At 53.1% G+C, this 242,764-nt stretch overlaps 5 protein-coding genes, 1 long non-coding RNA gene and 1 other non-coding gene across 15 annotated transcripts; 2 read left to right on the forward strand and 5 right to left on the reverse strand.

Annotated features, from left to right (window-relative positions):
- Nucleotides 1-66,722: 66,722 nt before the first annotated feature.
- On the reverse strand, nucleotides 66,723-87,812 carry Mvk (mevalonate kinase). Of its 2 annotated transcripts, XM_027923310.2 has the most exons (11): nucleotides 87,730-87,812; nucleotides 86,568-86,659; nucleotides 85,584-85,731; nucleotides 82,334-82,478; nucleotides 80,198-80,353; nucleotides 76,305-76,408; nucleotides 75,872-75,917; nucleotides 72,551-72,641; nucleotides 72,088-72,204; nucleotides 69,222-69,375; nucleotides 66,723-68,017 (listed from the first exon to the last, which is right to left on the reverse strand). In XM_027923310.2, the coding sequence occupies exons 2-11, from the start codon at nucleotides 86,643-86,645 to the stop codon at nucleotides 67,866-67,868; spliced, it is 1,191 nt and encodes a 396-aa protein (XP_027779111.2). In that variant the 5' UTR covers nucleotides 86,646-86,659; nucleotides 87,730-87,812; the 3' UTR covers nucleotides 66,723-67,865. The 2 variants fall into 2 exon arrangements, with proteins under 2 accessions (XP_027779111.2, XP_027779112.2); XM_027923311.2 differs by lacking the exons at nucleotides 75,872-75,917; nucleotides 76,305-76,408.
- Nucleotides 87,813-88,052: 240 nt separating this feature from the next.
- Mmab (metabolism of cobalamin associated B) lies at nucleotides 88,053-100,888 on the forward strand. Its single transcript, XM_027923378.2, has 9 exons — nucleotides 88,053-88,223; nucleotides 89,758-89,819; nucleotides 92,104-92,197; nucleotides 94,745-94,802; nucleotides 96,054-96,126; nucleotides 96,327-96,424; nucleotides 96,672-96,736; nucleotides 98,797-98,856; nucleotides 100,534-100,888. Exons 1-9 carry the CDS (start codon nucleotides 88,108-88,110, stop codon nucleotides 100,640-100,642), a joined length of 735 nt encoding a protein of 244 aa, XP_027779179.2. The 5' UTR covers nucleotides 88,053-88,107; the 3' UTR covers nucleotides 100,643-100,888.
- A 2,892-nt stretch (nucleotides 100,889-103,780) lies between these two features.
- Nucleotides 103,781-109,058, reverse strand: LOC139707160 (uncharacterized). 2 transcript variants are annotated; one of them, XR_011708698.1, is made up of 3 exons: nucleotides 108,796-109,058; nucleotides 104,511-104,858; nucleotides 103,781-104,414 (listed from the first exon to the last, which is right to left on the reverse strand). It is a non-coding gene; the product is annotated as an uncharacterized lncRNA (long non-coding RNA). The 2 variants fall into 2 exon arrangements; XR_011708697.1 differs by having other exon boundaries at nucleotides 103,781-104,858.
- A 5,665-nt stretch (nucleotides 109,059-114,723) lies between these two features.
- Ube3b (ubiquitin protein ligase E3B) lies at nucleotides 114,724-166,754 on the reverse strand. 7 transcript variants are annotated; one of them, XM_071617207.1, is made up of 30 exons: nucleotides 166,545-166,754; nucleotides 165,316-165,380; nucleotides 164,268-164,364; nucleotides 163,626-163,721; nucleotides 162,179-162,360; nucleotides 161,909-162,029; nucleotides 160,670-160,729; nucleotides 160,164-160,268; nucleotides 158,778-158,874; nucleotides 157,195-157,280; nucleotides 155,900-155,982; nucleotides 152,102-152,207; nucleotides 151,694-151,814; nucleotides 150,575-150,752; nucleotides 148,851-149,014; nucleotides 147,726-147,893; nucleotides 143,881-144,052; nucleotides 142,082-142,200; nucleotides 141,343-141,457; nucleotides 140,496-140,595; nucleotides 133,192-133,311; nucleotides 128,216-128,392; nucleotides 128,003-128,113; nucleotides 125,642-125,779; nucleotides 125,289-125,354; nucleotides 123,833-123,891; nucleotides 121,326-121,508; nucleotides 120,792-120,903; nucleotides 117,764-117,856; nucleotides 114,724-116,756 (listed from the first exon to the last, which is right to left on the reverse strand). In XM_071617207.1, the coding sequence occupies exons 5-30, from the start codon at nucleotides 162,337-162,339 to the stop codon at nucleotides 116,565-116,567; spliced, it is 3,207 nt and encodes a 1,068-aa protein (XP_071473308.1). In that variant the 5' UTR covers nucleotides 162,340-162,360; nucleotides 163,626-163,721; nucleotides 164,268-164,364; nucleotides 165,316-165,380; nucleotides 166,545-166,754; the 3' UTR covers nucleotides 114,724-116,564. The 7 variants fall into 7 exon arrangements, with proteins under 7 accessions (XP_071473308.1, XP_071473307.1, XP_071473309.1 ...); XM_071617206.1 differs by having other exon boundaries at nucleotides 166,530-166,754; XM_071617208.1 differs by lacking the exon at nucleotides 165,316-165,380.
- A 227-nt stretch (nucleotides 166,755-166,981) lies between these two features.
- Nucleotides 166,982-192,901, forward strand: Kctd10 (potassium channel tetramerization domain containing 10). The gene is made up of 7 exons (XM_027923260.2): nucleotides 166,982-167,065; nucleotides 172,654-172,867; nucleotides 180,827-180,996; nucleotides 184,227-184,313; nucleotides 184,620-184,672; nucleotides 186,153-186,348; nucleotides 190,322-192,901. The coding sequence occupies exons 1-7, from the start codon at nucleotides 167,063-167,065 to the stop codon at nucleotides 190,544-190,546; spliced, it is 948 nt and encodes a 315-aa protein (XP_027779061.1). The 5' UTR covers nucleotides 166,982-167,062; the 3' UTR covers nucleotides 190,547-192,901.
- A 680-nt stretch (nucleotides 192,902-193,581) lies between these two features.
- Myo1h (myosin IH) lies at nucleotides 193,582-231,009 on the reverse strand. The gene is made up of 31 exons (XM_027923407.2): nucleotides 230,854-231,009; nucleotides 228,405-228,520; nucleotides 227,001-227,199; nucleotides 225,979-226,059; nucleotides 223,511-223,690; nucleotides 220,058-220,156; nucleotides 219,205-219,318; nucleotides 218,842-218,913; nucleotides 218,151-218,270; nucleotides 216,511-216,578; nucleotides 215,853-215,958; nucleotides 215,483-215,563; nucleotides 214,262-214,353; nucleotides 212,452-212,546; nucleotides 209,480-209,526; nucleotides 207,401-207,481; nucleotides 206,830-206,935; nucleotides 206,020-206,137; nucleotides 204,252-204,365; nucleotides 202,880-202,956; nucleotides 201,370-201,438; nucleotides 200,139-200,223; nucleotides 199,309-199,468; nucleotides 198,536-198,619; nucleotides 197,752-197,845; nucleotides 197,544-197,599; nucleotides 196,679-196,814; nucleotides 196,289-196,359; nucleotides 196,075-196,172; nucleotides 194,478-194,577; nucleotides 193,582-193,605 (listed from the first exon to the last, which is right to left on the reverse strand). Exons 1-31 carry the CDS (start codon nucleotides 230,977-230,979, stop codon nucleotides 193,582-193,584), a joined length of 3,069 nt encoding a protein of 1,022 aa, XP_027779208.2. The 5' UTR covers nucleotides 230,980-231,009.
- A 9,381-nt stretch (nucleotides 231,010-240,390) lies between these two features.
- Nucleotides 240,391-240,463, reverse strand: Trnag-ccc (transfer RNA glycine (anticodon CCC)). The gene has a single exon. It is a non-coding gene; the product is annotated as a tRNA-Gly (tRNA).
- Between the last annotated feature and the right edge of the window lie 2,301 nt (nucleotides 240,464-242,764).

Consider the following 242,764-nt stretch of genomic DNA (forward strand, 5'->3'; position numbering starts at 1 on the left):
TGGGCCTGGGCTGTGTCATTTAGTCCTGGGGAGAAGCGTCATTATTTCTCCATTCCACCTCCCAGCCGGCTTTCTGGAAGGGAGTTAATTGATTTAAACTTTTCCAGGATGATTCTCCCTCCTCCCGGCCTCCCCTGGGCCCTCGATCCTGGTGTGGCTTTGCTCAAGGAAATGACCAGGTGGCATCTGTGGCGGCCAGCACAGAGATCTCTAGCAGGACTTTCAGGCAGCTGCGGGGGTGGGGGGGGAGGTGGGGTGATGGAAAGCGTGGGCCCTGTCCAGGGCTGAGTCTTCTGCCACCACGTTTAGTGACAGTAACCCACAGCACTCCGGTGCGTAGTGCTGGTCACCATCAACGGCAGGTGCCACCCGCTCAGAGCACCCTTCGCCTCTCCACATCCACCCAATTTGCAGAAGGAGAAACTGAGGCGCAGACAGAGGGTGGCGGAGGCTGAGCCGAGGCCCTGTCCTTTGCCCCTCTGAGGAGGACCGAGGAGGAAGGGCTCCAGCCTGGCTGGCCGCGCAGCCCTCGGGGCCGATTCGTCTTCTGAGCTGAACTCTCTCTCTGCGCACCCCATTTAATCAGGATGTGCCGTAATTAGCGGCAGATTTGTGCCTCCTGCCCGCCGTGTTATTTATTTCGGGTTCCAGGCGGCCATTTCCCACGCCGAGTGTTGGCTGGGCCTGGATTTCAATCAGATGGGGCCGTGGCGAGCTGTCCCCAGGGACCTCACAGCAGCGACGCCCCCTCGGAATGATGAATGAGGCAGGAAACCGCTCAGCGGCTCTGGGGGGCTGGTGCGCGTGCAGGGCGGGGGAGGGGGTGCTCTTGCCAACGCCAGATCCTGTCACCGAGGACCTGCCCCCCCCAGGGTCCCATGATAGCCTGGCATCCCCGGTGCCCTAAGAAAGATGGCAGCCCTCAGGCCAACCTCAGTCCCACTGCCAGGACCCGGAGCCAGGAGGACTTGGAGAGGACCCCCCCCTTGTCACTGTCTAGATGGAGCTAGAAGATGCTAGAAGAAGGGCGGAGAGAGTGAGGGTCGGGGTCTCGGTCTGATGGAGAAGGGAGCAGAAATCACAGGTCACCTCTGGGCCTCCCCCGGCCAAGCCCTGGGTCTGTATTTGGACGAGCTCCTTCACCTCCCGGAACCGCTGTCTGCTCAGGTGTAAAACCCAGAAAGTGGCAAAAATCACCTCCTCCCCAGGTCACCGGGAACGGAAAGTCACCACGTGGAGTCCCCAACACTAGCACACAGTCAGTGCTCAATAGCTGTGCGCGACTGTTAGGATTTGGCCGTTAACTCTTCCACTAACGGGCAAGTCAGATGCAGACCACTTTACAGAAGAGGAAACTGAGGGTCAGGGAGGGCCCGTGCCCTGCCTATGGGGTGGGCCGCATCATCTTTGATTTCCAAATGGGGGAACTAAGACCCTGGTCATCAGGGTTCTCCTCAAGAACGACTTGCAACATGCGGAGGCCCGGTGGGCGCTCCCCGACCCCATCCTCAGGGGGACCCCTGGCAACTGGGCCCTGAGGTGCTGAGCCCACAAGAGGAGTCAGCAGAGGCATCCCCTGAGAGGCACCCAGTGCAGGCCTGGCAGGTAGAGGGCTCCTCAGGTGTCTGAGGCCACCCTCTGGCCACGGATGGACAGGTCCCGACAGGTCTGGCTTGGAGGACACCCCGGCGGTATTTCCTGAATCCTGAGATGGTCTTAACGAAGCTGGCACAGTTCCCCGGGGTCCGCTGCCAACTAGGCCAGACAGCCCTGGGGGGTCCCATTGTCTCTGCCCTAATTGGGACAAAGTCTGTGGCTGTGCCTTCCCCAGAGACCCCTGCTTCCAGGCCACCTGCCCTAAAGAGGTCAGTGGGAGAAGTGGCTGTGAGAGTTTGCTGGGGGGGTTGAGGGGCGTGCCTGGGGCTCACTCAGCCCCCCAGGGCCCTCATTCTGCAGATGAGAACACTAAGGCTCAGTGAGGGCGAGTGAATTACCAAGAGGGGTGCAACCTGGGAGCTTTGGGAGGGTGCCCAGATAAACAGCTCACCGGGAAGATCTGGAATCAAAATGCCTTAGCTGTGTGGCCTTGAGAAAATCACTCAACCTCTCTGAGCCTCAGGGGCCCCTGGCCGTGGTAGGCCTGCTAAAGGCTAGATGGACGAATGACTCCCCTGTCACTGAATGAGTGAATGACCAGAGCAAGGAACCGGGCCCCTCGCACCCCGTCTCTCCTGGCTCCCCACCCCCATCTGTCTGCAGAGGGCCACCGGGCGGGCGGCAGCTCCGTGGCAGCGGGACATCTGAATCCCCCCTGAACACAGAGCGGCCTCTCAGCTCCGGGGCTCATTTGCTTTCCCCGATGGCCGTGTCAGAGTGGCACTGGGGAGACGCCGGCCCTGGGCTGCCCACCTTTGGCACCCACGGGAGCAGCAGGAGAGCGGGTCTGGAATGAGCCAGAAGTGGTTGGTCCCAGCCCAAGTGCGCTCACCTCCTTGGCCCCGAAGGCGGCCTAGAGTCTCCCCCACCTCCCAACCTCACGTCCATGGGGGCCAGGGGCCCTGGGCAGCTCCAGGGACCCTCCCCAGCTGCCCCCCTGGCTCCTCCTACACCGGTGCTGAGCTCCTCTTGGGAATCCCCCGGGAGAAAAGCGAAAGGGATTAGAGTCATTTACTGAGCATCTACTATGTGCCAGGCACTGGGTATTCCCACCCTCGCTGCAAACCCCCCCTCTACCCCATTTTACAGATCAGGCTCGGAAACAGCTGTCCGTGGGTGATGGCGGACCCCGCTAGGAAGGGGTGATGCCGACATTCTAACCCCAGCCGTGCCTTGGTCAGGGACCTTGCATGGGAACGGCATCAGGAAACGTTTGTTGATTGACTGGCTGACCCACACGGTGAACAAGTGACCAGTGTTAGATGAATGGACGGCCAGCTCCAGGAGGTGTGCCAAGGCGTTGCAGGGAGTGGCTGTGGGGCTTCAAGTCCCACCCAGGCCACCCAGGCTCCTGCCTTCTGGCCTTCCCGCTCTTGGCTACCCGGGGGGTTTCAGGTGGGGGACATCCGGTGACACAGAGCAGGGCTGGGGGCTAGCTAGTCCCTGGTCCTCTCTCCTGCCCCAAATGCTTGACTTATGGTTTAACTCTACAAACCCCTGGGCTTTTATGGAAGGTTATTTGTAAAGCTCTGAGCTTTGATCTGCAGCATAAGAAAGCAAACTCTTGGGTCTGGAAATGTCACAGGGATTAGGGGACTCTTTGAAGTCTCCTCCTGGTAGGCAGCCGCCCCTCAGCCCCCCTCCAACAGGCCTCTGAGCCTGGGAGCCCTGGCCAGGGCCGGGGGCCTCCTCCTTGTGGAAGTGGCCCCTGTCCAGGTGAGTGGCAGGTGGGGACCTTCTTCCCCGGGCACATTCCTCTGGCCCCAGGCGCACCCCAGGCCTCTCTGGTCTCCCCTCCGTCTCTCATGATCGTGGACGGCCACAGGCTGCTGTCTTGCGTCTCTGAGCCCAGCCGTGGGGACGTCAGGGGTTTCCAGAAACTCCTCCCACCCCTGAGGTCTCCCCTGCTGCGGGGCGACCTGAGTTTGTTCCTACCCTGAAGTCAGCTGGGGCTTGCTCACAGGGGCAGCGAGGAGATGGACCCTTATAGGTCGTCCAGAGAAATGGGGGCGCTCCGGGCTCCCTGGTCTTCCCCAGTGAGTAGACAGGGTGTCCCTGGCCAGCTGTGTCCCTTCATTCCCAGTGTCTTGACCTCTTCTCGGTGTCTTCTTCCCGGCTCGATCCGGATCTTGCAGGACCTCCAAGCAGCTCCGTAGCTGAGCTCCGGGGAGGAGGAGGAGGAGGAGGAGTCCCGGCTTTCCCCGGGTCTGAGCTGTGTGACCTTGGCCAAGTCCTGCCCGTCTCTGAGCATCTCTTCCCTGATTTGCCAAATGGGAACCCTCACACTCTGCCAGGGTGAACAAGGTCATTCTCAGGGGCACTTGGGTGCCTCGGCAGCCCTCCAGGGAGCCAGGGGGATGCCCACTTCCTGTCTTAGGGCTGGAACTCAGAAAGAGGCAAAGCTGGGAACCCGGGGCGGGGGGAGAAATTGGGGGGAAGTGTTCCCCCTTGTGACCAGGGTGGTGTTCACCGAAACGTGTATGAAAACTCATCAAAGATAGGAGCTTAAAATCAGTCAATTTTGTTGAATGTAAATGATGCTTTATAAGGTTAAAAATATAAAAGTGGGAACAAAACAATCAAATAGAAAACAGTTCCTCACTGCGGGGTGTGCAGGATAAACAAGTAGACAAGGGAGCTCTCTCCTGCCTTCATTTCTGCTCCCCAGCAACAAGGACGCATCTACTCACTGACGCACCCTCACCCAACCGCTGTTTAGTGACCATCTACTACGCACCAACCCTACTCTTAACAACCACGTGTCTGTGTGCAGCTCTCTCCACACTTTTTCTGGATAAACCTTGGTTTTACTTTTCTTTCTTTCTCTCTTTTTTCTCTTTTTGGTACCAGGGATTAAACCCAGGGATGCTTCACCCCTGAGCCCCACCCCCAGCCCTATTTTGTATTTTATTTAGAGACAGGGTCTCCCTGAGTTGCTCAGGGCCTCACTTTTGCTGAGGCTGGCTTTGAACTCGCGATCCTCCTGTCTCAGCCTCCTGAGCCGCTGGGATGACAGACGTGGGCCACTGCCCCTGTCTCCGCAAGTTCTTTTTTCCTCCCCCAATTCTTTATCAAATTTTTTAAAAGAGCTGGGGAGCTGGGCGTGGTGGCACACATCTGTCATCCTGGTGGTGTGAACCTACAGTATTCACACCACAGCAATTGGCGGGCTGCCAACCAGGGCCCGGTGCATGGCTGGGTTGACGGCCTGAGCTTAGAAAGTAACGGAGGAAATGTTGACAGCAGAGATTGAACTTATAAGGCATGTCTTGGGGTCACTGCAGGTGAAGAGCACACACACACACCAAAAAAAAAAAAAAAAAAAAAATCAAGGAGATATTTTTTCAGTGCTCAAAGGCCATGATGCAATTCAGGGAAGACGTCGCTCACGAGGGATGAATGGGTGAAGCCCTGACGTCCCGTCCGTCCTGTCACTTTCAGTTCCTGTCAACACCGAGGTGAGAACACGGGCCAGGACTCAGGCCCACACACTGTGCTCGTCCATCACCTCCAACCGTCCGACGGCTCCTGACACCAGAGATGGGCAAAAGCCAATGAAGGCACTGGAGGAGCACCCGCGGGCTCTGCAGGATGGACAATAAAGACCAGAGGCCCACTAGGAGTTCCGATTGGGTGCTCCACGTCCTTTATAGCAATAAGATTTGTAATAAACGTACGTTCGCACACGCACCTATGATGCGTGCCTCTCCCCCCAGACGGCTGGTTCTAGGCCACTCGAACTGGGCAGTTTGGATGGAGCTGAAGGTGGGGGAACTGAGGAGCTAAGGCTGCAGGCCTGACCCAGTTTGGACACTTCTGCAGGAATCTGGATGCCAGGCCCAGAGAGGGAGACAACTTGCTCCAAGTCACACAGCCAAGAGCTGGGTTAACCCGAGGTGTTGAGGAGAGGCCCCTCCTTCTGTCCTGAGTCCTGTGCTCCAGGCTGCTTGTCTTCAGAACAAAGCTGGGGGTTGTCTGGGTGTGGCAGTTTACCCAGCCCAGCCCGGACTCCAGTGACTATCTGTCAGGTTTCTAAGTACCAATTAGCGGGCCCTGAGTCATTGTGCCAGGGCAGATTCGGGGGAATTAATCAGGCTGGGGTGGAGGGGGTGGAGGATGAGGAATTGAGGAGAAGTGGCTCTGGACTGCCCTTGATCCAGACCGCTGAAGGCGCTTGGCACCAGCTTCCGTAGTGGACCTTGGGCTGGATTTCGAGTGCAGTTTGCCACCAACCCCTCCTCCTTAACCAGGCGTCCTTGGGCAGTGCACAACCTGGATAACGGCACCCTAGGACCTGCTCCCATCTTCAGATCCCTGAGCACAGCCTGGGTCCCCTGTGACACCACAGAAAGAGTTCGGGCTCCAGAATAAACCAGCCCTCGGTCCACATCCTAGCTCTGTGTGTGCCCTCCACTCCCTCCTCCAGTCTCAGATTCCTCATCTCTAGCACAGGGACCATCACAGCTCTTCCATTCCAGAGCTCCGGGACTGTGAAAGGGGGTCATGTGTGCGGCCACGTGGGCCCGTGATACGCGCTGGGGACACTTTGGGCCTTCTTTCCTGGCACCGGCCTAGATATTCAGAACCAGGTGGGGCCCTCTCCCTCCCCGTGGCAAAGCCAGGGCCACGGGCCAGAGCAGCCCTCAGAGCAGTGCCTCAGCTTTGGGGCCACAGAGCCCTTCGGGCCTGGATAGAACCAGGGACCCGACACCCACAAACCTGCTCACACACAGCTTCGCCCATCCTTCCTGCATCCAGCTCTGCTCTCCCACAGGGGACTGTCAGGGCACAGGGCACAGGACAAGCAGAGAATAAAGTGAGGGAACTGGGATCAACTCTGCTGACCCCCGAGTCCTACACCACTAAGGCCATCAGCAACCCCGAGGGGAAGTGACTGTCCCCATGTCACCCACGAGGGAGCTGAGCCTCAGGAGGCCTGGAGACTTATCCAGGGTCACATAGCTAGTGACAGACCCAGGACTTGAGTTTTTTTTTTTTTTTTTTTTAATATTTTTTAGTTGTCAATGAACCTTTATTTTATTTATTTATATGCGGTGCTGAGATTCGAACCCAGTGCCTCACACATGCTAGGCAAGTGCTCTACCACTGAGCCACAACCCCAGCCCCAGTTTTTTTGTTTTTTGAAACAGAGTCTCGCTCAGTTGCTGAAGGCCTGGCTACATTGCCGAGGCTGGCCTTGAACTTGCCATCCTCCTGCCTCAGCCTCCCGGGAGGCTTGTGCCTTTGAGCTGGCAGGACTTGAGAGTCTTGATTGACTGACATCAAAACTCATCCTAGCAGATTTGACCGAGGCCTTCTCTGGTTGGCAACGGCCCTGACTGTGCCTTTCCAGAAAGACACCAGAGGCCTGGCTTCGCTGGTTGGATCCTGAACCACGGGGAGAGGTTCCCAGGGCTGTTAAGGTCTTATCTGCTGCAACTTGCAGAGGACATCCACCCTCTGTCCTTGGATTACCGAGGCTTGGAGTCCGGATCAAGTCCGATAAAATCAGTCTTTCCCCAGAACTGCCCCCAGCGCCCAGGCTGATTGGAGCCCTGAGCAGTCAGAGGGCTGGTGTGAGAGAGAATCAGGGGGAAGGCGAATCTGTTGTCTAGAAGCTAATCCATCACTCTGGCCAAGACCGTTCCATGCCGTGTGGAATCTGGAAGGCTCCAGAGAACATCTGCTCAGGATGCAGCACCCGAGGAGAATCTCTTTCTTAAAAGCTCATGGTTTTACTTCCTTTGTGCTTTGCTTTTTAACATTAAAAAAAAAAAAAAATGCTGCCTAGTTAAAATCATACAAGGAAAACTAACCTGTTTTCTCTTTTCCCATGGCTGCTAGGAAGCTCAGGATCAGTTTAGACATAAATGCTCTCATTTACCTTGGTAGGTTTTCTGATATCATTTGACTTCTCCGATGCTGGTAGGAAAAAATGAATAAAGAAATAAATAGAAGGTGCTTTTTATTTTTTGGTACTGGGGATTGAACCCTGGGATTGAATCCATCTCTCCATTGAGCCACATCCCAAGACTGTATTTTTTTTTTAATTTAATTTAATTTTTTATTTTGCTACAGGGCCTTGCTAAGTTGCTAAGGCTAGCTTTGAACTTGGCAATCCTCCTGCCTCAGCCTCCAAGTTGCTGTGATTACAGGTGTGCACCAGCTGCCATGCCTGACAAAAAGATGCTTTTTAAATAATTAATTCCCCCCCCCCCACACACACACCATACTGGACAGTTAACCCAGGGGCACGCCACCACTTTTTTACTTTTTGCTAATTTGCCCAGGCTAGCCTCAAACATGCGATCCTCCCTCCTCAGCCTCCCAAGTAGCTGGGATGCCAGGAGTGTGCCATAGCAGTTGGCTCTTTTAAATATCATCCAGGGGAACAGGTGGATCTTGTACGACTAAGAGCAGCAGGGAGAAGCCAGGCGGAGAGCGAAGCCCTTTGGGGTGCACGGCGCTCACCCCTGCCTGAGCGCACCGGCCTTTCCCCGGCTCCCCCTGCAGAGGTGAGAGCCAGCAACCACTCTGCTCTCAGTTCCTTTTATACTTAGACCTTGTGTTTTATTTCTAATTTTAATGGTGTAATTTTAACTAGGCAGCATATTTTTTTTTTCTTAACGTCGACTACTTCAAATCATTTTCTGGAAGCGACCCAGGCAGCTATATTAAACACGCTCTCTATCTTTAAATGTGCGCACACGCACTCTCACGAGGGCGGGCACAGACGTGTACACGGGCACATCTGGTCTCAAGTCACCCTGATCTTGGCTTCCTGGGATTCTGCCTTGTCTGGGTCCTGCCCTCTGTCAGCGGGGAGCCCTCTGGAGCTGGGAGCAGGGATGAAGAGGTGTGACCGTCCTGGGCTGTTGCCTCCCTCTTCCCAGGTCCCTCAAGGTGTCTGTCATTTTCCCACCGACCTGGTGGAGCCCAGCATGAGGGACGACTAAGGGGCTGCAGACCCAGGGCCTTGTGGGAAATCCAGGGGTACAGACACTTACATTCGCTGGGCCACACGCCTGTCATCCCAGCGACTCAGGAGGCCGAGGCAGGAGGATCGCAAGTTCAAGGCCAGCCTCAGTAACTTATGGAGGCCCTAAGCAACTCAGTGAGACCCTGTCTCTAAATAAAACACAAAATAAGGCTGGGGATGTGGCTCAGTGGTTAATTTAATCGACTCCCATCATTAGCACCTTGGACCATCTGACGCGTCCTGCAGTCCAGATCTCGTCTCTGACCCTGGGACCTCAAATGCCTCGCTTCCAGAAACTATTTTAAGACGATTGTCTGTTAAACTCCCATGGAATGAGATGGCCTGCGAGCAGATTGTTTTGGGAAAAGCTGATAAACCAAGAAGGAACGAGCCAGAGTCCTTTAGAAGGTGCAGCGGAGGAGGGGATGAGCTCAAGTATGACACAAAGATCCCCAGGGAGGGCCGAGGGGAAGGAGGAGGAGGTCCGGAGGGCAGACGTGGCCTGGGCTAACCAACCGCACATCAAGATGGGTCCATTCCTATGACCAACAGACCATTCCAATGTAAGATGTCAATAACAGGGGGACTGGGTGCGGAGTGTTTGGAAACTGTACCGTTTATATAATGCTTCTGCAAATCTGAAATTAAAAAGTTATTTGGAAGCCAGGCATGGGGGCACATGCCTGTGATCCCAGGTCCTTGGGAGGCTGAGGCAGGAGGATCACAAGTTGGAGGCCAGCCTCAGCAACTTAGCCAGCCCTTGTCTCAAAATAAAACATAAAATGGACGCGGGGGTGTAGCTCGGAGGGAGAGCACTAGCCTAGCATGGGTGAGGCCCTGGATTCCATCCCTAGCACTACAGGAAAAAAAAGAAATTATTTTGAAGAAAGAAGGAAAAGCAAATTAGATAAACAAGTAAATAATCTTTGAAAAAAAACAAAGGTTAGGGTTTGGAGACCAGCCTGGGGGTGGCACTAGGTCCTGCTAGGGAGGAGAGATCTGAAATCAGAGAGACTGGGGTCCCATACTCCATATGGCCAGTGTCTCCGTGTTTCTGAGCCTCAGTTTTCTCGATATGTAAAATGGGCATTTAAAAACGCGCGCTGTTTCTGGGTTTGGATGAAGGGAGGCAACCTGTCTGGGGTCGTGGGCATCAACACTTGCCCTGGGGCGGGTCCATTTACAGATCATCACTGTTGGCAGAGTAAGAGGAAAACTCGGGACCCTTCAGGAAACAGGGATCTTGGCACGCAGCCTTGAAAACACCAGGATGGGCTTCCTCCGACTCAGCGAGGCCCCTCCCTTGGGGCCTTGACTCCTCTTCTGGCTCCAGAGCAGCCCTAAATAAGGGGCCTGGCAGGAGCTGGGGACCTCCCACACAGCACCCGCTTCCTGCCCCCCCCCCCCGCCGTCAGCCGGGTCTCTGGGCTAAGTCACCGCTAATTCCTCCCTGATGAAGCACCTGTGTCTGTGAGCAAATGAGCTGGCAGGTGGTGTCCTGGATAAAATAGGACCTGCTCAGCCAGGGATTTGCTCACCCGTCAGAGGCTGCCCATCCTGCTGTCTGGAGGCCTTTAGATAAAGCACAGATCCCACCGCCCACCAGGCAGGCGGGAGGGCAGGAAGCACCCCGAACTGTGAATGTCTGCCTGCTCCGTCTCCCCCAGCACAGGCTCCAGGACATCTTTCTCAGGGGCTGGTGGAAAATAACCAGGTCTGGGGATGAACCAGGAGACAAGGGGAGTTCATCCGGCTTCTTCGCCAGACTTGCTGTGGAGCCTTGGACAAGTTGCTTTCCCTCTCTGGGCCTTAGTTCTGAACCGTCTCAAATGCGCCTCATGGTTCCTTTGCCCCTGGTGGGTTTGTTACAAAGAATCAGAGGAGAACTTGGATGGAAATGCAAAGTATTTATTATCATCTCACTCACTGCTACGTTGTGACTACAGGGGGCCATTGGAAGACAGGCTGAGCAGAGCTCACGGGGCCAGTAACTTCCTGTGGGCTGGAGGTTTTAGGGAATGACTTTCAAGGCTGTATCATCTATCGGCAGAAAACCAATCAAAGCATTTTCCAAGCCGGCAACATTATACATGGAAAAGGCCAAGTTCTGGGACCATAGGGGTCTTGATTTGATTTTTTTTTCCTGGGGGTGGGTACCAGGGATTGAACCCAGGGGTCCTCGACCCCTGAGCCCCCTCCCCAGCCCTATTTTGCATTTTATTTAGAGACAGGGTCTCACTGAGTTGCTTAGGGCCTCACTTTTGCTGAGGCTGGCTTTGAACTCGAGATCCTCCTGCCTCAGCCTCCCGAGTCACTGGGGCTACAGGCATGTGCCAGAGCTGTCACTCAGTCGCTGAAAGGACCCTGGCAGGTCACCTTTCCCCTTTGAGCCTCAGTGAAGGAGTGGGGAATCGCATTTCTGGGTGTGGCGATGGGGTATACACAAGGTGACATTCAAGGGCACCTGGCACAGGATTCACTGCCAGATAAAGGTTAGTTCCTCCCCTACAGAAGGTTCGGGGGAACCAGGTGAACCAACCGCTCACGTTTCCTAACTGCCCTCTCATCTCTTTGCTGAGCCTCCACAAAGCCACGGGGCATCTCCAGGCCTCTGGGAGTCGAATCCCACCATCGTCCCCACCCCGGGTCCCCATCGGGAGACTTCTGCAACCTGGACCTCGAAGACGACCCCTTGGGAAGCGCTCAGCCTGGGGGCTGTGGTGACTGCAGGATGAAGGCAGAGCCGGGTGCTAATACCGTGTGGCTGCTGTGACAGTCTGCTAACGCCCTTTACACGTGCCGTAATCGCGTCTCACACAGGCTGGTGGCGCAGCCAGGGACCGTCCTGGGAGGAGCCTCAGACAGAGTCCTCCAGTGGGGTGGGGGGCCCGGTGTCCTCAGGAGCCTGGGGCCCCGGGGGACTGGAGGCCTTTGTGAAGGAGAAAAAAAATGTCCCCCTCCATCTAGCAGGACCTGGGGGGGGGGTGCCCGGCATGTCCTTGTCCTCAAAAAAACTAGGGTGGTGCACCCCACAGACTGCAGCCTGCGCAGCCCTCCTTGTCTGGTGACCTCTCCCGTGGGAACCTGTGGCCCCACCCTGCCTTGCTGTGGAACTCTCTGGGCCTCCGTGTTCCTGTCAACAGAATAGGGGTGTGGGGGAAGCTGAGGGAAATGTGTTAGAGGAGCAATTCACACACTGACGTCCAGCATGAAGCCCCCAGAGCTTAGGTCAAAAATCTCAGCAAAGCCAGGCGCGGTGGCGCCCGCCTGTCATCCCAGCGGCTCAGGAGGCTGAGGCAGGAGGATCTCGAGTTCAAAGCCAGCCTCAGCAAAAGGGAGGCCCTAAGCAACTCAGTGAGACCCTGTCTCTAAATAAAATGCAAAATAGGGCTGGGGATGGGGCTCAGGGGTGGAGTGCCCCTGAGTTCAATCCCCAGGACCGAAAAAAAAAAAAAAAAAAAGAATTTCTCAGTGCAGATAATTTCATGGCCTGACTGCTAACAATCTCCATCTCCTCCCTCCGGATCCTGAGGTGCTGTGTGGCAGTGTGGCTGCGGGTTGCTTAGGCACAGGTGTTGTGACAGTCAGCTGCTCGCCCCGGGCTGGGCTCCGGACTGTGAATAAGCCAGGGCTGTCCTAAGGCTCTGTGCCCTGAGCGTCCTGGGCCAGCTCGATGCTAGACTCGGGCTGGAGGAAGATTCTCAAGGTCTAGTAGAAAGGGCTCAGTCCTGGAGCCAGGTGTAAGCATCTCAGCTCCCCCGAAACCTCAGCTTCCCCTCCCAGGAAGTGGGTCTCCACCAGGTGAAGCCTACCCGTGTCCCTCAGGCACCTGGCACCCAGGGAGCCCCCAGCCCCCAGCCTACCCCCGCGGCTCGGCTCCCCCCTCCCTTTCCTGGAGGGGGCTGAAGGCGGGTCTTGGGGGAAACGCTCTCGGGATCCGGGAAGCCTATTTCCAAGTCATTAGTCCCCCAGTGTTGGGCCGCAGGATGGATTTTGATCGGGAGCCGGGTGACATTTGGCAAAAGTTGCTGATGAGGGATTGAATGATTAATCGTCATGACAACCAGGCTGGAGTAATGACAGGGATGCGATGGTGCCCGAGTTAAACACAAAGCGGCCCCGGGAGCCGGGGCGGTAAATTACTAGGCATGTCACTGCTGCGCTTTTGGAGAAAGCGGCCGTGCGTTCCTAATGAGAGGTTAACTGTGTCCCCAAAGTAATTACAGCCGATTGAAGAGGTGGCTGGTAATTAGAGGATTAGCAGCCACGAGGCTCACCTGCGCGGTTGCCATAGCGACGGAGGGTAGGTGGGGTGAGAAGGCGCCCAGGGTCCAGACCTTTCCCCCGGCAGGTGGCAGAGGCCACCTCTGATCCCACCAACCCTGGTGTCCGCCTGGGATGGCCCAGAGCCCAGGAAACAGGGGCGGAGGGAGCGCTGTGGCTGCACCTCAGTCTTCCCGTCTGTGAGACAGGGGCTCCAACCCATTCAGGGAGGATGGACATCCAAGCCAGAGCTCCGCCATGTGACAGGAGCCCACAGTCCAAACAGTCTTTGACTCACCGTCTTCCCCAGGCCAAGCACCCCTGGGGCCCAGGAATCCCGCAAATCCCACTTGTTGACGGAGTGGCTCAGCTCAAGAGGCTGAGCAGAAGCCTTAATTTCCTCACCTTTAAAATGGGAAGAAAAGCAATGATGCCCACTTCTGATGGTGGCTTGGAGAACAAAAGGAAATCATGACTGCCCAGCACCTAGGCCGGTGTCCAGCCCACGGCCAGAGCTCTAGAGAGGTTCCCAATTATGATCCCCTTTACCATGATCTCTCTTCTCTGCTGACCTGGGGGCAGGGAAGGGACGGAGGCCTCAGTCTTCTGTTGGGAAATGGGCTGAGCCCTGTCTTGAGTGACAGATGACCAGCCAGAGGAAAGCAAGAAGGTGCTCACTTGCTGTGCATCCTTGGTGAGGTCTCATTGCCTCTCTGAACTTTGAAGTACTGCCTGACCTTTCCGCTGGGAGAAAGCAATGAGATATTGGATCTGTGGAGTAAGTACTGCATGCCACACCCTCACAGAGTATTTTATAGTTATTATTTAATTTGATCCCACATATAACCCATGAGACATTATTTTGGCCATGGTTTTGTTTTGTGCAGGGAATTGAACCCAGGGGCATTTTTTAATTTTTTCTTTCTTTCCTTTTTTTTTTTTTTTTTATGTCGTTGTTGAGGCATGGTCTCACAAACTTGCTTAGGGCCTTGCTAAATTGCTGAGGCTGGCCTCGAACTAGGGATCCTTCTGCCTCAGTCCCTGAGTCTCTGGTATTCCAGGGGTACGCTACCACACCTGTCGGTTTTACCCTTTTATTTGCGGGAAGAGGGAGGTACCAGGGATTGAACTCAGGGACACTTGATCACTGAGCCACACCCCCAGCCCTATTTTGTATTTTATTTCGAGACAGGGACTCACTGAGTTGCTTAGGGCCTTGCTAAGTTGCTGAGGCTGGCTTTGAACACGCAATCCTCCTGCCTCAGCCTCCTGAGCCAGGGGGATTACAGACATGTGACTCAGAGATGAGAAGTGATTAGCCCGGAAACACACAGCCGAAGCATGACAGAGTTACAACTTGAACCCAGGTTGGGCCAGATTCCCCACAAATTCCTTTCACATCTCTGGGCCTCTTTTGGTCCCAAGGAGCCCGTCCCACCACCTGTAAGGAGGTGGGCACGCCCACACGTGGGCGGGGCGTCAGGTAGAGTCTCCCTGGGATTGGCCAAGGCTTTTATGACATCACGGGGGCGGGGCAGCCCTATTGAAGAGCGCTGGCAGCTCCCGGGCCGCGGGCGGAGAGTCCACGCCCCAGGGCTGGTGTGAGAGCCACTGGGTCAGGGGTTGACAAGCCAAGGCTCCAAATTGGTCCCCAGCTCATCTGCTGGCAGCGCCTGGCATCCAAACGCAGGCCTGGGTGAGCCCGCTGAGAGTAGTGGCTTAATTACTCCATCCATAAATGATAAAGGCTCCGTTCATTTCCAGACCTTCATGACAAATTTATGGCCTTATTTAATGTGCTTGCAGCGCGACCTTCCCCTGCATCGCGGGAAAACCGGGCGGCGCCTTTTCTGGAGGGCGCAGAGGGCATTCTTGCTGTGGCTCCCCGAGCCACGAGCTCCTTCCCAGGGTCCCCAGGAGCCCGGGAGGCTTCTGCTCCCAGGTGGCCTGGCCGTGCGCAAACCCACATCTCTGTGCTTTCCTTCCCTGGGGAGACACCGGAGCTTAGAGACTAATGGCCAGAGATGCCGAGTCAAACAGACCCAAGTTCGCGTCCTGTGTGACCTTGAGCCTGAGTTTTGTCTCCACTTCCTGCCTACGAGGACCTGACATGAGATCTAAACGGATTGGAAGCTGGGCGAGGTGGCCAACGCTTGTAATCCCAGCTACTCAGGAGGCTGAGGCAGGAGGATCTCGAGTTCCAGGCCAGCCTGGGCACTTTAGGGAGATCCTGTCTCAAAATAAAAAGCGGCCCCTGGGGGAGGCATGTAGCTCAATGGTGGAGTACCCTCGGTTTCACTTATAATACGGCTGCCATTTATTAAGTGCTTCCTGTATACTAAGCACTGTGGTCGTAGCTTGCCATCCATTACCTCATTCAGTCTCATTACAACCAAATAGGGGACAGCTGTGGCTCGTTGCATTTTACAAGGATGGAAACTGAGGCTTAAAGAGGTGCAGAGACTCAGGCCAGGCTACACAGTGACACCTCCTCCCAGTTCCAATTCTTCCGCGGGGCCGCGCCTGGGGCATCCGCATGTTCGTGGGTGCATGCCCATGTTTGCATGAAGTCGACAGAGAAGAGTGCGGGTGTCCCTGCGTGTGCGAGTGGGGTATCATTGCAATACACTGTCCTCGTGCTTACTATCCATGGAACACGTCTCCGGATTCCCTGCCCAGCGTTCTTATGCAGCTGCTGCGCCTTTAAGCAAACAGCTGGGTGGAGAAGGGAGGGGGTCTCTGGCTTCCCTGTCTCAGGGAATCAACTTAATTTGCATGCTCATTTGCATGACAGTACAGTCACTCCCCCACAACCTGTTCCCAGCAGGGCTCAGCCCAGGGAAAGAGCATGCTGACCTCCTACGCTCTGCGCCCCCACTAGTGGCCATCCACCCAAGAGCAGTCCCCACCCCCCATCCCAACCCCCACCCCACCCCCGTGAAACTGAGGCTTAGCATGACCCCAGGGTCCTGCTGCCAACATGCCCACGGTAGGCACAGCTTGGTTCTGATTCTTAGCCTGGGGACTGCACGTGCAGCACTGTCCCCTGACTGCAGCCTCAAGGTGGACCCGGAGGTGTGAGGGTTCAGGGGGAAGAGAGGGTGGGCGGAGCTTGTCCTTGATAATCCGGAAGGTTGTGGAAGAGGGGCAGGGGACTGTGTGTGTGCACACGCATGCGTGAGCACTTGTGTGTGTGTGTGTGTGTATGTTACATGGGTGTGGAAAAGAGCATGTTGATCCCTTCAACAAAAGGACCACTACCTTAAAGGCACATAAGTGACAATAAGTTATGACATAGCAAGTAAGTGTCTCGTGCTTACCATGCACCAGGAAGTGGGCTCCAAGAACTCATTTGAGCCTCACAACCATCCTGTGAGATGGGTGAGGTTAGCATCCCCATCTTACCTAAGGAGAGATGAAGTGCACAGAGTGGTGAAGTAAAGTGCTCCAGGTCACACAGCTGGTAAGTGGCAGAGTTGGGCAGTGCCATCTGGGCCCATGTCCATGGATCCAGCCATTACCACTCAGGTCAGGAGACCTTGGCAGTCTGCTGGGCTGCTCCCAGCGTGGCAGGTATAAGGCTGGGGTGCATGTGCATGTGTACACACCTAGCTGTGCACGAACACATGGGCTTTCCACACCCATGCACATGCATTTCATGTACAACATGTTAGAGTGCAGGTGCTGTGGGCATACAGGATGCGGGTGCCTGTGTACCTGTGAGTGTGTGTGCAATTGCCCTGCCTGAGCGTATGCACATCAGAGTGAGTGTACAGGTCTTGACAAGGTGGCAGATCTCAGTCCAAGCCAGCCTCCCTGCCAGTAGGTTGAAGAGAGCCGTGGGAAGGCCAGGGTCACACAAGGAGGGAGTGGCGTGAGCTCTGGGTAGCCAGGGCCTAAGAGCTCATCCCCCTGGATCCAGGGGCTTGGGGCTCCCCAGCTGCATAAACACGGTCTTGGCCTCCAGGAGACATTAATAATAGATCAGCAAATTCCAAATGTAAATAGGGCAATCAGGCCCGAAAACACAGACATTCATCACCCAGATACAAATTACACTGCTGGCCTTGATGTAATTACTGGAGCTCAGCTCAATGCATCCAGCCACCCCCCTGGCCCTGCACCCCTGCATGTTGCTTTGTGCAGGCATCCTCCCCGGAGGAGGCCCTACCCCCTGGCCTCATAGGGTGTCTCTGGCCGTGCTCAAGGGGCTCAGCTGTCCTAAACCAGCAGGGAGACACGGGACCCCTGACATCTATGTGCTTTGATCACAGAACTCCAAAGGCCATTGGGCAGACACCAGACAAGAAGCCAGATGCCTGGCTCTGTCTCTACCTTTGAATCAACTTGTGGAGTGACCCTGGGCAAGTCACTCACCCTTTCTGAGTCTCTGGTTCTGTTTCTACCCGAAGGGAATAATAATAATACAGTATGGTGTTAAAAGTCTTTGGGCTGTACAGTCGGAAGAGCCTGGGTTTGAATCCCAATCCTACCACTCTTGAATTGGGATGGATTGGGCAACTTTCTTGCCTATTTTAAGCCTCAACTTCTTTATCTGTAAAGTGGGTATAATAAGGCCTATCTCATGGGATTATTATGAAAAAAAAGAAGAAAATAATATTTGTTCTTTTAATTAATGAATTTAACTCATTCACATTTATTGTGGTTGTATCATATATAAAATATGTATCATCATTATATCCATATCTATATCAATCTGTGTATCTATATATTAGTTAGATAGATAGATAGATAGATAGATAGATAGATAAAACATAATTTTGTGACTCTATGGCCTTTCTTTTCAAACTAGGGATTGAACCCAGGGGCAGTTGGCCCCTGAGCTACATACCTAGCCCTTTTTGTTTTTTTAAAATTTTGACACAGGATCTCGTTAAGTTGCGAGGGCCTTGCTAAATTGCAAGTGCTGGCCTTGAACTTTCAATCCTCCTGCCTCCGTCTCCTGAGTTGCTGGGATTACAGGCATGCACCACCATGCCTGGCTGACTAGACATGTTCTTACCATGATGATTTGTGTTCCCTGTTTATCAGGCTTCTTTATGTGTCCTTTCCCCTGGAGGTTGCGTGAGTTGATTATTGCTCTAAAAACGAGGGACTTCACATAATAAATATTTAGTATCTGAGCGTTTCTGTGGGTTGAGCAGCTGGAGTGGCTTACTGGAGAGGCCCTGGCTTGGAATCTGCTGAGATTGCCGTCATGATGCTGGTCGGGGCTGCAGCCATCTAAAACCTAACCTGGGTGCTGGAGGATCCAGTCCCCCAGGTGACTTTTCATTTTCCCCCATGTGAGGAGACTCCACGGGGCTGCTTGAGGGTCCTCACAATATGGCGGCTGGCTTCCCCCCCCCCCCCAAGCAAATGATCAAAGAGGGCATTGACAGAGGCCGCAGTGTCTTTGTGGTCGTAGCCTTGGAAGTCCCACTTCTGCACTTGGAGTCTGGCTATCATTTCTTTCTGCATGAGGACATATGTACCTCCCCTAGCCCAAGCACTGGGAGAAATCCATCCATCTCTGTGACCCCATGCCTGGCGCCCTGCCTGCGAGAAGACAGGCACCAGCCACGGTGGGGCAGCAAGACCTGGAATGGTCATAGCAAAGCTAGTCTCCTTTCCCACTACTGTTTCCCAGGGGCCGTGAGCCAGGGTCTAATTGCCAACCCACACCACCCCTTGTGGCCACTGCCCAGGCCTTGGCTGGGCACGGGCTGAGCCCCGGAGGGCTGGGGCCCTTGCCTTCTCTGAGGCATGGAGCAAAGTCTGGACCAAAGGCCCTTTCCAGGCCTGCCTCGTCCTATCTACGTGGATCAGTAATCAAACAGCCTCCAGTTACTATCGCGCTTGGCGCCGCACCGAGCTCAGGCCGAACCTTGCAGTAAACACGGCTCTATAAACGGCCTGTCCGCGCAGGGCACCAACAGGGCTCTCGGGGAAGAGAGAAGAGAGGGGTGGGGGGGGGCCGGGGAGGAGCAGAGGGTCAGGGGAGGTGTGTGGGGTGGGTGGGGCAGGAAGGGCCCATTCGTCCCCTGGTGAGCCTTACTCCAGCCTCCAGGATGGAGGCCTGAATTGAACCTGAGGCTGGGGAGTCCTAGGTTCAATCCCTAGGCTCAGAGAGGTCAAGCAACTTCTCCCACAACTCACAGTCCTTGGGGACTTTGTCGAGAGCGACACACACACATCGAACACAAATGACGTGTGTGTGGCTTTTCATTTTTTGAGCATTTTCCATGTCACTTAAAGAGAAAGACATAATGATTCATCTGCTACTGCAGCGGCACCTGTGGGGGGTGGGGGAGAGATTGAGGGGGCTGCAGAGGAAGAGGGGGTCTGCAGCCTGCTTCCTCCACGGTGCATACTGTCCCCTGAGCCGGAAATGGTTCCCCGAGGACCCAGTCTGTCTCCTCAGCAAGGCCACAAGGACAGGGGAGTCCCCAGGACTGGAGGGTCCCCGGCACTGGGCAGGGGGTCCTGATCGGCCTGATACTAGGGGCAAGGTCCAGGGTGCCTCTGGGGACCTCAGTTTCCCTGTCTGTGAAATGGGCAGGAACCCGCTTTGGAGGTCTGGGGAGGCCTAGGGAGGAGGGGTGGCAGGAGGCGGGAGGACCTCCGAGCCCAGGCCGCCGCCTTTTGGGCAAGAGATTTTGCTCCTCTGAGCCTCAGGCTTTGTATCAAAATGGCCAAGTGAGGATCCCTACCGCCCCGCGGAAATTCAGGGAGGGCTGAGCCAGGTGTGCCACCCAGCAGGCATTAATCAATGCCCGCCATCCTCATTAGGCACAGAAAATGCTCAGCGGAGAGATCTTCCTCCGTTCCAGGCGGCTGGGACCTTCCAGGGCCTACGGTTGCTCCTCCCTGATGCCGTCTCCCAGCACGAACCACGGGCTGTCTGTGCAGACCACTCCACTGACCTGCCTCCCTGTCCCTGGTACCCGCCTCCGCTCTCCAGTCTGTGGGTGGAGCAGGCCTAGGAGTCCTGGTGAATGTGTGGGAAAGTGGGAGGATAATCGGCAGGACTGTCCACCTCCAAACCTCTCCCCAGGTGAGAAGAAATGAGATCACATGTCCGCCCGCGGCTTAACTGGTCTGAAGCCCCCCATAGGGAGATGGGCATGGCGTGTCCCTTCCCCTTACTCTGCCCCCATGGGACAGGGAAGATGCAAAGGTGCCCAAGGGTCCACCTTAGAAACCACTCCTTAAGTGTTGACCTTGGACCTCCTTTTAAAAATGACGACCGTTCCCAGGAGACTGGCAGAGAGTGTCCTTAGCAAGATGGTGTGTGGGTGACCACGCTGAGTTGGTGGGGACCTCAGCCTCCCCCAGCCCCTTGTTCCTGCTCAAGGCCGGCCCGGTCCACAGGTGGAGCTCAACTCATGTCCCCAAAACTTCTCTAGAGATTCCCCCTCCCCGGCCAGCGTGGTTGGAGGTCACTATCAGCAATGCCCGAAGCCAGAGGTGCGCAGTGGCAAGGGTGTCTTATTAAGGTGTTCCCCGCCGACCCCGAATGCTTATTAATGAAGCCAACTTAGCTTCATTGATTTCATTCTGGTGACGCTGTCAGCCCAGGGTGGCACCCAGGTGCTCCAGAGAGAGCGAATGTGGCAGAATATTAATGAGAGTCTTCCCAAACCAGGTGTCAGGCGCTAGCTAAGTGTTTTCACGTAGATCACCTCGGCTTCTCCCAACCATCCAGTGAAATCGGTGCTAGGAAACCGAGGCTCAGAGAGGTCAAGCAACTTCTCCCACAACCCACAGCTTCTGAGTACTTCCACTCAGACGGTCCTTCTCTGTAGTGGCTCCAAAGCCCTACACCAGACACTCACCGTGCATGGAGATCTTCTTGATACTGGGCAACCAAAGCCAAATAGAAGTAAATTGGATGCAGACCTGAGATAAGACAGTGGCTATCAGCCCTAACTTTTGATTTCAAATGTTTCTATCTGTCAAAGTGCCTTTGTTGTGATTCCTAACTGGTTTTATAACTAAATACATAATTAACTTTTTGGGGGGTGGGGGCAAGTGACAGAAAACCTAAATGGCTGGAACATGATGATTCCTACATGAAAAAAAAAAAAAAAAACTTCAAAGAGACAGCTTCAGGCACAGTGTGATCAGGGGCTTTCTCCAGTTGTCACCAGGTCTGTCCCTCAGATCCATCTTTGACAGTATTGGCTTCATTAGGCTCTGAGGGTGGCCTCTGGCAGCTCTAGGCTGACTGCACCTATATCTCAGGCTCAAGTCCAGGGGGACGAGGACCTCTTCTTTCTCTACAGTTGGCCCTTAGTAACCATGATCTGGCCCCTGAACCTCTCCCTGTGGCTTGGAGGATGGCTCAGGCATTGGGGCCATGCCACCTCTGGTGCAGGGGACAGGGAGAGAGTAGGGGTGGGATGATCTCCCCAGAGGAAGGTTACTGTCACCAAGTGGGGGTGGGGCCGGGTGCAGAAGAGCTCTGGGTATAAATGTCAAGTTCAAACGCTTATAAAATGTCCCAGTCCCTGTTTTTACACCCCCAGGGTCTGCACCCAAGATTTCATTTCTAACTGAATTACATTTCTAGAAACTTCCTCGGGACCCCCGTCGACAACATTTTAAATAGCTTCTCAGAGTCTGTGGCGAGGATGGCGTTAATTCACCCACGAGGATGACATATGAGGGTTCGCTCTCTCCCTTGAGGGGAGGATAATAATTATCATGATAAAGCTACCGCAGGCTTGCTCTCTACTTCCCGTTAAGATCCAATTTTACTGCATGGGAAACTGGTACTCAGAGAGGTCAAGTGATTTGCCTAACGTCACCCAGCGAGCCAAGGAAAGATTTGAGAACAAGAATCAGATCGGCTTGACACCAAAGCCAAGGTTTTTTTTTGTTTTTGTTTTTGTTTTTAAACTCTGGATTGCATTCATATTTACAGACATAATTGTTGGTTGAAAAAAAAATATTCCAGCAACGGAGAAGGATCTAAAGGAAAATTGTGATGTATCCCTTTTCAAAGGAACCTTTACTATGTTTCAGCTTCTAAAATTATCAAAGTAATATTACACCCAGAAAAAAGGCAAGTAAATTACAAAAGTACAGGAAATGAAGATCAAAACTTCTGCAGTCTCGCTCGCCAGAGAATACCACTGTGAATAGTTTTTTTTGGTGTAACTCTTTGCAGAAACCCTTAAATATCTTTGGTCTTTGTTTTTCTCAAGGTACTGAGGATGGAACCCAGGGCCTCGGGCATGCTGAGCAAGCACTTTACCACCGAGCCACCCCCACCACAACTGCACATGGACCACATAGATGGTTTCCTGAACATCGGTGGTAGCACACCACTGTGCTAACTGGTCCTACATTCTTCTCACAAAATGCTGCCTCCTTTTTCCTAGCTGCCTAGTACTCCTCTGAAACGGACGTATTATGATTTTCACTTATTCAGTCTTGCTATGATCTGGATAAGTGTCCCCCAAGCCTCTAGGGTCCCCAGCCCTTGGAATTATTGGGAGGGGGAGAACCTTTAAAAGGTGAGGCCACTGGGAGTTCTGGGATCATTAGGAATGTGCCCCAATGAGGACAGTGGGACCTTGGTCTCTTCCTCTCTTTCTTTCGCTTCTTGGCCATCGGGAGGTGAGCAGCTTCCTCCCAAACGCTCTCTGCCACAGGCCCAAAGTCCATAGGGCCAAAGAGACCAGGGACAAACACTTCTGAAGCGGTGAGCCCAGATAAACCTTTCCTGTTGATATTCTGGGAAATGTGTTACAGTCACGGAAAGCCGACAGGGGGCCCGACTGATGGGCACGTCCAGTTTCACAGGCTTTTTAAGAGGGCGCCATGGACACCATCACCCAGGCCCAGCTCTCCTCCTCGCCTGAGTGTGGGAAGGAGGCCCTGACCACGTGGGGGGCATCTGAGCGCCTGGCTTCTCAACTCCGGCAGCCTCTGCTCTGTCCCCTGGGAAGGCCGGTCTCAGCCCTCGGCCTCCCCCAGTGATGACACCTTTGCGTTTTCTCTTCTTTCTTTTTCAGCGGGAAGGGGACACTTCAAGTGAAACATCTCCTGCTGCTCTGTTAACGAGGATTCATAAACGTGAACTGCTCACCTCGACTGTCACCGGTGGTGATGAAAAATCAATGCTCACCAGGGAGCCTGCTCCTCGGCCTGGGGGTGTCCGTCCGAGGCCCGGCCTCCTGCACCAGGCCCCCCGGAGCCTGGTGGACCTGCATAGGTGGGACCCCGGGGGCCAGGGCACAGTCCAGATCAAAGTCAATGTAGAGGACCCGTCAACCAGGTCACAAAGAGCCCCGCTGCCCCGTCCCTTGAGAGCTCTGTGTCCCCAGCCACCTTTGACAGTGTGACTGGAACTGGCCTCTTCCAAGAGACCCTCTCGGGCTGATGCGAGGCCTCGTTTCTTCAGGGTGACAGAGGCCCTACGAGGTGGCCAGAGGTGGCCCAACCTCACGTTCCATTGTACTTCCCAATACTAGGAGATAATAATGGCGGTGGAAGCAATATCAATAGTTACGGTGGCAACGATGGTGGTGATGACAGTGCTGTGGTCACTGTGGTGGAGGTGATAGTTGTCATCGCTGGACTTCACCTTGTGGACAGGGAGGATGAAGAGCTGGAGTTCTAGGAAGACCCAGGCAGGGGTCTGTATGGAGGCCTGGTGGGGAGGGACCCGTCCTAGTCCTGTGAGGCACTGAGTTCCCGAACACCTCCTCGTAGATGATTCACTGAAGGAAGCGGTCTGTTTCCAGAAGATTCCAACATCTCGTCAGGCACTGAGAGGCAGGAGCAAGGGTCTCGCAGGCAGGTCTCTGACATTTTTCTGGCTTCCACAGAAACTTATTTGCCTCCTTCCCCAACTCGTAGAATGCACAATAGTCAAGACTGTTTTCATCTTTCTATCTTTTCCTCTCTCCATTTAGTCATCCACTACCTCCACCTACCACCTACCCATCCACCTACCACCCATCCATCCACCCATCCATCCATCCATCCACCCATTTGTCTGTCCATCCACCCATTCTTCTTTATTTAACTTTGTTGTAGAAAGGTTACTTTTTGGTGGGGGGTCCTGGGGATTGAACCCAGGGGCACTTTACCACCGAGATGCCTCCCCAGTGCTTTTTACTTTTACTTTGAGGTGGGGTCTGTTTTGCTGGCCTTGAACCTGCAATCCTCCTGTCTCAGCCTCCAGAGACGCTGGGATTACAGGTTTGCACTACCACCCCTGGCCTATAGAAAGATTGTTGATCGAGGTTCACTAAATGTTAATTGTGGGTGTTGGAATTTTGAGCGATTTCTTCTTTTTGCTCTAATCTTTGCATTTTTCTTGAAATTTTGCACCACACACCTATCGCTTCTGTTTGCACAAAATCAATGTATTCTTTAAAAACAAACGAGCCCACCAGAACAGAACACACAGCGGAGACTTGGGAATGATGACTCTGGTGGGAGCCACCCACCCAGTCAGAGGCCTGATGACGCTGAGTCCGCCATGTTGTGAGGAAGCCCAAGCTGGTGACGGGGAGAGGCCACATGGAGACGCAGGACATGTCCAGCCCAGCCACCCCAGTCCCCGAACCCAGGCATCAGGTGTGTGAATGGAAGAGCCACCTCGGGCATTTCAGCCCCAGCACATGCAACTTTAAGAACCAAGGAACCCAGTGGACAGCCAGACTGGGACTCCAGACAGATTTCTAGGTCTTGGCTCTGGCAAGGATGAGCTTAGGACTTTAATTCCCAATGCAGGGTTTGGTGGTTTTTTTTTTTTTTTTTCTCTTCTCCAATTTTGTCTCCCTATCTTGCTGAAAAATGCGTGGTGTTCAATGTCACCACAAACAGAACTGCCACTAATGATGTGCAATGTATATTTCTTGTTTCAAATACTTTTAATGGTTCAGTCTTATTTCAGTGTTTTTTTTTTTTTTTTTGGATGTGTGTGTGTGTGTGTGTGTGTGTATTCTTTGGTTCAGGGATTGAACTCGGGACACTCAACACTGAGCCCCATCCCCAGCCCTATTTTGCATTGACAGGGTCTTACTGAGTTGCTTAGGGCCTCACTTTTGCTGAGGCTGGCTTTGAATTCGCCATCCTCCTGCCTCAGCCTCCAGAGCTGCTGGGATGACAGGTGTGCACCACTTTGCCTGGTGTATTTCAGTAATATTTTTTAAAAAATGACTTTCGCCTCTTCAAAGTTGTGTTGGAGGGAGCAAATGCCTTCTTCCCATACCTTAAGTCTGGATTTCCAAACTACCTTTTCAGGAGCATGGGTGGGTTCCCAGGGTCCCTGGGGTCAGAAGTCCTTTAAGGCAGGCTATGTCCCCAGCCACTACCCTGGACTGGGGTGGGATGAAGCTCTCGGCGGGGGCATCCCCCTGAAGCCTGTGTACACACATGCATGTACACACACACACACACACACACTCGCAGCCCCTGCCTGATTAGAGTCAAAAGGGTAAGAGCCAGATTAAATATGGGTTGATGCGGCAGCTTGCTCTCTTGTTTATTTCTCATAAATAAGACATGAGCCCCGTTTCCCACCCCCCACCCTCACACGCGCACGCTTCCTGGGGGTGATATTTATTATATGCAAATCAGGAACTGAACTGGGGGGAGAAATAATCTCTCCTGCTTATCAGATGGTGAGTGCATCAGAAAGGAAATAATACCCAGGCTGAGGGCGCCCCGTGCTCTGGGAGGAACACGACCCCGACCCGCCTCTGGATTCACGGTGCCCGCGATGAGTCAAGGGCCTGGGCCCAGTGGGCTGGGCAGCCGCGACTGGGGCCACTGACCTTCTGCCCGGTCAGCTCAGCTGTGGCCCCTCTGCTCTGCTCTGTGGCTTTGACCATGTCAGTGGGGAGGACAACACAGGCCCAGCGTGGGCAGCTGTTCGTAGGAAAGACACAGGTTCCACGCAGGACCGGCCTCTCCTGCTGGGTGACCTTGAGCATGCTACTGCATGTCTCTGGGCCTCCATTTCTGTGTCTGCGAATGCAGACGATCTGTGGTTCCAGTCTTGCAGGGTGTCGAGGACGGGAGACCACATAGGTGTGGCTGCAGCCAGGAACTCTTAGAGTCCCCTGGGCCCCTCCCTCCTCACCTCAACATCCCATGCAGCCCCAAGACCTGTCACATCTGCCTCCTGCCTGGCCCTCTGTAAGTACCCCGTGAGTGTCATGTCCTTCTCAAGCCGTGGCTGGACCCCAGGGCCTTTGCTCCGCCTTGCCCTCTGCGTGGAACCTTCTGCCCCTGGCTTCTTTTTCATGACTCCAGTTAAATGTCACCTCCCCAGGGACACTGCTCCATCTAAATTAGGTCCTCGGCCTGCTATTCGTCCTTCCTCCGTGACACAGGTCCCCATTTCTGATCACGCTGTGGATCTGGGCTCCCGGGGTCGTGGCTGTGGTCTGGGGGTGCTCTGCTCCCCACGGCGGCCCAGGGAACTGGCCCATGAGGAGCCGCTTCCTGGACCTTCTTTGAAGGACCCAGTGGCTGCCATGTGCACCTCCCAGGAGGCGTGGGGTGCCACCAGGGTAGGGGACGCTCCGGGCCGGGGCTGTGTGCCCCAGGGAGGAGGGGCGGATATCTAGTGTCTCGCCCCCCCCCCCAGCTCCTGCCAATCGCGGGGCCCCCCGGGATGCTTCCCTGCCTCTCCCTAATGGCCTGACAGAGGAGGTCCCCGTGACAAAGCTCCCTCTGATAAAAGATGCAAAGCTAACATCTGGCAGTTAATTAATAAAGAGCAGCGGTGTCTGGCTGGGGGCGCCGCGTGCTGACGCCGGCATTTCCCGCCCTCCCAGGAGATGCTGACGCCTCCGCGAAAATGGGGGGAAAGATCGATCTGCAGCAGGTCCTGCTGACGAGGCTCCCCTGGGGCAGGACAAGCCACCACCCTGCCCCTACCCTGCAGGAGGGATCCTCAGCGCCCCCTGCCCCCCCGAAGGCACAGGGTGGGGGAAGGGGATGTCATTTATTAAACACCTACTGCATGCCACGCTCTGTATCCCCCTCCCTCCTCCCAGACACCCCAGAATGAACACCTCTCTCTTTTCCCACTTCAGCCCAAGGGCTACCTACTGAGCCTCGGCTCTGGGCAGTGACAGCTGGGACTCAGCAGGGGCCCATGTCACAAGTGCATGCTCGGGGGCCCAGGACTACCCGACCACTGTGGGGGGGGGGACCCGGGAGTCTGTAGTTGTGACAAACGTCCACAGTCTGCAGCAGGACTACGGGCAGCTCACCTTGCAAATACCATCAAACACTTATTCAGCACCTACTGTATGCCAGGCCCCGGGGTAATCCTAATAATCCTAGGAAGGATTGAAGGCTCCATCTGTGCTCAGAGGCGGGAAGGAATGGATCCAGTTCACACAGCCCCACAGACAGGCTCCCCTGACCTCTGGCTGGTTCTGGCTCCAGGGCTTCCCGGGGGATCCCCTGGGAACGGAGGGAGGGGGCGCTGCCTCAGCCTACAGAGCTGCGCACGGGAAAAGGGCCACTCAAATACTCAGTTAATGTCGCAAATCTAGTTAAGGGTACCTGGGCGGGCCTGGTCCCAACCCCAACCACTGCCCGTGGGTCCCCTTAGCAAGCAGGGGACCCATCAGAGTCCTGTGGCTGGTTCCCCAAGTTTCTTAGACTTGGCAAGTGGCCCAAGCAGTCCTCTGGAAGGAGTTGGGGAAGAAGAGGCGCCCAAGCAGCTCCCTGCAGTGACCAGGAGGCCACAGGGAGGGTGTGGCAGGGTGGTCAGGGCACTGGGCTGGGACCAGGGTGACCTGAGGCTCAGGGGAAGGCAGAGAGCGGGGGTGCAGGCTGAGAATCCCAGCGGCCCTCCATGGCTCTGTGGGTCCACCTGGACCTGTCCCCCAGAGCCACTGTGCTGGCAGCCGGGGGGACTTGGGAGCCCCCAAACTCCTCTGAGACTCCTCCTGCAGGCAGGCGCTTTAGGCCTTGGCCCCCCAGCTCTGGGGCAGCAGGAACGCTCCACCTGCCCTCTCGGGGCCTCAGTGTGCCCTCTGTCCCTGTCACGGGGCAATGCTCAGCACAGGGCCCGACGGGGACTGCGCCCACAGACAGGGTGGCCTGGGCACAGCCTGCGGTCCTGTTGCTGCTGCGGCCTCGACATGGAGAGCCCCTAAGTGCATCCTGCTTACACATTTGGGGACTTCCTGTCCCAGCACAGCCTGGCCCCAGGACCCCCACTTGCGTGTGAGTGAGGCGCAGCCTGGCTCTCCGTGCAGGGAGGGGCACCAGCCAGCCCAGAGCCTGTCGCATGATTGAACTGTCACCGACTGACCGGCCCTGTGACATCCAGGGATACGATGTCACTCCGGGGCCTAGCTGGGGTCCACTGGGAGGCCTCCAGGCACCCTGAGGGCGGCCACATCCTGCTGGGCATTGGGGACCTGCAGAGGCTTCTAGGCTGCATGTGTGTTTGGGGTCCCTGGCTCTGTCACCAGGTGGTGTGTCTCTGGGCTTTAAGCTCCGCCTCTTGTCTCAGCTCCTACCTATAAGAAAGGAGGGAGAAGGGCCTCAACCTGGGCTCCTAGCCTCCTTAGCCCAGCTGCCTCCTTCCTGGACCCATGTCAGCAGCTGATGGCACAGTGGGTGAGGCCCCTCTGCCACAGACACAGACGGTCCCCAATTTACAAAGGTTCCACTGAATATTTTTTTAAAGACCTTATGGGACCTTTCCATGATGATGATGATGTTGATGATGATGCTGGGAATTGAACCCAGGGGAGCTCTACACTGAGCCACATTCTCAGCCCTTTTTATTTTTTATTTTGAGCCGGGGTCTCACTAAGTTGCTCAGGGCCTTGCTAAGTTGCTGAGACTGGCCTCAAACTTGCAATCCTCCTGCCTCGGCCTCCGGAGCTGCTGGGATTACAGGTGTGCCCCACCACATCTGGCTATACCAAAGAGACGTGATGTTAGATGGTTTTGCCCAACTATGGGCTGATGTGAGTGTGTGAGTGTGTTGAAGGTGAGCCAGGCTAAGCTGGGGTACTTTGTAGGTCGGGTATATTCAAGTCTTTGTCAACCTAACCACAGGGTTCCACACATGCTGGGCTTAGGGGGGTCGTGGCCCTGCCTGCTGTAAGTTAGGGAACCTCTGTCACAGCAGCTGACATTCACTGCCTACAAAGAAGATCCTCATGTCGGCCCATTTTTTCAGCTGGGTAAACTGAGGCTCAGAGGCAGATGGTAAATGTCCACAGCCGGGAGGTATCAGGCCCTGGACTTGAACCAGCTCTGTGTGGCATCTGAGCCCACATTTTATTTATTTTTTAATTGGTGCATTATAATTTCACACTGGAATGGAGGTACCTGCACCCTCTCCTGCCTCCCTGGCCTGGACGGAGGCTGGGGAGAGGCTCACCTGGTTTCCTGCCTCCCCGCCCCTTCCGCGATTCTGTGCTGGGCAATCAGTTTCTTCTGAGATGATTTGGGATTCTAATGAACGGAATGATTTGGCATTTAAATAATTATCACTCTCTAACTGTTAGCGCTGCTGAGTCGGGAGAAATTTCCGCCTCTTATTTATGAAGATGGTTTTCCCCCTCGTGGGGTGGAGGTCTCCCAGCCGGCCTCCTCCCCAGCCTCCCTCCTCCCCAGCCTCCCCTCTGCAAGGCCTCCGCTCGCAGGGAGCCCCCCATGCCGGCCCTAAGTGCCGATTAACAACTTTCCCCTTCCTCGCCGTCGCCCATTCCCGCCCCTTTTTATCTTTACATTTCAATATCATTACAAATCCTAGTGTTATTCAAATTGCATCAATTATTCAATTTCTCCTCCCGGAGTGGAGGCTGCGGCTTCCCAGCGGCTGCTCGGGAGCAAGCCGAGGCCTTTCAAGGAGGGTTTGGAAATCGCGGGGGACCCGGCTCTGTTCCATTAACCTGGGCTTTTTGGCTGCCACAAACCGTGGAATTGATTAAACACACACGCAGCTTCCGTGCGCTGGGGGGGGGGGGCTGTCGAGAAGCGCGGGAGGGAGGGCGGGAGGTGGGGGGGGAATGCGTGGCTCCCCTCCTGAGAGCCGTCGCTGCACGTTTGCTGAGCTCCTGCTGTAAAGAATGGCAGCCGCCATTTATTGAGCACTTACTGTGTGCGAAGCACTGCTGCAAGCTCTTTCCAGAAGATTCCTCCTGGACTACTCAAGGCGACCTGGCCAGGGAGGGTCTCATCATGGCTCCATTTTACAGAGCAGGAGACTGAGGCTCAGAAGAGCGAGGACTCCAGCCCAAAGCTGCACACCGTAGAGACTGCTTTCATCTTCAGAAACTGGGCAGAGGTGTGGGGGACAGGAGGGAGTAGAGAAGAAAGGGAATGAACACCTTCCTTCCTACAAGGCTCATTTTTGAAGACTCCCAGAAACTACTCACCTGTCACCCTAAGAAAAGTCCATTGCTTCTTTTAAGCGACTGACTACAGTCCCCTTTCTCTGCCAGGAAACTCTGAGCCCGTGTACAGTGTCCCCTGCTGGAAATCAGAATGGACCTTCTCCTACCAGCCAGTCACCCCATCCCCTTATCTGGATATTTCCAGTTTGGTGGTTGGTGTTTGTAAGCCTCTTCTAAGCCTTTTTGAAATGAGGGCAGATAAAACACCTTTTTAAAAAGACTCTTTATGAACCAGGCGATTTATGTAAGTCTTCATTCAACATTGGTGACGAGTTTATTCCCATTTTACAGATGACGCAACCGAGGCCCAGAGAAGGTAAGTGACTTGTCTGAGGACACACAGTAAGTGGCAGACCAGAATGGGCACACAGTTCTCAAGCCTGCAGAGCCATCCTCTTTCCGTCACCCAGGGGATAGGGAAGGACCAGAGTGGCTTCTGCCCCAGGTTCCAACATCCCTGCTCCAAGTCTTGATGGCAGGAAATTCTCACAGAAGGCGTTCAATCGCAGGTCAGCAGACCTGCGTCCCCCACCTTGCAGAGTGACCTGCTCTCCAGGCCCCGGTTTCCCTACGGACCCTGCAGGCTGACCTCCAGGGCCCCGGCCATCTCTGACTCCTACCCCTCCTTCTCCGCCTGCACAGCGTCTGAGCCTGGTCCCGCCTCTGAATCACAGCCGCCTCCCCTGAGGCACGTGCAGCCCCCAGGGAATTGTGTCACCTGGCTCGTGGGGTTTCCTCATGCCACAGACAGGAGGGAGCAGCAGCAGCAGTGGTGACAGTAGCGATAGGTGCCACCTGCGTAACTCTTGATCCTGGTCCGTGGGCCGACAGGAGGGGTGGGGTGGGCGGGGCTTGGATTTGGGTGGAGTGGGCGGGGCTTTGTGTCTGGGTGGATGGGCGGGGCTTGGGGGCTGGGTAGGGTGGGCGGGGTTTGGGGGCTGGGTGGGTGGGCGGGGCTTGGGGGGCTGGGTGGGGTGGGCGGGGCTTGGGGGCTGGGTGGGGTGGGCGGGGCTTGGGTCTGGGTGGATGGGTGGGGCTGGGTCTGGATGGGGTGGGCGTGGCTTGGGTCTGGGCGGGGTGGGCGGGGCTTGGGGCTGGGTGGGGCTTCCCCTTTCCTGGCCTGGAGGGTTCTGAGTCTGGTCCTGGGTTCCTGCCTGTCTTGGGAGGTGCGAGTCCAAGCAGGCAGGTGGGGGCAGAGAGATGGGAAGCTCTGGGGACTGGGGACAGAGAGAAGGGGAGGAAGAGCCAGAGCTTCCCCAAGGGAAAGAGACCCCACTTACTGAGCACCTACTGAATGCATTACCGTCCACCTGAGGCTGCAAACTCTCCCCGTGCTTTTCCAGAGCTTGTATTCATTTCTAACACGAGGGGGGAGATGCCATCTAGGACCCGGATTTGGGGTTCTCCTGAGCAGCTGGAAGACCAGGCGACACCGGGAGCTGCTGGGTGAGCCCCTCAGGCCGGGCTTGTGTTTTCCCCTCCTGACCCTCCTGCTTGGCCTCCGCTGCCCGCCCCTTTCACAGATGAGAAGACTGGACTCCTGCAGTTGGGATCCTTCACACCAAACCCCACAGCCGCGAAGTTTGCCTGGGAATCAGGGTTCGGCCCCAGCCTCAGCCCCCTCCCCTTCTGTTCTCACCGTGCACCCCCACCCCATGGAGGCTTCTTCCCCTTTCAGTGGGTGTCCTATGTCCTCTCTGCTTCTCCCTATAAAGTGAAAGTTCCTGGGGTCCTTTCCAGCCCCAAAGTGGGGTGTCAGAAAGTGAATTGGGCCTCCCTGGATTTGGAACTGGGAATACCACCAACCATCCTATAAGCCAGTGTTAAGGAGAGCTCAGACTCTGCCATTTAAACACGCAGCCTCCAAGAACAGAAATTCTGCTGTTACGCCTATTTAACAGATTGACAAACCAAGGCTTAGGTACTTGCCCAGGGAATATGCTCATAGCTCAACCCTCTGACTTCCCTTTAGCTCCTAAATGTGGTCTTGCCCCTTCCTACCCCAGGACCTTTGCCCATGCTACCTCTACCTTTGCCTGAAAGGCTTTTACCCTCTACCCTCGTACAAACCTCAATTGTCCTTCAAGTCTTTCTCGGCTCCCCCTGTTATTGCCTCTTAGGACCCCCATATACTGCAGCGTTAGTAATGACAGCAACACCAACAAGACTTATCTGGCACTTGCTATGGTCCATTAGCTTCCCTCACCCTCACATGGCTCTAGGGAGTGGCCATTACTGTGAATTTGCAAAGGAAGACTGAGGCACAGAGAGATTAAGTCACTTGCCCAAGGTCACACAGCTGATGGTAATGGTTGATTGTTTTTTTGTTTTGTTTTGTTTTTGGTACCAGGGATTGAACCCAGGGGTGTTTAACCACTAGGCCCCATCCCCAGCCCTTTTTATGTTTTACTTAGAGACAGGGTCTCACTGAGTTGCTGAGGCTGGCTTTGAACCTGTGATCCTCCTGCCTCAGCCTCCGAGCTGCTGAGATTACAGGTGTGAACCACGGCTCCCGATGGTGGTGGAGTTTTCATCTGGGCTGTGTGATTTTGCGAACCACAGGGACTGTGTCTCGTCCTGGCCCCGGAACCTGTTCTTGCCTAGGAAAGGACACCAGGGCTGTGACTCCAAACTTCAGGTTCTGCCTGGACCGAGGAGGGTTTGCGGCTTCGCCTCCCTCCCCTCACAGTGGCTCCTGGGGACAGCACCCCAGACCCCTCCTAAGGCCTCTCCCATCCCACCCCCAGGGTCCCAGCAAGAAGGCAGGAGGTGCCAGCAGGTTGACAGGTGGCCCCTCCTCCCACGGCAGCCTGTAAGACGCCCCAACACACCTCACCAAGACGCGGGCCTCTGGGAAACTCCCAGGGGCGCCCTGCCCCCTCTCGGTCCCCAGCCCCGCCCTGCCCACCCCTCCCTGCGCCAGTTTACTGCCAGTGACATCCAGATAAATGGCTGCTGTCAGCCCGGCCGGTGCCACGGGAAGGCGGGCCGAGTGATGTATGGCGGCATCTCCAGGAAGCCGGGCCTCCCGCCCAGGAGCTCCGGGGGGTGCTCCCTGCCCCCCAGCCTCTGACCCTGGGCCACAGCTGGGCTTTGGGATCCCCTGTCGCCCCGCCCTGGGGACGAGTCCCGTCAGACACAATCACTGGAGTCTTTCATCAAACCCTGAAGCCAGGCCCTCCTTCCTGCCTCTGGGTCCCAGCACCGCCCCATCACCCGTCCCTTCCCTCCGGGGCTCGGGCCCAGGGGGCAGTGGCCGTGGACTCTCCACTTCTGGGCCCAGAGGAGGCAACTGGCCCTGCCCTGCTTCCCCAGGCCCATCCCCCTTTGCCAGGCTGATGCCCATCTGGACTCAACAGGGGCCCCCCAGGAGGGCCGAGTGTCAGGACCACCCTGTCCTCCCCCTCAGGGACACCGAGTGCCCTCTCCTAACCTTGAGCTTGTGCCAGCTGCCGGCTCTGTCCCTGTCCGTCATCTGTAAAATGGATCAGCAAGGATCAAGCTGCCATTTCTGTTATCACTGGTCAGGGGCATCAGGGGCAGCAGAAGCCCTGCCCAGGACAGAGACGGGGCCCAAAGCTCTCCATTACATAAAGAGCCCCGTGTGATAGTGACGAAGTGACCAGGGGGGCCACAGGCACGTCCTGTGAACGGCCTGTGCTGTGATCCCGACTCAGGCCACCAGGCCTCCCATCCAGCCCTGTACAGCCACCGCGGGAGGTCACATGGCCCCGTGTCACAGACCAGGTCCACTGAGGCCCAGAGAGGGTCTCCCAGCCAGCAAGTGAGGGGCCGGGACTTGAGCTCAGGGGACAGGCCCCGTCTGTCACCCACCACCCAGACGCCTGCCAGGGCGGACCCATGAGCTGATGATAAAAAGCTCTTAGTGCGGACCTGAAACGAGCAGGCACCAAGGTCCTCTTGGGTCCTAATCCTGGGCTCCCATGTCACCAGCCCCCTTCAGGGGCACCCGCAGATTCTCCCTGGTCCTTGATTTGATCCTCGGTGACTCAAAAATAATCTAATTCATCTCTTCTCCCAGTTCCTCCGGGAGGACCCGATAGCCCTTTGTATTTCCTGGTCCAGGTGTGTGGGAATCCGCCTCCCCAGCACCCAGCACCCAGCACCCAGCACCCAGCACCCAGCCGGCCACCTCTTCCAGCAGAGGTTGGAGTGGGGAAATCCATAAACTTAAAGCACATCCACAGCCTCCAACTTCCCAGGGGAAAAGCAGAGGAAAACCCCCCACTCACAGCAAATGAATACGGACAGATTTCCCTCCAGACCTTTTTCTTCCTTTTTAATGATTTATTGAACACCTATTGCACAGCTGGACTGTGCATAGTAAGTGTTCAATAAAGGAAAAGAGAAAATGCTTTAAAATGCTCTCAAGGGTTTACCATGTGCCCGGGAGATAAAGCTTCCTCATGGGGCATCTGGTGGTCAGACGCCACCCCTGTACTGATGATGCAGACTAACCAAAACCCTGCGGAGCCCCGACTGTGAGTGAAACATCACCCTGGACCCGGGGCGACAGTGGCGAACCAGACAGACCATGTTCCCGCCGTCACTAACCGCATTTCAATGCAGGAAGGGCCAGCACAGCGCACAGAGGAGAAGGAAACAGACTGACGTGAAAGAGACCGATCAAGGGGTCAGAAAGGACCTCTGCAGGGATGAGCAGGGGGAGGGCCGGCCAGGGTGACCCCTCCCTCAGGCTGCCAGCTGTGGCTGCAACCGTAGATCTAGTCTCTCACGGTTCTGGAGGTGGCAGGGGCCGCTCCTTCTGGGCCTCTCTCCCTGGCTTGGGGATGACCATCTTCTGGCATCTTCTCTGGAGGAGGATGCCAGCCATATTGGATGAGGGCCCACCCCAAGACCTCATGGGACATTAGCTGTGCTCGCTTTTCATCACTGTGACTAATAACTATGACTTAAAAGGAGCAAAGGTTTATTTCGGCTGATGGTTCCAGTCCCTGGTCCCTTGGCCCTGTCGATGGAGAGAGCACGGGGAAGGACAGCGGCTCACCTCGGGGACCAGAGGTGAAAGAAAGAGGCCGAGCCGGGGGTCCCAGTGGCCCCTGCACGAACCGCACTTCCTCTAACCAGGCCGCGCCTCCTAAAGCTTCTGCCACCTCCCAGCGGCCGCTCTGCTCATCTGAACTCCAGTGCAACAGATCAACCCAGTGCAACAGTTTGGAGATCTCACCCCTGTCATCCCCGCGGCTGGGGAGGCTGAGGCAGGAGGATCGCAGATTCAAAGCCAGCCTCCAGAACTCAGTGAGGCCCTAAGCAACATAGTGAGACTCTGTCACCAAATAAAATATAAAAAGGACTGGGGATGTGGCCCAGTGGTTGAGCCTCCCGCTTTCAATCCCCAGTTTTTTTTAGAAAAAAAGATTCTAGCCCTGACATTAGCTCTTGAAAGATATCAGATCATTTCTCCAAAGGCAGTCGCGTTCTTAAGTCCCAGGGGGTCAGGGCATCAACACATGAATTTAGGGGGACACGGTCAGCAAGAGCACTGCCCCATCCACGTGCCCCTGGACACAGTGCCCATAGCCCCGACATTCCTGGGCCCTGAGTCCTCCTGCGAAGCCCACCAGGCCACCTGCGCACGGCCCACCCAGAGTGCTGGAGTGAGCCACCTGCCCCGGGAGGTGGGAGCCTGTCCATCAGGACGCCACCCCCAGCCCTACTTTGTATTTTATTTAGAGACAGGGTCTCGCTGAGTTGCTCAGGGCCTCACTTTTGCTGAGGCTGGCTTGGAACTGGAGATCCTCCTGCCTCAGCCTCCCAAGGTGCTGGGATGACAGGGGGGCACCACGGTGCCGGTGGAGGGTTCTTTTCCTAAGCCCCCCAATAACCCCATGAGAGGCAAGTCCTATTGTCTCCCTCCTTGCCATCTGGGAATGGAACCCAGAGCCTGGCGCAGGCCGGGTGGGTGCCCTACCTCTGAGCCACGCCCCAGCCCACACGTGTCATCAACTCTCCTTTTACAAATGGAGACCATGGGACAAGGAGGCTCAGGGAGGTGGACTCGCTTTCCAGGGGACGCAGAGCCAGGCTCTCGACCCACGTCCTCTCTACGGCTTTATCAGGTTGGAACCTCAGTCACCCAGGCCCTGGCTGCCCAGGGCTCTCTCCGGGCCCGTGACAACTCCCGCCCGTGTGCCCCTGCACAGCCGGGACCTGTTATCTGCTGTGTATGGACTGTGCTTGTCCTAGCGGAGGTGGCCTCTGGCAGGGATGGCGCATGAGGCGCTATTGTTTGATATGAATGCATCAGGCGACATTCCCGATAAAGACCTTACCGCAGAGCCACGCTCGCTGGCAGCGCCCGGGGAGGGGGGCAGAGGCAGGAGTCTGCTCCAGGACACCCCCAGGGGCACGCCCATCCGGGACACTGACCAGCTCTTTGGCACCCCGTGGCCGGGTACAAAGGTTCCCGTCACAGAAGCCCACGTGGGTCTGATGGGACTTGGGTCCAGGTGCCAACTCTGCTCCCCCCTGAGGGCTCTGCCTCCCTCCTGGGTCCCAGCTTCTAGAGGCCACTCGCCTGCCTTGACTTATGTCCCCAGGTCACTCTTGTCACCTGGTCCCCGGCTCTGACCCTCCTGGCTCCCTCCCTCTCATAAGGACACTTGTGAGGGTACAGAGTCTATTCAGATCATCAAGGACAAAGCCCCATCTCAGAGTCCTTCACGGAGTGACAACAGCAAAGTCCCTTTGGCCAGGGGCCACTCTTCTGGGAGGCCGTGACTCTACCTACCCCTCCCGCGGTGCCCACTGCTCCGGGTGAGGGCGGCACCTGTCCTGTGCCTCTGAGGCTGGGTGGCCTCTCCGGCCCTCCTGGCCCCTGTTCCTGCTCCTCCCGCCACCCCCATGGCGCAGGGCTCGGGGATCTTCATCCATCCCTGAACCTAAGGTCCACCTGGGAGCGTCCTCTCCACCTGGAGCACCTCATCCTTTAGAATTCAGCCCTAGAGGTGCCTCCTTCCAGAACCTTCCCCGGCTGAGGCCTTGACCCCTCAGCGTTGCTTAGGACCTTCATAACCCTGCGAGGAGTTCTCTCTGGGAGGGTGGAGGCCCCAGCGTGGTCACAGCTTCACGTTGTCCTCACTCTGCACAGAGTTAAAATAGCAGGTTCCATGTCTTCGAAGGAGATTGGAAACATATTGGTTGTTGTTGAGTGATTTGTGCCTGGGAGTTTATGGCTTGGTTCTTTCTACTTTCCTGCATGTTTAAAAAATTTCTGTAATAAAAAGCGGGGAGAAAAGAACCACCTCCAGATGTATTTAGCAAATCTAAGTCACTTGAGGGTCCACTTTGGAGAGGAGAAAGCAGCGGATCAGAGAGGTTAAGAAATCTGCCAAGATTTGCACAGCAAGTGTGCCTGTGGTGGGGCCAGGATGCCCTCAGACCTGTCTGATTGCTAGCCACGGCTCTTTCTCCTAACTGAGGTTCCTCCAATGGCTCTTTCTGTGGACACCTCAGGGCTTCTGGGCCCTCAGCCAGGTTGACTGCCCTCGTCTGGATGTCCGCCTGTTGAGAACCTGCCCATCTTTCAATCCACAGTCACTCAACGACCCCGTTGGGGGCAGCAGTGGTGTGTCCGGCCCTGCTGGGGGCTGGGATTCAGCATGAACCAGATGGACATGATGTCTGTTCTCTGAGACTCGAGTCCCCAAAGCCACCTCCCCCAGGAAGTCCATCTCCTGGTGCTGTGACCTCAGTCTCTTAGGACACCCACCACAGTTGGCTGCCAGGTCCAGCTGCTACGCGGCCACCTTTGCCTCTGGGCAGAAAGCACCTCAGTGTCCAGGACGCCTGTCCTGTCCAGAGCCCCGTGTCACACCAACAATTCCCCAATCAAGGAAGAGACTCCTTGAGTCGGGGCCCAGGGCGCCATGGGCACAGCCACATTTCTATCCCGGAACCTTCTGGAGAGAAAGTGAAGCTGGCGGTGGGGGTTTGGGGCCCGCCGTGGACCACCCTCGGCCCTCCACCCACCCCAGCCCACCCAGGGTCTGGCAGGAAGCAGACAGCCGTTTGGCGGCCCCAGATGTGGTTGTTAAAGCTAATTTATGCTCCGTTTACACAGGCGCCAGATGCCACGGCTCCTTGCAGGATCCACCCGGATGCCAGGGAAGGAGGGCAGGGCCGGGCAGAGGCTGAACCTCCCCCTCCAGCCTGCTCCCTTCCCTGGTCCAGATCTGAGGCCAGCACCACACCCCTCGGCCTCTCGTCCTGTCCAGAGCTATGGAGCCACTGGCCACCCACTGACTCTCTGAAGCCACGAGCCAAATACACCTCTCCTCCTCTAAGAGGTTTTCCTCGGTATTTGTCAGAGCGACAAAGAGCTGAGACGGGTGCTTCTCAGAAGCCTCTAGCAATGGGGTGACAGCCAGGGTGACAGTGGCTGCTGCGGGTGGAACTGTGTCTCCTCCAAAGATATGTCAAAGCCTGGTCCCCTGGTAAATGTGACCTTATTTGGAAATAGGGTTTGAGTGACGGTGTTACCTCCAAAATTCATGTTGAAACTTCATCCCCACGGCCAACAGTATTAGGTGACCTTCAGGATGTGTGTGGAGGTCACAAGGGCTCTTGAGTAGGACTGACCCCTTTACAAAAGGGCGCACGGTGGGATCAAGAGCTTCCTCGTCCTCCTGTTCCTTGTGCCACATGAGGACAGAGTGTTCTTTCCCTCCAGAGAACACACCAGCAGGGCACCACGCTGGATGCAGACAGCAGCCCTCGTCACACAGTGGAGCCCCTTGATGTTGGACTCTCCAATCCCGGGACCATAAGGAAAAACCGTCTGTTCTTTATAAATTACCCAGTCTGTGGCATTTTGTTATAGCAGCACCCATGAGCTCAGACAGGTCTTTGCAGATGGGATCCGGTTAAGATGAGGTCATACTAGATTAGGGTGGGCTCTGATCCAATGACTGGTGTCCTTAAAAGGGAAGGGAAATGTGAGCACAGATGCAGAGACAGAGCCACGTGACATGGGAGGCAGAGGCTGGGGAAACGCACCTTCAGGCTGAGGAATGCCAAGGATTAGCAGCAACCATCAGAGACTAGGAGAAAGACACAGAATGGCTTTGACCTCGGGGACTCCAGGAGGGACTAATCCTGTTGGCCTCTTGATTTCCAACTCTGGCCTCCAGGACATTGAGGGGATAAATCACTGTTGATTGAAACCACCTTCTGCAGGGTTCTTTGTTATAGCAGCTCGAGCAAACTCATACAGTGGCAATGGGGGGAACTGCCCCGCTGACCAGCATGTCCTGCCTCCCAAGTCTCCTTGCCCATGGCCCCAGCTCTAGATAGGGCTGCCACACTGTCCCTCATGAAGACTGTACCCACATCTGGTGGCTCAAACTTGTCCCTACCCCACTGCCACCTGTTGTCCACCAGTAGCCTGGGACATCTTTCCAGTGCCTTCCCACCACCAGTCACTCCTCACCCCACCAGGATCTGGTCCAGCCCTCCCCCCACGGAGGCTGGACACCCACCAGCCCCCCTCCAGGCCTCCCTGGGGCCTCAGCGAGGCATCAGTTTAAGTATCTATTGGGTTTCGCTCTCTGCCAAGCTCTGTGCTGGGGACGCGAGGCCAGGGTGGCACGTGTGGCCTTCCTTCAGGGACAGAGCGAGGCCCCGTGGGGTGAGGCTGGGTCCCGGGAACCAGTTGGTGCAGCCTCCCGCCTGTCCTTGGTCCTCCCTCTCCCTCTCCTCCCAGGCCATACGGAGACCGTCCACCCACCTGCCCCCTGGGTGCCTGCTTTCCCTGGGGTCAGCAAAGCCTCCTGGGAGAAATGGCCCACCAGTCCCCGAGAGGACGGAGGGGACCTGCAGGCCCCTGGTGCGCGGCCCCCTCTGCCCCCATCTCTGCATCTCATTGAAGAGGCTGAAGATCGCCAGCCTGTCTCTGGAAGGGTAAATGACGCTGACTCCTTAATTACGCCCATTGTCACAGAGCTGGGGACATTGTCTGAGTGAGCCCTGGAGGGTGGGCGTTAACAGGCTGTCAGAGCCTTTGATTCCTTGTGGTAGATTGGAAAGTGACACAAATGGGGGACTTGCTCCAACCGCGGCCCCGGGCAGCCCCTGAGGACACCTTCCCACACGACCACCTGCCAGCCGCTTGGGCGAGGGGTCCTGCAGGCCTGGCCTCAGGTCTGGGGTCTGTGTCAATCACTCTTGGCTTCCCCTAGAGGAGACAGGACGGTGCTGATCTGTCTGTCTGTCTGTCTGTCTGTTTCCCTGCTAAACCGTTCCCGCCTTGGTGCGCTGCATGGCACATCCCCAGACCTGTCCCCACCCCCCCAGGTCTGAAGGCCACCTCTGCACACCTTCCCTGTGTTGTGCTATGAGCCAGGCATGGTGGGGTTGCCACACAGAGGCGGGGACCGCCACTCAGGCCGGGGACCATTATTCTCCCGTTTTATAGATGGGGAAACTGAGGCTTGGTGCATTTGAGCCACCCGCTACAGGACGTCCTCCTAAGACGAGCACAGCAGGTACCTGGTCCCCCCACCACACAGGTGGCCCCTCAGGGCTGGGCAGAGGGGGATTTACCAAGGCTGCTCAGGGGGGCCCCTGTGGCAGAAGGGCCAGGACCCAGATCCACGTAGGCACCCAGAGCCTGGGATCAGTGAGGGATTCCCCCGAGGAGCACCCCCCAGTGGTCCTCAGGACTCGGGGAGATGAGAACTTCTGACCCTAGTGATTGGCCCCAACAGCTCTAGGCAGAGCGGGCACTCATCGCCCCCCCAGGTGGGGAGACCACGGCCTCCACCCAAGTGAGGTGGTAGAAGTCGATTGACCGCACCCAGCCTGGGAGGGGGACGGGGCAGAGGGAGAGACCTTGCGTGCAAGGACACCATCAGGGCCAGACCAGCCATGTCCTTCGAGGGAACTCCGCCCCAGGCCTCTAAGTCTGCTGTCCCCTCCCCCCCACATCACCTTGGGGCACTCAGAGGCTCAGCCCTCAGACGTCAGCCACCTCGCAGAAGACGAAGCAGAAGAGGGACCACGCCAGGGGATCAGCCAGTGCAGTCCTGGCCCCGAGGGCCTCACACGGCCATCAGAGCCTGGTCCTGGTTTCACCCCTGCAGGCTGGGGGCCGGGCCCTGTGACCTCTGCAAGTGACTTTGCGTCAGATTCCTCATCTAGTATCCCAAGGTCACCTCCCTCGCAGGGCCACAGGGTCAGTGCCCAGAGGGCCTGGCACCTACCACACCATTCCTGAAGGCAGGAGCCCTGGCAGCCCCCGACAGTTGACCCTGCATTTCCAGCCCCTTCCCACACCTGGTGAGGACAAGTGGCTCTTAGTGAGCCTTCTCCCTCCAAATTGTCCTTCCGCGGGTCCCCGGCAACTCTGGGAAGCACCTCGATGGCACCTTCATCAGGACAATGACGAGGGCAGCTCCAGGACCTTCAGCAGATGGGGAAGTCGAGGCTCAGAGATGGGGCCACACCTAACCCCCAAACAGCCCTGTCTCCTCTGGGCACTCCCCACCCCGTCCCCACCTCCAGCACAGCCCCTCCTCGCCACCAGGAGGCCACCGGGAAGCTTGGGAAATGCCAAAACGCTGTCACAAAACCCAAACACTCAGCCATCGCACTCCTCAGTGTCTCCCCTTGTCCACGCCAGGCCTCCAGTGCGAGGGAGCAGCACTCTTCACGCCACTGAGAACAGTGACCAGAGCCCAAGTGTCCCCTGACTGCTGGCTGGACAAGCAAACCGAGCCATCGTGGAATGTCCTCAGCCTCAGAAAGGAGGGTCCACACGTGCTATGGTGTGGACGCCCCTGAGAACGTCCCTCAGTGAAAGACGCGTGACCGTAGGGATGGCTTCCTCGACGGGGGGCTGGGCAAACCCATGACGCAGGGCGGCTCGAGGACCTGTGCGTCCGCGGGTCTGGGTGCCGTGGGGGCCTCTTGGGGAAATGTCCAGAAACGTTCTGCAGTTGGTGTGGGTCCAGTTGCAAAACCAAACACACTGGAAACCCTGATGTCCTTCTCCGACACCTAGAGGGTCTGCGAATTAGTCTCACTAAACCCACTACCTCGGTGGCCAATCCCCTGCCCAGAGTCTCTCCGATGCACATCCCGTCCCTAAGGTGAAGGGACAGACGGTCTGGGGCACCCCCAGCTCTTCAGACCGCCTCACCGGAGCTCGGCAGGGCCACGGGACCCAGCCAGGAGGTGGCGGTGCAAGGGCTGCCAGTGACCCCCGGCTCACAAGCCTGTCCCCTGCTAAGGGCTTACAGCGCCCAGGCCCCACACTGGGGCTGGGGACATGGTGGGGAGCAAGACACAGCCTCTACCTGCAGGAAGGCGGCTCTCGGGGCGGCACTGCTACCATCAAGGCAAGACGTCAGGGAGGGACCCTGACCTAGATCATTTTCTGTCACCACCACCGAACACCACCAACTCTGGGGACTGGGAGAGGCTACGTAAGGAATTGAGGGGCCTCTGGTCCTGCTCTGGAGGCTGGGAAGCCCAACACACCACTCCGGCACTTGGCAAGGTCCTCCTTGTGACATCAGAACATGGCACAGGGGTCCCAAGGTGGGACAGTAAAGTGTGCCCACTCAGGTCTCTCCTCCTCCTTTTATAAAGGTACTAACGCCCCCGTCCTTGGGAATCCATGTAACCCAAACTAGCCCCCAAAGGCCACCTCGAAATACGGTCAGCAGGTGAGCTGGGGCATTTGGGGGTCACAGCGGACCCTACCCCAGCCCGGGCTCAGGACAGGGTCCCAAGAAATGTACCCACAGCTGGAGGAGCACCAGGATGGGACAGGAAGGCACCCCAAGGATCCAGCCAGGTGCTTAGGACAGTGACATCTTCACAGGAAGAAAGGAAGAGGACAAAGGCTCAGGAAGAGCCCCAGGCTTGTGAGGAGGGACCGGGAGGGGACATGATGCAGCAGCCCTTGGCCAGCTCAGCGGACCCTGCCACTCCTGGCCACTCTCCGGGCCCTGCGGCCCTTCCCTGGTCTGGAAATCCTACGAGAGTGTCCCCGGCCAGCACAGCTGAGGTCCCCTGACCTGGTCCCCACCACCTCCCAGCCACCTCTCCGGTGCCCCTTGAGCGTTAACCCCAGCAGGGGAAAAGGAGAGACTGAATTTTGATGAGACCTCTCTGGGGCGGGGAGTCTCAAGCTGCATTTAAAAGCCTCTAAGTGTCCCTAAACAGGGGACCAGAGTTAGGAAGGGCGGATATTTACGGCTCCACTGGAGCAGCTGGGCCCGGTTTTCACGCAGGATTTTCACAATATAGATCAGGCCGAGGGGAGACGTGAGCGGAGAGAAATGAGACCGTGGGAGGCCGCGGAGCCCGGCCCTGAATCACGGATATGAACCTGTCCCCAACTTCTTGGTTTTAATTAAAAAGCCCTTTTCGGTAATTCAGCCTAAGAGGCGGCCGAGGGTTGAGAGTCTGTGGCTTCTGCTCTTTAAATGATGAAATGTCCCTTGGCCTCTTCTACCAGGGGCCAGAGGATGGGAGGTGGGGCCGTAGGAGGGTTCCGGAGGCCATTAGTCAGGCCCTGAGTCCCCTCCCTGCCACCACGATCCACTCCCGCCTCACCCTCCAGCCTGCACCTACTGTGCGCCTGCTGTGCACCCACTGTGTGCCAGGGGCACCATCTCCACCACCTGCCGCTGCCCAAACACCTGGAGAGATGATCCCCAGTTCACAGGGTCAAGGAGTCTGTCTCCCAGAGGGGAAGACGTGGCCCAGAGGTACACGGACAGTAAGGGACAGGGCTGGCGCCTGGACCCACGGCCGCCTGATGCCAAGTCTCTTGTCTAGGCCACCTTTGTCAAGGTAGAGAGGGCCTGGAGTCCCCGTGCCTTTCACTAGAAGGGCCTGGGGGGATGGAAGCCACAGGGCTTTGGGCACTGCCTTGGCTGCTGCAGCACATGTCTGGGCACCAGGGCTGCGTGGGGACCCAGGGCTGGGGGTTTGGAGCAGAGACATGCCCCCTGCCCGCCCTTCAGAAGACACAGAACCCTCTTTCTGCACATCTGTAGGGTGCCTCATCCTAGGGGCTTCCTGACCAATCAGCTGTCCCTCCTTCCACCCAGATCCTCACCTCATACCATCCCCCCACCCATCCATTCTTCCAGTCGGCTTTCCCCACCATCCACCATCCATCCACCACCATCCACCATCCATTCACCATGCACCATCCATCCACTATCCATCCATCCATCTACCATTCATCCATCCACCATCCACCCACCCATCCACACATCCATCCATCCATCCACATCCATCCACACCTCCATTCACCATCCATCTACCATCCATCCACCATCCACCACCATCCACCATGCACCCACCCATCCACCACCATCCACTGTCCATCCACCATCCACCATCCATCCACCACCATCCACTGTCCATCCATCCATCTACCATTAATCCATCCACCATCCACCCACCCATCCACCACCCATCCACCATCCACCATCCATCCACCATGCACCCACCCATCCACTGTCCATCCACCATCCATCCACCATCCACACATCCATCCATCCACATCCATCCACACCTCCATTCACCATCCATCTACCATCTATCCACCGTCTATCCACTATCCATCCACCATCATTCATCCATCCATCCACCCATCCATCCATCCATCCATCCACCCACCCACCCACTCATCCATTCATCCGTCCACCACCCATCCATCCATCCATCCATCCACCCACCCACCCACTCATCCATTCATCCGTCCACCACCCATCCATCCATTCATCCATCTACTCTCCCACCCATCCATCCATCCACCCATTCATTCACCCATCCACTCATCCATCCATCCATCTGTCCATCCACCCGCCCATCCATCCATCCATCCACTTGTCTCTCATTCATTCATTCATCCCTCCACCCACCCACCCACAGTCCCCCTCTCTGTCTACCCACCCATCTTTCCACCCACCATCCATCATCCACCCATCCACCACATGTCCCTTTCATTCACCTATTCTCCCATCCATCCATCCTTCATGTCATCCATCCATTGCCACATGTCACTCGACGTGCCTCCCGTACTGAACCCTCATGGCCCCTCTGCCCAGGTCCGTCGTCTCCATCCTACAGATGGACACAGTGAGACCCCGAGATGGGAAGGGCTTGCTTGGGCCAAGAGAGAGGCCTTCCAGATGGCACCTGAGTGGACTGTCCATCCCCCCGTGTCTGCTGGCCCCGCCCCTGCTCCTAGGCCAGGCACAGGCTGCGTGACCCTCTCCTGTCCCAGAGGGTGCGGGGAGGGGGCCCCCACACAGGCTCCCATTGTGCAGAGGAGACGCAGGTGGGCTCGAGCTGCTCCTGAAGCCCAGTGCCCGTCATCTGGCTTTGGTTGTCACCATTGTTGGCCACAGGGGCCCTTTGTCCCCAAAGGCCTCTCTCTTTGCCTGTCGGACCCTCCCCTCGACCCAGCCGTGTGATTCGCACTCAGGGTGGTAAAGAGATTGGGGAGGAGTGGGGACTATGGGGTTAGGAGTTGTGTTCCCTCCCGAGCCTCAGTTTCCCCATCTGTAAAAGGGGAGGTAACGCCCGCCAAGCCTCGTCCACACTGGATCAGGTGGGAACTGAGAGGGTATTCTGGGGGGTCTGGTCCTAGCGTCGTCACTCTCTCCCTGTGTGTCCTCAACACAAGCCATGTGTCCTCTGTGAACCTGTCTCCACCTCCGCCCCATGGAAGGCAACAGGCTGCCCCCGAGTAGCGGCAGCGGACAGTGTTTGACTGGACACTGGGCTGGGACGGCAGCTGCCATCTTATCACTTGTAGCAGCAGCAGCCTCTGTGCACGGAGGAGCTTGCCCCACTGCAGGGCCCTGATTTTCTTGCCACCCTTCCAAACCATCAAAGCCCTTGCTGAGGTCATCTCGTGTCTCAGCCCAGAGAAGTTAAGCAATATTCCTAAGGTCACACAGCAAGGGGGTTACCAGCCAGGCTCACAGACAGTCCTGGGTTCTTGTTCTAGAACATGAGGCTTTGGCTGTGTGATGGCGGGGGCTGGACAGGGATCTGCATCTCGGGGTGGTCTACGGGGGGGTGCACAATGCACATTGTGGTGGAGACATGCACATGCCATTGAGGCAGATGGACAATCACACAGACACACACAAGTCACCCAGGGTCATGGACTGATAAACTGTGTCACAGAGACACACAATGTTCTCCCAGTTGGTGTCATGCAGACAGATGAACATGGTCACACAGACACACACACAGGCCACGTACACGGTGTCACAGAGACAGGTGAACAGTGTCACACAGACACACATGGGTGAACAGTGTGACCCTGGCGGTGTGGGTGCACAGGGTACGTGTTACACAGTGTGACCTACGGTGTCCTGAGACGGTGCCCTGTGGACTGGCTGGGTCACCTGGGCAGTTCCTTGCAGTCAGAGATCGGCCGTGACACAGAGGCAGAGGGGACCACAGCTCTGGGCAGCACCACGTGGACACTGTTGGGCAGCATCCCTGCACCCGCTGGGGCCAGGCAGCAGTGTCACACTGATGCAGATACACTGTGTCACACAGACAATAGGGTCATCCACCAGAGTCCCCCAGACATGGATCCACAGCATGTCACCCTGACAGTTCGCCCCAGCCAACAGTGTCCTATGGCCTCTGCTGGCGTGACGTCCAGAGACAGCGTCCCACGGAGTGCGAGACACACGCTGCCTCTCACGGGTGTGGCCAGGCCACACACACAGGTCCCCTTGCCCCACAGGGCCAGGACCTCCCGGGGGACCCACACCTGGGCCTGGATCCTGGCCCAACCCCTTGGGTGTGTCCCCTCCCAGCTGGGCCTCAGTGTCCTCCCTGAGGAAGGCCCTGCCCACCAGGTTCCCGGGGGCTTCAGGGTGCCAGGCCTGCAGGCTGGCGCACTGTGGGGGGCTCAGCAGAGGCCCCCGTTCCTAGGGTAATGTGATTCAGATGGCCCCACCTCAGGTGACACATGGCCGCTCTCCAGTTCTCCACCCCGGGCCCTGGACGTGGGCACCAGGACAGCCTCCTTGGCCGGGTCTCAGTCGTGGGGAGAGCAGAGCAGAAGGGAGGGGCCAGACCACTCACCCACCCCCCAGGAACAAGGCTGGCTGCGTGTCCCACCCCAGGGGACCCAGGCCACCTGCGTCTTAGCAGCCAGCGAGCCCCTCCTCGGGGAAAGGACTGGGCCAGGCCAGGGGCTGTGTCCTCCAGGAGCCCGTCCCCTCCTGACCACACTCGGGATCCCAAATCCCCTCCTCTGACTGCCTGAGTCTATTTCCGGGGTCTGGAAGGGTCTCAGCCCCCCCTACCCCAACGTCCATCTTCCCAGGACAAACCTGTCAGTGTTGGGAGCCTATCCAGGCCCCTGGGTGGGGACCAGGCTTGGCAGGTCCCCAGGTGTGTGCATGAGGCCCCTCTGATCCTGGAGGCAGCCCAGTGGGCTGAGCTGGGCCTCCATGCAGACGCTGACCCAGGCTGGTCAACCTGAGCATGAGAGATCAAGGGGTGAGTGTCAGGTTTGTACAGGAGCCCTGGAGTCCTTGCTGGACTGAGTGACCCAGTCCAACCCAGCCCACAGCTCGTGGTCCACCAGAGATGATTCAAGACTCAGAAACGCCATCAGGTCTGGGTTCAAATCCTGACCCCACCTGGTACCAGCTGTGTGACCTCAGGAAAGCCACTCAGTCTCTCTGAGCCTTCGTTTCCTTTCCTTTGGAAACTGGAGATAAACCCTCCCTGCTAGGGATGTTATTGGGATCAAATAAAATCATGGCTCTGAACTCTCTCTGGACCCAAAGGCCACAGATGTCCTTGGCCAGTCCCAGGGAAATGTTTGTTGAATGAATGATTTAAAAAGATAATCTGAAAAAGGGGGGTTCAGGGAATTCATAGATCTCAGCCCAGTCCCCAGCTCCCGATCCCTCCCTCCCCCCTGCCTGGCTCTCTGCTGTGGCAGCTGCAGCCCCTTCCTGGGGAGGGGACCCCCTGCCCCCTCTCCCGGCCCCTCCCTAAGCTGCAGGAGGCGCGGACACATGTTGGGAGGGGGCATTATCTGTGCTCAGTTGACTGTAAACGTTTAAGCGGCATTGACTGTGTACTCAGCCACTTTCAAACACAACTAATCTTCATCGGGGCGACGGGAAGTGAAATATGTTATGTCGGTGGCAGTAAATTACCCGTGCCAGACCCGGCGAGTGAGGCATTACGGGCCGGGGCCCGCACACTCATTCACCCGGCCGCCACCCACCCGCCATCCATTACCCCAAACGGCCCTGGTCATCTCCGTGCCAGGCCTGGGGACCTAGGCCTGGCTGCCAGCCACCCAGGGCCTGTCCCCCATCCACCCTGGACAGGAACATAACGGGGCCGAGGGGTCAGGTCTGGCTCTGTGCTGGCCTCACCTCGCAGATGCTCGGGCGGGGGACATTAGAATTCACCTTTGCCCTTCAGATTCTAGAAGACCAGATGGGGACGTGGAGGTCCGGCGGGGACTGGGATTGGACCCAAGGCCTGCTCAGCTCTGCCTCTTCTAAGACTCAGTTTCTGCCCCTGGAAAAGGGGGTTCGTGCATGGATTTACATTTGTGCAGAACATGCTGGAATCCCCTGTCTGCCCTGGCCCCGCAACGTGGGTTTGGTTGACGTGCATGAAGACTATCAGGCTTCATCTGCAGCTTCAACAGGGAACAGGACCCCCACTTATCTTCTAGATAAGTGTGGCTGTTCTTTTTGATACTAGACCAGAACTCCATCGGTAGCAGTTTCCTGGTGGCTCGGTACAATGTGGCCTCTGAAACCACACGGATTGATTTCCGTAGCTCCTTCAATGAGACCCCCGCCCCCGTCCATTTTGCACCCTGATGGGCTCCGTCATTCTCTCTGGGACGTGGTGCACTGGTCATTGGGAAAAATATGAGTTTTTTTCCCCGAGGTTTGCAGCTCTTCCAAATGTTGACAGATTTCAAAATACGGTATAAAAAAAGCCACCGTCGCTAATATTACCACCCATCTCTTCGGGGAAAGTATGTAAGTAGGAAGCTGTCAAACTCACGGTGGCAGATACAAGATCTCCAAAATTCTAATTTTCGCTTGAAAGTCAAATTTTATCGTTGGCAACAAATACTGTCATTTGACAGGCAACTTTGTTCATTTCGGAGAAAATATCTGACAGATATCCACGTCTGAAAGGCTAGAGTTTGTTTGTGGGTCCTTCTTTCAATTAAAAAAAAATGCCATTCCGTACAAAGGGGGGGTGGGGCTGGTGTGGCTCAGGACAAGGGCCGGCCACCTTCCTCAGGCCACCAGCAATAATGTGGAGGGGTTTCCTGGGGGTGCTTTCCACTCTGTCTCAGAATATTTAAGAGCGGTAGCAATTTTTGAAAATTAATAATGTTTTTCCTCTCATCAAGGACGTTCTTAAGTGAAAGTGTTTTTTTTCTTTTTTTAACTGAGAGAGGGTTGGGGTAAAGGACATGATTTCTGTGACAGCTGGGTGGCTTGGCGCACGTCACGAGGTCAGGAGCTCTGGCCCTCTATTACTTTTGCAGCATCGATGCAAATATCAACAGCGGGAAAGGCGAATGGTGCCTTAGCATTATTATAAAAATTGTCTTCACCTTCCAGAGCCTCCGAAAGGGACTTCAGGATCCCGGGGGTACCTGGTCCAGGGTGATGGTCTTGGGGCTCTCGGGATGTGGGGAGGGGCAGGTGCCATCTGATGGATGGAAGGACCTGAAGAACCTGGGCCTCCTGTCCACATGGGGGCGCTGTCTCCCACACCCTGCCCACCCCCACCCCCCCACCCCCCCACCCCACCCCCACCCCCCACCCCCCCACCCACCCCCACCCACCCCACCCCCGCTCCCAGAGGCTGCAATGAAAACCCTTTGGTTCTTTCAAGGCCTCGTCTTATGGAAGACTTTTCAAACAAGAGCCCTCAGTGGAGATCTGCTTCCCCCCTGAACCTGCAGCCCACTGAACTTTCCTCCTTACAGCCTGGCCTCCTTGACAGCACCTTGCCTGGCCATGGTAAGCCCTCAACAGAAGGTCGCTCTGTCGATGGCTGGGACGGATGACACTAATTCGAGATTAGGGGCCACAGAATTCTGGGACTTCCTGATACACATCCCAACCTGGGCACATCCTCACCAGCTCCCTGGAATGCAGGCTGGAGGAGAGGGTGGGTTAACAAGACCAAAGTGTGATCTCGATGAAACTTCATTTAGGCTCCTTCTTGCTGGGTGACCGTGGGCAAGTCACTCAACGTCTCGGAACTGAAGTTTTCTCATGTGTCAAGTGAAGTCTGGGCCACACCTTAACAGCGTGATGTCGAAATCCCAACTTCCTGTGAGCAGGACACTCAGACTTTGCAGGCTGCTGACATCCGAACCTCGCGTGATGCTGACTTTCCAGCGCTCTCTGACATCATCCAGTGACACTGACCTCACACCTACGGTACCGCTGATCTGCCAGAAGGCCGTCACGCTGACCCTGAACTCCCTGGGCTATTTTTCAGCCTGTGTAACTGACTGAGAGCCGACGACCTGCTGATCACACCTGCAGCCCAAGAAAACTGTGAGCTCCTAAGCCAGGTGTCTGGACCCCGTGGCAGCTTGGGGGAGGGGCTTTTTCTCCCCCCATAATCCACCCCCCTTATATGGAGAATTAACATCGTCCCAACGTCCCTGCAGGTGCGACTCGAACACGAGCCCCAGGACCCTCTTTCCAAGCAGACCCTGCCCCATAAAAACCCAGAGCCGTGCCTGCTCCCCAAGTTTCCTCTGTTCCTCACTCTCCATCTAGGTCCTTGCCACCTGGAAGATGCTGCTGGGGACATCCAAGGACAACTCAAGGCTTAGGGGAGGGACCCATAAAGGGCCCTAGGGAGAAGGTCTGGGGACTGTGATCCAGCTCCTCCTCTTGCCCCTTAGTCCCTCCAGCTGAGGCTGCAGGGAGGTCGTCAGCGCCTTAGTGGTGTCCCCCACCCCCTTCTGATCCAGGGGCTGCCTAGGCAGAGCTTCCACGCCCTGGATTGGCCTCGCCTCTTTTTTTTTTTTTTTTTTAAAGAAAAGAAAAGAGAAAGAAAGAAAAGAAAAGAAATTCCTGCAACTTGAGCAATCATTGTGTTGGATTGGGGAGATGTTATTCCTAGTGACAGACAAGGGCAATTATCTGCAATCCGCCAGCAGTTGTAGCCTAATTTCATTACAGCTCTGCAATCCTCCCCGAGCTGCTGGTCTATCAATGTCTCGCAGAACGGATTAGCGGGCACTTTCTTCATCTTCAAATGAATTTTAGCTGTCATGCCCTTGATGAATGGAGCAGGGACAGGCAGCTGACCCGGGGCCTGGGAGTGGCTGGGGAGTGGGGGCGGCAAGCAGGCGCCCTGGGGTCCCACTGGGAGGTGACAGGGTGGGAGGTGGTCCCGAGAGGTGAGCGGAGGGGCAGGCACCTGCGCGGCCCGGCCTTCCCCGAGCCCTCCGCCCAGGCCTGGGTCTCCCCTCTCGCACTGGGGTCTTGCACGCCAAGCCCCGCCCCCGCCCTTGATGGACAGCTTCTTAGGTCCCAGGCTGACAATACAGCGGGGGGGCTCTTTCTCTTCTGACCCACATCTGGGCCATCGCTACCCAGCCCATCAGCAACCGAATTCCAGACACTGGTGCGTCGAGGGTCCTCCCTGAGCCTCTGTCTGTCGTGGGCCACCGTGTGTCCTGGCCTGGGGCTGCTCAGACAGGTTTCACGGCAGGACAAATGAGTCTCGGCTTCTCTGCAGCTTGGGCCAGGGCCCCGTGCAGGCCTGGCACCGGGCAGGGATCCAGTCACTGTCAAATGAATGGCCGATGCCACCGGAGGCTGAGGAGGAGGAGGGCGGAAGGGGAGGACAGAGATGCCTTAGGCGGGGACCTGCTGGTGTTCAGTGGCAGCCTCAGGTCATCCCAGCCGGGCAGGCCGCTCAGCTGGGGCAGGAGCAAGCAAGCAGGGTGGGCACCGGGCCTTCTTAGCTGTCCCGGGCACCTGCTGCAGACCGTTTCCAGAGCCTTGAGCGCAAGGTGAGGGTCTCTCAGGGGCCAGGGGAGGCCCCCTGGGGAGGGAGGAAGCCTCAGGAGAGACCCCAGCATGGGCACCCCTGGGTGAGGCCCAAGCCTGCTCAGGACCCCTGCTGCCTGCTGCCACCCGAAGCCTCCCCCTAAAACACTGATCCCAGTTCCAGCCAAGGGGGCTGTGGTGACCTGGCCACCGTCTACCCCTCCCCTGCCCAGCTCTGTGTCCCCATGGTACACCTGGGGCCTGGCCTCTCATTCCACCAGGCTTGTCTGGTGGGAGGCTGGGCGGGAGGACAGAGGGCTCAGGGGACTCCTCCCCACTCTGCTGAGGTCCCTGTGGCCTCCTGACAGTATCTTGTTCCTCGGTGACCACAGCTCCCCCTCCCCCGCCAAGTGCCCAGTGCCACCCCACCATGGCTCTAGCTCCTGCTGGGCTCTGGTGACCCCATTTCTGCCCCCTCAGTCTGGGGTGTGTGTCGGGAGGTCCCGCTGTCTCCAGGGCCTGGGGGGGGTCCTTACCCACTCTGGCTGGTTAGGGCCTGTGTTGGTGGAACCCTTTACTAAACTCTCTGGACCCTGTGGGGACGGCAGCCCAGGGGGAAACGCCAGGTCCTGCTGGAAGCTGGGGCTGGTGTGTCGGGTTCTAGAAGCTCCTGTGACAGCAACTTTCACTTATCGCCCACCTGCTCTGTGCGGGTGGCAGACTGGCCAAGAGACACCCCACCAGAGACTGCTGGCCACCTGACAGGCTTCCTTGGCCCCCAGAACGATGCCTCGCCACAAAGGGAAGCCAAGTCCAAGGGCAAAGTCCTTCCTCCCAGAATCTCAGGGAGCGGGAGCAGACCCTGAGCTGGGGCAGCCGGCACCCGGTCCACGTGGGGAGACCGAGGACCAGCGAGGCAGAAGGACCAGAGTCACCAGGGGTGGTGCAGACTCAGGCCCAGCCTGGCCCGGGAAGATGACCCGGGGCTGTGACATGAGGCTCAGAACCTGGGGTGGGACCTCCTGCCCGTTTCCCAGTTCCGCTCCTCCCCCCGGCCCCCTGGAGACTCTCAAGTTATTGATCAGCTGGGGCAGCCTCGAGTCAATGGAGAGCACTTGGCTAATTAATCTTTTCCAGATAATTGCAGGAAATTATTGGTTGGTGTGGACAGGGGCCTGCAGAGGCAGCCTCGGTCCCCTAACCTGCCTGGAGCAGCGTTTGGCAGAGCCCAGGAGGCCAGCCTCGCCCCTCTGCCCACCGCCTGCCCCTCTCTTGCCTCTCTCTGCCTCCAGCTGGGGACAGGACAGGCCCCCCGCCAGCTCACTCCCCGGCACCTGGGGATGCCGCAGGGAGCCCTGGGGAAGGATGGTCCTGGGCTCAGACCCCAAGTCTGGCACTGACTAGCTGCGCCGCGGCGGGTGGGTTTTTCTCCTCCCCGAGCCTCAGCTGAAAGACAAAATAGAGTTTGCAATCTCTGCATCTCCAAGACAAGACAAAGGAGGCATTTTAATACAGATTCTGGGTGACCTCTAAACCAACAGGAGAAGCTGCAGCAGCTGCTGACATTCAGCAGGGGTTTTGCCATGTTCCTGGCGCCTGGAGTGTCTGACGGGTTCGATCATTTTCTCCATTTTAGAGAAAGGGAAACTGAGGCCCAGGTCCAAGGTCACAGAGCCCAGATCCCCGAGCACTCGGGGCCTGTGATGCTGACCGCTGCGCCCTGCTGTCAGAAGCCAGCGGCACCCGTCCCGGGCAGGAAGCAGGGGCCGTGGGTGCTGGGGCTCAGAGTCCCCCAAGGCTCCCTGCTCTCAATCCCAAAGCTCTGGCCCCACATCGAAGGGCCTGGGGGAGTCCAGGTGAACTCAGGGGCCCCCAAAGGCCTCCCCCAGGTCCCAGCGCAATGAATCGTAACTGGGTGCCCCTGGATGAAGCTTGGCATCCCTTTGGGGGGGTCTCTGTCTCTCTCCTGGATATCACTGAAGACACAACCTCACCAGGCTCTCTCTACCTGCTCCTAATAAACCTCTAAGACTTTAATGAACTAAATAGCAAATTACTTTTTTATTCAAGAATGAAATTTCATCATATTCATAATTCATATTTTATTTCAGACATCTGCTGCTGATTACATTACATTTAACTAAAATTAGATGATGCTCAGAAGGCAATTAAAGCTGTGCCAAATTCTACGGCCCACCAATGCCGGCGGAGCTCAGCGGGGGCCGCGAGGAACCTAATATGTAATTAGGAGCTATTTTCTGGCTGTTTTTAAAGTCTGAAAATTAGCCGCCTTTATTAATCACACAGACAAATATAAAGTGGAACCAACGCTCGCTGAAATTTCTAAAAGGGATTTTTTGTTTAATTATACACCACCGAGCACCGCGACTCGTTTTGCATGTTGATCTGTTGTGCGCTGACATTTTGACAACTGGTTCTCAATTTGTCTGTCGTAGTTAGGCAACAACAAAGCCCACGGTAATACTTTAACTTTCAAAACCTTCAGTGTGCCGGGGAGAGGAGAGTGGCACTCCTCGCTGTGGGCCCGGGGCGCCGGCTCTTGAAGCCACCAGGGGCCGGAGATGTAGGGAGAGGGGCGTGGAAGGGTCAGAGGGGACTCGGCTGCCAGAGCCAGGCAGCCGGGTGGCGGGAGGGCTGGACCAGGCGTCCAGAGGCCCAGGCACGAGCATCTGCATGGAGGGGTGGCGACCTGGACCCCCTGTCCTCTCTGGGCCACCATTTCCTCTTGCACCCCAAAAGGGCTTGGGGTCTGAGATGGATGAGGAGTCTTTTAGACACTCATATTCTTGTCTTCTCCGTGTTCCAGTGTTTTCTGAGCAATGTCACTTGGCCCCTTCAACCTTACGGGGAAAAATCCTTTATGGTCCCATTACCCAGAGGAGATTGGGTCTGAATGTGTCTGATCTCGTCTGATCTTGGAAACTGATGCTTTAGGAGATTTGGCAAAGGCGTCTCTGAGGCCGGAGTCTGTTCCAGAACCTGATGTCACTGGCTCCAGAGACTCTTCTGGCTGCCAGCTCCGTGGCCCTTGGCAAGAGGCAGGTCTCTGGGGCTCAGTTTTCCAGTGGCGCTGGTCGGACATGGAGAGGAGCCTGTGGCCCTGCCGGGGGCAGGAAAGGGGTGCATAGGCAGGGCCACAGCTTGGAGCAGGATGAACCCCTGAGGGGGTCCAGAGCAACCCCTGAGCTCACTCCATGACCTTGGAGGTCACATGGGCCGCCCCATGTCACCACCCAGGGACATCCAGGGAGTCCTTGGGACAATGGTGGAGAAGCCGGATGTCACCCAGGCTGACAACAATAAGGACAGATGGCTTTCCCCACGTGCCCAGCGCCGCAGTGACACGTTATTGTCCACACGCAGCCCCCAGCCAGAGGTGAGTCACAGCCGGCCATGGAGGGTCAAGGTCAAACCCAGGCCCTGCCAACTCTCCACTGTGGTCACAGGGCCAGGCTACCTCACACCTGGGATCCTCGGTCTCCTCATTAGTAAAGTCAGGGTCTTGCATCTGGACACAGCGGTGCACACCTGTAATCTCAGCAACTCGGGAGGCTGAGGCAGGAGGATTGCAAGTTGGAGGCCAGCTGGGGCAACTTAGCAAGGCCCTGAGCAACTTAGCAAGTTCCTGTCTCAAAATAAATAAATAAATAAAAACGAATGGGAAGTAGCTCAGTGGGAGAGTGTCCCTGGGTTCGATCCCCAGCACTACAATAATGCTTACAAAAAAAGAAGAGTATCTTGACAGCACCCACCTCTGCAGGTTCTGGGGGGACAGACATGCTCTCCCAGGCTTAGCCTCAGCCAATGGAAGCCCCCTGCCCATCCGACCTGCAGGGGGAAGGCTCGCCCTGGGGTGCCCGTCCCTGAGCTAAGGACTGCACGCTCTGACCCCTCACAGGGAGTCCTCCCGGATGCCCACCAGGAGGGCTGCAGGGCTGAGCTGCCCTGTCCGGCTCCTGTGTTTCCAGGGCCCTTGTGGCGCCCACCCTCCTGTCTCTCATCTCCCTTGGTCCCCTGGAGGGGCGATGAGCAGCCACACCTGGAGCAGAACCCACTCTGGGAGTCTTTCTGTCCCCAGGGTCCCCAGGCCAGGGACACTGGTGCCACCACCAGCCAAAGCCCGAGTCAGGAGCCCGCCCTGCCTCCTCGCCTGCCCCCACCTGAGGAAAGTGCCCGCCGAGAAAAAGAGGTTATTTTGGGTGACAATGAAACTGCCAATAAAATCTCGAGCGCGGAGCTAGGCGACGACTATCTCACTTGTTTGACAGTTGGGACTCGGAGCGGGGAGCGGGTGACAGGCACCTGCTGACATCCACACCTTCTTGGGGAGAACAGCCTCTGGGGAGGCGCTCCGGGGACAGCTGCCCTGACCACATGCCAAGCTGGCGGGGGGCTGCCGCCGGACACCCTGACTCTCCTGGCGTCCGTCCCTCTGAGCCAGGGGTGGGCAGGGAAGGACGTCACTGGGTGTCGCAGAGGGAGCGGGCGTCCAGCCTCAGAACCGCGAGCCCATCCCCTCCTGATGCTGCTGGGACATGGCCCTGCCCGCTCTCTCAACAGGACCCCCCCAGCCGGTCACCTCCTCCCCTTGTGACCTTCATGCCCCTGTGCAGCCAGTGTGCCTCGCACCTCCTAATGCGTCTCCCCCGCTGCCCCCCAGGCACCAAGCACAGCCAGAGGACCCTCGAAGGCAGAGATGTGACCGTGCCCTCCCACCCTGACACCCCCCTGGGGCCCCGGGGATGGACTCGGCTCCTGGCAGGTCCAGGCCACCTCCCACGACAGGCTCCATCTGGGCCGGGAGCCATTGGCGGCTTCCAGTTCCTCTGCCCCTGGGCCACCCTCCCTCAGCCCTGGCCCGCTGCCCCCCCTCCAGGAAGCCCTCCTCGATCCCACTCCAGGCTGGGACCCTCACCCCCCTTCCTCCTGGGTTCCCGTGAACAACCTGCTGCCCCTCTTCGTGACCGCCAGTTTGCTCAGCCGGCTCCCATCTGCAGACCCTGGAGGTCAGAGATGGGTCTCCTTCACCCCCCGGGAACCCCGAGAGTCTCAGGCCTTGGACGAGAGGCCTCCCCAGGAACAAATTTCGACTCAGGCCAGACCACCTGCTGCTCAGGACACTCTGAGAGATCGTCCAGGGCCAGAGGACAGAAACCTGCTTCGGATTAGAGGAACTGCGCCCCAGATGACTGGCCTCAGACACGTCACTTCATCTCTCTGAGCCTCATCGTCTTCATCTATGAAGTGGGAAGAGCAAGACCTACAACACGGGACTGAATTTGAGGGATTATTGTCACTGTAACAATGATTGACGTATTGTCATTGTGATGATGATTATGTGCACTTCTCTCTCCAGAATACATGTGTCTTTCAAGGCCGGCTTCTGCTCAACTGCTCAGAAATGTGGGTTGTCTATGCAGCCCGTGAGGAACCCTACTTGTCATTGAATTCTTGTAACTCTTTACATATTTATTTTTTTCTCCTCTTGAGGAGATGGCATCTCTCTTACCAGTAGGGGCCGTGTCATACTTCAGAGACTCTTGAGGGACTCAATCACTCCTGGATGGTCGGTATGACCTTTCACTGTCCACCTACAACTTAATACAAATCTGGAACAATCCTGAGGTAGAAACCAGGAGATGGAGATGACAAACTGGACGTGAACTTAGGCAAACCTCCCTGTGTTTCCATCCAGCTCTCCTCTAACAGACTGTGCCATTCCCCTCTCGGGGCCTTGATTTTCTCTTCTGCAAAATGAGGGACAGAATACCCATGTCTCGGGCTGTCAGGGGACAAAGTACGTGAGAGTGTCTGCCCCACAGCAGTGTCCGACGGATTAGCAGGTGTTTGACCTCAGAGACCCGGGTTCAGTCCCAGCTTCAGCTCTTTATGACTGGGGGACGCTGGGCAAGGCCCAGCCCCTGTCTGAGCCTCAGTTTTCTCTTCTGGAGGATGGAGACAATACCAGTGGCAACTGTTGTGAGAACCCCATGAGGTCATGCGTGTCCAGTGGGGCACGGAGGACACAGGCAGTAAGTAGTGGCCATTTTTTTAAATATTTATTTTTCAGGTGTAGATGGACACAACACAATGCCTTTATTTTTATGTGGTGCTGAGGATCGAACCCGGGTCCTGCCGTGCTAGGAGAGCACTCTACCGCTGAGCCACAGTCCCAGCCCCCAAAGTGGCCATTTTTGAACGCAAATGGATTTGATGAATGTCCACACCTACCCTTCCCCAGGGCCACACCACCCCCAACAAAGATCTGGTAAATGGTGCGAGAAAGGGGTGCAGATGAGCACATGCCCCCAAATGAGGACAGTTCTTAGGCCTGGGGACTTCAGGTCATCACTCCCCAGCCCCCGCCATGGGAGTGACCCCCTACTTATTTTGTAGCTCCTGCACTGCCATGTAGCCTTCCCGAAGGCAGAGCTAAATGCCCTCCACCCACCACCCCACTGGGTCCCCACAATGCCCGATGAGTCGCCTTCATTTTCTAGATGAAGAAACAGGCTCAGAGAGGTGGTGTTTCTTGCCCGACGACACACAGCTGCCCAGGGGGAGAGTTGGAATTTGAACTCAGTTCCACTCGTGCTCTTGTTCTGGTTCCCCTCCCCCGGCCCTCAGGCCCCAGGATCCAGAAGGGGAGCAGTAGAAACAGGGTCCCCAGCCCACCCTCCAAAGGAAGCAGTTCCCAGAGGGACAGTCCTGTGGCCGGCTCCATAAATAACCCAGGTCCCTGGGCTGTGCCGGCAGCGAGCAGCGAGAGTGTGTGTCCCACAAACAGCCCTCATCCCCTGTCAGTTAGGCTGGATATCGGAGGAGACAAGCTTCCGACCGGCAGCCCTAATTGAATCGAATTGAAAGGGCGGAAAGGGGAGTGGGCAGCGGGGAGGGACAGGGGACGCAGGCCTGGCACAGCTGTCGGCCTCCCCCACCCAGCCGGGCCCAGGGCAGCCCCACTGCAGGGAGCCAGGCTGGGGAGGGGCCACCTTCCGGGACAGGGACCCCGCCAGGGTGCCGCCCCCTCGGGCCTCCCCTTGATCTCCGTCCCTCCCTCGTGGCTGACCCTCTTTCCGCTCCCTCTGTTGTCTCCAATAATGTCACTGCCTCTTTAGAATCTATTCATCAGAGCAGAAAGAAGCCAACGCTGACACTGATTTTAAAAAATGCCATCTGTGCCCCCTGGGGACATCGGCCGGCCCTGGCGCCCCCGCTGCCTGCCGACTCAGGGCTCCGAGGGGTAGGCGGATCTGGGAGGGGTCAGGTCCCCCCAGAGCCCCCGGGGGTCTCCGAGGAAGTCTCAACCCCAGGCCCTTTTCAGTCTGCAGCGTGGCCCGACTTGGGGACTGAACCCGCCCGGGGGACTCTGCCTCTGAGCCCCAGCCCCAGCCTCGCTCTTTCTCGTTGCCTGACCGTCTCCCTCCATGGCCCAGATGGGCTTCGAACTCGCAGTCCTCCTCGTCAGCCTCCCCAGTCGCTGGCATTTCAAGCGCGGGTGCCACCACACCCAGTTTTCTTAACCGGCTTTCCTTTATGGCTCTGCATCACCTAAGAACTCAACCTTAGCCCCGTGCCGTGGCGCACACCTGGAATCCCAGCAACTCGGGAGGCCCAGGCAGGAGGATCGCAAGTTCGAGGTCGGCCTCGGCAACTCAGCAAGATTCCGTTTCAAAGTTAAAAAAATAAATAAAAAGGGGCTGGAATGTGGCTCTGTGGTAGAGTGGCCCTGGGTTCCATCCCCCAGGGCGGCAAAAACCTAGACATGTGTAAATAAAAACTAAATTGACCTGTTTTAAAACTACATATGGGGCTGGGGGGTGGCTCAGGGGTAGAGCACTTGCGCAGCCTGTGGAGGCCCGGGGTTCTGTCCTGCACCACAGAACCCACAGCTAGACAGCAGGACGTGGTGGCAGGTGCCCCCTCCCCGAGGGGCGACAGTGGCAGGAGCCAGGGGCCACCTGGGCGCCTTCCCCAGCCTGACTTCTCTAGGCCACCTGCTGACTCCAGACCCCAGAACAGGTAGAGTTCCTCGAGTGGTGGCGGTGGCCCTGGGAAACAAGACCAGGTCACAGCCCCAGAGCAGTAAATGACAGCCTCAGAAACGGCAAGGACACGAGATCCAGAGACGGGAAGCCACTGCCCCCGTGCCACACAGCATCACAGGAGCCTGCCGGCTCTCCTGCACCCGAGGTAGAGCAGGTGGAGAGAAGCCGGGTCCTGATTCTGGCCCCTCCACCCCGCCCCGTCACTTCCCAGCAGAGCCCGGGGACTCCTGCCTTCCACCCTCCTGGGGCCGGCTCTGCCCAGCGCTCCCTGAGGTCACAGTGTAGGCGCGGGCCTCTCCTGGGCCCGTGGGGACTCTTAGGAGCCTCTGCCCTTTCCCCGAGCTCGGCCCAGCACCCCAGGTGTCGGGGACGCGCGGCTTGAGGCCCCAGCTCTGCTGCAAACCTGGTGAGTGGCCACGGCAGGCCCTTCCTGGCTCCGTGCCTCAGTTCCCACCCACAGAGCTTGGGACATGGTGGCTCTTGAGGGACAGTCCTGATGGATGACGTCCCTTCCCAAATAGTGGACTTGCCTCGGAGGCAGATGGCGGGAAAGTCAAAAGGGCGTGGAGCAGATGTGGCCTCCTTGGCAACAGAAGGCAGCCGCCGGGCTCCAGGGGAGCCTCTGTCCCCAAGGTCACGTCCTCCCCAGGCCCCTGGTAATGACCGGCCGGCGCTGTGGGCCTGGGGACCGCAGTGTCTGAGGCAGTGGGGACAAGTCCACTTTGTCACCGGAGCCCCTGGGGCTGCAGGGTTGGCTCTTCCCAAAGACCTTCACCCCCCGGGGCAGGACAGGTCAGCAAGGCCCTGGGGCCAAACGCTCCTGGGCTCCGATTCCAGTTCAGCCATCTTGAAGCCATCATGTCCCCTGTCGGAGCCTCAGTGTCCCCTCCTCTGAGAATAGCGACAGCCCTCATTTACTGGAGCTCACCCCCTGTGCCAGGCTCCGGGGTCCACGTTAGACACTCATCATTCACTAGTTTTTCCATATCACAGACCTCGGGGGGGGGGGATGTGGTCCCACAGCCGGAAACGGTTGGACTACGAGACAGGATCAGATCGATCTGAGCCCAGAGCCTACAAAATATCAACCACTGGGAGGTTTGAAAGAAGACATGAGGGCAAAGGTCCTGGCACAGTCAACAGACATCATTATTTCTATGGATAGGGAAACAGGCCCAGAGAAGGCAAGAGAGTTGCCTCAGGTCACACAGCAAGCCATCCTGTCCTCTCCTTCCCTGATCCACATCCTGTTTGTCTATCTTCTCTGACAAATGCTCACCCACCCATAGGGGGCAAAGGCCGCTAGGGTGTCACAGGAAGGGCACTATGGAGTCCACAGACCAGACTCAGGGTCTACACCAGGGACTTCCTTTTGGGGACTTACACACATTCCTCCTGGGCTGGCTCTGGGTATGGGTGGAGGGAACTGGCCTGAAAGCCTCCAGGACCGGGAGCTAACATGCCTGTGAGGGTAGGAGCAGCTCTAGTTATCACCTCAATTCCCTGGGGCCTCACCCAGCCCCTGGACACAGTAGGTGTGCATTTAACACGTGCTGACCGGTGGTGTTTGTGAGCTACGGGGCGCACTCTGTCTGCAGTAGCAGGTGGTGGGGCAGCGGGCAGCTCCTTTCCCTGTGCAAGAAGGAGGCCCAATGGGCCCCAGGAGGCCAGGCTCGTCCCAGGACAGCCTTGGGGCCCTATCAGCATTCCGGGGGGCACCTGGGCCTCCGTCCACACTCTGCAAGTGGCTCAAAATGGACGCTTTCCTTATCAGATTTGAGACATTGTATAACAGACGCAGTTGATCTTGCAGCCAGAGGGAGCGGGGTGGGCGTCCGGCAGAACAGTCACAAGAGGCCGTGTGGCCACCTTGTCCCTTGCTCTGTTGGCAGATTCCTGCACTCAGGCCTCCGGCCTCCTCCCAATGCCTGGAGGGAAGGGGGTGGTCTGGGAGGAGGAACCCTCTGCTGTCCTTCGGCTGAGGCTCCTGCTCCTGTCCCTGTGCCCAGAGCCCCAGGAGAAGGAACCCAGTGGCTGGAGATGGGGTCCATCCCCAAAGGCCTGTCTGCCATAGTACGAGGTCTGTGGAGGGAAAGGGTAAACAGTGGGCGCAGTGGTGCACACTTGTCACCCCAGCGGCCCGGGAGGCTGAGGCAGGAGGATCAGAGTGCAAAACCAGCCTCAGCAAAAGTGAGGCCCTGAGCAACTCAGTGAGACCCTGTCTCTAAATAAAATACAAAGTAGGGCTGGGGCTGGGGCTCAGTGGTCGAGTGCCCCTGGGTTCAATCCCAGATAACCCCCCCAAAAGTAAATAAATCAGATGCAAGACCCCAGCTTGATTTAATAGCTTGCCATTTCCCCAAGCTTGACCCAGCACCCCAGGTGTTCAGGATGCGTGAGTGGCCCCAGGTCCCAGGGTCCTCACCCTCTGCCCACACCAGACAGCCCAGCACCTTGTATCTCGAGTGACAGAGGCCAGCTCTGGTCAGACCCTGCTGTGGGCAGCTGGACCCAGGGGGTTCAAAACCAGGCAAGTACCTGGAGCCGTCTGAGGGGGTGTCTGTCCGTCTGCTTCACCACAGAGCAGGAGAGAGTCAGGCCCACCATCCAAGACGCGTGGAAACCCAGCGGTGTTGGAGCTCCCGTCTCAGCAGATGCAGCTGGGCTGACACAGGACTTGGGGACTTTACCCACTTGGTGGGTCCGTTCGTACCATCTGAGGAACAGTCGGGTGGCTGCTGCTACCCAAGATGCCATGGGGAGGAGACACGCGGGCGCCAACACTAAAGCCTGCAGCATCGTCAGTCCAACCCGCATCTGGCCTGGGGCCTTGGACCAGGCATCGTGGTCCTGCGGTGCCTGTGCCGTGGGATTGTCACGGGATCGAGTCTGAGGACACCTGCCTGGGATGTGGCATTCGAGGAAACTGAGACCCAGGGCACAGAGGTGGGCAGAAATCCCTGCTCTGAGACACGCAGCCACGAGGTGCCACGCCAGGCCCTGAGACGGACAGGTCGCTGGCCTTTGGATGCTCTTCCTGTGACACCCCAGCTATGACAGAACCAAAGGTAAGAAAGAGGACATGGCAGCCGAGGAGTCCTCCTGACCCCAATGTTTTGGATTCTAATGCCAGCAACTGACACATCCAGTCAGTGACGCTGGGGACGAGGGCACTTTGTTTCAGTTCTGAGAAGATGCTGTGCTGTGCGGGTCTCCCTTGGTGGTGGGAGGCGGTGGCTCCAGGCAGTCCCCTGATGCTCTTTGGCATGACAGTCCCCGTCATGCATTTGGCAGCTGGATCCGTGTGCCTGTGGTCGGGTGGGCAGGGCCCCAGGGGCCCCAGGGTGTGCAAGGCAGCAAGGGCCCGGGGGGCGGGGTGGGGGGTGAGCTGGGCCAGCGCCACTGGGATGAATGTGGCCATTCAATCATGTCAACTGGACAAGGGGGACTTGGGAGGTGACGGTTCTTCCCCCCAAGGAAACAGCCCAGAATCCAGGCTGAGAGCAGATCTGAAGTACTCAGACCTGCATTCACGTCCAGCTCTGCCACGTGCTGGCCTTGTGACCCTGGATAAGTCACTGCCCTGGTCCTCGGCTGACGCACCAGCAGAACGGGCACAGAATCCTAACCGCCTCAGTGGACTGAGAGGAGTCCCAGGGATGAGGCCCAGGAACCAGCGGCCCAGGTTGGGCACATCGTAGGTGCTCAGCACAGGCTGGCCGTCAGCTCTGCGGGAGCTCCAGAGGGTCTGATTCTGACGGCCAGGGCAGAAGGACGTTCTGCAGGATGGTGGCCTGGGTCTTGAGCAAGCCGCGGCAGCAAGGCGGGAAGGCAGAGTGTGGAGGGCGTGGCGTGGGCGTGGCGTGCTGTGCATGGGGCGGGGCGTGGGCGGGGTATGATGTGGGCGGGGCTGCTTGTTGGGCTGCGGTGTTGGATTAAAAGAGAACTCGGGGCTGTGACAGCCAGACAGTGGCTCTGCACAGGGTTCTGGACACTCAGGGTTAAGGTGGCAAGGTGGCCACACCTGGGCACTGGAGGTGAACTGTTGTCACAAATGCCAATCCTGAACAGCCACAGCGGTCGCCAAGGGGCCCCCACAGCTGCATTGAGCAGCACCACGCGTGTCCCGGGAAAGGAGGAGGGCGCTCCTCGGGGACCTCCGCGTGGTGACGACTTGGGGCCTTGCTGTTCTTACTTTTGTTCATCTGTGTTTTCTTTTTAGTGTCCTCGCTGTCTCCCAACGGGGAACGACTTTCTGATATTACAGCTAAAGACAAGAGAGCCCACTACGGAAGCGGTGACCCAGAGCCTAGTCCCTCGGCCCCTCCTGGTAAGTGGTGCCAAGAGACCACCAAGGCCCTGACCAGAACTAGCGGGACGCCAGGGGGGGCTGGGGAAGGGAGCCAAGGCCCCCACCAACGAGAATGGAACCGCCGCCGCCAGGCAGAGGGACCAATGGGCGCAAGGCCACCCTGAAGGCAGGACCAGCCTGGCCACTGACCAGGGGCGGCCTCCGAGCGGGCAGCGTTCTCTGGGAGAGATCGGGCACGGTCACCGCAGCCCTGTCTCCCAACGAGAGACCCGGGCCGGAGCCAGGGAGTTCACAGCAACATGAGTCTCAGGGGTGGCCGTGGATACACAGGCCGCAGAGGCAGGCGCAGCTCCACTGCCAATTGTCCCCGACCTGGGGAAGAGGGCAGTGGGCTAGGTGCCGGCTCTGCAGGGGGTCGGGAGGGGCAGCGGCACTGGCTGTGTTGCTGCGGTGAACCTGGGGCCTCCACCTGGGGGGTCTGGACCAGCGAGGGGCACTTCAACCTGGTGACTCACGGATCTTTCAGCAGACGACAAGGGCGATCCTGAGCATTTATTGAGCATTTACCACGCGCCAGGCAGAGTCCACGGGTGTCTTCTCTTCCAGTCCTCACGATTCCTCTATAAAGGGGAACTCTTGTCATCCTCATTTTCTAGATGACGGGTCTGCAGCCTCCTCAGTCGGGCTGGGTTGTCCCAGGTCACGAGGCTGTGGGCAGCAGAGCCCGGCAGAACCAGTGCCCAGCCACCATGCTGGCCACCGTGGGGGGCTCCTAGTTCAGTGTCCTCAGCCCTGGCTGCACATCAAAATACCAGGGAGCTTCTACAGGTCCCACGGAGACCAGCTAAAGGAGACTAACCAGGGGTGGGCTGGGGTTCCTGGGTGTCTTTTGGGCACTCCCCAGGTGACTTCAGTGTGCAGGTGACTGAAAACTCCGCAGGAGGCAATGAGGCAGTGACGGCTGCCGTCCGAATCGTCCGCAAGTGTAACATCAAAGCCATGTGGCCAGGGAAAGCGGCACTGGGCTCATGTGGTGGCAGGTGGTGGCTGAGGTAAGCCTACCTACAGGCACTTCACTGGGGCAAGTGGGTGGGGCCAGCCTACTCTAGGGCTAATGTCCTGTCTCTGGGGGATGGCAAAGAGGCAGGCCCTGGGAGCCTCGGCGCTGCACAACCTCCAGTTCTAAGCTTCTGTGGGCGCTGAGGATGCCTGGGGAGGCCCCAAATCTTCCTGGCCTCTGACCGTTGAGAGACCGGCTGTCAATCAGCATGCTCGCCACCAACAGCTCATCCACATCATGTGGGTAGAGAAACCACCAAGCCTCACACCTACCCTGACCAAGTACATCAAAAAACAGAGGAAATGATGAGCGTGAGCACAGGCAAGAGGAACCGTGTGGTAGGACACCTGTGTGCAGAGCTGGGCCAGGCCAGATGGGGCAGGCTCTGGAGCCAACCTGACTCTGATGCTGATGACTGTGTGACCTTGGACAACTTACTCAACCTCTCTGGGCTTCAGTTTCCTAATCTATAAAATTGGGATGACACTAGTGATTCTGCTCTGAAGTTGGATAGAAAGTAAAAGAAATGATGAAGGTACAGTGCTTAGAAACTGCCTGCTCCATGGGAAGTGCTCAGAATTAGCATTGTTTATGCATTATTTGTTTTGAAGTGCAGGGGCAGGGAGTCCCATGATGCTGGGGCCACCTTTACAAGTCAAGCTGGGTTGGGTGCCTCCATAGTGCTCCCACATTCCTGGAAGTGACCCCTCAGGGCAGGGCTTGGTGCTGGGTGGTGCCCAGCCTCTCCTCGGGCCAGGTCCAACAGCTCCCAGCCACCCTCCTTGTGACGGAGCTGGGAAAGGCGCCAGCTGCCCCCTAGCGGCCAAGGGCAGACGCGCAGTGAGCCTGGAACCACATCCCGACACCCCTGTGGCAATGGGCACCACGGGTTGGCAATAAGCTTGCTCCGCGGGTTCTCTCTTCAGTACCGGGACTGAACCCAGGGCGCTGAACCACTGAGCACACCCCAGCCCTTTTTTATTTAGAGACAAGGTCCCACTGAGTTGCTTGGGGCCTCGCTTTGCTGAGGCTGCCCTTGAACTTGTGACCCTGCCTGGGCCTCCCCAGTCGCCGGGGTCACAGGTGTGCGCCTCCATGCCTGGTGCTCCAGGGCCTTCTGTGGATCAGCCGCGTTGCCTGGGGACCGAGCTCACCCAGGGCCGGCAGGGGCCAGGCGGGGCGGCCGGTGCGTCCACTCTGCCCGGGGCTGATCTCAGAAGCTGGGCCTGACCCAGCGGCTGCTGCGTTCTCCCTGCCCGAGGCCCACGATACTGCACTGCTGGGTGCTTGGGACCCCGGGGCCAGGAGCTTGACATTCCCTGCCAGACAGCAGCTGGGGCTGTGCCAGCGGACAGTGTCCCGTGTCGGCAGACACACCCGGCCCTGTTCAGCAGGGGCCACCTGGGGAAACCCACCGACCCCGAGACACCGCCCGCTGACCAGGCCCCGCTTCCTTCCCTCCTGAGACGCTCCACTGAGCACAGCTGGGGGAGCCGGGGGTCTGCGGAGCCTCGTGGAACTGTCCCAAGTCTGTTAACTCCCCGCGGCCATCTCCTGTCCGAGGCCCCCAGACTGGGGGACGCTGTGCACCACTCACACGGCCAGCCCTGGCCTGGGGCAGGAGGTGGACATCAGCAGCTGGCCCCAGGCAAGTCCAGCCAGCTGTCCCCGAGGGCAGGGGGCACAGGCGGCCCATTCCAACGCCTGGAAGGTGAAGACAGCCCACCAGGCCGGAAGGCTTCCTGGAGAAGGCGGAGGGAGACAGAGGAGAGAGGAGGTGCCCCTGGGGCCGGGCTCCAACCCCAGCCCCCGTCTGGCCCAGCACTGGGATGTCCAAGGGTGAAGGCGTGGCCCGGGCAGATGGATCCATGGGAGCGGACCGGGGGAGGAGGCCTCGGCGGCCGCTCCTGGCCCCCCGGCTGGCTGGAGGGGAGGCAGGTGGTGGCCAGCAGAGGGTTCATGGAGGCTGGACGCTGTGGGGCTGCCCAGAGGCCGACCGTGGCTCCCGCAGAAATACAGAGGGGCTTCTCTGCAGAGCGGTGAAGTTGGGGCCCCTCTCAGAGGATGCCCAGGCCTTGACGGACATGTCCCTCCAGGGAGGTGGCCGAGTGCATGGAGACTCCAGGGGCACCGATGCTGGTCTCCCAGCAGTCGAACCCGCAGGCGGCCAGGGCCTGCTTTGTGGCCTCCACCTTGTCCTGCTCCAGATCTGGGGGGAGGGAAGGCAGGTCACCACTGACAGTTCTCTGCCTGCCGCCAAAGAGGACAATCATGCCACTCGGGGCAAAGGCTGGGGACAGAGTTCCTGCCCTGCTGTCCTGGGCCAAAGGCCTGGGCCTCAAGAGGCCACCGCAGCCCCCCTGTGCTGGCACTCGGAGCCACGCACCCTCCTGGGGGTCATGGAGCGGGCTGTGACGGCCACCCTGCAACCGCAGTGACCTGGGAGGCTGGGGCAGGGTCACAAGACAGAGGCCAGCCCCGACAACTTAGCGAGATCCTGGCTTAATATAAAGAGGGGTGGGGGCTGGGGGGTTTGGGGGCCGGGGGGTGGCCGTGGCTGGGACTGGGGGCTGGGGGCTGGGCGGCTGGGGACTGGGGTCTGGGGGTCTGGGGCTGGGGTCGTGGCTCAGTGGCAGTGCACTTGCCTCAAAAACATGAGGCACTGGGTTCAATTCTCAGCACTGCATATAAATAAAAAATAAAGATCCATCCACAACTAAAATAAATAAATGAAACTTGAAAATATAAATAAAAAGGGCTGGGGATGTAGCTCAGTGGCAGAGCCCCCCCTCAAAAAAAAAAAAAAACACCAAACAGTTTAAAAAGGCGCGCGTCCCACGGAGCCAGCCTTGCCACACACTGGCCAGGTGGCGTTTCCTCCCTGGGAATGGGGACAATGACACCGCGATACCTCCCGGGAGGCTGAGCTGGAATAACCGCAGATGACATGCCTGGCCTGGTGTCTGGGACCCCACGCACGCTCCAGAAGTGTCACTGTCCCCAGCCCTGAACCAGGAGCCAGCATCAGGGGCTCCTGCAGCCCTTCCCAGGGCCCTGCTCCTCCCCGGAGGCCAAGGAGAAGGAGGAGACCCCTTCGTCTTGTAGCCAAGTCAAGAGTGGGGTGGGGCACAGAGAGGCTGACAAGGTGGAGACCCCGTTCTTGCTCTTTCTCAGGCCACAGGCAGGAGCAGCCACCATGACAGGAGCACTACCCGGGCCAGCCCCGAGCCAGGCTCTCTAACAGCACGTTTCTCTTTGAATCTGGGCAACTTGATGCTTTACCATCCGGAAACAAAGGCCCAGAGAGGTTGATTAATTTGCCCAAGGACATACAGCCGAGCTGAAACCTATCCCTAGGCCTCTGCCCCCCAAGGGAATTCTCCAGGTGAAGCCTAAGCCCTGCCCCCAGGTACCTGGCCTGAGGAGCGTGATGCCGCAGCCACCGCCGCCTGCCCCCGTGAGCTTGCTGTGCAGTCCGTGGGCCGCAGTCACTCGGCAGAGCTGGTCCAGGGAGGCGTGGCCCACGCCCAGGGCATTCAGGTGGTGCTGGTTCATGTCGATGAGCTCCTGGGGAGGACAGTCCACTGGTTCCTGCCCACTGATGAGCCAGCTAAGGCACTGACTACCAGGCACAGCCCCCAAGAACCCCTCCTACCTGCAGGACTTCCCATGGGGCCTGAAAAGAGCTGAGCTCACCCTCCTGTTCTCATCCGGGCCCTGCCCAGGAAACTGACCCTCTCCAACTGCTCAGGGATGGCCATGGGACCCAAGTTGGGTCGACCGGGTTTTCTCTACCTCTTTCCACTAGAGCTGCTAAAGTTAGTGATCGTGGGACACGGGCCTTCAGAGCTCTCTGCCTGCCATGTGCCACAGGTGGCACGAAAGACAGGTTCCCAACACAGTGTTTCAGCTGCTGGATCAAGCAGTGCCTGAAGCTTTGGTCTCCTCCGTTTGGAGCCAATAAATATCTTTTCTGCTAACACCTGGCTGAGACGGATTCCTGTCATTTGCAAGAGGAAAAAGTCACAAATAATATGCCACCCTGCAGCTGCCTCAGAGACTGAGCAGAATACCAACTAGGCCGCATCTACTGCAGGCTCATGGCGGGGTGGGGGTGGGGGACAGCTAAATATCTGTCTAGTTTTTTCGATTATGCAAAATAAGATCCCTGTTCTCCAAGGACCCAGCAAGATGCAGGTGGATAAACGATGACATATCAGGCTCCACTGTTCACACTTCACTTGCCAAGCGCACACACTCGCTGGGCTCTGTGCTGGGGCTCTGGGACCTCATCTTGGCCTCTCCTTGGTCGTGTGTCCCTGGGGAGGTCCGTGGCTCTGAGCCTGTCTCCTCCGGGCCACAGAGATTACAGGGGTCTTCTGCTTCACTGCCACAGGTGACTGCGGGGAGTCTTCCGAGAAGAGGCTCCGTCACCACCATCCTGATTCTACCAAGGGGGAAACTGAGGTAGAGTGGTGACCTGCCTAAGGTCACCGTGCCAGCAGGTGCTGACTCAGTGCTACTGCCTGACATGGAGCCCACGACCTGCTGGCCAGCGCCCCTGGGCTCCCGCCCCCTCTTCTCCAGGGAACCCCGCAGCTCCGGGCTCGCTGCTCCACCAAGGCATCTCCGCTACAGCCACCTGGAGGTGGGGCCCAGCCGGCAGCCGGGAGGCTGGGGTCCCCACCCCCGTTTCCCACTCGCCCAGCACTTGTGACAGATGGACAGACAGGTATGATGGCCCCGGTGGCAGCCCCCGCGCCTCCCACCAGCCCCACTGGCTGCATGTGAGAAGACTCTGGGCCCCCACCCTGCGCCTGAGCGCCAGGTGTCACGTTGCCAAGGCAGGTTCCAGACACCTGTCACATTCTGATCCCAAATCTGTCAGGGATCAGATGACAGGTTGTGACACAGGAGAACAGCTCGCTGGTTGGAGTGAAAGCTGCCCAGGAGCAGAGCTGCACACTCCAGCAGCTGCCACGGCCCAAAATACACACAGCGTATAATCAACTCGCTGTTCGCGGCGCTCTCGGGGCCGACGGGGTACGTTTGAGCAGTGCTCTGTCATTATTAATTTCCTTCTCAGGGGACTGTTCCTCCTTTCTACGTGGAAGGAATGGAGAGCCAGGAAGGCAAAGGCTGGGGAATTAACAGACTCCTGGAGCCTGGCACATAGTAGGTGCTCATTAAAGCTCTGCTGAGTGAAGTAATGCATGAGCCAGGCTTGCTGACCCTGGCTCGGTCACTCACTGGCTGGATGACCTAGGAGGAAGCCATTTTCTTTAGGCCTCGGGTTTGTCTTTTTGTTCTTTTTCTTTTTTTCAGTACTGGAGATTGAACCAGGGGCACTTTACCACTGAGCCATGTCACCAGCCCTTTTTAAAGATTTTGAGACAGAGCTTCGAAGTGGCCGAGGATGGCCTCAAACTTGCACGCCTCTCGCCTCAGCCTCCCACCATGCCTGGCTTCGCCCCGTTTTCACACGTCACATGGGCAATCCGCCCGCCTCACAGGTTGACAGAAGGAGAGCTCATCTGTGAAGGCCCGGCCTCCGGGCAGCCTCCCTTGGTCACCAGGGACCTGCAGGAGTTGGGCAGGGAGGCGCCAGGCAGGGAACCCAGGAAAGGGTCAGGGCCGGAGGTGCCCCTCAGCGCTGCGCACCCCACACGGAGCCCTCTACCTGCCCTGGGCATCCGCGCCACCGGCTCCTCCACGGGACTGAGTGGTGGACGGTGGCTCCTCTGCCCCAGGGCGCCCTGGAATGGCGAGCCGCAGGGCCCAAGGCCCCATCTGAGGGACCCCTGTGACCACTGCTGCAGAGCCAGGGCTGGGGCCAGGGCGCTCGCTGGAGGGAAGCAGATGGCCGTCCACAGCAGTCCACCTCCGCTGGGCCAGACGGGCCGTGTCAGGGGAGCAGCCCTTTGACTCACGGAGCTGGTGGCGCCAGGCGCTGTGCTGGTGCGTCCCGTGGGACCTCAGGGCCTGTGGCCTCCAGCAGGGAGCACTCGGGGGCGGGGGACTCAGACAGCAGCCTGCCCCAAGCAAAGCGGGGTCCCAAGTGGGGGTCACAGGATTATGCAAATGACGGGGGTGACCGACCACAGAACAGGTCTGGAGCCTGCCTGACCCAAAGCCGGTGACACGGGCAGGCAGCAGGGACGCAGGACGGGGCCAGGCTGACGGAGCCTGAGGCCGCAGCAGCCGGGGTCTCCCTGAGCCCCAGCCCAAGCGGGCCCGGCTGTCCTGCGCCCTGTCCCTCAGGGCGGCCGCAGCTCTTACTTCCAGCACGAGGTAGTGCTCGGGGGCCGGCGCCGAGGCCATCTCTCCCAGCACGTGCTCGCACTCCCCGGATATGGCGTCCACGGAGGTCAGGAGGGGCTCCACGATGTCTGGGAACTGCGGGGAAGGTAGGCGGCCGGTGAGGGGCCATCCCGGGTCCACCTGCTCTCCCTCCAGGCCGCTGTCCACCCTGCCCCAGGCTGCCACGTCAGGAGTGGCTCCGGGCTGCAGAGTTCACGTGGCCAACGACCCCCATCACCTGCTTCAGGAATGCCCACCCTGCCTTCCGGCCAGACTGTGAGCACCCACAGCACCTCCTTTTCTGTCAAAACTGCCTCCCCAGGTCTCCCTGTCCCACCTACGCACCCCTCCAAAGCCCATCAACTAGAAGGACAGCTCCAAATCCAAACATGACTGTGTCCTGCCCTCCCCGAAGCCTACCCAGGAGGAGGCCAAGAAGCACCTTGATCAGCCTGTTCCTGACACCAGCAACCAGGGCCTTGGTGCTTCGTGGGACCTTGGTGTTGGTGAGCAGGATCTGGAGAGCTGGGGTCCTGCAGGGTGGAGAGGAGACAGGATGGAGGAGCTGCACCAGGACAGACAGTGACCCAGAACTCCACCCTGACAGACAAGAGGAAGTAGAGGCCCAGGGAGGTGACACTGGATTGGGGGGCACAGAGCTCCTGTCCCTGGCCACAGCTCCTCTCCCTTCCGCCCCTGGCTCTCCACTCACACAGTCATCCATTCAATTTCAGCGGGGCACCTGTGTGCTGGGCCACCTGGGGAAACCCAGCTCAGCCTGGGGACCGGGGGCAGGGAGGGGAGGCGAAGGTCCTTGGAGTCGGCTGCCAAGTGGCTGAGATGGGAGGGGTAAGAATCACCCAGGGCCGAGGGGGGGGGGGCAAATATTTCCAGCAGGGGAGTGCCGTGTGCAGAGTCTGGAGGAGGTGGGGGGGGGTGGGGGCATCTAGGTAGAAGTTCCAAGTGGCCACAGCAGAGGGTGCAAGAGGGGGGGGCTCAGTCACGTGGCCACCAGGGAGCGGAGCAGAGGGTGCTGGGGATTTAGACGCAGCAGCAACAGGACCAGGACGGGTCCTGCTGGCGAGGTGCAGGGGGTACAGGGTGGCAGGTGGTACGTGCACAACAGCTAGCGCGGGTGCGGGTCGAGGGTCCCTTCTCCTAAAGCGTGGGGCCAGACGTGTCTCAGACTCCAGGTTTTCCAGGTTTGGGAATATGCACAAACTCCCTGATCAGAGAATCCGAAATCCAAAAGGCTGCAACCTCTGCAGTTTCTAAGCTCAGGGCGGATTTTGGAACACTTCAGATTTCGGAGTCTGGGATCAGGGATGCTCCAACCGAAGCAGCATCACGGAGCTGGTGCGCAGGACGGCAGCAGGAGGCCGGATGCTGAGGATGGCTTCCAGCACAGCAGCCCAGCCCTACCTGACCTCGGTGGCCCCCAGACGGGTGGCCCCCAGACCAGTGGCCAAGCACCAAATGGCTGTGGTTACAGGGAGTCCATCTCCCTCTGGGCTACCCAGGGAAGGGAACGGATATGCCCAGCAAGACCCCTAGACCCTCCTGAGCCCAACTGCTCTGTAGGACACTGTCCGCGGGGACCTGAGCCACCCCCTTTTTGGAGCGCTGCAGGCTGGGACGGAGGGCGGAGCCTCGGGACGCGTGGTGGCAGAGCGGGCTGCAGGAGCGGGGACCCACGACACCGTGGTTCACGGCTTCACAGTTCCAGATTGGAAAACCCACGGGGCTGGGAAAGGCTGCCGGGGACGGCTCTATCTCGCCGCCAGGAGCCCATGAAATTGATATCGATCCCCAGCCCCAGGCTGGCTCGCTTTGTTGTTGTTTTTAACTTTACAAAAGATGAACATTCTATTTGGCTTTTCTCTTCCCTTTAAAGACAAGTCGTTGCTCAAAAGGGCAGCTCCTGGAGGCGTGGTGACCCACAGACAGTGCGTTTCCCAGGGAGAAGCTCCCCCCGATGGGGCACCAGGGCTCCTCTGTGCCACCCCGGGATCAAGGTGGAGCCCGGCCTCCCGGCCCCTTAGGGGACCTGCCATCTGTTCACTGCAGTGCCCTGCCGCGAGCAGCAAAGGTCCCCGCTCTGTCCCCGCCCACGGGAACTCATCCTTCTCAGAGTCCTCTGCCAAGGGACCGCCAGCCCACGAACACAGCGGCCAACACCCAGCGGCCATGGCTCAGGGCTGTGCCCTGGAAGCGCTTCGGCAATGTGGGCCTGGCCGCCCCCAGCCTCGTCTCCTCACTCCCCGTCACCCTGGCCCCCTGGCTGTCCCCTGCCTCAGGGGCTGGCACTTGCATTTACTCTGCCAGAGCCTCGCTGCCCCTGCAGCCGTGCGGCTCACTCTTCAGCCCCCTGGGGCCCTGTCCACTGTGGCTCCCAGAGGCCCCTCCGGCCCCCAGGACAGCATCCCATCAGCCCCCTCAGCTCTAGCTCCTGGCCCAGCTTTGTGTCCTCCAGGCGCTGGGGACTGCCCGACAAGCCCTTGGGAGCATTTTACTTGGTGGCTGTCTCCTCCCAAGGTGAGGCCCAGGGAGGCAGTTCCCTCGAGGCCGCAGCGCTCAGCACTAGCAGGTGCTCGGTGACACCTGGGGAAGGGTGGGTCTGTCTGGTCAGCAGTTAGGCACTTTGGGATGGCGCTTCTGACATGCAAGTGACAAGATGGGCCTCGGGAGAGTGACTTCCCAGGGGCACCGGCTGCCCAGGACACGGCTGGGCGCACACCCAGGCCTGGGACCCCACAGCCTCTCTGTCGTGGCTCGGCCGACAGGGGCTCCCCTGTCCCCTGCAGAGGTGGGGGTGTCCATCTATGGGGCAGGTCCCATGCTTAGGTACAACTGGCTCTCGGGAACCAGGTGAATGAAAGGTCACCACCCCCAAGGGCCATCCGCAGCTTCCGAGCCCTCGGCTGCCTTTGCTCTGACCACAACAGCCATGGCTGCCTCTGCCCGTCCCCGTGGCTCCTGAGGGCAGGGGCCGACACTCAGTCCACTGACTCTGGCCAGGGCAGAGGCCTGGACTTGCTGCCCAGCTGCAGAGAAGACTCCCTGAGTAAAGAAGGAAGGGACACAGAAGGGCCCGGAGGCAGCAGCAAGGTCCCCGGGACACACTGCTGCCCAACTTGGAGGGTCAGAGTCCCCCGCTTGCCACCCGTCTGGGCCCGGGCACCTGGCGCCTCACCAGGGTGCCCACAGAACGCAGGCTGTTGAACTGTGACCGCGCACCTGGGTTCCAGTGGCTCCAGAAGGAGGGGGAAAGACCCAGAAAACAGGTGAATCGCCAATGTCCCCTCTGTCAGCGCCTCTCTCAAGCCTCCCAGAAGTGGGCTTCAGTCCTGCCTTGGCCTGCGCCCCGTCACGGAACCCTCGCTGTCCCATAGAGGGCTTTGTGTCTGTCTGTCCATCCCCCATTCAGACTGAGAGTCCCCTCTATTTTGCCAGGCTCCAGGACTGGTCACCAGGGGCACGGGGAGAGTCCCAACTCTTGTTTAGTAAATGGACAGACAAACCCGCAGCCAGGGGTCTGTGGGAATGGCTGCCTTCTGGAAGGTGGCAGGACGGCCACGCGTGGCCATCTGCAAGCTAAGGGTCCAGAGCCAGGCCTTCCTCGCTGCACCCAGGGCACTGCCAGCCAGTATGAGGCCACGCAGGGGCGGGAGCGCAGGGACAGCTGCCCGGGTGCAGCTGATCAGACGCAGCACCCCCACAGCATGGCCCGGGGAAGGACGCAGCCGAGCCCCTGCCCAGTTACCTGTCCAAGGACGAGATCTTCCCCTGCTGGTAGCGGAGGGCTCCCCCTGGGGAAGAAGCCAGCGTCAGAGCTCGAGGGAGTGCTGCCTGTGCCCCAGGCTGGCCCCCAGGGGACCTGTCACCCCAGCCCAGCTGCAAGCGGGCCAGGAGGCAGGAAGGCCTGCGGGGACTCCAGGAGCCCCCTCCTCCTCCGCGTCACCCAGTGTGGCTCCACGGGCCACCCAGCAAAGCCGGAGCCTGGGCCTTGGCATCTAGGCCTGGCGAGGGGGCACCCAGCCTGCTCCCCACAGGGGTGGCCGCCCGGCCCCACCAGGCCCTGAGGGAGGGTGCGAGGCAGGCGGGAAGCGCCGTCTTGCTCAGAACCCGCTGGGCCGGGGGTCTGGGAACACAGCGAGACTCCACGAAGAGCAAGGAGGCGGGCCCAGGCCACCTACCCCACGTGCTGACGGCGTTGTCCACTCCCGAGGGGTTCCCGTGGATCACCCTCTCCCCCTGGAAGGCCCACTTGTTGATGAGCTGCAGGTCCTCCTCGGACCACCTGGCAACACAGAAACACACCTTCAGCATGTGGTGGTCAGTGGGGACCGGGGGTGACCTCGGGCAGCAGAGGGCCGGAGCGGTGGCCCGTGCAGGGTGGAGCACGAGAGGCACAGGGCTTGGGCCCCAAACCCAGGAAGCAGAGCCAACGGCGCTGACCGCTCGGCTCGAGAGCAGGCGGAACCTCCTGTCCCTTCCCTTGGAAGCTGCCCGGTGCAGTGGCGAAGCCCGGCTGGGGTCCCCACAGTGCCACTTTCTAGCTGAGTGACTCTGGGCCAGCTGCCTGACTGCTCTGGTCCTTGCCTCCCTCAGTGGAAGAAGCCCAGCTCCACCCTCCCTGGGGCTGTGGACCTGTGTGGCCAAGGCTGGCACAGTGCCCCGTAAGGCGTCCACACACAGTGGGCGGTCTCTGTCACTGGGGGACCCCTGCCTGCTCCTGAGCCGAGCTGGAGCTCAGGAAGAGCTGCAGGGGGAGGACTCACGCCCCGCGAGCAGCCAAACCAGCCACCGCCAACCCCACCCAGGTGCCCCAGGAGGCCCTGGGGGGCCAGGCTGGCACCCGCCGTCTCTGAACCTCCCCAAAGCACAAGGAGCCCTCCACAGAGTGGGCGAGGGCTCAGTCCCTGCCCCTGTGGACAGACCCCAAGCACCACGTGGGGACAGGAGAGGTGAGCAGCCCGGCCCACCAGTTTCCTCCCTGCGGATTCCCTTCCCCACGGAACAGCAGCGGCCAAGGCGGTTGTGCAGCCTCTGCGAAGGGCTGGCTCAGGGCAGGGCAGGGCTGATGTGGCGAGCTGGCCGGAACCCAGCGTCCCCCACAACTGCTCCAGCTCTCGCCCCAACTTCTCCGTGATTTGGGAAGAACCCATGAGTCCCTGCATATGCCTAGGGGACAGTAGGTGCTCCCAAAACACACCAGCAGGGATCACAGCTCCTGATGCCCTCAAACCCAGTTCAAGGGCTGGGGACGTGGCCAGTGGGACAGCACTTGCCTTGCGTTTGCTGGAGAGCCCTGGCTGAGTTGGTTATCCCCTCTGAGCTGGGGGCGATGGCATGCGCCTGTCATGCCAGCAACCTGGGACTCGGGAGGCGGAGGTAGGAGGATCACAAGTTTGAGGCCAGCCTCATCAACCTAGTGAGGCCCTAAGCAAGACCCTGCCTCAAAAATAAGAAAGGACTGGGGCCAGGCACAGTGGCACACACCTGTAATCCCAGTGGCCCGGGAAGCTGAGATAGGAGGATCACAAGTTCAAGGACAGCCTCAGCAACTTAGCATGGCCCTAAGCAAAAAAAGGACTGGGGATAAAGAGCCTCTGGGTTCAATCCCCAGTACGGCCCCACAAGATGTGTCTATGTATGTGTATCTGTATGTATGTATGTGTGTGGGTGTGTATGTATACCCACCTATATACGTATCTCCCTCCTGAGTCTACCTACACATATGTATATACACGTATCTCCCGAGCCTCCTTCCTCACCTGCCAAGTGAGGATTCATGTGCCTCATGCGCTGGTTGTGGCTCTGACTCAAGATGAGCTAACACTGGTCAATACCACTGAGTACCAAGAACTGAGGATTGTGCTCAGTGCCTTCTCAGATGGACCAGCTCCTGCCATCCTCTCAGTAACCCCGCAGGGAAGCTACCACTATGACCCCCTTTCACCCAGAAGGGAAACAGGCTCAGATGGGCAAAATATCCTCTCCAAGATCGCAGTGTACCTGTTGCTACACCAGAATCACCTCTGCCAACTTGGAGCCTGAGCTCTGCGCCATGAAACTCTATGGTGCTGAGATCCGCTCGCTCACCCGTTTGTACTTATTGAGCAACTAGTATAGACCCGTAACTAAGTTCACTGCCAGGAGCTAAAAGAGACATGGCTGCCAACTTCCTGGAGCCTGGAACATGATGGTGAACAGGGAGCTGCAAGCAATCGATTTTTAGTTACAAACAGACGAGTCACATTGCAATATTTAACTCCCAAATGAGCCCTTAGATAAGCGCAATGCCAAATGGGGGCAGAGGGCAGCCAGACAGAGGCAGGGGACGGCACCCCAGCCAGAGGGCCCTGCTGGTGCCACGCCTGGAGCTGGGCCAGGGACTGAGGGGCAGCGGCTGCCTGGGAAGCAGCAGGGATGGAGAGGGACGGGAGCTGGCGGCTGACCTCCCTCAGAGGCTGACCCTCTGGGCAAGTGGGCCTCCCCTCCTCCCCTCCACTGCGGGCCCCGCCCCAGGGGCTCAGCCTCAACGCTCCAGAGAGAACTGGGCCTGTCCTTCAGACAGGAGAAGCCAGGGTGCGGGTGGGGCAGGGCAATGACAGGTCCACAGAGGCCAAAGGCTGCATGAGAGACCACACCTGTGCCTGTGTCACTCACACACACAGCCACCTCTGCCGGACTGCTGGCCTGCGTGTGGTCAGGGACCCGGGAACCGGCCTTCACTGATCTGGTTATGAGCAGCAATTGTCACAGGATGGCCAAATGCCAAGGACAGAAGACCCCCACAAGGGAGCCTCGGGTCCCGTCCCCGACTTCCAGATGAGGAAAGGGAGCCCCAGAGAGGAGTCACCCCGGCTACGCGGCCAGGTCACAGGCAGAGCACCGACACCCTGGAGAACAGCACTGCCCAGAGGCGCCATCCCTTCTCCTGCCGATTTCTCCCTTGACCCACGGCGGCTGCTGCCCTGTCCCCACCCAGGGAACCCTTCTGTCGGACTCCAGCTCCATGGGGGCAGTGAGGACCCAGGTGTCCTGGGGCTCCAGCTGGATTCAGCTGAATTCAACCTGCACGTCTCCGGGAGGGGACAAGTGGGTGGGACAGGGAACCTCCAGGGCTGGGGGACAGAAACCCAGCCTCTCTGTGCCAGAGGGAAAAACTCGGTCAGAACAAACTCAGGCAGAGGACAGAGTCTCCAGCCACAGGGGGCCCTCGTGTCCTTGGCCTCGCTCCTCTCTGTGGCCTGCCGAGGGCCGCGAGGTGTGGAGACACTTGGGGTGGTGACAGCTCCCTCCACTGGACGCCCCATGCACCTGGAGGAACCAGACTAGCCCAGCAGTCCACCTGATGGTCACGGCGGCCAGCACCACACGGCTGGTGCCCTGAGTCCCCAGCTGGGCGGGTCCCCAAGCCACATGGGCCCAGGGGATGCCCCACGATGAAGCCGTGGGGACTCTGGGGCCTTTTTCACAACCCACGAGGCCAGGACGAGGCCACGGCCGCTGAGCTTGGGTGGTGTCTCAAGGGGCCTTTCCAAGTGACGGAAGAGGTGCCCCACAGTGAGGCCAGGCCACAGCCCCCGGGAGGCGAGGACACCAGGAGACGCCCCCCAGCAGCCGCCTTCTGATCTGCTCGAGCACGTCATGCCTTTCTTCATAACTGACTGGCTCGACCGCACTGTGACCCGTGGGCACTCTCGTACCAGGCAGAGTGACCAGGCCCAGCCTCGGGAAGTGAGTCAGAAGTGAGAGGGTCCATCCGACCTGTGGCCACCAACACCTGACTCGAGCTCTTCCCACCACGCACACAGGCCCTCAAAGGGCCCAGAGGGGGTGAGGGTGGGCGCAGAAGTGGCTCAGCACAGGGGTGAAGGCTCAGACTCCGGGTTCAGACAGCCGGGGCTCCAACCCCACTCTGCTGCCTCTAGCTGTGTGGACCCTGCTTGGTCTCTGTGGGCCTCAGCTTCGTCACCTGTGAAGTGCCCATGACACCTCGTGCCACAGAGGGTGGTGACGAGGTCCTGAGGAGACTCCTGGTGAGGGCCTGGCACCCAGGAAGGACGCGGACCACGGTTACCTGCTGGTGTGCGCGCTGTCCTCCAGTGGGTTGGGGATGTCCTCACATGCGGTCAGCAGGGCGGCAGCCAGACACACCGAGTACGCGGCGCTGGAGCCCAGGCCGGCCCCGGGGGGCAGCTCCGACCACACCGTGATGTCCAGGCTTGGCAGGGCCCTGCAACAGGCCGGTGCAAAGTGGGACTCTCGTACAAGGACGGACGGCGAGGTGCCAAGGCTGAGTCTAGGGCCGGGGACCAGGTTCAGACTCTGCGTCTGGCCCAGTTTTCTGAAGTCAGGAGGGTTTCCTGGCCCCGGAGCCTTCCCGGTTGGATGCTGTGTGCTCCTGGTGGATCAGACAACTGGGAAATCTGTACCAGGTCCACTCAGCCACTGCACCGTCCACCCAGAGCTGTCCCTACAGGTCCTCCTGACCACCAAGCCCCCTACAACGGCCTTCCTGCTCCCTCCTGCGAGGCCTCACCGCCCTGCTCTTGGCCCCAGCTGGGCCTCGGCCAGTGATGCCCTCGTACCTCTTCTTGCCCCCGAGAGACCCCGACCCATCCTTCAAGACCCTCTCAGATGTCACTTCCATTGTGATCCTTCTGGACCACCCACAGGGCCACTCTGAGCTGCCCTCCAGGATCCCCACAGGTGGCCTTCCCCATGTCACCTCATTGCGGCACACCTGGTGGAACACTCCCAGGGAGGCCTGTCCCCCAGAGAGCTCTCCCCAGCACGTGCAGCCAGGTCTGCTGTGGATCACCACAAAGTTTGGACTCACACATCTTAAGGGTACCCCAAGCGACACCTGTCAACCTCATGCTCAGTAACTGCCAGTAAAGCATCTGCCACATATAAAAATGACAACGCCCCAAGAGCCTTCTCAGATCCACCTGCCGCCCCTTCCCAGGGTGGGGGGTTTTGAAAGACTCCCACCTACTCAAGGACACGCCCCTCCCAAGCTGAAAACCCCTGCGCTAAGCAGAGGCTCCGGAGGCTGGGGCCAGAGGATCACAAGTTCAAGGTCAGCCTCCGCAAAAGCGAGGCACTAAGCGACTTAGTGAGACCCTGTTTCTAAATAAAAAATAAAAAGGGCTGGGGATGTGGCTCAGTGGTTAAGCACCCCTGGGTTTAAGACCCAGTACCAAAAAAAAAAAAAAAATCCCTGCATGAGACAGCAAGTGTTGGCATTTACGAATGTGTCCTCAGCACAGGGGACGCTGAGCCAGACTGTGAGCCAGAAGTTGAGCCGGTATTTGCTGCTCGCTGTGTTCCGCATTTAAAAAAAAAAAAAAATACTGTATCCTCACTGTGTGCCAGGCACAGTGCTAAGTCCATTTTATGTGGATTTTTAAAAATATTTTTTAATGGTCGATGGACCTTTACTTTATTCATTTATTCATATGCGATGCTGAGGATCGAACCCAGTGCCTCAAACATGCAAGGCAAGCGCTCTGCCCCTGAGCCCCAGCCCAGCCCTGATGGGTTTCCAACCTCCCTGTTTTCTGTGGGATTATCCATAACATAGCATTGAGGAGCGCCGGGCCAGGCTCCGCGCCAAGCACTTCAGAGAAACTGAGCCGCAACAACCAGGAGCGGGTCCTCTGCCACACCCACTGTGCGCACAGGGGAGCGGGCTCTGGGGGAGCTTGAACCCACGCCGTCTGCCTGTCGAGTGTGACATCGCCTAACAGTACTGTCACCCTCAGGAGCTGGCTTCCCTACATCTTAGGGTAAGAGTGGAAGGGACACGGGGTTTGCTCTGCTGACCAGTATTCCTGGAGCAATAAGATGTGGACCCTCAGCCGAGCCACGGAGAGGCCACCTGGAGACCCGAGAAGGCTTTGGCGCTGGCCCCACTGACTGAAGAGAACGGGGAGGGACGTGTGGGGTGGAGCGGGCAGAAGGCGGAGCAGTGCCCTCCCAACGTGCTGAAGGACTGTGTCCTTATGTCCCTGAGTTTTGGCTTCCCCGGGTGTAAAACAGGTAGCGCCCTGTCCTCGGGCTGCCATCTACAGAGCATCTGGAGGGTGCTGGGCACAGGTGAGGACAGCCGATGCTGCCCCCCACAGAGGCCGAGGCGGCGGCCGAGCTTGGCCGAGCTTTCCCTAGCGGGGTGTGCCTGGAACCTGCCGCCCCCCTCCTCCCCGCGCACCTCTGCCTCCGACAGATGGCCAGGTACAGGTACAGGAAGGCCAGCACCGCCAGGCGCTCGGTGGCGGCCCAGTTCTCAGGGAAGTCTGCCACCTCCTTCAGCTTCTCCACTTGCTCTGCGACGGGCACCGTGACGTCACCTTGCTCTGTCAAACACAAACACAGGTGAGCCAGGGGCCTCAGGTGCCTTTATAAACAACACACAAGTAGTCACGGGAAGCAGAATAGGGACAGACATGCGTTCACAGTCCAGCAGCAGAGCTGAGTCTACCCACTGACCCGGACCCTCGGGAGTGGGCAGGCTTGGGAATGGGTCCCAACTGTGCCATCCACTTGCTGTGTGGCCTTGAGCATGTGACTTACCTTCTCTGTACCTCAGTTGCTCTCAAGGGACCTCGTCAGAGGGTTGCCGTGGAGATACAGTTGGGAAAGGTGTTGTGAAATTCTGAGCTCAGTGTTGGTTGGGCAAGAGGGAAAGGTGGGGTTGTAGGTTTTTCCCAGTGACAGGCAGGACCCTGGGCCACCTGACTGTGAGACCGAGGAGGCTGAGCGAGTCTGACCAGTTCATCTTTACAAATCCCTCTCTGGGCCTCAGGCTAAGTTCTAAGGCAGTCTCAAGTGGAGTTGGATGTGCCTGTGTTGGGAAACTTCAGGCATCTATTAAGTCTTGGCACAGGTGTGACAGAGGCCTAGATACTGCAGACTTCTGCATGGAGATACGACAGGCTTAGAGTTCAGGGAGACTGGATCTGAGTCCTCTCTATAGTGCTGACACATGGGGTGGCTCAGGCCATGGGACCTCCGAACTCCAATCCTCACGTCCATATAATGGGCTTGAATAACACCACCCACTTCCAGGAGAGCTGGACAATTCCAGGACTTCCCAAGGTGGCAGAGGCTTGCAACCTCTTAGACACGTCTCCAAAGGGCTCAGACTCCTGTGTCTCCTTCTGAAGTCAATGGACAGCCCTGACCTACCCTCCGAGCTCAGCAGCACAGCCTCCAGCCCCGCTGGAGTTCACTGACCCCCAACCCTGTTTGCAGGGGCCTGGGAGGTGAAGTGACCTGCCAGGCTCACCTAGGAAGTCCGAGAGGTGCCTCTCCAGGCTGCTGCCACCTCATGCTACTGATTTACCAAAGCAGCAGCAGGTTCTCAGGGAATATGTCTGCCCTGGCTGGGTGGCCCTGGGCACCAGAGAAGGCAAGTCCCAGGTGCTGTGCTTGGCCATCTTCTGAGGCAAGCTCCAAGGCAGTGGCACTTAACTGAGGGTGTCCCTGGTATCACCCAGGGAACCCCTTTCAAAATATACACACGCAGCCCTTACCACCACTGACAACTCTCAAAAGGAGACGCACAAGCCAGGAAGCCATCTATACTGGTAAAAATCACAGTAAGCATGTCCTCCCGTGATTCCAAGGCATGACAGTTTAAATTGGCTGCTGTACGATTTTTTTATTTTTATTTTTTAAAAATTTTTGGTGGTGCTGATTGAACCCAGAGCTCTCCCACTGAGCTACTCACAGCCCGAAGACTTCCAACTCTTATTCCCTCTCCTATGGGAGCAGCTGTGGCTCCCCAGGGTTCAAGTACAGTCTGGAAGAAAGCCCAAGGGGATTCTCATTTGCCCAAGGCTTTCTGTGGAACGTCGCGGCCAACAATGAGACCTCGGCCCAGAAGAGAGACGCAGAGGGAGAGCAGAGACTAGCTCCAGCTCTGGGAAGGTGGCAGCTCCCCTGACCGAGGAAAACAAGCCACTACACGCTAGCCTGTGGGTGGACACAGCCTTCCCGTGTCGTCAAGAGCGACACCCTTGCTTATTGGCATGGAAAGACGATCCTGCTACACTGAAGGAAAAAACCCACACATTCCAGAAAAGTGGATAATGGACTGACCCGTTTTTTTTTAAAATATTTTTTTTAGTTGTCGATGGACCTTTTATTTATTTATATGCAGTGCTGAGGATCCAACCCAGTGCCTCACACATGCTAAGCAAGCACTTTACCACAGAGCCACAACCCCAGGCCAGACTCACCCAATTTTGGGTAAAAAACAAGGTCTCTCTCTCTCTCTCTCTCTCCATCAATCTAAATATTTCAATATCAACAAAAAATAACTCAGAAGGATTAATACCAAATTGCTTAGAGTGGTTACTGGGAAAGAGAAAAGCAATAATGGGTGAATTTTTTTTGTCATCTGTCATTTTGTTAATTATGAGTATGAGCTTTGGGTTCAGACAGAGCTGGGTTCACTATTAGGAATAAACACAAGTTACTCTCACTGTTAATACTTTGTTCTTCTTTTTGCACTGTGGTTTGAGCTCGTGGCCTCATGCATGCTAAATACACAGTGCGCCACTGAGCTACACTCAGTCCTATTTTTAAGAATTTTAAATTGCCAGCCATGGTGGTGCACTCTACTCCTGTAATCCCAGCCACTCGGGAGGCTGAGGCAGGGGGACTGCAAGTTCAAAGCCAGCCTCAGCAACTTAGCAAGACCCTATCTCAAAATAAAAAATAAAAATGGGCTGGGGATGTGGCTCAGTGATTAAGCACCTATGGGTTCAATCCCTCGTACCAAAAAAAAAAAAAAAAAAAAAATTGACACATAAAATGCTCACACATTCATGTTCCTTGTTGAAAGCCACATTATAGAAGGCTCTCTCTCTGTCTACTCCCAACCCCTAGGACCCTCCCAGAGGTCAGCTTGATGTCTATTACCTCACACATTTTTCTATCCCTTTTTCTTTCCCTGCAGTACTGCGGATTGAGCCCAGGGCCTTGCACATACTAGGCAAGCTCTACACTGAGTTACACCCCCAGCCCTCTTTTTACTTTATTTTGAGGCAGGGCCTCCCTAAGTTGCCCAGGCTGGCCTTGAACCTGCAGCACTTCTGCCTTAGTCTTCTGAGTAGTTGGAGTGCATTACCATGGTCAATGTGTTCCTATGCATTCGTACACTGACTCTCAAGTAAGTGTGCATGGATGCTATTTTACATTCTGTGTTTTTTTACTGAACAGTAGGCTTTGATAATATACCCACGATAGCCCACAGATATCTGGTGCACAGTTTTACACTTTTAAATTAAGACAACATACTAAATAAGTGAAGCTAATTGTACGGAGTCAGAATAGAAAATACCCCTGGAATGGCTTGCTTCTGGCTCCCTCTGGAACAGCTGGAACCCACCCAGGTGCCTTCTCTCCCCCTCTCCGGGGCCCAGGCTCTTCTCACATCTGGGGCTTGCACTTACCCATGAAGCTTGTGTCCAACAGCTGAAGCCTGGCCACATCCCAGGCCTGTGTGACCCCGATGTTTGGTAAGTTGAGGCTTACTTTCCCATTGCTTTGGGGTTGAAGCCGGAGGAATGTTCTCAAGTTCAAGGCCACTGCCAGTGCTACCTGTATAGTAAAGGGCAAGAGTAGTTAGCCTGAGGGTGGGCGGGGAGGGGACCAGAGTCAATATACTGGGAAGTGAGGGCAAATACCAGCACGCAGGCCACTCCCACCCATGCCCTGGCAGACCTGGGGATCAGCTTTGCCCTGCTGTCCCACTGACCCTGGGCACAGCCACTTTCACTGAATTAGGCGTTTATATCCACTTATATCTGCCTTCTCCATGGAAAACTTCAGAGGTTCTCAACACCAAGGAATTTTGCTTCCCCATGATCTCGACATTCTCAAAGAGAAATATAAATAAGAACATAAAGAATGGCCCTTGGAATGAATGAGTGGATGAGCATGAGCTTTGGGTTCAGACAGAGCTGATTCACTACAACATTTACCAGGCTGCGGGGAGCTTGGTCAGGGTATTGATTTTCTAAGCCTGAGCTTTCCCATCTGTAAATAGGAAACAAAGGGATGTCCCTCCAGGGGTAGATGCAAAGGTTAAATGAGCTGATGCATGTTTCTGACTTGTTCGCTGGATCATCTTTCAACTCCTAAACATGGGAGGGCCCCTGTGCTCAGTCCTCAAACATCTTCTCCTGTACATCAGCTCATTTCCAAAGTGATTTCATTCCACATGCAGGGCTTTACATATATCGTCTTTTGCTGTCTTACTGAGTGAGGCCAGGGAAGCTCTTCAGTGGGCATAAGATCTGTCTTTGCCTCATCTGGCCGGGGAGAAATGAGCCTCCTCTCTGATCTGCTCCCAAGCTATGCCTCAGAGCCTTCTTGCCAGATCAGTGTCGGGGAGAAGTGAGATCCAATCCTTGAAAGCTCTGGGGGATTTTTACCTTGCCATGGACCACAGCATGTTCTCCATGAAGGATGACTTTCCCTGGAGAAGACACCAGTAGGACTCTGGACAACATGGCTCTTGAGAATCCTGAAAGGGAAAGCCAGAGAGAGGAACAAAGGTGCCTAGATGTCAGGACAGCAGGAAGAGATCTCAGAGGAAGCCCATATTAAGCACATCTTTGTAACAACCACAACAGCATAAAGAACACTTGCTATGTACCTGAAAGTAGTGCAGTAATACGGTCAACTGGACAAATGAGAAAGACAAAAGAGTTCAAATGCCAGCTCTTCTACTCCCCAGTGATATATCATCTTTGCTAACTCACTTAAATAGCTACAAACTTCAGTTTACCCACACATTATATAGAGACAATAATGTAACCTACCTCAACACATCATTGGGAAAGTTAAGTTAATCTAAAGAAAATAGAAGTGTCTGGCATACTGTTATCACTTGATTACTGATAGCTAATTAATACTAGTTTGTTCTTTTATCACGATTACTATTGAAGGCAGAAATTCACATGAGGGTTGGGAGGGTAGGTCAGTGGTAGAACACCTTCCTAGCATGAGCAGTGAGCAAGGCCCTATGTTTGATCCCCAGCAAGAAAGAGGGGGGCAGGCAGAAGAGGGAGATGGGGAAGGGAGGGATTGAGGAAGGAAGAGGGAAAGAGGGAGAGAGAGAGAGGAGGAGGAGGAGATTGATTCCCATGAAATCGTGGACGAAAAAGAACTCTTTCCTGGACATTGAGGCAGTTTCCAAGGTGTCACAATTATAAACATGGTTGCAGGAAACACCCGTCCTGCCCCGTTTTGCACACTTCAGCGGAGATTTCTGCAACAAGTGCAGCCAGTGCCTTGCTGCGTCTCCGGGTATGTAGCATTTTACACTTTTACAAATAATGCAAAATTACCCTTCGCTTAAGGCTTTTCGTGAGACACCTTATTTATTCCCGGAAGACCTCAGTCGCACTGGGAGCTAAGGACCACGGCGATCCCTGCTCTTAGGGAGGGGGACAGCCAGATTTGAGGCTGCTCACACCTCAGGACGGACTCTCAGAGTTGGGGAAACTGAGCCAACGAAGCTGGCCGCCCGACACGGGGTCGACTTTGGCCTCGGATCTCGCGCCACCCGGTCCTGAGACCCCAGCTTCTAACCTGCTGCCGCCGCCGCCCCTTCGTTCCGAAGCCTGATCTACTGCTACGGGTCTCCTCCATCCCCAAGAGCTAGTGCCCCGCGGGAGGCGGCCTCTATTTTCCGTCCAGCCAATCAGAGCACGCAAGCCGGGAACCCCTTTACGAATTGGCTTGCATTGGCCAATAGGGATCGCAACCAAGCGGTCAAGGGTCTTCCCGCCCCTCTCCTTAGGCGAACCAATGGAAAACAAGTCCTTTAGGAGGGTCCCGCCCTGGTCCGAGAGCCGCGAACCAATGGGAAACGGCATCTGAGCGGTGGCGTGGCGGCTGTGGGTGGAGTCATCCCCTGGGCCTGGACGGTGGCCTGGCTGGGTCAGCTCCCGACTAGCGGCCCAGGGCATGGCTGTGTGGGTCCGGGGAGGCCGCTTTGGCCTTCGCGGGTGCCTCGGCGCTAGCAAGCTGCTATGTCCCCGTTTTCAGAGTCGCGGCCCTCAGGGCGTGGAAGACGGGGACAGGTGAGTGTCGGGCTGGGTGGGTAACTCGAACACCTGCAGAGTGCATCGTGATGTCGTCACCTTGGGTACGTCAACATGACGTCCCCAGTGTACTGACGTCACCGTGAGCAACGTGGAAGCCAGGATTTCTTTGCCAGATTTTAATGCAGCCCAGCTGTCATCAGTCAGGGCAGGCCATGTCCCTTGTGGGCCAGGAGGACCCACAGTCGGATTTTGACCTGTCTCCAAAGCAGTTTATACAGACACACTGACATTATCTCGAGATGGCACTCATCATATGCTTTGAAATTTGCACCGCTCCCCAAGACCACCCCAGCCTCAGAACCTGTAAAATACCACGAGTTAATAATGGGTTAATATATTTTATAGGTTCAGTAATATAACTTTTGAATAACCATATAATGTCACATTTTAATTTTGAGCTATGTAAATTTTATTTTTAAATTTTTTTTAATTTTTTTAGTTGTTGATAGACCTTTCTTTAGTTTATTTATTTATACGCGGTGCTGAGGAAGGAACTCAGTACTTCACACATGCCAGGCAAGTGCACTACTGCTAAGCTCCAGCCCCAACCCCAAACTATCCAAGTTTTATGTTGCTGTTTGAAAATGTTAGTTTGGGGGAATCCTAGGGATGTAGATCAGTAGTAGAACATTTGCCTAGTATGCATGAGGACCTGGGTTTAGTCTCCAGCACTGCCAATAATTAAAAAAAGACTGAAGAGGTTGGGTTTGTGGCTCAGTGGTAGAGCGCTTGCCTAGCATGCATGAGGCACTTTGTTTGATCCTCAGCGCCATATAAATATAAAATAAAGATATTGTGTCCACCTAAAACTAAAAAATAAATACTTAAAAATAAAAGGCTGTTGTTCTAAAAAAAAAAAGTGAAAATGCTAATTTTCAAATCCTGTTTTAGTAATACTTCATTTCTAAGTGTACCTGAAGCCTTGTGGAATGGAAGTGGCCCAGTTTTCTTTCCCTCCAGGAGGCCCTGACTTAGTGGTAGAAAGTAAAGAGTTTGGGGAAGGTAGAGAGAACAGTTTGGGCCCTGGAGTAGGACAGTCTTGGAGGTGAATCCAAGCTCTGCCTCTTCCTCCTTAGGAAAATGAGTCTCACTGTGAGCTACAGTTTCCTCAATAGTAAAATGAAGGTAATAGGTCGTGTCTACCTTTGGGGTTACTGGAGGATTTCAGGATAAATCCAGGAGAGAATGCCCAAAATCCACTGTGGTACAGGAGCTATGGGGGGATTAGTCAATCAGTTCTTTCAGCAGATATTCATTGAACATCTCCATTGAGCAATGCATTACATCAGCTACTCTCCAGACACCTGTGGGCAAGGTACAGAGCTGGTTCACAAAGGACTTGAAGTAGAAGGAATAGGGGGGACAGAGGTCAACAAGATATTGCCACCCAAAAGGTGGGGTGGGGGTAAGGGCTACTGCTGAGGTTGCAGGCAGAAAGCTGGGACCCACAGAGGTGCCCCTCTGTGTAAGATATCTCACTCATGACCTCTTGGTGTCTGTTTCTCATTAGGCTACAGCCTCCATCGAAGAGCCCCAAGACCCCCAAGATTTACACCAAGACAGGAGACAAAGGTAGGGTGAGGACCGGTGAAAAATGCAACAAAAGACATACAGCTGACCTCATTTCAAAGTTCTTCTAACTTCTTTGTAGCCATTAAAAAGTATGTGACTGGCTGGGTGCTGTGGCGCATGCCTGTAATCCCAGCAGCTCAGGAGACTGAGGCAGGAGGATCATGAGTTCAAAGCCAGCCTCAGCAACTTATCGAGGCCCTAAGCAACTCAGCGAGACCCTGTCTCTAAATAAAATCACAAAAAGGGCTGGGGTTGTGGCTCAGTAGTTAAGTGTCCCTGGGTTCAATTCCCAGTTTAAAAAAAAATTATGTGACAGATCTGAATCATATCACAAAAATGTGATGTGAAATGAAAACCCCCAAGGTATGTCAAGTGATGAAAACATGTTTGGGGTTGGGGAGAGGCAGACAGCTCAGTGGTAGATCTATCTAGGTTTGGAAAAACTATGCCTATCAGAATGATACCATTTCCTGAAGTTTTAAAACCATGCAGATCACATTGTTTTTTGGATCTATACTTAAAAGTATACACATACACCCAGGATATACTTAACGCCATTGAACTATAGACTAAAAGAAAGACCAAAATGGTGAAGTTCACGTTAAGCATGTATTACCACCACCAAAACAAAAAGAAACGTACCCAGGGATGACAAGGGTCAGGCAGTAGTGTCAATGACTGCCAGCCAAGGACCTCCAGGGACCACCAGCAGTGAGATACAGGGGCAGTTGCCTCCTTAGCAGGAAGGAGGTGGCCCAGCATGGGACTCTGAGACGACTCCATAAAAGAATGGTGGAGGGGCGGGGCTGGGGCTCAGAGGCAGAGCACTTGCCTGGCACGCGTGAGGCGCTGGGTTCCATCCTCAGCACCACGTTAAAACATTAAATTAATAAAATAAAGGTATTATCCATCTACAACTCAACGTATATCTGTATAGGTGTACAGATGTATTTACATATAAATATATTTTTTAAGGAGGGTGCGGAAAGGACTCATAGGGCTGGGCTTGTGATGAGTGGCTTGGGGGGAGGGTTCAGGGAAGTGGGGCTCTGCTCTGGATGGGACGCTGTCGGAAGGCAGGGCTGATTACGTCATTGGGTATTTTAATTTTTCCCTAGAAGGTGGGAGAGAGGAAGAGGGGATACAGATGCAGTGATCACTCACACTTACCAGGAAAGCGGGTGTTGGGTATTTTCATATTGTGGAATTGCTCAGCTGTCGCCTCTTTCGTTTTGGTCCTGATCTGTCACAGTCATGGTGGACCATCCGATAGCATTCTGTGAAGTCATTTGTGTTCAGCAGAGCAGCCAACCTACCTATGAATGCCAGGCCAGTGTTGCCAGGCAGGGACCGTGACCCAGGCAGGAACCATGGCCCAGGCAGGGACCGTGGCCCAGGCAGAGGTGCGGGGGACTTTGATTTCCTGTGAGATACAGTGATGATGGACATGTAATATGTCTGAAATGGTTTTCGTCGTAACAGGCTGCTTAGTACATGCTTTTAAAGTTTAGAAGCATACCAGGGAGGAAGTGAGGCTTGCCGTCACCCTAGGACTGGTGGCTGAAAGTGGTGGCGGGGCTCTTCTAGGGCACTAGTCAAGTTTTGTCCTTGAACTGGAGGCTGATCACAGAGGTATATTTAGTTAATAGCGATTCATGAACTTGTGCACTTCAGGTTTCAGTTCTTTTCTTTCATCTTCTTTATTTTTTTGTTTGTTTATTTAGGTACTGGGGATTGAACCTGGGGTGCTTTATCACTGAACTGTATTCCAGCCCTTTTTATTTTATTTTTTTATTTTGGGTCAGGGTCTTGCTAAGTTGCTTAGGGCCTCACTAAGTTGCTGAGCTTGGCCTTGAACCTGCCATCCTCCTACCTCAGCCTCCTGGGATTATAGGAGATTGCGGGGATGCGTGCTGGGATGCATGCGCCTCCACACCTGGGTCAGCGTTTTTCTTTCTTTTTTCAAAATTTTTTTTTTAGACATTGATGAACCTTTATTTTATTCATTTATTTATATGCGGAGCTGAGAATTGAACCCAGTGCCTCACACAAGCTAGGCAAGTGCTCTGCCTCTGAGCCCCAACCTCAGCCCCTGGGTCAGCGTTTTCTGTGTCTCCTGAACTGCATTTTGAACACTTCAGGCTGGTGGTGGGGTTCAGTGGTAGAGCATTGTCTAGTGTGCACAGACCCTGGGTTTGATCCCCACCCCTGCAACAAACAAACAAACAGAACACAGCAAGTGGGGGGGCCCTTAATTTGGGCGGCTGTATGTTTTTTTCCACAGGGTTTTCTAGCACCTTCACAGGAGAAAGGAGACCCAAAGATGACCAGGTCTTTGAAGCCGTGGGAACTACAGATGAATTAAGTTCAGCCATTGGGTAAGGGAGGTGGGACTGGCCCTGAGGTCGGGTCTGAATGGGGGGAGAGTGAAGGCCACTACCATGGAAGTGTCTGCACTTGAGTCTGCCTGACTGGGCGCGTAGGCTGGTCAGCCCCTCAAGGTGGCTGGGCTGCAGACACCCTCCTTCCTGGCCCTGCTTGCTCCTGCTTGTCTCGCTGGTCACCGGGTGCAGCTGCCTTTCCCTCCATCCCTACCTGGATCCCTCACTGCTCAGGTGAGCACTGCACCACTGGGCTGTGTCTCTGAAGAGACAGAGACAAGTTAGTGTGATGGGTGGTGTGCCAAGTGCCATCCCGTTCGTGAGTGATAATTCTGAAACAGCCAGTGTTTAGAAGGTTGACGTGAAGAATTAGTTGGGATCAGCCAGGCCAGGTCCCCCAAACCTCAGAGCTTAGAAACCAAAGTTATATTTTCGGCTCGTACCTCAAGCCCATGTCGTGGGTTGGTGTCTCTGCTCCATGTGGCCTTGACTAGGGGACCCAGGAGGGCAGGACAGCATCTGTCTGAGACCCTACCAGTCATGAGGGCAGAGGGAAGAGGAGTCCTGGTGAAGCTCACACTGAGTCTTAGACGTCCCAGAGCCATTCCTGTGGATATGCCTGGCGTGGGTGGGGTGGGAGGGGCAGCACCTGCTGAGAATCATAGCACAGCCCCCCACGCTCAGCGCTGTGAACAGTGTGAGCACAGTATCTCGAGTGCTGGATTCCAGGTCTGACATGGCTCTATGGTGATGGGGCACGGGAACCAGGCAGACCTGGGTTCAAATTTAGTACAACTGCCAGGTAGCTATGTGACTTCAGTCAGACCCCTGGCCTCTCTGAGCCTCAGTTACTGCTCTGTCAAATGGTCGTAGTGATCGTACCCATCTCACTGTGTACTTATGCGATTAAGTGAGATAATTCCATGTTTCCTGCCTAGGACAGTGCCCAGCTTAGCTATTATCATTATCATGATAATTTATGTGTTCATGGCTACCATTTCTCAGCAATGTGCAGACGAGGTGAGATTTTCAAGGCAGATAACGTCACGGGTGGTAGTCTTCCAGCAAGGCAGAGAAGGCAAAACCCTGTCTATGGGGCTGGGGAGACAGGATGAAGTGGGCACAGTGGAGGCAGGATGGGTGCTAACATTGGCCATTCAGAATTAGCAAATGACCTGGGTACAGTGGCACATGCCTGTCATCCCAGGGGCTCTGGAGGCTGAGGCAGGAGGACTGTGAGTTCAAAGCCAGCCTCAGCAACTTAGCAAGGCTCTAAGCAGCTCAGTGAGACCCTGTCTCTAAATAAAATGCAAAATAGGGCTGGGAGTGTGGCTCAGTGTTCGAGTGCCCCTGGGTTCAATCCCTGGTATGTTAAAAAAAAAAATTAGCCAATCAGTGAGCAGCATCTTCCAACCGATGTGGGGCAAGAGGTCAGTCTAGAACCCTGACAAAGTCTGGGGTCCTTTGTCAGATATTGACCGGGCACCTCCATGTGTCAGACACTGCAAACAGCCTCAGCCCTGCCTCCAGGAGGCCACAGACGCCAATGGGGCGCTGCCTGCGGTGGGACCCGGCAGGGGACAAGCACTGGAGGAGCCCTTGCTGGCAGACATCTCCTCGCACTGGCAGTGCCTGGCCGAATTCTGTGCTCATTTCATGCTGATTGGCGATGGCTGGGCAGGCGCGCGGGTCATTTTTGTTCTCCTTTTGTATCCATTGTCCACCTCCTCTTTCCTTTCTGTACCTGGGCAGCGGGCCTTTTGACTGGTGACCAGCTCCCTGGTTTCCTGGATTTCTGGGGTCCAGCCCATGGGAGGTGGCAGCAGGAGGCTGGAGAGAGGGTGCAGAGGTCTGAGGGCACGCAGGAGCCTGCGCTTTAGCTGGGTGGCGCCTGGTGGCCCTGGGCTCCTGCCTCACTCACTGCCTGGAATCCAGCACTCTGCAGGGTGGGGGCGCCCTCCCCATCCCCTGCCCCTTCAGGCTCCCCCTCCTGCTAGTCTCTGGCATGATCACCAGTTCCCGTAACCGCTCACGCCTCTGAGCCCCCTGCCTTCCCGCCTCTCCTCCCAGTGCACCCCGGTCCCCTCCAGGACGCTGAGGGGTACAAGAGAGAGCGGGGTGCAGCAACTGGGCAGTTTCCTCCCCCCCATCCCACCTCCCTCAGCCCCCAGAGCCCCACCTCCAGCTGCCCTGGAAGCCCTCCTGCGCCCTGGCTGAGGCCAGCTGGGGCTCCCTCATCTCCCTCCGCACTGACCTTGGCCTGCAGCTTCCCATTTGATAGAATGGTCCCCAACTGAAGTCCCCCCACTGCTGGACAGGCCTGTGTCACCTTCTGTTCCTCACCGAATCCCCACGACTCTGCCAGGGCAGGTGCCCAAAAGGGAATCACTGGGAAAACGAGTGTGAGAAGAGGCAAGGACACCCCTGGTGTCGGCAGGAGACACGGCCCCGGGCTGCGGCTGAACCAGTGGATGGCCTCCACCTGGGGACGCGTTGGCGCAGCCCTGTCCTAGAGCCGCATCCTTTTTGTTTGTTTCCTCGCAGGTTTGCCATGGAATTAATTGAAGAAAAGGGCCACACGTTTGCCGAAGAGCTTCAGAAAGTAAGTGCGTCCTCTCGCCCCAGGTCGGGGCAGCCCGGTGGCCATGACTGACTTCCTCCTCTGCTCCTGCTCCCCTTTCATGCCTCTGGGGCTGGTCACTCCTGTCTGCATGCCTCGGTTTCCCCATCTGTGAAAAGGGGACATGTGGAGATGACCCTCCTCCTCGGGCAGGACAGAGGACAAAGTGCAGCAGCCTCTCCAGCTGCAGCTCTGCCCCGGGGGGCATTTGGCAGTGCTCAGAGGCATTTGTGATGCTACATCTGGGGGGTGGGGCTGCTGCTGGCATCTGTTGGGACAGACCAGGAGCGCAGCTCAATATCCTACAGTGCACCCGTCTGTCCCCTCCACAAAGGGTGACCCAGTCCCAAAAGGCAGTAACCCCCAGGCTGAGAAACCCACGATGAAGTGCCACAGCTCGGGGACACCCTGCAGCAGTGAGCCCAGCTGGGCCTGCTCACTAGCATTTCTGAATGTTCCTTAAGAAGGAGCAGGCGGGTGGGGTGGCACATGACTGTGGCCCAGATAGCCTGGAGGCTGAGGCAGGAGGATCACAAATTTGAGGCTAGCCTGAGCATCTTAGTGAGACCCTATCTCAAAATAAATTGGTAGGGGGACAGGGTTGGGGTCCAACTCAGTAATAGAGAACCCCTGAGTTTAATCCCCAGTACCTTGAAAAGGAGAGTTGGGGTCTCTGACTCCCAGAGTGAATGTCAAACACAGAGATGGGGACAGCACCTCCAGATGTACCCAAGGTTTCCATCTACATGTCTCCTGAGAGTAGACAGCCCAGGCTTGGGCTCCGGGGAGCAGATAGGCTCCTGCTCCAGAGCCCCGGCGTGCCCTAGCTGAGTGTCTCCGCAGCATCCTGTACACATTGGGCTGTAGCGTCCCGTTGGCGTCTCAGTCCAACCAGTCAGGAAACCAGAGCAGTCAGCCAGAGAGGAGCAGCACAGGGCACAGGTGCACGGGAGCCAAGGACAGAGCCAGAAGGTTCCTCTTAACCTCCACCGGGGCGCTCCCTGCTCACCGCTGGACACTGGGCCTTGTCCTCCCGCAGACTCTGAAACAGCCTCACAGGTCCCCTCCACAGGGCTAGCGGCCCACCACGGGGTCACTGCAGGTTCTGTTGGTTTGTCACCTCATTGAGAGCCTGACAGTCCCACACTCTGTGGCCAGGTGGCATCCCTGCGTGTGGCTCTGTCACTTCTGGCCAGCCTCACGAGTACGACTTCACTCTCCTCTTCTCCCCAGATCCAGTGCGTGCTGCAGGACGTCGGCTCCGCCCTGGCCACCCCACGCTCCTCGGCCAGGGAGGCTCACTTAAGTAACTCTCCCACCTGCCCGGCGGGCGGGGGTCTCCTGGGAGCCCAGGGCCACGCCAGTCGGCCATGAAGCCCCGTGGCCCCCGGAGGGAGGTTGGCCCTGAGGGTGGCTACAGTCTGAGGCCAGGCAGGCGGAAGGGACTCGGGGTGTTGCTTCGAGGGCTGGGCCTCATGGCTGTTCCTCCTGCTCCGCGACCCTCAGGACACACAGCCTTCGAGGCGGGGCCCACCCTGGAGCTGGAGCAGTGGATCGACAAGTACTCCCGCCAGCTGCCCCCGCTCACAGCCTTCATCCTGCCAGTAGGTGTCGGGCGGCCTCCACCAGGTGGGGGGGCTGCGGACCAGGGGTACTGAGAAAAGACGCGGCCTTTCCACGTCCCCCTCAGTAGCCCTTAATAGCAACAGAAGCTGTCCTCCAGCCCCAGGTCCCTCCAGCCTCTCTGACCCCTCCCCAGCCCTGTGCCCGATGGAGCTGCATCTCCAGGGTTGCCCAGTAGGGCCCCCCAGGCCAAATATCGCCCAGCCAACACCCACTTTGTCCTTTCAGTCGGGAGGCAAGAGTAGCTCTGCTCTGCATTTCTGTCGGGCCATCTGCCGCCGAGCTGAGAGACGGTAAGCCCCCCCAGCTGAGAGACGGTAAGCCCCCCCAGCTGAGTAAGGTGTCGTGCCCCCCCCACCTGGCTGAGATGTGAGCCCCGGGGAGGGGGCCTTCACGGCAGGCAGGAGGCAGGTGTGGCTCCCCGTCCAGAGGCAGCTCTGCTCCTGGAGACTTTCTCAGCGGGCCAGGGCAGGCCAGCCCCGAGCCCCGTCCTCCGAGCCCACCTGCAGAGGGGAGACAGAGGCAGAGAAACCAAGGGCTCACTACCCGTGGGCCAGAGGGGCCTGCCTTTCTCCTGAAAGCAAGAAGAAGCCAGTGATGGGTCCCGGCTACTTGAAATAGTGGCATAAAGGACTCCTTTAGCTCATAGAGAGAAGGAGGGGTGTGGGGGCTGCCTGGCTGCGGGGGCCCTGGGTAGAAGTGGTCATAGCCCAGCCACCAGCTGCCTGGGCCTTTCCCCCACTCAGAATGGAAAGCCACCAACAGACTTTTCAAGGACTTGCGAAGTGCCCAATCACACCCCTCCTCAGCCCGGCTGCCGCCCACCTGGAGAACAGAAAGGCAGGTCCCCCAGGTACAAGCCACCTGTGGGCCAGGCGCTCTGCTCATGATCTCATAGGTCCCTCAGCAGAGCCCTGAAATCCATGGCAGCCCCTCCTTATAGGAGTCAGGAAATGGCTTAGAGAGGTGACATCATGGCTAGGGTCACCAAGTGGTCCCTGCAGAGTGCAGAGTGTAGTTCAGCCCAGGTCTCTCCAGCCAAACCCTGAGCTCTCCATGACCCCACACCACAAAAGCTCTGTCCTCCATGAAAGGCTCTTGGTCCAAGACAGGCAAAGGAATCTTGGGTAACAGAAAGTTTTAGCTTCAAAAGCAAAAAAATATGCTAGGCCCAGTGGCACATACCTGTCATCCCAGGGACTCGGGAGGCTGAGGCAGGAGAACGGTTAGCTCAACGCCAGCCTGGGCAACTTAGGAGGACCCTGTCTCCAAGTTAATCAATTAATTAAAAGGGCTGGGGATGTAGTTCAGCATTAAAGTCCCCTTGAGTTCAGTCCCAAGCACAGAAGAAATTAATTAAAAATAAAAGTTAAATAAATAAGGGGTTGGGGATTTAACACCCCTGGGTTCAATCCTCATAAGTATTGAACAAAAATAAAAAAGCAAAACATGTCATTTGTTCAAAGTCACGTACATCAGTAGAGCTCATAGCAGCAAGAAGTCAGAAACCGCCCAGAGGCCCAGCGAGGGGAGGGCTGAGCAGATGGAGGTCTCAGAGGCAGGCGGCCACTGCTGTAGCCATGAGCAGCAGACTATCTGGGGGGGGAGGACAGTGGCTGGGACACTTCTGGTAAAGAACCTCCATGCTGAGTGGGAGGCGCCCCCCGGGGCAGGCTGGACCCACTTCCTGCCTGGACCATCAGCCAGTTGTGTGACCTCAGATGGGGGCAAGAACCCCGAGGCTGGGTCTGGGGACAGTGCCGCCCAGCAAGGGTCCTGCAGCAGCAGAAATATGCAGGAGGGGCCTGGCAGGGCCCTGAACCTTCTCAGTGCTTAGCAGATTGCAGTCCACTGTCTGAAACGTCTACACAGACTGGCGGGGACCCTGGGAACTCGGAATCGTGGGGAACCGGGAGCTTGGTTGGCTTGGGTCTTTTCTTTCCCATGAAGTTGCTCCAAGCTGTAGTTTAAACTGGCAGCCCCTTGGGGATTAAGGGTTAGCTTTCCGCTTGGAAGGCTGGGGTGGTTACTCTGTCCTACCCAGTTAGGGGCCCAGACCTGGGCCCTGTCGCCCCAAAACCAGTGCACTGGGATGCAGGGCAGCTATCCCACCAACCTCTGCTCTGTGCTCCATCCCTCCTTGGCCAGGCCCTATCTGATGTGTCCAAGGAAAGGGGATTGAATGACCTATTAAGCCCACCAGGGACAAGGACAGTTTCCACCTCTGGTGCTGGCGAAGTTTGCACAGACTGAAGTCGACCAGGGCCATCTGGGAAGAGCTGTTTGGGAGAGGCCCAGGTCCCTGGGTGTGCTGGGTCCTGCAGCATGGCGTGACTGTGTTTTCTCTTCTCAGCGTGGTGCCTCTTGTCCAGATGGGAGAGACGGATGCCAATGTGGCCAAGTTCTTAAACAGGTACTTGCGCAGGGTGGCGGACGGGTCTCTGCTCTGAACTCTAGGCACGTTTGTGGGACAGCACCCCGGTGGTTTGGGTCTGCGGAGCCCTGCAGGGGCCGTGCTCACTCGCCCACCCCTCTGCTCATGTTTGTGGGTGTCTGCTGCGTGCCAGGCACGGTGCCAGGTGTGGGGAGCAGCTGTGGAGGAGACAGACATTGTCCCTGTCCTTGGCGAGGCTGAGATCTGGTTGGAAGAGACCACTGTAAAAAATAGTGGAAACGAATAAGCAGAGGGACAGGCTGGAAGCCTGGTCAGGGGAGTCCTCACGAGGCATCTGACAGTGACCGCCAGGGAGACCAGCCAGTCTCCCTTCCCAGAGACACTCCAGGGCAGCAGAGAGGCAGGCCCGGCCAAGCTCGGGAGCCCTGGTGCAGGACCCAGTGACCCAGGGAGGACTCCCTGTGCCTCGGCAGCCTGAAGCCTGCTCCACTGGATTCGCTGGGTGGCATGAGCATGGGCGAGGCCAGAGCCCAGGGGCAGCACCCCAGAAGCTGTGCCCGCCGTGCTGTGAGTGACTGCATAGCAGGCGTGGCTCCTGACAGTGGACTCCCCTCTCACTGGGTCGTGGCCTGGGCTCGGGTGGCTCCTGATCAGCTCCTTCCTCCTGGGAGGCGCAGACCCCCGACCAGCAGCTCCATCCCACCTTTGCAGCCCCCCCACCCCCCCGAGCCCCTAAGGTCTGCAGTGGCATGTGGCCAGGCTGCTCCGCCCCGGGCAGATGCTACGGAGCCAACAAGAAACAGCACGTCGCTGCCCTCCAGGAGTTACAGGAGGGGGCAGTACCCAGAGCAGTCTCCCCTACTGTCCCCAAAGAGCCAGCAGTGGGCCCAGGGGCTGGGCATGGTCAGAGAGTTCTGTGGTGCTGACCTCAGGGAGGGGGAGGGCTTGGTGTGGCAGCGGCTGAGGGGGACAGCCTAGATGGACCCGAGGAAGCACCTCATGGCAGGCATGGCATCCCATCCTGCATGCTCTCCACCAGTTTCCCTGCAAAAGGCCCCCTGCCCGGAGGCCATCACTGCTGGGGCAAAGGAAGGAGAGAGAGTGACTGTGCCCTGGTCACTAGAACACTCCAGGCCAGTGCTTCCCAGGACATCATGGTTCTGGAGACAGCTTCAGTTGTCACAGCTGGGTGTTGGGGTGCTACCAGCATCTAGTGGGTAGACACTGAGGCTGCTGATACCCTACGATGCCTAGGACCACCTGACCTCAAGGAATAGTCCAGAATGTCCTACTGCCAAGGTCAAGAACCCTCCCTTCTCAAAGTGTGGTAGTGCTGACCAGAATGGGGATCTGCATGTCACACGGTCCCCGGGTGATCCGTGCACCCTCCAGTTTGGGAAGTACAGTCCTGGTTACTCGAAGTGCACGAACCAACCCAAAGGGTGGTCCAGAGTTCCTGCCCGTGGGGTCAGGGCAGGTCAACAGCAGGTCTGGCAGGAACTGCCCCATCCAGTACCAAAGTTGGGACCCTGGCTGTCACAGAAGCTGACCTCGGTGCCACCCGTCTGACCCAAGAGGGCTGGGCACATGCCGTCCCCGCACAGTGCTCCCGGGGCTTCATGGCTCCTCCTCGTAGGCCACAGAGGAAGGCCCGTGGGCACTGACCTCGTCTCTCTTCCTCTCTGCTCCTCGCAGACTCAGCGACTACCTCTTCACGGTGGCCAGATACGCAGCCATGAAGGAGGGGAACCAGGAGAAGATATACAGGAGAACGGCCCATCGAACTGAGACCCAGGCCCCTTGAAATACCACAGCGGGGGGTGTGGGTCCCTGTGGTGACCGGGGGCAGCTTGCTTTCCAGAGTCCTGGTTCCTGAGGAGCTCGTCACAAGGGTCTTTGCCTCGAAGCCCCTGCCACCTCCCTCGAAGGACCACGGCCCCTGAGATTTCTGCCCCTGCATCCCCAGAGCGTCCTGGGTCTCAGAAAGGTCAAGGACAGCCGCAAAGAGGAGGGGCCACGTGGGAAAAAGAATAAAAATGGGGAGGCTTGAGCCAGTGTGTGCGGGTGTGAGGGGGACAGGGAGCGGGGACAGCGAGCGCTGCCGGGCCAGCCTCCCGCTCCAGCTGCGGTTGTCAAGGACCTGCAGTGGCACCAGAGGCCCTTGGAAGTGTGATCATGATTCACCTGCGCCAACGGGGCTTTAAATGTCACATTTATAAAGGGGACAGCAGGCTGGATTTGGAAGTTTAGTTCACCTCTGAGCCACCCATCACTGCCACCGTGTGGGGGAAGGACAGCTGCAAATTGACAGGTGTGGCTTCAGAAACGCCACCCTCCGTGAACTGAGTGTGGGGGTGCAGCTCAGAGACCCTCCATGGTGGGGAGGAGGCCCTGGGAGAGCAATGCTGCATCACATACAAACGCCCCTTCCTGCCCAGGGCCCGAGTGCCAAGGGCGAGGTGGCACCGTTCAGCTTAAGGACACGAGACCTTCAGGCCGGGCCAGCCCAAGGCCAGGGAGACTGCGAGGCCTGCTCTGCGCTCTGAGATCCGTGCCAGGCCGGGTGTCATCGCGTGTGTCACCGCTCCCCTCCTGCTATGAGATGACACCGCCAGTGCCAGCTGTGTCCTTGGGAAGAGGGATATTTATGAAGGGGAGAGGCCGCCGTGAGAACCTGAGGATGTCACGCTGCTCATCATCGCAGGAAGTGACTTCCAGAAGGACAGGAGCGGCTGGCCGGGCTGAGGTGCCTGGTGAGCTGATCCCGCAACCCGTCCTTTCTCAAGCTCCTGCTGAGGCCCGGGCGGCTGGTCACTCCAGCAAGTGGCAACACCGCTGCCAGCCGCGGGCCCGTGCCCACCTCCCCCACCCTCCTGATTATTTTTGCCAGCGAGGCAGGTGCATTGGGTGCTGCTGGGTCCCTCTGTGGCTGACGGGGTGCCCTCTGGAGCCTTGGGCAGAGAGTGAGGTCCAGGTGCCCAGGAGCGAGAAACACTCTCTCTAGGAGGCGGCCACGTCTAGTGCCACCCCACCCCCTGGTTAGAATGGGCTGTGCCAACAAGACTGAAGCTGGAAGTGCCCCTGACTGCTGTGCCATCTCCACACCCAGACGGGGAGCAGGGGTCCGAGAGCCTGCGGCCATCACAGCACTGCCCACAGCGCCAGATCCACCAGGAAGGGGCACGCTGTACTTGATGAAGCAACAACCCACGCTGCTGGCCAGGGTGAAGGACCAAGAAGTGCCCAGGGCCTAGGACATTCTGGAATAATAAGGGAATTTGTCAGACACCTGCAGGGGGATCTTACCTCAGGTTCCCAGCCCCCGCCTCTGGCCCCATCTTCCCTTCCATCAGCAGACCTTTCCCTGGGAGACCAGCCAGGGACACGCAGGCAGTTCAGTCTGTGTCCCCAGCCCAGGCGAAGCAGCAGGCTGGCTTGGGTGACCCAGAGAGTGGGCTGTTTGAAAGTGGGCGGGACTTCCAAAGCCACGGAGGCCCCCTGCAGAAGGAAAAATGTGTGCCACTGGGTACACTCATCAAAATAGCCTCCCAGCTCCCAGATTTCAAACCAAGTGGGAAAAGTTAGTAAACGTTTCATAGTCAAGACACATCTAGCCCGGGTTTCCCAACGTGTTAGCGCACAATCGGCGACCTTGGCTGACCGCCACCTCACAGGGTAGCAGGGGGTTGTGACACAGCAGCTTGTTTTATTTAGAATGGCAGTACCCACTGGGCATGGTGGTGCACGCCTGTCATCCCGGTGGCTCTGGAGGCTGAGGCAGGAGGATCTCGAGTTCAAAGCCAGCCTCAGCAATTTAGCAGGGTCCTAGGCAATTTAGTGAGACCCTGTCTCTAAATAAAGAAGGACTGAGGATGTGGCTCAGTGGTCAAGCTTGCCTTCATCCTCCAGCCCAAAGTCAAGTCAGACTGCAATACCAGAGGTATCGGGGGTTTCCGTATTTTGAAATCTGGACCTCACTCTCTGTCCAAGGCTCCAGAGGGGCGCCCCCGTCAGCCACAGAGGGACCCAGTGGAGCCCAATGCACCTGCCTCGCTGGCAAAAATAATCAGGAGGGTGGGGAGGAGCAAGAGCAAGGGATGGGCAGCAAGGTGGCACACACGTAGTCCCCGCAACTCGGGAAGCCGAGGGAGAAAGGCAAGTTCAAGGCCAGCCTTGGCAACTTAGCGAGACCCTGTCTCAAAGTAAGAAAGAATCAGGGCTGGGGCTGCAGCTCAGTGGTACAGCACCTCTGGGTTCAACCCCCAATGCACTGAGCTGCAGCCCCAGCCCTGATTATATAAATAAATTGCGTGAAAACTCACCTTGATCACCAAGTGTCATGGTGCTCCCATAGTGTGCACCCCAGAAAGTGCCTCGCCCACCCTGCCACGTCCAGCCAAGCTCCTTGGAACCTGGTATCATTCTGGAGAGGAATGATAAGGACGCCAGCCAACCTGGTGGAGGGTCTGCCACGTGCTGAGCCCCCAGCGAGTGCCCCACCCCTGCGGTCTCCTCTGAGCCTCACTGCCCCCCCCCAGGGAGGCAACCTAGGGGCTCTGTTTGGCAGGTGGGGGACAGGCTCCGAGAGCCAGCCTTGGACGCGGTGTCGAGCCGCCCAGCCCCACGCCTTGCTCCTGCCCGCCGCCCCTTGACAGTCCCCTTCATCACGCCCTGGGCTGCGGCGAGCAGTGCCAGGTGCTAATAGATCCTGCTGTCCCATCGCTCAGCCTGGTTTCCCTTAACTGATATTTCATGGCCATTGTTAATGTGTGGTCTTCACTGAGTAATTTCCACAGCCCCAACTTGTAACACATCCCAATGACAAACGTCCCCAGCTCCGAATCCCTCGTCAGCTGCAATGTCACCCTCGCCTCCTCCCCGACATCTTCCGACAGCCCCTCCAGTTTTATGATCGCTCTGTCCCAGCGATCACTACCGAACCTTTAAGGATCCAGACGCATTTCAAGTTTAATTGAATAAAATTCCTTGTATAATAAATTCCACAGGAACGCTTCATAAATCTGGGCCTGGAAGGATTTGTGGCTCGTCCCTCCCCCATGACGAGGCAATAGGGGGCCCTCGCTGTCCTGTCTTGATCAGCGAAGGAAGCGAGTTCCCTTTGCCGTCCGGCAGGAGCGTCACTGCCCGTGCTTTGATCTGTTGCTTTTCTTCTCTGACAGCCCCTCGCGGAAGATGGTACTTCAGGCCAAGCAGAGCAAGGGATGGGCAGGCTGGGGATGGGGACCAGGAATGCAGGGGATGTCCCTTGTGTTCCATCCACTCCTCAGAATCAGTTTCCAAAGTTGTCATTCATGTGTCACCTTTTTTTGGATAGGGGTTACCAGGGATTGAACTCCGGGGCACTCGACCACTGAGTCCCATCCCCAGCCCTATTTTGTATTTTATTTAGAGACAGGGTCTCACTGAGTTGCTTAGCGCCTCACTGTTGCTGAGGCTGGCCTTGAACTCACAGTCCTCCTGCCTCAGCCTCCTGGCTACTGGGATGACAGGTGTGCACCATCCGGCCTGGCTGTTTGTCACCTTTTGAATTCTGACAAAACTCCCTCACACTCTCCCTAGATAGAAGCACACACATGCCCACACATTTTCATACCCATTCCTGGAGTCCCCAGGTAAAGTAACCCAGGCCATTGGAGCATGGTGGCACTTGCCTGTAGTCTGGCTGCTTGGGAAGCTGAGGCAGGAGAATCTCTTGACCCCGGGATTTGACCCCAACCTGGACAACACAGCAAGACCCTGTCTCCAAAACAAACAGTGAAACAGCCCGCGGCACCCTCTTCAGGAACTCGGTGGAAATTCATGGGCCGCCTTCTCCAGCAGCCTCCTGGACGGGCTGACGGAGCCCAGCCCTGAAGGGTGAGAAGAGGAGCACTTGGGCCCGGCAGGGAGAGACCTCTGACGCTTGCAGAACCATGGCGCGCACCAAGCGACCCGCTTGGCCTCGTCCTGGTTCCACGATTCTGGGCCAGGCACTCCGTCTTCCTCACTTGCTTCTCCACCTGTAGAACAAGAATGATGGCATCCACTGTCCACCCAGGGCTCACTGCGAGAGTTTAATGAGGTAGTATTTACCAGGGCTTAGCAGCTCCCTGGCAAACATTAGCACTGATGGTTACGGTGCTCTTACTATTATTCTTCAAGTCCAGAGTCCACTTGGCCCCTTCCATGGGTCACCTGGAGCAACTCGTTGGCCACCCTGAGCCGCACTCTCCATCTTCTACACTCGGGAATGATGATGTCAACTTCCAGGGCTGGGTTTGGGGCTCAGTGGCAGAGTGCTTGCCTAGCATGTTGCCTAGCCCCGGGTTTGATTCTCAGCACCACCAATAAATAAATAAAATAAAGGCCCATTGACAACTAAAAAATTTTTTAAAAAATGTCCACCTCCAAAGGTTCAGGGAATAAGTCCATGGGTCTGTCACAAGGTAGCAGCTCAAAAAAATTAGAAAGCTATTGGCGTTGAGTTGTGTCTTACACTTTTCTGAGCAACGCTGCCCCCATTTAATGGACAGAGAAACTGAGGCCTGAAGAGAGGAACTTGATAGGTAAATATCAGTAATAACCTCAGATTGAGCCCTGATTATGTCCAAGTATCTGACCGAGGACGTCACAGGCCGTGGTTGGTTGGATTTCCTCAGTAGCGTTCTCGAGGACAGCCAGCCTTTGAGTCAGCACCCGGTACTTTCAGACACGACGTTCATTCACCCACTGCAGCTCATTCCAGACCCCCCTCCTCTCCCTCCTCCTCCTCTCCCTCCCCTCCCTTTTCTTCCTCTCCCCTTCCTCTCCTTCTTCATTTTTTTAAGTTGTGGCCTTGCTATGCTGCCCAGGCTGGCCATCAACCCTTGGGCTCCATGGATCCTCCCACCTCAGCCTCCTGAGCAGTTGGGACCACAGGGTCACACGGCCACCCCTGGCAGAGCTGGGTTATGTGTCTTATTCCTCAGAGCTCTGCACGGCCATGTACAATTATCCTTCCTTTGAGGGGCAGGGAAACTGAGGCTTTCCCAAAGCCATATGTCCACTGGGTGATGATGATGGTTGTGACGATGTCATCGTAGACCAGTGGCGGTTTTGGAGCTCTTCTGACACACAGAGCTTTTAACCCCCCAACCACAGCAAACCCTGACAGCCACCCCCCCCGGCACGTCCTCCCCACGACAGCCCCCTCAAGTGGACATCAGCATCTTTGTGTCCCAAATTCAGAATCTGAGGCACAGAGACATGGCATTTTGGCTGTTGCCACACAGCAAGAAAAAGGCCAAACTTGGGGACCAGGAGAGACCCCCTGTGCCAGGAGGGCCTGGTGGAGAGATGAGAAGCAAGTGCCAGTTCCTGATGGCGAGGGGGTGAGGGCACCCTTGGAGCTGCCTGAATACACAGCACAAAGACATCCGGCTGGTTCAGGACGCTGGGGACACAAGGTGACCTGTCCCCGACCAGCCCCACCAAACAGCTCCCACCGGCTGCTCCCAAGGCCCGGTCGTGGGCCGCCGTCGCTGGCCATCTGCACTGCCCACGTCCCTCCCTGGCTGGCAGGTGCCTGTATTTATGATCACCTTGGAAGGGTCGAGCAGACATATGCTGCTAAGGGTCGTTTATTCTTGTTTATAAAATTTATGGCTTCGCCTCCATTACCCACTGTCGAAACGGGAAGGATTGGCCCCAAAGCCTCTTGCCGCATGACTGCCTCAGACGTGAGACATCTGTCAACTCCGTGGGAGCTGTACGGGGGAATGAGCGTCACCATAACTCAGAGCTGGTGTCCCACCACGGGGCCTGCAGGAGCGACAGCCTGCCGGGCCGTGGGAGGCAGGAGGGTGGGGCTGCGGGTGACCCGTCCAGGTGGCCTGGGGACCCCGCCCCAGCCGGGCCACTGACTTTCAGAGTTGGGGAGGGGGTGAGGGCACTTGATTTCCATGGCCTCGGGTCCAGATGCAGGACCCTAGCAGCTGGAGAGCGGTCTGAGCCTGCGGCTCTCCACCTGGCGACTCTGGGGACACAGAATCGCGGGCCCTTGCGGCTGGTTGAGGGGGACCGAGATGGGCACCGAGCCCAGGAGGGCGATTTGGCAACGTGAACGAAAGACCCAGAAATGTGCGGGAGAATTCATGAAGGAAAGCCCTGAATAAGGACAAGGAAACATCAGCAGCCACTGGAGACGGTGGTGCCGGCAGGTGACGCTATGGGAGAGTGGCCCCAGCCCTGAAGTGCAGAAGAACGGTGACAAATGATCTAAGCATCATCCAGATCCTGGGAGAGAAATATAGAAACACAGAAAGATCTCCAGGGTCCTTTCCAGATGTTAACGACACTCACCTCTAAGGGATGTGACTGCGGGGGATTTTAGCCTGTTTCAGTTTTTCTGAAATTTTTAAGTTTTGTACTATGAAATTGGGTTAGATTTGAGAAGGACTTACCTGTGTAATAAACACAAGTTTTTGTGTTTATTACACAGGTAAGTCCTTCATCGTCCTCCCTGGGATGACTGGAGACATAAGAGGAGCCTCTGGAAGATAGAGTCCCCCAGGCTCCCCACCTCTGCCCAATGGACGGGGGACTCTCCAGTAGCCAGAGCCAGGGGACTGTCCAAAGTTGGAAGGCTGGAGAGCAACTCTGTGCCCGCTGCAAGGGAGACAGCTGGCCACCTGGCCTCCACCCTAGGGCAACAGAGGAGGGAAGGAAAATGATCCTGGAGGTGCCCCAGGGAGTGGTCACACCAGCTTCTCAGCAAACTGTGCAGTGCCTGCCCCGCCCTCCCCCCTCTGTGGCTTGAGAGTAGACGGCAAACTGTCATATTAATTCATCCTGCAGGGTCATCATGAGTTCCCCAGACACAGAGGCACCCTGAAGGGAGACTATGGGCCCAACGTGCTGCAATCAGCATGTGGCAGAACCAGCACTCCATCCGGGCTTCTCTATCAAAATCCAGCTTCCTTTGACCTAGTTATTTCACTCCTTGGCATGTACCCAAAGGACTTAAAATCAGCATACTAAAGTGACACGGCCACATCAACGTTCATAGCAGCTCCGTTCACAATATTTAAGCAATGGAACCAACCTAGGTGCCCTTCAACCGATGAAGAGATGAAGAAAACATGGTATTTATACACAGTGGAATATTACTCAGCCATAAAGAAGAATGGAATTATGGCATTTTCTGGTAAATGAATGGAACGGAAGACTATCATGCTAAGTGAAACAACCCAAGTCCAAAACACCGAAGGCTGAATGTTCTCTCTGTCATGTGGATGCTGACTCACAATAGGTGAGGAGGGGAGGGAAGATCGGAGGTTCACAGGATTGGGACAGAGGGGGATGGGGGGAAAGGAGGGGAGATGGGAATGGGAAAGACAATAGAATGAATCGAACATAACTTTCCATGTTCATATATGAACACACAACCTGGGAAACTCCACATCCTGTGCAACCACAAGAACGGGAAGTCAGACTCTAGGTCCGTATGATATGTCAAAATGCATTCTACCATCATGTAGAACTAAAAAGAAACAAAAAATAGATTTACCCCCCCCCCAGCTTCCTGTCTCTTCTGTTCTGCTGGGAGCAGGGAAGGGCTTATCCCAGGAAGGAAAGAGACACCGATTCCAGCTGAAAAAGCCCCAGGCCGGGCCTGATGTCACAGGAGGGAGGCTGGTGACCCAGTGGTGATGCCTGCCACGGCCTCAGAGGGAGGAACTGGAATAAGTGGCGAGCTCTCGACATTTCGGCATCCCTGGGGCAAAGCCCTACTGATTTTGAGGGAGGGGAGACTCCCGAGGGAGACGCGGGGTACTCCAGACTGCCCTCCAAGCCCACCTCTAAAAATGGCCCTCCCAGCCCGAGGCTCCCCAAGAGCGCCAACTAGCAACAGAGCAATTTTTCAGTGGTCTGAGGTGCCACATCAGGGCCATAGATCTCTGAGAGCCAAACACTTACCAATCTGACTAATTAATGAGGCAGCTGATGAGCTCACCATCATAATTCAATATCTGAGTCACACTCTACAGGAAAGCGTGCAGATCCAAGACTCGAGCCAGTGGGACATGGCGTGCTGCCCCCGCCCCAGCCCACCTCCGTCCAGCCTCTGCCCTCTCAGTCTCCTCCCTGGGTGGCCATTCCAGAAGCTGCCTCCCTCTGGCTGCTTTGACACCGCCCCTAGGGTGCTGTCCCCGCTGTATGAGGAGCCACTTCCAACTCCCTTCACTTGAGGTGGCAGCATTTTGGGGGACTTTTTTCCAGGGGGACATTTTTGGGTTTACAGTTTATAATGCCTTCCAGTCAAAGATCACCAAGGAAACCCTGGCCGGGTGTGGTGGTGCACGCCTTGTCATCCCAGAAACTTGGGAGGCTGAGGCAGGAGGATCGTGAGTTCAAAGGCAGCCTCAGCAACTTAGTGAGGCCCTCAGCAACTCAGTGAGACCCTGTATCTAAATAAAATATAAAAAAGGGCTGAGAATGGGGCTCAGTGGTTGAGCTCTTGGGTTCAATCCCCAGAACCAGAATAAATAAAATAAAATAAAATAAATATATACAAAAAAAGAAAAGAAAAACCTGGTAGGTGAAGACTCATAGTATCTTTTCCAGAAAACACACACGTCAAGGGGAACTGTGGGGCGTTAGAGGTTGTAAGAAAGGACTTGAGGATTTTGACACAGGTGGGTGACTTGGGAGGGTTCAGGGAGGCGGCGTTGGCTCTGGGTTGGACGGTGTCAGGGAGCAGGGCTGATCCCAGGGCAGGTGCCCAACAGTATTTACAGAATGAATGTGAAAGAACGGCACAGGGCTCAGGGCAGAGTGCTTGCCTCGCATGTGTGAGGCCCTGGGTTCGATTCTCAGCACCACATATAAAGTAAATAAAGTAAATAAATAAAGGTCAATCAACAACAACAACAACAACAACAAAAAGAATGGCCTCAGGTCCCAGCTTTGGCTCCTGTCTTCCCGGATTCTCTCTGAAGACTCCTGGGTGCGCTGAGGGAGAACAGGTCACTGGGTGTCCTGAGCCCAGCCTCTGTCCCTGCTCCCCGGGGTCCCTGGCGGCCCTCTGCCCATGGCCTGGCCTCCAGCCCTCGTCTGCCCATACATTTCTTTTCTGAGGGGCTGAGCTGCCGGCAGCCGGGGACCCCATCTGAACAGAAGGCCCTCGTGGAGGTTTGGGGTGCAAGCGTCCAAACATCCAGCTTAATGATTTGAGCCCCTCCTGGTGCACGTGGTGAGCTTCGGGGACAGGCCACCCAGCCCGTTCACCAGAGACCACTGTTCTAGCAACCATGAGGGAAGGCCAGGGACTCGGGCCACTGAGCAGTGGCACATGCACTGTCACTGTTACGGTGCCTGGGGGCTGAGGGACAAGGCATTCGTAGAGGAGACCCCTGTGGTGTCCCCTTCAACGAACCGTGTTCCCAGGTGCAGCAGAGAAGTCAGAGAAGTCGGAGTCTGCAGTGGACTCCGACTGTGTCCCTCCTGGGTCCCTGTCCCTCCTGGCACCCGCTGCGATTTACAGGGTGGGCAGGAGGGGTGCAGCAGAGAAGGGGGGCCCTGTGCTCAGGCACACCCCAAGTCCAACCCGGCCTTTCAGCTGAGTAACTGGGGACCACGGCTCCTCTGCCACCTCTCCTGGTTTCACAGGACACGGGAGACCAGAGCTCTGGGGTCCTCGGCAAGTCCTTTGAGATCCTGTGGGAACCATGGGCGTGATGCGGGTGGCTAGCAGCCCTCCCAAGGGCCGTCGGGTCGGGGGTGCGCTGCAGATCCGTGGGCTCCAGACAAGGGAGAGAGCAGCCCGGGCTGTGCCCCAGCTGGCCCTTGCCTAGAAGGCCCGTCACCTCTGTCTGCACTCAGCAGACACCAGGTGAGGGGTCTCAGTGGAGCAGGCCGGGGTTTGGACCCAGGCTTCGCCATTCACTGCCTGTGGGATCCCTGACGATAGATGCCATCCCTGGTGCCTGTGGTGTTCGCGGCCCTGGCAGCCAGCACGGCCTGGAGTGGGGAGGCCTCCATGTTCATTTTTTGGATGACTGAAGGCGAGCCTGGGCTCCCTGGGCTGGCTCCTGACTGGGACTCCTGCCAGCTGCCCAGCCCATCTGGCACCATCTGTGACATGACACAGCCATCAGCAGGCGGCATGCCAAGCCCTTGAGTGCCCCACACAGGGTGCTGCTCCCTCCTTGGGGCAGGGTCCTGGGTGGACAGGACAGGTCAAGGCTGGCCATGGGGCAGCATTATTGGGCCAGGATGGTGAGGCTGACGCTCAGGTGTGGTGGCTCACGCCTGTAATCCCAACAGGAAAGCGTCACAGCGTGTCTTCCTGCCCCAACTCTAGACTCGCCTGCCTGTCCAGGGGGACCGCTCTCTCCAGAGTCCGGCTCTCTGCCTGTTTCCATTGACTTCTAAAGTCCAGCTTGGAGAGGGCACCCCAGGTTCCCCAACGTCCAGCACAGACCCTTCCCCAAGGCAGTGAACTCAGACTGAGGGATGAAAACTTGCGATCCTCTGGCCTCCGCCTCCCGAGTCACCAGGATGACAGATGTATGCTGTGCATCCGGCCAGTAGAGACCCTTGTTCACCTTTCCTCAGATGAGGAGCCTGGCTGAGTCCACAGGGACATCTCCACCACTACCCCATGCTGTGCAGTAGCGTACAGGTGCTGTTACCAAATACTGAGGAAATAAGGCTCTGGGAGTTAGAAACTGTCCCAGGGTCACTCAGTTGAACTGAGCCAGTTTATGATGCCACATTCAGGGTTTATCCCCGGTTCCTGAATAACCAGCCAGAACGCCGGGCCACCCTTGGTTCTCCAAGTGTGGCTGTGCGCAGCAGCACCGAGCCTGTCGCATGTGGATCCCAGTCCAGTGAGCCGGGGCCGCCCTGTGACTCGAGTGCCCTTGGGTGTTTGAGCAACACTGCCCCAAACACCCCAGAGAGGGGGACTGGGGGCTTGGCCGTACTGGGAAGAGTAGGACTGTCCCATGAGCCTGGGCCGGCCATGTTCTGCGCCAGTGTGACACAACCCCAGGACTCCAAGCTCCCAGCAGATGGGCCTCTGGGGGCAGAGTCACTGCCTGCTCCCCACACTTCCTCCAGGACCTCTGGTCACGGGGAGGCAGTGAGTGAGGTCCCTTTTTGGTCGTGAGGCTTGAGTTGCAAAGATGGTGGCCTTGGAGAGATCCTCAGGGACAAAGAACCAGAGAGAAGCAGGAAGGGCTCTTGTGGCCAGAGAGGAGCGGCCCACCTTGCCCCTGGTGGCCCTCAGGCTCCGCCCACCCGCGCTTCCTTACTGGCGACCCCAATGCCTTCTCCCCTCTGCCATCCAGCCTGGGGGTCCTGCTCCTGGCACTGCACAAGCTCTGGTGACGCCGCCCTCCTGACAGGCTGGCCAGGGGAGCTGCAGGAGGGTCGGCTCCTGAACGGGCGGAGCAGCTGCCTCAGAACAGCCTCCTTCACACACCGAGGCCTGGAGGCCAAGGCAGCCATTTCCAGCACATGGAGGTTTTAAGATCATCTGCCACCCAGACGAGTGTCTTCCTTTCTTCCGTGTCCACTTCCCTCGCCCAGAAAGCACCAGCCTTAGAAAGAGGCCCTCAGAGAAGGCGGCCTGCTGTGGCCCTGCTCACAGACCTGGGACAGGGACATTTGTGGATCTGGAGCAGAACTCTCAGCAGGGGGGCTCAAGCCTCTGCCTCCTCCACCGCCACCTTGGAGCATGGGGTTTCTGGCGTGGTCACTGGGGGACTGTCCTGCTGCCTTGCTGGGAGGTCTGTCAACTGCCCCAGGACCCTGCTCCCCTCCCGAGGGCCCCAGGACCACTGGCTGCCAGGGGTTTGGAGAAGCATGAAGGAGAGGTGCTGGGAGCTTAGGGCACAGCAGGGCTAAGGGACAGGGGACCCACCAACCTGGGGTTGAGTGGAGCTCGGCAGAAGCTCCCCAGGACATCCTGCTGTCCCACCAAGGCATGTGAAAAACAAAGCAGAGAGAATGTCTATTTGGCCCCTGTGATGACAGTACTGGTGACAGTATTGGCAGCTACGATCACTGGCGGCTTACCAATAGCACAGCCTGGGCTTCTGGGGCCCTTTCTGCTGTCACAGCATTGCCGCATGGTGGCTGCCGCTGGGCCTGCTCATGGGAGAGGAAAGGGCAGCGCAAGGAGCAGGGCCTGCCCAGGAGCCAGCTGCGGGTGTTCCAGATGCCCTGCTCCGAGGCCTGCGCACCTGAACCCTCAGCGGGTGCTCTGGAGCCAGAGCGTGCTGTTACGCACACGTCTTAACAAATGTCAGCTCAGACGAGGACAACATGGAAACGACTTCATTCTGACCCCTGCTCCAAGGGCTGGGAAGCAGGGGGTCCAGCCTGGGCCTCAGCTCAGCATCTTCTATGTCAATCTAACCCGAGGGTGTGGGGGGCAGCAGTGAGGCGCCCCAGGGCCGCACGAGCCTGCATCAGGCCGAAGCGCCCCTGCTTATGTGTCCACTCAGATGATGCCCTGGGCAGTGCAGGGAGGGGTGTGACGTCCCTCCATCCTCATGAATCCCAAGGAGACAACACAGAGGACTTTCTCCACTGCTCTGCTGTGGCTGGGGGTAGCGACGAGAGCTGCCCTGGAGGCGTGGTCAGAGCCTGATGGACAGGGCCACGGCAGCCCGGGCCTCCTGAAGGGAGAAGGGGCAGGAAGACAGTCCTGGAGACACTCGTCTGGCCCAGGAACTGAGTTGGGCAGTCTTACATTTACCTGATCAAACTCCAGGGCTCCTGATCAGGCCCAAGACGCCCATTTCCACATAAGGAAACAGCACTGAGCTGGGCTTGCAGGTCGTGGGACCAGGAGTGGGGAGGAGGTCTGCACCTCTCCGACTCCAGGCCCAGTGCACGGAATGAACCATTTTCTAGAGTCTCTCAGTCATTCTGGAGTTTGAAGAGTGATTTAAGTTTTAAGGTGAATTTAAGAAGTTTTAAGAAGTTCCAGGAAATAATCCTGAGACCTAAGGGTGCCCTGGATTTATGCATTAACCAAGCTCCCAGAGTGCCCACCTGCTCGCCCACACGTTCACCTCAGGCCACAGCGGGGCCAGCGGGTCTCAAACTGTGTTCTGCCTGGCTGCTGGGAGGCACTAAAGTCCCGTCAGCATATTGAGACAAAACCCCACTCATTTTCCCCAGTTATGAAGACAAACTTCCTCTTTGCAGGGATGGCTTGCAAGGGAAGCCCCAGCATCACAGAACAGAGGTGGGCTTTCGACTGGAAGCTGCTGCCATGTCGGGGGCTCTGCAGCCACTTCCCACCAGGTGCTGATGTTCTGTGGGAGAACACTCCTTGGGGAGGGCGGCGCCTGCCTTCCTGCCTGCCTCTCGAGGCCCTGCCCGGGTGTTCAGTCCTCAGGTGCTCCCCGGCCAGGGAGGGCAGAAAGAACTTGCTGGGATCCAGAGCTGCTGGGATCCAGAGGGGGGTGAGGGGAGGAGCCACCCAAACAGAGTCAGGAAAGCCACAGGTTAGAATAGGCTCCTTGGGCTGAGCGCGGGCCTGGCTGGGCAGCTCCCGGGAGCGGCTGCCAAATCTCAGCCCGCCTGCACCTGAGGTGTCTGGACTTTTTTTCAACAAGCATTTCAGCTTTTGTAAGTTACTGTCACTGCAAGGACACACACCCAGTCCAGGGTGATGGTGGCCTTCGGGAAGGAGGCAGAGGAACAGGCCCTGAGGATGCTCCTCTGCACGGGTCACCTCCGCCAGCAGAACTGGGGGCAGGCAGAACAAGGGGCCAACGCTCCTACCAGGTGTCTTCCCGCCACGTGGGATGTCTGTGCATCCGGGGCCCAGCACCCTGTCTTGAGCCAACCAGGCACCCAGCTGGATAAAAAGCACAACAGGCATCATGTGCTCAAGTACAAATTTAATAAAGTCTCTGACATGTCTTAATAAGTTACCTACAAAAACAAAAAAACCACAACATTTTAGAGCCATCAAGAGCCATCAAGGTGCCAGTGACACCAGCTATAAAAGTAGACTCAGTGTTTTATAGTGCAATGTCCCAGCTGCTGAGGAGGAACGTTTAAGTGGAACCACCAAGTACCCTCCTCGTCACACAAACAGGTGAAGTTGACATTGGTGCTTATGGACCACTCTTCAAGCCCCCACTCTGGTTCTCAGTGCAAACCAAGATGGGCCCCGTCTCCCTGGGCAGGCGACACGCCACCCAGCACCTCCACACACAGAGCACAGCTCCGAAGGCGCCAGGTCCACAGGAATAGAGATCACCAACTAGTCTTAAGCCATGATGACAACTTTGTGTCTTTAAATTCCTCACCACCTTTTCACCAAAGTGAAGACACATCGTCCCCCAGAAGCCCATCCCCCAGAAGCCCGGGGCTCCTGCAGGCCTGAAGCAGCACCTGCGGAAGCCCTCGGGGGCGAGCGGGCACTGGGAGAAGGCCGTGCCTGCTTTGCTACCAATGTGCAGGATGGCGCTGAGCGGGTTTCCGCGCTCCCTAGAGCTGTCGGCACTAAACCAGCGCCTGGAGCAGAGGGCCCGGGTGCTCCTGGCTTCTACTGTGGCTTCAACTGGGTGGTGGGGATGCAAGAGGAACGTGAGGAGGTGGGAGGGTGGGTGGCTGTCACCACAGACCACTCCCAGGGCCTCGGCCTCAATTCCCTGGATCTGAAGAAAGTTCTCAGGATAAAGGGGAGAGGCAGGCAGAGGAGCACAGCAGCTGGAAGAGGAAATGAAGTAAGAAAATGAAATGGAAACAGAAAGAAAACAGGGACGTCCACACAGAGGCGGTGAAGAGGTGAGTGATGTCCTCGCCTCCCGAGCCCTCAGCGCAAAGGCTGCGCTCCCTGCCGAGGACGAGGGGCGGCAGGACCCAGATGCTCAGGAGCAAAGCCACTGCCCCTGCTGATGGGAGTAGTCCCTCAGGCCAGGGTGTGCTTCCTCATTAGGTAAGAAGTGGGGCCGGGAAGCCGGGAAGCCGGGAAGAAGCCATGGACCTCTGGGCCAAGAAGGCCATGTGACAGCCATGGGTGCCAGTGGGCTCTCTCCCAAGCCAGGATGCCAGGTGAATGCATAGGACAGGAGCCCGCCAGCGAGGCTCCCTGACAGCGGCCTGCTGCTGAGGACTCCCGGGAAGGCTGCGCGGGCGTGTGGCTTCAGCTGGGAATTGAGAGCACCTGGACTCCTGGTGCTCTGGGCCTCCTGGGGCAGCAGCTGGGCCCAGGCGCCTGGGCAGAGACTCTGTGGGGTGCATAGAGGCTTGGCAAGGCCTTTCCTGAGTAGGGTTCCCAGAAAGGAAGGAGAGGATCTCCTGTGTAGGGGCGTCGTGTGCTCAGACCCATGAAACCACTCCAGACTCAGTTCCTGGGGCTGCTCCACACGCAGCTCACTCAGAGGGTTAAGAGGGGAAAGACTCAAAAGAGACCCAACTATCAAAAAGAAGCCCCTTTGCAATCACCAGGCCTGGGCCTCAGGCCCCTGGAAAGTAGGAAAGAGGACCCACATAGGCAGAATCGGGAGGTTTATTCTCCACACCCCCTTCTCCTTGGCATCGCCGAGAGCGCTGGTAGCATCGCCCTGTGCGTCTAGAGTTCTTGAGGCCACAGGGGAGCCTCATGGCTATAGAGGGTTTGGGGGCCAATGTCACCTGATGTGTTGCTCCTGTTCCCAGGGCGTGCTGCCTCCAGGAGCCCGAGAGGGCAGGCGGGCAGGGCTGGGTGGAAGCTAGGAAAGCTCAAAGCCCGTGTTCATGCTGATGGCGTAGCGCAGCTTCTCCCGGAGGACGCTCTTCTTGCTGTAGTTGGGCAGCTTGAGCAGGTTGAAGCAGGTGGACGAGGTGGGCAGGCGGCCCCCAGGCTCCCGCTTGCGGATAGTGAAGAAGCCCCGAAGGACACTGCCCAGGGTGTCTCCAGTGTCCTGTAAGCACACACCATAGTCTTGGGTCGAGAGGCATGTGGCAGGGCCCATAGCAGGGAGGGGACCTGGGCAGTCCCCGAGTACTGGGGTAGAAATGGGTGCTGTCCTCTGGGCGAGCAAACACTGCGCTAGGTCAAGCCCCAAACTCAGGACAACCGAGTTGAGAGGCTGAGGATCTGGAAGCAGGCCCAGCCCCCAGGGCTCCAGGGGAATCCTTCTGACTTAGCTCTCAGAAATGGGCCCTCTGCTGCCGGCCGATGACCACTTAGCCAATTTTCAAAGAGCAGAACACTGGACAATTACTCTAGGGAGCAGAACATTTCTGAATGCAGACTGACATCTCCTGCCTAACCTCATCAGGACTGTGGCCCATGGCAGACGAGAACGTGTGTCAGCTTTCCCTTATGTATGCAGGCTGAGGACTGCATCTGTCCTACATGAAGAAGGGACAGGTGCTCAGACTGTACATGAGGAGAAGTGGCCACACCCAGAGGCCATGGGGCTTTTATGGAATGGGATCCTATTAGACACACACAGTGGGCAGACTCACGACACAGAGCAGCTGACCCCAGGCCACTCTTCTTCAACAGCAAAGAAATGAGGCCACTTGCCCAGATACATATGGCCAGCAGGCAGAGGAGCCGGTGTGCTAGCCTGTATCTGTCCACGTCCTGAGCATCCGTCCTCACCCACACTGCCCCTCAGACACGGAGCCCTGGCCAGACCAGCAGCCACTAAAAACAGCATGTCCCCACCTCCACCCAGGTGCCCATCACCAAGGAAGGGAGAGAAAGGACTTCCAGACAGTTGGGTCCCACCGCAGCCTAGGTCTGCGGGCGCCCTCTGGCCCTCAGGCCATGAGACCTGTGAAACCTCACCAGCTCTCAGGAGCCCAGCCTTCACCTTGCTGACGTGCAGAGCAGGGGAGGGCCCCACACAGCGAACACAGCAGACCAGGGGGAGGTCAGGGAGCACCGCCCCAGACCGCTCTTTCCCCATTGCGGTACCTGATCATCCGACACTTCTACACAGCGGATGGAGAACGGGGGCTTGAGGTAGGCAAATCCCAGGAGCGGGGGTCTGGAGCAGCTGGTCACAAACTGCAAGAGAAGACGGGGTCAGAGGGCACAGGAGCCCCTGCTCCCAGTCACCTGGGCACGTGCACCCTCTTGGTCACTGCATCACTGACCACTGTTGAACCAGGGGAGGGGTGACAGGGTGCTGCTCTCTGGGATGAAAGCACATGAAATCCTCCTCACCAGACAGCACTGGGAGGATGGGTGACTAAGGGGAGCTTAGGAACAGCGCCAACTCTCACTCAGGAAACTGGTGTGACATCCCCAGGAGGCAGGGCTCAAAGGGGATTGTCACGCAGCCAGGAACAGAATGGTGACTGACACCCTTCCTTAGACCATACAATGGCAGCACTGAGAAGGGCCAGGCTGAAACTGATGGTGCTCCGTGGGTGCCCCTGAGTTGGGGCCTCAGAGCTGGGCACAGGGAGCCTGGTGTGAGTGGTACCAGTGCTTTACTCAATGGCACTCAATGGACACCCTCAGTGTCCTGCTGGGTTCTCAGCCACACGAGGAGACCGTGGGCTGCTCACCTGAACGCTCTGGCCTGCTGGCGTGCACAGTGGTCTGAGTGGGGCTCCTGCGGCCCCCCTCCAAGACACTCATCTGCTCTTAGCACAGTGGGAAGGACCATGACTCTGGAGCCAGCAAGGCTGAGGAGCAGACAGGGTACCCGGCACTGGCTGTGGGCCCTGCGGAGGGCACCCACACTTCCCTCCACAGCATGGACTCCAGGCATTCTCCAGACAGCAGCACCTGTGTTAGAGCCCCAACCGCGCTGGCTCCTGTCTGGACAGATGCATCAGAACAACCTGAAGTCCGTGAGGGAACTAGCCCCTCCTTAATTCAACAGTGACCAAAATGCTCTTCTCTAGAGGATACAGGCATAGGCTACTTATGACACCAAAATTCAGTGGCCAATTTGGAGTTCGGGTCTTATAAATATGACCACTTAAACAATGCAATGCAGGGTTGTGAGATTCCTGAGATCATGCAAAGACAGTTTTATGTACGTCATACTTCAAATAGTTAAAGGTCTTGAATATATTTCTATTCTGTTTTATCTATAAAACCATCACAGCAGCTGCTGCTGCTCGTATGTGGACTGCACTGCTGTGCTCCCCGGCTGTCCCCCCATGCTGTGTCAGGCACTCCCAACACAACCTCATCCTCTCACTCCAGGGACACCGCACCTCCAGAATGCAGGTGGTCCTGGGCTAAGGATGAGGGACACACGCAACTGCACATCCAGCCAGGCGGACTCAGAACTGCTGCCTGCTGCAAGCCAGGGCTGGCTGCCACAGGAAGGCCCTGGTACTCGGCTCTAACGATGTTAAAAGACGCACAGTCAGCTGGGCGCGGTGGTGCACAAGTGTGATCCCTGTGACTCAGGAGGCTGGGGTATGAATTCAAGGCCAGCCTGGGCATCTTAGAAGTTGTTTCAAAATAAAATAAATAAAAAGGGTTGGGAGTATAGCTCATTGATAAAACACGGCTGGTATCAATTCCCAGTACAAAAAAAAAAAAAAAAAGCAAAACGCAGAGTCCCATCATTGCAGAGTACAAGTCCCATTTCCCCCACCTGGCTCTGCAGCCTGTGTGCAGTCCCTGCGAGGGAGGCTCACACGCAACCAGGAGCGCAGGTCTGGTGACAGGCTACTCAGACGCACACTCACGCCCACAGTGTGGGCTGGCGACTGCACAGCAAAGAGCCCCCGGCTGTCCTCTCCCCAGAAGAGGAAGGGCGTGAAGCCCCGCACACCGGAAGCCAAAGCATGGGAACGTGAGCCAAAGCTCCCAGAGTCAACTTCTGGAGTCATGTCCGCCTTCTGTCCCGAGTCCCTGAATGAGAATGGAATGGGTGGGAAGGTCTCGGCAGGAAGGAACTTTCCCTGGAACACCCGACCAAGGAAAAGGAAAACCAGCAGCCATTTGAGTTGGTGGCGACAGTGCCACAAGCCTCACCAATGGGGCCACACAAGACTATCTGAGAGGGGCTGGGGTTGTGGCTCAGTGGTGGAACACTTGCCTAGTATGTGTGAGGCACTGGGTTCAAAACTCAGCACCACATATAAACAAATAAATAAATAAAGGTCCATCAATAACTAATAGAAATATTAAAAACAAAAGACTGACTGAGACCCAAATGCCTAGAGGAAAATATTTCAAGGCACTTAATTCACTGCCAGAGTCTGGCAAGGTGTTCACAGTGTGCTGCCAGACAGAAACACAGGAAGCCAAACAATGACTCTGTTTTCATAAAAACATATACATACATAACACAGAACAAGTCTGTGTGCCACCCAGTGTTCTAAAGCACCCACACTCAGCAGATGTCAGTTACCAAAACACAGTGCGGTGGGCCTGGAGGGAACACTGAGCATTCACAACGTTCACAGGCACCGAAGCACGGAACTGGCCAAGGTCAGTCCCTCTGTTTGCAAAATATACACCGATACCAGACTGAGGAGAGTGTTCCCTGGGGACACCGAGTGTGTTGCATGTACATGTTTCACTACTGAGAAGAAGGGGACATGGAGGTCGTCCTGGGGAGGCAGGAATGTAGACCATTTAAAATCCTACATTGCCGGACCGTTCAGGACTGTAGGGCTGTTTAAACATCACTTGTCTGTCTTTCCTTAAGATAATAAGCATCATTTACTTCTACACTGAAAGGAAAGAAGGAAAAATGATATCAGCGAGGCCAGCGCAGGTGAAGGGAAGAGGGAGCCCTGAGCCCAGAAGATACATTGGTGGCCCGTGCAGGGACTGTCCCACAGGCCTCGACTCTAAACCCCTCTCTGGTTACTGCTTGGTAGGCTGCCTGGGGAAAGGAGGAGCTGGTGACATGAGGTCCTCCTAAAATCCCACCTGTTCCAGTGTAAATTGGTATCAGCTGCCCAGGGTTTATGAGACTATCCTCGCCCCCAGGAATAATAAAATACAGGTAATAATAAAGTACCTTCAGAAACATGGCTCTCTCCTCAGGTGTGAAATCAGAGGCCAGAATATCCCAGAGCCAGATGATGACCCTGTGACTTCCATGAAAGCCACCGTAGTACACCGTGTGCTTCCTGAAAAGAACCAGAGAGGGCTCAGCAGCACGCGGTCGTCGGCACCGTCAACACAGGCTGGCGGGCCAATACAGGCGAGTGGCACAGCCGCACAGCAAGCCTCGGCAGAGCACAAGTTCACGCCTCGGTGACCCCAGCTCCCTGGAAGCTCGACGGGCACAGAGAAGCCCAGAAGCCCAGTGGAAGCCACCTGAGATCCCAGGACACCATGCTCCAGAGCTCCAGAAAGCCAAGTCCTGAGATCGTCAGTACCTGGGCAGACACGTGGGTGGGCTTTCCTCCAAAGCGGCCCCGCCACTGCAGGGAGGAGGCGGCGGTGTGGCAAGGGGCTCTGGAATTCTCTCCAAGAGGAACCCAGTGAAGGAACTGCTTGCCTTCTAGAAGGCCTAAGAATTTCAGCTTTCCCTTCCCACCACCCTTACTTTAAATCTTCCAGATCAATCTCTGCGTTGTCACCAGAGATGAGACGCTGCAGCTCAGGGGTAGAGAACATCCGGATCCACTCGGGTTTGATAATGGAACGGAAACCACTAATGAGGGCGGCTGTCTGGTTTTTGATTTGGGTGTGCATTCGAAAGTGTGCCATCAGATGGATGTAACTAATTCTGTTAACAAGAAAGAGAAAAGAACGGGAATTAGAGGACATGGCAGGCTGTAATCAATGCACTCAAGGATGAGTCTGGTCATTTCCGAACCATCTTACAAAACACAAATAACACCAGAGCATTTCTCCAGACCAGTAACAGTGACAGCCATGGTGACAGTTCTCCTGAACAGTACACTCTGTGCCACTCTGAGTGCACCCAAGGGCATGCTCCCATTCACTCACCCAGAGACCCCTCCCACTACATCAGGAATTGAAGTGAGATTCTCACAGGTAAGAAGAGGGTCCTTTTGTACCAAAGGTACTTTTTGGACTTCTATTTAATCTCAGCCTCCTGGACACAACCGAGTATGATATGATTAAGTCCTCCAACAAACCTTAAAGTAGAGAAAGACGGTTTCATGTTGAAACCTTAGTGCAAACTTGCTCATCTGGCCCAAGAGTCTAAAGTCATGAGAAGGCAGACCCGCAGGATGCTTCCCACAGATGCAGTCAAGTTACACCTCAGTTCAACCTGGAAATCAGAGCAACTGCCCAGTCGAGGAGGTCTCACGGGTTGGTGTTTATGAACACCTGCTCTCATCCAGCACTGCAGGGTGTGATCTGAGCAGGCTGAATGTACTCCAACAAGCTGGCTGGCATCAGTGACTCAGGGCTTAAAGAACATGAATCCAGCCCAGCTATGACTCTCACAAATTCCAAGTAACTATAGTTCAAATAAGTTGGTTTTGCCCCATCATGCTCAGGTGTGAGACAATGACATTGAAAACATTCCTATTTTAAAAAATCTGGTAGCACACCTGAACATTCACATATTAAAATACGAGTCTTCCTATCACTGCCACTCCTCCCAGGCAGTCTGTGAAGCAGGCTACTGATACTGTTTCAGTTTCTGGGGCGGGTGAGGGCTGGAGCATGGGAAACTTCAAAACCCAGTAAGTGAGCAGGGGAAGTTTCTGGGTCAGTCTGCAGGACTGACTTAGGCTTCAGGCTTAGAACACAGGAGTCTATGAAATGAGTTTCACGTTAGGCTTCACAGCAAGGGAGGAGTCTCACTCCAACTCAGCCTGCACAGACCTACCTTCTTGGCCAGCGTCTGCACGCCACGTGTACACACAGCTCAAACCATGGTCCCTATGCTATGGCTCCCAGCAAAGGTGGCCCCCTGGGGGGCCATACCCCACACCCATACTATGTGACCATGGCTGTCACTGACAAGTCTTTCTTTTCAGCCAGACGTTCTGGAAGCTGTTGTAGGCAGACATTTCTCAGGTAGCCCTCTCAAGAAATGGTTACAGGTGGCGTGCAGGCAGGACCAGGACCCCCTGCTCTTGGTGACGCTCCAGTCTGGTCCAGTCTCCTCCCCAGGGAAGTCCCTTCAACCTGGGCTCTTGGTTCTTTCAAAGTTTTCAAACTGGTGCCCCGTGGCCAAGTGGCAAAGCTGGTGTATTTCAATCATGATGAATCAGGTGTCTGTTCTTCTGACTATTCTGACAGTTGAGATAAAAAATTCCCCAAACATGCAGACTGACAGAAGCACCCAATCTGAGAGAACAGGATGCTCGGGAACACTGGGCTGTAACAGCCATCTGATCCAGATGACTCACCAGGTGGGACTGAGCCCTCACCTGTCACTGAAGAGACTCATGCCCAGATTAACAGTTCAATCCCAGCTGAGCTGGCACAAAGACTGACAAGAGGGCCGACGTCTACTCCTCCTGGCAGGTCCCACTGTTTAATTAGGCAAGAACAGGGCTGGGTGGACGAGAGTGCACTGAGGGGTTTTGCTTCTAGGGACCCAAAGGTTTGACATTTCTGACAGATTCCTAAAAAGCACGTTATCTGAGACAACAGCTGCGGGGTCTCAGCTCTCCCTCGGTTCCCCATGTCTAAGTACGTGTCTGCTGCATCTGAATTCATCACTGCGTCTTCTTAAGAACAGCATTTCCTACAACTGTCACAGGCTGTCATTCCAGTGTGAGCTGTCTCTCCAAGGTATCCCTGCATCTGTGCACTCCAGGATCAGGAGAGTGTGCCTCAGAACTCATCTGACTGCACCCAGGGTCACCATCACACTCCCACCAACGCCATGGCCTGGGTGCCTCTGACCTTAGAAGAGCTACCGCAAAAAATAAATCGTCAATTCTTATTTTGCAAATCGAATTTAATACAATTCTGGCCTATGAACTGTAACCAGTAAATTCCATTATGATATTTATGGCCTCCTTCTACTTCAATCTATCTTAATAAATTCTCATGTAAGCCCAGAGAGCCAGAATGAAGTCTTTTCAAGTGGTGACCTTAAAATCTAATTGCTATACTCACTTATTTTCATTTGTAACAGGAATGGTCTTCCCTCCAGGAATCAGTTCATGGCAAACAAGCTGGGGAGAAGATGGGAGTGATTACTAGAGAGAATTCTAATGTGGAAGTAAAGCTGAAAGGGCCCGACACCAAAGTCCATGATAATGACGGAATTAAGATGGTAGGTGTTTGGTGGCGATCATTTCTCACAAAACCTTCAGGCTAAACATCAACTCCACGGGCAATATAAAAGGTTTCTTCTCATCTGATCTTTCAATATTTGCACGAAGGCTGCGGCATGTCACAGAGGGAAACCTGGTGGGCCCTGGCAGGATGTTAAGTCAATGTTGGTAAACCATACTTGGGAATACTGTGCAGCTATTAAAAAATATGGTGAGTGTATACTTATTGAAAAGGGACAAACAGACGGTATGCCAGTATACATGGTGTGAAAAAATATTCATAAAATGCCCATGGGAAAAAGTCCAGGGGGGACACAGGCCTACAGGGAGCCCCTCCAGGCACTGTGTTCTAGGTGGTTCTCATCTTCATGTTCATATTACAGTTGAATTTCTTGGTCATGTTTCACCTGTTTCCCACGAAGGGTTTTAGGGAACACCCCGACTGAAAGCCAGCTGGGAGAATCATTCTGTTAGACGGCAACTTCTTTCTTTCAAAGAAGAGTTCAGTGGCCAAGTGACTGTGGGGACTGGAGGTCAACACACAGAACCAGGGTTCCAGTCTCCCAGGCTTCTCAGGCCCTTGCCCAGCAGCATGCTCAGGGCCTTTGCAGGGAGGGTGGGCGTGCAGGCTCCCACAGTCCAGTCAGGATTCATGTTTGGTAGACGATACTTTTGCAAGATAAGCAAAATGTGACCTCTCTGAGGTGACACAAGCCTCAAGTCCAAGAAGCCAGCTCTGCACTAACTAGCTCATGGTGTGTCTCCAGAGCAGCCCTCAGACCTTGTGCACAGAGAGCCTCACAGGTGTCTCCACTGGACACTACTTCAGAGACAAGCCAAAAGGAGCATCTGTGGCAGGAACAAGCCCACTGCCACGATTTCCTGTTCCTCTTGATGAATGCAAACAAGGACAGGGCTGCTCCTGGAGACACTTCTTTGGTGGCATCTCCCAGCTTCAGGCCATAAGGCTCCCTTTGCAGTGGCCAGTCAACGTGGAAAAGCAACATTAAGCGTGGGGAATCTTCTGCCACCTATGAATGGCCCTAAGACACCATATGAGCAAAGTAGCACCTCTGTGGGGACCTCCCCAAGGGATGAGCACACAAGGTCCACATGGAAGGAAAGGGGGAGCCTTCCCACCTGACCAGGTGGGAGAAGGGATGTGGGAGGGGACAAGAGACCAGCTAATGGGCAGACCTTGGTTCCTGGATGTCTTTCTGAGGGAAACACAAGCTGGGCGGGTCTCAGGAAGCCCATGGAGGGCAGGAAGGAGGCCAGTCAGGAAGGCAACCTACCTGACCCATGACGTCCTCATCATAGGATAGTGTCAGGCCCAGGTCAGCGATGTCCCCATCGTAGCGCTAAGGGAACAGAGAAGGGGAGATGTCAGAGTCAAGGACCCTATGCCTCTCGAAGAGTTCCAGAAGCCTTCCCTGAGGTGCTGCTAGGGCAACATTAACAACCGTGGCTGCTCCCAGCTGGGAGCGAGGGCCACTCATCACCCAGAGGGAGGAAGCTGAGTCTCAGCCTTGAGAGGGGGTGCCAGAAGAGGAAGTGGGGCCCCCAGCAGCTACAGGGAGAGACCATGACGACAGGGTGAGGCTGAGCCCTGGGGGCTTGGCTCAGTCACCGGCCATTTTGCACCAACCTTAATAGAGGTGAGGTTTTTATAGAACTCTGAGTCCAGAGAGGGAAGTTCATCCACGGAGCTGTAGAAGATGCTATGGTGGTGCCCGAGCAACTGGCTCAGGAAGAAGGAGGCGAAGGGCACATCCACCACGATTCCCTATGGGGCAAAAGACACGAAGCTTATGACTTCACTGTCCAGGATTCTGACTCGGCGACCAGACTAGGGCATCTCTAGGTCCCACCTCAGTCTTCAACTGGAGAGCTATGCCTCCCCATCGTTAAACAAACACAGCTGAGGGCCCCTGGGGACTACGAGTGCAGGCTTTGAAGCCACACAGCCCAGGGATGAGATCCCAGCTCGGCCACACCAGGCCAGCGTGTCGGCTTTCTCACTGTGAATGGGCTCAGAGTAAGTCTCTCAGTACAGGACCGAAGCACAGCCTCAACCTCTGCCGGGCTCTCTGCAGCTGCAGGGACAGAGCAGGGCCGTGGGCACAGGCAGAGGGCACAGAGACAGGCTCTTGGACGCTGGCAGGGAAGCTTCCAGGAAGAGGAGATTCTAAGTTAGGCCTAGAGGAGCGCCAGGCCCTAGGGTGAGGCCACAGGCACGCCCCGGGTGGAGTGTGGGTTTGTCTGGTCACAGCCCTGCCTGGGGGGGAGGGCAGCCACGAGGCCAGACAGGAAGGCCCTGTAAGCTCACTGCCATCTGTGTTCTATCTCTAAGGCTCTAAGCAGGGAAGTGACAGGTTTGCACTTTATGTAGGAAAAGGACTGGAGGAGGACAGGAGGCAGGGACACAGCTGGGCAGCCACTGTATAATGTCACAAGAAAACGTGTACAGACTGAACTGTGACGACGGCTGAAAGGAATGGAGAGAGGCATGTGGACTGCAGAGATTCAGAAGGTAGGGTCACTCAGATTGTGACAATGACCTGATGAGATCTGTCTAACTGATCTCATCACTGCTGTGACCGTCAGAGGAAAGGGAGAAGGCGACAGAGGTGAGGCCTGGGACATGCGGAGGCTGCTCAGAAAAGGCAGAGGCCAAGCTTCTTGGCTAGCCTGGATTCTGGGGTCCATCACAGCTACAAGCAAACTCATGGCATGTGCCCAGGTGGCCTCTAATGTCTGTCTGTTTTTAAGATGGGAAGCCACTGAGGAACTGCTCCCATTTTGCAGACAAGGAATCAGAGGCAAAGAAAACCCAGGCCACCCACCAGCACAGGGCAGGAGGACTGCATGGTGTCTGCACAGGGACTCAGACGGCTGGGGTCTGGGGCCACAGAAGCGTCCAAGGAGAGAGGGGAACAGTCACAGAGTCAAAGCAGTTTCCCCACGAGGCCTCTCTCCCGCAACTTGCCCAGCTGTCAAGGGTGGTGGTCTAGAATCATGGGGAAGATGAGGCAGCTCGGGCAGCTCGCGTCCTCTGTGCCACACCAAGCCCCCCAGGGCCAGGGCTTGTGATGAGGCCAAAAAGACTGGCTGCTGCTGAATATTCTCCTTCCTGGGGAGCAGACTCTCAAAGCCTAGAGAAAGCCTGGAGAAAGTCCAAGCTCTCCTGACTTGTCGTCAACGGACAGGGATCAGGAGCTGTGCGGGGGCCTCCCCTGAAGCTAGCAGAAGCCAACACAGCCTTACCCCAGGGGCCTGAGCAGCAGAAACTTGGTGTTCCTCCTAATGACAAGAGGGTGAGTGCTGACGGAGCCAGGGTAGGGTGCTGGCACTGATGGAGGGGAGGGCTTCACCTGTGCTAACTCACTACAGAGGGCCCCAGTCCTGGGACCACAGGCACACCCAGCCTTCTCACTCGAGCCTGCAGGCCAATTCCAGGAGCCCCGGACGGCTCTACAGTACTTGCTCAAATCACAAAAGATTTAAAAACTGGGCTGGAGGTGTCGCTCGGCAGTAGGGAATGATCACTAGCATGAAAGGTCCTGGGTTCCATTCCCAGCACCACAAAACCAAAACCAAAAAACTATCAAAGCCCATAAAATGCTGCTTTCCTACAACAGAGACCAAGCTTCCCAGGGCAGTCGGGCTCGGCACATCACCCCCCACACCTCAGGGAACGGGGCTGGCCTGCAGGCCTGGGTCTAATTCTGCTCCTACCACTATCGAGACAAGGGCTTCTCAAGCCTCAGTTCTCTCATCCATCAATAAAGAGGACGCAGAGCACAACACAGGGCTGCTGAGGATTCGAAGAGACAACACATGGAGAAACCCAGCATTTATGTCCACCCCCTGGTTCCCGCCCCTTTCCTGGAATCCACCCTGATGACAGGCTGTTCCCATAGCCGGGCTGACGACATGGATGTACCTGAAGCCCCTGTCCTCTCACACCTCGTTTCCCATGCTGCCTCCCACTCCCTACTGTGCCTACCTCATACACAGCCTTCCCCAGCATTTTCCCCACGAACTCGAAGAGCTGCAGGTAATTCTCGTGAATATAGGATGTGGGCGAGGGGTACAGCCTCTCATCCCCACTGGTGGTCTGTTAGGCAAAAGGACAGGGAGGGGCAGAGAGGTCAGTGCCCTGTTCTTATTTCTCATCCCAGGTCTGGCTGCTGCCAACCCCACCTGCAGCCCCAGCCACCTTGAACAGATTAAGTGCCGGGTCAAACACCCTCTTGATGATCTCTTCCAAGAACTCCTTGAAAACGCCATCCTGATCGATCCCAGCCTCGTCCACCCCGAGGTCGTTGACGAACTTCACACGGATCACGCCCTTCATGGCGTGCTGGGAGAGCTGCCGGAGCTGCTCGTAGCCATCCTGCCAAGACAGAACCGCGGCCCTTAGGAACCCACAGCTTGCTGCACAGTTCAGGGCTCCTCCCCCCTGCAGGAAGCTTTCCCGGTGGAACTGCAGGGCACGGGAAGAACGGTCCTCGCTGGCTTTTGAATGAGAGCCTGCTAAAAGGAAATTTCTATTAGGGGGATGCGATAGCTTTGCTCTCTGGCCAGGGGAGGCTGCCCTCAAGAGGACACACAGCAGCCAGACAGGGGATTAGACAAAATGAGTCATGACAAGCTCTTGGCCATCAGACAAAGGATGAAAAAACTGGGACAAGATAGATCTCTCTTTCCTTTTAATGCTAAGAGTATCTTTTAGTTCATGGGCAAAAAAGCTAAACTTATGAAACACTATAAAATGGAAAATGCAGTTCCCACGTCGCTCAGCTCTGGTGCTTTTCCTGAGATCACACAGGACCTTGCTGAGGAATCAAGGTTATATCCTGAGGGCAACTGGGGTGGTGGTGGGGGGCAAAGAATTTAGGCAGGAAGAAACAAGGCTGAGCCAGGTGCAGCAGTGCACGCCTGTAATCCCAGCAGCTCAGGTGGCTGAGGAAGGGGACTGCAAGTAAAGAGTCAGCCTCAGCAACTCAGTGAGGCCCTGTCTCAAAATGAAAAAGAAAAAATCAAAAGGGGCTGGGGATGTGGTTCAGTGGGAAAGCACCTCTGGATTCAATCCCCAGAACCAACTTAAAGAGAGAGAGAGAGAGAGAGAGAGAGAGAGAGAGAGAGAGAGAGAGAAAGAAAAAGAAAGTCTGGTTTTCTGTTTTAGAAAGATCTACTGGCAGCAGAGCAGGCAGATGGCAGAGGACAAGGTGGGAGGCAGAGACAAGGGTACAGGAAAGCTGCTGGGCATCAGCGAGGGCAGGGGCCGTGGGGAAAAGCGCCAGCACATCTCTGTCTTGCGGTCAGCTCCCTCAACACACAGGCACCTGCTGGGTGTAGCTCAGTGGTAAAGTGCGGCTTAGCATGTACATGGTCCTGGGTTTTGTCCCCAGGACCAGGAAAAAACCAACCAACCAACTAAAAAAAAAAAAAAAAAAAAAGCAGTCACTCAGTCACTTAGCCCATATCCCTCATCCAGAACTCAGCAAGTGTGGCCCCAGGACAGAGTTTCAGAGTTCTCCTACTGGGCTATTTTGTTTTCTCTCTGGATTCTCACCTGTCGAGGTCATCCCGGCTTCTGACTCGGTCATTCAGTGAACTCCTCGAATCAGAGCGCTGAGATTTTTATTTCAAAGAAGTGATTATAAAAATTAGGGAATAAGACAGGGCCCAGGAAGGAGATGTCTGGCCCAGCATAAGAGGAACCATCATCAGAGTGAAGCTGATGTCTTTACATACTGTCACACAATGAGTTACAAGTCAACCTTAACATGCTCCTGAGGCCACGCCACAGTCACCGCTGCAGCCGTGTCCCACGCTTTCATGACATTTGTATAGACCATCTCTGCAGCACCCAGCCATCCACCCATCTATCAGTCTGCTCACCTGGTCACAGTGCAAAAGAGCAATCTGCTAGAATGGCAAGACTTGTTCTGGGGAACCCTTGGTGCCTTCCTGCCATGCTCATTTAGAGATCCAAAGGACTGCCCTATGTGTGTCCCAAATCCTATCAGGGGTCCTAGGCTCCAAAGTGTGTCAGGAAGAAATTACCTCTGAAGTCAACGGTCACCAGTAGGAACAGGAACACAGTTTTGTGCACACATACTTGAAAAGTACTTTCTATGCATATAAAGTCTGAGAACCATTAAGGTAGATGAAAAAAAGGGGGAACTAGGACGGCGCTGTGAGGCTGCAGCAGCACCGTGTCCACCTTGACAGCTGCGCCCTGCAGTGAATGAAGGAGGTGGAGAGACGCCAACATGGTCCCGGGGAGCGGCGGGGTCTTTCCATTCTGCTTTAAAACCAGCTTCCTAACTGAACCTTCATCAGCAGATGTGTGCAGGGCCACAGGGACTGACCAGGATGGCACCGGGAGGCCTTTGCCTTCTGCACGTGGCTGTGCTCCGGGAACGTCTGCTGGATCCAGACCTCAGCCTTGCTTCGTGAGCCCCGCCTTAGCCACTCCTTCCAAAAAGCTTAGCCTGGTGCTTGCCTAGTGCAGGTGAGGCCCTGGGTTCAATCCTCAGAACCACGTAAAAATAAATAAATAAAATAAAGGTATAAAAAATAAAATAAGGGTTGGGGATGTGGCTCAGTGGCAAAGTGTCCCTGGGTTCAATACCCAGTACAAAAAAAAAAAAAAAAGGAAAAGCTTTGTAGAGAGGAATTCACAGCCTCCTCCTCTGGAACAGTTCTGCCTTTCAGGAACTGGTGTGTTTGTGCGAGGTGACACATATGCCTCCCGGGGAGACGAGGGGAGCCTGGTGCTCCTTTCTCCACTGCATCTCAATGGGCAGATGCAGAAAACACTGAGCTAGGAAAGGGAGAACCTGGTTCCCGGGCCTGGCTCTGTCACTGATTCCCAAATGACCTTGACTGAGAATCTCAATTTCTCTGGCCTCATTTCTGCCTTTGACAGGGGAAGGGGAAAGGTTGGAGGAGTCTGTGTGAGGTTTTCCAGTTCTGAAATCCCAGCGCTCCAGCCCAGGCTCGCTCTATGGGGAGCTTCCTGCGGGTCCTGGACTAACCCTGGACTAACCCCGGACGCCTGAGAGGCCGTCCACAGTCTCTGGAAGAGGAGGCGGATAAAAGCTCAGGACAGCGTGAGTCTGACAGCAGCCTCCTGATGCCCCCTTGTGTCTGCATCAAGTAAGGTCCACTGGGCGCTCATATGCTAATAACCAAACTAGCACACCAGGAAAACGATGGGGTGACTGAATAAACACTTCTCTCCCTTCCTAACTCGATTTCATGACAAAATATGATCTCATGGAAAGGAAAGAGAAAAAGGACCATGCCTAGAACTAAGATAGCCTTTCTCCTCTGGTCCCTCTGAGGGGCGTATTTTAAGAAGTGGGTCCTGCAGAACCAGGGTGCCGAGTGAATTTCTACGAGCCCGGAGGCTTGATCAGAGAACTGAAGAATTCATCCCTCTCAGGACACACTAGTCTCACTTAACTCCTCCAGGGGTGGGTGACTGGGCACGACGGGTGGTGGGCCTGAGTCTTCTACAGACAGGGGAGCTGCATCTGGGTCTGACAAAGAAGTGCTGGAGAAGGGAGTTTTGTAGCATGACAAGGTTGCTTCTTCAAGCCAAAGTAGAGGCTGCAAACAGGCTGAGTTCAGTGGGAAACATCTGTTCTTCTGAGCCCCCGGTAGAATCTAATCAGTTCACAGCATAAGAGATCTGAGGGTCATAAATGAAACCCTGAATTTTGGTTTCAAAACTTCAGAGCATTCTGGAGCCCACACCTCCATGTGGTGAGTCAGGAAGGCTGGAGCAGAGATGGCCTCTGTGGGGAGAGGTACCTGCTCCCACTTGCCCACCCATGTCTACTGCTCCCTGACACTAAGCTGGATGAAACTTGTCACTCGTGGGGGTTGTTTTCCTTAGGTAGAGGTGCTCAGAGTGAGAGGTCACGTTTTAGAAAAAATGGGAGTGAAAATGGAGGGTATTTCCATTTGTTCAGCATGCAAACAAAACACTCCTGGGATGAGACGCCCGCGGCCAGCTCTGCTCATGCACAGGACCTACACAGGGTCCCTGTGGGCACTTAAGTTCCTTATCTCTACTTTTAAGAATATTAAAAACATCAACTGTTTGACACCCACTGCCTTTTCTAACCGCTCCAGGTGTCAATCACCAGCGGTCAGGGAGCTAAAGTAGGCTTGCCCGTAAGGAGTGATACAATGTGGTGCAAACGCACTGCCACTGCCGGAGGAAATGAAGACATGGGAGGAAGGGCTGCTGTTTGACGCCATGTGCTGGTGGCTGGCTAAATGGCCTGGCTGTGGTGGGACCCCTTGTCTGTCTCACTCTGGCAGAACATGCAAATGAGGAACTGCGGCCAGAGTGTGATAAAAGTCTGCAGAGCAAACAGCAAATAAATCAAGCCAAGCCCTCCTGGGAATGGAGACTGGCAGCTCAGCCATCAGTGCCCTTGCTGGCAGGACCAGCACACACAGGCAGGATGCACACATGCGACCCAGGGGAGGGTGAGCTCGGACAGCACAGCTGTGACAGGGAGGCCCACTGACCACGACAGTGCTCCAGCAGACAGCAGTCAGTGTTAACAGTCCTGTTTTGCAGGGCATATTTCTTTGTGACAGGCTTCCACAGGCCTTGCCACTCACATCCTAACAAATCAGCATATAATTTCCTGACACACAGGTAAAGTACTTGAGGACAGAGTACCAGGCTCTAAATTATATGAAGTCTCTGCTTAACTCTGGAGTCCAGATTTGGCTTAGGAGGGCAACAATGCATCTACAAAGACCCCAGCTCTGTGTGGCTCAGTGGGTGTGTCACAGCCTCTCCCCCTCTGCTGCATTCACAGGTAGTGGCCTGGCTGCCTGCTGGGATGATGAAGTCTGAGGATGGTGGGGTGGCCGCTGCAGCTGAGATCTGTCCTCATTTCAGAGACACCAGGAGTCTGATGCTCTAGCTAGAGACCCTCACTATGGGTCCCTAGCCCTGAGGACATGTTTAATTGAGCAGCTGTTCTGAGCAGTCAACAGGACAAACGACCCCTTTCCTACTCTTGGAGTCTTGATTTCAGAGCCATGAGACCAACAAGTGATCACAACAGTTCTGAGGCAGTCGGCCATCCACCGGAAACCCTCTTTGATGGGAGCACACTTCCGTGATCAGCCTCTGCAGGACTCGCCACTCACCTCCAACATCCGGGAACGACGGATAGTTATGTGAGTGACGTGGGGGGAGGCGGAGCTGGTTTCCACAAGCCCCAGTTTCTCTTTCTCCTTAGTAACCATGTTTCGGAACAGGAGAACTCTCTGAAATGAGCAAAGATGAGACCAGAAAAAGAATCAACAACTAATGTTTCCATAAAAACCACTCCACAAAATTACTGAAATTTAAGTCACACAAGATTCAACCAGAATGGGATGCCTTGGTGTGTGCTGCTGGTCAGGGGGGTCCTGTGAGACGGGAAGTGTCCCCAACAGCACTTTTTGGGAATTAGAAATATGGCAGAACTTGGGCCAAGGGAGGAGTGGTGTGTCTAATGCTGTAGTCCAGAGAGGAGCAGAGCAGGAGAAGATTATTCTCCTGCAGTCAATAATCCACAGCAGGAACCTGGCGGTAGAACAAGTGAGAGGCTGCTTTCTACAGCCGCACCTGCCTCAGAGGAAATCAATACTATGAATTTAAAACACAGCAACAATTCAAAGACAATTTTTCCTACTGTCAGAATGTAAAAAATGATCCTTCAGTAAAAGGTCCCTGGCCCACTGCCTGCCTCCTCTGTGCCCTCAAGCACACAGCACTGTCCCACCAGTAATATTTCTCAATTATCACTTTACTAGAACCCTTTCTCCTCAGCCTGAAGATTGTGATAAGCCCCTTTATTGTATTTTTCCCCCTAGTACTGGGGACAGAACCCAGGAGCATTTTATCACTGAGCCACATCCCCATCCCTTCTTATTTTCTATTTCAAGACAGGGTCTAGCTATTGCTGAGACTGGCTTAGAACTTGTGATCTTCCTGCCTCAACTCCCTGAGTCACTGGGATTATAGGTGGGCACCACTGTGCCCAGCTTACTATATTTTTTGCTTTAAAGAAACAGAATCTCACTATGTTGGCTAAACTGCTTGAACTTCTGGGTTCAATCAATCCTGTCTCTCAGCCTCTCAAGTAGCTGGGACCACAGGCACCCTCTACTGTGCCTGGCAATGAGCCCCTTCAGAACAGCATAATTCATGACAGCATTCACCTGAAGTCAGCTGAATGAATATACACACCAATCACAGTGGGTTTTTCCTTGTTCTTTCCTCCCTTCCTCCCTCCCCCTCTCTCTCTCTCTCTTTCTTTCTCACCAGGGATTCAAGCCAGGATCCCCACCCCTTTTAATTTTTTTTTTATTTTATCTTGAGACACCATCTCAATAAGTTGGTTAGGGACTAAATTACTGAGGCTGGTGTCAAACTTGCAAACCTCCTGCCTCAGCCTCCTCAGTTGCTAGGATTACAGGTATACACCACCACACCTGGCTTCACACCTGCTTTTTTAATAATTAGGAATTTCCCTAAAAATCTGGAGTTCAGTAAATATAAAAAAGAGCACAAACAATTGTAACAATGGTACAGGATCTACCAGGGGGAGGTTAGTTCGTGTTATTCAATCCTTTTATTAACGTTAGGAAATTATAAACAGAGTTGTTAACAGAAAGAGCAACTGCCAGTGGCAGCACAGGGTGGGAGGCACGCGGGGGTGGGATGGGGCTGCCATTCACCCTGGCACCCTGGGTCTAGAAATAAGGACCGAAGCGCTCTGAGTAGCACCAAAAGCTCTAAGGGCTCCAGGACCCGCAGAAGGGAAAAACCCAGTGAAGGGGGCCCGCGATATGGCCAAAGAACATGCCCACCTCTCCCTTCTGTGGTGGGGCTACTGTGGGACTTTCTATAACAGGTTCTGAGGTCATATGGAGTCATGTGGTTTGTGAATCTCCAGCATGACCACCTGAACAGAGGCTCTTCCATAGAACATGAGGTGAAGATGCGGGTCTCCTCCAGTCAAACCAGTGTGGCCGACGGCATGACTTAAGACTAAGCCGGCCACATCAGTAGTGGCCTCTGGAGTTCCACCTGGGAAGCTCTCGATTTCCTTGGGGTGTGGAAGGAGGTCTGAGACACCGTTATCCAGCTTCAAGGGGCTGGGAGGCCTCGGAATCCTCGGCAGACATCTGGGTAGACACTATCCCCCCATTTTCCAGATGAGGATGTGGACTCAACCAAGGTCATATGGCTCGGGAGCCAGATTCAAATCCAGAGCCCACCCACAGACCACCACCCCACACAGCCTGGACCCCACCTCACTTAGGTTTTCTGGGCTAAAACAAGAAGGCAAAGTCTCACATCCAGTTGGGAGATGAGTCACAGGTAAACAGGTGAAAGCAAGTTGGTGAGGACCAAGAGTGAAATGCAGGTGTGAGCAAGGCAGAGCTGAGTCTCTGAAAAATGTTAAGGGAAACAGCAAGTCACCTACTGGAGTAAGAGCAAGAATGAGGGAGGTGCAGTGTCAAAGGGCGATGGCACAATGGCAAAGCTGAGATCCTGCTTCCCTCCTGGGCACCCCAGCAAGACCAGGCCAGTGGCAGAGGGCAGACTACACTCCCAAGTCAAGTGGGAAGTGAGGCTGCAGATGGGAGGAGACAGCAGGAGAGCCCTCGCCACTCGGAACACAGCACGCCTGACCTTCCCAGGACTGCTAGGGGCAGGACAGGGACCAGGAGATGAGGAAGGGTCCTGTCCTCCCAAGGAGAAAATTTTTTTTCCACTTTTTATTGGTATGCTGTAATTATACATAATAGTTGTGCATTATTATTATTTTTAAAAAATTATTTTTTAGTTGTAGTTGGACACAATACCTTTATTTTATTTATTCATTCTGTGTGGTGCTGAGGATCGAACCCAGGGCCTCGCAGGTGCCAGGTGAGCGCTCTATGGCTGAGCCCCACCCCAGCCCAGTGCATTATTATTTCATCAGTACATTATTATTATACTTAATAATCACTGTTACGTATTTGTACATACGTTATGTATACAGTTCAAGGTAGCTTTAATTTCAACATCTAGTTACACTACATTCTCCTGCTGTCTCCTCCTGCAGCCTCACTTCCCACTTGACTTTGGGAGTATAGGCTGCAAATATGACATCATGTTATATGCATGACACAACAACATACTTTGGTCAATATCATTCCCCAGTATTTCTCCTTTCCCTTCAAAGGGAGGAAACTTTAGGAGCCATGGACAGATAACCTTGATGATAACCTTAAGCAAAATTCCCAAAAGAAAAAAAAAAAAAAGTCAGCATATGGCTTGGACTCACAAGTCACTCCAGTTCACTTCAGCGTTCCCACACTAGGTTGTTCACGGCACCCCTAGGATGGCAGTAATTTTTTTTTTGGCCCTCCTTGACCAAAAATGCCTACTAGACCAGTTCATTAGGTAGCTGGGTGCTAACAACTTAAAAAGTATTTCTATTCTAAGAAATTAGTAGTTGTATTTTTAAAATGCACATAAATTGAAATATAAAACATTTTGATCTCATTCTGAAAACCTAGCTTTGCAAATATGACATCATGGAAAAGAATGTAGTGTGACTGAATGTTGAAATCATAAGCTACCTCGAACTAGTAGTTCACGGGGTGTTCCAATGCATTCTCGAATACTTAACACACCCTTCGGTAACTCCAGCGCCCCAGCACACTGTCTGTGGACATAGACATACAGCAAGAAGATTCCAGACTAAGCAATATGCAATGCCAGGGTCAAAGCCTGAGTTCACAGACACAGGGACAAGCTGAGGTGCTGGGTTTTAAATCAGCCACCACCAAACCAGGAGATGAGAGGTCAGAGACTGCTTTAAATGAGGAATAGCTGGAGCAGCTAAAGCCACTAGGAAAACAGAGGACTCAGAAGCAGGACCTGTGTGCAAATCTCAAGAGATTTATTCCACCGATTAAAGATGCCACCCCTGTGGGTGGTTCAGAGACCAAGAGTAGAAGTTAGAAGTAGATCAGCTTCAGATGAGGGAGACTGTCCCATCACTTGGGAGAGTACAGCCACAGAATGGTCTGCAGAGCTGTGCCTTCCCTATGGGAGACAGGCTCAGGGGTCCTGCTGAGGGATTCCCTCAAGGAAGGTCCCTCATTCCTGAGAGTCTGTCAGGTGCAATAAGAATTTTAACAGCCACACTGTATGCACATCACTGCCTGAGGGGAATGAACAGCAACCACAGACATTAAAGTCAAGGTCAATATGTAGATCTACATACTGTGGGGTCGGGCTCCAAATTCCTTAATAGGACACCCCATAGCACAAGAGTTAATAACAAGAATCAACAAATGGGACTTAACTCAAACTAAAAAGTTTTTTCTCAGCAAGAGAAACAATAAGAGAGGTAAATAGGGAGCCTACATCCTGGGAACAAATCTTTACTCCTCACACTTCAGATAGAGCACTAATATCCAGAGTATATAAAGAACTCAAAAAATTAAACAATAAGAAAACAAATAACCCAATCAACAAATGGGCCAAGGACCTGAACAGACACTTCTCAGAGGAGGACATACAATCAATCAACAAGTACATGAAAAAATGCTCACCATCTCTAGCAGTCAGAGAAATGCAAATCAAAACCACCCTAAGATACCATCTCACTCCAGTAAGATTGGCAGCCATTATGAAGTCAAACAACAACAAGTGCTGGCGAGGATGTGGGGAAAAGGGTACACTTGTACATTGCTGGTGGGGCTGCAAATTGGTGCGGCCAATTTGGAAAGCAGTATGGAGATTCCTGGGAAAGCTGGGAATGGAACCACCATTTGACCCAGCTATTCCCCTTCTTGGACTATTCCCCAAAGACCTTAAAAGAGCGTACTATAGGGACACTGCTACAACGATGTTCATAGCAGCACAATTCACAATAGCTAGACTGTGGAACCAACCTAGATGCCCTTCAATAGATGAATGGATAAAAAAAATGTGGCATTTGTACACAATGGAGTATTACTCTGCACTAAAAAATGACAAAATCATGGAATTTGCAGGGAAATGGATGGCACTAGAGCAGATTATGCTAAGTGAAGCTAGCCAATCCCTAAAAAACAAATTCCAAATGTCATCTTTGATATAAGGAGAGCAACTAAGAACAGAATAGGGAGGAAGAGCATGAGAAGAAGATCATCATTAAACAGGGATGAGAGGGGGGAGGGAAAGAGAGAAGGGAAATTGCATGGTAAAGGAAAGAGAGCCTTCCTTTACAAAATTACATATAAGAGGAAGTGAGGGGAAAGGGGAAAAAAAACAAGAGACAGAAATGAATTACAGTAGATGGGGTAGAGAGAGAAGATGGGAGGGGAGGGGAGGGGAGGGGGGATAGTAGAGGATAGGAAAGGCAGCAGAATACAACAGACACTAGTATGGCAGTATGTAAAAAAGTGGATGTGTAACGATGTGATTCTGCAATCTGTATATGGGGTAAAAATGGGAGTTCATAATCTGCTTGAATCAAATGTATGAAATATGATATGTTAAGAGCTTTGTAATGTTTTGAACAACTAATAAAAAAAATTTTAAAAAAATAAAAAATAAAAGTGGGAGAGGACAAAAATAAATAAATAAATAAAATAGTATACAGACTTAGTATAGGAATATTAAAGTACAGTTAAGCAATAAATCAATAAAATAAAACAAAGTAAAATCATCCATATGATTCCCCAATTGTAATAAACTTTTCCAACCGTTTTTCTTTGTATCTGTTTATGTATTTTACCCATGAAAAGAGAGTAATATTCATGTTATTTTAAAGCCTGTTTTTTTCACTGATGTCTTATGTCATAAAATTCTTTCATGTTTAAAAAAAAAATAATAAAGTCAAGGTCAAAACGGTATCAGAGGGGCGGGGGTTGTGGTTTAAGTGGTAGAGCACTTGCCTAGCACGCCTGGGGCACTGGGTTCGATCTTCAGCATCGCATAAAAATAAAATAAAGATATTGTGTGCACCTAGAACTAAAGGATAAATATTTTAAAAATTAAATAAATAAAAACAGGGCTGGGGTTGTGGCTTAGTGGAGAGCGCTCACCTAGCATGTGCAAGGGCCTGGGTTCGATCCTCAGCACCACGTAAAAATAAATAACAAAATAAAGGTATTGTGTACAACTAAAAAAAATATTAAAAAACAAACAACAACAGTATCAGAGCAGTGAGAATTAAGTACCTCTGAATTCTGAGATTTAATATACAAAAATGGGATTTATGCTCTCTAAAAATATGTCTATTTTAAAAGAAAGAATCAAAAAAAGGGGTAAGAAAGGCACCTCTGGACTCTGAGGAGTCTCTCCTGAGACAGGCACAGTATTGTCACCCACCAGCAGTATTGCTGAGTGCCAGCTCCTTCCCAGGGATGCGAGCCACGTTTCCCATACGGCCTGGAAGCTCTTGCCACGGTACGCAAGCCTTCCCAATTCTCTCTTGTCCCCTGGAGTGATACCACACTCTCCTGGACCCCTGTTTCCTCAGATTCCTCCTTCTCTCCTCTCAGGACCTCTCCATCTGATTCCCTACCTGCCTTTCCACATCGCAAGCCCAGGCGGGAAAGCTTTCTCCAACTCAGGCCTCCCTCTTGAGCGCCAGAGCCATTAGGAGCCACAGCCACATGCACCCACTCACTCAGAACTGAATGCACCACCATATCCCAGACCTGCCCTCACCTGTTTCTCCCTCAGAGGACAGCCCACCCAAGCACCAAGCACCAAGCTTCAAGCACCAAGCTTCAAGCACCAAGCCAGAGCTCAAGAGTACCTCCATTTCTCCTTTCCTTGCTCTCTGAATGTAATCAGGCTCCAAGGTCTTAGGTGCTGGCTCCTTAAAAGTCTCTTGCCTTGGTCATCCATCTACTCTGGAGGCCTCTCTCTAATGCAGGCCAGCTGGCTTTAATGCCCTCTACCTCTAGTCACCTCTCCAGCTCTGTCTTGGCACTTTGTAAGCTTCAAACCCTGCAATGGCCTTGGCTAAAATCTAAGCTCCCAGCCTCGGTTTACAAGGCCCTTCCTGCTCTAACTCCTTTTAACTCCTCAGTTGTTTCTTGACTTCTTCCAGCCAGACCAGCTGTTTGGCTTCTCTCTCACCCTGGACCTTTAAGTCTTGTCCACTTCTGCCTTGGAGCCCTCTCTAATCCCTTCCCCTTACTGAGGAGTCAGGTTCCTTTGCCTGGGCTCCCATGGCACCTAGCCCCGTGGCACACATCCCACTGCACCTAAATGCCACTTCACGTTGCCTTCTCCACCTGGCACCCTCAGCACTTGGTGTAACCTGCCACAGAGAAAGAAATGCCATCGCTGCACTTGCAAAATCAACCACCTCATTCCGGCGTTCCGCACCGCTATAACAACGAGGGAGTCAGGGACCACACGGGACAGCAACACACCAGGAGCCCAGCTGAGGGCAACTCACGTTTTTGTGAGGAATGACATGTGGGATGTACTGCAGGATCAACTGTGCCCGTTTTCGGTCCTTATCGAGTTCCTGGAAGAGCACACTAGGCTTGAGATCCCTTAAGAAGAAAGACAGGTCTGGGGTTATGAAAACCGTACACTAGTGCAGGGTTCACAAACCACAGCATGCAGGCCAAGCTGGCTGCCTGCCTTTGTAAAGTTCTGTGGGAGCAGCACGTACTGCCTATGGCTGCCTCATGCTGCAAGAGCAGAGGTAGCAGCTGCAACAGAGACGTGAGTCCACAGGGCCTAGAGCCATTTGTCCCTCTATGCCAAAGTCTGCGAAGCTTTGCTCTAGTACCAGAGCTGCAATGGTAACCTAAAAGTTGATGCATCACTGAGAAAAATGCGGACATGCTCTTAAGTTTAGCTGCTGCTGGAGGACTGCTGCCTCGCGCCCTCCCCCATCCAAACCCTCAAAGCACTTTTTACCACCCCATTGTTTAGGGCAGCTGAAGACCCTCTCGTCCCAGTCTGAATAAGAAACAGCAGCCGAATGTGATCTGGCTTTGTTGCCATTAATTAACTGATCCTCCTGGTGTAACAGAAGTAGCTGCTGGGGTGTGTCCTGACAGGAGCTTTACAGAACAGCAGCTCTTTCCACAGATGAATGGCCAACATGGAGGAGAAAGAAAAGGCCCTCCATCCTGGAACAGGAGTGGCAAGTGCTCGGGCACCTGCTGTGTGTGTGTGTGTGTGTGTGTGTGTGTGTGTGTGAGAGAGAGAGACTGTAAGACAGACAGACAGAAATGGAGGCCCCTGGCTGCTGTGAGCCTCCCCCCAGCCCCTGGCCCCATGGTGCTCACTTTCGAAGCCAGTGGTCCTCAGGGGCGAAGCGGCGGCGGCAGTCCCGCTCGTAGAGCACCATCAGCCACCCATGCACAGACTGGAACAGCTCCAAGGTCTCGCCCTTGGCGTTCTCTGCAGGACAACAAACAGGAGAGTCACACTCGCAGGAGAAGGGTCAGAGCTGGAGGACCTGGAGGACGGGGAGGATGGCTTGTTTCTTGCGGTCTCCAGCAAACCTGACCTCTCTTGCTCTGAATTTCTACAGAATGAAAGGAATAAAAAGGTCCCTGGGAAGGTCCTAAGTAGACGTCTGCAGGGCCTTGGTGTCTCAGACCCTCATGCTGGCTCTCACTAGTCACTGTCCAAAGGTCCTTTGCACTGAACACCTGGGAACACCACAGGAGGGGGCGCTCATCGGCAGTGTGAACTGGCACGCATTGCTTTTGCTTCCTCTCTTAAAGAGGTCTTAGTAAGAGAGAAAACTTCCAGCTTTGTGAATAAATTAGGTCTTTTGGAGTGATACTGGGGAATGAATCTGGGATGCTCTATCACTAAGCCACACTCTCTGCCCTTTTTATTTTTTTAAACAGGGTCTCGCTATATTTCTGAGGTTGTCATCAAACTTGTGGTTCTCCTGCCTCAGCCTCGCAAGTTGCTGGGATTACAGGTGTGAGCTACCATGCCTGGCTTAAATGTGAATTTTTATTAACTCTGGTACATAATAAACCAAAACCTCCCTGGGCACCTCCACCTTACCTACAATTCCATCCCAGATCATCTTAAACACGAAGGAATTCAGGAAAGAGGAGATGGTGACCAGCTCTTCTAGTTTGAATGAAATCTGTTCTTCATAAACTTCAATGTCATCAAGGATCCTAAATCAGACAAAATTATTTAGCATTTCCCAGAGAAAGGGAAAGAAATAAGATCTTTCTGCTTATCAGACAAAATAATCAGTTTAAGAAATAAGTTCTAACTTTCAGAGACACTTCCTGTAAAGTTAAAATGATCTAATGTCTAAGACGGGCTCCAAAGACACTGGAAGAGGAGGGCAGGGAGGGGTTCGGATGAAGCAAAACTGGCCATGAGCTAAAGCTGGTGATGGCCGTGAGAGTTCGTCATTGTTTCTACTTTCTATTTATTTGAAACTGTCTATACTAAAAATCTAAAATACGATTAAAGGGGAAAAAAAGCCCCACTCTTGCATTTTTTCTTTCTTACAAGGAACTGGCTGTGACACTTCCTTCCTTCATGCCTAAATGCCTGCCTCAATGTGCCAAATTCCTGTCTGATATGAAGGGCTCTTGACTGAGCGTCTGTTCCTCCTCAGGAAGTCTGCAGAGCTTCATTCCACATTGAGGACAGACACTAGTGGTACTTATTAAGTATAGGTGAGTGAAAGAATGCTTGAAAGAATAAATGGATGAATGAACACGAGACACAGTTCTAAATGAAACTTTACTAAAACCACTCCATGCACCTTCAGAATGTGACTTACTATCAGGTTACCCTGTGCTCAGTGACTGACCATTAAGGGTGTCTTTCCTGGTCCTTACAGACACTGCTCTCACCTCCACCTGCGCACTCAGCCTCCTCATGTTGCCCAAACTGCCACCTACGAGTCCCCTAACCCTTCCTGCTATGGTCTTCTAGGCTGAACTTCATTGCTTGAGGTCCAGTCTATATTAAGAGAACGTGGGATTAGAGGAATGCCAAGGATACCAGGAGACACAAAAGCTTGAACAGTCAAGGAACTGGATGAGCCTCTTATTAGTTCTCCACTCACGTCTAGTGCTGTACTACCTGACACTCCTTTTCTCATTTGCTCTTTCAGGTTGGTAATAGTGTCTCCATGCTCCTAGGGAGGCTCACAGAGGTTAGGCAACCTTCCCAGGACTAGTTAGGTAACAATAACAGCCGACACACACTGAGCTTCTCCTCTGTGCCAGGGACTGTGTGATGCACTTGGCATTGATTACTCTTAATCCTCACAGAAATGCCTACATGTATACATGAGGAAAATCAGTAGCAGAGAGATTGAATTCCTTGATCCCTTGCCCAGGGTATCCTAGTAAATTGCTGAGCCAGATTTTGCTCCCTGGTTGACTCTGGAATTTTCCATTAATCTAACTAGTATAGTAAATAAACAGTGGAGCTATGATTTGAACCCATCTCCAGGAGACCCCAGAGTTCACACTTGGGGGTCCCACCCAGCTGTCCTGAAAGGATGAGAACTAACAACTGCTGCACACCCCATGCATGCTGCCTGCTTTGTCAATGTTTTCTTGTCTACATTTTTTTGGTGTGTTCTTGCTGTGTCATCTAGGTGGTCTTGACCTCCTGGGCTCAAGTGATTCTCCTGCCTCAGCCTCCCAAATAGCTGTGACTACAGGCATATGCCCCCATGCCTGGCTCTTGTCTAATGCTTATACTGACCCTGCCACGCAGGCCCAGATGTATGCAGTGATCCTATCAGCAGGTTCCTTGCCTCCTGACATTGTAGTTTGGTGTCCTGAATCCTAGGAAAGTATTCCGCCCCCCAGCAGTCAACCTACGTGATGAGGTGCCGAGAACAGTCACAGAACAGCATCAGCATGGCCAAGAGCTGCTTGGACTCTTCAGTGTCATTGTTCAGGCATTCCAAGAAGAGCTTTAACCCTCCGTGGGGCCCCAGCTCACAGATAAACGCCCACAGTTTGGGCAGCAGGTCATCAAGGTAAGTGAGACCTGGAAAAGGATAGAGAAACCCAAGCTTCAGGTGGGGGCTCCATCTGGTCTGATATTTCTCCTTCCATTGGGAAAAGGAAACACTTAAGCTATTAGTGAATATTTACTGTGCATGAGAAGAAGGTGCAATCAGGAAAGCAGTGTCGCCCTGAGAATCACAATGATAGTAACAGCCAACGTTTAATGGTGCTTCCTGAGTGCAGATAACAGGCTCAACACTTTGCACGCATCGTCTCCTTTCTGCCTGTGAAGTCCAGTGTCATCTTTGTTTCATAAGGGAGGAAACCGAAGCACAGCCAGGTTAAATAATTTGCCCAAAATCACAGCCAGCAAGTGTCAGAGCCAAGAAAAGAACCCAGGTCTGATTTAGCAATTATATTTTAAATCAGGGATCAGCAAGGTTTTTTTCTGGAAAGGGCTAGAGAGTAAATATTTTTAGGTTTTATAGGCCAGATGGCCTCTGTTGAGACAAATAAAATTTAGCAGTTTAATTGAGCAAAGAACAACTGGCACATGGGGCAGGCCACAGGACCAGAAGAGCTTCAGAAAGCTCTGCTTTGAAAGCAGGCAGGCAGGCAGGATTTATTACGACTCAGCTATTCCTTATGTGAACACCTTCTGATCAGTTGGCTGCTGTGGTTGAATGAAGATTGTAGCTATGATTGGCTTAGAATCAGCAATTTGTTATCAAAGTATTTTCCCAAGTCAGGCTTTCCGTTAGTTTATATATTAATTTAGGGTATGTACGGTTCAATGTATGGTGGCCTCCTCTGGCCAAGTTTTAGTTCAACAGTCACAGCTACTCAATGCTACTGCTATAGCACCACAGCAGTTGATATTACACAAATGAATGGATTTGGTGGTGTTCTAATAAAAGTTTATTTACAATTTACAGGCTCACCCACATTTAGCAAAGTTCTCCTCCCATCAACTTCTATTCCTCTACATTACAAATAAGAAAGCACTGAATGACTGTAGCAGAGACACTCTGAAATACCGCACAAAATCAACTCAAGGGAAGCAAAAGGTGAAGCAGAGGACGTTCTAAGTCTGCTTTCCCAGGCCTACATCACTAGTATATTTTAATTCCAATAACGCAGCTAGTGACTTAGAAAGTCTGGATCTAAAATTCTAGGACCCTGAATATATGGTGTTTTCTCAGAAATGCAGTCACCTACACTGGAGCCCTTATAATGCCTCTCATTTTACAGGGCACTGTCTATAATTTAGTTTGAATAAAGGGCTATTTGGGGAGGATACAAGAGCCTGGGGAGGGTGTGGGGTTCCATCAATGCTATTTTAGGATGCTGAGAGGTGAACTGAAGGAACTGTACAGGAGTCAAAGAAATGTACCCTCAAGTGAGTTACTATTCTTAAAGGTTTGACCTTACACTTGCAAGGGAAGGATGGTATTGTTATAAAGAAACCTTTAAAAAGTAAAAGTTCCTTGACCAGGTTAGTGGTTATATAGGTACCTAGCTTATAATTCGTTTTTAGGTAGCCCAGGTTATTCACACCAAAGAACACAGGAACCTCACAGGTTAAAAATAAAGAAACAGTAAGTAATTATACTATAGAGGTCATAAATATGCTCCTCCTGGGCAAAAGGAGAAAAACAGCTATCCTCACATTCCATGATGGGACTCATGGTGTAGACTAAAACACAGCCTCGTATACTGACTCAACAGGGCTGCATCCTGGGCAGCTGAGACAGAAGTGGGGAAGCTGTGCCCACAGAGTGGTGTCAGGAGCTCCAGGACCTCAGGGCATGTGGGGAAGAGGAACAAAGGTGCTTCATAAAGTAGGAGAATAGAAAAACAACATGGTCAACATAACAAATGTTACTTTCTATAATCTGATTTAAGATGTGTACAGCTAAACCAACAGACCGAATGTCATTCATACACTTTAGACTAGATTATTTTTATTCTTGAAAATGTGTATTTTCATATTAGCCAAGAAACCTTAGTTTTGGATTCTCTCACTTGGGAAAATGAGCTTAGTTGTGAGCTCATCTTAAAAGCTGGACATGGATGGTAACCTTGAAATCCTCTCACCCAGAATGCTCCCAAGCCCTCAGGTGCTGTGCGGCCAGGCAGGGTCTGGAACCTGCAGAAAGCCTTCATTCCATCCCTCCGCTGATGGCCCCCCACTGTCCTCAAAGGTCTCTGGACACCTCTGCCTGCAGGCCCAGCCAGCAGCTCACACTTGCCACAGCCCAGCACGACTTCCAACTTTCCGCAGTCCTCACCCCCGCTGCCCTGTTCCATGCTTCCCCAGCTCTGCAAATGGTGTTGCCATCCACACAGGCAGCACCTTTGGAATCTTTGGTCCTCATGCATCAAGTCCAGTCCCCCAGTAGGACCCACAGAGGTCCCTCTCCAGCACACCTGCTTCCATCTTTACCACCACCACTAGGCCAGAGTACTTGACCACAATGACCTCGGCCTCAGGGGGTATTTGCCCATGTTTGGAGACATGTTTGGCTGTCACAACTGGGGAGGAAGGTGCTGCTGGGCCAGGGGCTGGTGAGCATCCTATGATGAATGACAGCCCCTACGACAAAGATCATCCAGCCCCGAATATCAATGATACTGAGGCAGGAAAACCCAGTCCTAGCCCAAGCCAGCATCAAGCCTTTTCATTTTCATAGAGCCAATTTTATACAGTCGACTTTTGGGTACTGCTGGTCTCCCCAATGCTAGAATATGATTCCCTCAGGGACAGAGACCTTGGCTGTCTTGTTCACCTCTGTATCCTCAGTGCTTTGCACATATAAGTGCTCTATAAGTATTTGAAGAATGAATAAAATGTATGAAAGCCAGAAGCAGCAGCAACTTAAGATTTTAAAAAGTCATACAGTGCAGCAGAGAAGTTCTGATTCTGCTGCAGTTTCCAGTTTTCATGGCTCACAAGGACCCTCTGGACTTGTGGTTCTGATGTACACTAACGAACCCCTCAAAGCCCTTGCTGCTCTGTGCTCACAAAGCACTTTCTTCCTTGCTCAGGTAGAAAATAAAGTGTTGAGCGTCCCCATGCAATGAGGTATCATGCAGCCAATAAAAATGAGGTTTTTGAAGAGTTGTTGACATGATAAAATGTTTGTAAAATGATTAATGGAAAAGGAAGGATAAAATATATCAGTTTCAATATATTTATAACTTATGTATGACATGCTTGGGCATGAATTGTGGGATTAGGAGTGGTATTTTTCCTGTCTCCCTACGTTTTCTAGTTTGTTTTTTTTTTGAATTTTTTTAATATTTTATTTTTTAGTTTTCGGTGGACACAACATCTTTATTTTATTTTTATGTGGTGCTGAGGATCAAACCCAGAGCCCCGCGCATGCCAGGTGAGCGCGCTACCGCTTGAGCCACATCCCCAGCCCCTCGTTTTCTAGTTTTCTACTCAGAAAAAAATAACATTTTAAAAGTTGTACTTCATAACTAAAATAAGAGCCAGGTGACAGGAACAAAATGGAAGTGCTATTACTAGGACTGGCTTGAGCTATTTAACCACGGTGTACCAATCTCTAGGAAGAAAAAACTCAGAAACACCCTCCTTCAAAAATCTATCTTCTGTATCAGGAAGCCAGGAAAGAAAATCAACTTTTTCTAAGAAAACTTGTCTAGCAAATTGGCGAAATGGAAGCAGCAGACTTGGGCCTCCAAACCTGTGAGAATCTGCAGGCGGATCTGGGTAAGCGTGGTCAGCGAAGTCTGGTAGAGGACACAGATGTTGCAGACCTGCTGAACCTCTGCAGAGTCAACACGTTTGCCCCCAACAGGCCTGAGGATATTCCGAACTGATGCAGACTTCTGAAACGCACGCTTGAGGAGACCTGGCACGGAGAAGAGCACTGTGAGCAGAAGCTCAGCCATCTGCCAAACCCCACCTGGTCAAGGGAACAGCATTTTGACAAAATTCCAACTGTACAGCAGGGCCAGGAAGTAGGGCTGGTGCTTGGACCCAAGACATTTCTCTGGGATAACTTAGAAAAACATTAATTATTGGATTTTAGGTATAACCCAAATACCTCCTCAGAACATCAAAAAATTTCTCAGATTAAGCCAGGTATACTCAACTCTGAATATACCACAGGATTCTTTGACTTCTGGTGCCAATTTTATACAGCTTCTTTCAGAAGCTGCAAAAGGAAAAGTTCAGAGGACTATATGAGGGGAAGAGGGTGCAGGGTAGGGGGCCAGCTGAGTTTGAATTTTCTGAGCTTTGGGAGGGAAGTGAGGAGTAACCTCCTCAAGTGCTGACATTTGGTTCTGAACAGTATTTTACTTTGTTAAGCCTTCCCATTTACATCCTGCTGAAGTTATATCTACTGAGCCTGTGCCCACTAACTAGCTACAAGACACGGATGTGCAGTGCATGGGAGGCAGAAGAAAAGCCACCCCGAACTGAGAAACTGCTGTGGGCAAGTAACTTTAAAACAGCTCTATGTCCCCTAAGATATGGCTCCTTTCCCTCTTCTGGCAATATGAAAGTTCAAAGGGTCTGCAAGACCCCGTTCTCTCTGGCTACTAGAAGATTCACAGCCAAACTGAAGTGGCCCTCATGGAATGTGTACCTGTGAACATTCTTCTACATACCGTTACCTAGTTATATTTCCCTGGCCCTTGCTTTCCATTTGTACAGGGTTCCTGGGACTGTTCTGCTAAATGTGGACCTGACTTGAGCAGCTTCAGGACCTCTGTGGGAGAAGATAGAACACCCCCAACACAGAGCATCCCCCTGCGCAGAAGCAGGGGCTGCCTTCTGGCCCAGCAGAGCCCTGGCCACTCACTCTTCACTGGGAGAACGTTCTGTGGGGACGCCGGCTGGGTGGGGGCTGGCTCCTGGTGCTCCAACAGCTTCTTGCTTAGGATGTCACTGAAGAAGATGCGGATGAGAGGCACGCCCCACAGGAATTGCAGCTGTTTGGTGATCAAATACATCGACTCATTGAGGCTAGGGGAGAGCAAGAGAATAGTGCATTAGTGCCTCTGCTGGCCAGGACGGGCCTGCTCAGCTCCCCTCAAGGCCATGCTCTTGACGTGTAGCTCAGGCCTAGACTTGACAAAGCAGAAAATTAAAAAAAAAAAAAAAAAAGTGGATCCCATAAACCATCACCAAGGTCCAAGTGTGGTGAAGGCACTGAACCTTGTCTGTCACTACACCCAAACCTGTGCTGCCATCAGCATTACTGCTTCTCCAGGTCCCCAGGTCCACACGCCATGGTCATCTTGGACATCCACCACCCAGTAGGCAAAAGCTACCTCAAGCAGCTGCACTGCCTGCTTCCTCCGGGCTGGCTGCAGCCAGCGGCTTCACATCCAGCAGACATGACACCCGAGTGCTCCCTTGCCTCTGGAGCTTCTGTCCCCACTTCAGGCTTCACCCCAGCACCACCCCACGCCTGTCATCTACTGGCATGCCCCTGCCACTCAAGACCCTAAGACGGCTCCTACCACAGCGTCATGGAGGTGACAGCCACCAGTCACTGGGCATCCGCCAAGCCAAGCAGTGGGCACACGTCACCTTGTTCAGTCCTTTAAGACAGCCCTAATGGATGGACTGTGATCCCCCCCCCATCTCTGATGAAGAAACTGAGGTGAGGCAAGTTGTTCAAAGGCCCTCAGAGAAGAGCAGTGGCCACCAGTGGCTCTCCGCCCGCACCTCTCCCGGAACAGCCTCCAGGCTCCAGGCTCCAGGCACAGGTGCCTCGCTGCCCAGGTGGGCTGTTGGGGCAGGTTCCTCGGCAACGGTCATTTTAACTAGTCAGGACTCAAAAATACCACTCAGGCACAAGGAAGAGGGAGCCCTTCTCTGGGACCTCAGTTTTCTGCCTCAAGAGTATCTGCCATGGACACCATGCAGGGGTGGACATCACGCAGGGGTGGACACCTGAGAGGAAAGAGCTGAGCCCAGGCACTCTCTCCACGTTTGAGATGCTCCCTTCTTGATCTCTAGTCTTCTACTCTAGTGTTCCTAAGGTTTTTGAGTTTGTTTGTTTTCAGTGCTGGGGATTCAACCCAGGGACTTGGGCACACTAGGAAAATGTTCCACCACTGAGCCGTACCCCCAGCCCTGCTTTTGAGTTAATTTAAAATTTTTAAATTCATATTTCAATGTCTTGAAAAGCAGATGATTTTATCCCTTTAAGTCATTTGTCTTGTTTCAGCATCTCCAAAATATGGCTGTCTAGTAAATCAATAAAAGTGATATTGAAAAAGAAAAACTATTGATAAGATTCATAAATTTTTAATGAAAAGGACAAAATGCAAAATCATATGATCTCATTTTTATACAAAACTATTGATGTAGGTAAACATTAAACAGATGTTTGTTCAGGTCATCTTTGGATAGTGAGATTATGGGATGTTTTGTTCTCATGATGGTATCCCTGTCTTGTTCAATAAACACATCTTATTTTTTAGTAAGAAGCAAAACAGAAGCCAACAGACAGAAGGAAGGAGGGGAGGTGACGTGGAGAGAGCCAGAAGGCAGTGCTGTGTCTCCAGGACTTACCCATAATCCACAGACTGGGAGAACCAGCCAAGGACAGGGTGCCAGTGGGTCAGGTTGGATTTCTTCTGGGACACGTACTTCTGACAGTAGCACAGCATCTGGGTGAGCAAGCTCACAAAGCCGTCCGTCTCCTCCTCCAGCACTCGGGGGCTGAGGGAGCCCAACTGCAGGAGGTTGCCTATGAAGAGAGAAGGCCAAGTGAGAAGGGACAGACAGAAGCACTTCGGTGCCTCCTAGTCCTGCTCTCTGTCTGTGGCTCGGGCAGCCCTGCTGCATGTGCAGGAAGATTCCAGGGAAGGGCTCTTGCCAGTGCCGGGAGCTGCAGTGTGGAGGCCAGAAATAGGCCAACCTGACTTCAAATTCTGGCTCTGCACAGGTGAGCTGTGTGGCTCTCGACTGCCTCTCCTTTGTCTCATCATCTCTAAGACTAGAACATGGTCTCCTCTCTATGAAGACTACGTGACGTAACGACAGACGTCGTGCACACAGAGGCACACGATAGTTAGTTAGGGGTACACTTTAATATCATACTAATATTTAAAAATCAAGAGAGAGCCAAGAAATGACAGTAACTGAATGTCCTGGGGAAATCGCTGTTCTCCAAGGTTTTGCAGAGTTCCTCATTATCACTGTGTGAAGACTTGTACAGGATATTCCCAATAAAATTTGGCCCCAAGGACCTTTTCCTATGTAAATTTCTTCTCGTCAGGCAACGTGAATCATGCATCTCCACTGTTTCCAAGTGCTTCCATCCACAAACCCCTTCTCCATTTGCAGTGAAGCACTGGAGAGCAGGTGACGAGGCACAACTCGCCCTAAGCCCTGCCTGAGTACGGCCTCCCTTCTCTCTGGAGGTAAGACCCACAGAGGCAATTCACCATATTTTCATTTTTTCCTTGGAAAGTCCAGGGCTGAAATCCAAGGTTCGCTTACGGTCACCTACCTAGCTTACTAGGGATATGTTCCGTGTGATTTTTAACTTTACATGAATTTAAATTTTAACCTGCTGCATTTGTGTACATGCTTTTTATGGTAATCATGTCTAGTTGTTACTAAGTTACACCCAGGCTTCCCTTGATGGCCAGCACCAGTTAAACCCCACTGCTGTGGGGCACTCACCCATCAGGCACAGTGTGTGGCAGCCTTCTAAACTTTCACAAATGTCCCGGCATCGGTCTCTGTCTCTTAAAAATATGATGAATTTGCGAAGCATGTCATGAGATTCTAAAACAGTGAGACGCTGTAAACAATGGCAAACAGTTAAAGTGAAAACTGCAAGGAAATTTCCCAGCACAGCATGAGCTTGATCACACGCAGACTGTTCCCCAAACAGCAGAACAGGTCCTCAAGCACCAGGCAGAGGAACCTGCTTCTCTGGGCTACTAACCTGAGCGTGTCTACGCTGGCTATTAGTTTAGAAGAAAAATCAGGAGGAGTGAGAACTAGCATAGCAATCCTTTTACTAAATTGTGAGGAAAAAAGCAAAACCAGAATTGGTTTGGGGGGAAACTCAAAGAGCCCACTTACCTCAGGGGTCACTGTGCTGAGATGAGTCACAAGCGCAGGCACAGACATGATGTGGATGAGGAACGGCCGAATCAGATTGTCTGAAAATTGTGCAGCAATCACAGGGCTAGACACAGACAGATGGGCTTACTGAGACAGGTACGCGGGCACACCTGAGCTAAAGAGCAAGCCTGCCAATGCCCTCTGACCCCCAGAACTGCTTCCCAGGGCTTCTAGGAAAACTAAAAGGTGAAAACGGGGACACACCGGAAGAATGGTTAAGTCAGTGACGGTGCAGTCACATGATGCAGCACTTTACAGCCATGAAAAAAGGAGCCTTAAAGTTTTACTGGCATAAGAAAATGCCCATATTACAAAAATTATAAAGTAAAGCAAGATAAAAAAACAACATAGATGGGAGAAGAGGGGCTCATGATGGGAAGGACACACAAAAGGGCTTCTAGAGTCCCAGTGTAACCCATTTCCTCAATCAAGCGCTGCTTACCCAGGGGTCTACTAGGTGACAACACCAAGAACTCACCAACTAAGCAGCTTATTTAATAGAATACATATGGTCTAATTTAAAAATATATGCACAATAAAAATGTATATTAATACAAAAAAAGACTGGGGAGACAGATCAAAAAATGTTAACGATGCACCTATGGGTTGTAGAATCATGAGAAATTTTTTCTTCCTTACACTTTTCTGTGTTACTTAGGTTTTCAGCCATAAACATTTATTACCTTCATAATCAAAAAAAGATAAATGCTAAAATAAGATCATGGCTTCTTTCTCACAACATATCCAAAAATGAATTAAAAGCAGATCACAAATCTCAATGATCTAAATGACCTAAATTTTATAGCTAAAATTATAAAATTCTCAGTAGAAAGCACAGAAGTCTGAGGTGATACAATGACTTCTTAGTATGGTACCCAAAACAGAGACAAGAGGAAAAACACAAATAAAAGTTTTGTGATTCAAAAGACACTATCAAGAAAGCGAAAAGCTCCTGGAAACAACCACAGAACTCCTCAGAGCTTTCAGCAGTAAGGTGGGCTGGGGTTAGCAGGAACCTGAGGGCCGTGGCTCTTCCCAATATTTCCTCCTACACAGAGTGCGAGGAAATATTTGTATATCATGTACCTGATGGGAGCTCACACAACTCAGCAATAAAAACAAACAACCCCATTTAAAAATGGACAAAGAATCTAGAGGGACATTTCTTTTTTCTTTTTTTTAATATATTTTAGTTGTTGATGGGCCTTTATTTTATTTGCTTATTTATATATATGGTGCTGGGAATTGAACCCAGTGCCTCACACATATGAGGCAAGTGCTCTACCGCTGAGCTACAACTCCAGCCCCTAGAGGGACATTTCTTTAGAGAAGATAATACAAGTGGTTAATAATCACCCAAAAAGGCGGTCAACATATTAACCATCAGGGAACTGCAACCATATTAAAGTGAGGTTTTGCTGCAACCCCACTAGGATGGCCATCCTCAAAAAGACAGATGATGACAGCGTGGTGAGCACACGGCGAAGCTGAACCTGCACACGCCGCCGCAGCCACTCTGGAAAACAGTTTGGCAGTCGTTCCACGACCCCGCCATTCTACTCTAGAAATACCGTCAAGAGAAATGAAAGCTCACGAGTGCACAAGAACCTGTATGGAAGTGTTCCAGCAGCAAAATTCATAACAGTGCAAAAGCACAAACAACTCAATGTGGTATATCCCATACAACAGATTATTTGGTCATAAACAGGAAGGACGTGTGGACTCATGCTACAGCACAGGACGAGCCTTGGACACATTATGCAACGTGAAAAAAGCTAGTAACAAAAGACTGCCCACTGTGGGGTACCAGTGTGTGAAATGTCCAGGAGAGGCAATCCACAGGGACAGAAAGCACCATGACAGGGCCAGAAGGGGCAGTGCCTTCTCTGGGGCTCATGCAGAAACCCAAGACTCCACCTATAGAAACCTATGCTCTAAGTCACTCAACCTGCTGAGACCAGGGAGACCAGGGAAGACGAGGGCAAGGTGCAGGAGGACACCTGAAGGACTGCAGGGTGAAAACGAGGTCGGCCATAAAGTCCACCTTATTCCAGGAGCTGGGCAAACCCACAGGAAAAGCAGAAGCCGGAGCCGGCAGGCCCGTGGCAGTGCACCTGGCAGGGCTCAGAGAACTGTGTGGCTCTGGAAAGGCTCCCATTTATTCAAGGTGTGCGTATTGTTCTTAGACTATAAGAATATGAACACCGTGTGAGAAATGGATAAAGAATAAGGAGTGGAGCATGGGCTCTCTAGTCAGGTGACCTGGCCTGGCCACTCCCTGCTGTGTGACCAAGATTAAGTATTTTTACCTCTCTGGGCTTTAGCTTCTTCATCTATAGAATGGAGCTAAGATGATGTGGTGGTAAGGAGTCAGCTCATGTGTGAGGTCTTAGAACAACTGTGCCATGACTGTTAGCCATTCAGATTTCAGGATTTAGTAATCATGTTTCAACACATTATTTCTGATTTCATAGACATCGTCTGTATTTCTGTATGACAACTCACTGAACATCTTATTTTAAAAGATCCTGATTGTGTTCAATTATGTAAACATTCAGAAGAATATATACAATCCCAATTTGGGAGAAATGTGTTAAAGTAGCCTGGTCTTACAAGTGGTCAATGGAATCCAATGCACAGAATGACGGACACCGTTACAGCTTAACGGAGAAGAAATGTGGTAAAAGGATCAGTTATGACTGCGTTGACTAGCCACACTGGGAACATCAGTTCTCTCACTACGATGGCAGTGTGGTCCTGACAGGCCATGTGGCCCACAGAGTGGGACATATTTACTACCTGTCCACAGAAAACATATGCCAGCACATGCTGTATACCATCATTTCCTAAAGTGGTGCTCCCTGGGAGTTTGACATGCTCTGCATCCAAACAAGAGGCAGGGACATTCAGTGCAGATATGCCTGGACTAACATCAGGTTAAACAGGATCAGGACTCCTGGTGACAACCACAGGACTCCTCAGAGCTTTCGGCAGGAAGGTGGGCAGGGGTTAGCAGGAATCTGAGGGCCGTGGCTCTTCCCAAGCTGGTCTGACCATGAGAGTCTCTCCTCTAGGAGCTCTGATCGACTTCTTTCTAAGTCAGTAACCCCTCAACAGTTTAGGAATATTCTGGACCCATCAATGACATAGCAGGTGTAATCTCAACAAGGAAATCCTTTGTTTCTTATGTATTTCACATCGACAAACCGATTAACCGATTATGTCCCATGGTCTTTTACATGTGACACACCTACAAAAACTTATGCTGATCCATTTATAGGTGTCCCATAAAATTTTTATTGATTTTTATAGGTGTCCCTTATGTAGGACAATGAAGTGAAGACAAATGCCATACCTCCTACTCCAAATGACAACTCCTCTTGATCCCAGCATTTCCAGCCTCTGCTCCTAAAACCACTCCCTTGGCCCTTTTCCTCTGCTCCCAGCTGGACCTCCTCCAGCTCTCATAGGCTTTTTCTCTTTTTAACAATTAAGAATTCAAAAGTGATCATATCTCAACCGCTGGCAGAATGAACATGATTTGTTTCCCCTCAGATCACACTAGAAAATTATTTATGGGTAAAGACTAAAGTCCAAGAAAAATCCTGGGCTGTCACACATGCATTATGCTCAGGAAGAACAGCACTTCCTGTGAACCCCGACGAGGTGGACAAGGCCACACCTTAAACCCGCCACCAGAGAAGAGTCGAGAGGAGGCACAGTCAGAAGCAGCCGTCCTCTTGCCCCACTTCTTACCGCAGTGCCAGAGAAAAGGCTGCTGTTAAGGTGCCCTTGGACAGACAAGGCCGGGGTCTGGCCAGGCCTCTGGTGAGCAATACCTGAAAAGAACATTTAACTGGTTAGGGGACAGTACCAACTTTATGTGAGTTTGTATATTTAAAAAACGAAAATGAGTGCTTCTGATAAAAACACTGATTTGCAATGTCTCCTAAAAAGGAAGGAGAAAAGCTGTTGGGCATGGAGTTGTTTTCACTACTCTCCCTGCTTTACATGTTAATATAAAAAAAAAATACACAGTTAAAATTTTTAATAGCTAAGCTGGGCACAGTGGCATACGCCTGTAATCCCAGCGACTCAGAGGCTGAGGCAGGAGAATCACAAGTTCAAGGTTAGCCTCAGCAACTGAGTGAGACTCCAACTCAAAATAAAAAATAAAAAGGGCTGGGGTTGTGGCTCAGTGGTAAATTACCTCTGGGTTCAATCCTCAGTACCAAAAAAAAAAATAAAAATGTGGAGGTATGCACCTGTGGTCTCAGCTATTTGGGCGGCTGAGGCAAAAGGAGCCCTTGAGCCCAGGAGTCAGGACCAGCTTGGGCAACACAGCAAGACTCCAGGTCATTAAAAAAAAAAAACAAAAAACTTTACAGTTAATAAAAAGAATACCTAGCTTAAATTTCAAGATGCCATGGCAGTTAGAAGCAGTTCAGAGTTACAGTGTTGAGGAGAAGCCTCCTCAACTGGATAAAGTGTTAACAGACCACCTTTTGCTGGCACACCACCTCGCAAGGCTGTCATGAGAATATGCGACCAACTCAGGAAATGGCCCATCACAGTGGCAGGCAGAAGGGCGGGCCAAACCAACGTCACTTATCAGACCTAAGAATTTCACAGTATTTCTCAGTGGCAACTGGGCCTCTGATAATTCCTGCGAGTATAAATTGGCACAATAAGGTGCACAGTGGACAGAAGGCCATTTGAGGACACAGCGCCAGAAATATAATTCCAGATCCCAACAAAGCGGGAACCTGAGGGAAGAAGCCCTGAGGCCTTCTTGAGTTTAGATTTCAAGAGACTTGATTTTCTCTGCAGCCAAAAATATAGAGCATTAAAAAGATCCTAGGTCACTATCCTCCCTATACTTAAACCACAGGTGACCCACAGTAGGTGGAAGATACAGAGGACACTGGGCATTAGCTCTTCCTGCAAAAAGTACTTCTGTGAGGAGGGTGTAAGACTGCCGAAACCAATGTAAAAATCCCAGGTCAGGACTGGAGGGTGGGAGCTCACATATTAGGGCAGGGGACACACACCTGCAGCACAGAGTAAAACCCGTGCTGGTTGAGATGTCCCATTATATTTGCACATATATGGTTCATGGCTGGTCGAAGGTTCTCACCTAAATGAAGAAAAAATTAAAAAGTTTCTTGCATATTGTGACCTGTTTATGTGGGACAGAAAATTTATGCCCTAGTCCCAAGGCCATGAGGGAACACAGTAGTCTCTGGCTTGCTGCCCCATTCCCTTGGGTCTGAACCAGAGCATAGGAAGACACTATCTGGAATTCTCTCTCTCCTGGAAGGCATGACTCAAGTTCCACCTCTTGGGAGCTGGTCCTTCCCTTCCCTTCCCTTAGTGAGAAGGCACATTGCTGAGCTCCTGTCACACCTTCTCCAACTGTGTCCCATGGTGTGGCACTTTATGCTTTCCCTGGGTGCCTCCTGTGCCCACTGGGACACAAGCTTCCTGGCCAAGTTCAGAACTCAACAATTTTTAGACTCCTCCCAGAGTCCAGAATGTTCCTAAAATAGGTTCTCCTTGTTAACCTGGGGTTTTTGCAGTCTTCTGTTTCTAGTTTCTACCCCTCTCCACGGGAACTCCACCTCTCCCCAGCGCTAAGCTCAGACATCACTCCCTTAGGAACATCTGAGCCCTACGGTCCCAGGTGGAACCCTTCCCAATCCCGCTGAACACTCTCATCCCCTCTGGACTCTTCTGAGTAATACCATATTTACTGTCATTTTACATACGGTTATCTCCTGGTATTTATGGGGGATTGGTTCCAAAACGCTCTTTCGACATGAAAATTTGTGGGTGCCCAAATCCCTTACATAAATGGCACAGCACTCACATATAACCTACACACTTGCTCCTGTATACTTTAAATCACTTGTAGATTACTTACAAAATCTAATACAATGTCAGTCCTACGTAAATAGTTGTTATAATGCATTACTAAGGAATAATGACAAGAAAAGAAGTCTCTATGTGCTCAATACAGATGGAATTTTTTCAAGTATTTCTGACCCAAGTTTGGGTGAGTCCACAATATGGAATATGAGATACGGAGAGTAAACTGTACACAAGTGACTTCTATTCAGTATGTTTCATCACCAGACTCAGCACGAGCACCTGAAGTCCCCAGAGGGCAGTGACCATTTCTGTTTTGCTTATCACTACATGGCCAGTACCTAGCATGGTGTCTGGCACATAGCAGGTTACTTGCTGAGTGGATGGATGACATGAATATATGCATTTAGGTGAGAAGTTTTCAGGGAAGGAGGCAGCTTTACAAAGCAGGTTTCATGGGCAAAACACAATTATTTGCTAATGATTTTCCAAAATGAAATGATAAGGCTCATGTGACTACCATCCTTTGCAGGCTGAGGCACTGGGGAAGTTACAAAAAATGAGATCAGAGGTACAATGTCTCCAAAAATAAATTCAAACAGGAGAAGAGTGTGACACACACTACTAACACACTGTCAGGGGCATTTCCTACCAAGGTCTTTTGGGGCTTGTGGTGACAAAAATGCTTCTTATGAAGGAGAAAAGGTGCTCTGCACTCACTATGGAAATGACAACTGGGAAAAATTTGAAAATAAGTTCTACAGACCTTTTCCCCGGAGGATTTTCCATGTTGAAGTGTCCGTGAAGGTGACAAGCATCGTGAGATACAGTGTGATGAGTCTGGAGTCTTGTAAGATTTCAGGCTGGAAACAACAAAAGGGGCAAGACTGACACGGGGCCTCCAGCCCCGAACGGCGGAGCACCCATGTCGCAGCTTCCCTCGGTGCCCTCAGACAGGAAGGAGTCAGAATTTCACGGCTGTTCTTTTCTCTTGGAATGGGACCACCTTAGTCTTCAGCACACTACTGCTTGACCACAGCATCAAATACTCCCGGGAACCGAGAGTTGCCTTTGGGCAACAAGGCGACGAGGCATGGCTTGTCCTAAGGGCATCTCTGCCTGTGTGTTTGAACACTCAGCAAACAGCAGACACAGAACCAGGCCTAACAGGCTCTGCCCTGGTCCATGGCTCACTGGCTGTGGGACCCCAGGCATTCCTTAACCTCTCTGTCTTGGTTTCCTTATCTATGACTAGGGATAGTAATATTTATTTTCCTCAGAGAGTTGTTATGAGGATAAATGTATTAATGCACACAACACTCCAAGAACAGTGCCTGGCACAGATAATTCTATGTACTGTTGTTGTTACAATGATAGTTCACTGGGCAGGGCAGGGCGTGTTCAGGGACACATGGGAATTCAGCAGCCGAGTTAGGACTAAATCACAGAACTTCTGGCTCCAGATCCAGTGGCTTTTCTCCCAGCATCCGCTTTTGCACATAAACTTACATTTTCAAAGTAGAAGGGTTTCATTTCAAAGAGAAAGCTGCTGTGGGATACAGACACAGACAGCAGTAGGAAGGTCTGCCTGCTCCAGTGGAGGCAGGGGATAGTCCATCTGCTTAGCCCTGAGGCACTTCAGTGGAACCCCAGGACCCCAAGGACCAGAGGCTGAAGACCTCTGCTCCACGTCCTAATGCCTCACCTGACAAGATGCAGGTGGCTTGCTGCTGGCTTGCTGCTATTTTACAATAGACTATAACCAAACATCCTTTTCCTTGCTTAGCCTATTGGATTGCCCGCTGCACTCACGTTGGGCTTCTATTACTTTTAACAGGAGGCCCAACTAGTACAATGACAGACCACAAAATAGTCACCATATCAAAAGGATGGGAAAGATGACAGGATTCCCTGGCATCAAGACTGAGGCAATTAATGAGTCAGTGTCCAACATATTATACCCAAGAAGGGCTCAAAATGATTACAAGTTTCTCCCAGGACAATGGCTCAACTAAAATTTCTTTGCTAGACTCTGATAGATCTTCAAAGCTATAACCAATGAGGAAATGATGGAAGCTAGAAAGTACACACTAAAGGCTGCAGGGAAGAGTGACAGATTGAGTTTTAGTTTGTGTGTGTGTCTGTGTTTTACCTTGAGCTGCTCAAGAAACTCACAGCAATACCACAGAATGTCCTTGATTTGTTTAATCCATAGGAGAGTGAGATCCTTGGAAAGAGCGAGGGATACATACCACACCTACAAGCAGGGGAAAAAAAAAGGGATGTCATGGGCAGTTACAGCAGTCATTCTACATATGGCGTAACAACTAGAACTGGGTCTGTGAGCTAGGTCTAGTGCCAGATAGGACAATGGAGAAGAACGGAAAAATAAGCAGCATGTAGGACTTATTTTTATACCAAACTCAAAGATAAAATAGCTTAGGAAAGGAATTTACTATCCTGAGTAAGATGCAAGAGCAGAACATAGCTTCTTGGACAACAAGGACAAAGGAATCATTTGCACTTTATCAGTGTTTTCCAATCTATTTCTTATTTGCATGTGCAAACAAAAGCCCAAACGTTCAACAGGAATTTTCAGAGCCAAATGAGCTAGCCCCCAGGAGTTTATGGAAATTTTCTAGCCCCCAACCCACATACCTTAGGTTCATTCTCAACATCCATGCTGCTCAGGATACAACGGCACAACTTCTCGAGTCTCTGCAGAGGCAGAAATGAGCTTATAAAGTTCCACAACTACAAAAAGTGAGGAACAGAGGGGAGCACACATTTGGTGGGCACCTGGCTTGTGCAGCTTCTTACAGATGTGGAAACTGAGGACCGGAAAGGCAAAAGACAGGCTCTTAATGAGTGGCCCAGAGGCTGGCTGAGCTCTACAGATGTGCTTAAAGGTTGGTGTCTTTGACATAAAAATCCAGAATGAAGCTTCTTTTGAAAAACAAAATCCATCTGGAAAACTGGGCTTGGAGTCATGCAGACTAGCAGCTTCCTCCTAATTTGGGCCTGCCAGATGGCCATTAGGGGAGCACCGTGGACACTGACGTCTGCTTTGTTGTACCATCCCTGATATGCCAAAGGGAGAAAAGTAGAAACCAGAAAACAGCTTACACCAGACCCGTCCTTAAGAACAGCATGACCTCAGAGTTCCTCCTCTGTAAGATGGGAACTCCCTCTCCGCAGGCTTGTCTGTCCTCGTCCATGAGACAGGGGTTCGCTGCCTATGCACCCTCTCCTGCTGGGCTGAGAGCACCTCAAGAGTAGACACTCTGACTATATTGTTTCCTTCTAGGGCCCCAGTGGTATCCTTAGTATTGTCTCCACTGTCACTACTGCTTTACAGGGATTATATTTTCCAGCTGATCATTCCAATCCCAAGGCACCAAGTGGTGTGTTTTGTTTGGTTTGTGGGATGTTTAAAAAATTTCAAATTAGCTATGAAGTTTTACAAATTAAGCGTTAAGCATAATGACCCATATCTCCAGCATCTCTTAAAAAAAAAAAAAAAAAATCAGAGTATGAGTCAACCACTAGTGGGCGCCTGGTAGCAATACTCCCTTTGAGGTCCTTGCTAGAGCAGCCTGTCAGTCACTGCTTACTATGATTTGTATTTCAGACTATGTTTTGTCCCACGTAGAGCAGCCATCACTCATATCCCAGCTCCTGTATGCATTTGAGTCCAACCTGTGCTTGGGACAGCCATTGCAAAAAAGGTCCCAGAGGCACTGGTCATAATTCCTACAAAACAGGTCCCAAGAAAACAAAGTGGGCAAAAATAAGCACCTCACAGAGCTGCTGTAAGAACGAGTTGACATTTATAAAATACTTACAAAAAGTCCTGGCATGTGGGGAGCACCCTGTATGTTTGTTATTAATATTTACCTCATTATCCTCTCTCATTTTGAACAAGAACAGCAGTTTCCTGGCAATCTTGAAAATACCAAGTGCGCTTCTTTTACTGGACCCAGAGTCATCTGCTTTAAAAAACTCATCAATCTCTCTCCTACGGAGGGAAGGATTTAAAAAAAAAAAAAAAAGGCATTTTAAAATTCACAGCATCTGGAAGGCTCCTCAAGACCTATAAGAGAAAACTTATCTATTTCCTGTTGGTTGGGAGTGAGAGAAATGTGCGGGGGAGTTTCTGACCCCCACCTGATGTCTTTGTGCAGTCGACTCCGACAGAGGAAACTCCGGACGTGGGCCTGAATCTCCACAGCGGCTCGCTCTCGCTCTTTCTGCACCAGCCTTTCTTCTCGTGCCTGACGGGCTCTATCAATGAACCATGCTCTCGAGGTCTGAGAGACAGTGAACATGTTTGCAAACTTGCACAAACCCTGCAAGGAAACAGCAAGAAGCTGTGGTAGACTGTATGAAAGACACACACACAAGAAAGGGCTCGAACAGAAAGGGCTCAAGTGCAAAGGGTGGGCAGGGACCTGGGCAGCAGAAGAGAGATACTTGGGATCCTTTAACACTCTCCAAGGGGTTCATACCTCTCCGGGCACAAGTTTCAACTTCATATCAATTCATTTCATACAACTCACCAAGATCAGGGGTGTTATATCCTGTATTAATTTTCTTCAGAGAAAGAGCTCAGTGCCTGGCAAACAGTACAGGCAGGCTCTGTATAAGTTTAACAAGTAAACAATCCCATCCATAAAGGTCCAATTCACACCAGGTAGCCTTTAAGTCGAATATTTCCAGATATTTGAATTTTCTAGAGCAATCCATCATGTTTGGGAAGCCAACAACAAGCAGTAAACTCCTATTTTGCCAAAACTTAAGGAAAAAATCAAATATGATTATAATCACTGTTATTTTAGTTACCTATTCACTCAACAAATGATTCCTGGTGCCTATGTGGTCCCAGCACAAAGAAGTTTCATTTTTAAAGAAAGGGACATTTTAACATTAAAAAAGTGAAAGGCATTGTACATGACTTCAGAATGCATGATAGTCCACTAAATTGAACACATCTGACATCATGTGTCACTTATTCTGTGGTCCTTACTGTTCTCATACTGCCAAGAACCAATGAAGACTTTGAGCAGAATTTCTCCTGTCCACTGACAGGTACTTTCCTGGACAAAGGCTTTAAAGTATATATGATAACTATCATCTGACCATGACTGGTCCATCCCCCAATGGGTGGCTCTGGCTAGCAGTCAAAAGCACACAGCAGGGACCCATGGAGCCTCCCATACTGAGGTGGCATCTTTACAGCTTGACAACTCTTGTCATTCTACCTAAACTAAGAAATGAATAAACTAATAAGAAACGAATGACACAGAAACCCAGACTTTTGGAAAACCATCTCTTTACCAGTTTTGCTCAAAGCAGTACCCATGAAGAAATATCATCCAGAATAAAAAGTTCAGGCTAGGCCCCTGTCACGAGAACATATCCAGGGACTTCTGAAGCCCCCTTTCAACACTGATTCACACTTGTCAAACAACTTCAGGGCTCTGCTAGCATGTGGGTCTATCACCAGCAACTCCTGAAATAATGAACAAAGCCTGCCCAACCACTCTGCTAAACAATCAACAGTGCGTGCTGTCTTCTGCATCTCTCTCTCTTCCTACCAATCTGGAGAACTCACCTGAGGACCCGCCTGTGTAGCAGAAATGCTAGGTAACCATTAGTGATCTCCCGAAGGACACACAGCCGAGGATGCTTCAGAGGAGCTTGCTATTTTCTGAAAGATAAACAACAACAACAAAAATCCAGGGTTAGAGTCAAATTTCATAGGTGTGGCATCATATATCTTCCTCACTGAGTATAATACAGTGCCCACTGGTTTAAAAAAGAAACACTTCTGTCTCATCCAAATGTTAGACTCTTTCCTCAGCCCTCACAATTTGTAGGGAATAGATTGAAAACAATCTCAAAGAAGTTGTTGAATCAGTTTTCCATGCTCTGTGATGTTAAGCAAAAATAACAGTGAGAGGTGATGGAATGTTAACAAGTCACTGAAGCTGGGCATGTTAGCGCATGCCTATGATGCCTGTGACTTGGGAAACGGAGGCAGGAGAAGCTAGTTCCAGGCCAGCCTTGGTGACTTAGCAAGACACTGTTTCAAAATAAAAAATGTAAAAGGACTGGGGATGTAGCTCCGTGGCAAAGTACCTCTAGATTCAGTCCTGCCTCCCCAAAAGCTATTGAACGTTGACATTTCTGAACAATACATAAATTTTTATGCCATTTAAGTGAAAAAATTGCTTAGACTGGGTGTGGCGCTCACCTGTTATCACAGCAATTTGGGAAGTGGAGGCAGGAGGATTTCAAGTTCAAGGCCAGCCTCAGCAATTTAATAAGGCCCTAAGCAACTTAGTGAGACCCTGTCTCAAAAAACAAAACAAAACAAAAAAAAGGTTGGGGATGTGACTCAGCAGTTAAACAACCCTGGGTTCATCCTTGATAGGAAAAAGAAAGCAGGGTCAAAGCCATGAGCACAATGGTGTGTTCTCCCCATAATATGTTCTTTATTAACAGGGGAGACACAGGGATCAGGAGAGGGCATCTCTTCACAGTGGACAAACAAAAATTTGCATGCAAATTGTGCTTAAGTATCTATCAGACTTTCTCAGAACTTTCACTTCTCTGGGGGGAGATCTCCCAAGATTAAATCCCTTCCTTGAGATTATCCTCTCAGCAATGTCACTAGTTTGTTTCTGTTTACGCTGTGTAACAGTCTATTACAGTTTTCCTCACTCTTTCCTGTACTCTTCTTCCATTTGCATGGTGTGTACTATAGCTCATTAGTCAAAGAAAACAATCAAGTATTAGGTACTTATTTTGACAAATGCCACAGATAATAACTTAAAAAGATGTATGCAACATGATTAGAATAAATAAGAAAATATTTTCAAGGCGTATCCCAAAACAGCATATGAGTTTTACTGTATTGTCATGAAGCTTATAATCCAGTTAGGGAAACAAAAATAATAGAGGGAAAAATATAAGAAAAAAAGAAGTTATAGATAACCAAGATCATTCAAAAAGGAAAGTTAAGTGCCCTCTATGTATCAAGTCCTTTCTTCTTTTTTTAAATTTATTTTTTTGTTGTAGTAGGACATAGTACCTTTATTTATTTATTTTTATGTTGTGCTGAGGATCAAACCCAGGGCCTCACACGCTCTAGGCAAACGCTTTACTGCTGAGCCATAACCCCAGCCCATGTACCAGTCTTTTCTAAGTATCTCATCTAAAAGACAGCAATTACAGGTTAGATCATTAGTAAGTGGCAGTATCACGGTTTTAATATCAATAGGGTTCTGATTCTGCATTACCTCTGTATTTCCACGAGACCTGCTCAAAATTAGTGTTTCCTGGATGAGGTCAACTTCATGGAGAACTACAAAAGCACATGACAGTCCAGAAAGTATCATTCCCAAGGTGAAGTACTATAAGTACCAACTGCTGAGTGATTTTTTTCCTGAATGGTGGAAGTAGCTGAGCTGCCAGGTTTAATGACCATTTGTTAAGGGAAGACACTACACTAAATATACAGATATTTAGCTCTTCAACAGCTGCTTCTTATTAGGTCTCCATAATCTTATTTTTTTTTTCTTTTTAAAACTGGGGATTGAATTCAGGGGCACTTTACTACTGAACTACATTCCCTGGTCTTTTTAATTTTGAGTTAGGGTCTCACTAAGTTGCTTAGATTGTCCTCAAACTTGCCATCTTTCTGCGTCAGAATCCTCAGTTGCTGGGATTACAGCGCCACCATGCCTGCCTCAATAGTATAATTTCTTAAATCCAAGAATAGTCAACAAAACTTGGAGAAACTATTAATAATACTGGGTATTATTTACTGAAAGCTACAGCCTATTGCCTAAACTAATAGCCTAGGTGGGATGCTATTATCAATTCAACCTTCCTGTGTGTGTGGGGGGAGAAAATGTACAGAGGGGGCATGACCTGCCAGAGCCTCTGGGATCCTTTATTTGAACCCCAAAGCAATTAGTTATTGGTAAGTAGACAAGATCCAGGCCTCCCCATTTACAAAACAAAGTAAAGAGAGGCTGAGAATCTGAGGCTGCCCATGGGGCTAGAGTCCAATTATAACCAGGTTTCTCTTTATTAAGAGCTGAATGTCAAGCAGGATACTAAAAGGTAATATAAAACACTCTTGTGAAACAATTACTACCTTTTACAGAGAAGGAAAATGGGGGTCACAGAGGTGAGTGGACTCACACAAAGTCACACCACAAGCGAATCGGGTTCGAACTCCAGTTTAGGTGACCCTTGAGGCCCAGCACGTTCCCTTAATATCAACAATCACACTTTTCGCCAAGAATTTCTACCTTTATAAACGCCTATCGCCTCGATAACAAGTGGAAAGAGCCACGGGGGCGGGGGGAACACCCTGGAGACCCCAGAGCAGCTGCAGAACCCGCCCCTCCGACCTGTCCAAGCACGGACTCGGCCCCAGAACACCTCCCTCAAAGTCCCCGGCCCCACCGCCCAGAGAACCGATGACCCTGTTTCTACTCGCTACCCGCAGGTCGTAGACCTTTATCCGCTCGAGGCCCCAGCGCTCTGAGTCCGGGCCACAGCTGCCGCCGCCTCAACCCAACACCCCAAAATTCTGCCAGACCCGGGGCAGCGGCCGAACCCCGACCGCCATCTTGCCCCGGGGTGTTCGCTCTCTGAACTCCGCCTGGAAGCCAGTATCCGGTTCCTGGAAACAACAGTTCCCCCGAGCTTATTTGCCCGGGGGCGGGGGGGAAACTCCCTGCGTCTTGTCCTCTCTTCTGGCAGCTGAAAAAGCGGCACATTCAGGAGTTGGATAAATGCCTGTCCCAGAGGAGAGAAGGTGGAAGCTATTCTGTTTGAGGAGATTGCAAGGAACGTGGTCGACGTCTGGGGCCCCGGCGGACGCTTTAGGAAGGTGCCCTCTGCGGGGCGGAAGTGGGGTGTGGACAGCGGAAGTTCCCGCCCAGCCCCGCCTCCGCCCCCGGCTCAAGTAAGCTGGGTGTTTCCTGCCTCTCTCAGTCCGGATTTGGAGACTCCGTCGTCCTCCGACTTTTCATGGTAAGGAGGGCGGTGCCCATCCTGTAGGGTCTCTGGACGGCCAAGGGAGCCGGACAACGGCCGAGGGGGAAGGGATCGCGGGGAGCGGGTGCTGTGGCCGTGAGAGGAGAAGCGGCCGTGGGGGGTGGGATGGGGGCGAGGCCGGGTGGGGGAAGGGCCTTGGTGGCGAGTTGGCAGGGGCGGGGGTCTCTGGCTGTCGCGGATCCGGGACAGGCTGCTTGGGCTTGGGGAGTAGATGCGTATGTGACTGAGTGGAGGGTGGCGTCTGGGGTGCTGGTGTCTGGGTGCTGTTTGAACACGGGAATAGAGTACTATGGGAACAAAGAGGTGTCATTGTAAACACATTTGGGGTGGGAAATGAGAACTTGGGGCATTGCGAAGGACAGTGGTGGGGTTCGGAGAGGGTGAAGTGGGAGTCCTTGGAGCAGAGCGTTTGGGGGTCTTTGAGGTGGTAGATGGAGTCGCTGGGTTTGGAGGAAGTGGAGAAGGGGCTCCCAGGTTGGTCTGAGGGCACAGGCAACAGGGAGCCGGCAGGCGGGTGTGCAGGTCATTGCTTGGAATTCCAGGCAGGGATGCCAGGGTCTGAGGTCAGGGTACCTTCACCATGCAGTGGAGCCTCAACTGGCGCTTGGGCACCTATCCAGTCATTTCCTTTGAGGCCCTAGGTGGCCACACCTCAGGAGCCGAGTGTGTCTCACATTGCTGTCTCACCTGTGGGAAGGTTTCTGTTTACTTGGGATCCTCCAGGGTCTGTTCCTTGTCCTTGGGTGAGGGTGACCAAAGATCAGCTCAGATCCTCTTTTTCCTTGTTTGTCACTTCCCTAGAACATTGCCATCTTTAGGGAATATCACTCCCTGAAGAAAAATGAGTCAATCTGTGTTCCTTTTCGACGTGCTCTATTTTGTGCAAAATAAGGGCCATCTGAGTCAGTGGTTCTTAAACTGGTCCCCAGACCAACACAGCATCACTCCCTGGGAACTTGTTAAAAATGACCAAATTTTTGAGCCCTATCAATATGGTCGAGGGCCAAGGCTTAAACACTATAGGGATTTAGAGTAATGATTTCCTGATTTGAGCTCTGAAATGAAAAGGGTGTGTGAGTTGGAGTCAGAGGGCTTATGGTTTTGATTATAGTTTTCTCCCCTAAAACGTGGCATTGATGGTAAAATCTTCCTCACTAGACTGTTGAGAGAACAGTCTCTCATTAAACTAAAGATGGTTCGTGTTTGTGTGCTAAATGGGAACACATTCCATGGAACACTTGGAATTGGCAGTAACTGTCTTATAAGCAAGTTTTTGATGCAAAATAATGCCACAGTTATGTGGCTGATTCAACTTAGTTTGGTTGAAATGGAACAGCAGACTTTCTTGAGTTGTAGTAATGCCCTCGGTTTGGAGAAGTGTCAGGCCTAATCTAAATGAAGTTCCTTAAATTTCCCTGCTGTAAGGATCCCCACACTCATATTTTTTCTTCACAACCCCCTTGATTCTTAGATCAAGCTGATTAAACACTTTACTTAATGGTTGAGCTCTGGTAGCTACTGAAGAACTTTTGATATCGTTTGAGATTTGAATCACCTGAAGAATTTTTTACACTCTAGTTACAGAGCTGCCACCTCTACCCTTCTCAAAGATTCTGATTATCCCAGGCAGATACCAGTGTTTATTAAGTACACCCAGGAGATGGGTTCTATTAGCCAGGGTTAGGAACAACTCGTCTTAAAGCTTGAAGGGTAGGAGGGAAACTAAGGACTGGGTGCCAAGTGCTTTAACTTTCATTCCCTGCGGGAATTTTTGAAGATTATTACTTTAACACTCCATTTTACAAGTTAAGAAACAGAAACTTGGGTTAAATAGCTTATCTGAACGTCATGCAGGCAGTGGACTGGGATTGCCGTCCAGATTTGTTTCCCTATACATACATATGAGATAGTAAAAGGAATTTGGTACTTTTTTTTTTTCATACTGTACTTGCTTGGGTCTCTGTTCAAAACAATGCTTTTTCTTCCCTTTGGCTGATTTTTATTTTTTTCAAGCATGCATACAGTTACTTCTTGCTTGTAGCTCTGAAGTGGGAAGGGGCCCTTGCTTTTATTTAGGGTGCTTTGGTTTGTTTTTAAGTGAGGGTCAGAAATTCACGGGGCCAATAGAGCCAGAAGTTGGAGAGCTTCTCTAAGACTTAATTATAGCCTAATTAAGGGTCTAGAACATCTTAAAATAGCGGCTTGCAATTCTTGGCTGCACCTTAGAATCATTTGGGGATTTTTTTAATTACCATGGGTTGGACCCAGACATCAGTATTTGTAAACTCCCTTGGTAATTCTAATATGTGACTAGGTAGAGAGCCACTGTTTAGAATCTGCAACAGTATATTCAGGGCAGATGGGAAGGAGAGAAGCCTAGACTTACCCATCTAACTGGAATAAACTTCTGATTGAATAGAGTCCCAAACCAATATCTCAAGTATTAATTACCTCTATGCCTTGTAACCAGTTTTGTTTTCTCCCGTTCCACGTCCCCAACCTCGTTAATAATGAAATCAAAATTTTGAAAGGAGCAAAACAGCAGGGTCCCTGTAGAGATGCAAGGGGAGACCTGGCAGTAGAGAGGGTTGCTGTGAGAGGTTTATTGTCCACTGCTTGTGTCCCCAGTTCACTGAAACTCGAGCTCAGGGACGTGAACAACAGCCCAGGCCCTCTCTCCAAGACCTCTCCTGGTATTGGGCTGACTGATGAGAGCTCTCCTTGATTAATCTAGAGTCTCTGGCTTCATCAGGGTGGCTTCTGCCTTTATCTTATAGTAATTCAGTCTGTCATTAAAGCTAGAAAGGGTCTCTGGAGAGAAGATAATTTGAGCCTTTATGAACATTCCCAAATAATCACAATTTAAGTGTTTCCTGTTTGTGTGATGACTCTGAGCCAGGTTGTGCTGAGTGCTTTGTGTCTTTCCTGTGGCAGGGAGGCGAGACTGGTGCCTCTGTTTGATAGATAGAACTGGATTCATGCATCTGCTTGTGTTCCCATCACCATCACGTGGCTGGGCTGGGGACTGAAACTCAGGTCTGGCTCCTAACCTTTAACCACACATTGCCTTCCACCTTTTTTCAGAGGTCTATATTATACATCTAAGGAAGGGGTGGGCCTTAGCTCTAAGTATACCACAGGTGATAGGCCCCAGGCCAGCCACGATTTGCCCATGTCCTTCCCTTGTTCATCACTGATGCACCTTCTGGCTTTGAGAAGGGACCAACTATCTCTGGACAGTGGTATCTGAATCCACAAAATGGAAAAAAAAAAATCACAGCTGTCTACTAGCATTTCAAAAAGTCATGAGGTGATAGAAATGAATTGTTGAGGGGGCTTGGAGGGTCCTTCTAGAGCCCTGGAGTATTCTGTTTTGACTGGACCAGGACAACACAGACGTACAAATTGATTACACGTCATCCAGCTGTACGCTTAAAATACACTTCATTATACGCAAATTACCTTTATGAAGGTACTGGACACCCAGGAAAAGTGTATGAAGTATACTTTGTCTTTTTTCTTCATGGTAGCTGCCTTGTAAGATGTTAGACCATTTTCCATAAACATATTTGGGGATACTAGAAAAGTATTTCCATTTTGGGGCAAATTTCCCTACCCCCCCCCCCAAAAAAAAAAAAAAAAAAGACTCCTCAAAGCCACATAAGCCTTTTTCTCTCCAAGCTTCAAAATTTGGGGAAACTTGTTATTCCTATAAGCTACTTCTGTCATCACATGGACAGAGATTTTCTGTAGGATATGGTGTAGGGTCTCTGGGGACTGATTTCAAAGGGAAGCTAGAAGGGAAAGGTCATTGCTTCCTTGTTGCCTCTTTTTATGTCTGGCATCAGGCCACAGAGACCCCAGGTGAGTTCATCCTGACCTTTGAAGACTTCCCTTCTTGTATGTTTTCACTTTAAGAAGCAGGAACAGTTTAAAAAAACACTTACTTGCAGGAGGCTGTTTTGTTTTTCTCTGCAGAAATCTCACGCAAGTTCCCCGGCCCCTCTTGTGTGGCTGGAGTTGGGGAGGGTTGGCCAGAAGAGTTGGGCAACCTTGGTTGGCATGTTGCTTGTGGATGTAGCTCAGTCATGGCCTCTGCTATTATAGGTTGGCATTGTTTCATCCTCTATCCCATTTAAAAAAACAAAAAACCCCAGCATTTCTGTTCTAAGTGTAAATGTAAAAAACACGTTGCTGTCCCTGGAAAAAATAGAAGGCATTAAGAACATAAAAATGATCATTTTTTCAGTTTAGTTCAAAAAAGTTCTGTGGCCTCAGTGCCCTCCAGTCAGAACTCACCAGGAGCATACCTGAGGTCACACACAGCTGTGTTTGGGTTTGCGTCTGGGTTTGCATGTTTGTGGCACTGAGGAAGAGCTAAGGCATCTCAGAAAGAGCAAGTGGGACTCTGCCCTGCTCTGTGTTTCAAGTGACTAATTCTGTGATTAGGTCTCAGAGACTCCTGTCCTGGAGGTGGGAGAACAGAACTGGGCCAGGTCTGTCCTTGGTAAGGAAGCAGCAGTTACCTGCATTAGGCTGGATGGGGGATGTTTGGTTGTTTGTTGTGGATAACGTTCATGTTCTTGTCTCCAAACATGAGTGTGGAATCGTTTTGTTCTTGTCTTGCGGCAGCACAGTCACAGAGTGGTCTCCTCACAGTGAAGTGCTGTGAACCTGGTCATGTGCCATGGGAACACTGAAGCCTCCCTGTGAGGGCCAGGCCAGCGTCTGGAGGTCAGGGCCACTTTCTCTTTCTCAGTGCTGGGCCCCAGATTGGGCATCATACCCAGCTCTAGAATTTTATCTATTCGTTCAAAAAATGTTTTCTTGGAGTCCCTGCATCCGGGCTGCAGTCTCTCTTCCCAGGCCTGCTTAGCTCAGACATGTGTCTGTCCATTTATTGGCTGAGTGTGCACAGGAGCTGGCAGTGCTGTCAAGAAGACTCACAAGATCTTCTTTTGAGGACAGCACTAGTCCAGGAGGCCTCTTGTTGTGTAGAAACCTGCTTCCAAGAGTTTCTGTGGTTTGGTGCTCAGAAACACTCCCTCTGCCCCAGAAGTGTTAGGCTGGGAATTGGGATCCCACTCAACTTCTTGTGAGCTTCCTTCATCTGAAATTCAACTGCAAGATGCACTTGTAATTGCTTGTTGGTATGTGGCAGTAGGACAGGTAGAGAGACCCAGGCAGTGTTTGGGGCCAGTTTGGGATTCAGCGAGGGCGTTTTTTTGTAGGGGTATTAGGCAGTCCCTGTAACACAGGGTCAGGGCAGACCCAAGCTGTGGAGTCAGCAGCCAAGGCCAGTGCGTGAGACTCTCTGTGTGCAGGTTAGTGCAGACCGGGAGATGCGTGCCCCTCTCCATGGGACAGCCAGTGCCCCAGCTCCACTAGTGGTTGCCCTCCTGACCCAGTTGGCCTCTGACTTTAAGAGAAGTCAGAAATCCAGATTTTGTGGTAAGCTCTGAGTTGCCAACATTGGGAGCACCATGCGGAACACACCTGGAGGCCAGGTTGAGCCCCTGGGCTGGAAGGGGTGATGGGGTGACCTGTGTCTTCTCCACTGGCAGGAAGAGATGTCAGGAGAAAGTGTGGTGAGCTCAGCAGTGCCAGCGGCTGCTACCCGCACCACTTCCTTCAAGGGCACGAGTCCCAGCTCCAAGTACGTGAAGCTGAATGTCGGGGGAGCCCTCTACTACACCACCATGCAGACCCTGACCAAGCAGGACACCATGCTGAAAGCCATGTTCAGTGGGCGCATGGAGGTGCTCACCGACAGTGAAGGTAAGCCACCGGCCGGGTGCTTCTGGTTGTGCATGTGTGTGTGTGGTTGGGGACCTCCGTCTGCTTCAGAAGACCAATATTAAATGAGCAGTTGCACACACAAGTATGACTTGCAGCTGTGTTTAGCATTTTCAGAGTGTGCAGGGAGCCCCGAGAGTTCCAGGGAGACCCGTCTAATTTGTGGGGAGTGGTCAAGGTGAGACTTCCCTAGGAAGTGACATTGGAGCTGAGACCTGATGAATAAGAGTCACCTGGGCAGGGACTCCTAGAGTCTCCATCTGGTTGTTGCTTTGCTGTGTGCCTTTGAGAAAACCTCTCCCCGGGCCAGGCCTTGGCTCGATTCTTTGCAAACTGGAGGTTAGGCTAGCTGTCCTCGATGGTTCTCTTCCTGTCCTGTGATTTCAGAGTGACAGTCATCCCTGGAAGAGGCATAAGTAGTTTCTCTGGACCCCCATCCTCCTAGGACAAAAGCATTTGTCCTGACAAAAACTCACAGACCTGGATTTGAGCCCTGGCCTCTCCATTAGTATTCAGCGATCCTCACCAAGTGGCTGAGCCTTCTGATGCCTTTTTCCTTATCAATGCCCAGCTCTCATTTTGGCCCACAGGAAGGATCTGGAACATGCATGTTTAGTGTATGTGCTGCTTTTTTTATGGGAAGTCCTGTTAATAAAAAATAAAATTTTAAAAGTATTCCACCTGAATGAAACTAAGCACCTAGCAGGTGTATGTCCTTACCTGGTTGGTAGGTTATATGAAGTTTCAAAACACCCCCGACCTTCATTCCTTGACCTGAGAATGCTTTAGACTAGGCCAGGCCACAGCATAGCTTTACCTATGTTTCTGAGACTGGCCTTCTGTGCCAGTTTTCCCCACTCTCCACTTTCAGGGATGTGGGCTTGGGAGAGTGGGAGAGTTTGGACACGTGCCTGTGAGACCAAGACCCTAAGCCTGTTAGGCCACGTCTCACTGTCTGACCTTTGTGGGGACCGCTGGCTCGTCAGGTGTTTCCCACTGCACCTTGGAGAAGGCCAGACCGGGAGTGGGGCGGGGCACTGGCTCTGCTTCCCCGTGAACTTGGGTTTCCGGTCAAGCAGCAGGTAAATCAGAGCCCCAGGGCCACTGTTGTACCTCACTGGAAAACACTTGGTGTTTTATGAGTGGGCGGCTCCCCTGCGCTGGCCACACCCTGCATTGCCTGGGAAATCTAGACAATGACCCCAAGCAGCAGGAGGAAGCAGAGGATCTGAGAACCCAGGATTCTTATGGTTTTTCTTGGGCCCTGCCCAGTCTCCTGGGCGGGGCTTAGGAAGAACTGCTGAGCCACTTGAAGGCCAAGTGGAAGCTCTTCTAGAAATCCCTCACCTGGGCAGTCTGTGGCCATATTACAAATGAGATGGAGTCTCCTGCCCCATCCCTCAGTTGCACAGAGCATGACAGTGCCAGCAGGACGCTCCTAGAGAGGCTGCCGAGGAACAGCCTCGCCCAGTGCTGCCTGCAAAGTCCAGCACCTCAGGAGAAGCAGTGTCATCTCTGACACACCGGTCACATACGTCATAATGAGTCCCTCTTATCAAGAAAAAGCTCTTGACATGGCATGGCATTTTATGGGTGTTATTTCACTTAATCCTCATTGTGACCCTTTGAGTGATTTGGAAATCGAGGCTGCCTTTCCAAGGGGGGAATTGGCATCTCAAGTAAAAATGCTTTTTCAAAAGCTGTGGGTGGGCTGGGGCTGGGCTCAGCAGTGGAGCGCTCGCCTCGTATGGGTGGGACCTGGGTTCGATCCTCAGCACCACATAAAAATAAAGAAGTGCAATAAAGGTGTTGTGTCCCACTACAACTAAAAAAAAAAAAAAGGCTATGAGGCTGGAAAGGCAAATGCCTGCCCCAGGACTCACTCTCGTGACATCTGCTGCCTGTGATTTGACATGGGCCTGGGTCCCCAGTCAAACCACTGGAATGTGTGGCAGCCTTATGGGTCACGGGCTGGTTTTGTGCTAAAGCCCTTCAGGGGCCCTGTGAGGGCCTGAGCTGTCAGGTGGAATATTTGGTCCTCGGCCATCATCCCCATCAGGCAGAGCAATCCTGTTGCCCCCAGAGAAAACCCTGCACACCTGACCCACGGCCTGCACTTCCTGCATCTTACAGCTTCACCCTGGCCTGGGGGCAGCCGTCAGCTGTAGTGAAGTTTGCCACAAACAGCAATGTCAAGTGCACTTGATTAGCAAGCTCTACTGCTAGACTCAGTTGCCTAGGAAAGAACAGGGGCTTTGAAGGTCCAGAGCAGTGCGGTATCATGTTGCCGGACATCTCTAAAGGATGCCTGAGAGAGCGGCTGTTTCAGGAAAGGACCTGGGCTCCATCTGGGTGTGTGGAGGAGCCTCCATCCCCTTTTGCTCTCTGGCCATCTGCCTGTTGGAGCGTTGAACCATGTACAGGTAATTCCTAAACAGAAGAACGTGGGTGGGAGTTAGACCCGGGTCTGAGTCCTGGCTCTGCCACATGGTAACAATCACAGCTGACATTGATGGAGTTATTTCCAAGTGTCAGGCATTTTGTGCTCATTTTGACTATTTGCCATTTATTGGAATTGTGACATGGGGCAAGTGGCCTTGTCTCTTAGTCTCTTTCCTCATTTTGCAATGCTGGGCATGATGCTTTGCAGGGCTACGGGGATTGAATGGGGATGTTAGAAGACGCTCGAGGCTGGGCATGGTGGCCCACACCTGTAATCCCAGCTACTCAGGAGGCTGAAGCAGGAGGATGAGAAGTTCGAGGCCAGCCTCGACAACTTAAATGAGAACCTGTCTCAAAAAAGGGGGACGGGGGCTTCGGTGTAGCTCAGTGGTACAGCATCTGCTTAGCATGCACTGAACTCTGGTTTTAATCCTCAGTATTGGAAAAAAAAATGCAGTGCCAGATAAATTGAAAAAAACTGATCAACGGGTATCATTATTGATATTATTGACGGCCTTAGTCCTCCCTGGGGTGGGGGTGTAGAGAGAAGAGGGAAGAACCCGCTGAAGAGAAGCAGAGTAGGAGGGGATGGCCCACCTTGGCCTTCAGGAGTGGTGTGCTCTAGTTGCTTACAGGGGTGGCTTTTCTGAGAGGCCACTGTGGCAGACAGCAGGCTGTACCCTGCAGTGCTGTGATTTTTACCTGAGCTCTTGTCAACCTCACCGGGTCCTGTGGATTTGTGGTGCCTTTCCTAGTAAGAATTAGATTTCGTGTTGGCACTGTCCTGCAGTCGCCCGAGGTCCCTGCGCCTTGGTGTGGCACTCCTCCCACCACATGGTTTGGGTCTCACCTAGCGCTCTTGGAATTAGGGAGCGCATGAGCTAGATTGAAGAAGAGCCCTAGGAAACCACGCAATAGGTAGAAAGTGTCACCTGTTCTGATGGGTCCTGTCCCCACTGGTCTGTTCACCCATCTCCCTGCCAGACGTGACCTCTTAAGGGTCACTGATGGATCTTAACCTTGTCATCCAAGGACTTCAATACTGATACCTGTGTCCTAGCCCAGAGAGCCAAGTATTGCTATGGCGTTGAGACCTTGAGGAGCTCTCTAGATGATACTACTGTACTAGGGTTGGGGACCACAGGTGTGGGTCTTTCTAGGTATTTTACTATAGCTGTTTGTCCCTATACGACGTCCTGCTGGTGTGCTTTAAATTGTATAAACGGTGTACTGTGTGTGTCTTTCTTTGCTTTTGCTTATTCAACATTATGCTTGTGACTTGGAACCATGGAGTTTGATCATTTCCCTGTGGTGGAGTTTCCATTCTAGAAACTTGGGGAAGGCGACAGAGCCACATGCTGTTAGTGGCTGTGTGCATTGCTTTCAGCGTCCACCATGAAAAATGTTAGTGCTCCAGAACATTCTCCCTTGCACACGTTTCCCAGCCTTTGCCACGTTGTGGTGCGTGCAGAGGATCCTGTCTTCACCTTGGGAGGTGAGGCAGCTCAGGAGTTGCAGTGTTAAGAGCTCACCCACTCCCGGGAGCTCTGCCCCAAAGTGTATTCCCAGAGGGCAAATTGGGACCAGCATCTTCAACTTTATAAGGTATCGCCTCATAAAGGTGGCGCGTCAGCTTGCCCTCCTCACAGTGGCTGGATTTTCGCCAGCACTGGGCACTGGCAACCTTTTAACCTTGGTCAAGCTGGTGGTTTTCATATGATAACCTGTTTTATTTCCCATTTCCTAATTTCTAGTGCATCGAGTATCTTTTTATGGTTGTTGGTGGTTTGGGTTTATCTTTGAGCTGCCCATGTCTCGTTTACATGTTTTTCATACTATTTTGCAGAAGTACACACTCTGGATCCTGTTTCTTTGTGGTTGTGTGTTGCTTCTCTCCCAGCCTGACTTGACCTGTCATTGCTTTTTTAATTAAAATAGCCTTTTGAGACCTCAACATTGTCCTTGGTTTTTACAGTCAAATTTTTTGTTGTTGTTTTGTTTTGTTGTTTTTGTTTCTTCCAGTGCTAGGGGTCAAACCCAGGGTCTTGGGCAAGTCAGGCAAGGGCTCCATCACTGAGCCCCAGCTACACCACCTCAGTGGTGCGCAGACATAGGTGACTTCTCTATCGACCCATGGGACATTGTCAGTGTCTGGGGATATTTTTGGTTGTCACAGCTGGGAGTGGGAGTGCTGCTAGAAGCCCAGGTCAGTCCCTCTCCCCCATATCAGTTATCCAGTCCCAAATGTCAGCAGAGCCAAGTTTGGAGGCCCTGCCCCTGATATCGGTGTTCAGGAATGAGGCAGGAGGCGGGTTCCTGGAATCTGAATTTGTAAGCAGCAGCTCAGGTAACTTGTAAGCCTGGGAGCCACACAAATGTAGAAGTGTTTCCATATGGCAAGGAGAGCTCTGTGAACTGTCCCCAGAGGAAGAAAGGAAAACCAGAGACGAGACCTCCCAGGGAACGGAGTGGGAGGCGAGCTGTAGGGGTGGGAGCCGGGAGCCAACCCCAGCACCCCTGGCCCCAGAGCAGCCTTCTGCCCTGGCACTCTGGGTGCCACACACACTCCCTCCTGGGTTTGCCCCCTCTAGATGCTGCCGCTGCCCTGTTCTTTAATGACAATGACGAGACGTGTGAAGGTCTCATTGTCAAAGACCTAGAGCAAATTTTAGTCTGCCAACAGACGCGCCGTGTGCGCTGTGTACATCTGGCGCCCTGTCTTTGTGCTGACCCTTTGGGATACACTGCTCCTGGGCTAAGGTTGTGGCTCAGTGGTAGAGTGCTTGTCTAGCGTGTGTGAGGCACCGGGTTCAATCCTTGGCACCACAGAAAAATAAACAAAATAAAATAAAGGTATTATATCCATCTAGAAATGAAAAAAATATATATATTAAAAAAAAAAAAGAGGAGGAACTGCTGCACAGAACCTGAGTGAAATGCTGATGCCACCTGGCAGGTGGTGGCAGAGCTGAGTTCCAGCACAGGCAAGGGCTCCTAGCCACTGTGCAGTGCTGCTCGATGTTCCAGGGCCCAGCCATCCTGCCCTCTGGCCTGGACCCGGAGACCTCCTTAGGAGCCAGTGGCTCCGTGGCACCAGGACAGACGCCCCACCGACAGGAGCTGCTCGACGTTCGTTTGATTTTCTGAGCGCAGCCCTGTGAGCTTTTCTAAGGGACGGCTTCCTGCTTGAAAGCCAGTCAGAGTGCTGACTGAAGCCTCCTGGAGAGAGCGCCTGAGTCCTGTGCCCTTATTTGTCCAAAGTATGATTCCTTCGCCACAAGCATTTCCTGATGACATTCTTGAGCCGGAGCCCAGTGTCACGGTCGGCCTCTTCATTTATGGAAACTCTGGGCTGTCACTTGGATAATTGATTTCGGGGCCCTCGCTCTTGTCTGGCAGCCGAGTGGCCCACACTTCAGAGGCGGAATGTGGACGGTCTCTTCCTGACAGCCGAGTTGAACTGGCTGCCGTTTCTCTTTAAGCCCAAGGTTCTGCCAGTTCCCAACTTGTCCTGATGGTTCTGGTTCTGACCTCCCCACTGACCTCCCGGGGACTCTCTCTCTGTGGAAACACAGGGAGTGAACCTCCCCCAAAAGATCAGTTGGGAAGATAATACCATCTTTCCACACCTCGCCAGATTTTTGGAAAAAATATTTGATCCTGGGTAACAGGTCACAAGCTGGTAGCCCACGGGCCCAGTTCAGCCTGGACCTGCATTGTGTTTGTCATGTGGTCCTTGCTCAATTGGTGACTTTTTCTTTGTAAGTTACTTGACAAAGGAGATTCACAGAAGAACCTGGTTTCTGGCCTTTCTTGGAACAGCAGGGTGCAGGCATCCCTGGCCCCCATTCCTGCCGGCCACCCTTGGCCAGAGGTGAGAACACCCCTGGGTGGGGGCGGGGCCGTGCTCCAGCTGCTGCACTCATTTCTGCAGCTTGCAGGCCCCTGTGGACAGCTGAATCAGGAGGATATTAAGTCCATATTTTGTTGCCTCAGATGTGGAAAGAAGCGGGGGGTGGGGGTGGGGGGACATATGGAGGTCACGGTCGGGGCAGGGTGAGCGACCGTTGCCAGCAAAGGCCTCTTCCTTTCTCAGCACCCGGGGTGGCTCCAGGCTGTGTCTTCTGGTGTTCCCTTCAGCTGGCACTCTCCCTCCTGCTGCACTCGGGACACCACGGTGGGTGGCAGACCAGGTGGAATACCTGGGAGGGAGGAGGACAGCCCTTTCACAGAAGGCCCAGGGCCAGTGAGCTGAGTAGTGTCGTAAGTTTCAGGAGAGGAACATGGAAGTAGTCTTGTTACCAAACTCCTGATTATTGCAAAAAAAAAAAAAAAGAGAGAGAGAAAGTGCACTAAGGTGAGAGGGGCTAGGCAGGGGCGGGCTGTGGGGGATGGGTACAGCGAGGTGGACAGGCTGTGCTTTGGCATGTGAAAAAGGCAGATTTGCTGCTCTCCACTTGTACTGCTCTCTGCCTCTAATATCCAGGGCCCAGGGATTTGAGGAGGACTCAAGTAAGGGAAGGGGGGGCGGGCAGGAGTGCACGTGTCATCCCCTTTCCCCAAACTGGGAGCAGAAGGGAAGGAAAGGGGGGAATCAGAGGCCTGATTCTGTTTAGGCCTCCTAGCCACTCGGTGCTGGCATTTTGTCCCCGTGAGGTGGGGCAGAGTTGGTGAAGCCCCTTGCCTGACGTCATCCCGCTGGTTGGCACGGCTGAGGCTTCACAACTGGCTTCTTTTTATACTCGTCATTGTCTCTCGAGATGGTCTTTCTCCATCGCCGTCTTCCCAGGCTCAGTCCTAGCTCCTCCACCAGATGTCCCACCCAGGAGCGTGGCACTGCAGGGGAGAGATCTTGAACCCCCTCAGGCTCTCTAGTGGAAAAGCAGCAGCTAGTGACAAAATTTAGAGAATGTTGGGAAACAGCGGGGTGGTCTCCCTGGCCCCAGCCCCTCAAGAACTTTCACCATGCCTGGTTCCGGTCAGCAGGTGGGAGTGGGACACTTCTCTCTTCTAGTTAAAGCAGGTTCCATCCCCTGAGTGTCGGGCTGCTTGATGGCCATCTCCTGAGTTCACCATTTATGTCTCACTGCTGTCCCTGGTCAGTAAGTGCTCGTTTCAGGAGTTGTAAATAGGATTTCCTGTGGTCTGGAGAGTGTCTGGGTCACCCTCAGGAGCCTGAGGTCACGTCACAGTCTGGAGACAAGTCTGTGTTCTCCTAGTAATGACTCTACTGCTGCAGAGTCTGACTGGCACCATCCCCAGGAGCCTTCCTCCTGTCAGTGGATGTGGTCATTTAGTCCCATTTGGAACCAGGGGCAGAAGACCGCAGGAATCTGGGGTTAGGCCCCACAGGCCGCGTCATTGCTGTCTGCAGGAGGCAGCTGTGGCTGCAGCGCTCTGCTGCTGCTCTCAGGAGGTGGAGGGAGCCAGGAGACACCCTAGTTCTGCTCCGTACCTCCCGTGGGAACAGTGCCTCATAACCACCCCCTCCCCCCGCAGGCTGGATCCTCATTGACCGGTGTGGGAAGCACTTTGGTACAATACTCAACTACCTTCGAGATGGGGCCGTCCCCTTGCCCGAGAGCCGCCGGGAGATCGAGGAGCTGCTAGCAGAAGCCAAGTACTACCTGGTCCAGGGCCTGGTTGAGGAGTGCCAGGCGGCCCTGCAAGTAGGCACCCCCTTCCCGCATGGGGGCACCAGACATACCGGCCTTCTTCATTTCCCTTCCTCAAAATGGGGGCTGTTCCTCACTCAGTGAGACGTGGGCGTTCACCCTGGGCCTCTCCCCTGCAGTCAGAGAGGCCTTCCTGCATTTCCTAGGCCACCCAGCTACTCCCTGTCTCAGTCCCTGTGGTGTTGGGTCATCTCACATGCACATGTAACCCCTCAGTAATGATAGACCCCTCAGGGTGTTAAACTGGACCATTTTCTGGATCCACTTGGAATTTGTTCTGGATACATTTATCATTGTTGGGAGCCCAGCAAAGTCTTTACAGACAGACGCCTCTCTCTCCTGGCTGGCCTGGGGCAGGATCATTGGGGTCAAGTCTAGCTGGAGTCAAATGCTCCAAAACAAATGCTTCTAGACATGGCCGGTAGCCTTTTGTTTCAAGCACAGTCTGCCACGGCAGAGAGTCAGAAGTGTCCCTTTGGGCTGTCAGAGGTCCACATGTGTGTGTGTGTTGGGGGGGGGGGCAAGGCTCTTGTTTATGTTTCCCCCATGCCACATGGCTGTATGTGACCCTCTACTGGAGCAGCACCCTAATGCCAGGCTCCTGGAGGCACTGTCCTTGGCTTAGAGTGGCAATCCAATGAAGCTAACAAATGTTGCAGCATTTGCATCATTGACACTTCATTGTTAGGTTTGTTAAAGTGAAGCACATGTCTCGTCGAGGAGGTCAGATGGGACTGCACGGTCACTGTGGAAGACACCACCCCTCACCCCAAAACCGCCTCTTTCAGCAGTTTTTTTTTTTTTTTTTTTTTTTTAATATTTTTTTAGTTGTAGTTGGACACAACATCTTTAATTTATTTTTATGTGGTGCTGAGGATCGAACCCAGTGCCTCATGCATGCCAGGCGAGCGCACTACCACTTGAGCCCCAGCCCAGCCCTTTTTCTTTTCTTTCTTATTTCCACATCACTTGCTTGCAGTGCTGTGTATGGGCTTTGCAGTTTTCTGGGTTAGCTGCGGGCATTACTATAAAAAACAGGAATTTAGCTCATACACCACCCTCCCCCGCACCAAGCCTTCTCCCAGAATAGTTTGTAATCGTTTTGCTTGAACCAGTATTCAGAGTTTACCTTGTGCAGTGTAAACATGGTGAACAGTTCAGCCACAGCTGATCTACTGGCTTGGTTTCCCAGTTGCTCATATTGGACGTTCAGACACATCCCGGGGCCTGTTCCTCTTTGACGTGGACGCAGCCCTCTGGGGTTCTTTCCATTAGGCTGAGGCTCAACCCTCAGGGCTGCCCTCCTCTCTCTCTTTCCTCCAATAGCTCTCACTTTACCTTTCTGTTCTTTCTTGGCCGTTTTTATTTTTTATTTTTTTTTACTTGTCTTTTCAAGCCCTCTTGAAGTTTTCATTTCTGCCGCTCTTTTCCCGGGAGCCTTTTCTTGTTCTTTGGAAGCCGGTTTCCACAGCCTGCTGACTTGTTCCCGAGGCTGCTGCATCTGCTCTGTCTTGCTGATGATGCTGGGTGAAGTTTCCTTCCGCTCCCTTCGTCTTCGGACTTCTTCCCCTGTTTTGTCACCTTTTATGTCGGGCTCTCACGTTGGAGAGGCTTCCTTGCATACTCTGACGCTCTTGGCTTCCACTGAAGCTGAAGAGTAAGATTCTGGGAAGGAGGGGCAGCCTTTGTTGTCGTTGGCTGGATGATAGGTTGACTTTTTCAGCGGGGATACAGATGTCAGACTCTGGGTGCCTTTGGAGAGCGCATATGGCAATACTCCCTGGAGAAGTCCTCCACTCCCCTGCTGTGTGTGGGGTGTGCTTGCTGGCTGCCTCCTGGAGTCTGAGGGAAGAGGCTGGGACTCTCCACACCTAGCATGCAGCTGCTCACCTGTCCCCACTGTGTTAGTCAGCTTTCTCACTGCTGTGACTAAAGGACCCAACCGTCAAAATTATGGAAGAGGAAAAGTGTATTTGGTGCCTCATGGTTTCAGAGGTGTCAACATAGAGACAGCAGGCTCCATTCTTCAGGGCTGAACACTATGGTGGAAGAGTGTGGCACAGAGGAGCAGCTCACATGATGATCAGGAAGTACAGAGAGACTCAACTCTCTGGATGCTGCAAAATATATCCCCCACAGCCATGCCCCCAGGAGCCACCTCCTCCAGCCACACCCACCTGCCTCAGTTACCACTCAGTAGATCCCATCGGGAATTAATTCATTGATTGGGTTAAGGCTACAGCCCAGTCTTTTCTCCTTCAAACCTTCTTGCATTGTCTCACATGTGAGATTTGGGGGAACACCTCATATCCAAACCATAATACCCACTTTTAGAATAGTAACAGTCCTGTGCTGTCCCCTCTTATGCAAACCACTCCAGAAAAAAATGGGCCCTCCTTGCTGAGAATGGTGGCACATGCCTGTTATCCTAGTGCTCGGGAGGCTGAGGCAAGAGGATCACAAGTTCAAAGCCAGCCTCTGCAAAAGCGAGGCCCTAAGCAACTCAGTGAGACCGGGTCTCTAAATAAAATACAGAACAGGGCTGGGGATGTGGCCCAGTGGTTGAGTGGCCCTGAGTTCAATCCCCAGTAGAGAAAGGAAAAAAAAAAAATGGGCCTTTTTTCTGTTAGGGGAGAGGGAAAGGACGCAGATCTTGGGGTCTCTCTGGTGCTTCTGTGACGTGCCAGCAATCCTCTGCCCTTGCTCCACTCCCTCCAGCGTTCAGAGCTCTTCTCCAAGGACTCTCTGGGCTTCTTTCCTGTCTGCCAACTTGAGTGTCACTTTCTGCATCTCCGTGGTCACCACTCACCTGAGATATGTTTCCAGACTCCGGGTTTTGATGTCTCTCGTCTGCTGCCCTGGCGCCTGTCATTCCTTTCCTCCTCTCTTGTCCTCTGAAGTCATTAGAGTGGGATCGTAGGAGCTTTTGATTACCCATGTTTCACCTGCCTGTTTGGTTTTGAGTGTCATCTGGGTGGAGAAAGTGTGTCATTGTTGTTAGCATTGACTCAGCACCTCAGACTGGAACAGCCTTGGCCCAGGATTGTCCGGAAAACGACTCCTCGTCTTCCCTGACCCTAGTTCCCTGGTGGGGAGAGTCTTCCCCTCCTCCCGCTGCGCCTGCCCCAGCTCCCTCGCCCAAGCCTGTCTTTGCCTGGCATCAGCTTAAAAAAATCCAGTGCCCAGCAGGCCTCCTAGGCTGAAGGCATGTTTTGTTTTGGCAGAACAAAGAAACTTACGAGCCTTTCTGCAAGGTTCCTGTCATCACTTCATCCAAGGAAGAACAAAAACTCATAGCGACGTCAAATAAGGTATGTTGGCTGCGCTCTCCTGTGCTTTCGTTAGCTACCCAAAACCATGGGGATTCTTCTGCCTAAGTTCCGAGATCAAACAGTGTGTAGCTGCCTGAGCGCGGCCTCACGTGGCTCCAGAGCGGGAAGCTGCAGGTCATCTCGTGTCGCCCCGCTGCTGGGCCACACAGTCCCCTCCAGCCAGCAACCTGTGCTTGACACCTCTTTGCCTCATGGCAGGGTCCTGGCCTTGGGGAAGTCTGCAGCTCAGCTCCTTGCCCCAGCGGGCCAAATAACTGTCGTCTTCCTTTTTCCAACAACCCACAGCCCTCCGTGAAGCTGCTCTACAACAGAAGTAACAACAAATACTCGTACACCAGGTAAGGTGGCCGACAGCAAAGACGCTGGCATTCACTAGGAAACACACCAGCCAGGCCAGCCCCTGCAGATGAGGCTCACCCCTGCGTCTCTGGAAGGGGGTAGAGAGGTGGACAGTAGTTACGACTGTGAGATCCAGTTTACATGTGCCATAAGGTTCACTTTTTAAAGTGTATACAGTTCAGTGGGTTTTCAACTTCTCCACAAGTTCTGCAGCCTTCAGCACTGTCTAGTTTTAGGACATCTTCATCACCCTAGAAAAAACCTTCTACTCCTTAGTAGTCACTCATCATTTTACCTCAGTCCCTTCCCCCTCCCCCCAGAGCCTTAATAACCATGAATCTACCTTCTGCCTGTGGATTTGCCTGTTCGGGACATTTCATCTGAATAGGATCAGGCAGAATATTGTCTTTTGTGACTGGTTTATTTCCCTTAGCATAATGTCCTTAAGGTGTACCCATGCTGTAAAGTGAATCAGTGTGTCATTTCTTTTTGTGGCTGAGTGATTGCATCGTGTGAATAGACCACATTTTGTCCACTCATGGGTTGATGGGCGCTTGGGTCATTTCTGCCTTCTGGCTGCCGAGTGTAATGCTGCTTTGAACGTTTATGTGTAAGTGTTTTGTGTTTTCATTTCTCTTGCATAAATACCTAGGAGTGGACTGCCAGGTCACATGGTAACTGAGCTTAGTCATCAAGGACCTGCTAAACTCTTTTCTAAAGTTGCTGCACCCTTTACAGTCCCACCAACAGTATGTGTGGGTTTTTAGAATGTCTTTTGGCTCTCTCGGGAATATGTGGCTCTAAATCAGGAATTTGATGGATAGAGGGGGAATTTCATGAGGTTTATTCAAGGCCCAGGAAGTGACCTAGGATCAAAAGTCTGCCTTGGGCAGTTTCATTCTGCCCCTTTTGGGTGTCAGTGTGGTGCTGTCCCCCACTGGTGCCTGTGGCCAGGGCCCCCACATCTGCAGCATTCTGTCTCTGGTTGTGCAGGGCAGGCATGTGTGCCACTGGTTAGGAACATGGGCTTGGGGGCCAGAGCTATTTTTGAGGCCTAGCTCTGCCATTTATTAGTTTTGGCCTTGGACAACTACCTAATTGCTCTCTGAACTCGGGGCACTCAACCACTGAGCCACACCCCCAGCCCTATTTTGTACTGTATTTAAAGACGGGGTCTCATTGAGTTGCTTAGTGCCTCGATTATGCTGAGGCTGGCTTTGAACTCACGATCCTCCAGCCTCATCCTCCCGAGCTACTGGGATTATAGTCATGCACCACCGTGCCCGGTGACAACTACCTAATCGCTCTTTCTTTTCCTTCTTTGAGCAATGTGTACTATAGTGCTTTCCCATGGGATTGTTGTTAGTTGAAATGAGATAAGGGAAACAGTGACCAAATAGGATCCAGTGTGTTGAAGTGCTCAGCAAATAGTGGCAGTTTTTACCAGCTCCTGGTCACTTACTGGATGCTCTTTTGCAGCAATTCAGACGATAATATGTTGAAAAACATTGAGCTGTTCGATAAGCTTTCTCTGCGCTTTAACGGAAGGGTCCTGTTCATCAAGGATGTCATTGGGGACGAAATCTGCTGCTGGTCTTTTTATGGTCAGGGCCGCAAGATTGCTGAAGTGTGCTGCACCTCCATCGTCTATGCCACCGAGAAGAAGCAGACCAAGGTAAGAGGACAGTCCAAGAGAGGACAGTCCTGAGTGGCTGCTCTGAAACACAGGTGTGGAGCACTTCTTCCACTCAGACAAAATAAAGGAGGAAAGGCTTTTAAAACGCCTTCCTGTCTGTGGCTGTGGAAATGAGCACTACCTTGGGGCCTTGGAAAGATGTAAATGTAGGTCTGGGAGAAACAGTAGCGAGAAGCAAGTGGACACAGTCATGCTACACCCCAGTCCCTTGCCATGCACACGTGTGGTCAGATTTACCCCTGTACCTCTGTACCGGGCTGTCGGCCTGCGTCTTCTCTGACGCTGGCGACCCTTCTGACACTGTCTGTGCCATCCCGCCGCCGCCTCCATGCGACAGCCCACCAGCATGACCCCATCAGGTCTAGCTCACCAGAGAACAGTGCCGCTGTCAAGACCTGGTCCTCAGCTCTCTAGTCAAGACCATCTGTGTGTCCTCCTGCCTGCTGACCGAGAGCTGCCCTCCGCCTGCACAGGGCCTGCATAGCATTCCTTAGTTCCCACCTGGGCCACACGTGGCTCCGACTGAGCTGGACTCTAGATCCATCTTTGTATCCTCTTCTCCCAGGTGGACCTGGTCTCTCCCTTGGCTTCTGCCAAGCCAATCCGTAGAGCAGAGCGCACAGCAAGTGCCGCTAGACCTCTGTCTGCACCGCTGGTCACTGGGCTTGACTCTAGGTCTTCTGCTTGCCTCCCCTCCTCGGGCTGTGAGAGTAGGCTTGCTTTCTTTTTCTTTTTGCTTGTAAATACATTCTGTCTTTCATTTCTCTCTCAACCCATCTGTGGGAACTCTGCTGACTCATGCGGTCAGTAGGTCTGCCTTGCCTCTTGTCACCCACATATAGCCTGTTGGCCTCACGTTCAGCTCGCTGTTGCTCCCACAGCTTCAAAAAGCACATAGTTCTGTGGGATTTTGGAGCTGGCCTCAAGCAAAATGCAAATGAAAGAAAATCACAGGAAAAAATCACAGTAGAAATCTGAACCTTGTTTCATTGATAATTTGGTGAAAATTTAATTCACTTACAGAATTAGACAGGTCCAGTGATCTCCATCACCTGTCACCTGGCTGCCCTTGCTCCCCCTGTGGCTGAGCTCTTCCCTACACAGGATTGACTTGTCAACCGGCTGCATTCACAAGCGTTCAGGATGTATCCTAAAAGAAACTGTCTTCAAGGGAGCCACACAGAAGTGGTTTTCCCTCAGAGATGGCAGGGGACCTGCCTGCTCCCCTTGCCATAGCTACAGGCCGTGTCAGTCCTGCCCTGTTTGTCTTGTGGACTCTCTTTAGGGTGTGAGTTCCTCCCATAGCTGGACCTCCACGTTCTCATGGTCTGGTTGTTATGTATCTGGTTTGCCTCTGCGAGCATCACAGGATAATGAGCGTATTAAGTGGAAGATACTGAGTCTTCTCCTCTTAGAGCTTAATGGGGGGCAGAGGGATTTGGAGATGAGTGGTTTGGTCCAGCTCTTTGTAGACGAGCGGGCTGTTCTGAGCTGCCCTGAGCTTGTGTTTAGGAAGCCTCTCAAGCCAGGGTCGGGCCAGGGCCAGGGCCCCTTGCCTTGGCTCCTTTTGCTGTGTAGTCTGTGCCTTAGGGTTCACTGTACCCCAGGGGAACCTGTGACCGACTTTCCAGGGAGTCAGGTTAGGGTGGCCCTCGTAGAAGAGGCCACTCCTTCATCTAGCCCAACTTCTAGGAGGCTGACACGTTTTGTTGTTCAAGTCACTGTGCAGGTGTCCTGTTGTGGTGGTGTTTTAGTAATGTCCTTCTTGGCACAGCACTCCACGTGCTCTCTGGCTCTTCAGTTCTCCACGCAGCTGTCCTGTCGTCGATGGGAAAGGGCGTGGCTTGCTGAAGTTGAAGTCCACGCAGGTGTTTGGTGCCTGTGTTGTCCGTTTGGTTCTTCGTTCCGATTCACGGAAGACCCGATAATAACTGAGCACAGAATTCCGCTCTCCGTTGGTCTGTCTTTCTGTCCTTCAGACTGGATTACTTCTGCTGGCCTCTCCTGTCGTGGAGCCCTTCCAGTGAGCTGAGGGTCCCCCGGTGTTGGCTTTAGTCACTGTAATTCTCAGTTCTGGTTGTCATTTGGCTCTTTCTACCCCATCCCTTGCTGGGGCCTGGTGCTGCCCTCTGCTGGAAGAGCATTGCTCTTACTCTCCTGAACACTTTTACAATGGCTGCTTTCAGGTTTTTGTCAAGTAATGGATTCCAGCACCTTGTGTCACCCTGGCACTGGCACCTGTTGGTGACCTTTCTCCAGGAGCTCAGGTTTTCCTAGTTCTTTGTTGCTGAGTCATTTTAATTGTGTCCTGGACATTTTGGACGTCATGCTGCTGGGCCCCTGGGTCTTGTCATTTCCAGAGAGAACGTTGGTCTTTTTGCTTTGGCAGTAGTTGACCCAGCTGGGCTCAGGCTGCAGGTTCCAGCCAGCCTTCCGGGATTGTGGTTTCAGCAATAGCTCAGTTTTCAAGAGCTTCAGATCTGTCCATCTTTGTGCTCGTGCTGTGGCCAGGCTGTGTGGGCAGTGCCCGTTGCCTTGTCCGGTCTTCCCATCTGATGGTGCTGTGGGGGGCAGGTCCTGCGGCCGGGGTGACTCCAGGCATCTGTGCAGCCTTAGAGAACACTTCCTCAGGCTCCCTTCCTCCCAACGGCCTGAGCAATGTCAGCTTCCCTGGGTTTTCCTTTCCACTTGTCTGGCCAGAGGGCCAGGGCCTCAACTACCTCGCTCTGCTCCCCACTTCCTGTGGCCGAGCCTGTATCTGAGGCCACCCAGTGTGAAGACTGGGGGAAAAAATTGGCAGGGGTTCTCCCCAAGCTGCTCAGATCACAGCATTTCTCCTCAGAAGGGAAGGTCCTTGGTCAGGGTGTGGCTCACGGAAGATGGCTTGCCCAGCGAGTGTGAGGGCCTGGGTTCGCCTCCGGTTGCCACAGGAGAAAAGGCCTCTCTGAGTTTTGGCCCCTGCTGTGTATGGTTGCCACCCCAGGTTGGCTGGGGCTAGGGTATGAGAAAATAGAGGCAGAATATCAGGGAAGTTCCCTGTCCCCGTGCCCCAATATAGACTATATTCACCCCTCTGGCCACAAGTGACCTTCTGGAGTTTTCTCTGTCCCAGTGATGGTTTCAGGCTGCATCCGTGCTTCTGCTTAGGGTTTATTTACCTCCAGTACCCCCTGCCCCCACCCCCACCCATCTGTGCCCCGCTGACCTCTCCGAGTCCTGCTGAGCTGCTGTGCGTCCCCTCCTGGCTTAATTGCTTCAGTGAAAACAGGGTGGGGTGGCTCACTCATCTCCCCAGAACCTCAGAATCCTGCCCTTTAAAAGCCGAGTCTTGGTTGTGAGTCACATATCTGGGACGAGCCGTGCGCCTCCTCCTCTTGGAACACTCAGCACAACCCCTTGCCAATCAGACGATACTGTGTGCTTCCTGGGTCCCCAGCTGGCGCTTGTTCAGAAACAGTTGCTTCACAGCCTGCTCTAAGTCGAGGTGGACATGGGTTCAGGCCACAGTGTTAGTATCAACCTCTTGGGGACGACCTCAACGCCCATGAGTGGCCCCTGCCTGATCGCTTCGTCCTAATCCCTGAGGTGGCAGAATCTCCAAGCCAGGCCTGGGACAGGATGGTACATGGGGATCTCCAGGGTGGCCACCTTTGTGTGACCGTGCGGAGGTACACATATGTTCACACGCATGGGTGTCAGGGTAAAACGAAGCCTGGCCTCAGAGGGAAATGGGGCGTGGGAGGCCTGTCCACCGTGTCCCCTTGGTGTCTGGTGAACGTAGCACTGTGTGCAAGTGTCGTCTACTGCAAACAAAGGCTGCCTTGACAGTGGCAGCCTTCACTGTCACCCCGGGCCTGTGGGGTGCTGGTGGCCTGCTCAGAAGTACAGGTGGGAGCCAGCTCAGGGCTGGGGGTCATGCTAACCTGCCGCCCTGTGTTTTGTGGGGATACAGGTTGAGTTCCCTGAAGCTCGGATTTATGAGGAGACCCTGAATATTTTGCTGTACGAGGCCCAGGATGGCCGGGGACCTGACAATGCACTCCTGGAGGCCACTGGTGGGGCTGCTGGCCGCTCTCATCACCCAGATGAGGACGAGGACCGGGAGCGGGAAAGGATCGAGCGTGTGCGGCGGATCCACATCAAGCGGCCAGACGACCGGGCCCACCTCCACCAATGACCAGGCGGCCGAGCCACCTCCCGCTCCCGCCTCCCCGCCCCGCCACACTCAGACCCCGTCAGGCTTCAGGCCCCTCCACCCCCTGGGGCCTGAGGTCCTTCTGTAGCAAGCCACGTGGTTATTTTGCTGTTTCTTGACCAGGCGCCTGGGTGGCTTGGACCCAGGCGTTCGTGCCCCTTTGAACCAACCGCCGGAGGCTCTGCGTTCGCAGGGAGCCGAGTCTGCGAGCCGGGCTTCCCGGCCTCAGAAGAAACGTCTGAATGAGTGGAGTGTTGAGAACTTTGTCGCAGTATTTATTGTTGTGGGTGTTGACTACCTGTTAGGGCTCCTTGAGTGACTGACACTCCCTAAAGGTTCACGTGACAATTCCTCGGGGGTCCCTGCACTGCCTGCTGGGTGACCCTCCACCCTGCGCAGCCTGCCTCCTGGCTCCTAGGCACTGAGCAGGCGCTCCGCGGCTCTGCGGAAGTCCCTTGTGTGACAGGGCTGTGTGCTTGGCACTTACTGACAGGTACAGCTTAGAGCAGTGCAGCTGGGACCTAGGGACTCCTTGCTCCCAACTGTCCCGTAGCCTAGGCCTTCAGGGGACGCCTCTAGCTGCCTTGAGCTTCCCTTTTGGCTCCTTCTCTGACTCCTGCCCCTCTGGGTTGCTGTCCTTGACCCACTCCATTCCAAGAAGGTCACCAGGTGTAGCTCACAAGGTGCCGCTCCAAGGGCCCACTCCTCTCGGCCCCTTCCCCGTGGAGCTGAGCTTGTCTTAGCCTCTGTGGTGACAAATTAAGTGTGGCCCCAGCTGCCTTGCCGGCTTGGCATCAGGCGGGGACCCTCACACCCGCCCCAAGGGAGCTTGTCTATCTCGGGTGGCTTCCCTGCAATGAACAGCCATCCCCTGGAGAGCCCCTTGTGTCTTTCTGATTTCTATACAGAATACAGTGGCCGTTGGTGAACAGGTGAGGAGGTACAGATACCTTTGGGTCCCTTTTGTGTCTGAGTTCACGTTTGTTGAAGGAATGTGTGTGACTGTGGGTGGGGATGTGTGCGTGTGGCCCTCGGTGGCCCAGGTTGGAGCCTGGCTGTGGCCGGTGCTTGTGTGGGATGGACTTTCTCAGTCACCTACCTCCCAGCTCTCTGTGCCTGCACAGGGACAGCAGTGAACTGTGACTGACGGATGGCTGGTTGAGACGAGGTAAAGTAGTGACAGGAGAGGTGTGTGGCAGGGACGATGGGTCTGTGTGCTTCCTAAGGGACCGTTGCTGTTGTATACCAAAGGTGTCAACATGGGCAGCCTTTGACAGGCGTGTTCCTAAGGCGGTTGACTTTGTGTGTGTCTAACGGGGTTTGCACCTCACCTTCCTGTGCCTTTCTTTTGTATCCAGTGGTGACTTTAAAGTAGAACTTTAAAGCAATCATGATGAGCCTGAAAGTCACTTCCGGTAGGCGCTTTGTGAACTGTTGTGTGGGGAACTTTTCTACTAGGCCATTTGCATTTTATTAAGTGCTGGGACAGGGAGCTTACAAAACGTTTCGTGAATATTTTATACTGTGTGAGTTTTAAACGCCAGCCTGTCACTGGGGTTAAACTTTTTTAGAAAGTTCAGGTGAATGTGAGTCCTGATGTTTTCTAGAGGAATGGAAAAGCCATGTGTGAGTTGTTCGGTGAGCGTTTGTGTGAGCGAGAGCTCGAGGCGCGTCTGATGGGCCCTGTGCCTTGGGCCCTGCCTTCCTTTTCCTCTGACCTGGCACCTATAGTTTTTCGTTGTCGCTTCCCAGGGATTTTGAACAGGTCTGTAAAACATTCCATGGTGAATAACACTGTTGGCTGGTCCAAGTTCTGCTTGGTCTACAAAGACCTGATCTTTCTGATGCCAGCACCCAGGGCAAAAGTCAGTATTTCTGAACCATCCGAGTAAAACAGTGGCCCTGGGATTGGTGAAGAGGAGGGTCTTATTATGTTGTAGTTGCTTAGCCTTAAAACAAATGGGAACAGCTTTTGGTCTGTGGTGATCAAGTTCAAGTCATCTGACTGTGGTGGGGGCCTGTGCCTCCGAGCGCGCCTGGCACATCCTCCTTTGCGCTTCCTGCGGCTCAGCTGGCTGACCTCTGCGGCTGCCCCACCCCTGGTGTCCGCCTGCACCTGGACCCTCCAGCTGCTACCCGGCATCCTCATGGGACACCGCTCGCCTGTCCCTCTGGGTGTGCATTGTCTTTAGGGCTCCACCCAAAGTCTCCAACAAGTTAAGCATGCCATTGGCTTTCCCGTCTGTGCTGAAGAAAATGCGTAAGTTCTAGAAGTGGACACCTCCTTGTGCAGGCATTTGTGGGTCTATGTAAAATAAAAGTCCTATTCTGCTTCTCTTTCCACGTGATTTCTGGGTCTTTTCAGGGATGTCCAGCACAACGGAGCCACTGCACCAGGCAGTGTCCAGCAGAGCGGGCAGAGCACCTGCGTCGTGCTGCACACCTGTGGTTGCTGCAGTGGGAGGGGGGAGGGGAGGGGAGGGGAGGGGGGGGGGAGCCCGGCCCTGTGGTGTGGGACTGAAACCCAAGTCCTGGGCGAGGAAGCAGAGTCGTCCTTCACCATGCGGGTGCTCACTCCCCCCATCAGAAACTGAACCCAAATCCTTGAACTTGTAAGTTTCACTTATTTAAAGCAAAATTCAAGTCTTGAAGCTTTATGAAATTTCATTTACTTACTCACAGACCACACATTTGTCTTGAACAGCTGGATGGAGGTAGAGAATCTGTCATCCACCCTGGGACATGCCCTGTTGAGGGGGGGTCTATCAGGGATGCTGAAAACCACCCCCGTGGACAACTCGAGGTGGGCTCTCAGAAGGTGTCCTAATATGAGTGCCACTGGGAAGCTGGGTCGGCCTTTGCTGTGACATGCCACTCAGTCTCCGCACAGGGGGCCTTTTCCAAGAGGTGCTGGCATTTTTCCTTGAACACGTAGCTAACTGGCTTCTTTCCTGCTTTCCGGTCCTTTTCTCAGTTGGAACACAAGCAGCGCTGGCACGGTCAGGCCTCATGCTGTATCAGGACTTCCTCCGAACAGACACCTAGGAGAGTCGCCCCTTAGACACCAGCTGCTCCCTTGCATCACGCAGCCCTCTGCACCACAGAGTGGGTGGGGGGCTGAGGAGCCAGCCCCACCCCCCAGGGGACAAGGTAGATGTAGAAAGTGGCTCACAGGCCTGTCGGCATCGTCAGCCTGAGCCAGCTGCCAAGGAAGAGGGGCCGTTGGACTGAAGGAGAGAGGGTCAGTCTCTCGGGTGTAAGCTTGAAAACATGCATGTCAACTGAAAAATCACCCCGTCAGTTGACATCCAAAATGGTCCTCCCTTGAACTTGTTCCTAAAGGGGGCCATTGTGTTATAAAAGTTAAATCCACAAAACACTTTTATAGGTAAACAAGTTTCAATGTGTAGGAGATACTTTGCTCTTTAAATGGTATCAAATAATAATTCTTGGTATAAATAGGAAAGACATTTTAATGATTTAGCCCCCTCTGATTTATACATCTCACTTCCAAGGAACATTAGGTCCAGACAAGCTGGTCCTCCTGCTGGTGTGGACTGGGGACCCTCGGCCCAGCACGGGGCCTGGTCAGGGAGGCCCGGGCCCCCAAGTGCCCAGCCTCGGGTTCTCCTCCCCTGTAACTAAATTACGATGTCTGAGGGGGACTCCAGCACAAGGGCTCCACGTGGAGACAAGTTTGAGGGGTGAGTACTTCGCGTCAGCCTCTGGTTCACTGGCAGTTAAACATGGCAGATTCTTTGCCTCCTCCAGTGTTTAATTTCATGCTTCTAGTGTCCGTTTTTTCCCCTCTCAGATGTGGAATCGGGGATGGAGGGGAGAAGCAATCCACTTTCTAAACCTGTATTCTCTTCTGAAAGGCTTCTCTTCCCCCACCCCCAAGGCAGCCACTCACCACCGTTAGCTGTCCATTTTTATCTTTATAGATGTGTTCTTCCGGTCCAGTATGGAAAACTATTGTTCCTTCTTTCCCAGGAGTGATATAAAACTGTAAACTTAGAACACACAAAGTGACAAGTTACTGACACATTGTTTTTTTCGCCCCCAGCTTTTGGTCTGCAAAGTAAACTCATGTGAAATTTGGTTGGTTTCAAGATGAGATTCCTGTTTCGTCATTGTGTTTATTGCCTATTTGAGCAATCAGAAGAAAACCAGTTTTACAACTGGATGATTTACATGTTTCTGTAGTTCAATCAGTTTTTCATAGGGCCAATCTGATGCCTGAGGAACAAGCTACACATCTTCATGCCAGAACTTTCTTGTGGGAGGGCACCAGGGATTGAGCTCAGGGGCACTCGGCCACTGAGCCCCATCCCCAGCCCTACTTTGTATTTTATTTAGAGACAGGGTCTCACTGAGTTGCTTAGCACTTCACTTATGCAGAGGCTGGCTTTAAACTCATGATCCGCCTCCCGAGCCTCTGAGCTTGCAGGCCTGGGCCACTGGGCCCACATGCCAGAACTCTTACAGCTACCTAAGTCCTGCCTCGGGTATAGAAGGACAGACAGCCCTATTCAAAGTGCCCAGCGCTCTCTCCCTGTTCCTGTACAGATCTGCTCATCATCTTGTGACAACTTGGAGCAGAGGAAAGGAGCCCTTCTCTTCAGGAGCAGTCTGCTTCCGTGGGCTGTGCAGGAGTCCGTGAGAAGGAGTTGGGCGTGGGCCTCAGCCATCCACACACCCTCACTGGCCAGTGCGGTGCCCCCTAACAGGGCATGCTGGCTAACCTCCTGTGCTTTGCTTGCCTTGCCTGTGAAATAGATAAGGTGGCAGCTAAGGACAGGCACAGCAGTGCCCACCTGTAGTGACTCTGGAGGCTGAGGCAGGAGGATCATGAGTTTGAGGCCAGCTTCAGTAACTTAATGAGACCATACCCCAAAATAAAATAAGGGCTGGGGTGTAGCTCCATGGTAGAGGGTTTGCCTAGTGTGTGCAAGGCCCAGGGTTCCATCCCCAGTACTAGAGAAACAACAAAAGGTGACAGTTGTTTCACCGTGGAGAGAATTAGGGAGTATTTCATATCTGCATGGTAGGTATTTTCATACTCGTACCCTAAAGAGACTAGCATATTCTTTGGTTAATCTGTAGGCAGCCATCAAAGCTGGGGCCTGATGCACAGGCCCACCAGGCATCCATGGCAAAGGTGGGCTGCCGTCTGCTGAGGCCCAGTGACCCTCCTCTTACTGGGGGATGGTGTCCGTCAAGAACATAAACACCTTTTGAAAACTCTGGAAACACTACCACTTCCTGAGGTCAGTGACCTGACCTCTTTGTTTTTCTGGATCCCAGGGCAGAGGGGCAAGGATGGGGCAAGCCCTTTATCAGGGCGGGCAGGGACACCACTGGAGACTCCCTCCCACCCCCACTGGTGGACCGTGTTGGCCGCTGTTGGGGGACACAGGCCTGGGCAGAAGGATTAACATGCCCATCTCCTGGGCCTGTTGGTGTTTGGACACCGAGTTACTCCCCAGGCTGAAGAAGAAGCCACCTACCTTCCTTGAACAACATTTACCATGTTCTCCTTCTTAACCAGCATGACCAGTTTAGTAACCGCCTCAAACGTGTGTTCACACTGTAAGACGGCGTCCCCCTGGTGGAGAGGAGACGGCCGTGGTTTCAACGTCAGTGGTGTCAAAGGAAAAGTTCAGCTCTCATCCTGAGGTTTGGTGGCACTTGACACGTTAGAGGCTGGCGGCCATGCATTACCTTCTGCTTGTTGTCTTCTGGTGACACATGAATGACCAAGATCCCATCACTCAGACTGCTGGTGGAGACACCTTAAGACAGATGCAGAGTTAGGGGCCGGAGGTGGGCAGCTCACTAACAGACGTGAAGGGCTGCACCCGGGGCTCCCCAGCCCACCCGGCCTCCTCCTAGACACTGGGGCAGAGGGCGGGGACCCTGCTGTTGGACTGTGAGCCCAGGCAGAGCCAGTCATTTTGTGGAAGGCGACTGTTGCCCAACCTGGATGCTCAGAGCAAGAGGCCCAGGCCAGGCCCCGGCATCCTACCCTGAGCCTCCTGTTTGTGGGCTGCTTGCTTGCTGGCCCACCAGCCCTGGGTCACCTCCGGGAGTGTCTGAAAGTCACCCGCCTACCCTTGAGCGCCGAGTACTCTATCTTCTGCTTGATCTTGGCCATTTCCACCACATAAGCCGCTTTCCGGGTGAGGATGAGTTGCCGCTGCCGAGCCTTGAAGCCTTTCCTGTCGTACTTGATGACCGGGACACCATACTGCAAGGAGGCTGGCGTCACCACGGGGCGGGGGACGGGGGGAGGTGACCTCCCAGGGTGGGAACCTGGGAGACTTGCTTCAAGCACAGAGACTCGGCAGGTTTTGCATGAACAGATCTTCTCTCTTTGCCGGGCTCTCTGCATGGTAGATATGGGTGCTCGGCTCTGCCACGTGGCCCTCTGGGGAAGCGGAGGCTGCGGCCACCAGCCTCAGGGCTCTGCTCTGAGAGGCCAGCAGAGAGGAAGACACTCTGGGCTTGAAAACCCTCTCAGCCTGGGAGGAGTCCGTCCCACAGACTCCTAAAAGGGCAGGAACAGCCACCGAGCACACCAGCAAGGCCATGTTCACATAGGCCAGGGGGCAGGCTAAGCAGGTACTGCCACCTCGGTCATGCCCTTAGTGACCTCCTCATCCACATCCACAAAAGACGGCCACGACACTGAGAAGACAGACCACCCACTGCCCCTCACCAACATGGGTACTTCCAGGCTGCGTGTCTCAATTTCATACGAAAAAACCAAATCAGATTTTAGGATGACAGAGAAACCACAAGAACAGCAACCAGTATCTAATTGCCATTCGTCACCCTGTCACTTTTAATAACACCCAGAGCAGCTCCCAGCCACACCCCTGCATTTAAGTAGTGCTTCAGACACTCCGGGGAGAACAGGCGCCCCCCTACACGGTGAGGGAATCCTGCTCAAGGCTGAGGACGCCCGCTCCCTTACCTCAACTTTCTCGCTGCTGATTAGTTGGAGCACTTTGGGGTGAATGTCTCCTTCATCTAGAGAGAAGCAGACACCTGAATCACCACTGAGTGCCAGCCTGGGGGGAAGGCACGGCCACCTACGGGTTTGCCTTCCTCTGGTCATGGAGCGCCTTCCTTGACGTGTTCAGAACTGGAAGACGGAGGCACCTGGATAGAAAGGTACTTACCTATCCGACTGGTGGCAAAGGGCTGGCGTAAGCTGTCTGCGTAGCCTTCTTTCTTCCCCCTGAATATTTCACTTGTAACCACCTTTTGCTGCATCTGGTGAAACAAACGTGCCAAAAATGGTAGCCCTGGGACTGTCTTAGGAACAAAGGAGCTTTAGATCCATGGTTGCTGAACCATAGGAGCCTTATTCTACTTTGGCGCTGACCAAAAAGCCCCCAAAGTTACATTGGGAGAGACTGGGATCAACATTTGTGCGGGTCCCCCTACTTGGGGTGGCTTCCCCAAAGTAGAGTTTTCAAAACTTCACAGAGCAATTGCCCTCTTCTCAGATCAGAGCTCAGCAAACTACAGCCCCAGGGCCAAGTGCAGCCTGCAGCCTGTTTTGCGAGTCAAGATGTACTGGGACATGGCCGAGCCTGTCATTTACATGAGCCTGCTGGAGCCGCAGAGTGCGTAACTGGTTAGATTGTAACAGAGATCACAGAGATGGCATTGCTCACAAAGCCTCAGATCTTCGCACTCCAGCCGTTTACAGAAAAAGCCGGCCATAGAAAGGGTCCTGGATTGTTTCCATGGTAACAATACAGAGCTACCGACTGGAACTTGAGCTGACACTCAAGGCTCTGTGCTGGTGTCCTCAGCTTGGCTACAGGTCATGGCTGGCAACACCCTTCACTTGTAAGTGGGATGCTGGACAAAGCCTCCTGACACTAACAGTCCCCACTGCAGGACGGGCACTCGCCCCCTCCTCCATCCTGCCCCCTGCAGACACCACATGCCTACCATGGCTCTCCGTTCATCTGTGACCCCGTGGCAGTACTTGCGAACCAGGTTCCTCATGCACATCTTCCTGAGTAGGTCGGAGGCCTGTGTGGAGAAGACACGTCCTTCCCACCCGCCTGTCCCACACCGTCCTGGGGGAGCCACCATAGTGGAAGCTTGGAAAACACACTTGGATGCGGTTTAAGTCGAGCGTTACTATTGTGGCGTCAAAGCAGCGAGCCTTCTGGATGCTCACTTTTCAATTTTGCGCAAGTAGCGGATCACAAACTTGAACATGGTCGTGGTCCCTCTGAGGAGCAGGAGCAGGCTGTGACGTCCCTAGAGATTCTCACTCAGTGGGTCTGAGGTGGAGCCCAAGAAGAATCTTATAGTGGCCTCCACTCCACATCAGGGCGACCTTTTTTTTTGGTACCAGGGATTGAACCCAGGGATGTTTAACCACCCAGCCACATCCAAAGCCCACCCCTTTTTTTTTTTTTCTTAAAGGGTCTCAACTAGGTTGCTTACAGTCTCACTAAATTGCTGAGGCTGGTTTTGAACTTGAGATCCTCCTGCCTCAGCCTCCCGAGCGGCTGGGATGACAGGTGTGCGTTACCACACCTAGCCTCGGGCCATCTTTAGAGAAACTTTTTTAACAATCATTGGACTTATTGGGCAAGCTCTGTCAAGGATAGAAATCATTGAAAAGTGCTCTGTGTAAACAGACCCCCGGTGGCTTTACAAGTTAGGAAGGAGATCATGTCACTTGCAACAGAGCCCATCTTAGTCCTTACGTGTTCCAGGATGCCCGGAGGCCTCAGCCAGCTCTTGTCCAACACATTCTTCGGAACATGATTCCGAAGATTCAGGATGTAATTCTTCCGCACGAACACTATGAACTCCTCGTTGTCAGGGCAGAGAGGTCTGTGGCGATGGATGAATCCCTTGATGAACCTCAGAAGGGAAGCATTCTGTCAGCTTTCTGGCCCATTTCCTCAGAGATGCGCCTTCTCTTCCCCATTTGATTCCGAAGCCAAAGCCACAGGTGGTGTAAGTGACCACGTGGGCCAGAAGCCAGGAATGAAGCCCACAGACCAACCCCGCCCCAGAGATATGTCCCGCTTCACCCACGTGGCCTTGTGCTTTGACTTGTCTGAATTCGCTGCCAGTTTAAAAAGTCGGGAGGTTTCGCATAAAAGCCAGATCTCCGCTCTCCTCGAATGATGGCGTGATCCGCCAGCTGTGGCCTGTGTCTCCAGGCAGCAACTGACTGGCACAGTCACCGCCCCACTGACGTAGACTGAGGTCCAGCTCACCGCAGTCCCCCCCACGCCCTACTGCCTCGTCCCAGCTCATGAGACTCTCTTTACCTGCCTGGCTTCAGAGGGCATTCACCTGTGTGACTCTGAACTAGGCCAAGAGAAGGTACAAATGCACAGACTGGGATCACTATCACATTGGGGAGCTCAGAGCAAAGAGGGGGAACTGAATTCCCAGCAGCTTCCAGAAAAAGAAGATCTTTGTGCACAAATTCAAACACCCCAAGAACCCAGCCACACCCAAGACCCTCCCCTGAGCACACCACGGTTGAGTGACCTCTGCTCCCTGTCGGCTGAGAACTCACCTTCTTATTATCTGCACTGCCCACCTTCTCCGCTGGACCTCCCTTCGAGCCAGGACTCCACGCCAGTGGGCTTCCAGTTTGGTGGCTGAAAGAACCCATTGCTGACATTAGTGAGTGGTCACAGTCACAGGTCAATCCAAAGGGCTGCTCCAGGCCTCGTCCACCCAGGGCACGGCGGGGTCACCCCCCAGTGTGCCCTGCTGGTACAGAGATGGAAAGTCCAATGCATGTCATTAGTTCTTACCTGGGGATGCTCAGGCCGACACCTAGGCCAGGGAGAGAGAACAGGGCGCCCTGGAGGACCCAGGGAAGCTGGGAATTACACAGGGGGGGTCCCCAAGATCTTTATTGGGGACAGGAGTGGCCCTTGTGATAGTATAGATTAGTCGTACCACACAGTCAGCCTCACTCGGTGCTGGCTTTGATGTAGTGGTCAGCATTTAAAAATTGGAAGAAAATAGAATGCACAAAAATCAAATCCTGGCCAATATCCCCAATTTTTAAATACTTTTCAGATTATTTTTTGGTAATTTGGATTTTTTTAAATGCCTTTCTTTTTTCCCCACTGAACTGCACTGTTTCTTTTACAGAAGCACAAGCAACTAGAAATAACCCACATGTCCACCGACAGAACTGGATTGTGGAACACCCAGCTCAGGGGCCAACCAACATAAATAAAATTCAATGGCAGCACAGCTAGGCATGTTCATTTAGTATTGTCTAAAGCTACTTTCATGCTACGGTGTTGAGTAGCTGTGGCAGGGGTCATCTGACTCCAAGTCTAAAATATTTGCCAAAATCTTGTTGACTGCTGACTTAGAGAAATACAACGCAGCCATGAAAATGAACCAATCACATCTGGTTGAATTCCAAAAAACAACTTAGAATGCAAAACTGTGGCCATAAAACACCAACAGTATGATTTTCTTCAGTTCAAAACATGCCAAACGAGAAATATATTGTTTGGTGATGTGTCCACAGATGGTAAAAAAAGAACAACAAGGAAACGAGTATTGAAAGATTCAGCAGAGATTGCATCTTAGAAACAGAGGTTATTGTTTGAGAACGTGATGTGGGAGGTGCTTGGAGGCTGCCTGCCATGTCTGGACAAAGTGCCCGTGGAGCAAACATTGCTGGTCCATAAGGTAAGTCTGAGAAGGGGACAGGTTTCCAGGATGGGCAGGGGGAAGGCAGGGCAGCCATGGGGCCCATGCTCCTGCCGACTGCTTACCTGCCTGTCGCTTCTTCACGTATTCCCTTCTTCCTAGGCGGCCCTTGTACATGGCTTGGATTCTTGCAACTTAAAGTAAAACCAAAAGTTTTGGTGAAACGACTTTCATCTGGTTGTCTTTGCGGTTGTGACCTCCAAGGGGCACCGAGGCGTGGCCTTCCCAGGCCGCGGAGCCCTGGCACAGGCTGCCCACTCAGCACCTGAGAGCAGGCCCACTCGTGGGCCTGAGGCCTGGCTTCTCTGCCTTTCTCTTTCCTTCCCCAGGTAGGGGACAGACCCAGTGGTGGAGCCACCGGTTCCGTGTCGGGTGTTCTAGTCCATCCCCAGGCCACCCCCTAGGGGCAGGCAGCACCCACACATTTCCGATAGGCTCGGGGGCTCTGATCGTGGAGACACCTGCTGGACCACAGGTGACACGGCCACTGAGGCGGGTGGACCACAAGACCCCCCAGCTTCCCCATCCGCCACCCCCACATCCGTCTGAGGTCCCACCAGAGGCCAGGTTCATGGAGGGCCTTGCAGATCAGCAGCACGTCCCCCAGGAGCTGGGCAGAGATGCCGACTCAGGCCCCCTGCAGCCGGCTGAGCCAGCGCCTCATGTCCACCTCATCCCCAGCCCTGGGTGCCGGCTGCCAGCACATTCGTCTGAGGTCAGGAATGAGATCACTGAGCACTGCCCCATGTCCAAGCCCCAGCCCTCCTGCTCAGGAGCTGTGTGACCTTCAGCAGTTACCAAAGTCTCTGTGCCCCAGAGTCCCCGAGTATAGAGTAGGGATGATAACACCTGCTCCAAGGTTTGTTCTGAGATGAGATCATGGGTATCAAGGACTCGGTGTGCACCTATCATACAGCAAGCACCAGTTACTTAGAATGGCTACTTGCTGGGCATCGTGATGCACGCCTGTCATCCCAGAGGCTCAGGAGGCTGAGGCAGGAGGATCTCGAATTCAAAGCCAGTCTCAGCAACTTAGCCAGACCCTAAGCAACTCAGTGAGACCCTGTCTCTAAATAAAATACAAAAAAATTGGGCTGGGGTTGTGTCTCAGCGGTAGAGTGTCTTCCTTGCACATGCGAGGCCCTGGGTTTGATCCTCAGCACCACATAAAAATAAATAAATAAAATAAAGTTTAAAAATATATTAAAAAAAAAACTTCCTCATTTATAACAAACACCCTGGCCGCAGGCTTGGAAGCTGTACCTGCCAACATCAGATACTTATTGAGTTTTAAAAACCTGAAGGCAGGGGTGATGGGCTCTGGTGGTGTTAGGGCCTACCTGCCCAGCCAGGTGGGGTCCATAGGACAAGCAGGCACTAGGGCATTGGAGTTTCTGCCTGCCCGGCACTCCCTCAAGCCCTCAGTGCACATGTATATTTTCCTAATTCTGTGTTCGTTCCTGGTTTCCAATTTCTAATACCAAATCAGACACCCACGTTTAATAGTTACTCCCCCAAGCTAAACTTTGCTCATTTTACCTTCTACTGAAATCAGGGCAGAAAAAAGAATCATACCTAATTGATGTTTACTAAATTCAAAGGCATCTTCTGTAGCAAACAGGGTTCTGGGGAAACGAATGAATATTTTGGTTCTAGAAGTGAAAAGAAATGTGTGAATTGGTGGGTTACCCCTGTCGTGGCTGAAGAGCATCCCCCTGAGATTCACGTCTGCTCAGAAACCTCAGAAGGTGAACTTTGGAAGGAAGGTCTTTGTGGATGACGGAGAGGAGCTCAGACTAGGTTAGGGTGGGCCCTCAACTCCAGGAAAGTGTCCTAGCAGAGAGGCCACGTGACGACCAAGGCAGACCAGACTGCTGCCACCAGCCCAGGGAGGATCCTCCCGTCGGAGGTCCAGAAGGGGCACAGCCTTGCCAGCACCCTCAGGAAGCGTGAGAGAATGAATTTCTGTTGTGAAGTTCCACGCCATGAATCCGCCATGCTAACCTGAAATTGCTGCAGGCTATGCTCCTGTGCCTTGAAGAGTGATAACGAAGAACACAGGTCCCCGCGTAGAGGGAGACCCAGCCCAGATGAAGTCTGGAGGACTGGGCTCAGGTTGCCTGCCCTGCCCCACACCCACCCGGGAGGGAAACTTCCCAGGGCAGCCACTGGGGTGCAGTAGTGAGCAATGCCCCTGCTCCTACTTCCCCGTCCCAGGTCATCCCTTGGGGACAGACCTCCTAACTCTGACCTCCAGGACCTGCTTCCCTAGGAAGTGCCTCGCCCGATTCCCCTCAGGGATCTGTCTGGACTGAATAAGTAGCTGATTCTTGGGACCCAGAATAAGCCCCCCAAGATAAGCCCCACACAAGTAGGAGGTAGGAGCCAGCAGGGAATGCCCGTGGATAGGTTCAAAGGCAGCTGTCCCTGAGGTGGGGGCCCTGCATTCTGGGAATGGGCCGTCTCCATGCCTCTTGCAACCAAATGAGTCCTGACCACAGTGACTTGCAGAACGGACTTGGATCATCCCCCTCATCCTACTAAGTGGCCCCCGAAGGCTTCCAGCATGTACAGAAGTTCTCTGCCCATGGATAACTTCAACCCTATTCTAGAAAGCACTTTGGGGGATGGTAAAGATGACTTCACATTGCATAGGTCCTAATGCCACCTCCGGGAAGTCATGCACACATTTTAATAATGGGAGGATCTAGGCTCAGAGGAAGGGGGTCCACCCATGGCCCCCTCTTCATTTTGCAAGCAGAGATTCATTCCAGCCACCGAGTCAGGTTCAGAACCCAGGGGCCCTTAAGAACTCCATTTCCTCTTCCAGCCATTGGAAGCCACGTTTAAATCGGGCTTATAAATCTACACAACCTTTGAAAATGAGGATGTAGATCAGTGTGTGACGGCAGGAGACAGGTCAGTGGGCAGTTTGCTGGCTACTCACTTCCCTAACTTGTACTCCTCGGGTCTGTAACCGATGTACTTGATCAGCCGTTCTACGCCCTCTCCCGGAGGCCCGTGCCAGTGTGGCCAGGTGTCTGGGCACAAGGACTTGTACCTGCCAGGAGAGGAGATGACACTCAGAAGCCTTTCCCGGACAGTATCCACCCCCCACGCCATCCGAGTCTGCTGAGCTCCCTGACGCCATGTGACATCTCACACCAGCTTCCTCTAATTCAGCTCAGCAGTGAGGTAACTAACTGGTCCAGCAGAGCAGGCATCCTGTGTGTCCTTAGGAAAAAGGACATCGTTGGACCTTCAACCCTCGTAACTGCATTCCACCCCCAGGTGGGTCCCCAAGAGAAACAAAAGCCCTGTCCACACAAAGACTCACGCACCAAAGTCCACAATAGCCAAACGCGGACACCCCTAATGTCCATCCAGGGACACCAACAAACGAATGTGTCCCTCGCCAGAGGAAAGAGGACTCCGATTGGAAGTGACTGAGGACTTTCCTGCAGGGTCACTCTGACTCCAGAGCTCAGAACCTGAATCCCGCGTCCTCCCCTTTCTCCTAGGCAGCAGCCCTGAAGATAACCCAGCCCCTCACCTAACCAGGGACCCGGTTCTCACCCTCACCCCGATTCGCTCTGGTTCACAGAACACGTCCCCAGCTGGCCTCACATATCTTACCAGTCTCCCCCACTCAAGGGCAAACTCCATAAGGCGGGGGTGGGGGGGCCTGTCCTGTTCTCTGCTGTTCCCTCCCCACACCCAGGCGCAGGGGAGGCGCCCACTCGTGCTGTGGCGGGAACAGAGGAGCCCCAGAAGCAGCCCGCGGAGCCGCAAAGACGTACAGAGTTCAAAACCTGCAGGACCAAGAGCTTTGCAATGTTTTGAACAACCAATTAAAAAACAAACCAAAAAACCTGCAGGACCATGGAGCACCGCGCGCGCGTGTGTGTGTGTGTGTGTGTGTGTGTGTGTGTGTGTTTCGGAACCGGGTTGGGCAGGGACTGTGGCTTCTGCCTTCACCAGGACAAGGGTCACTAAGCCACTGGGAGCTGATGGGCAAAGATGGTGGGCAACGGAAGAGGCCCATAATCTGACATTCCTGGCGCAAACCCCAAAGACGCCCTGATGACAGGTTGAATGGCGTTACCAGTGACACGGCCACCGTGACCCACACACATTACCATTCCACTCTGCTTATCTTGAGCGTCCCTGGCTATTTTAGTGACACAGAGTCCCACGTGGCCCATCACCAAGGAGGTGTCGGTCCAGGCACTCTGGGTGGTGGTGGGAGCAGGGTGAGTCCCCAGTGCTCCCAAGGCCCAGATGGCAGACCCCGGAACCCCCACCTTACAGGTAGGGAAAGAGGTCCTGGCCCTGAGGAACATCATGGGGATTCCCAGCCAAGATCATGTGTCTCCAAATCTGCACCCCAGCCCCACACCCGGTTCTGACGGCCCAGGCACCCACCCACCCAGCACCTACAGCCACAGAGGCCCGTCGTTCCCACCCCTCCCCCAGCGCTCAGACCCTCGCAGGGCGCGGCCACGCCTGCCCCCTGGTGGCAGGTCCGCGCATAGTTCCCTGACGACTGAGGTCAAGGAGGGCTGAGCCGGGCGAATCCAGACCCGAGTCCACGCTGGGTTCTGTTTCCTTCCACATGTTAGCGCTGTTTTCCTGCCACAGCGATTGCCATCAACTGAGAAGGTGCCACTGTTGGAATTCCAGGGAGGCGACGGATTTTTAAGGGCGAACTCTACCTTTGCAAGAAATGCTCGTATCTCCTGCGGTATGCGAAGCCGGCCCGCCTCACCCGCAGGTGCTCCATGAGCCCCAGGTACTTGATCTGGTGTCTGATGAGGAAGTCATCGAACTTGCCTTTGCAGAAACAGAAGAGGGAGTGACCCTGAAGGACCCCGTGGCTTCATTTCAACCAACCAGATCAGAGGCTCCAGCGACGGGCCGTGGGCTGAGGCTGGCCCCAGACCATTTTTCAGGCCTTAATTGTGCTCCTTAGATGGGGAGTGTTAGAGCACATTCTGGACTTCTGGGGTCTTCTAAAAAGTCACGAGATTTGGCCACCCTGGGCCCAGAGTCCCATGTGGCAACTGGTTAGAAGGGGGACAGTGCCATGACCCTTTGAGATGGGGTGGCGGGGTGGGGGGCACTCTCCAGTTTGCCACAGTCCCCTCTGCTCCCTATTGCTCACTCCCGGTCACTTTCGCTCATTGGCTCAACCTGTCTGGCCTCTGTCGCCTCTGACTGGGGGCCTCCTTAGAGGTCATGGCAAGGGCTTAGACAGGACCCAAGTCGTGGGCCATTTTGGAAGCCACTCCGCTGGCTGGAAAGCCGGTTGCTTCCCTGGCCCCCCGGGTGGCCCCTACCTGAGCCGGGCTCATCCTAGAGCACCAAAGGGACCCTCCCTGGTTCTCCTGCTTTCTATTGTCTAAAAAGGGAGGCGTTCATGGATGAGGACCAGGTCCCCGGTGGCCTTTAGGCCCCTGACCCTCGGCCACCCTGGCTACCCCCAGCCTCTCCCCGGAGGCCAGCGTTCAGCGCCTCGGACTCACTGGGCTCCTTGGTGTCGTTGGGCTTGATGCAGCGGATGTAGGAGGGCTCCTTGCAGAGGAGCATTTCCAGGAGGCTGCCCAGGCTGTTCTTAAACTGAGTCCCCACCTGGGCCCAGAGGGCGCGGAGAAGGCCCTGGTCAGACTCCCACAGACTGTCCTGCTGTCACCACGTCACCTATGGGGTCCCCTCACCCAGCAGCCCCCGGGGAGCATCTCGCAGGAACCAGCGCCATGGCTGAGCCGGTCGCCCCTCCCTTACTTTCCCGTGCTTCCGTCAGACCCCTGAGCCCGTCTAGGTCAGCATGGCCACTCTTCCTACGCCCTCTCCCATCAGGTGGAAGCCCCTCGAGGCAAGGGACCTCGCTGCCCTGCTGCTGCGGAACCCGAGCCCAGTTCTGTGCCTGGCACACAACGAATGTCTGCCAATGACCTGGACTGGAACCCAGTAGAGAATGATGCTTCCAGCATCGCGGGAGGGTGGCTTTAAAAGCGCAGGTCACTGGAGGTCCCTGCACCCCCAGGGATTTTTTTTCTTTTCCAAATCTGTATAGGCAATTTTTTTGCCACTCACCGTTGGTGGCCTCCTCCGATTTTCTAGCTCAGCCACCAGGAAGCATTCTCTCAGGATTCTGTTGCTGGACCTGCACAGCACCTGTAAGAGCACACGGCATTTGCTGTTTCCGAATCTACTAAGGGACCTTCAGGACACTCAGAAGTGTGTGTGAAGCCAGGGGCAGTGGTGCCCACTTGTCATCCCAGCGGCTCAGGAGGCTGAAGCAGGAGGATTGCAAGTTTGAGGCCAGCCTCAGCAACTTAGCAAGGCTCTAAGCAACTTAGTGAGATCCTGTCTCTAAATAAAAAATAAGAAGGGCTGGGGATGCACCTCAGTGGTTAAGCCCCCCTGGGTTCAATCCCTTAATTTTTTTTTTAATTTAAAAAATTAAAAAGTGTGCATGTGATAGCAGAGTCCTCGGTTTCTTGGGCACCTGAAGATATTTCTAAGTGAAAAAGAAAAGGGAGGAGACACAAACAGACGTGGGAGGAGAGCCAGCACTTGCTCAGCAAGCCCAAGGGCCTGGGTTCTATCCAGCATCACCACAAACAAGGGGGAACACGTGTACAGACACCGTATCCACCAAGTCTGTTTGCCGAGGCGGACTCTATTCTCTGACACGATGTTGTGAATGTGCTTAGCACTACCAAATGGTAAAATGGCCAATAGGGTACAATCTTGTGGTATATATGTTTTGCCTTTTTTTTTTTTTTTTTTGTACCAAGGATTGAACTCAGGGACTCTGGACCACTGAGCCACATCCCCAGCCCTATTTTGTATTTTATTTAGAGACAGGGTCTCACTGAGTTGCTTGGCACCTCGCTTTTGCTGAGGCTGGCTCTGAACTCGACATCCTCCTGCCTCAGCCTCCTGAGCCACTGGGATGACAGGTGAGGCCACTTCACCTGGTACAAATTGTTTTTTAATTGAAACTTGTTTGTTTAAACCATCCCAATTCTAAAGTAACAGTGGCGTGGAAGAGTCATTTTAGATTAGAAAGAGAAGAAAAATATTACAAGTGATCCATCTTGAAGTCAGAGAGACCTCAGGGAACTTCAGCCAGGGTTGGTGAAGGGAGAGAGGTCTCTGGGGACACAGGCTTGGGGGGTCGCCCTGTGAAGCGCGTGGCCGTGACCCACAGAGGGGAGAGCCAGAGGTTTCCTGTGTGTTAACCAGGCTGCCCACTCCTGGGTCCCGCACAGCAAGCCCCTGAAGAGGGCGTCACCAGATCCCCTCACAATGGGAAATCTGCCAGGAAGTCCCCAGCTAGGAGGGGCCGTGCTGACTTGGGGACAGACCAGTCGCCCGGTGCAGGAATTCAAGGTCAGCAGTCACTATCCACACGGAACCCAAAGAGGCTGGGACTAAGCTATTTAATAAACTTAGCTAATTAAGTGAAATGCATTTTGTGGGTCCAAATCAGTTAGCTGTTTCAACATAAAGGCTTTAAGAACCCAAGGTTTCTCTGGTTGGCGAGGTCTAGGGAACAAGATTGGAAATTTCATTGGCGGTTCTAGGGGTGAATCCCAGCTGCATCTCCACCACCTCGTGACCTTGAGCAAGCTGTGACCTCTCTGGGTTTCAGTTTCCTTATCCTCAGGTCATGTCACACCAGTATATCCTCACACTGCACCAAAAAAGAAATCTCCACTGTTCCCTGTGAACCACATGCTGCTGAGCTCTCAAGCCCCCTTCCTAACAATACCCCTCTAGCCCATCTGGGCCACAGGGCCTTTGTACATGTTGGTCATGCTACTGGAAACAAACCCTCATCCCTCTTTGGCTCAAAAAATGTCCTCTTCAATCACAATTCCTCGTTTACTTCCTTTATAGCACCTCTCACCGACAGAGAACTTCTTTGTGCGGATATTTCTCCCCTGCCCTCCCCAACTGGAAGCCCCACCGGAACAAGGAATCGGACTTGTTCACTGCTGAATCTCCAGCGCTGGCACCCAGGAGGGACACCATGCACACACCAGCCAGTCCATGGAGTGAGGAGAAAACCCAGGAGACCAGATCTACCCCAAATTCCGTGCCCCAGAGAAGTCTCACAGGGCACCTCACCACCCTCACAAACATGGGGCAGTGGCCACTCACTTCCTTCAGATGTCTGTACAAGAGGTCATTGTTTTTTTCCAAGAATCCTGTAGAGACAAAAACAAAGTTCAAATCAGTGGCTTTTCCTTAAAAAAAAAAGTACAATTCCACCCAACAGATGGCAACGAGTGGTCCTTGAGGTAGTTTCCCTGGATCAGAGCAGATTTTCTCAACCTCAGCCAGGTGGACACTTGCGACTGGCCATTCTTGTCGGGGGTCTGTCCTGGGCACCCTGAGGCAGGGCGACCTTCAGCACCTTGGCGGGTCTTGGCAACGGCTTCTCTGGGTACCAACTTTTTCCAACTCGAGAAGCTGGGTCACGAGTATTCATTTCCAACCCAAGGCCACTGTCCATCAAAACTGGCTCAAAATGACAGGCGTCAGAAAAGACATCAAAAACGCCTGGAGTCCTGGGAGCTCACCTCTTTGTTCTGGTAAAACATATGTGACATCAACTCGACCATCTCACCCTCTGTGAGCACCCAGGTCGGTGGCATTAGGTGTCCTTGGGCAGCCATCTCCACCGCCCGTCTCCAGAGCATTGTGTTTTTGCCCTGGGGACTGAACCCAGGGGTGCTCTGCCACAGAGTTGTGCCCCAGCCACGTCCCTCCTCCACTTTTAATTCTATTTATTTATTTATCTTTTGGTACAGGATTGAACTCAGGGCACTCGCCCAGAGCCCCATCCCCAGCCCTATTTATTTTGTACTTTATTTAGAGACAGGGTCTCACTGAGCTGCTTAGCACCTCACTTTTTTCTGGGGCTGGCTTTGAACTCATGATCCTCCTGCCTCAGCCTCCCAAGTAGTTCTGATCACAGGCGTGGCCACAGCACCCAGCTTCCAGATCTTTCTAAGCATACCCAGTTGAAAGTCTATAACCATGAAACAACCACTCCCCATCCCCACCTCAGTAGAAAGGGCCCTCTACTTCCTGTCTCCGTGAATCTCCTGCTCTAGATGCCCCGTGTACATGGAAACACACGGCGGTCGTCCTAAATGACTGGCCTGTTAGAGTACAGCGTCCTCAAGGCCCATCTGTCCTCTGGGGCGTACGCCACAACTCGCTGTCACCAGAGCCTTTCACCCCGCAGTGCCACAGGGAAACCTGTCCTGCAGACACGATGGGAGAAACTGGGCAGGTGAAAGACACAAAGATGTCAAACAGGTGCTGCTTATGAAATCAAAAGTGGGACGGGGCAGTGACCGTCTCATATGGTCCAGTATGTGCTAGGCCATGGCCCTATGAGAGAGGGCGGGTGGCCACTCAAAAGAACCCCTGTGGAACCTGTGCTGCCATGGAGAGTGGGCGCAGGGCCAGGGCAAAAGGCCTGAGTCTGAACCCCAGCTCTGCCACTTACTGGCTGTGTGACCTTGGGAGAATTACTCAACTGCTCTGAGCTCAGTGCCCTCGTAGATTCAAAGGGGGGAAATAAACTTATGAAAAGATGCAAAACAAAACCACAGTGAGATGCCTTCCCACCTACCAGAATGGCAGTGATTAGAAAGATAACGACAGATACTGGTGAGGACATGGAGAAGGGCGGTCCTTCCTGCATGGCCGGTGAGAATGTCCCACGGGGCACATGCCCAAGAGAAATGCACACGTGTGTCCACACTAAAGCTTTCAAAGGCAGGTCCAAGACAGCATTTTCACCACAGCCAAAAGGCGTGATGCAGGTAGGTGATGGTCACCAACCATGAGCTCAGGAGCACGTGAGGTCTACCCATGCAACAGAATAGTATTAGACCATGAAAAGGAGCGATAACACAGCGAGCCTTGGAACATTGTGCTAAGTAAAGGAAAGACCCAAAGACCACACGTGGCAGGATTCTGGCTAGAGTCCTGGTCTAGGGTAGGCGAATCCGTCGAGGGAGAAAGGAGATCTGTTTTATGCCTGGGCTGCTGGGGCTGAGGGGCTGAGAAACAGGCAGTGAACCCTAATGCATCCAGAGTTTCTCTGTGAGGTTATGAAACATTCTAAAATTGATCATGGATGGTGTCCAACCCTGAATATACTAAAACCCGTCAAATTATAAACTTATATGGAGCAAATATATGGCACATGAATATTTCTTTTTAAAAATTGGGTGGGATGTGAACTATGTTTCAGCGAAGTAGTTATTTATAAAGTAAATAAAATGGTCTTGTTCTTCTTAAAGGCTGAGTAATATCCCATTGTGTGTGTGTATATATATATCATTCATAGCTCAGCTATTGTGAATTGAGCTGCTATAAACACTGATGTGGCTGTGTCCCTGTAGTGTGCTGATTTTAAGTCCTCTGGGTATAGACCAAGGAATGGGATAGCTGGGTCAAATGGTGGTTCCATTCCAAGTTTTCTGGGGACACTCCACACTGCTTTCCAGAGTGGCTGCACCAATCTGCGGTCCCACCAACAGTGTGTGAGTGACCTTTCCCCCATCCTCGCCAACACTCATTGTTGCTTGTGTCCTTGGTGAGTGCCGCTCTGACTGGATGAGATGGAATCTCAGTGTGGTTCTGATGGCATTTCTCTAATGGCTGGAGATGTGAACAGATGGAACTGGAGACTCTCGTGCTCAGTGGAATAAGCCAGTCCCCAAAACCAAAGGCCCAAGTTCTCTGACCCGCGGATGCCCACGCACGGGAACAGAGTTCACTGGTTAGACCCAGAGGAGTGAAGGGTGGGGGAGACTCGGGGTGAGTGGGACGTGACTTTCCTAGGTCCACACAGGAATCAAGGCCAGCGAAACTCCACCCGTGTTCACCACGGGGGGGGGGGAATCAATGTCGTGATGGTGGCACCCCATGCAGGGGTCCTGTCGGCACCACTGCCGTGTAGATGAGAAGACGACAAAAAAGAAAAAGAAAAGGGCCTCAAGGTGACGTGCTCGAACGTGAGGTGGGCACCCTGGGATGCCTGTCCTCCGTGGACGGGTGCTGGGCACACAAGCCACCTTCATGGTGGAGACCCGGCCCCTGGCACTCACCCTTGGTGCAGTAGGTGACCTCTCCCGCGTAGTGGAGCAGCTGGAACTCCATCCAGCCAATCCTCTTCCGGCCTTTGGGCCCCGCCAGCTTACGGCTGCAGGACAGACCAGACAGGACTGAGCACAGAAGCCACTGGCCAGCTCTCCAGGAACATGACAGTCCACAGGGACAGCTGACCCCAGCAGAGCCCCGGAGCCTACACTCTGCTACAGACCAAGGGCTCTCTATATGTAGACATAAATAAGCCCTGAGGAATAAAAATCCTCAAGCAAGCCACAGAAACACATCTTAAAAATAATGTCACCAGCGTGGTGGTGCACACCTGTGATGGCAGCAATTTGGGAGGCTGAGGCAGGAGGATTGCAAGTTGGAGGCCAGCCTCAGCAACTTAACGAGGCGCTGCCTCAAAAGGAAAGGACAGAGGGCATGTCCGGCATCTCTGTCTCTCTCTGTCTCTCTCTCTGTCTCTCTCTCTCTCTCTCTCTCTCACACACACACACATAAAAATTTCTATTTTTCCCCAGTGATAATGAAGAAACAATGTCACTCTCTTACATTTTTACGTCATGCAGAGACGAAAACACTCATGAAACATCATGTTTCAGGTTCCAGTGATTCGTAATTTTTGGCAGCTTGCTCTTGAAACTGAACACAGCGGCCGCACACATATCCTAAGTGTGTAGATCCGTGAGGTTTTGCAAACTGACCAGCACTCAGATCAACAAACAGAACACCACCGGTCCTCGGGACCTCGCCCGGGCCCTTCCTGGCCCAGCCCGGCCTCCACTGCACTCAGTTTCACAGTTTGGAGGCGTGGGATTCTACAGTGTGTGTGCCTCTCTTTGTCACGTTTGCATGATGCCCCCGACAATGATGCCCGACATCATTGCTCAGGATTTAGATAAATGTCGATATGTTTTCCCATTTGTGTCTGGGCCATGATTTATTTTCCATTCTAGCTTCACTTGCCCATGCAATCTGTTATCCTCACAGTGTTCCACAGAGTTCTCGTAAACCCACGGCCCTCTGCTGGGCCTTTCCTGCAGCAGATACCGCACCAGGTGACCTATGTAGACCTTCACCGTGAGGTGTGGCAGGGGAACACAAACGCAGGGCCAGTCAGGTGCTTGCCCCATGTCATGTGGCCAGGCAGGGAGTCAAACTAAGCACATGCTTTCCTACTGAGCTACAACCCCAGGCCAAAGCACATGTTCCTAAATCCCCTTCTTTTTCTCAAAGATGAAGTCAAATTTCTAATTTTTCTTCTGGGATCCTGAAAACTTTTTTTTAAAGTACCAGGGATTGAACACAGGGGTGCTCTACCACCGAGCCACATCCACAGTCCTTTTTATTGTTTTATTTTATTTTATTTTATTTTGAGAAAGGGTTTTACTAAGTCACTAAGGGTCTCACTAAGTTGCTGAGGCTGGCCTTCAACTAGCGATCCTCCTTCCTCAGCCTCCCAAGTCTCTGGGATTACAGGCATGTGCCTCCACACCTGCTAAAACTCTCCACGTTCTAATTGGCACGATCCTGATGTGGATCCATATGAAGGCAAAAACGCTCCCTGGGTTAAACAGATCAGATTTCCACACATCACTTATGTTTCATCAAAAGTTTTAAGAGACACTATTTCACGCACGGAGAATGCAGGTCCCAAACGTAGCCACCCAAACAAGATGCAAAACCTCAAAAGCACCCCGCCTGGGATTCACTGCTGCGGGTTGGCCCTTGGCCAGCACATCCGTGTGGGGCCCTGCAGCTCTAGAGGCACACCTGGGACAACGCCCTCCTCCCCGGCCCACCTACGTTTGGAAGTGCGCATGCTCGCCCACTTTCTCCTCCAGTTTCTCCAGGAAGCTCAAGTCCGTGGCCGGGCCAGGGCGGATACACTCTTCATCCTTCAAGAGAAAACAGAGACGCCGGACCCGGCTCACACCCTTCACCAGCTCTGCAGGACACTCCGTCCCGGGAGGCTGTCATCTGCCCTCCCCCCCCCACCCTCGCCCAAACCAGGAGGACATTCTGGCAGGAAGGGGCCCTTTGTCACAGGGCTCAGCCTCTCAGACTTTGGACTGGAAATTCCATGATCAGTCAGCTCTTGCAGACGACTGACCCATGTGTTCAAGTCTTCCCGAGGGTCCTCCACAGTCAGGATGGCCCCTGACTTAAGCACTTGACCCCATTTTTTTTCACCCTGATTATTTAGTTCCTTATAGTACTGGGGGTTTAGTACTGGGGGTTGAACCCAGCCCAGGGCTGCTCAACCATCAAGCTAACCCCCCAGCCCTTTCTCTCTTGAGACATGCTCTAAGTTGCTGAGGCTGGCCTTGAACTTGCAATCCTCCTGCCTCGGCCTCCCGTGTAGCTGGGATTACAGGTGTGGGCCACCGTGCCAGGCTCATTTTCTCTTAATCAGTCATCACCGACCAAGAACAACGTCTGTGCAGACCCTGAACTAGGAGCAAAGCCCTTATGAAAATGGTAAGACCTCCCCATTTCTCAAGCTGTGTCATTTCTTACATTTGGTCCTCAATGATGCCACCACCTAATTGACCATCTTAAAAACAAATCAGCCTTGGAGCTTTTATCACAGCAACAAAACCTGGGTCACAGGTTGGTGAGTCGACTTATACCAAACACATTTCTTTTATTTTTTGCAGGGGCAATTCCAGGGATTAAACTCAGGGCCACTCGACCACTGAGCCACATCCCCAGCCCCATTCTGTATTTTATTTAGAGACAGGGTCTCACTGAGTCGCCTAGTGCCTCACTGTTGCTGAGGCTGGCTTTGAACTCCATCCTCCTGCCTCAGCCTCCTGAGTCACTAGGATAACAGGCGTGTACCAGCGTGCCCAGCAAGTGTATTTCTAAGAGTTCATTATAGCTCCTCTCTGAAGAAAGGGCTGTTATTACTAAGCCCCATTCAAAGATGATGAAATTGAAGCTCAGAGAGGTTAGGACACCTGCCTGATGTTATACACTAAATCTATGCGGGACCCAGGACCACAGCGGACCTGTGTTTCTCACCAGAATGGAAATGATGCCTTTGTGCCTCTCTTCTACCAAATCGCAGATGATCTTGTTGTTGAAATACTGAATGGGCTCCCACTAGAACGACAAAGGAGAGAGTTCTCCAGGAGGCCGTGACGGGGAGGCTCGTTGGCTGAACACATCGTGCAGAAACTGTTTTCTGAATCTGATTTTTACATCCAAACGTCACCAGGGGAGACCTTCTGAATATCAAAGTGACCTCCCAGGCCATCGGCAGAGGAGGCCGGAAAGTAGTCCTTAACCAGGAAAGTCTCCAAGGAAACCTCATTTCTCAAGGAAATGTTTTTTTTTTTTTTTTTAAGCTGGATTAAGAAATCAAATGAGGAGAAAATATCAAAACGGTTACCTCGATCCCTTCCATCTCATATTCTGCCTGTTCTGCTTTCAGGGTCCTCTCTATTAACAGCTGTTGGAGCTTCTCATTGCAGTAATTTATACAAAACTGTTCAAAACTAGAGATGCAACGGTTGTGAATAACTCATGTTAGGCAAGTAGAACAGTTTTTACAAAGGGTGCTTACTTATTTTTAGGGGTGCTTTTTTTTGGTACCAAGGATTGAGCTCAGGGGCACTAGACCACTGAGCCCCATCCCCAGCCCTATTTTGTATTTTTATTTAGAGACAGGGCCTCATTGAGTTGCCTAGGGCCTCGCTTTTGCTGAGGCTGGCTTTGAACTCGCGATCCTCCTGCCTCAGCCTCCTCAGCCGCTGGGATGACAGGCGTGCGCCACTGCACCCAGCTAAGGATGCTTTCTTAATACAGAAAAAAAATAGCAAAGCCCTTATCAATAAAGTAATTGACTAAATAAGTCCTGAGAGTCAAGTTGAAATAGGGCTACGTTTTTCACGGTTATTTCGCTTCCGGAACAGTCTGTGGTGAGGGGCTATGCAAACCTGGAGACTTTCTGGAAAATCAGTTCCAGTAACATGAAGGTGACTAAGCCTCAGTGGCAACCAGAGAGAGGAGCAGGGGGGAGGACAGGCGCGGGAAGCGAGCAAACTCACCCATTTTTGTCAAAGACCTCGAACCCATAGATATCCAGCAATCCAATCACAGTTTTTTTGGTGACATCCTAGTTAAAAAAACACGAGCCATTAGTGGTGAGCGCTTACTCTGGATGGTCAGCGTGTGTTGGCCCGGGGTGCGTGCACTGAGATCCAATCTCCACTGTGAGGTGCTAAGTGGGACCAGGGGCAGGTGACTGGCGTCAGATAAGGTCATCAGGGTGGGGCCCCATGACTGAATCCTGGTGGCTTTGCAGGAAGAGAGACAGGAAGAGACTAAGGGCACTGCTCTGCCTCTGGCCACGCGATGCTCCCCACAGCCTTGGGATTCTGCCAGCAAGGCCACCCAGGTGTGGGCCCCTGAGCCTCCAGACCAGGAAGCTAAACAGAACTCTCATCCTCATAAAGTGTCCGGCGCCAGATTTTTCATTATAGTAACAGAACTTTAGGTTTTTCACCTGGTGATTCCCAAAACCCTCCGGCTGCCCCCAAAGCTGGGCTCAGCCATGAAGCTCCACTTTCTTTCGAATCCACAGTGACTCATAGGAAGACCCCTGGGGACCTGCCACCCACTCCCACCTGCAGCCTGCCCAGATCCCACAGTGGCTTCCCCGTCCGCCACCTGGGAAGTGACACCTATCCTTCTGATTCCCTTCTTGTTCAATCAAGAAAGAAAATAGACAAGGACCTAAAGATGGCCAAGGGGATCCCCATTCAGGTGAGGGGACAGGTGGCACAGATGTCATTTTACAGAGGACAAAGTGCCACCCGGAAAGGAGAGATGATTAAAGATAACGCTACACTTCGAATGTGCCCCTCCAAAGTCCACGTGTTGGAAACACGATCCCCAAATTCACGTTACAGGTATTTTGAAGTAATTAGGATTCTATGAGGTTCTCATGATGACATTCGAGGCTTTGTAAGAGCAAGAGAGAGAGAGACACATGCTCACGTGGACACACACACACGCACAAACACACACACACACACACACACATGCATAATTCAACTTACAGTGGGAACGGGGCCAGGGCATAACTCAGTGGTAGAGTGCTTGCCTACTGTGTGCAAGGCCCTGGGTTTGATTCCCCAGCACCACAAAAAAATAAAATAAGAAGGAGACATGCCCTAAACTTGAGTCTGAAGAGCAGCTGTGTATTTTCACATAGACTCAAACACACTGCTGTTAAAAGCCTGGCAGGGTGGTGCTCGCCTGTAATTCCAGCTACTCAGGAGGCTGAGGCAGGAGGATGGCAAATCCGAGGCCAGCCTCCGCAACTTAGCAAGAGCCTGTCTCAACAGTAAAAGATGAAAAAGGAGACTGTGCGCAGCTCAGCGGCAGAGAGCCCCGGCCTCAGTCCCCAGCACTGAAAAGAAAAGTCAAATATAGATGCGTGTTGTGGAGCAGGCCGATGCTGTGTGTCCTCAAACACCCAAAGCCACCTGGCACACGGCACCTGCTGCGCGCCTCACTGTGGGCCACGCCTGTGCGTTCCTGTGAGCCCACTGTGTGCCTGATAGGGGCCACAAGGACGTAGGGGGACAGCACCCCCCTCCAGGAGCTCACTGGCCATTCTTAGTCTGTATCCACGAGGGTCAGGGACAGACTTCGGGTGCCTCGCCCAAGACGCGTGACCAACCTTGTTCACGAGGGAGGAGTTGATTTTGTTGACCAGCCACGTGAACGTCCGTCCATACACGGCCTTGGCCATGGCGTCCCTGGCGTAGACAGAGTGTCCTGGTGTCAGCGGGCAGATCACCTGAGGTGACAGAACAACGCCCTCGCACTTCCAAACCAGCCCCTAACGTGGGCACTAGGGGAGGTGGATGCCACACCCTATTGCTCCCGGTCACATGGTGGCCATTTCCCAGGCGGTCACTGTGTGCCAGGCACCGTGCTGGGCGGCTGAGACACGGCCACCAACATCCACCCTGGCCTTGTAGGCTCCCAGTGGCACTGGGGCAGGGGAGGGGAGGGCTGGTGGGATAGGTGGGTGACAAGTGCCAGAAGAAGGTCCATGTGGTGCTTGGAGGTAGAGGAGGGATAATCAGGGAACTTCTTGGACGCAGGGGTCCAGTGGCCCCAGAGCCTACGAGAGGAAGCGCAGGGAACAGCAGAAGGAACAGCATGTGCAAAGACCCCGGGAGGGAGGCCGTAGGGAGTTGGAGGCCTGAGCATGGTGTGGTGGTGAGGGGGGCTGCGGGGTGAAGCAGGAGGGCCTGGTGGGCAGGGGTCCCAGGTAGCCCCCCCGGGGCCGGGTCATGTTGTCGGCCAGGGGAGCCAGCCATGATGGGGTGGGCAGGTACGTCTGTACCCAGAGCCATCGTTACCTCCTCTGTCTTGGCTTCGATCTTTCGGTGAGTGAGAGCGTCCAGAAGGACAGATGGACAGACCCCCAGGAGCTGGACAAAAGGTACCCAACATGGCATTCAGGGACTCAGTTCTCCTCACTCAGAGAGTCCACCGTGTGTCAGGCCCCGGGTCATCTGTCCCCGACTCCTCGTTGAGTTTTAGGGCAAAATGGACAGACGGGGTCTCTGAGCTCTGCCCCCCAACCAGCACCAGCAGAAGGCCCAGGGGCTCTCAGGTGCTGGCCAGCAGGGCCCAGCGGGGGGCGTCCACCCGCCTGGCGCCCCCTCCACCCCTTCAAAGTCCTAGGTCCCCCTCCGTCCTCTTGGAAAGAGGAGCGTCACCTTGGCGATCCACTTGATCTCATGAGTGTCGGGGACGGTGGCACAGCCCTGGGGGTCCTCCTCAAAACAGATGTTCCCCAGGTGCAGGACACTGGCGATGATGCCAAAGAGATTCTAGGAAGGCCAGGAGAGACATCAGTGGCCACCTCACTGGTCAACAGGCAGCAGAGATGTCCCCAGGAAACAGCCCCCTTCCGGCTCCAGCCCATCCCTGCTCCCCAGGAATGGCCCTGGGGCCACGTCTGGGCTGGAGAAGAGCCTGGGGGGCGGGGAGTCGTGACCAAGAAACAGAAACACGGACCTTTGTATCTCATAAAATAAAGCTCTTGTATAAAATACGTTCTAAAACGATTTTACAAAACAAACCCCCCCAGGGGCCCTTTCATTTCGAATGCAGTGGTCTCCGTTGATTTTTTTTTAACCTACCATTCTCGACCTTGAAAGATTAACAGTCAAAAGGAAAAAATCAAATAAACCAGTCCCCATTTGTTCCAAAACAGGAATGCAAATAAACGAGATCCTATGATTCTATAGGGTCTAAATTATTGAGACTGGACTTAACTGGGGGGAGAAGCACCCGGTTCCTCCTTCCACACAAGGTCGGGAACACTAGGAGGTTGTACATGAAGTTCCACACGTCCAGCTCACACTGGGATTTCAAAGAAGCCATGACTGGATGTTAGTGGTTTCTGTCCCCATGCACTATTTGGGACGTAACTGTACTGAGGACCGGATTTCACCGTGTATGTGAAGTCCATTTCCTGGGCACCCTTGTCACTGGCTGAGTCTGGCCACCCTGGATATAACCCCAGACTTCGTGCCTCAGTCCCAGGAGAGAACACCAGACCCATACCTCGAGGTCAGCTTTGGTAAAATCGATGACAGAAAAGGCATTGGAAACAGTTTTCCAGTCGTTCTTGTCATTAAGAGATGACTCCTTGGCACGATGACCCTGTGACAAAATTGGTCCACATAATGGCCTTTGAAGGACAGTGAAGCACACACACACACACACCTATTCCTAAACCAAAATGATTCTCTCTCCAAACATGCAAAAGCTATTTCTATAAAGGATGGAACTGAAAGCAGGTAGACTTTACTACTCCAGCATAAGATAATTTGCTGACTGATACTTTTTTCAAATTTATTTGGAATTTTATTTTAAATCTCTGAGGCCTAGTGCAGCTGCACACACCTGCAATCCCAGTGACTTGGGAGGCTGAGGCAGGAGGATCACAAGTTGGAGGCCAGCCTCAGCACCTTAGTGAGGCCATAAGCAATTTAGTGAGACCCTGACTCAAAATTAAAAAAAATAAAAAGGGCTGGGGATATGGCTCAGTGGTGAAGCTCCCCTGGGTTCAATCCCCAGTACAATCAACCAATCAATCAACCACAATTCTGAGAAAATTTGCAAAGTTCCATAGCTATGCAATATCTTTTCCTATGCGTTTGTAAACCGATTTTTCCCTGTCGTTTTTGCTAAACAAATGGAAACCATTTGTCTTAATAAATATGTGCTGAAACATGCAGGGAAATTATGTTGCTTAAATTCAGAGTCAATCTTGACTCACTTATGAATTTCCAGAAAACCCTCACTGTAAGATTAGATGGAAGGAGGTCCTCACTCAAGGAAACGATAGTTTGGCTTTTAAAGAAATACAGATTAGCCAGGTGCAGTGGTGCACGCCTGTAATCCCAGTAGCTCAGGAGGCTGAGGCAGGAGGATCAAGAGTTCAAAGCCAGCCTCAGCAAAAGCAAGGCACTGAGCAACTCAGTGTGACCCTGTCTCTAAATAGAATACAAAATAGGGATGGGATGGAGCTCCGTGGTTGAGCATCCTTGAGTTCAATCCCTGGTACCAAAAGAAAAAATAAAGAAACACAGATTATATGGACATTTCCATGTCATGGAATCTCACTAGCAAAGATGTGAAGAGACTTTTCTCACTAACCCTGGGAGTTGATTTTTAAATAAGCAACAGACAGACGACCGATGTCTCAATTTTAAGAGAAAACATTCCAGACAAGTGCTTTTCATTATTTTGCTTTTATGCTCTGGGGTGTTCCCAGTTTCCTGATTGTCTGAAGATTCATTATCGGAAAAGATTTCCTTGCCGTGTGGCGCAAAGACGTCACACTGTGAAAATATTCACCTGAGACTCAGTCACAAGTACAGTCAGCCCTCCGTATCCACAAGCTCCTTATCCGCAGACTCAACCAGCCCCAGATCAGAAATAATAGAGAAGAACCAGTAATAACAACTCTTTTTCCTTGTCATTATTCCCCAAACAATATAGTATTTCATGGATGCACACAGCATTCACCTTGTACTGGGTAGTATAAGTGACCTAGAGATTATTTAAAATATAAGGGAGGATGTGCTATCCGTGGGCTATATGCAAATACGTTGTCATTTCATATAAGACTTGAGTGTCCTGGCTTTTGTTATCTGTGGAGTCCTGTAATCGGGGCCCCTGTGGATACGGAGGGACGACTGTGTCCCTTCCCTCTAAGGGCAAGGTCTGGGCAAGTCACTTCCTCACTGGACATCTGTGAGTTTGGAACCAGAGAAAATACATTGCAAAGGAAAGCCAGACATTTTGCCAAAGTTTTAGGACATCATGCCATCGATTAAAATAATAGCCAATTGCTAGAACCATTTCCAAAGCCATCAGGGTCTGGTGGAACTAATATGGCCAGGAAAAAAAAATCTGTAGGAATAAAGATATGATAAATTCTAAACAGGGGTGACGTGATTATTGAAGGACTAGAGAAGCCCTGGGGGAAATGATGAATGCCCACAAATATTTTTATAATTCAATCTGCTCTGACTGTGCTTTGAAAATCCAAGCACCAAGCAGCCATTGACTGTCAGAAAAAAATAAGTAACCTAGAGGTCATCTGAAATCTACGGGAGGATGTGAAAGAGCTGAAAAAAGAGTCAGTTGATATGTCCTTCACTCTAAGAATTAGTTCAAGGTTGATGACGTGTAAATTGAGATGGTGAAATTCTTTTATCTTTGTTAGTTCCGTTTTTCAATGAAAACTGTGGTCAAGATTTCTTTTCTCCCAAGATTTCTATGCAACACTGGTCTTTGTTTTATGAGATTCTCTTTATCAGGTCTTGTTGTGTCTCAAATGATGCTCCAGCCTGCGCTCTGCAAAATGGACCTCAGTTCAAAGCCAAGAACAGAACAATAAAAAAAAATCTTGGTGCCGGGTGCGGTGGTGCATGCCTTTGATCCCAGCGGCTTGGGAGGCTGAGGCAGGAGGATCATGATTTCAAAGCCAGCCTCAGCAACTTATCGAGGCCCTAAGCAATTCAGTGAGATCCTGTCTCTAAATAAAAAATAATTAAAAAGCCTGGAGATGTGGCTTGAAGGTTAAGCACCCCTGGGTTCAATTCCTGATACAAAAAAAAAAAAAAAATCTTGGGGCAAAAAAAAAAAAAAAAAATCAACGCTAGCAACATCAAATGCTACCTATGCAACCTGGGCGTTCTAGAATGTTAGCACAGCCTCCAGTAAAATCAATGCTGCGAAATTAAATTCTGAATTCACTAGGATTGCTAATAGGGATGGCCTGAGCTGTGTCGCTAAGGTAGCGTGTTCACTTTGCTGCTAACAGTTCTCTAAGGTGGAAGGCAGGAGGCGGGGAAAGCCCTTCTCACAAGTAGATTAGAAGCAGAACGAGGTGGAATAGGCTGTGGGTACAGAAAGACGGTGAATTTCCATTGCTTCTAGACCAGCCGTTCTCCCCTTGGCTGTGAGCTACACCACAGGGGACTATTTCACTGTCGTCCCCCCCCACCCGCCTTGTAGTGCTGCAGATCAACCCAGGGCCTCACCTATGTACACTCCACCATGAGCTACGTTCCCAGCCCAGGGCAGCCCCCCAGTTCTGCTAAATGCAGACCTCGGGATGGGGGTCAGATTCAGGCTTTGTGTATTCTGCAGTTATTTTTGCAGTCCTGGGGCTGATCCCAGGGCCTGGTGTGTGCTAGGCAAGTGCTTGACCCCGGAGCTACCCACCACCCGAGCCTAGGCATCTGTGTTTCTAAAAGATTTCTCAAGGGATTCTAATTTCAGCGAGGTGGAGAAGCCCTTGCCTAGACACGGGGTCACTTCACCCCGAGGGTCTAGCCGTAGGTAGCTCGCTGTGATCAAAGTCAAGAAACCAGCCCGCAGCCACGTCCAGAGGGGGAGAGACACTTCTTGAGCATCCTGCAGCAGCCCCCACAAACACCCCGAGTCCCCTCGTCCACAGGGCCCCCAGGGTCCCCAAAGCCAGGCGCTGGACCGTCCAACCTGCGAGAGGTACTTATACAGGCGGGGGTCTCGCTCGAGGCCCAGGTGAGCCAGGCGCTCCGCTTCTCCGCCGGCCAGCAGCTGGTAGAAGATGTGGAAATTCCGCTCACCCTGGTTCTGATAGACGACTCGGGACTTTTCAATCAAGTAACTGATGATGTGCCCGCCGACGGGAATGCCCTGGGAAACGGAATAAGAATGGGGCAATGCCGACCCAAGCCACTGGTGTCCGCTGGTGCCCAGATGTTTTAAATGTGGAGAAAGTCCCGGCTCCCCAGCTTCTACGATTCATGCTTCCTGGGCTCTACTTTAAAAGATTTCTGCCTATCCAAGGTCACGAGTACATTCTCTGTTTTAGTCTAGAAGCATGATTGTTGTTCTGTTGGTGTCTAGGACCTTGGTCCATCACTGCTGGGATTCTGATATGCATGGAGTGAGGCAGGGGTCCAAGATCTTCTTGATATCCCAGTTGATCAGCATCATTTACTGGGAAGGTGATCCTATCCCCACTGAATCACAAGGGTGCTTTGGTCACAAGTATGTGGAGGGGGGCAGATCTTTCTGAACTCTATTCTAGTTCACTGGCCTCTATATCTATCCTCATATTTTAATTATCCACATTGTCATACTTTTTATTTTAAGTAATGTATCCAATAAAGCCTCTTTTTTCAGACCCTATATAGAATTCTTGCTAATTAATAAGAAGGAACAAACAACCCAAATAAAATTGAGCTAAATACTTGAAACAGGCGTGGTGGTGCACACCTGTCATCCCAGTAGCTCAGGAGGCGGAGGTAGGAGGATTGGGAGTTCAAGGCCAGCCTTAGCAAAAGTGAGGTGCTCAGCAACTCAGTGAGGCCCTGGCTCTAAATAAATAGGGCTGGGGATGTGACTCAGTGGTAAAGTACCTCTGAGCTCAATCCTCAGGACCAAAAACAAACCAAGAAACCCTCAATAATTCCATTTTTGAATATCTACCCAACATGAATAAGTTCTTCTACCTATTAAAAGAAGTGTACAAGGATGTTCAGATCACTGTTTGCAATAACTTCCAATTGCAAACAACCCAAAAGTTCATCAACAGGAGAACAGACAAACTGCAATATATTTGTACAATTAAAAAATGAGCAACTCCTATCAGCAAGAACATGGACAAATCTATAGAATGTCGATTGAGACAAACCAGATATAAAATAGAACATACGGTATAACTCCACCGATATGAAGTTCAAGAACCAGCCACATGAATCTGGGATTCTAGAGGTCAGGATACTGGTCACCCTGGGGAAGGAGGTTGTTATGGGAGAAGTTTCTGGATGCTGGAAATTTTAATATCTTCATCTGACCGGAAAATACATGGCTAGATAGAAATGCAAAAATCCATGGGGCTATCCCCAAGATTCGTGTCCTTTCTAGTTTAGGGCCTATGTGTTGGGCTGTTATGAATTTTAAAATATGCACTATTACCGAGTGTCTTTCAAAGTCTATGCTCGCTGCAGGCAGGACCACGCACCAGCCTCAGGGGAAAGGCAGCCTGGGTGTTTCCATGGCTGACCTGCACCCCCAGAGAGCTGGTGTCCTTGAGAAACTTGTCTACCCCTGTGCAATAGCCCCATGTCAATTCTGGGTGCAATGCAAGCATACTCATTCAGGATGCTCGTTCACTTATGTACCATCAGTGACGACTTTGGCAAAACATCAGAGATGAATCATGGCCAAAGAAGCTGTGTGACTTGAAAAGTCTGAAACATTTCCTCTCTGGCCCCAAGAAAGTTTGCTGACCCCCCGCCCCCTCACAGGTAGGCACACCTACATTGTACGTTGCTTACTTTTGTTTTCAAGCTTTAATGTCAACACAGTGGCACCTGGTGTAGTACCAAGACCAGCCACGTTATATAAAGCTGTAGTTCATTTGCTGTCCCCGCGGTAAATGCTTTGTGTGAATATAGCACAGTTTAACTAGCCATTCTCCTCCTGTTGATAGACATCAAGTCCTCTCAAAACAGGACTGCTGGCCGGGCGCAGTGGTGCAGGCCTGCAGTCTCAGTGGCTGGGGAGGCTGAGGCAGGAGGATCGCCAGTTCAAAGCCAGCCTCAGCCAAAGCAAGGCTCTAAGCAGCTCATTGAGATCCTGTCTCTAAATAAAATACAAAATAGGGCTGGGGATGTGGCTCAGTGGTCGAGTGCCCCTTGAGTCCAATCCTTGGTATCCAAAAGACAAAACTAACTAAATAAATAAACGGCTGCCACACATGGGTAACAAAGATGTGTATTTCAAGTGGCAAAATGACAGAATGGAGAAGAGCAGCCTACGGAGGGTGCAGGTCAGCAGTGCAGACAGACGGGTGAGCACTGTCTCTAGATCTTTCACCTGTTGGAGCCGCCTTCCCACCTCAAGGTACCGCGGGTTGGGTCTCCTCCTGGCAGAATAAGAGGTCCCCACGTACCCGTAATAGGAATCCCGCATACCTGAAAGTCAAACTGGATGTCCATGTATTTTCCAAACCGGCTGGAGTTGTCGTTCCGGAGTGTTTTGGCATTTCCAAAAGCCTTGGGACACAGAGTGTCATGCACTGTCATTTAAAACCCATCTTGCTTGTCAAATTCCTGGCCCCAAATAACATGCTCATTATGAAAACAGAGCGGGGGGGGGGGGGGACACACTGTCTCCTTCTACAAGGGAATTGCCACCCACAGAGGACTTCATGCCAGGCAGTGGCAGGGGAAAGGTCTGTCCAGAACCCACCCAGGAATACATTAGAAATGGCCTAAGGAGGGGTGCACGGGCCCTGCTTGTTCCGGAAGTTTCAGCTGACATTCCCCAACACCAGACCCCTTCTCATAACAAAAGTGTTCGGCTCAAGGGTCTACTGGGAAATTGCCGCAGCCAGAAACGTCTCTTATATCGAAAGCACAGGAGAGTTGGACGTGCCTAGCAAGTGCAGGAAATGGAATCAGAGGAAGGTCAGCTGTGATAAGGAACATTAGCCGGGCGCAGTGGCCCACGCCTGTCATCCCAGTGGCTCAGGAGGCTGAGGCAGGAGGATCGGGAGTTCAAAGCCAGCCTCAGCAACAGGGAGGCCCTATGCCACTCAGTGAGACCCTGTCTCTAAATAAAACACAAAATAGGGCTGGGGATGGGGCTCAGTGGCCAAGTGCCCCTGAAATCAATCCTCAATCCCGAAAAAGAAATATATTAATTACAAAGACCACTGGTCACCCTGCGAGTACTTTTGTGTAACCCTCAAACCCTCTTAAGAGGCAGGTGCTATGACTGTGAGAGGCCCTGGGACCCCTGCTGAAACTTCCTGGTGACTGTCCACCCTGGATTAGCACCAAGCCGGCCAGATGCCCTCAGCGTGACACTGCGGGTGAGAGCCCTTTCCTCAGCAGTGACCTGCCCACTTGGACTGTCCTGCCTAGGCAGAGGCTCCTTACCTAGTGACCTCCCTGGAACTCCCCTCCGTGGTCCTCAGAGACCGGTCACTTACCTCCAGTACTGGATTGGAGAGCAGCAGCCGGTCGCGGGCTATCTGTAGCGACTCGGTCATTGGGCAGGTCACTGCGAAATACTGCAGGATCTTCTTGGAGGCCTCGGTTTTCCCCGCCCCGCTCTCTCCAGAGATGAGGATGAAGTGGTTGTTGAGCTCCGAGCACATCATGCGGTAAGCGTTGTCCGCTATGGCGTAGCTGGAGAGGGAGGGGCAGAGACAGGGTGGTTTCGGTGCTGTTTTTCCCTGGCAGTGACAAAGGACTCTGCCTCCAGGAAGCCACGCCCTACTGTGGGTACCGGGACACTGAGCTGAGACGGACAGCAGACCCCTGTCGCGATCCAGTGACTGATCGAACACAAGGAGTTTTTAAATTTTAAAACTCACCCCAAGAAAGGGTTAAAGTAAAGGATCTCAGCAGTGGTGGGAATATGTTTCCAAATTTACCAAATATATTTATCTGGTGCTGAGAATGGAACCCAGAGTCCCATGCATGCTATGCAAGTGCTCTACCATTGGACTACAACCCTGACCCCACCAATTTATTTATTTTTTTTTAAATCCACCTACAGTTTGTATAAGAATAAGCCAGGTACTACGTGACGTCCCCTGGAGACGTTCTATTACCTATAGGTGGAAATAGGATCTTGTCTGAATATCAAATAATTCAATAAATAGAATGTCATCTCTTTCCCTCGAAGCCTAAAGTAGTAAGAATGTAGAGACAGGAGACCAGTGAGGTCTGCAAACTTCTGCAATAACTTTAGGACAAGAGGTGGAGGAATCAGAGAGCCTTTATCTCCAAAATCAGAGCACAGATCGGGAAGGTCTCCCAAGAGTTGGACGTGGTGGGGGAGGCAGAAAGGTTTACCAGCATCGTGGGAAGTCGGAAAACTGAATTAAAGACAAGTCGGGGGAGAACAGAAGCATCAGCCCAGAAGTCGACCAGAGAGAGAAGAAATTCAGCCCAGCCTGCAAGAACCTGTAGAGCAGACAGGAGACGGCTCATCTGTGGATGAGGGTGGCCAGCTGAGGTCCCTCCCAGTGGACATCCTTAGCCACCCTGATTCCCAGGCACCCACAGATGGCCCTGTAAGCAGCCCACGTCCAGAGAAGACACCTCTCTGGCCGCACTCGGGTTTTCCAACCTTGACACAAAGATCCCACCTCTTGTCGGTGTAAGCTGAGATTCCAAAATGGCCTGTGACATTTCCAACTGCTCCGACTTATTTCCCACGTGAAACGAACACACTTCCACACGTTAACGACCATGGAGGAAGAAGGAAGAACCTCAGGACAGGCATGGAGGGTTTGAATGGGTGGACGGTGGGTGGACGGATAGAAGGATGGACGGTGGGTTGGCAGAAGGGATCAGGGGTGGGGAAACGTGTGGCTGTTACTCACACATGCGGCGGCAGCTCAAAGAAACTGACCCCTTGGTAGAGTTCCATCTGGCTCACGGTGTAGATCCCCAGCTCCTGGTAGGGATTCACAGACACCAGGAGCGTCCCGATGTAGGTCTAGAGGAAGGGACCACAGGACAAGTGAGCAGCTCCACCAACCAAAGATGGTCGCACATTATGCTCCCCGTGTTTGCTCGGGGCTGGGGCGAGGGCACGGCAAATGGGACAGGTGGGGCCTCCGCTGCCCGGGGGTCTGTTTGGGGAGGGCTGGGAGACAGCTGGGGACAGGGAAGGGTCGAGAAGGTGGCTGGCGGGTAGGAACCGAGGGCGTGGAGACTCAGGAAGGCCACATTAGCTCATGGGCTGAGAGACGCCTTCTTTAAGGAGGTGACATCAGAGTGAACTCCAAGGATGCAGAGCTAGTGGTGAATAAGCAGAGACGGTGTCCAGCTGACGGGGTGGCTGTCCCCACCACTGAGAGGAAACACCTGCGTGGAGCTGTCATGCAAATGAGCAGCTTTATGAGGGGCACCGGAGCTGGTCCAGGCCTCACCAAGTCCCCCCCTCCCCGGAGGTGCAGGGCCACAGCACCCACCAGCCTTCTGAGACGGGGTGAGGTACCCCACACCAGGCCGGCTTCTCCAGACTTCGATGTCGGCCTCTATCCCTACCCAAATGTTCAAGTACTTATATTTTCAAGGTAGCCACTGACCTAAGACTAATTAGAGACCAAAAAGCTCTAAGATCTTTTACAGAAAAGATGACTATTTGGGCTCCTTTGAAAATGCCTCTGGTGTTTTCAGATGCTGAGTTGGTCGGTGTCAACCCCGGAGGTACCAAAGCTCTGGGTAGGACCCGGCTCCAAGAGTTCCAACCAACGCTTCTAATCTCCAGGACAAACTCGAACAGAACCGAAACAAAGAAGAGGATTCCGACTGAAGTTTGCATCATTCAATCCGTAGAAACCTGGTCTCAGGGGTGGAAGATTGTTCTGGAATCTATCCGTTTAAATTGGAAACTTTCAGCTTGGTCATGAAGATTCTATTACCCCATTTGTCCTTCATGTGAGGTTATTTCTCCTTTGCTTTTATAGAAAATTAGCTTGATTTTTTTCCCCTTTTGTACAATTAAGGGTTCTAATTCTGAAAGTTGGAAGCTATAGAATATATATTCTAAGGAACACCTTGTTCATTTCTTCTGAAAAAATTTGGTTTCAACAGCACAGGAACCATTACGAACTAGCTATGAGACACATTATTTTTAGACTTCTTCTGATTATCTAATTTACTCTTAACAAAAGCTAATAAAAATCTCAAAAAAATTAACACACCATGACACACACAGAGACTCTATCAATTTACCTAAGGGGAATTCACCTGGAATGCCAATCAAATCAGGTGTGATGATCATCAATGGAGAAGTAATAAAAACCGGCCACTACTAGATGCAACAAGATGCTGGTAAAAATGTCACAGCGTTGACCTTTGAAGATTTACGGGATGTGGTGGGACATCTCTCATTTTCCTCTCCTTTTTCTTTTTTGGTCCTGGGAATTGAACCTAACTACAATAAGTAGTTGCATCTAAGCTGTTCTTGGGTCATCTGTGCAAGATGGATCTTTTTCTTTGTTTCTTTTGGTACCAGGGATTGAACCCAGGGGGGCTTAACCACTGAGCCCATCCCCAGCCTTTTTAATATTTTATTTACAGACAGGGTCTCACTGAGTGGCTGAAGGGGGCTTTGAACTTGCGATCCTCCTGCCTCAGCCTCCCGAGTTGCTGGGATTACAGGTGTGTGTCACCACGCCCGGCTTAGTTCCCCTTTCTTTCAGGAACCCTCTTCTCCAGCTCTCACTCCCTATAGCGGGGGGCTCTGCTCCTACCTACCTCTCACTCAGGGTGGGTCTGGTGACCCAGGCTGCCCACTCTGAATGCCCCTCATTCCTAGCCAGGGGGATTGGCCAAGACAGGCTAGTGACCCAAGATGCGGCCACCAGAGCCAGTTTCATCAGCTCTGGGACATTTGCTAAACCTGTCTCCTGGAAGACGAGCTCCCTTCTCAGTAGCAATACTGAGCTGATAAAATGTCACCCTGGAGCTGGCGCCCATCATGCCACAAAGCAGAGAGGCAGCCCAAGACGGAATCAGGTACAAAAGACAGCAGAACAGAGACAGGGAGAAAGACGCCTCGGGACATCATCTGAAACCCTAGATCCCTTCCTGGACCCTAAGGCTATGTGGGTCCATTCCATTTTGTGACCGAGGAGTCGAGACTCTAACACTGGCCACCAGAAAGCCTCAGCCTGAAGGATCAGAGTGCGTCTGGCAGTGATCCCTCCAGCCTCCTCTCGATGGCTGATGGATAAAGTGACCCGGTTCCCATCATTGAGGCTGTGAAGGTGGGGAGACAGCAAGCAATCGAGGGGCTCAGCCGAGGAGGGGGTTAGTTACGTAGATGAGGTTCTCGTTGAAGCGCTTGCGAAGATTGTCCACGAAGGCGGATTCGCTGGTGTGTGCGTCCAGCAGCACAAAATCCTGCACCCCGACCTTGTCGCGGGCCGTCAGCGTCCCCTCCATGTGCAGACGGATGTGCTCCCTCCTCACCTCTTCTTTCTACGGGAGACAGAACATTCCTCAGCTGCTCCTCCGTTCACAAGTTCTTACTCCACGTCTCGTGCTCAGCCCTGGGAGAGCACCGAGCCAGGGTTCAAATGCAGCCAGAAAGTTCCTATGGGGTATTTGGACAGTACGTCCCCTTTTCTGTTTAGATTCACACATGCCACAGGGGTACCGCTGACTGCAGGGTCTGGACAGTCGCCTGCTGTTTGGGTGAGGAGCCAGAAGTAAAGGGCTATCCTATATAGTCCAGGTGTGCGTAGGCTCTGCCATCGAGGCCCGTGACATTCACAGGACAGAACTGGCTAAGGATGCATTTCTCAACACCTCCTTTTCATTCAGTGACACACATAAGTGTATGCCTGCATGTGTGTGTGTGTGTGTGTGTGTGTGTGTGTGTGACAACAGTTGTTATAGTTAAAGCTTTGTCCCGGGGTTTCATAAACTGACTTCCAGACCACTCACGTATAATCGAATCAAGCCTTTATTGAAGCACACCGGTGGCGGCTGACCAGAACATAAAGCTGTTCTCCTGATCAGCCCCGAACAATTGCAAGGGCACTCCTTATAAGCCTGAAAAACCGCAAAAGGGATGTTCAGGGGGTCTAGCCAATGCAAGCAAGCCAGGTTACAGAAGCAGGACAGTGCAGTCAAGCGGAGGGAAGCCTAACCAATCACAGTCAGCCCAGTCACCCCAGTTACAGAAACAATACCCCATTAGGTAGTTCCGTGTTCTTCAAGGTTTCTATAGCAAAAGGAAAAGAACCTCTTGCTCCAGTCATGACCCTTCTACTTGGCATGGTTGTTTTACAGGATGAAGTCACAAAGCAAAATGGAGTCACATTTGCTCCTACTGTCACAAGTAACAGCGGCTTACTGACACCGTAAAATGGTATGCTGAAGGCTGGGCGAGTATCATCTCAGGTAACCCTCATTCTGCCCCTAGGAGCTACTATTCTCACGCCCCTGTGCAGATGAGGAAACTGAGGCACAGGAATGTTGAGAACCGTGCCCACCATCTGCCAAAAGGCAGGGCCAGAATATGAAGCTAGACAGCCTGACCCAGAGTGTGCATATAGAGTCACTGGCTACACTCACTGTGGACTCCCTCGATGAGACGTGGGTGGGAAAGGGCATTTCTCATTCCAGCAGATTCTTCAAGAAAAGTCAAACTTGGAAGGCTGAGCTTCAGACGTCACTGGAGAAGGTGCATGGCCCAGAATCTCACTGGGCCCACGGTCACCTGGCAGCAGGACAACCCTCCTGGGCCCAGGTGAGCGGAGTGAGCTGGAGGGCTCTGTGGGGTGGGAGGCATGGAAAGCCACCAAATGAAGCCCCAGGCCTCAGGCAAGCTAAGGGCGAAGGGCGATCACTGTGGGCGTGGCCAGCTGTAGGGGTGAGGCCCGGAACCTACCACACCTGTGTCATATAGTATATAGGACTGTGGCAACATGATCATCAGGCCTCAGGCCAGGGCTGTGAGGTCACCAAGGGACAGTGGGCTCTGGGCATGCAGGCATATCCCACCCCCCCACACCTGCCCAGCCAAACCAGGAAAAGCAGAGCCCAGCCAGGGGAACCAGGAAGAGCCAAGGCAACGTCCCTCCAGCGCCCTCTAGGGGCTAAATTCACATCACACTATTGCAAAGCAGGTGCCGAAGGGTGAATTTGGACCCCAGGGGCAGACAGGCAGAGGTCCTAGATAACCAACCCAACCTTGGAAACAAAACAGAGTCCGAGGACTCACATTTCCTAGCTTTAAGTAATCAAGACGGAAGTAAAAGGCTCTCCTATATAGTCCAGGTGTTTTTTGACCCAACTACCAAATAATTCAGTGCAGAAATGAAAATTCTTCTCAAGCAACGGTTCAGCTAATGCTGGAGACCCACAAACAAACAAACGACAGACAGAAAAAAAATTGCATTCGATCCCTACCTTACACCATGGGTCTATACACATATAAGATAGATATATGTGTAAACTTGAGATGGATCTTAGCCCTAAATGTTAATGTAAACTCTAAAATGCCATTAGAGGAAAACAAGAGAAATATCTTTGCAACCAGAAAAAAGACAAAATGTTTTGAGGACACAGGAAGAAATAATAATTAAAGAAAATAGACTTTAGCAAATATAAAGCTTCTCATCAGAAAGACATTGTTAAGAAAATAAAAAGGCAAAAAATATCCACAAATACATAGCTACAAGGATTTGTATCTTGAATAAAGATAGCTATGGCTGAATAATAGAAAATATCCCCATAAAAATTGGGCAAAAGACAGGAATTCAGGGCTGGGGTTGTGGCTCAGTGGCAGAACTCTTGCCTCGAACATATGAGGCACTGGGTTTGATCCTCGGCACCCCATAAAAATAAATAAAATAAAGGTATTGTGTCCATCTACAACTAAAATTCTTTTTTAATTTTTAAAAAAAGGAATGTGCAATTCACAAAGGAAGATAAATGACCAATAAGAACATTGAAAAGTATTCCGCATCATTTATCATCAGGGAAATGCAAATTGAAACTACAAGGAGATACCACCAGAACGGTTAACATTAAAACAATCTGCAACACAGGTCTGTTATGGTGGTGCATGCTGGTAATCCCAGGGACTCGGGAGGCTGAGGCAGGAGGATTTAAGTTCAAAGCCAGCCTCAGCAATAGTGAGGCCCAAAGCAACTTAGTGAGACCCTGTCTCAATATAAAAAGGGCTGGGAATGTGACTCAGTGGTTATGCACCCCTGGGTTCAATACCCAGTGGTCCCCCCCCAAAAAAAAAATACTTACAACACCAAACACTGGTGAGGATGTAGAGCTGGCTGAAGTACACGTCCATGGCTGGCAGGAATGGAAAAGGCATGCGGCCACTCTAGAAAAAGGCCTGGCAGCTTCTAATGAAGTTGACCCAGGCCTCTCTCCTTTGATCCAGCAATCGCATTCCCAAGTATTTACACAGAGAAGCGTGAGCATGTGCCACAAAGAGACTTGAACATGAAGTTCGGCCCATGCTCCGCTTGGCTCATAATGGCCCCAACTGGAAACGATCCAGACACCCTTCAGCCGGAGAATGGAGGGGAACATCTGTATCACACAAGGGGCTCGCCACAGAAGGGACACAACGCAGACACGTCATCGCTCGGATGACTCTCGCTGGACATTGTGCCCGCTGAAAGGACCCGGACACAAAGGCGTGCACACTGTGTGATTCCATTGGTGTGACATTCGGGGACAAACAAAGCTAATCTACGGTGAAAAAAATCACAACAGTCGTCGCCTGCTCGGGGGATTGTGGCGCAGAGGATGTTTCTGGAGCGATGGAAATGTCCTGTAGGTTTATAAGGCGGTGAGGGCAGCTGTCTGCCAGGATCCTTGGGGACAGTTTGGTGCGTGTCGGTGTGTACTTTTTTAAAAAAATATTTTTTATATATATTTTTAGTTGTTGATGGACCTTTATTATATTCATTGATTTATATGCAGTGCCTGGAATCGAACCCAGTGCCTCACACATGCCAGGCAAGCGCTCTGCCCCTGAGCCCCAGGCCCAGCCCGTGGGTGTGTATGCTTAATAACATTGAACTGAAGACCCATGATCCAGGGCTGGAGGGTGGGTGCAGGGGTCAGTGAGAGTACAAAGGCAGCCTGTTAATAACTGCTGAAACTGGATGATGGGCCCGGGGAGGGGGTCATCATACTCTCCTGTTCACTTTGTGCAAATTGGAAAATTTTCATAATGATTTTTTTTTTAAGAAACAGACCGGCCACCAGATGTCTCCCTACTCTAACCAAACAGGTTCCTTTTCTCCTACATTTCCCGCAAAGGGGTAGTTGGATTCCGTGGCCTGAGCAGACCCAGGATGGATCAGTGCTGGCCAATCACAGGCCGGGGGAGCACTTCCCGCAGGAGGTACGCAGGGCCAGCCACTTTTTCCAAGATGCCAGACTTAGGAGTTTGCAAAACCAGTGACGTTCCCAAGCTGTCCTTGGTCCCGTGTTTATGAGGTGGCAATTTCCTTATCCGTGTCTTGGTGGCCCTGTGGTAGAATTCATAACAGGAAGGCAGAATAAATGCTCGGCTGGTAGATTTCAGAAGAGTGAGTTGGCCCAGTGTGACTCATTGTTCCAAGGTGACAATGAGCTCTCGAACAGCATTCGGTGTTCATGGGCTTATGTGTATTTGGTGGGTTCTATGACAGTCATCAGCTTTATTGAGGCTCCCATTTTGGGCAGTTGGGAACCTGTGAAGGGGGATGTCAAGTCCTTTGGACATGCCTTTAAGGACACCGAGCCACGTGTTAGCAGACCTCTGATCCCTGGCTCTGGTTTCTCGGTGGGAAGACAGAGGCTGGGGGCTCCCTGCTCCTGGGAGGGCCAGTGTTTCTAGGTGTTTTCGGTAGAGAGCCCAAGGCGGTGTTTGTTAGAATATAACACGAGTTCCCTCCGATTCTAGCAACTCGATACATCTCTAAGAGGTTTATACTTAGATTTTCCTTTATCTCTTCCCCTTTCTTCCATTCCAATTCCAATTCAGTGATAGGAGCAGTTTCTCGTTGGCCATATTCCATGCCAAATACTCAAGAGTCTCAACAACATGGACCCCGTCACCAGCATGATCATGGCAAGAAGTTGAGATTTTTTGAATTCCTTGACCTTAGGGTACGCTTCAATGCATGGAGACACGTTTCTGAATTTCCTCGAGAGAGCTGATCTCCACGTAGCTGTTCCAGAAATGAGATACACTCAACTGAGGTTCATTTCTTTCCTTGTACTGTTTATTTTGGGAAATTGATTTCTAAAGGTAATTTTGTTTTATTATTATGTAAAACATTCAATGGTTCCAAAAAACAAGGTGAATTTAGAGAATCAGCCCCCTACCCTTCCCCCTTCCCCCTCTATTCCTTCCCTCCTCCTGTGAATGACCATTTAAAAATGTTAGAATTGCTAAGAATTGTTTCTTTAAAAATATCAGCAAATGCCCGTGTCAGTCTGCTTCCCTTCTTTTTTGGATAAATGTTTGCAAACTCTACATGCTACTTTTTCTCCTCGGCTTTTCACTGGGATATTTATCTCGGATATCACTTTGAAGCTGATTAGAGAGACATTCCTCATTATTTTTCAGAATTGCATAGTACTCCACTATTTGTTCTTACTGAGCTGCAGTTTACTCAAATGGTCTCATCGTGAGGGATCTGATAGAAATTGGCAGAAAACAAAGGTAAGAAAAAAACCCAGTGAGACATTGAAATCTAAACACAATTAACTGATACCCGAAGAACACTGTACCTGACAGACCCCAGAATATCCATTTTAGTTCAAAAGCACACAGGACATTTACAAAGGTTGACATTATCCTGGCCCACAGGGAAAATCTTAAATGTCAAAGGATTTAAATCATAAAAATGTGCCCATCATCAAGCTTCTGGGTCAGTATTGTCTGATAACTAGAATCTTCTGAATCGTCTACAGCCTCGCTGTCCAGTACAGCAGCCACCAGCATGTGTGGCCTCCATGCACTTGCGATGTGGTCAGTGAATCTGAGGAACTGGATTTTTAGTTTCATTTTGATGCATTTAAGCAGACCTGGGTGGCTGGTGCCTCGGGCTTGGGCAGCTCAGGTGCAGACCCAACTTCCAATTCCAAGGACAGTTAGGATGAACACCACTTAGAACAGGGCAGCTGTGTGCAACCACCTGAATCCAGGCTGCAAGACTCTCCAGGACAGACTATCTCGTTTCTTCAATATTTGTTGAGAAAAACTGCAAAGAAACCTTTTTTTTTTTTTTTTTTTTTTTTTTTTGGTGTTGGGGATTGAACTCAGGGGCCCTCAACCACTGAGCCCCATCCCCAGCCCTATTTTGTATCTTATTTAGAAACAGCATCTCACTGAGTTGCTTAGGGCCTCATTAAGTTGCTGAGGCTGGCTTTGAATTCATGATCCTCCTGCCTCAGCCTCCCGAGCTGCTGGGATGACAGGTGTGCGCCACCACTCCCGGCAAGAAACCTATCTTTTAAGAGATGAAAGAGGAAAATGCAAATCAAAACCACAACCACTTCCTGCTCCCACTTTGGAAAACATCTGGCAACTCTTCCGAAGGTTGGATAGAGCGACCACAGGACCTGGCAATTCCATTCTTAAGTTAAAACCCCAAGAGCCATGGAAGGATCCATGACGTGACCATTGAACTATTCCCTGAATGTTATGAGAGCCATTGATTGCACACTTTGAGTAGATGAGTTGTAAGGGCACGTGAGTTAGGTTTCAGTAGTGTCACTATTGAAAAAAGAGATGAAAGAGTTATCAATGTTCACGATGCGACTATTACATGGGTCCTCATTCAAATAGTCGACTTTTAGATTTATTATATTCAGGAGTAACTAACTTGTGTGATGCGTGGTTGCCCAGGACCCCCAGGGTACTTGAGGCCACCGTGAAAGGGTGTGGTGGTGACACATCCTAAATCAACTGCACAGCTCTGGAGTATGCCAAGATCCTCAAGCTACTCATTTTCAGTGGTGACTTGTGTGGAATGTGAATTGTGCTTCAATCAAGCAGTTACAGAAAAGGGCACCAAAGAAAGTCTGGTGGGCATCCTTTCGGGGAGACATCACGAGTTTAGGACAAGGTGAAATTTATATAACATGAAATTAACCATTTACAAGTGAACAGATTCAGGGGCACTTATTACACTCACCGTATCCTATGAATGCTTTCAAAGGAGAAAAAAATGACCCATAAAAACATGAAATATGGAAATTAAGACCCTGCTGGAATAAAATTTTGAGTTTAACGAATTGACAAAGATTGAAAAGTACGGGGGGGCTGGAGATGTGGTTCAGTTTTAGAGCCCTGACCTAGCACATGGGAGGGCCTGGGTTTGATCCCAAGCACCAACAAAACACAATGAAACGTTAAAAGTCTCACGTAGCCAGGGCCAGCCAGAACTCACACCTTGTTAATGGAAATGGGTACGCGGACTCGGGAAAGCAACCTAGCACAGCTTCAGCCATTTCACTCCCTTTGTTGATGTGCAGAGGGAACAAGCATAATGCACACTCAGCAGAATTGTCTGTGACATCTCAAAATGGGACACACCCAGCCTCACCGACGAGAGAATACAGTACCCGTTACCCAGGGCTGTGGAGAGCTCATGATGTACTAGGCGCCACCCCAAAGGTCTTCACAAACAAATCCATCTGAAACCTTTCAACAATCCTGGGAGATAATACTTCAGCTCTCATTTCGTAAATGGAAAGTTTAAAAACTTGTCATATAGCTAATGTTAACTGAGATTGAAACCTAAAAAGGCTGACTTTAGAACCTGAGCTTGTAGCGTGTGTGCGGTGCTGGGGATCAAACCCAGGGCCTCACACATGCTAGGCACGTGCTCAGCCACCGAGTTACACCCCCAGCACTTTTAAAAAATTTAAGATAGGGTCTCACAATTTCCCTGCTGGTCTCCAATAGGTGATCCTCCTGCCTCAGCCTGAATGGGAGGACTCGGTCCCTTAAAGACATCAGTTGAACTACGTCTGACGATACAGTAAATAAAAATTCCTTTTAGAAAGCTTCCAGATTTTTCTGCGTACTTCAAAAACTGAACCTAAAGTTTGTATGGAGTGCAGGAAGTTTCTCAAAGGGGGGCTGGTACCAGCTTTAGCAGATATTAAGACACAAAAGCAACAGCGTACTTTGATTAATTCAATAGCCTTCGGCGACACGTGAATAGGCGAGCAATTCAACATAATGGGTCAAAAAGAACAGGGCTTGTCCCAAACACATAGGAGAATCCATTCAATGATTAAATCAGGACTAAAAATTTATGGTAAGAAGGTGAATTATTTGATAACTGGCATTATATATTGGTGGAAATTCAGAGACATGTCATCTAAAAAGAATGAATTTGGGGCTCAGTGGCAGAGCACATGCCTTACCCATGTGAGGAGCTGGGTTCCATCCTCAGCACCACATAAAAAATAGACAAAGTAAAGATATTGTATCCCTCCATAACTAAAAAAATTTTAAAATATTTTTTAAATAAAGAATGAATTTTACTGTATGTCAGCTGTGCCTTGTTACCCTAATTTTTAACCTAAGTGATGGGACACACACAAAAAAAGTTGGGTACTTAGCACCAAAACAAATTCTGGAGGAAATCAAACACCGAAAAACAAAAGTATAAAAAGGAAGCACTAGAAGAAGATGTGGGTGAAGCAAGAAATGATTTTAAAGTATTATACAAAAGTAAAGCCACAAAAGCACAGATCTGTTCAACCACATAGAAAATATGTCTGTGTGTTAAGGAAGCTGGGGCCTATCCCACATGATGGAGATGAGGGCTACTTTTTCTTCCATTAGGCACAAGGTCTCTGGTTTTACTCCTAGGTCCTTGGTCCATTTTGAGTTGAGTTTTGTGCATGGTGAGAGAGAGGGGTTTAATTTCATTTTGTTGCATATGGATTTCCAGTTTTCCTAGCACCATTTTTTGAAGATGCTGTCTTTTCTCCAGTGCATATTCTTGGCACCTTTGTCTAATATAAGATAATTGTAATTTTGGGGGTTAGTCTCTGTGTCCTCTATTCTGTACCAATGGTCTACCAGACTGTTTGGGTGTGAATAGCATGCTGTTTTTGATACTATTGCTCTGCAGTATAGTTTAAGGTCTGGTATAGTGATGCCACCTGTTTTACTCTTCCTGCTAAAGATTGCTTTAGCTATGCCAAATGTTTTCTTTAACATTTCTTTAATATAAGGAGGCTGATTCATAGTGGGATAGGTATCAGGAGCGTGGGAGGAATAGATGAACTCTAGATAGGGCAGACGGGTTGGAGGGGAAGGGAGAGGGCAGGGGATTATTAATGATGGTGGAATGTGATGATCACTATTAACCAAAGTACAGGTATAAAGACATGAATTGGTGTGAATATACTGTGTATACAACCAGAGATATGAAAAAATTGTGCTCTATATATGTAATAAGAATCGTAATGCATTCCACTGTCATATATAAATTTAAAAAAAGAAAAAGAAAAGAAAAAAAATGTCTGCCTAGAAGAAATAACATAAGCAGAGTCAAAAGATGAAACAACTTTGGAAAAATATATTCATAACTCACATCTAACACTAATGACTGGCTTCCTTGACATATAAAAAGCTTCTATAAAATAATAAGAAAAAGTCCAACACATACACACACACACACACACACACTCACACACACAAATGAACAAAGGATGTAAACAACAATTCACAGGAAACACAAATGTGTAACACACAAAGAAGATAGGTTAACTCAGCTCCACCCAGAAAAGAAGTGTTATTAAATAAATTGAGAGACAATTTCCAGTTTGGGAAATCTTTTTTTTTTTGGGGGGGGGTGGTGATGCTAGGGATTGAACCCAGGGCCTTGTGCATGGGAGGCAAGCACTCTACCAACTGAGCCATATCCCCAGCCCTCAGTTTTGGAAATCTTATAAAATTTGAGAATACATTCTTGGTGAGGGTGTGGGTATTTCCTGCAGGTGACAGGCATGTATATTGTAGAAGAATCTAGTATTTGAAAATGTATTTCAAAAATCAGATATATACTCTTTGAGGAAATAATTTAAATTTCTAGATATTTATCCCCATGATATGTTCTTGCATGAATGAAATAATAAGCAACCCAAATATCCATTTAGAGGGAACTGTGGCTCACTTATACAATGGAACCCGACAGAAGCGCAGACTCTCCTGGACATATCGGTGCCACTTGTAGGAAAGGTACACATTCATGTACACATAGGCTCACAAACTCATGACGTCTCCCTGACACTCACAAAACTGTGAACACTGGAAAAGGAGGCTTCAGTTTCACTGTGCACCCGTTTATACCTTCAAAGTTTTGTAATGAGTATATGCATTACCTAATCAAAATTTGTAAGTACATCTCCCCATTATTCTCTCTCTGTCCCTATTTCTTTGTATTATTTTGTTTTATAACTACTGGATTCCTATTCCTCAATCTTAGGCAGACCCCTTAGGAAAGCTCTTCAGGGTAAATCTCGCCCATTCATGGTTGTGTTCCCTGCTTCCAGCTTAAGTCTTGCCACATGATAGTTGCTCAATAAATTTGTCAAATAAGTGACTTAAATTTTTTTTTCCAGTTCTAGACCTTGTACACAGTTGAAAGCATCTAGAGAATTCACAAAGAGGAGGCAGTCTAGCTAAAGTCCCTGGTCTGTAAGAGGGCACAGGAGAGAGAGAGAGAGAGAGAGATAATTGATGTTGGTTTTCCCCAAGGTATTCCTCCCACCAACAAAATGTAATATTAAAATGAGAAATAGTAGCTCATTTAAACCCTATTTACTGCATTTTCACTGTGCATAGCACATAGTAACTGGGCTGTTTACAAACCACTGCCTCAGGCTGTACCTAGGACAAGTTGGCAGGTGGATGGTATTTTGCTCAATTTGTGTAAATAGAAACAGAAAAATTAAGTGACCAGGGAGGCTGTGGAAAGGGCTTGGGATTTGGATCAGTCTCAAGCCTTGCTCACTGCTGAGTAGCTGTGATTTTGGCCAATGACACTGTCTCCTTTGAACTGGGACCTGGGAATTCCCTCCCTTCCTCCCTCTTCTTTGGAGGGAATCTGCCCCTTCCTCACTCCTGCTGAAAGGTGAGGCTGAGCCAGTCACGTGAAGACCAGGGCACAGCACTTCCCTGCCCCAGCTGGTGGGGGGATAGACCTAAACTGGGCAAGACGGACTCCAGCCTGGGGGTCTGTACAGACAGAACGCCTGCCTCCTGCATCTTGCCATCCACCCATCCATCCAGTCATTGGTACTGGGGATCAGACCCGTAGCTTTACTACTGACCTACATCCCCATTTTGTTTCAAATGTTTTTACTGTGGGACTCGGTCTAAGTTGCTGAGGCTGGCCTTGAACTTGGAATCCTCTTGCCTCATCCTCCTGGGTTGCTGGGATGACAGGCGTGCACCCCCCAACACCCCGGCTTCATCTGGCCCCACACAGCACACTGCATCTCACCCACGACACAGGTGCAGCCTGCACCTCACTTTCCTCTTAACAAGATGCTTATCCTAGAACGAGGACACAGCACATCGTATCAGCAAGAACTACTTTGTTCTTTGCAGTGGCTGAACACTATCCCGTTGTGTATTACCATCGGTGATGGCCTCTTCCATGTCAGGACCTGTCACGAGATCAGAAAACGATCCCTGTCCTTGGTGAGCAGACAGCGCCCCCAACAGTTAGATTGCCTTTTAGCATTCAGCACACACTGACCAGCCCTGGACACGCTCCCGGGTGGAACTTGGCCTCTACCGTGAGGAAACCAGGAGGAGGCATTTCCCCGATGGGGATTGCTGGTCTGAGGACATTTGGACCAAAGGGCGGCTCCAGCTTCCCCTCTGACAAACAGGGTATGAAGTGCAGTTTCTCTTGAGCTCTCGGGGACCTGCATTGTGGGGCTTTTCAATTAGGTCTGTTTATTCGGGGATGCTCTACCACTGAATGATATCCCCAGCTCTTTATTTTTTATTTTAAAACAGGATCTTTCTTTTAAATTTTAATTTCCACCAGTCATATAGCTGGAGATTTTGATCATCTTTTGGGGAAGTAACATTGTCATATTAAAAGAACTGTTAAACTGGGCACCGTGCTGAACGTCTAAAGGCCCAGCTATTTGGAAGGCTGAGGCAAGAGGATCACAAGAGCCCAGGGGTTTGAGGGCCTGTTTAGGCAATATA

Source organism: Marmota flaviventris, chromosome 1 (assembly GCF_047511675.1).
Source record: "Marmota flaviventris isolate mMarFla1 chromosome 1, mMarFla1.hap1, whole genome shotgun sequence".
Lineage (NCBI taxonomy): Eukaryota > Metazoa > Chordata > Mammalia > Rodentia > Sciuridae > Marmota > Marmota flaviventris.

What these genes read in the sequence shown, in the direction of transcription:
- Mvk (XM_027923310.2), bottom strand. Translation starts at nt 86,645, where the DNA reads ATGTTGTCCAGAGTCCTACTGGTGTCTTCTCCAGGGAAAGTCATCCTT. An exon ending in GCCATCTGTCGGAGGCAGAG is followed by an intron (nt 80,354 to 82,333) that starts GTGCGCGGGGAG and finishes GGCCTGTTGCAG; the next exon opens with GGCCCTGCCAAGCCTGGACA. An exon ending in CAACGCCGTCAGCACGTGGG is followed by an intron (nt 75,918 to 76,304) that starts GTAGGTGGCCTG and finishes CTTCTTCCCCAG; the next exon opens with GGGGAGCCCTCCGCTACCAG.
- Mmab (XM_027923378.2), top strand. Translation starts at nt 88,108, where the DNA reads ATGGCTGTGTGGGTCCGGGGAGGCCGCTTTGGCCTTCGCGGGTGCCTC. An exon ending in GGCGTGGAAGACGGGGACAG is followed by an intron (nt 88,224 to 89,757) that starts GTGAGTGTCGGG and finishes GTTTCTCATTAG; the next exon opens with GCTACAGCCTCCATCGAAGA. An exon ending in CACCAAGACAGGAGACAAAG is followed by an intron (nt 89,820 to 92,103) that starts GTAGGGTGAGGA and finishes TTTTTTCCACAG; the next exon opens with GGTTTTCTAGCACCTTCACA.
- Ube3b (XM_027923222.3), bottom strand. Translation starts at nt 162,339, where the DNA reads ATGTTCACTGTCTCTCAGACCTCGAGAGCATGGTTCATTGATAGAGCC. An exon ending in AAATGAGAGAGGATAATGAG is followed by an intron (nt 160,730 to 161,908) that starts GTAAATATTAAT and finishes CTGCCTCTGCAG; the next exon opens with AGACTCGAGAAGTTGTGCCG. An exon ending in AAAACCTCACCTCTATTAAG is followed by an intron (nt 125,355 to 125,641) that starts GTTGGTGCAAAA and finishes CTGTTCCCTTAG; the next exon opens with CGCTACGATGGGGACATCGC.
- Kctd10 (XM_027923260.2), top strand. An exon ending in TCATAGCGACGTCAAATAAG is followed by an intron (nt 184,314 to 184,619) that starts GTATGTTGGCTG and finishes AACAACCCACAG; the next exon opens with CCCTCCGTGAAGCTGCTCTA. An exon ending in AACAAATACTCGTACACCAG is followed by an intron (nt 184,673 to 186,152) that starts GTAAGGTGGCCG and finishes GCTCTTTTGCAG; the next exon opens with CAATTCAGACGATAATATGT.
- Myo1h (XM_027923407.2), bottom strand. Translation starts at nt 230,979, where the DNA reads ATGGAGGGGACGCTGACGGCCCGCGACAAGGTCGGGGTGCAGGATTTT. An exon ending in GCAGTGCAGATAATAAGAAG is followed by an intron (nt 199,469 to 200,138) that starts GTGAGTTCTCAG and finishes TTCCCTTCTGAG; the next exon opens with GTTCATCAAGGGATTCATCC. An exon ending in AGAGTACTCGGCGCTCAAGG is followed by an intron (nt 196,360 to 196,678) that starts GTAGGCGGGTGA and finishes ATCTGTCTTAAG; the next exon opens with GTGTCTCCACCAGCAGTCTG.